Raw genomic sequence first — 217,090 nt, 5'->3', positions numbered from 1 at the left:
ATCTCTTCCAACCCACCACACATACAAATATTACAGACAAGAAAACAAACTAATGAACATTAATCACAAAATACATCCATAGGATGGAATAGTACTCAGTAATAAAAAGGAATGAACAATTGATACATTCAACAACATGAATGAATCATGATCACAAATGAATGCTAAATTTAAAAGGCAGATACAAAAGGCGATGTACTTTATGACTCTATCCACATGACAATCTCAAAAAGCGAAAACTAAAGCGACAGAAATCAGATCAGTTGCAGAGGCTGGGAATGGGGAGAGGAAGTTGATGAAAGGGGCACAAGAAAACTTTTAGAAGTGATAGTAAGATTTTATATCTTGTTGTGGTGGTGGTTACGTGACTATATCAATTTTTCAAAACTCATTGAACCGTTGACTTGAAAAGGATAACCTTCGCTGTGTATAAATTATACCCCAATAATTATGGCTGGAGTTTGAAAAGTGCAAACTAAAAAGAAAATAAAAGTCTTTAGAAAAGGAGACAAGTAGGGTAAAAAGTCTGGTCTACAGTAATGCCGTCTGGGAAGGAGCTGTGGTGGAAGGGGACCTTACGATGCAATTTAAAGAAACAAAACGCCAATATTAATGCCACAATGTCTAGGAAAGGAAAGAAGAGAGACTAATTCTTCATAGGAAATCACTTACTTAAAAGGCATTTTCCATCTATCTAAGCACATTTGGCTGCCTTGACTAGAAAGTGATAAAAGAGAACGGATGTTTCTTTTTATAATCAGTGAAAATAATATTTAAACATAAAAGCAAAATGCCTCACTGGAGAGCTAAGTAGCCCCTAGGGTGTCTGAAGCAGTCCGTCTTCCTTAATTATTTCTATTAGTCCAAAGAAGATTCCCTGACAATACCATCAAATGCAATTCAATCATGTGCTGGAAAATCTGGTGTTCATTTTCATTTTTGCCTTCAGCCAACTTTCGAACCCTGTGCGGTAAGAAATGGTTCTTTCTTCATGCTAGGTAGGTCCTGTTTCCTTCCATTCAGCATGTATTTATTGAGTTCCTGTTGTGGCCAACTACTGCATGGAAAGCACAGTGAGGGAGAACCAGAAGTGCAATGCGCCCTCTCCTCAGGAAGCTGATGGTCAGCTGTGGAGTGAGATATACTCATGCAGTAACAGCCTCTGACTCTGAATTGGTGAGAGAATTGGCTGGGAGTCAACTTGCTCCCTGGATTGAGGAAACTTATGAATGATGAACTTACCTTAATTAAGAAGATAGACAAAGCAATGACCTAGAATCTGAAAAAAGGGACTACTTTGATTACTAAAAAGTGCCTGGTCTGACTTCTGTTGGTGAGCTACAACAAAGAGCAGAAAGAATTGGAAGAGGTTATTTCTAAGGGCCAGAAGCAGGGAGGCTGCGGTTCATAGAGTGTCCATATATCCAAGGATGTTTGTGACTGTTCATATGAGCCCAGTTTTACCTTCACATGGGCCTATAATAGATATTATATGGGTAAATGCAGATAAATAAAATACCATTTATGCCATAAGGACTGGGGCAGACTGTAATTGCCATTGAAATTCAGAGGAGGGAGAAGTCATAGACTACCCTGCTGTAGGACTTCCCTGAGAAAGAGAAGATCTGAGCTCTGGAGTTGACATTTAACTCAAATCTCTGCAAAAAGCACTTTCCAAAGAATTGTCAGAAAAGAATTTTGCACTAATAAAGTATCCTATGATATCTCCTTGAGGGAATAGGGACATTCAGGTTCATTATCACACTTTGAACTGATGATTTTCTGTAGATGTGTAGGTATTTAGAATTTCCTTTTGAAAATTCTTTTTTTTTTTTTTTTTTTGGTCAGCTTTGTAGGGATCAGCTTTGTGTCCACAAAATAAAATTTACTAATTTTTAGTGCAAATTTAGAGAGTTTTGACTTGTATGCAGTCATGTAAGTATCATCACAATAACAACATGGAATTTTTCCATTACTTCAAAAAACTTCTGTCATGGTTGTTTGCAGTCAATCCTGTCCTTATATCAGCTATGGGCAACTGCCTTTCTTCTTTCTATCACTATAGTTTTTCATTTTCTAGAATTTCATACAAATGGAATCATTCAATATGTGGTGTTTAATGTGGTCGTTAGCATAATGCTTTTGAGATTAAACTATGTTGTTGAATATCAGTAGTTCTTTCCTTTTTTATTGCTGAGTAATATTCCATTGCATGGCAATATCACAACTTACTTAATTACACTCAATTTTAAGCCATCCTAAATTGAATTTTCTGTTACATGAGGCCAAATAAATGCTTATTTATAATTTTCTGATAATGGAAGATGATTTGTCTTAATGTTTTGTAATATTTGGGTATTATAGCTTTGATAGTATTTAAAACTTTGGAAGAATGTTAAAGGCACTTTTAGTGATGGAATTCTTCAAAGCCTCAATTCTCCATCCTCTAAAAGCCATCTTAAAATGTTTCAGAGGCTGGCTGGCAAGATGGCCGAATAGGAACAGCTCCAGTCTGCAGCTCCTAGAGAGATCAATGCCAAAGGCGGGTGATTTCTGCATTTCCAACTGAGATACCCAGCTCATCTCATTGGGACTGGTTAGACAGTGGGTGCAGCCCATGGTGGGTGAACCAAAGTAGGGTGCGGCATCGCCTCACCTGGGAAACACAAGGGGTTGGGGAATTCTCTCCCCTAGCCAAAGGAAGCCATGAGGGACTGTGCTGTTAGGAACAGTGCATTCTAGCCTAGATACTACATTTTTCCCATGGTCTTCGCAACCTGTAGACCAGGAGATTCCCTTGGGTGCCTATACCACCAGGGCCCTGGGTTTCAAGCACAAAACTGGGCAGCCATTTGAGCAGACACTAACCTAGCTGCAGGAGTTTTTTTGTTTTTGTTTTTGTTTTCATACCCCAGTGGTGCCTGGAACACCAGTGAGATGGAAGTGTTCACTCCTTTGGAAAGGGGGCTGAAGCCAGGGAGCCAAGTGGTCTAGATCAGCAGATCCCAACCCCATGGAGTGCAGCAAGCTAAGATCCACTGGGTTGAAATTCTCACTGTCAGCACAGCAGTCAGAAGTCAACCTGGGACGCTTGAGCTTGGTGGGGGGCGAAGTGTCAACCATTACTGAGGCTTGAGTAGGTGGTTATCCCCACACAGTGTAAACAAAGTTACCAGGAAGTTCAAACTGGGCAGAGCCCAACGTGGCTTTGGAAAGCCACTGTAGCCAGACTGCCTCTCTAGATTCCTCCTCTCTGGGCAGGGCATCTCTAAAAGAAAGGCAGCAGCCCCAGTCAGGGATTTATAGATAAAACTCTCGTCTCCCTGGGACAAAGCACCTGGGGGAAGGGGCAGCTGTGGGTACAGCTTCAGCAGACTTAAACGTTCCTGCCTGCAGCTCAGAAGAGAGCAGCGGATCTCCCAGCGCAGTGCTCGATCTCTGCTAAGGGACAGACTGCCTCCTCAAATGGATCCCTGAACCCCATGCCTCCTGAGTCAGAGACAACTCCCAGCAGGAGTCGACAGATACCTCATACAGGAAAGCTCCAACTGGCGTCTGGCGGGTGCCCCTCTGAGACAAAGCTTCCAGAGGAAGGAACAGGAAGCAATCTTTGCTGTTCTGCAGCCTCCGCTGTTGATATCCAGGCAAACAGGGTCTACAGTGGACCTCCAGCAAACTCCAGCAGACCTGCAGCAGAGGGGCCTGACTGTTGGAAGGAAAACTAACAAACAGAAAGGAATAACATCAACATCAACAAAAAGGACATCCACACAGAAACTTTATCCGAAGGTCACCAACATCAAAGACCAAAGGTAGATAAATCCACGAAGATGAGGAAAAACCAGCACAAAAATGCTGAAAATTCCAAAAACCAGAACACCTCTTCTCCTCCAAAGGATCACAACTCCTCACCAGCAAGGAAACAAAACTAGATGGAGAATGAGTTTGATGAATTGACAAAAATAGGCTTCAGAAGGTGGGTAATAACAAACATGGGTAGAACATGCTAAAGGAGCATGTTCTAACCCAATGCAAGGAAGCTAAGAACCTTGAAAAGGGGAGATTCCAAGATGGCTGAATAGGAACAGCTCCAGTCTACAGCTCCCAGTGTGAGCAACACAGAAGATGGGTGACTTCTGCATTTCCAACTGAGGTACTGGGTGCCTGCACCACCAGGGCCCTGGGTTTCAAGCACAAAACTGGGCAGCCATTTGGGCAGACACCAACCTAGCTGGGGCTTGTCGGACAGTGGGTACAGCCCAAGGAGCATGAGCCGAAGCAGGGCGGGGCATTGCCTCACCTGGGAAGTGCAAGGGTCAGGGAATTCCCTTTCCTAGTCACGGGAAGCCGTGACAGATGGTACCTGGAAAATCGGGACACTCCCACCCTAATACTGCACTTTTCCAACAGTCTTAGCAAATGGCAGGAGATTATATCCCGCACCTAGCTCAGAGGGTCCCATGCCCATGGAGCCTCAGTCACTGCTAGCACAGCAGTCTGAGATTGAACTGCAAGGTGGCAGTGAGGCTGGGGGAGGGGTGACCACCATTGCTAAGGCTTGAGTAGGTAAATAAAGCAGCTGGGAAGCTCAAAGGGGGTGGAGCCCACTGCAGCTCAAGGAGGCCTGTCTGCCTCTGTAGACTCCACCTCTGGGGGCAGGGCATAGCTGAACAAAAGGCAGCAGAAACTCCTGCAGACTTAAACGTCCCTGACTGACAGCTTTGAAGACAGTAGTGGTCCTCCCAGCACAGAGTTTGAGATCTGAGAATGGACAGACTGCCTTCTCACGTGGTTCCCTCACCCCCGAGTAGTCTAACTGGCAGGCATCTCCCAGTAGGGGCTGACTGAAACCTCATATAGCTGGGTGCCCCTCTGAGATGAAGCTTCCAGAGGAAGGATCAGGGAGCAACATTTGTCGTTCCGCAATATTTGCTGTTCTGCAGCCTCCGCTGGTGATACCCAGGCAAACAGCGTCTGGAGTGGACCTCCAACAAACTCCAACAGACCTGCAGCTGATGGTCCTGACTGTTGGAAGGAAAACTAACAAACAGAAAGGACACACATACAAAAACCCCATCTGTACGTCACCATCATCAAAGACCAAAAGGTAGATAAAACCACAAAGATTGGGAGAAACCAGAGCAGAAAAGCTGAAAATTCTAAAAATCAGAGCACCTCTTCTCCTCCAAAGGAACGCAGCTCCTCACTAGCAACGGAACAAAGCTGGATGGAGAATGACTTTGATGAATTGAGAGAAGAAGGCTTCAGACGATCAGTAACAACAAACTTCTCAGAGCTAAAGGAGGATGTTCGAACCCATCGCAAAGAAGCTAAAAACCTTGAAAAAAGATTAGACAAATGGCTAACTAGAATAAACAGCATAGAGAAGGCCTTAAATGACCTGATGGAGCTGAAAACCATGGTACAGGAACTACATGATGCATGCACAAGCTTCAGTAGCCGATTCAATCAGGTGGAAGAAAGGGTATCAGTGACTGAAGATCAAATGAATGAAATGAAGTGAGAAGAGAAGTTTAGAGAAAAAAGAGTACAAAGAAATGAACAAAGCCTCCAAGAAATATGGGACTATGTGAAAAGACCAAATCTACATCTGATTGGGATACCTGAAAGTGATGGGGAGAATGGAACCAAGTTGGAAGACACTCTTCAGGAGAACTTCCCCAACCTAGCAAGGCAGGCCAACATTCAAATTCAGGAAATACAGAGAATGCCACATAGATACTCCTCAAGAAGAGCAACTCCAAGACACGTAATTGCCAGATTCACCAAAGTTGAAATGAAGGAAAAAATGTGAAGGGCAGCCAGAGAGAAAGGTCGGGTTACCCACAAAGGGAAGCCCATCAGACTAACAGCTGATCTCTTGGCAGAAGCCCTACAAGCCAAAAGAGAGTGGGGGTCAATATTCAACATTCTTAAAGAAAAGAATTTTCAACCCAGAATTTCATATCCAGAAAAACTAAGCTCACAAGTGAAGGAGAAATAAAATCCTTTACAGACAAGCAAATGCTGAGAGATTTTGTCACCACCAGGCCTGCCTTACAAGAACTCCTGAAGGAAGCACTAAACATGGAAAGGAACAACTGGTACCAGCCACCACAAAAACATGCCAAATTGTAAAGACCATCGATGCTAGGAAGAAACTGCATCAACTAATGAGCAAAATAAGCAGCTAACATCATAATGACAGGATCAAATTCACACATAACAATATCAACCTTAAATGTAAATGGGCTAAATTCTTCATTTAAAAGACACAGACTGGCAAATTGGATAAACAGTCAAGACCCATCAGTGTGCTGTATTCAGGAGACCCATCACATGTGCAGAGACACACATAGGCTCAAAATAAAGGGATGGAGGAAGATCTGCCAAGCAAATAGAAAACAAAAAGAAGCAGGGATTGCAATCCTAGTCTCTGATAAAACAGACTTTAAACCAACAAAGATCAAAAGAGACAAAGAAGGCCATTACATAATGGTAAAGAGATAATTCAACAAGAAGAGTTAACTATCCTAAATATATATGCACCCAATACAGGAGCACCCAGATTCATAAAGCAAGTTCTTAGAGACCTACAAAGAGACTTAGACTCCCACACAATAATAGTGGGAGACTTTAACACCCCACTGTCAACATTAGACAGATCAATGAGACAGAAAGTTAACAAGGATATCCAGAAACTGAACTCAGCTCTACACCAAGCAGACCTAATAGACATCTACAGAACTCTCCATCCCAAATCAACAGAATATACATTTTTCTCAGCACCACACCACACTTATTCCAAAATTGACCACATAGTTGGAAGTAAAGCACTCCTCACAAATGTAAAAGAACAGAAATTATAACAAACTGTCTCTCAGACCACAGTGCAATCAAACTAGAACTCAGGATTAAGAAACTCACTCAAAACTGCTCAACTACATGGAAACTGAACAAGCTGCTCCTGAATGACTACTGGGTACATAACGAAATGAAGGCAGAAATAAAGATGTTCTTTGAAACTAATGAGAATAAAGACACAACATACCAGAATCTCTGGGACACATTTAAAGCTGTGTGTAGAGGGAAATTTATAGCACTAAATGCCCACAAGAGAAAGCAGGAAAGATCTAAAATTGACACCCTAACATCACAATTAAAAGAACTAGAGAAGCAAGAGCAAACATTCAAAAGCTAGCAGAAGGCAAGAAATAACTAAGATGAGAGCAGAACTGAAGGAAATACAGACACAAAAAACCCTTCAAAATATCAATGAATCCAGGAGCAACACTAATAAACGAGAAAAGAGAGAAGAATCAAATAGATGCAATAAAAAATGATAAAGGGGATATCACCACTGATCCCACAGAAATACAAACTACCATCAGAGAATACTATAAACACCTCTATGCAAATAAACTAGAAAATCTAGAAGAAATGGAAAAATTCCTGGACACATACACCCCCCCAAGACTAAACCAAGAAGTTGAATCCCTGAATAGACCAATAACAGGCTCTGAAATTGAGGCAATAAGTAATAGCTTACTAACCAAAAAAAGTCAAAGACCAGACAGATTCACAGCCTAATTCTACCAGAGTTACAAAGAGGAGCTGGTACCATTCCTTCTGAAACTATTCCAACCAATAGAAAAAGAGGAAATCTTCCCTAACTCATTTTATAAGTCTGGCATCATCCTGATACCAAAGCTTGGCAGAGACACAACAAAAAAAAGAGAATTTTAAACCAATATCCCTGATGAACATTGATGCAAAAATCCTCAGTAAAATACTGGCAAACTGAATCCAGCAGCGCATCAAAAAGCTTGTCCACCATGATCAAGTTAGCTTCATCCCTGGGATGTAAGGCTGGTTCAACATACTCAAATCAATAAATGTAATCCATCATATAAACAGAAGCAAAGACAAAAACCACATAATTATCTCAATAGATTTAGAAAAGGTCTTTGAAAAAATTCAACAGCCCTTCATGCTAAAAACTCTCAATAAACTAGGTATTGATGGGGCATATCTAAAAATAATCAGAGCTATTTATGACAAACCCACAGCCAATATCATACTGAAGGAACAAAAACTGGAAGCATTCCCTTTGAAAACTGGCACAAGACAGGAATGCCCTCTCTCACCCTCCTATTCAACATAGCATTGGAAGTTCTGGCCAGGGCAATCGGGCAGGAGAAAGAAATAAAGAGTATTCAATTAGGAGAAGAGGAAGTCAAATTATACCTGTTTGCAGATGACATGATTGTATATTTAGAAAACCCCATCTTCTCAGCCCAAAATCTCCTTAAGCTGATAAGCAACTTCAGCAGAGTCTCAGGATACAAAATCAATGTACAAAAATCACAAGCATTCTTATACACCAATAACAGACAAAGAGAGACTAAATCATGAGTGAACTCCCATTCAGAATTACTTCAAAGATAATAAAATACCTAGAAATCCAACTTACAAGGGATGTGAAGGACCTCTACAAGAACTACAAATCACTGCTCAGCAAAATAAAAGAGGACACAAATAAATGGAAGAACATTCCATGCTCATGGGTAGGAAGAATCAATATCGTGAAAATGGCCATACTGCCCAAGCTAATTTATAGATTCAATGCCATCCTCATCAAGCTACCAATGACTTTCTTCACAGAATTGGAAAAAACTACTTTAAAGTTCATATGGAACCAAAAAAGAGCCCACAGTGGCAAGACAATCCTGAGCCAAAAGAACAAAGCTGGAGGCATCATGCTACCTGACTTCAAACTATATTACAAGGCTACAGTAACCAAAACAGCATGGTACTGGTACCAAAACAGAGATATAGATCAATGGAACAGAACAGAGCCCTCAGAAATAATACCACACATCTACAACCATCTGATCTTTGACAAACCTGACAAAAACAAGAAATGGGGAAACGATTCCCTATTTAATAAATGGTGCTGGGAAAACTGGCTAGCCATACGTAGAAAGCTGAAACTGGTTCCCTTCCTTAAACCTTAAACAAAAATTAATTCAAGATGGATTAAAGACTTAAATGTTAGACCTAAAACCATAAAAACCCTAGAAGAAAACCTAGGCAATACCATTTAGAACATAGGCATGGGCAAAGACTTCATGACTAAAACACCAAAAGCAATGGCAAGAAAAGCCAAAATTCACAAATGGGATCTAATTAAACTGAAGAGCTTCTGCATAGCAAAAGAAACTACCATCAGAGGGAACAGGCAACCTACAGAATAGGAGAAAATTTTTACAATCTACCCATCTGACAATGGGCTAATATCCAGGATCTACAAAGAACTTAAACAAATTTACAAGAAAAAATCAAACAACCCCATCAAAAAGTGGGTGAAGGATATGAACAGACACTTCTCAAAAGAAGACGTTTATGCAGCCAAAAGATACACGAAAAAATGCTCATCATCACTGGCCATCAGAGAAATGGAAATCAAAACCCCAATTAGATACCATCTCACACCAGTTAGAATGGTGATCATTTAAAAGTCAGGAAACAACAGGTGCTGGAGAGGATGTGGAGAAGTAGGAACACTTTTACACTGTTGGGACTGTAAACTAGTTCAACCATTGTGGAAGATAGTGTGGTGATTCCTCAGGGATCTAGAACTAGAAATACCATTTGACCAAGCGATCCCATTACTGGGTATATACCCAAAGGTATATGCTGCTATAAAGACACATGCACACATATGTTTATTGTGGCACTATTCACAATAGCAAAGACTTGGAACCAACCCAAATGTCCATCAGTGATAGACTGGATTAAGAAAATGTGGCACATATACACCATGGAATACTGTGCAGCTATAAAAAATGATAAGTTCATGTCCTTTGTAGGGACATGGATGAAGCTGGAAACCATCATTCTCAGCAAACTATCACAAGGACAGAAAATCAAACACTGCATGTTCTCACTCATAGGTGGGAATTGAACAATGAGAACACTTGGACACAGGGTGGGGAACATCATACACCAGGGCCTGTTGTGGGGTAGGGGGAGGGGGGGAGGGATAGCATTAGGAGATATACCTAATGTAAATGACGAGTTAATGGGTGCAGCACACCAACATGGCACATGTATACATATGTAACAAACCTGCACATTGTGCACATGTACCCTAGAACTTAAAGTATAATAAAAAAAAATAAAAATAAAACCTTGAGAAATGGTTAGAGGAATTGCTAACTAGAATAACCAGTTTAGAGGAGAACATAAATGACTAGATAGAGCTGAAAAACACAACACAAGAACTTCGTGATGCATGCACCAGTATCAATAGCTGAATTGATCAAGTGGAAGAAAGGATATCAGAGATTGAAGATTAATTTAATGAAATAAAGAGTGAAGAGAAGATTAGAGAAAAAAGAATGAAAATGAATGAACAAAGCCTCCAAGAAATATGAGACTATGTGAAAAGACCAAACCTATGTTTGATTGGTGTACTACAATGTGACGAGGAGAATGGAACCAAGTTGGAAAACATTCTTCAAGATATTATCCAGGAGAACTTCCCTAAACTGGAAAGACAGGCCAACATTCAAATTCAGGAAATACAGAGAACACCACAAAGATACGCCTTCAGAAGAGCAACCCCAAGACACATAATCATCAAATTCACCAAGGTTGAAATGAAGGAAAAAAAAATGTTAAGGGCATCCAGAGAGAAAGGTTGAGTAACCCACAAATGGAAGCTCATCAGACTAACAGCAGATCTCTCTACAGGAACCCTACAAGCCAGAAGAGAGTGGAGGCCAATATTCAACATTCTTAAAGAAAAGAATTTTCAACCCAGAATTTCATATCCAGCCAAACTAAGCTTCATAAGCGAAGGAGAAATAAAATCCTTTATAGACAAGTAAATGCTGAGAGATGTTGTCACTACCAGGCCTGCCTTACAAGAGCTCCTGAAGGAAACACTAAATATGGTAAAAGACAAACCATTACCAACAACTGCAAAAACATGTTAAATACCATCAACACTATGAAGAAACTGCATCAACTAACGGGCAAAATAACCAGCTAGCATCATAATGAGAGGATCAAATTCAAACATAACAATATTAACCTTAAATGTAAACAGGCTAAATGCCCCAATTAATAGACACAGACTGGTAAATTGGATAAAGGGTCAAGACCCATCAGTGTGCTGTATTCAGGAGACCCATCTCACATGCAAAGACACACATAGGCTCAAAATAAAGGGATGGAGGAATATTTACCAAGCAAATGGAAAGCAAAAAAGCAGAGGTTGCAATCCTAGTCTCTGGTAAAACAGACTTTAAACCAACAAAGTTCAAAAAAGACAAAGAAAGGCATTACATAATGGTAAAGGGATCAATGCAACAAGAAGAGCTAACTATCCTAAATATCTATGCACCCAATACAGGAGCATCTAGATCCATAAAGCAAGTTCTTAGAGACCTACAAAGAGACTTAGACTCCCACACAATAATAGTGGGAGACATTAACACCTCACTGTCACTATTAGACAGGTCAACGAGACAGAAAATTAACAAGGATGTTCAGGACTTGAACTCAGCTTTGGACTGAGTGGTCCTATTAGACATCTACAGAACTCTCCACCCCAAATCAACAGAATATGCATTTTTCTCAGCACCACATCACACTCATTCTAAAACTGACCACATAATTGGAAGTAAAACACTGCTCAGCAAATGTAAAAGAACAGAAATCTTAACAAACAGTCTCTCAGACCACAGTGCAATCAAATTAGAACTCAGGATTAAGAAACTCACTCAAAACCACACAACTACATGGAAACTGAACAACCTGTTCCTGAATGACTACTGGGTAAATAACAAAATTAAGGCAGAAATAAATTCTTTGAAACCAATGAGAACAAAGACACAGCATACCAGAATCTCTGGGACACAGCTAAAGCAATATGTAGAGTGAAACTGATAGCACTAAATGCCCACATCAGAAAGCTGGAAAGATCTAAAATTGACACCTCAACATCACAATGAAAAGAACTAGAGAAGTGAGAGCAAACAAATTCAAAAGTTAGCAGAAGACAAGAAATAACCAAGATCAGAGCAGGACTAAAGGAGATAGAGACACGAAAAACCCTTAAAAATATCAATTAATCCAAGAGCTGTTTCTTTGAAAAGGTTAACAAGATATATAGACCACTAGCCAGACTAATAAAAAAGAAAAGAGAGAAGAATCAAATAGACACAATAAAAAATGATAAAGGGGATATCACCACTGATCCCACAGAAATGCAAATTACCATCAGAGAATACTATAAACACCTCTACGCAAATAAACTAGAAAATCTAGAAAAAATGGATAAATTCCTAGACACATACACCCTCCCAATGCTGAACCAGGAAGTTGAATCCCTGAATAGACCAATAACAAGTTCTGAAATTGAGGCAGTAATTATTAGCCTACTAATCAAAAAAAGCCCAGACCAGATGGATTCACAGCCAAATTCTACCAGAGGTACAAAGAGGAGCTGCTACCATTCCTTCTGAAACTATTTCAAACAATAGAAAAAGAGGGACTCCTCCCTAACTCATTTTATGAGGCCAACATCATCCTGATACCAAAACCTGTCAGAGACACAACAAAAAAAGAAAATTTTAGGTCAGTATCCCTGACGAACATTGATGCAAAAATCCTCAATAAAATACTGGCAAACTGAATCCAGCAGCACATCAAAAATCTTGTCCACCACAATCAAGTTGGCTTCATTCTTGGGATGCAAACTGGTTCAACATACACAAATCAATAAATGTAATCCATCACACAAACAGAACCAATGACAAAAACCATATTATTATCTCAATAGATGCAGAAAAGGCCTTTGATAAAATTCAACAGCCCTACATGCTAAAAACTCTCAATAAACTAGGTATTGATGGAACATATCTAAAAATAATAAGAGCTATTTATGACAAACCCACAGCCAATATCATCCTGAATGGGCAAAAGCTGGAAGCATTCCCATTGAAAAGAGGCACAAAACAAGGATGCCCTCTCTCACCACTCCTATTCAACACAGTATTGGAAGTTTTGGCCGGGGCAATCAGGCAAGAGAAAGAAATAAAGGGTGTTCAATTAGGAAAAGAGGAAGTCAAACAGTCTCTGTTTGCAGTTGACATGATTGTATATTTAGAAAACCCCATCATCTCAGCCCCAAATCTCCTTAAGCTGATAAGCACCTTAAGCAAAGTATCAGGATACAAAAATCAATGTGCAAAAATCACAAGCATTCCTATACACCAATAATAGACAAATGGAAAGCCAAATCATGAGTGAACTCCCATTCACAATTGCTACAAAGAAAATAAAATACCTAGAAATCCAACTTACAAGGGATGTGAAGGACCTCTTCAAGGAGAACTACAAATCACTGCTCAAGGAAATAGGAGAGGACAAAAACAAATGGAAAAACATTCCATGCTAATGGATAGGAAGAATCAATATCATGAAAATGGCTTTACTGCCCAAACTAATCGTAGATTCAATGCAACCCCCTCTAGCTACCATTGACTTTCTTCACAGAATTAGAAAAAACTACTTCAAATTTCATATGGGATCAAAAAAAAGCCAAGACAATTCTAACCAAAAAGAACAAAGCTGGAGCCATCATGCTACCTGACTTCAAACTATACTGTGAGGCTACAGTAACCAAAACAGCATGGTACTGGTACCAAAACAGATATATAGACTAACGGAACAGACAGAGGCCTCAGAAATAACACCACATATCTACAACCATCTGATCTTTGACAATCCTGACAAAAACAAGCAATGGAGAAAGGATTCCCTATTTAATAAATGGTGCTGGGAAAACTGGCTAGCCATATGCAGAAAACTGAAACTGGACCCCTTCTTTACACCTTACACAAAAATTAATTCAAGATGGACTAAAGACTTAAACATAAGACCTGAAACCATAAAAACCCTAGAAGAAAACCTAGGCAATGCCATTCAGGACATAGGCATGGGCAAAGACTTCGTGACTAAAATACCAAAAGCAATGAACAAAAGCCAAAATTGACAAATGGGATCTAATTAAACTAAAGAGCTTCTGCACAGCAAAAGAAACTACCACCAGAGTAAGCAGGCAGCCTACAGAATGGGAGAAAATTTTTGCCATCTACTCATCTGACAAAGGGCTAATATCCAGAATCTACAAGGAACTTAAACAAATTTACAAGAAAAAAACAACCCCATCAAAAAGTGGGTGAAGGATATGAACAGACACTTCTCAAAAGAAGACATTTATGTGGTCAAGAAACGTATGAAAAAAAGCTCATCATCACTGGTCATTAGAGAAATGCAAATCAAAACCACAATGAGATACCATCTCACACCAGTTAGAATGGCGATGATTAAGAAGTTAGAAACAACAGATTTTGGAGAAATAGGAGCACTTTTACACTGTTGCTGGGAGTGTAAATTACTTCAACCATTGTGGAAGACAGTGTGGGGATTCCTCAAGATCTAGAACCAGAAATACCATGTGACCCAGCAATCCCATTACTGAGTATATACCCAAAGGATTATAAATCCTTCTACTGTAAAGACACATGCACACGTATGTTTATTTCAGGAGTCTTCACAATAGCAAAGGCTTGGAACAAACCCAAATGCCCATCAATGATAGACTGGATTAAAAAAATGTAGCACATATGCCCCCATGGAATACTATGCAGCCATAAAAAAGGACGAGTTCATGTCCTTTGTAGGGATGTGGATGAAGCTGGAAACCATCATTCTCAGAAAGCTAACACTTGAACAGAAAACCGAACATTCCATGTTGTCACTCATAAATGGGAGTTGAACAATAAGAACACATGGACACAGGGAGGGAATATCACACACCGGGGCCTGTCAGGAGGTGGGGGGCTAGGAGAGGGATAGCATTAGGAGAAATACCTAATGTAGATGATGGGTTGATGGGTGCAGCAAACCACCATGGCATGTGTATACCTATGTACACCTATGTAACAAACCTGCACGTTCTGCACATGTATCCCAGATCTTAAAGTATAATAATAATAATAAAAATTTCACCATTTTTCAATTTGTATTAAAGATGTAAGCAAGCCAGCTAATGTTAAATAGTTGTGATGTAAAACATTTTACCCATTCTCATAATAATACAAAGATCTAAGACCTTAAATTGGTAGTATTTTTTGGATCAGCATCATTATAAGCTACTATGTTATTTGTAAAATGCATTTCTGTCACCTTATAACTTTAATAATTCTGTCAAGGATCTGCTTGTATTGTCACTGTGAGAAAAGATCATTGGATGCAAAATGCATCATAATTATGCCTTACTTATGTTTACACTATTATATGTTGTTTTGATTTTTATAATAGTTTAATAGTTTATTATATAGTAATCATTTTTTTTTTTGAGATGAAGTCTCATTCTGTCACCCAGGCTAGAGTGCAGTGGCATGATCTTGACTCACTGCAACCTTCGCCTCATGGGCTCAAGTGATTCTCCTGCCTCAGCCTCCCGAGTAGCTGGAATTACAGGCATGTGCCACCACGCCCAACTAATTTTTGTATTTTTACTAGAGATGGGGTTTCACCATGTTGGCCAGGCTGGTCTCAAACTCCTGACCTCAAGTGATCCATCTGCCTCACCCTCTCAAAGTGCTGGGATTATAGGTGTGAGCCACTGTGCCTGGCTATATAGTAATAATTCTAATATTGCTGTATTTTATCCTAATATTACAGTCCTAATACTGCTTCTTTATTTTTTGGATGAATGAAAACACTGGTTTGAGAATTCTGACAGTTAGTAGAGGGTAAATACATTGAGAGACATTAACTGGAGAGGCGATTTTAGATACTAGATTAATAAGGAAATGGAAAAATTAAATAAAGTCTTACTTTGCACAATAGGGAGTAAGTTTATGGAGCTCATTGCCCTAAGTTATACCTAATAGGTTAAAGAACACTTACATGAATACAGAGACTTTTGTTGATGCATAGCAAATATTAGAATTTGAAATGAAAGATATACTCTCAAATAACTAGTGCTTCACAAAAGCAGAACAGAATCTACAGCTGGGGTAGTGAGGACCTTACGGTTGAAAGTGCCCAAGCATAGACCAGGTTTCACTGTTGGGGATGTTGTAAAGAAGTTTCCAGTACTGGGTGATTTTTCAACTGCCTCCAAGGATTCAAGCCTATGATTAGTGATCATTTTGTATGTTCATGGTTTCCTTGCTAAAGAGATGTAAGTGAGCTGGAAAAATATAACTATAAAACTTTATTCACCATCATGGTATTCCCCATGGCATTGCTTCTGACGGACAAACTCACTTTGCTGCAAAGTACGTGCAGCAGTGGGCCCAGGCTCATAGACTTCACTAGTCTTACCATGTTCTCCACCATTCTGAAGCAGCTGGCCTGATGAAACAGTGGAATGTCCTTCTGAAGACTCAGCTATAGCACCAGCTAGGTGGCAGTACATCAGACGGTATGGGCAAGATTCTCTACAAGGCTGAATATACTCTGAATCACTGTCTAGTATATGGTGTTGTTTCTCCAATAACTAGGATTCATGAATCCAGGAATCAAAGGTAGAAATAGGAGTGACTCCACTCACTATTACCCACAGGGACCCACTAACAAAATTTTTGCTTTCTGTCCTCATGACCTTATGCTCTGGTGGCCTAGGGATCTCAGTTCCTAAGGGAAGAATGCTCCCACCAGGAGACACAAAAATGATTCCATTGAACTGGAAATTAAGACTGCCACCTGGCCCCTTTGAGCTTCTCATGCCTCTGAATCAATAGGCAAAGAAGTGAGTTATAATATTATACTGGGTGAGGTGGCTGATCCTCGCTACAGAGGAGAAATTCAATTGCTACTCCACAATAGAGATAAGAAAGAACATGCCTGAATTCAAAGAGATCCCTTAGTGTGTCACTGAGTATTACCTTACCTTGTGATTATAATCAACGGAAAGCTACAACAGCCCAATCCAGGAAGGACTACTAATGGCTCAGACTCTTCAGGAATGAAGATTTGGGTCATTCTTTCAGGTGAAGAACGATGACCAAATAACGAGCTTGCTGAAGGGAAAAGGAATATAAAGTGGCTAGTGGAAGAAGGTAGCTGTAAGTATCAGCTAGAAGTGACCAGTTACAAAAAAAAAGAGGATTATGATTGTTATGAATAGTCCTCCTTATTTTGTTTTGAATGTGAATATGTTTTAAATATATTTATATTTGTATGTATTAAGAAAATATCTTTGATTTTCACTCTGATTCTTTTGTCATGTAACTGCAGATGTATTGACTTTATATCATACTTAAGTATTGTTAATTTTCAATCATAGTATTTCAGTTACAAGACATCAAGGAGAAGAGTGAATTTCAAAGACTTTGCCTCCTTTTCTGCGGAAGGGGTTAGTGCATTTTTAGTGGTATGCAGGACAGTTGTATCACGTTTGGTGAAATTATGACCTTGTTATTGCCTTTATTTTGAGGTTAAGTATGGCTTAAGGAGATGTGTATGGGTGACAAGTTGACAGAGGTGGACTTGTGATGATTAATTTTATGTGTCAATGTGACTGGGACATAGGGTGCCCAGATATTTGGTTAAACATTATTCTGGTTATGTTTGTGAGGGTGTTTCTGAGTGAGATTAGCATTTGAATTGGTAGACTGAGGAAAGCAGATGGCCCGTGTTTTTAGTCTTCATCCAATCTGTTGGAGGCCTGAATGGAACAAAAGGCAGGGTAAGAGAGAATTTGCTCTCTCTGCCTGACAGTTTGAATTGGGATATCAGTCTTCTCCTACCCTTGGACTAGGACTTATACCATCGGCACTTCTGACTTTCAGGCCTTTGGACTTGGACTAGAACTACACCACCAACTTTCTTCCACCACTTACATCATCAGTTCTCCTAGTCTTGGACCTTCAGACTCGGACTGGAACTGTACCATCAGCTTTCCCTGGTCTCTAGTTTACAGACTGTAGACCATGGGACTTCTCAGCCTCCATAGTCATGTGAACCAGTTCCTTATAATCTCTCTCTCTCCATATATGTGTGTGTGTGTGTGTGTGTGTGTGTGTGTGTGTGTAAGATATAGATATCTCTCTTATATACACATATATATGTATATATCTCCTATTAGCTCTATGTCTCTGAAGATCTCTGACTAATATAGTTGATCAATTTTTGCATCCATTCAGCAATAAACAAATATTTACTGAAAGTTACTATGTGCCAAGTACTACCAAAATAGATGTGTGTTCTCCTCTATCTCTGTGTTTTCATTTCTCTTCCAGTGACTTCCTCTCAAGTTCCTGTCCCTGGGGAAGCAGCTTTGGACTCAGATAGATCTTGGTTTTTATTTCTATATCACTACTTACTTACTTTTATTTCTATATCACTACTTACTAGTAAGCCTTGAAGTAGCTCCTTAGGTCCTTTGGGTCTCAATTACATCATCTGTATAATAGGAATAATAATAATAATAGCATTTAGTGTTGCTGATAGGATTAAAAGGCATGATGCTGGAAAACTGCATAGCTCAATGCCTGGCATGTGGGAGGCAGACAACAAATGTTAGTCTCTTACCTTTCTTCCCCTACCCATAGAAAATTGGGAGACTTCACCAGTCACCATCAGTTTCATTCAAAACTACCTACTTTCTGTGTATTACTGCCTTACATGTCCTGCCACTTTCAGAATTCAAATGACTTTCCATCTAAAAATACAATCTTCATTCATGTGTTTGCTCACATATGGGCTCAGACATGTTCACACAGAGATATACATTCTGCTTAATGGCAACTCAAGTGGACAATAGTGAACTCAAACTTCAAAAAAAGTTCTGACAAGATGTTGGCAACACAAGACTACATTCTTTACACCATTTATTCAGTGGTTCATCTTAAAAGGGGGAAAACCTGATCAGCCGTTAAACAATACACTAATTGGAATCTTTGTAGAATTACCCGCCTTTTAATGATGAGGTATGCAGAATGGGCAGGAATAAAAGAAGGGTCTGAAAAGTGTGTGAAAAGGAATAACAGATGGTACTTGAGTGAAATAGAATAGAAAAATCTGAGTAAAGGAAGGAAGAAAACAGAAAAGGAGAGATTGAGCATGCAAAGCTAAAGAGCCCTGGGCGTTTTATCAAGGATAGTTAGTCCTTGGAATGGCTAGCTTCCAGCTTCACTAATTACCGTCTGATGGCTGAATCTGGTTGCTATTTTTATTTACCAAGTTGAGACATTTCCACTCTTGCCTTTGGAATGCCATTCTGAGTTGTGGTATCTAAATGAATTCATACCACACAATCAGTTGAAAGATACTACAAAAACAAAAAAATAGCTGAGTGAAGTGGAAGCTAAAGACAAAACCCACAGATATTTCAATGCTGCTTTTATTAATTCAAGCCAGCACTTGCCAGTGAAGTACTAACTAGAGACCTGGCACATGACCAAAATCTGTGAACTGCTTGGAAGCCTAGGTGCCTATGGACTATGATGCCTGTTCTATTATTCCTGCCACTGGGGTAGCAATTAGACCATGGCAACCAGAATCTGTGTAGGTTAGGGATCCCCCAACACATGAACTTAAGACAAATTTCAAAGTGAGGTGACTCCGTGGATTCTTCCTTAATCCAAGTTTTATTTGAGGTGTCAATGGTCCTTGAAAATCTACAGGACATCAAAGTCAGTCCAAGCAAAAATCTAGAATTTCTACATGCTTAGCAGATTTCCATGGGTCCCTGTCTCCCTCACAAGATTAGAATCTTCCTATGCCTGGAACTAGACACAACTTAAAGTTTATTTTGTCTGATATAATATAGCCACACCAGCTCTCTTATGGTTACTATTTGCATAGTGTATTTTTATTCCATCATTTTTCTTTCAACCCACTTGCACCTTTCAAGCTAAAGTCTTTCTCTTTTAGAGGGCATGTAGATCAACTTTATCCTTTTATCAGTCTGAAAATCTCTGCTTTTTGATTTGGGTATTTAGATCATTTACCTTTAATGTAATTATTGATATGGCCAGAGTTATATTTGCCATATTGCTGTTTGTTTTCTATATGTCTCCTGTCTCATGTGTTCCTCTGTTCCTTATTTACTGTCTTTTTTTTTGCTAATGCTTGTAATGATGCCAGGTGTTTTGTTTCTGGCAAAAATTCTTTCTTTCTCTGGGATTATTAATAAAATAATACAGTTGGTTTGCATAATAAACAAGGCCAAATATGCTATCATTCTTAGTGATATTATCTTACCCATGTTTCCCCATCACTGTTTGCTCTTTGCCCCATCACACTCATGCTTGAAGTAGTGGGTAAAGAAGTAATTATTCTCCATGCAGACTATGGAGAATTGTAGTGTGGCGTATGTGTATGTGTATAGCAGTTATTGGCTCAGAAGGAGAAGGAGGCGAGTGGGTAATTTTCTTCCTTATTGTCAACTTCAAAGCAAGGGAAAGTATTTGATGACCATCATCCTTTTTTTACTAGAGAAAAATTAAGAAATATAATATTATATTTTTTAAAAGTACAAGGTACTATATTCTTTATGATTTTTGGCATATAATTTCTGGTACTGGTATGATGGCTATTTTAAAATTATTTCTTGTGGTTTTCAAATTACCTACATGTGTATACATCCCCCTTTTACCATAAATGTATTCTTGATTTAAAAATTAATATTCACATATTTTTAAGCAATTAAAATAATATTGCTCTTATAAAGAATAAATAGACATAATCTTCAGTCTTCTTAATTCATGATCACTTCTGTTTGGTGAATATTACACTTGACATCTGCCTATGAGGATCACATTATTTTTATAATCAAAGTAAATGAAGGTAAGGAAGTAAATGTTGTGCTATTCTCTGGATGTACAAATAATAAATCTTGATGTATACCATTTATTTTCCAGTGAATATATCCAGATTCTCCCTTAGTAACTCCACTGTATTCTCTTCCTGGATAAGGGGTGAAGAGAGAGAAAAAGCACTTACTTTACAGTAAGGGAGAAAAGATAGGGCAGTGAAAATGTGCTCTGCCAAAACTTAGGCAGATGACCTGACAAATAACCTCTTCATAATTCAGTCTGTGTCTTCCGTAACAATAGCTCCTCACTCACCCCACAGCATAGTTTGAGGATGAAATTTTAAATAAGATGACCATGTGTTATTTTTACTAAAACTTCTTCCTGTATTTTCTTCTAGCCCTAATATATTAAATAATTTTATATAATGAACTGTAAATTGAATAAAGAAAATAACTATTTTTAAATTTCTTGATTTTTTTATCTCACCTATATGGTATAATCTATGATTATACTGCAGACTATTTATTATTAAAACATCTCATTAGAAGAAGATATATAGCATTATAGATCCTGTGGTTTTTTTCTCAAGTTCGCAAAAAAACTAATCACATTGCTAAATCTTGTACAGGAAACACCACAGACAGACTTAATTTACTTTTTGCTTTTTCCTTTTAGAGCATTAAAGTGAAAACCTGCCAAAGCATCAAAAAAAAAAAAAAAAAAAAAGGTTGGAGCTTCAGAAGAAGTCACATTAATTTTGGAAAAAATATACACACTTAAAAATCACAGCAATCACATTCTTCTTTGAAAAAGTCATTTTTTAAATTTAACATATAAGACAGGATGCTCATTTACCTTGACGTAAAATACACAGCTGATGCACCAGATAAGATAGAATTATACAAAAATACCAAAGCTCTGACCTTCAATCGGTGTACAGGATATGCCATACATAGGACATTCAAAATGCTTTTTTACAATCTCAGCTATTTCTAATTATATCAGATTAAATGACTGTTACCTGATTTCTTTAAAAAATGGGTTTAAATGAAGCATATAACAAATTACAAGAGTCAACAAAGGTTATGCTTCTTTGTTCTTGAATGCAATTGAAACATTTTCTTCTAATGAGTTTATCCAATTAAAGTCTTGTAGAAATGCACATTCCCTTAAGTTATTCATTTTAGTGAGGCAAATAAAAAATGAGCAATGAAATGTAACTTTATGTTAGATCAGGCAGAACAGTTCACTGGAGTGATGGATGTTTCAGGGCAGTAGTTCTTGAATGCAACATTTTTCTTGCTAATAAAATAAATACAATTCTTTACACTGTCCATTAACAATTTTACAGTCTCACAGTAGTAATACACAGTATATCATTCTCCTTACAGGCCAATTTTTCCTAATAAGGAATGCAGAGCATCTCTTGCACCCTGAGTAATGGCAGGCAGTATCAGAAATAAAACAGTAAATGTTGAGTTCTCTTGTATAAAATGGTTCCAGAGGGAAGAGGGTCTGAGATGTTGCTGCATTAAGTGATTGTTTTTACTTGAATCCAAAGTGTATTAAACTCCAGGAAATTAGCCTTGGTTAATCTACACATAATAATATAGTTTTGCTCTTATTTAATCAACAATTTACTTATGCAAAGTACATGTGTTAGTATTGTGGGCAGGGTATACGGGGTCTGAGTGGGTTTAAAGTATTTTGAGGAGTAAGGATGTAGACATAAAAGAGAAATAGTTTCATCATCTTCCACTCCCTCACCCCCATTTTTTTTCCTGTCTCTCAAGGTGCAAAATGCTGCAGCAGCATGACAGAAAGATTGTCACCTGGCACTGGTCCTAAGTGTGGTGGTCCCCTTCTGCACAGCTATTCTGTAGAGGAAAGGGACAATTATGTTGGCTCACTGCTTCCCAGTAATCTCTCTCTACCTCTTAAAAAACAAGGGTGAGGATAAGTAATGCAATAGAGAGATTTTTCAAGACCACAACTGGCTTTCATTGTGGTGTCATTTGGAAGATTTGTTTTTAAAATTTTGTCCCCAATCGAAAGGCACAGATCAAACTGAAATAAAAAGATTTAAACATTGGATCTCAGTCTATTGCAAAAGAGTTCCTACAATTCCATACTTCATCTTTTTTTCATAAAGATATTACCTGAAATATGCTAAAGCCAAATGTAATCGTAGTTATGAGTGTCACAGGTCCTTAGTTGATTGCCAAGATTTCCATGGTGTGTCAGATAATTAAAGGATCTCTGAGTGTCTGCTCACCAACAAAGATAACATGCCACCACCCAAGGCCCTGCTATGGGCACAAGGCAGAGAATGGCCTTGCTGAGTAAGCCCCAAATCATCCCCACTACTCAGCTGAGAAGAGAGCCAACTGGAAGGCAGAAGGAAGAGAGATCCTGCAAATTGGCTCTGGCTCCTACTGCCCAGTCTCATAGCACTGAAATTCTCCAGCCTGTGGGAGGAGGAAATTGCTAGGGAGTCTTGTATAAAGTCCTAAATTCATTAGCTACTGGGGAAAGCTTTTGCTATATGTAAAGAGAGAGAAAAAAATACTGATCTCAAAGCAAGGAGTCCAAAGTTAGGAGTGATGAGTCACCCTTACATATTTTTTGGTATGGTAAAATTTCAGTGAGAAGTATTCCTGGGTGCCTGATGTAAGGTGCAGATCTTGGGGCATAAGAACGGTAGTGGGTTCAAGGGTTAAGCATCGGCCCTTTATAATGGGAAAAGGATCCATTCCCATTAGTTAGGAACTGGACTTCCCGGGTGGAGATGCTGTAGGGGACAACAGGGCTGGGGCTTAAGAGACTCCAGATGCTACTTCACATTTTCCTCAAGGTTAATGGTTAAAGGCTGTTACTTCGAATTTCTAGATTTAAGATTAAATTTTAACCTGAGGATCAAAGATGCTGATTTGTTCGTCCGATTACAAGTTACAGTTTAACCCTATTTTTCTTATTCCACCTAAGAGTGTTGTTCAACAGTGCTTCCACTTAGAAACAGCAGCATTTAGCCTTTTGTAATGTGCCTTGGGTTTCCTTTCACTGCAGTTAACAGAATTAATACCTGGTGGTGGTTTCAGAAATTCTGTGTGAGAATGGTTTAAAATCAGCAGTCTGATTGGAAGCCAGAGGACTCACCTGGAAGCTGTTTGCATTTAAAAGCCTGCTATTTAGAATTAAACTGTACATTTTAGTTATGAATACAGCGTCCATGTGAGGACTTTAAGGCCCTTCTTTTCATTTTTTAGATGATTTCCATGGGTGAGGTTGGCGATTGTTGGGTGCATTTGGAGGGCCATTGAAGAGCTAAATCCTGCTAGCTTCCCCAGGCATAGTTGCTGATAGTGTCCCATAACAGTTTGTAAATGTCTTAAAGATGTTCCAGCTTGGAAGTATATTCTGCTCTGTCCTTCCTCCATTATACTATGTGAACCCTTTAGAACACCGCTGCAGAACAAAACACTGAAATCCTGTATAAATGATTGAGTCACTGAATCAATCAGTCACTGAAGCTGGTACGCAGAGCAAATGCTTTATTAACAGATTTTTCTCCAGTAGTCTTGAAAATCTCCCCTGGGGGAGAAAACTGGTAAAAGGGGGCCTGAGAGTTGTTGGAAGAAATGAAAAGTACATAGGATGCTATTTTGAAAAACTGATTTGTCAGAAGCCGCTTTATTTGAACAATAATGTGACTGCACCTGGCACATGAGACAGGCTCTGGGCCTGTTTCTCAATGTTGTGAAAAGCAGGACAGTCAGTTCCCATGGAGTAGATTACAGCGTGTTGGACAAGGACATTCCCCCGTGTGAAGGCACACTCCATGGAGCCAGTGGGGACACCATTCACAGTGTGCAAGTTGTGGCCTTGGAGAGAACATGGGCAGGGCTTCTCCAGCCTCTACTATACCCCAGCTTTACTCCATTGATCACAACAATGGCACTTCTTTCTTTTGGTGCAAATATTTCCATTTTCCAATTGAGCCTAGACTTTGATTTTATAAAAGGAAAAGAGAATATCTATATATGTAAATATCTGCATGTGAGTGTATGTGTGTATATATATATGTATATACGCATTTATAGATAAAATTATTATGGTTGCAGAAACATCAAATTTTGTAAAAATATCTGTTTACTACAAGCCTCTTTTCAAGCACACTTATGACACAGAAAATATTCAGAGATTAAATTGCCCATGAATCTAGTGCTCAGAGGAAAATAGTTTGACAAATTGGATCAATGAAGTTGAAATTGGATCATAGAAGTTAAAAATATTTACAAAGTATCATCTTTTGTAATGTGTCTCACGGGACTTTGGATTCCTTGGGAAAATGAGACATTTTTTTTTGTGGCTGCTGTGTAGGTCTGATTTTCACTGTGGATCACCCTTTATATTTTCCTTCTTTCAACTCCTTCCTTCTCCTGCAAGTTCATAACACTTTATTAATATCAAAGGAAGGTTATAATTTTAGAAATCAAAATTAAAGAATGGGTGCTGTGTAGCATTATGTCTACTGGGCTTGATATAATCAGTACTTTCGGCATAATTTAAAACGTGATTATACTGTGTGTCATTGGATATGTATATAGACACAACATGTTCTCTATCAGTCTCTATCTATCTGTCTGTCTGTCTGTCTGTCCGTCTGTCTATCTATCTGTCTATCTATCGTGTAATCTGTCTCAGTGGTGTGCTGAAGTCAGCTCACACTGGTTGGTAAGAGCTGGCAGATACATTTCCAGGAATTTTGTAAGCTGATTAGGGTCACTTTGGTAGTTTGAAAATGGAGAGAGAATATTCGGACCATGGAAACTGGCAAATGATACAAAACAGAGACTGTTTTTTTTTCCCTCCTGGACAGTGTGTTGTTAAATAATTTACCAATATACCATTGTAGTTTGGTCAGAAAAGAGAGTGCATACATGGTTCAGTTTACAGTGGGAGCAATAATCAATTATTTAGAATACCAAAGTTAGAGAAAAAGAAACTTTTTGGCAATTTAGCCAATAAGCTTATAAATAGTCTTAAATATCACCTGTTTTTCTAATTAAATGTTTTAAAAGTAAATGATAGAGTCTAGTACATTTCTTAATCATTAAATATGTTTTATAACATTTGTACAAAGCTATTTTGAAACATCTGTTGACTTTTTAAAATCAAACGCTCTGTACTTGTTTTTTAAATAATTGCAGAACTATAAGTTAAACCTAAATATTAATAAAAATGAAACTATATGAAAAGTAGATTAATCAAACTTGTCTTGCAGATATAGCTTTTGTGTTTATTTTCTGTAAACTGTTTTTTGGTGTTATTGAGCTATTTTTGTATTCAATTTATATGTGTACATGTGTCTGCACATGCACACACACACACACACAAACCTCAACAAATTATAATATTAGAGAAACAGGACTTCTGGTTCATGAAATATTTTACTTAATAGCCAGGAATGACTTATGTTAAAAACTGTGCCGGGCTTATAAGTATCTCTTTGATCTGGCCAACAGCTCTTCCTCTCTTTTCTAAAAACTTCAAAATGCCCTCATTTCTATTTTTTCCCTTTCAGTTAACAATTTAGTTTAAAAGTGCACACTCATGGTTCAGTAAATGGGCTTTGTCTAGTAGTCACAGGTGCTGAGTATGAATTTCAATGGATCCGTTAGCTTTACTACTAAGATCTTGCTGAGATCGGAGCAGGGCTTCTGGGCAGGCTAAGCACTGGGGGTGTGCAACATGGTAACTCCGAATAAGAGAAACCCTGAGTTTTACTGGGCAAAGAAAGAACAAGTGGAAGGTATGATTTCTGAACCTGGAAATAGTGAAAATGAAGGAAATTCCAAAAGCGCGTATTTCCGAATAATGACAGGCCAGCAAGAGGACACCAAACCTCTAGAAAGAGGTATTCTTTCTTCCAGCTACTGATGGCCTTGGCATCCCACAGGCACATTCCTTTGGCCTTCAGGATCTTAGATGCAGATGTGGAGAGTCAAGAGGTAGGCTGACTCTGAGTCTTCAGCTAAATTCTTTGGAAATTAGTTTGAAAAAAAAATTTATAACATTTAATTTCTATGTGGATTTGCTCCTTTTTGAACAAAGCAGAGCCCAGGAGTTTCTGGATAAATACATGTTCTGGTCTTGTTACAGGTTCTGGTAAATCAGATGGAGAAATGGAGTTGTTGCAGAAATGTCAGCAAACTTTACAGCAGTAGTTCACACATGCAGCTACTATACATTCATTCATTGCTATTTTCCTAAGAAATGGAGCAACCTAGGAGCTTATGCTACAGTAGATTCCAATGAACCATAATGACTACTTCAAGAACAAAGAAGCACATACAAAGGTGTGATATCTTTCTGTTGGTTTGAGTTTTCAAACCTGAAATTCTTTAAAATACATTTCTGGGATTTTATCTAAATATTGATGCAACACACTTAAAAAGCAGTGACTTCTTGGTAAAATGTAATACTGAAATGGAACATTGTCTTTTCAAAAAAATAAGAAATGTGGTTGGAAATTAAATACCTTTCAAAAAATTAAAAATAAACACACTCTCACAGCTTGGGGGTTTGAACGAATCCTGTACCAAGGAGTTGAGACAACTCCTTCTTTGGGTCACATACTGGCACGCTTAGCATTCAAAAGCTGCTCAGCAAAGATAATTTCAGCATTTCAGTGGCATCTTTCTCTGCTGTCATATTTCATTCAGAAGCCATTTTAGCATGTCCCCCATATATGGCTTTTCATGACAAATCACTGTGATGCCGCACAAAACTGCTTTAAGTGTTTTTTCAGTATAGAAGAGTTTTGCATTTAGAGCTCAATATCAAAATTAAGCATGTTCTGTAAAAGCTTAATTTAACCCATTTAATATACTTGTTTTTAAACGAGTCTATCCTGATTTTCCATCCTAGATAAAATTTTAGCTCAATTGCAGTGCTTTCCAATCACCTTGGGTCGGGGGTGGAAATTTTTAGATATAGAACCCAACATAAAGATGCTAAATGTATTCTTCGTGACTTAATTTTCAATCCATATTGTATATGGATTCTACCAAGGGAAAATGTTCTCATTTGAATCGGGAGAAATGATCTTTTTCAGGTAATTCTTTTCTTGGCATTTACGAGTGCTAACTGTCATGCTGAACATGGATATCCAACAGGAATCAAGGGGAAAAGCTTAATTTATATTGTTTTGAAAATAGATGTTTCTATGATCATAAAAATCTTTTTATGTATTCATTAAGTATTTTGGATGGTGATTTAATACATAAACATATTTGTACAGGTTTTTTTAAAAACACTTTGTAATTTTGCTTACTCAACAAAAATGAGTAATTATGTAAAATATTTTTTTGTCATTTTATAAAATATGTCTTTTTGGTATTGTTTTTGGATAATGCATGACCTGTCATTTTCCAAGTAATTAATCCCTGATGGATTACATAGTTACATGACTATGTCATGAATTATACATTTCTTGTCACATATTTGAGGCAAACCTGAGGATAGATTATTGAATAATTGTTATTATTTTCTTTTGTAAAATATTTCATTTCTCCATTTTCTTTTTCAATGGTCTTTTGAAGAATCCAATCTGTTGAGAAAACACAAAACATAACACAATTAACTATTTTAATTTAGGTAGCAAATATTAATCCTTTGGGTAGAATTAAATTTAATAGTATATTGGCAATGCTGGGCACACAACTAATATAATTAAGAAATATTTTCTCATTGACCTATTAATATTCAATGTCAAAAAATGACATTTATTAAATTGCTGTTTCTTTTTTTTTTTCTTTTTTCTTTTTTTTTTTTTGAGACAGAGTCTCACTCTGTCACCAGGCTGGAGTGCAGTGGCGTGATTTCCGCTCACTGCAACCTCTGCCTCCCGGGTTCAAGTGATTCTCCTGCCTCAGCCTCCTGGGTAGCTGGGACTACAGGCATGCACCACCATGCCCAGCTAATTTTTGTATTTTCAGTAGAGACGGGGTTTCACCATGTTGGCCAGGATGATCTCTTATCTTTTGACCTCATGATCTGCCCATCTCGGCCTCCCGAAGTGCTGGGATTACAGGCGTGAGCCACCGTGCCGGGCTGCTGTTTCATTTTTAACATTTTCATTGGTTAAATACATCATGACCCCTAGTAAAATATAGTATACACATTGAACTAATTAAAAGTTTCTGGGAAAATATTTTGGGAGACAAACAAACTGCAATTAGCTAGCATTGTCTCTTCTTGCCATCATCTTTTTTTTCAGGGATGTGGCAGAGAAATTTCCATCAAATGATCGATGACCTTAATAAGTTGAGGTCATTAGAGATGGTAGGGAATCTGACAGGTATATTATGGCTAGGGCATTAGGGAGATTTCTGAGTTGTCTGTATTAACTTTAAATGCATCAGGATGTCTGCTTATATAGATTTGATATAAAAAGCCTCTTGAAAACACACTATATCATTTGGAAATAAAAAATGAAGTTGTTGACCATAAGAAAAATTTCACATTGTGGTGGATGATGAGCTACATTTCATTATGCTTTGCAATTTGGGGCATCATAAAATGTTATAAGTGCTGCAATTGTTTCCCATTCTATAGAATAACAAAACTAAGTATGGGGGATAGAAGGAATCTTTGCAATTATTTAACCTAAAATGCTTATTTTTATAAAAAGAAAATTAAGGGTCATAGATAAGTGTTTTTTCAAATTTGTATATATTTTTTAAATTTGAGAGGGGGCTATAATAGATCGAGCAAAGGCAATGAGTTAATTCTTTAAAAGTGTGGCACCTCTGTATCATTTTAATCATGAAATTATGGCAAATTATGCCAGGGAACTATGTGTTTATAAAATAATTATTAAACAACTGAGGGCTTAGAGGGGATAAACCCTCAAAAATATGCACTTTTAGGTTGGAAAATTTTTATTCAGGGCTTATGTCTTCTATTATGCCATCATCTAGTTGGGGGTAGATGAAGAAAAGGTGGGAACAGAACAAATACACATGAAAACAATAAGTTTGTCTTCCCCAAATGCCAGCTCTCCTACATGTCTCAGGCTTTTTTATATGAGCCAACTATAAAAGTTCCAGATTTACAAACCACTGGGCTTCTTAACTTGTGCCTGCATGTCCTGAGTCAAAAATAAACAGACAAGGCTTTCACAAAAGCAGGTGGTGGATTCTAAGACTTTTTCTCCTTCCCACTGTGCTTTGCTTCTGATCTCTCACAGGTCTTTTTGCTTCTTTACAACACTCCTTGGCTTCTACACATTAAATGTTCTATTTTAAAATAACATCTGTTATCTAAGCATTCCACCCAACCAATTAACATGGGTTTTTAAGAGAAGTTGAGTGACAAAGAGTGGCGATTAGGAGAAAATAGTTTATAGCTTCAAGATGGACTGGGCCAATCCTAGCCCAAATTTGAAACCAATAGAGTTTGTTTTCAGCCCCAACACTTTCTTTGCAGCACTGGCTTTCCTTTTTTCCTTCCTGTGTTTGTTTCATGATCCCTTGTTCAAAACCCTATGGCAAAGGGTCTGATGAGGTGATCTCTGTCAAAAAAGTAGGTGCTTAATGAATATAACATGGAATAATTGCTGAATGAATAAATTCATACTAATGTATAAAAGACTAAAAAGTGGTGAGATACCAGTCCCCATCCACACCCACCCAGAACATGTATATTGGATGAAGAATAAAGCTTTAGGATTAATAAATAAATCATCAGTTGAGGAACTTCAGGCATCATTACGACATCAAGTTAGGAGAGAGGAATCTTCTGAGTCTCTCATGGCTCCTCGTGTGCTGATGTCCTCCTACTCTATTGGATATGCTGGCCTGGCTGGGCATCTCCCCTGGCATGTGGTACCACATTTCAGGACAAGTTTCTCCACCTATTTAAACATACGTCCCCTACAAGTTTCCTCCCATCAATCATGAAGTATATTAAGCAGCTACTAACACTTTGTCAAGCTTTAATTGTTGCCATGTGTATGATGAAGACAAAGATATAAAGACTGTGTCTTTTGAAAGTGAATCTCTGCTCTAAGAGGAACTTTTGGCCTGTGTCTTACACAGAGACTCAGACTTGGGAGTTCCAATGAACTCCAGACTGGTGGGATTCAGGAAAGGAAGGAAGAAGGGATAGTCCTGAGGTGTCTGATCCAGATCTAGTTAGAATAAAAAAGATGTCTGGGATAAGAGTAGCTCTTCTGAACCTACTGCAGCTGAACTCATGCTTCAGGGAGCTTCCAACAGAAATTTAAAGTAGGGGGAGGTGGGATTAGCCTTCTTGATATAATGGAACTACTGAAAGTCTGAATTCAACCAGGGACCCTCATTCCAAAACCAAAGACAGTATTATGTGTTTCAGAGAGTTCATGACCCTCTTGAACAAAACCCAACTCCTGGAGCTCCAGAGTAAAGAGCCCTACCCTATAGCCTGCAGCAGTAGGATATATTGGAAAAAGAAAGAGCTCTGTAGATCATTCCTTGAATCCAGTCATTTACTAGCTAGTAATTGTGGGAGAGTCACTTTACCTCCCTTTGCTTTAATGTCCTCAGGTGTAAAATGTAGTTAAAATACTTGGTCAAAAAGATTGTTGCGAGGACACCAGAGTGAATGGAAGCAGGAGAGAACACAGAGTGATAATAGTCAGTGGTTTTGGCACAGAATTCAGATCCTTATTCTGAATCTCACTATGTGTCTTTGGGAAATATACTTAAATTTTATGTTCCTCATTTACAAGAGGAGGTTCATAAGACCTCATAAGGTTGATATGAGTATTAAGTGGGAATGCTTAAAGCAGAAGTGTTTAAAACACTTCCCTGCACATAGTAAGCATTCGATAAGAGCTAGTTTCTTCCCTTCTACCTTAGAATCACAGTTCTGATTGCTGGGCCTCCCAATGAAGTGGCTGAACTATTTCTACTGGGTAAGACAGCCCAAAGTTTGTCAAATGACCTTCTTTTGGGCCTGCAATAATAATAATAATAATAATAATAACAACAACAACAACAATAATAATAACCTAAGAAGCTGTCAGAATATATCAACACATCATTATCTGGATGAAATAATGAGCTTATTTTTACATTTATGCTTTTTCAGACTACTGACTGAAAAATAGGTGACTGAAATTTCCTATTTGTTTGTCTGAAACAGAGGTACAAGGCCTGAAAGAACCTATCCAAATATCAGCTCTGGTTTTCCTCTTCTCCTGCCAGTGGTATCCCAAAACCATACAGGTAAGTGCAGTGCTGAGAATAGAAGACTATACTGAAAAAAATCAACAGTAACACTCTCTATTAGAGGTGCATATAAATGAAGAAACCACTTCCTATATTTCAAGTACAACCTTGACACCAATAAGCCAGGCCTTGGGTACCACAGTGTGGCAAAGCTAGGTATTACAGAGAGAACACTGATCCCTTATTAAGTAGAAGGAAGAGCTGTAGTCGAGAATTTTGTTTGGGGAACTTTGCTAGAGAAAAGCCATGGATTCTATTTACTGAATTAAATGCCACTGACCTACATCTGGCTTTGTTCACCATCTCCTCTGAGACTAAGCCCCTCAAAAGAGGAAGTGAGTCATAGGAGAGTAAGAAAGGATAGGAACAGCTGGTATTTCAGTGGGAGAGAAACTTGCTATTTAAACTATTTGATTAAATAATTATGTTGCTCAGGTAATAGAACAATTAATATGTAGCCACAACCTATATTTTTAACATAATTTAACTATTTAACAAAACAATAGGTAAAATATAGGGGAATATTATGCTAGAATAAATGCTTATTTGATATTTAATTGAAAAAACATTCAACTTTGTATGGGATGTTATTCTCTAATCAACTTATCCCAAAAGCTGTCATCTCAGTTCTACTTAATGTGAAAATTATACAGCTGCTAAGAGTTTTAAAAGTCATGTCTATTTCAGCCTAAGCAAAACATTACATAAATATCCAGAGTTACTTGACACAAAATAGGTGGTTACTCACTTTTACCACAGAATTTGAAATAGGAGTCTGTGAAATTTTAAGATCTCCCCTACATCAGCTGATCCCTTATCCTCCACTCAGGCACACAATTTATTACATAAAATGTGCCATGTATATTTAAACATTAAAGAATTATTTGATATTTAAGACACATGGAGATGTGTGATTAAAACAAGGCTTATTTTAACCTTGAATCTACTGCTTATATATCCTTAAATTGACATAGGAATTCATTTTTCCTTTTTCTGTAAAAGACAGTTTTCATTGTTCTCTGTTTATAAAATACATACTTATTATAAAATTTTAATTGTTACAGACATGTGAAAGTCCCTTATCATCCTAAACTCTAGAAAGATACTTTTGTGAATTTTTGAATATTTCTAACTCAAAATAAGTTTTTTTTCCTTTACAAAAATTGGGTCAAGTTGTGTGCAGTGTTGGAAATACGCATTTTTCTTTTTTCTTTCTCTTAGTCATCATTTCAATGTTTGTTTCATTGATGCAATAATACTATATTACATAGTCTGAATATATCAGAGCTTATTTCTCCAGTTTGCTGTTGATGATTGAAGTAGAGAGTCAAAGGAATTTTTGTGTTTACCTTCCACAGTGCTAAAATGAGCAGCATTAACAGCAACAATCCGGCAAAAGCACTCAGCAGGATGACCCATAATGGCACTCTGCCCGGTAGCCCATCTTTGGATATTTGAATAGCAAGCTGAAAATTATTAAACAAGATTGTTAACATAATAAACACCTGTTAGAACTCCTGGAACATTGAGTTCTTGCAGGCTATAATTCTCTACCAGTGCATTAATCTCATTACTATATAACGAGAAAACATTAGGTTTACATTAGAAAATGCTCTTCATCTAGTCTAAATCTCTAACTATGTCAAATTTATTATTACCAAAAGGTATTTATAATATTATTGTTCAGAAATTTATAAATAAAGGGTTAAATGTCAATGGATTGGAATGCTCAAGGGGAGGAGTGAATTTCTGTTTAACTCAGGGAGAACCAAAGTATTGTGTGTGTTAAAGATTAATTAGTACACTACTGTATTATCACAATAGCATTAGTTTAGATTGGAATGTCACAGTTTGTTGTCATAAGAACCTGAGAAAGTCTCCTTATTTTATTTCTAGTGTGCTTAATTTTTTGTTTATAAATTGAAAGTATAATGCATAAATGTCAAGTGTATGGATAAGTGAATGTTTACGTGTATATTCACTCCCAGTGTGCTCTTCATTATACCACAGTGTCTCTTCTACTTGACTTATCACTGGGTCCACATGTATAAATCAGGTTTTAACTGAAGCAAAGCTGTAAAATGGACCGCTTTTAGTGTTCCAGCTACTCAAGCTCTCTCAGGGTGGCACTCAAACCTCAATGAAACCTATCTGCTCTGTGTCCCATCCCTGGGGGATTTGAAAAAAATTAATTTAGGGTAGACATCAATGGCTAGTAATAGTTCAAGCCCTGTATTTGCCTTTAACAGTAACACCTCAATTTCTTTACCTAGAGGGAAGATTAGGGTAGAAAAAGAAACTAACAGGGGAGAGATTTGTATATACATGATACTAATCAAAACCTCTCAAATCACTCCAAGTAGGTGACAGAGCTGGCAAGAATATAGACATATACAGCATCAGACCATTATGACAGTTTCTTAAAACAAAACAAAACAAAACAACAAAACAAAACAAAACAAAACACAGATGGGGTTTCACTATTTTGCACAGGCTGATCTCAAACTCCTGGGCTAAAGTGATCCTTCCATCTCAGTCTTCCAAGTAGGCTGGGATGACAGACATGAACCACTATGCCCAGCAAGGCAGATTTTAAACATATGTAAAACAATTCCCTGAACTTACAGATATGGAAACTGGAATCTAGAAAAGATCGGTGACTTTCCTCAGATCACACAATTACAAAATGATCACTTTTAGTAATTTTATCAATATAGATATAATTTTTCCTTTAGGATGAATGTAGAATAAATATTTCCAGGGGAATTTTTAACTAATATTTAGGGAAAATAAAACTCATTATAAAATTTTAACACATAAATTTAGGAATCAAATGTACTTTTCCAATATAAACCATACTCAAATTTTTTAGGTTTTAGTGAAATGTTGGCTATTCTATGTAAGAAACAACTATGCATTTTGCATTGCTTATGCTAAGCTCTCTTTATGACATAAGTAAACATTATATGCATGTATTTTCCTTTTTCTTGAAAAGTGTATACTTATCAGAAGTCGTTGATATTGGAAAAATTTGAAATAAGCAATTTAAAGAGAACATCTGAAAGTTAGGGAGCTTCCAAATTGAATTTTATGATTCACATGGTGCTGTTTATCCACATGGGATATTTAAAGTCTCCCATGAGAAGGGGGGAGATCATGCTGAAATGCCTGCATGTGTAACAAGTACTTATTTTATTTTTTTTTTTAGAGATGGGGTCTTACTCCATCACCTTGGCTTATTAATTTATAAAAAGGACAAGAGTTAAAAACTCAAACCTTTCTATTTTTACTGAGGACTCAAGTCTGAATTTGTATTAGGAAATACCGTCTCATTTTTGTTTCAAATTTCTCAATGAAATTTGAAAGAAAACTTTAAAAAATGTACCTGTTTTCCTGTAGAGTATAAAGGCACTTTTTATAAAGAAGTTGTTTTTTGAGGCTGCTCTTCAGATGTCAGCTGCATTTTATAATGTCAGCTTTTAAGGAAGAAAGTTAAAACTGCATCATTTGTTATCGAAGTAAAGTAAAAACATCCATTTACCATGATAGTTATAAGTGATAAAGTCAAACATGGCATGTGAATTGTAAATATCATGATTTTCCCAGTTTCTTACAAGGACGAATAAGACTAAAATCACATTTGAAGCTAATGAAGTATAATTTGAAGCAAATAGTGTCTGTCACTTACCGAGAGCAATACTAGTCACTGCTTAAGGGACTATCAACAATTATAAAACATTATGTCACAAAATTCAGAGTGAAATGCATAACGTTTTCAAAACTCATGTTGCACTTACCTCTCTTTTTTGATTGCTGCTACTTAAAACCAAAGATGTATTTTCACTCCGAAGTTCTCCCCTTATAGTAAGATTTAAGCTGGAAAAATATGACTGAAAAGCAAATAAGATTTGTTCTTAATATATGATGCTAATCAAAATGAGAGCTAGTCATGTTTAAGTAGGACATTTATAAAAGCTAAGATTTTTCCGAGAGATTAAAAATTCCAGTTTTGTTGACTTCCAAATGGAACTGGTAGTATCAAATAATAACTGTGCACTCATCCTCTCTCATTTGCCACTGAAAATCCTTACTTAGATCCTTGTTATGGAATGAAAAAAAATTTTAAAAATATTTTCTATCGATTTATCATTAGAAAAAACAAACCTCAAACTCTGCCTACCTTTAATGTAGCAAGACATGAAACAGCTACATTCTGGTGATGAAGTTTATCTAGGTGCTTATTTAGGATTAAAAATGAAATTGATGATCTGGGGGGACAAGATGGCTAACTAGACACAGCCATCTCTCCCACTAAGAGATCCCAAATTATCAAGTAGATAATATAATTTGGGCAGATCTGATCTCTAGGGAGAAAACACCACAAGTGTGTGGAGAGGCAACAAAGATGCTGAGGCTGAAGAGGGAGAAGGTGGGAACCCTGCGTAGGGTACCTGAATGCTTGGGCTACTTCCTGGCCCTAAATGGCTCCTGGAGAAGGGGTGAGGGAGGGGACTGAGGGACAGCTCACTCTTGCCACAGACATCTGGGATCTAAGCTACAGAGTACCCAACATCTCCAATGGATGTGTGAGCTGGCAGGTGGATTTTCCCAGGGAGCAGGTAGAGACAGGGCTTCAGCTAGCATGGAGCCCAGGAGCTTTTGTGAGCAGAGCACAGACATAGGTGCCCATACCCTCAGACTCCCCATCTCCTTCAGAGAGGCTCTAGCCCCAGGTGACCACAAGCCAGAAGAAAGCAGGCATTCCCCATGGGACTGGGGCATGTCTGTTCTGCAGCCTCTCCCGCCTGCCAGACCCTCCTAGAGTTCCTGCCTAACTGCCCCACAAGAGTATGTGCACAGCGCAGTCTCTGCTGCCCAGCCTGGGTGCCGCGCCCCACCTGAGTACTTTCCCTGTGACCTGGGAGGACTCTGGATCCTCCAAAGCAATCAGAGCCTGACTCTGAGCAGCGGGGTGTCCTGGAGACCCAGATGCCAGAGATGGCATGTCCAGCTCAGGAGTACCAAGCTGAGATCTATGGCTGGCACTCAAGTAGAGGAGGAGCCCCCATCTCAGAGCACTGAGATGGGTAACAAACACGGATTTGTGGGCCAGCGTGGGCCAGCACTGGAGTAGGGCATGACTCCCTCCACAGGGCTGGTTCGGAAAAGGTGTCACCTATCTACCTGCCATGGCCTCTGCCCGAGGGAGCCTGTGGCCCAGAACACCTAACAAAAGAAACATGGGTACAGTGCCAGTGATTGGAGGAGGCCTCTCCCCACCCACTGCAGAGCACACCTGCAAACATGAGCAAATACAAGAGTGGCAAGACTAAGAGCCTATCTACTGCCCATTACCCTTAAGTGCCCTCTACTGGATCACAGCTCAAACACCACCACCAAAAATTACTTTGCTAATAAACACTCCTGTAAGCATACACCCACAAATAAAGATCCTGTACAGAGACTTGGCCCTCTGAAAGCATGCAGAAACAAGCCCAAATGACTACACTCAACTTACACCACAGTTGAAGAACATCAGTCCCCCAAGATGAGAAAGAATCAGCACGAGAACTCTAGGTAGAGACAGGCATCAAAGAAACATACCTCCAAATAATAAGAGTCATATGTAACTAATCCTAGCCAATATCATACTGAATGGGCAAAAGCTGGAACCATTCCCCTGGGGAACTGGAATAAGACAAGGATGCCCACTCTTACCACTCCTATTCAACCTAGTACTCTAAGTCCTAGCCAGAGCGATAAGGCAAGATAAAGAAATAAAGACATCCAAATAGGAATAGAAGAAGTCAAGCTATCTTTTTTCCACTGGTAATATGATCCTATACCTAGAAAATCTTTAAGATTCTGCCAAAAAACTCCTAGAATTCATAAATGACTTTAGTAAAGTTTCAGAATACAAAATAGGCGTACAAAAATTAGTAGCATTTCTATACACCAATAATGTTCAAGGTGAGAGTCAAATAAACAACACAACTCAGGGCTGGGTGCGGTGGCTCACGCCTGTAATCCCAGCACTTTGGGAGGCCGAGGTGGGCAGATCATGAGGTCAGGAGATCAAGACCATCCTGGCTAACACAGTGAAACCCCGTCTATACTAAAAATACAAAAAAAAAAAAAAAAAAAAATTAGCCGGGCGTGGTGGTGGGTGCCTGTAGTCCCAGCTACTCAGGTTGCTGAGTCAGGAGAATGGCGTGAACCCGGGAGGCAGAGCTTGCAGTGAGCCGAGATTGCACCACTGGACTCCAGCCTGGGTGACAGAGCGAGACTCCGTCTCAAAAAAACAAACAACAACAAAAAAAAACTCCATTTACAGAAGCTACAAAAAACACTGAAATATCCAGGAATACAGCTAACCAAGGAGGTAAAAGATCTCTAAAAGGAGACCTACAAAACACTGCTGAAAGAAATCAGAGATGAGACAAATAAAAGAAAAAACCTTTCATTTAATATCATTAAATGGCCATACTGCCCAAAGCAATGTATAGATTTAACACTATTGCTCTTAAAGTACCAACATCATTTTTCACAGAATTAGAAAAAACTATTCTAAAATTCATACGGATCTAAAAAAAGAGCTCAGGTAGCCAAAGCAATCCTAAGTAAAAAGAACAAAGCCAGACCCATCACACTGCCTGACTTTGAACTCTACTATAAGGCTACGGTAATCAAAACAGTATGATACTGGTACAGAAGAGCCACGTGGACCAGTGAAACCGAATAGAGAATTCGGAAATAAAGCCACATACCTACAGCCATCTGATCTTTGATAAAGCCAACAAAAATAAGCAATGGGGAAAGGAATCCCTAGTCAAAAAATGGTGTTGGGATAACTTGCTAGCCATATGCAGAAGAATGAAACTGGACCCCTAACTTTCCCCATATACAAAAACTAACCAAGACAAATTAAAGATTTAAATATAAGCCCTTAAACTATAAAAATATTATAAGAAAACCCAGGAAATACCCTCCCTGACATTGGTCTTGGCAAATAATTTTTGGCTAAGTCTCTAAAAGCAATTGCAACAAAAACAAAAATTGACAAGTGGGATCTAATTAAACTAAAGAGCTTCTACACAACAAAAGACACTATCAATAGAGTAAACAGACAACCTACAGAATGGGTGAAAATATTTGCAAACTATGCATCTGACAAAGGTCTAATATCCAGAATAAGGAACTTCAACAACTCAGCAAACAATCAATCAACAAATAGCCACATTAAATAATGGGCAAAGGACATGAATAGACTCCCCAAAACATGACACACAGGTGGCCAACAAACATATGAAAAAACTCTCATTATCACTAATCATTAGAGAAATACAAATCAAAGCCAAAATGAGGTACCACCTCACTCCAGTCAGAATGGCTATTATTAAGAAGTCAAAAAATAACAGACAGTGGTGAGGCAGAGGAGAAAAGGAAAAGCTTATACACTGTTGGTGGGGATGTAAATTAGTTCAGCCAGTGGAAAGCAGTTTGGAGATTTCTCAAACAACTTAAAACAGAACTACCATTCAACACAGCAGTCCCATTACTGGGTGTATATACCCAAAAGAAACTGTTTACCAAAAAGACACATGCAGTCATATCTTCATTGCAGTGCTTTTCACAACAGCAAAGACATGGAATCAATATAGGTGCCCATCAACAGTGGCCTGGATAAAGAAAATATGTACATATACACCATGGAACACTGCACAGCCATAAAAAAGAACAAAATCGTGTCCTTTGCAGCAACATACATGCAGATGGAGGCCATAATCCTAAGCAAATTCCACAGGAACAGAAAACCAAATACCACGTGTTCTTATGTATAAGTGAGAGTTAAGCCTTGGGTACTCATGGATATAAAGATGGGAACAGTAGACACCGTGGACTACTTGGGGGAGCTGACAAACTACCTATTGGGTATTATGCCCACTACCTGAGCGATGGAATCTGTACCCTAAACCTCAATATCCTGCAAATATACCCATGTAACAAACTTGTGCATGTATATTCCCTGTATCTAAAATTAAAGTTGAAATTTAAAAAATGAAATTGCCAATATTAACAGTTAATGACATAAAAAATAGCAACTTACTATAATCAAATTCAAAAATGGCAAAGTCATATGTTCAACTAAATACTTCCTGAGAAACAAATAATACAAAATACAATAAAAAGTTTTAAAGTAGTTTATTGTCAGACAGATTTGGCTTTATAAGGGGTTAAAAATGTCTTCACAGTCTCTACTAAAATACAAAAAAAAATTAGCTGGGCGTGGTGGTGGGCTCCTGTAGTGCCAGCTACTCGGGAGGCTGAGGCAGGAGAATGGCGTGAACCCGGGAGGCAGAGCTTGCAGTGAGCCGAGATCACGCCACTGCACTCCAGCCTGGGAGACAGAGAGAGACTCCGTCTCAAAAAAAAAAAAAAAAAAAAAAAGGGCTTCATATATACCTATATATTATAAAATTATACATATAATAACTGTCTGATAAAACACAGTAAGTCTATGGTATATGTTAGCTCTTTCCTTTGTTACTGGGGTCAAGGGTTGCCACTTTATTCACTTTGTTATACTCTATACATAAACTGAGTTCCAAAGTATTAAGATAAGTGCAAGATTTGGTACAGGAAAGGTATTTATCTCTTAAAGTACAAAGAAAAAGGATAAGAGAGATTGAAAAAAGTATATCTCTCCAGAAGGGACCTTGGTAATATATTAGTTCTTAACAGACAAGGAAGATGAGACACACATAGCCGGTTAAGTAGAGCTGGGGCTTGGTCACATCCTCTTATACTTCTAGTCTCACATTCTTTCCAACAGCAGCACTGTGCCTTGCATATTCTAAGTGGTAAATGAATATTTATTGATATTATTCAATCAGTGCATAGAACAATGTAGTTACTTACTTTTATAAAAGTTGGTTTCCACAAGATAAGTGAAACATTCACTTGGCTGATGTCAGAAGGAGTGAGATTACATGTGATGGTAGCAAACTTACATGTATTGCAGTCCTGTTTAAATGTCCAGAGATACATATCAGTATTCTTGCCATTTTATCAAATATCTATATTTAAATTCTTCAGATGGTTATTTCTAGATTGATATCAATTTTATTCATTTGGAAAGCAAAAGGTAAAAATAGCACTTGTCTTAATTTACCAGAATTGTGCCTCGTTTGAGCTGGTCAGTTGATGTAGTCATTTTCTTTCCAGAGTTGATACTGAAAGGATCCTCAAAGATATGGGGTCTGCAGTTTGCATTCTAGAAATGAAAATATTACATTTATTAGACAATGCCAGATATCAGAGGAAAAAAATGACTTGCTGCAGTAGTGTAAAGAATCTGTGAATGACAGCCATTGCCATATATTAAAGATCCATCTTTGTAAGTGTGCTGTATGGAAAAGGTTGTTATGCACCAGCCATACATACATATATATCCACCCCAAGATAATATGTACTGTTACCATGCTACTTTTGAATTGTAATGGATACTAGTGAGGTTGTAATGGAAAAGAAAGAATGCTAATAGAACTTACTATTACGTGATTAATACATTCATTAATTTATTACCTTAATCAAAGATAAGCTTATAAATTCTATACTACAGAGAGAGAAAAACATTTAAATTCTACTGATAAAAACAAAAACAACGGCCAGCCACAGTGGCTCACACCTGTAATTCTAGCTCTTTGGGAGGCTGAGGCGGGTGGATCACCTGAGGTCAGGAGTTCGAGACCAGCCTGGCCAACATGGTGAGGCCCCATCTCTACTAGAAATACAAAAATTAGTTGGGTGTGGTGGCAGGTGCCTGTAGTCCCAGCTACTTGGGAGTCTGAGGCAGGAGAATCATTTGGACATGGGAGGCGGAGGCTGCAGTGAGCCAAGATCGCGCCACTGCACTCCAGCCTGGGTGACAGAGAGACTCTGTCTCAAAAAAAAAAAAAAAAAAAAAAAGGAAACAAAAACAACAAAAATACTTGTTCAATATTATGGCTCATGAAACAATTGAAAAGCTGAAAAGCGAGGGACCTTCATCTGTATTTATGTATTCATCCAATAATACTTTTGATTCCCTACACACCAAGGATAAGACAGTCTACGTGGGAGGTAGACGTAAGCAGACAGCCCTATAGATGTTAACATATTATGTTAAAATGCTATATTTATAAGATAGCTGGTTCTAGACTTAACCTAGTAAATCTTTTGCTTCCCCAGTACTGTCAATATCCTCGACAAAAGTTAATAAGATTAAAGTTTCCTATGCAGTATGAAAAGTACAATTTTTTTTTCTCTTCTGGATTTTCACAAACCTGCTTTTTTGGATTAGAGGGAAATTCCAGAGGCTTATTTTTTCCTTGCCCTTAGGAAAACATTTAAGTGATCACAAGCCAATTAGCATTGTTGCTATTTCTTGATTTCTGGGAATACTTTAAAAAATGCATGAAAAGACAGATTTCCAAATTCTGACATCATGCACACATTAATTCAATACTTATGGTGATTTTTTGTTTTAGGCACTAAACCATAATGAACTATCATATAGTCTCATTCAAGCTAAAAATATAAAGGGGGTGCAATATTGCTATTATTTGGGATGTGAGTAAATACAATTATAGTATTTTGTTTGAAGCTGTGCATGCTTAGGCACAATTAAGAAGTCACTTCATAGAGTTGTTTGATTACCACAAATCAAGGAAAAGTGTAACAAACATTTCATAACAATGAATTATTTAAAATCTACTCTAGTGGATTGAATAGTGGTCCCCAAAGATATGCCTAAATCCTCCTAGAACTAGTAAATATGACTTTACTTGGAAATAGGGTCTTTGCAGACATAATTATATTAAGGATCTCCAGACGAGATCACTCTGGATTTAGGGTGGACTCTAAATCTAATGGTGAGTGTGCAGAAACACAAAGAGAGAAGGAGAACACATAGAAACACAGACAAGGCCAGGTGAAGACAGAGGCAGAGATAGGAGCTATGCTGCCACAAGCCAAGGAACGCCTAGGGTTGCCAGCTGTCACCAGAAGCTAGGAAAACAGCATGAAAAAGAGTCTCTCTTGGAGCCTCCAGAGGAAATTAACACTGTCAACACCTTGATTTTGGACTTCTGGACTCCAGAACCGTGAAAGAATAAATTTGTGTTGTTTTAAGTCACTTGATTTGTGATACTTTGTTACAGCAGCTCTATTATTATTTGCTTTTAATTATCTAAATACCTCTTCATGTTACTTTGGTAAAACTCTTTATTACAAGTATCATGCAGAACAAAAGACTTAAACATAAAGTGGAAAAGATAACAGTAATGACATAATTCCAAGGCACACATGACTTACATCAGAAGATGACAATCCAGTTGGGTGCAGCACAGGATAACCATTTGATGTCATATTGGGGAATGAAATTGACAGCTTAAGTTCTGGCATTGGAAAAGATCCACTTTTTCTAATCTACAAGAAAAAAATGGAAATGTAATCTTTCTTCCTCTTTTAATAGAATTCTTCTGTCTTATGTAGGACTTTGTTTTCTAGCTGATGAAGTAAGTTGTGTAATATTTTGAACCCCCAAACGAATGCAGATCCTTTACGGTGCTGTACAGAGAATTGGCATAATTCAGCCAGCAGAAAATACGGACACTTAATGGTCAGTAGCCGTATGTATCAGCTATAATCATATTGTTCCTCCATCCCCCATTCTCTTAATAGACCTAGGATTAATAGAAGACCAGAATTGGAAGTTTTTGTCTGTTATTATGTTCTTGCCATGGTCATTCTTTTTTTTTTTTTTTTTAACATACCAGTCTTTTTGAAACTGGAAAGAAGGGAGACCATGGAACAATTTAGATTTTTGGTTGCCTTTACCCAGTTTTCCATCATTCCTTAAACCCATAAATCATCTCTAATCCTGGCTAGATGGGATCTGCCGCCACTATACAGGCAAACCAGACTCCCATCTGCTTCCCTTCACAATTCTACCCCCAGCTAGGGCTACCGTGCCACTGGCTGTTGATAATCTGGTTTTATGAGAGTCAGATTTACTTTCATCTCAGTTTCCATTCGTTTTTATCCACTAACCCAAAATTTCCACTTAGTATCATGTTCTGCTACCAGTAGTGAGTATAGCTCAGAGGGAAAGGTGGGCAGGATGAAGTTCAACAGGAAACTGAACTCACTATCCAGAGGTCGTTGCCTGCTTAAAAGGTACAACTGAACTGGGACAACCAGGTGCAGTGGTCCCCTTTCCACTGCTGAAGCATAATCTGCAGGCCTGAAGCCTATGGAATCCCCGTGCCGCTTCTTTAGCTGGGTAGGGAACGCCTTGATCTACATAGATAGACCCAAGGAAAGCCAGTGATCTACCCAGCTGAGCCTTCCAGACTGAGAGCTCTTCAGATCTGAAGCAATTTCCTGGGTTAGTAAAGATTAAATACATCCTTTAATTCTGGAATTCTGGAGGTTCCTGACCAGCTGCACCTGGACCCTTAAACATGCTCCCTAACTCTTATCTTCTTGATTTCCGGTCAAATTCTGTTTCCTGATATTCAGTCAGAAATCCTGTGTTCTGTAATTATCATTTTTTTCTGATTAAAAAATGTTCCTTGTAGAAACATTGGAAAATACTGAAAATAAACAGAAAATAAATGTTTCCTATACTTCAACTACCTTGGTAACATTTTAGTGTAGGTTACCTGTCCTTACTATTTGCATATATGCATATTTATAAAATTTGTAACACAATAAAATACAGTTTTGTACCCTGTCTGTAAAATGTATTATGCTATGGCATTTTCCTTTAAATGTATAAGTTTATTGAGAATATGACTGTTCATAACAACCACAATATCAATATTGTTGACTATGTGCCACATACTGTGCTAATCTTATATGCATTATTGCTTTTAACCCTGTTAACAACTGCAGGAAGCAGATCCTCTTATTATCTTTGTTTTATCTATGAGGTAAGAAGGTTGGAATGAAAATTAAGAACTTCCAAGATCACAAAGCTAGTAAATAGCAGCATTATGGTTTCTTACTCCAAAATGTGCCTTCTAAAATATTACATTGTCTCTCCATTGAATATATGATAATCTCTTCACTAAATATATGATAATTTAAATAATTTCATTGTGTTAAGTGTTTAGATTGTGCTCACGCTTTAATTTTTAAACCATTATAAATATTATTGTTAAGAACATCCCTGAAATCTTTGTTTCTATCACCAAAAATTTCCTAGGGAAAATTCCGATCTGTAAACTTACTGGGTTTCATCTTTAAAAAAGTTCTTTTAAAAAACTCCTTTATTCCAATTCTAGAATTTACTTCAGAAAATAATCAGAGATACACATAAAGTTTTATGCTCAGGAATATTCTTAGCAATGTAATTCATATCAACACTTTTATAAGAGGGAGTACCTATTTCAAATCTGGACCCTAATAAGTTACAATATATAAAGATCTGCAACAAAGTCTTTTTGTTTTCTTTCTTCTTTTGCTGAATTTTCTAGTTCGGGGAAAGTGAATGGGGCTGGGGAAATCTGATAGCCTGAATTCCAAAAATCTATCCTAGAATCCAGTAGAGTGATTGGCATTTATGCTAATTTCCAGGGTATCTTGTCATAGGAATTCTAGCAAAGAGTACAAATTTTAAAAAATGAAATTAATCTTGGGAGTATACGTTTATTTATACTCTATGAGAGAACTTTTTTTTGTGGTTGGCAATTCCCAAAGGGATTGAAGCTATCTTCATTTATAATTTTGTTGCATTATCTCATATTTTTGAATACATATTTAAATCCATTATTTGAATTGTGTTCTCTTTTTTTACTTGAGTAATTTTAACTTGAGTCTGTGTCAGTAACTAGGCATTACCTAAAATAAAATTCCATGATTGTTTGCTATAGTGTTATAGAGTTTGTTATGAAGGATTTAAAAGGAAAAATAAATGTAATAGAAAACATCACTTAAGGAGGTGGTAGTACCAACATGAGTAATTTATAGTACAATGCATGTGAAAGGTAACAATAAGGAGAATGTGATACATACTTATTTGTTAGGTAAAAAAAATTGCCAAGACAATTGTGATAACAAATTTCTGATATAGTCATAATTAATGAAAAGGTGCTTTTCTCAGTCACACTGAAAAAATAATGTAAGTAAAGTCTACAGGTTTATCGGTAGCATCTATCTAGTCCCATAGTTTATATTTTTTCTAGAAAGTCATTCTAATGGTATCTTATTTTGAGGAAATTAGAGACTTAGATCTCTAAACTGATTTGAAAATATAATTATCACAAATTTAAATCTTAAGTGAAATTATAAAGAAAAATATAAATTGAAAATTATATTTATATATAATATGTTTATATTTATATTTATGAAATTATAAAGAAAATATGCTGGAATATAGAGATTAAACATTGAGGCAACACATTTTTATGCATCTGTTAATACTTTAATTTATATATTTACAAATAACTCCTTTAGAATACTATTTTAGAGGTAATTTCTTACCAAGTAGAAGATATTAATTTCATTTCCAATGTCCTCAGTAGAATTAATAACTTCAGGGACTGTCTCATTGGCAGCAATTGAAACGTGGTATTCACTTGCAGAGCTTAAAAAAATTAATTAGAAGAAGAAAAATAAAACATAACAAAGTTTAACTTTTGTTTGGCCTCATTATTTTCTTTCTCCATATTATGTAATTCCACAAAAATACTTGTAGGGATTTCAAATCATAGGGGAATTCATTTACCTTGAAACCTAAAATTAAATCTTTGAGGAGAGTGAGAAGGATTATATAATTTAGTTCAATAGTCACTGATGCTTATTTGACCCCAAAATGCTAGAATATGAGTTTTAAAAGTTAAAATTTCATTGTTAACAAGTGAAGTTTCCATAAATTCACTAATACCATTTATACCTAGTGAAAAATGAAACTAAAATGCAATGCTGAATTCTAAATAGATTTAAAATTTTTACCATTTCATAATTTAAAGTCCTATATTTACTGCTAAACTCAAAAGTTCAATCTTCTCTACACAGCTTCATCATGTTCTTTGGATGAACTTGGTAGAGTAAAATAGTATGTTTTTAAGCAGCACTTCAGTCAAGGGAAGACAAAAAATATTTATAAGTGTTTGCCAGAATTTGATTTTAAGTAAATGGAAAACTCTTGGGGAAAAGTCAGTGCACCAATAGAAGTGGATACAGAAACATAGAAAATAGCCGACAGAATTTAAAGGCTGAGAAATATTAGCACAAGCTACATGTATGTCCTATAATCATGCCATTTTTGTAGTCTCCAGTTAGTAAAGGGAGAGTGCCATAGATAATAAATTATAAGCCAGAAGGAAGATATTGAATGTTCCCAATACAAAAAAAAGATAAATGTTTGAGACGATGGAGGTTCCAATTACCTTGTTTAATTGCTATATATTACTTGCATCACAACGTCTCCAAGCACCTCATAAATATGTACAATTATTATGTGTCAATTTAAAACAGTTTTTAAATTAAAAGAAAAAAAAGCATGTGAAATGGTTTAAACTAACACTTCCTGAATATATAACCTTGGGTAAATTAGCCTCTCTGAACCTCAAATTCTTCAACTGGAAAATGGAGATAGTAGTCGTATTTGAACCATAGTGTTATCATGAGGATCACATAAGACAGAACACAAAGGCTCAATAAATGTTAGCCACTATTATTAAAAAATTAATAAAATGATAAGACTTTTAGAATAAACCTACTTGCCACTGATTCTTATCCTTTTATGTATATTGCACATGTTTATTTGGCAAAAGCTTGGAGTTTGCTTAAGCAGGGGAAATTATAGAGGGAAAGTTTGTCAACATGGTTTGTGTTTGGATAGATAAGAAGTTCTTAAGAGAAAGAATGGTTTAGGAATGGTGGGAGAAATAAACAGCTCTTATCAATGAGAAATGCTTTAATCTTGTGTGTCCAGATTGAGAAGACTTGATCAGCTTCCACAGGATGAGAACGATGACCAAGAAATATGCTGGCAGCCTCTCAGAAAATATTGTGTTTTGCGAAGGACTTCTGGGTCTTCAACTTGCATTCGGGAATTAAGACTGGACAGCGAATGTCATCCGGTATCACTAACACCTAACATTTTGGGTTATTTAGTATAATGGTTCTCAAACATTAGGATGCATGAGAATTACCCGGAAGGCTTGTTTAACCGCGTCCTCCGAGTTTCTGATTTGGTAGGTTTCAGGTGGGGCCAGAGAATTTGCCTAACAAGTTTCCAGGTGATGCTGATGCCCTTGGCCAGGCAGGGACCACACTTTCAGAACCACTGGGTTAATAGAAAGGCATCAACATAAAAATTTAGTTTTCTCCTACCTGTAAAACTGTAGTCCAACTTCATATTTTACCGGGATAGAAATGTTTACTACATTATCAGAAAGGGTTTCAGGAGGTTCTTCGCTGTCACTAGAAAATACACAGCACATTCAGACAAACCATTAAAATCTTGACTATTTAGAGACATTTCTAAGTGTTTGAAAGAGAAACTTATCCTGGCAACTAAATAAAAGCACATAAGAGTACAATTTTTAATCATTTTTTTAATTGGGGTGAAGAAGGAGATCAGAGATGATTGGTATGGTTGAAAGTTCCCAAGTCGATTCTGATGTGCAACTAGAGTTGACAATCACACTGATTTATGTTTTTCAAAATTCTATGACAATAATGATAAGAATCCCTCGGTTTAATTGTTAAAATACAAAGGTTACTGGGCTTCCCTTAGAAATGTGGATTTAGTGGTTCCAACTTGGGGTGCAGGGATTTCTGTTTTTAACCACATATCTGCCCCCAGGTGATTCTTATTTATCACAGATGAGGACTTAGCAAAGATAAATGATTAGGGTCACACAGCTGACAGTAAATCTAAAATCTTTTGTTTTCTTTTTTAATAGTCTTTCCATACTAAGTACTTGATGATCATATTATTTGTTAAGCACTGATTTATTCTCTTGATTTTGGTTATCATTTAAATTATATATTATGTAAACACATGTATATATGTGCATACACACATATACATACTTCCTTGTATTAGAAAACACATACAAATGATATAACGAGTAATGAACACTGGCTCTGGGGCCAGAGAATGGGATTGTTCTTGGACACTGATACACTTTGGTCAAATTACTTATGTGTCTTTGCCTTGGTTTCTTCATCTATAAAATGGGATATTAAATGAGTAATAAATGATAATTAAATGAGTAATAAGTATAAAGTGCTTAAGATTGTGCCTAGGACATAGGAAATATTCAGTAAGTGTTAGCTTTCATTATTATAATACACATACCCCTCCACCAACTGACCAAGCACCTAACATATTGTCTCACAGAATGGGCATAAGAGTACTTTTTAATGGCTCTGCTTATTCCCAAATGTATAAAGTGGCTTATAAGCAGCAGGACAAAGAAAGCAGCATGCTGCCTTGGATTATAGGTATTTGTGTGACTCAGTTCTTAGCATGAATGGTTCCCTTTTCTCTCACCCATTCCACACTGCAGCCTTCCTAAATTAATCTCCATAAGCAGCAGCTCTGTACAGATGACTTTACCTCTCAAAAACTTTACTGCCTTTTCAAGGTCTGTTCAATTAAGAAATAATACCTTGACTGACATTCAGTACCTAGCATAATATGATAGAATGCACACTCCCTGTTTATTTTCATTGCTACTTTATGTATTCTTTATATTTCAGCTAAAATTGATAACCTTTTTAATCAAGCTGTATATTTTGCCTGAAATGCTCCACCTAGTGCTATTCAGCGACCTCTCTGTGAAATGCTATCTACCCTTCAAGGTCTTTCTCAATTGTAAGTTCCTTGATAAAGCTTTCTTGGGTTCCCATTGCCAAGTAGATATTATTTCAGCTTCTATTAATTTTCTGACAAAGCTTTATATCTCTATAATGGATTGTTTTTATTCTATCCCAGGTTACAATAATTTTATACTAGTCTCAACCCCCTACTGTAATACTTACCCTATGAGAAGTTTCATGCCCTTAGTAATTTTTATATTCCTTACAGTGACTAACTCAATATCTTGTGCATAATAGATGTCAAATAAATATTTGTTGAGTTGACTTGAACATACAGAATTAATTAATCCGTTAATTCATTTCTCTGATTTATTCATTTAGTCTACATCTGTGTAGTGATTATAATATGGCAGGCACAATGCTAGTCACTGTGAATAAAACAGTAAAAGACACCATCTCACTGGAGACAGGTCAGTGGATAATTACAATTAGAAGAAAGTAGACCACTATTTCACTTTCCTTATTGGGCCTTTGCTGTTGTTAGTCTGTGTGTTCTATGATACCTTTCAGAAGTACTGACTGATTTGAATAAAGTATATTAAATTACAAAAGGATATCACAAAACTTTAAGTCCATCTAATTATTCATTTGACCTTGATGGGCAGCCAGTGAAAGTTTTTAAATTATCAGTAAATTTTTTATGAATTTAAATGCAATTTGGCAGAGATAAATGATGTATGATTATGGTATCTTCTATAGCTCATAGAACCATTGCTTTAATCTAATTAGGTGAATTATTTCTATTAAATGAAAATTTCTTTATTTTGCTAATTATTCTTAAGGGTGTTTTTGTGAAGCAAAGTAGTTAATTGCCTTCCACTTCTACTGATCTCCTACAACCTGGAAGAAACTGTCAGTGAGTTTATAGAGCAAAATATTTGACATACACAGAAGAAGCAATATACATTCATATACATACATTTATACACATGTAAACCAACCTTGTTGCACTTAAATAAATGGTCACATTTTCCATGAGATAGGATGTGTTAAACTGAAACAATATTTTGAAAGTTACCTATAAAATAAAAATATGTCTTTAGTAACAGATAAGAAATTGTTTACTTTGACTAAAATATTCAATTTCCATAAATGACATTACCTAAACTCAAATTATGAAGTTATTTGAGAAACATTGTCTTACAAAATGAAATCTTATTGTATCTCAAAATAGATAGAATAACATATAATATACATGTTCTTTTTCAATGTGAATGTCTACCATGTTTTACATATTGCTATAATGTGAATGTTTCCCCTCAAAATTCATGCGTTGAAACCTAAACACCAATGTGATGATATTAGGAGATGGAGCCTTTGGGCAGTTGATGATATCATAAGGGCAGAGCCCTCATGAGTGGGATTAGTACCCTTGTAACTCAGAATGCTGCCTCCCTGCTTCTGCTATCTCAGGATGCATTGAAAAGACATCTTCTATGAAGCATGAAATGGGCCCTCCCCAGACACTAGATCTACCAGTGCGTTTACTTTGGACTTCCCAGCTTCCAGAACTGTGAGAAATAAACTTCTGGTTTATAAGCTACTCAGTTTATAGTATTTAGTTATAGCAGCCAGAATAGACTAAGAAACATGTTAAATAAAATGTATATGAGGTCACTGGTTTGGACAGCTCTTGCTCTACGCCCAACAGACTAAATAATGCTTAAGTTCCACGCCACAAAGCCGAAATTAAATCATTTGTCTGACTTTTTGAGAGATGAGGAAAGTGAGAGATAATCACCAAATCCCCAATCAAGCCAGTTTCAAACAGCATGATAAGAAAATCCCCTCTGCTTTCACTTTTACAAGGAAAATAACTTTGAAATGACCAATTGACTTTTCGTTCTCTGCTTCTGCTTTCTTCAGCCCTTTTCTCTCTGTAAAGTCAACTTCCTCTCCTCAGCTCATCCACCATTCATTTTATTTTACAGAATAAGGTGTTGCCTGATTCTAGAACTGCAAATAAAAGTCAATTAATATTTGGAAATTCAATTTGTTCCATAGAAAAAGAAAGCAGGTTAGTGGTTGTCTGGGGTTGGGAGAAAGGCTGTTGAGGAAAAACAGAGTGACTGCCAATGCATACATGGCTTCTTTGTGGTGTGTGAAAATGTTCTAAAATCAATTGCCGTAATGACTGTACAATTTATAATTTGGTGAATATACTAAAACCCATTAAAATACACACTTTCAACGAGTGAACTCCATGCTACATGAATTATATCTCAATAAGGCAATTGTTTTTTAAAAAGAGAGAGATGGAAGGAGAATTTCTGATTAAGTTCTAAACCAATCTATTTGATGCATTCTTTTTCTTGAAAGCCAGAGACACCTACTACTTAGGAGACTCCAATAACAGAATTTCCCAGCTCTTATTTTATCAGATATGTTATGTAGTATAAATTAGATATGTTATATAGTACAAATTTTAAATCTTGTCTTGGTGTTCCAGTTTGCCGGTGTAAGAATTGTTACAAGGTTGTTACAATATGTTTCTGTTATTTATAAATACCTTGAACAAAATACCCTATACCAGGCATTTTATAAATAACAGAAATATATTGCTCACAGTTCTGAGGGTTGGGAAGTCCAAGATCAAGGCACCAACAGATTCAGTGTCTGGAAACACCCAGTTCTCATAGATGGCACCTGCTATGTGTTCTCACATGGTAGAAGGTGTGAGCAGTCTCCCTCAAGCCTCTCTTATGAGGGCACTAATCCCTCATGGGGGCTCCACCCTCTGGACCTAATGACCTCCTAACAGCCTCATCTTTTACTACTATCACGTTGGGGATTAAGTATTAACATATGAATTTTGGTGGGGCACAAACATTCTGACCATAGCATATTCCAATCTGTCACAATTCTGAACTGAACGTTTTTCATCCATATTATCCTAAACTACCATAGGAAGGATTTATATATTTGTCTTTGCACATATTACTTTTCATATTCAATTTCTACACGTATTTTGTATAATCTGCTCACCATCTCTCCTCTTCTCAGGAAGGGATATCCAACTTTACATGTGATATTATGATTGGATTCACAACTGTCTTTTTGGATAGCCTAGGAAGAGAAAGCAAACAGAATCAGAGCAGACAAGCAGGTGAAATATTGAAACGTGTTCTTTCAGAATTTTCCCAGATGTGACTTGGTGACTGCCTTGCCAATATTTTTGTTTCGATTTAGCTGGAAGAGGCACAGAATTCTGGGACCAGCTGTTCTACACTCATGGAAATCCTAAAACATCACTTGTGGGTGCCTGAAAGACAAAGCATATCTCACAATCCTATCTAAATCTTCAGTTGTAAAATGGAAGTACTAATAGCACCTCCCTCACAGAGTGATTGTGGTGGCTGGATAAATTAATCCACACACCCAAGATTGGTGCAGAGCAGCCTTCAGTGAATGTTAGTCATTGGAGGAGCTTAGTGCAATGGATAAGATCATAGGCTCTGACCCGTGACCACCAGAATTTAAACCCTGACTGCACCACTGTTAGCTTTATCCTTGTTAAGATTCCTCACGTCTCTGGGACTGATTTTCTATCAAGTGGCTTAGTCATATACTCTATTTTGTCCAATTTAAAATGCCATTGAACATGAGCTATGCCATTATTTTTACATACCCATAAGAAGGAAAAATAACACTGCCAGGTAAATAAACATGTTATCAATTGTAAAATGCAATTACAACAATGTTAAAACATGAAAAAAGTTTTATCTTCACATCTCTGCAGTACAGTCATACCTACTTACAAAAGAATTAATGAAAATTAAAAAAGCAATGGCAACAAAAGCCAAAATTGACAAATGGGATCTAATTAAACTCAAGAGCTTCTGCACAGCAAAAGAAACTACCATCAGAGTGAACAGGCAACCTACAAAATGGGAGAAAATTTTCACAACCTACTCGTCTGACAAAGGGCTAATATCCAGAATCTACAATGAACTCAAACAAATTTACAAGAAAAATACAAACAACCCCATCAAAAAGTGGGCGAAGGACATGAACAGACACTTCTCAAAAGAAGACATTTATGCAGCCAAAAAACACATGAAAAAATGCTCACCATCACTGGCCATCAGAGAAATGCAAATCAAAACCACAATGAGATACCATCTCACACCAGTTAGAATGGCAATCATTAAAAAGTCAGGAAACAACAGGTGCTGGAGAGGATGTGGAGAAATAGGAACACTTTTACACTGTTGGTGGGACTGTAAACTAGTTCAACCCTTGTGGAAGTCAGTGTGGCAATTCCTCAGGGATCTAGAACTAGAAATACCATTTGACCCAGCCATCCCATTACTGGGTATATACCCAAAGGACTATAAATCATGCTGCTATAAAGGCACATGCACACGTATGTTTATTGTGGCATTATTCACAATAGCAAAGACTTGGAACCAACCCAAATGTCCAACAATGATAGACTGGATTAAGAAAATGTGGCACATATACACCATGGAATACTATGCAGCCATAAAAAATGATGAGTTCATGTCCTTTGTAGGGACATGGATGAAATTGGAAATCATCATTCTCAGTAAACTATCGCAAGAACAAAAAACCAAACACTGCATATTCTCACTCATAGGTGGGAATTGAACAATGAGAACACATGGACACAGGAAGGGGAACATCACACTCTGGGGACTGTTGTGGGGTGGGGGGAGGGAGGAGGGATAGCTTTAGGAGATATACCTAATGCTAAATGATGAGTTAATGGGTGTAGCACACCAGCATGGCACATGTATACATATGTAACTAACCTGCACATTGTGCACATGTACCCTAAAACTTAAAGTATAATAATAATAAAATAAAAAAAAAAAAAGAAAGTTAAATAAGTGAAATCCTTAGTACAGGGCCTAAACCATGATGTACTCAAGAAATGGTTGCCATCATTATTACTGTTGTTATTGTTAATATACGCAGAAGAGATGCACTGTCAGATTTTTAGCTATGCCTCTCTGCCAGGCCATTAGTCAGCTGAGGAGGATATAGGCAGTAATTTTTAATAGAGAAAAATTTTATGGTAATATTTTCCCCAAGATTACTTTGTACATTTGTATTTATAATAATAATAACTATTATTATTTTTTGAGACAGAGTCTTGTTCTCTCTCTGTCACCAAGGCTGGAGCACAGTGGTGTGATCTCGGCTCACTGCAACCTCCACCTCCCAGGTTCAAGTGATTCTCCTGCCTCAGCCTCCTGAGTAGCTGGGACTACAGGTGTGTGCCAACATGCCTTGCTAATTTTTTGTACTTTTAGTAGAGGGGGGTTTCACCGTGTTAGCCTGGATGGTCTCAATCTCTTGACCTCGTGATCTGCCTGCCTCGGTCTCCCAAAGTGCTGGGATTACAGGCATGAGCCACCATGCCCAGCCTATAATTAATATTCTTCATTGAATCCAAAATATAGTAATATATGACATTATTTTTAGGTTTGTCTTAGTCATCATGTCTCTAAGTGATATCCTAACAGAAAGAAATGTCCATGAAATCTGAGTTTACAGAAAGTAGACAATAGTGTTTTAATACTATGTATAATATTAATAAGTGCATTGCTTTTAATATAAATTGTATGTAATATTAATTAATATAAATATACATAAAATTTTAACTCAGTGGGAGTTCATTTGGAGATGAGAATTAAAAGCAAAGTTCAAATTTGGAAACACTGATTACCTCTGATATAGCATCTTACACAGATTAATATATTGTATGGCCAACATAGTAAAAGAAACTTCTGTTACGAATCAATAAGACACAGTTATTTAATACAAATATCTTGCCAAAGTAAGGATTTTGCGTAGAAAGGGAGATATGGTATCTTGATTTTCCTGCAGGTAAATTTTTTTGTTCAACACAGAGGTACATCTCTGTACCTCTGTTAACTGTTTTGGCTTTGATTGTTATTGTTTTCCTTGACTCCATTTCAGTTTCAGTGGTTTAAGGATTTTGTGAAACATACAGTTTTTATACATGAGCTATCCTTTCCTCATACAGAATCTAAGAAAAGACATACATATTTGAATAAATAAAACCAAACTTTTTTAAAAAGCTTAATACTTTCACCATTGGTGAGGACTAATGTAAAAAATTCCTTCTATTCTTTCAAAATCAATCTAATAAAAGCAATTATCTCAGTAGCATGAAAAGTAGGCTCAGTAAATGACTGTTAAGAGAATAAATAAATGAAAAGCTAAAAGTTTACCTCAATTCCTGAAAAAACTAGATTTGGAGAATAATGCACTATTGTCCTGGTGTTATAGGCACTGTCCTTTGTATTTTTTACTGTGAGGCTAACGTTGAACTTATCATTCTGGGACCGGACAATCAGCAGGTCCTTTTCAGTGGTGGCGACATGCAGGCTGAGGTCCGAGATACATTTTTCCTTGTTTCCACAATCTTTGGCAAAGGGAATCTGAAATGATGACAGAAAAGAATTTTTCAAAATTTAGCTATGCATTATTGAAAATTACCCATCAATTTGTGTAATAAAAATGGCATACAGCCAAAGTAAGTTAAGCAACTCATAAGGAGAATTTCCCTGCAAAAATCTTAAGGGATTTTATATTTATCCCTGTAATTTATAGGGGAGAAGAGTAAACATTTACTTACAAATGTAAATTGTGCTAGTCCTTTTAAGAATGCACAATTTTCATGGGTGCTTTGCACTGGCTTTTGTCTGCCAGGGAAGGAGATTTTTGAAATACAAAGTCAAGTACTGCAAGATCTAAATCTACTCAACTCTAATTATGAGATTTTTCTCTTAAAATTAATCAAATACTTAGGAATGTCATAAAGCTCAGTTGAGAGGGTGGAAAACGGTCAAGCCACAAATCTAGGAGTTTTGCTTGATTCTTCTTCATTGACCGCCTCTCATTGACCTCTTCATTGACCTCTTCATTGACCATATGTAACTCACCAAGCCCTGTCCATTCTACTCCTCTTCTAAATCTCTCTCCAATCCTGTTTCTGCATTCCCACCACCACTTCGCACCCAAGCATTCTCATTTCCTCCCTGAACTAAAGTAATAGCTTCCCACCGGGCTCCCACATCCACCTGTTTCCCTCCAACCACTCTTCACTGTGCTGCATCCTGTCCCATGGCGGAACCAAATAAAAACCTTCAAAAGCACTGCGCTGCTCTTTCAAAAGTTTAGAATTTGTGCAGTGGCACGACATCCCGAATGACCTGGCCCCTGCCTTTACTTCCAGCCTCACCTCATATCACCTCCTTTCTTGCTCTTTAGCGTCAGCCACGCTAGCGAGTGTCGTTGTTTCCTTCATGCTCAGGACTTTCACACTTAGCATCCCCTCTGTTCCCCAAACTCCCCTAAATAGGGTGGAAATCGCCCTATCCTTCAGGGCTCCACTGAAATGGCACAACTTCAGGAGGGCTCTCCTGACTTCCCAGCCTAGGTGGAAGTTCCTGTAGAGCTCTGAAATCCTCCTCCATAGCATACGCTCTAATTACTACTTAATACCTGTTTCCAGTGTTAGACTGTAAGCTCCAATGCCTGGTATGTATAAGACAATCAATACATCTGGTAGGAAGGAAGGGAGAATGGAAGATAGGTGTATGGAGAAAAAGAATTCCCCATCCCTAATATCTCCTCCATTGGAGCCACGCTAGTGACACCCTCCCTCTTCTCTCCCCTCACTCACTCTCAGGGGTGACACATGGACTCTAACTTTGGGAACAGGAACTAAGTGAACACAACTCAGTCCCTTTCTCTCATTTCTATTCTCAGAGCAGCTGTGTGCCTACAGGAAGCACACATTTGGCTCTATTCCACTTGGCAAGTTTTACAAGGTGGGCTCCATGAAGGACAGAGATGGATCAGCACTGCTGATGACCGAGGTGGTTATCGGTGGTCTAAGTCCATGCTTCAGTGTAAGGACACCCTTTATACCTAAACCATACACTGCAATCCAGGGCTTATTAGAATAACAGGGGAGATTTCTTTCCATTGGTCCTAAATTCAGGTGAGGTAAAAATGAGTGTCATTTATTAGTTTTCTTAAACTCCAGCAATAGGAAATTAGAAGGATTGGGAAAAGTCTAACAGAAACTAATTCTTTTTTAAAACATTTTAAATTGATTTAGGGTTATGTGTGCATGGGTTTCAAGCTTTTTCCTAAAGTTACCAGGGCAAACCTGGAGATATGGCTGAGAAAGTTTACTATTTTCTTAAACAGTAGATAACTGAGAAAGTTCATTATTTTGTTAAACAGTAGATAGCTGAGAAAGTGCATTATTTTTTCTTAAACGGTTTTTTTTTCTAGTCTATTTATCTGTAGGTAAGCTTGCTGAAAAACAACTACAGACTGCCTGGGAGCTTCGGGACCCTTTGCCAATTACCAGAGGAAGATAAAGCCATTGAGAAAACAGAGCAAACAAGAACCAGCAACCCCTTGTTACCTTTAGATCATTAACATGTCATTATAATGCTGAAGTCCCTGCCATAGAAGAAAATGGCCACCATTTCTTGAACATATGTTGTATAAGGAAGCATGTTTACGATCTGTACTAGTACATCTAGAGTTCCTCTCTGGACATGCTTACGTATACCTCCCTGCCCCACATCTAACTCCTTAAAATTCCCCAGGTTTTCACAGCTTGAGGAGAAGGAGGACTTTAGAGCAAGAGCTCCCTCTTTCTCCATTCCTGACCAGGAGTAAAACCTGCTTGCCTTTTTTTTCTTTCTTCCAGTTGGTTGTTCTTTCTTTGTGACCAATGCAGAGTAATGAAAAAACACAGTTTACTAGTGACACTAAAATGTTCACAAGTTGGTATTTTGTATTTCAAAGAAATCTGACTTACATATTCATGTACTGAGTTTGGTAGAGAATCATCAAGAACAGGCCCATTTTCTGGATCCGTAAGATTAAAGTCCAACGTTATTCTCACAGAGTCCTGAAAGTCATGTTTGTCCTAGAGGGTGAAACATAAAATATATCATTGGTATCATATTTACTGGGTGTTCTGATCTTGTTACGTCTCCTTCTTCTGTCCCCAAGGGTCAGGCTTACTGCACATTCTTGTGCATCTAATCTGACATATGATCTCATCAGGCTTTTGCTTCCCCAGAGAGGGATTGGCATTCTGACAAGGGGAATAGGGGAATGTGGAGGTTTCAGAATATGACCTGTTGACTCACTTCCAGTTCCTCAAAGGGCCCTGCTGGAGTGATGGCAACATCACACCTTGCTGTGTCAACATAGGAGCTACCTGCATCACAATATAGTTTTTCCTGAGACCTCAAGCCAAAGATCATTATGTAACACTTCCGGGAACATTTCCCAACTTCAGAAGGGCAAACTTTCTATAAAATGAGTTACATTTCATTAATATAATATATACCTAGAGCTATAAGTTTTTTTTTTGTTTGTTTGTTTTTTTTTTTGAGACAGAGTCTCTCTCTGTCACCCAGGCTGGAGTACAGTGGCACAATCTCGGCTCACTGCAACCACCTCCACCTCCCAGGTTTAAGCGATTCTCCTGCCTCAGCCTCCCAAGTAGCTGGGATTACAGGCATGTGCCACCACACCCAGCTAATTTTTGTGTTTTTAGTAGAGACAGGGTTTCACCATGTTGTCCAGGCTGGTCTCGAACTCCTGACCTCAGGTGATCCACTCACCTCAGCCTCCCAAAGTGCTGGGATTACAGGCGTGAGCCACCATGCCTGGCCAAGAATTTTATAATGTAAAATTATTTGGAAAGGATGTGAATATGATTAATATTGTTAACATGCCATCAATAACAATAATGATTTATAGTATTCAAAATTGTGAGCTTTATATACATTATTGCAAATTACTTCAACAGTCCTCTAAGATGAGTAACTATTATTGTCCTTATTTTACAGATGAAAGATTGATCCTCTAAGAGACCAAACAACGTTGCCAAGTCTCTCAGAATGTGGAACATTTGGGATACAAATTCTACACTGGCTGACTCCAGAACAAATTTCAAAGTGCTTCTTTCAAAATCCAAAACAATTTTGGAAATTTTGAAAATATTTCAGTCCTGTAAACACCGGTACTTAGACATAACTTAGACACTGAATTTGTGGACAAACATAGACTGAGATGATTTTTAGCAGGTTGGAGACAATGCCATATCTGGTTTCATACCCATTCAAATTTTATCCACATTCTAATTCCTAAGTGTTCAGTTCTGATTAACTAAACAGGAGGGGCAAATCCAGTGTTATTTTATCAAATAATAGATTGATCTTGGTGCTGACAGAATAAGCTTCATGATAAGTATCATGAAGCATATCAACATGAAAATCACCGAGGAAGAACAAATGCTGCACAAAAGGATGCACATTTTCTGTCACTCCCCTGCCCCTAAACTACAATTTTCAAAATGCAGACTATAAATATATCAATAATACAGAAATAAGTTAGAAGTGGGAAAATTGGACTGGTTCCTTTAAAGCTCCAAGTTCACCATCAAGTCTCTACGTCTTAATGTCAGTTACTAAAATCAGTTTCCTCATTACCTTCATGCTGCTTCTTATTTTTATCACTCTCATGTACATTTTAAGAAAATGTTTAGGAAACTTCTGCCCTCTGTTGGGAACATTCCCCATATACACAGTGTCCCAACAAAATACATTTTAAATGGTTTACACTGGCTTACCAGCCATCTCTAAAGATTAATAGTTTGCTTTCCAAAATTCCCTCATCCACTAAAATTAAAAAAAAAAAAAACAACAAAAACTGAAGTAGCACAAAGCCTACAGATGATAGAAAATACTAGATAATTTTCCCCTTCGCTCTAAAGTCAAACAGCAAGATATATAGTTACATGAATCCCAGAAAGCATACAGCCCAGCAGTCTGCCCCCAGAGCAGTTAATCACTTATCACCCACAACTGACAGACAAGGCCCACAGAAATTAAATGTTTTCAAGCTGAAGGAATAAATGAATGAATGAAAGAAATGAAGACACGAATAAGGTTTCTCGTCAACTAGAACACTGTGTCTTTTTCTGCCATTCCATAATATATGGATGTCTGATAACGCAGATAGGGAATACTAGAGATAGTTTTACAAATATTTGGAAATGAGAAAATTAGACCTGCGATTTTATGATAAAAATGAACAAACAAGATAAAATTTCCTTTATGACATCATAAGTGCATTTTGAAATAAAACAGTAAGAATTTGATTGACTTGAAAGAAGACATCTCTACTATATTCTTGATTTGGAATAAGGCAGCTACGATATATGATTTACTTGCCAACATGTAGAAGGAGTGCTTAGTGCATTCTGATTTTCGAACTGTGATGTTCCTTTGAACCTTTCTCTCTTGAGTTCCAGAGAAAAAACTTCGTGATATTTGTCTTAGTGAATCTAGGGTGACACGGTACTGCAAATCTACAAAAATTTTAAAAAATAATTGATGGAAATGTTTATTTGAAGTGATTCTCATATTGTACAGATTATTAAATTAGCATTATAGAAAAATCATTTTGGCAATCAATCAAAAAAGATTCTATTGTTCAGCATATCCACGCTATTATAACAATGATATTAGCGGTTATGAAGATAACCTCAAGGAACTCTATAGAACTCCTCTCTGAGTTCACTGTGCTTTCAGTGTTTAATTACACTTATTGTTTATAATTCTTATACACACACATATACACACATGCACACCTGCCTATCATCTAATTTCCAGACCACCACTGTATTTATTATATTTTCACTTAAAATATTCTTTTTAAGTTTAGAAATGTTGGAACCCTGCTTAGAATATTGATTATGTTATATTTCAATAGAGGCAAAAAATACATTAGTTATTTGTGTACAAATATATACATTTTAATCTATTTATATATAAAACAACATTATCTCAGCTTATGTTCAAACCACTATTAAGTTTCAATAAAATAAGCGTACCACAGTAAAGAAAATAAGTGAAATCTTACACTTTATATGAAGGCTACAATATTCTTTATTCGATCACTTAGTTACTTTGCAAATATTAAATAAGACTGAAATAAAGTTACATATAAAACACAAAATCGTTATTTTATATTCCTATACCTCATTGATCTTTCTAGTCAGGAGGCTATTTCAGAGCGTATACATGCGCATATGGAACAAATCAAGAAAAACAGGTTTTAAGGATTAATGGTTTTTCTCACTCTGCTTATATTTGGTTACAGAGTAAATTTCTCTTCTGCAGCCAATGGCCTTTATAGCTTTGATTTGAGCATATTTCAACATCATTAAAAACCTGCCTTAGAAAGTGGAGAATGGAGGGAGGAAGAGGAAGCACAGGCTGACCTGATGCACCTGAGAACACACACACAGAACAAGTCTGACTCTTAGAAACTAGGATCACCTCAATGGAGCAAAGGATCTCAGAAATGTGGGAATGGTTATTAGGGTTCTCTGCAATACCAGTCTTTCCCAGGAGGGGGCAAGAGAAGGGAGAGAAGATTCTTTGTAGAAACCCACAGGAAGGAAAATTGGGCCCATTTGTAGCCCAATTTCTAAACTCTACCTCTGAATCGGTATTTTTATCTTAAGCATCTGATTGTACATAGTAAGTAGGAGAGCCATTCAGAAACTATGGAGTGTTGAGGGCACTGCATGCAAACATGTAATTTCTGCTCCAGAATTGACTGGGTTCCATAACCTATTCCTTTTGCAGCAGAATTTTTTTTCAAGGTTCTGCATGTTCACTGGGGCAAATATGATGTGCAGTTCACCATGGTGGGGAAAATACAGTATCCTACTGGACTTCATCATGCTGGAGCAAATATATTGTCCTCTACCCAAAAGTACTTGCTATAATTATTTTGCTTACCAGCTTCATAAATCGTGTCTTCTTTAGATTTTAATTTCACATCAAAACACACTGTAGCATTTATGCATACTGTTTCTTTTCCCTCCATATGGCAGTTTTTCTTTTGAATATTCACTTTATTTGGCTCAAAATTCATGGTCACTTTAACTACGGCCACATCTCGGGACCTACAAACAAAAACAATGGGATTACTCACATGTTTTTACATTTAATGAATGTCATCAACTTGGGACTGCAAAGTGAGTGCACGGAAGAGGGTTCTGCTTCATGTATAATACAGTGCTCAGGACTCCATTTCTTTAATTAATCATTGTTACAGAGAGATTATATCTGATGTTCTAAGACATGCAGGTTATATTTGGAAACTATTTGGGGCTTTTGGTTCAAAAGCCAAAGATCTAGTTTTGCCTGTGATGGAAAAGAGATGGAATCAAGTGTCCAGGTGAAACCCCAGAATCAACTATATTTTGGGGATTTACGAGTTTTTTCCCAATTTGAAAGAAGTCTAAAGGTCCCTGAACAGCCCGTAGGCCCCTGCTATCTCTCGTCTGGACTGTAATATTGTCTGTCCTTGTGAGTTCAGCTCTTCCTCTATTTCTAGGAAGGAAAAGCAAAATAACATTTGAGGCAGTGTGCTAGACATGGATGCTATTTCATTTAATTCTTAAGGTTAATTATAAGAAACATCATTTTTGTTTTATGTTTGATAACTAGGGCTCTGAAAGGTTAAATATTTTATGCCGGGTCAAAAGCTATTAAGAAGAAAAACCTGGGATTTTAAACTCAGTCGTTTTTAACTCTAAAGCCCAGTAATGTCTACTAACCCAAAATGAGATCAGAGTAAGAGCTCAGACATGGAGAATATATGGATCCTGAGGTCATTGTCTTAGATCCAAGCCGGAACAATTACTGCACATTTTTACCTGGTTTCTGCCTTGTGGCCAGAGCTAGCCCCTTATAACTGTGTATGTTGTGAATAATGAAGTCACTACTTATGCTTTTGCATTAAAAAAAAAGGTGGTTTTCTTTTTTCTGTTAAAATAATGTATTCATAGAAAATATAAACATCGTAGAAATGCATAAAGAAAACACAAATAACTTGTTATACTACCACTCAGCAATAATCATCATTAACATTTAGTACACTCAGTGGTTTTTTCTTTATAGAAGAAAACATGCATACACATACACACATGCATACATACATATATACAAAAGCACATCTTCATATGTATGCATACATATTTTTAAAACATATTACAATGAACAGCTTTCCAATATTTACATTTTTCTGAGAACATTATTTTTAATGGGATTTATCATTTTTAATGGGAGCAGACTATACCAGCATATGCACATACCATAATCTATGCATTCAATCCCACCTCATTGCATATTTAGCTTAATTTAAAAAATGGTTTCTGAGTATAGTGGTAAATTTAACATTATTAAAAGATGGTATTACATACAGTGCTGTGATGACACCTTTAATTGTACTTCTAGATTGTATCTTTACATTTTTAGGAAGTTAAATCGTTGGTAAAAAGTAGGAACATTGGAATGCTTTTAAACACTTATTGATAAAGACCTTCAAATGAGTTTTAACCAGTTTACCCTTTCATCAGCAATGAATGAACATGCCTAGTTTCCTGCTTAGTAACATGGATTCTCCAGGCATGAAGCTGCCTTGACCATTGTCCACCCCACACATCCTCTCTGTCCCAGCCAGATCTTTCTTGGGGGTCAGTCCAGGTCTCATGACAAGACTCTCACTATTTGCTTCCAAATGTTTTTCCTATCATCTGTCACTTGTATCCACTCTCACTTCTTGTTAGGCATTGTGAATCTTAGTCTTCGTGTCCCAGTATATCGGTTTGGTCCATTCTGCTGTCAATGGAGCCTGGACTATGATAGGGAAATGACTATCATTTTGGGCCATCAGTGCCTTGATCTGGGGCAGGAGAGGCCATAAATAAGGTTGCAAAGCTTTGCAAGAAGGCCTTGAAACAAAACTGGAGCATAAAAACCCTGAAAACATGTTTTTAATATGAGAATTAATACAATAAATACTTGTGAGCTAAAGGGAGCATAATAAACTAATTCAGGATTAACAGTTCAAACAAAATTGAAGTATATCCATTGTCCCTGACACTGCTGACTTCTGGTTTTGAGCCTTGGTTTCTGGTGAGTCCTCCCCAAAGTCCCGGCCACTGTGCTGCCTAATATTCCCTTTTCCTAGGTATCACCCTTCAGTCTTCTTTCCCCTCTACTGTAAAGGTTTTTTTTTTTTTTTTTTTTTTTTAACATAGTGATTATTGTATGTGCACAATTTACTGTACCATTTTAATTTGATCATTAGTTCTTAAGCATTATCTTAACTTATAGCAAAGTCATCTATTTTCACCTCTCTATCTTCACCTTTCTTTCACACTTTATTACTCTTCTAGGTAACTTTTTGGGAAAAAGAGCATTGACGTATATTTCCACCTGAATTACAGTAAACCAATGCATTAATTTAGGAGAATCAACATGCGGACTTCCCATCAGGTCACCTGGCATAAATAGACATTTTATTTATGAAACCCTTGCTTTATATTTCTTAATGAAATTTATTATATATTTTTCAAAATTATCATGTGGATTTCTCATTATGTTGATTCTTGACTTCCTAGTAATTTTTTTCAAATAGAACAGTTTTTGAAATAGGATACTTAGTTTTTGAAATAGGATATTTAGTAAGCAATATCTATTTTTGCTTACTAAATTATTATTTATTCATAATTAATAAAGCATTATGAATGTACGTATCTGAAAGAACTGGGCCAATTTGGGGATTTGGGCATTTTGAAGGCTGAGTGAAGATATTACTTAAGATGCCTCTAGGCTTGACCAACAATATAAACAGAGTCAGAGAGTGCTGCGCGATTATCTGTTTCTATGTATCAGGTAAATGAATACAAAGTCGATTATCTCTAAAACCTTGTAAGCAGCCCAATATTAGGGATATTTTCTTGTTTATATACATCCTCTATAAGATCTTCTCTTCCCCTATACCTCTCCTAAAACAGAATACCTATTTTAGTGTAAACCACATAATAGACACACCAAATTAAGAGTTCATTCTACTTGTTTCTTTCATATAGCTTCTTTGTTCTTAAGATGTATTGACTCTTCCAGCTCACTCAACTGAATAACTTGTATTTGCATAGTGGAACACAAAAGGAAATAGATATTTGGTATGACATGAGCTCCAAACACACTGGGAGCTCTGCAAGTTATCAGTGACCAAGTCTCAGATTAACAGGATGTTATTAAAATACATACCAGAAGAGGGCAGCACCACCAAGGCCCCCAATAGTCACATCTGTCAGACCGTCACCATTTAAATCCATTTCTCCGTGGATAGACTGGCCAAAAAATTTCAGTGTCTCACCATCCCCACCTGATGGAATACGCTGTGAGAATTCAAAAAAAGAGTTTCATATGAGAAGAGTCTGTTCAAAACAGTTTCAAATAAATCTGAGAATTTAAATTGTTTAACAAAATAATCAAAATTAAAGATCTTTTGGGAATCCGCCCAAGAGGTCCCTCATGTGGAGATAAGAGGAAATACTCAGATGTTCCCAGAGGATATTGCCGTTTTTATAGTACAGACAAAATCATTTCAAGGTCACTGACACTAGAGAGAGAGGGAAAATTATATAATGTCATTTTGTCTAATCCTCAAAGGAAACAGTGTGAGTAATTGGTTCTGTGCTTTCTGCTTCCTAGCCAATCCCATCACACAGACATATTTAAAGGTACCGGAAATCTTGAAAACATATCATATCAGCAAAGCGGGGAGGGGAGTAGAAGATTGTCCTGGGGTCAATTTGGAGTTCGCTGAACTTTGTGGCTGGGTATAAATAACACATCCCATCAAATACATTTTCCAATATGTAATCTCTACTGTCTTTCAAAAATTGTCCTAAAAGTTGAGGGCACAAGAGACTCAATTCCACTCACATGCATTCACAACGTTGAGATGGCACAAATGAGTATGTCTTGAAGACTGATCTGTGCACATTACCATACATAGTATATTTGATATCTGTACTTCCTGACTTAGCATTGGTTCAAGCTGAAGCTAATGCTTTTAACAGAAGCCCATGGCAAGCAGACAGGACTTACAACCCTCCCTAAACTTCAAGACGTCTCAGCCTTTCGGTTTCCACATAAATAACATAAAATAAGAAGCCTACTAAGGCAAACCAAATGGAAACAGTTTTCATCCTTAAACAGGTGAGGCTCGTTTGAAAGTATTTCCCTTCTTTTTTTTTGAGACGCTATTTCGGCTCACTGCAACCTCCACTTCCCAGGTTCAAGTGATTCTCCTGCCTCAGCCTTCCGAGTAGCTGGGATTACAGGTGCGCACCACCATGCCTGGCTAATTTTCTGTATTTTTAGTAGAGACGGGGTTTCACCATGTTGGCCAGGCTGGTCTCGAACTCCTGACCTCGTGATCCACCTGCCTCGGCCTCCCAAAGTGCTGAGATTACAGGCATGAGCCACCGCACCCAGCCATCCTCATTTTTTTAAGCGAAGAATTCAGGAGATATCTGACTCCTTGGTTCTATGGGCTTGACTGATTCTGGATTATCCCATACATAAGCAGCATCTCTGGTTCTCATGGAAATGAGTAAGCACATCTTCACGTATTCCTTGGAAAAACATTTTGCCAGTAATTAAACAAATCCAACTCTAATATTCTTTTTGTTGCTTTTGTTTAAAGTTGCATTTTGATTTACTACCATTTAGAAAACAAGTTGCTTATGACAATCTATTTCATCTGACAATGATTTAGCTTTCCTTTTCTACTTCAAATGCTACCCCATTAAATTTACAGGATTGACGCTGAAGGAATAAAGTATTAGAATATAAGAAAGAAGTTCTTCCTGCATTTCCTAATTCCATCATGCCCCAGTCATTAATATTGCCTGTCTCTTGTTAAGTAAATAATGCCATAAAGATTTTCACCAGAAACAAATTATTTATCAAATGGATACAAGTGCTCTTATTGAAATAAGCCCTTTATTCTGTTCACTATTGTCATTATGATTTTATGAAAAATCACTCACGTTTGCATTACATGAATAGATTTTGAGAGCTCTGTTGACTACAGAACCAAAGAGAACATTCAAATAGAAAATGAAATAATTAATATTCTGATTTCTTTTCAAATTATATAAGCTAGAAGGTAGTGAATTCTGTTTTATTTGTAAGTAGTTGTTCAATATCTAACTGACTATGATTCCTTAAAAACAGACAATTACATTCAAACGCCTTTAAATTCTTTTGTTTTTATAGTGCATTAAGCACTTTTGTAACTTGTTATTTTTCTAATGCAGGAAAAAAATACACTTATGGATTAGAGCTGTTAACTGACAACAAATTACAAACAGGAATAACATAAGTTCCCTGCAGCTTAAACTTAATATTCAGATTTATTTTTTCTAAGGATTACTTGTGAGAAAATTATAAACCTTTAGAAATCCTAACTCACTTGAGGAAACTATATCAACTTAATGGATAAATATAAATTTAATGCAATTTTATTATAACAGCATGGACATTAAATATAAAATCAAGAATCTAATTTCCTTTATTGGCTAAGCCATACAATTATTTTTGCCTTATTCAGAAAGCAGTGCCCTCTATTTAGAATGGGGCACACTGCAGATGTTAAACAGCATTGCTACAAAGTATTCTTTTATTTACTGTTTCAAAAAGTCAAATCCTGGAGACATGGAAAATAACAACAGAAAGGAAACTAGATAAATGTATAAAATATAAAGTAATTAGGGCCGGGCACCTGTAATCCCAACACTTTGGGAGGCCAAGGTGGGCGGATCACGAAGTCAGGAGATCAAAACCATCCTGGCTACACGGTGAAACCCCGTCTCTATTAAAAATGCAAAACATTAGCCGGGCGTGGTGGCGGGAGCCTGTAGTCCCAGCTCCTCGGGAGGCTGAGGCAGGAGAATGGCGTGAACCTGGGAGGAGGAGCTTGCAGTGAGCTGAGATCACGCCACTGCACTCTAGCCTGGGCAACAGAGCGAGATTCCGTCTCAAAAAAAATATATATATATGTATATATGTATATATATATATACACATACACACACACACTACATATATAGTGTATATGTATATACACACTATATATAGTACATATATACACTACATATAGTATATATAGTATATATACTATATATATACTATATATACTATATATACTATATATAGTATATATATACTATATATACTACATATACTATGTATACTATATATACTATATATACACTATATATACACTATGTATACTATACAGTATATATACTACATATACACTATATATAGTATACATAGTGTATATACTATATAAACACCACATATATACTATATATACTATATGTACTATACACTATATATACTATATGTACTATATATACACTATATATACTATAATATACTATATACTCACTATATATACACTATATATACTATATACACACTATATATACACCATATATGCACACTATATATACCATATATACACAATATATTCTATATATATACCATGTGTATATATATAGTGTGTGTGTGTGTGTGTGTGTGTGTGTATATATATATAGTAATTAATCTATAAGGAACACTTAGAATTAAATCTAGTTTCCCAATAAGGTCAGGAGGAAGAAATTAAATAACTCATGAAGTTAGACAGGTAATGCCTGGCATTGAACTGACTTATCACTGAAGGGTGGGAATCTATAGGTTTCAATTCTTACTTGTGCATACTCTTTCCTTATAGTCTTGCCACTTCCATGATAAATGTACACAGCTCCCCCGTGATCATCTTCCAGCGGAGCTCCTATCACGATGTCATTAAATCCATCAAGATTGAGGTCTTTTACAGCAGCAATTGCAGTTCCAAAACGAGCCCCGCATGGCTCATTTTTGTTTTCTTTTGTGCATGAATTGTGCTGCCGAGATGAACAGCACGTCTGCTTAATAGGTTCCAGGCTCATTTGATATTCAAACCTTGTCTGGAAGAAAGATAAACAGCATATTTATGTATTTCTATCATTACTACAGCAGAGTAGAATTTTTAAAGTATACTAAATAAGTGCTATTAACAGCCATTTGTACATTAGTGGTAAAGTTGGTAAAATTTCTTAAAAAGTGTGCCTATCTGAGAGCAAAGTTAGGGATTCCAAAGAGCAGATGGTAGAAGTGTGGGAGACATACTTTAATGGAATCTCTTTTTAATGCAATTCAGTATACAATTCAGAGCATCTTTTTCAGGCCAAATAATATTATATTCTCAATTTGTGCCACTATCCCTTCTTCACCCAATATTGTGCAAAGTGAAAATTTATTCTGGTCAAAAAGGAAACTTTCTCTAAAGCTGCCGAGAGTGGAAGAAAAAAAAAAAAAAAACTGAGACAGAAAGTACTAGCAAAGGTAATCAAGAATACACTTTCTTGGAAAAAGGACAAAACAGCCCAGGCCAAAAAAAGTTGACAGAAGGAAGCCAAAAACTGATAGAAAGCAAGACATATGATTTATTATTTAAAATAATCAATTCAGGAGATAATGTACATATTTGGAAAAGCTAAATAGATAAACACTGGCTTTGCTGTAAAGAGCAAAACACTCTTCTAATGAAGAAATTAAAAATTATTTAACTTAAAAAATGATGTCTGAAGTCAGGAATAGAAGACAAAAATCTCACTCCAGCCCAGTGAAGTATTTCCTGGAAGCCTGCAGTGTTGCTGCCTTGAAACTCATGACTTCTCCCCCTCCACCCTATCCGATTTAACTGCTGAGGTTATTATCTATGTCCAAGCCAGAGCTGATAAGCCTCCCAGCCTAAATAAGCCTTGTGGGTTTATTTAGCAGTTTAGTGAGATTTATATTTACCTCCTTTATCCTATATATTGTTAAACATAATTCACATTTCCAAGCAGAAAATATCTAAGAGTTGGAGCTACTTTATTAGAATTATAAATGGTCATTTCAAAACTGAGGGGTTGGTGGAGTGAATGAATCCTGATAGCTTCTTTGCTCTGTTTTTTCAAAGTGAGTGAAAAATTAGAATTTATTATTCAAAAATGAAGAGAAGAGATTTTCCTGGATTTCTACCAAACTCAGACACCATTACCTGATTGAGAGCATACACATACACTTTTCCTTGCTCCTCCTTCTCTGTTCCCATGTACATAGGGGCTCCGACTAGAAGAATGTCAGTATTAGAATCCTTGTCAATGTCAATTGTTGTTAAAATGCTGCCAAAGTAGGAACCAATCTAGGACACAAAATGAAACAAAACAGCCCAATGAACATCAGAAATTCTCAAGGAAACTGAAATCTACATTTGTTTTACTTCTAGCAATCTAGAAGAAGAGCTAGTTGGCAAAGGAAATGAAAGGTAAAAATTGATGCTCCCTGAAAGTTATTTATTGGCTCTTTCATGAGGATAAAGAATATCAGTTGGTTCCATCTTTGAGGATGAACAGCTGTTACAGATTTCATCGCTTGACAGTAACAAAATGAATTTCTTTAGATTTCACTCTAACCTCTCTTTCTTCTCCACAAATCAGAAAAGGTCAGTAATACTATAGTGATTTTTTAAGGAAATAAAATTAGATAAGCAGTAGAATGCATGCTGCAATGGTTGCATATATGTTTAAATACATTATAAGGAGCTGAGTTGTCCTGGAATACTGGTGTGGCATATTTCACCTCATAGTCTTGGAAGATTGTCTTCTCAATGAAATGGTTAAGCCTTAGCCCAGTAGCTATGGGACATAGAAAAATATGGAAGGATTGCAGGGGGATCATCCCTTGCAGCAATACGTTTTCTCATTTAAAGATAGAAATCTGTTTAGAGAAAAGCAGAGAACTTATACTTCACTACCTAAATGCTTAATTTTTTCAAATGTTATTCTATGTTTAATATTTGATGCTGTTAACAATTATCTTATTGTACATCTCCCTGTACTGGCTTCTGTGATTCTACTCTTACTCTCTTGCTTCTGCCCCTGTGGCATAGACCACCCTTTTCATATTTACCGGCTTCTTCCCTAACTCTCATTTTCTGAATTTGGCCTCTTCTAAAGCTCAGACCTGTAGCCTTTTTCCATTCTCTTATCCTAGATGACCAATCCTTCTTAAGAATTTCTGCTAAGGCAATTGCAAATATCATTCTGTCTTCCTTCTCAAGGCTTCAGTTCTACAGTTCCAGACATTGCTTCCAGTCATGTGGGCAAAAGACATTGACTTTTGAATGCACTTTTCTCACAGGCTTTTGAGGGCCTTGAGAAGTTTTTTTAAAAGTTGAATTAATTATAAACATGAATAAAATAGAAGATCTTGCAACTCTGGGCTTTCCTCCCCACATGGCAACCATCAACTGGAGCTCAGTGGAAGCTCAAAAGCTGCCCAGGGCCATGGTTCCCACCACTTCCTGTGTTTTTTTGCCCAGCAGCTTTACTCATTGACTTTACCTATTTTGATTTTACTTTACTGGCACCTGCAAATATCTGAATTTGTGCTTACTTTACAAGGAACATGTCTAAAAGCCAAACGTCATTGTTAAAAATATCTAAATTGCTTGAGGTGATGACGTTCTAATCATGGAGCCACCTTTCTTTCAGATTCCCAGGCTTGAAACTGAAATCATTCACGACTTAAATCATTCATGATACTCTCCTCAACTTTCACATGCAAATTTTCATAAAATTTGACACTTCCTGTCTTGTATACAATGAATGGAGTGATAATTGATCTAAGACGTCATCTAAAATGCTTCATTCTACTATTGTCAACTTCCTATTATTGATATCTGTCATGGCCCTTCTTTTTCCATTTTTACTGCTGACATCTTATTTTACGTTCTTCTTACCTCCAGTTTGAGCTACAACAATAGCCTTATTCTAACTGTTATGAATTTTCCAAGCATAAATGTGGACAAAGAGTTAATAAAACCCTTTCACCTGATACATGAGGGTCTGACCTTTAGTTACTCTAACTCTGTTGCCCTGGGAATCTGCTGAGGCTGGGATTTCAACTTTACCACTAAGGCTAAGCAACACTGACGGGTAAAAATAACCTCTTATTGGAATATTGTATTCAGGCTGTATGGAACTATAAATGAATTATAAGTACCTGATGAAGATGACATATTTTTGACTTCCCAGAGTGCAGTTACTCTTGTAGCCGGCCTGTCCTTTGTAGAGACCCTGGAAGCTATGTCTATGGTGTTATCATAAAAGATACTGCTCCTGTGGGGCATGGGGCTTTAAAGCTAGTGCAGTTGTGGACCCGCCTAATGTGAGTATCCCTGCGCCTCAGCTTTACTGCTGCGCTGGGCTGCAGCTTGGACTCCTGCAGAGCAGGAGGGCTGATGCAGTCCTGCCCCCTCTAGTCTAGAGAGTTGGAATATTTAGTGAAGGCTAAGAAGAACCCCTCTCCCACCCTCTGTAAAAGGACTGTGGAATAAAGTCAATAAATCCTCCTTGTAGAACTGTTGAAAAATACAGAAAACTTTTTAGAAACAAAAGCTCCCCAAGCTATCACAATTCAAAAATAACAACAACAAAAGCATGGTTAGATCTTTCTTTCAGTTAATACGTGTGTGTGTGTGTCTGTGTGTGTTTGTAAATGTTTGCATATTTATGATGTTTCTTTCAGTTTTTATATATACATATATAAATGTTATTTCATGTATAATTTCCCAAACTTCTTTTAATATTCAATACTACCTAATAAGAATTTTCCAATTTTAAATATTACAGAAAATTTCCCATTACCTCCAGGATAAAATCCAAGCTCTTAATTTGCCATTCAAAACCTGACATAATATGGGTCCATGTTATCTTTTTAACTTTCTCTTTCACTGCTCTTTCTACCTATCTACATTCTATCATCCCTTGTAGATTCGGCCCAAATTTCACCTTCTGATAAGCTTTTCTGCACCAATCCTAGCTTAAAACAATCTCATCATATTCTGACTGTATTGTCTGGGCCACTGGTAATTTCACGCCTCTTAATGTTTTGGATCTCTTTTCTTGTGTATATATTTGTACATTTGTATCTACATCTATTGTACATCTTACCTCCACCCCCATCCAACATGAAGACAAAGATACAGACACTACACATCCTTCCAAAGAACCTAACACAGGGCCCTGTTCCCAGTTGTTACTGAATATGTGGGTATTGCATTTTTAAAAGTTTAGGACAATAAACAGTAAACATACATAGAGTATGAATACATTAATTTAAATAAAAGAATATTTTTCAAGTTTACCTGTTCTCCACTGAGTGTCTGGAGAATTTTGATGTTTCCATCTTCCATCCTGTAGATAATGACCTGGCCTGTATGATTGTACCGAGGCTGTCCAGCAATATAGAGCACATCTCCAGAAGAAGCAGTAGCAGAGTTTACAGTGTAACCTAACAAAAGAAAGATTCCAGATATACCACCTGGACTCCTAAAGTCTTCATGTAATAAATTAAGACTCTTTTTAAATGGCCAAGATAATCATTTTTATATGGTTATATTTTGAAAATAATATTTTTTCTTCAATGCATGTAAGAACTCGTTTTGGTGGAAGCTTTTAATATGCTCTCTATCTACCACAACTGCTTTCTCCTGAGAAGTTATTTTCCCCCAATCTGAGTTTTTCATTATTTGAAATCACAAATGATAAAACAATGTTGACACATATAAAAAAATTGCACATCACTACCCCAATTTGTAATAAATCAATTGTATTTCATTTGGATATATGTGTCTGCACTACAGAAATTAATACTTTTTATATAATTGGAATCACAGAAAATGTAAACCTTTTCTGTGCTGCTACTAGCTTTTTAAATTGTAATTTTAAATAATTGAAGATGATTTCTCTTGGTTAAAGCATGAAGACATTGCATTTATATTACATGACCATTTCCCGATAAAACACTAGAATTCAGGTAGTTTTAATATTTTTGGTATTATACTTAAGATTTCAAAGACACCTTGGAGCATTTAAATTTGTCCCTCTTCTGGATTTTTTGACAGTAAATTTCAAGGAATAGATCACTGGATCAAGTTTTTAATGGTTCTTATAGTGTCTAGAAAATTGTTTTCAGAAAATTTGTACTACTTTGTTCTATGAACAGCCATATGAAAGAAAATTTCATGAAACTGTCCCAGGCTTTGTGTATCATCACTAGTATTTAAATTTGTGTATGTTTTAATAGGTGTTAAACAATGTCTAACAACAGTACCTTGCTGTGATTTTAATGTGACTTTATTCAACAGAGAGCTTGAATCATTTTTCACGTATCTGATCTTTCGTCTTCTTTTTTTTTTACTTTTTTATTTTTTTGAGTTGGAGTCTCGCTCTGTTGCCCAGGTTGGAGCGCAGTGGTGCGATCTCGTCTCACTGCAAGCTCCGCCTCCCGGGTTCACGCCATTCTCCTGCCTCAGCCTCCCGAGTAGCTGGGACTACAGGCGCCGGCACCACGCCCGGCTAAGTTTTTGTATTTTTAGTAGAGACGGGGTTTCACTGTGTTAGCCAGGATGGTCTCCATCTCCTGACCTCGTGATGTGCTCGCCTCGGCCTCCCAAAGTGCTGGGATTACAGGCGTGAGCCACTGTGCCCGGTTCTTTCCTCTTTTTAATGAGCTTCCATGCTCTTTAAAATTTTGATTGTCTTTTTTCTACTTTTGATTTTATTTGCATATATCTTATATTGAAGTTATTCCTGGGTCATTATTTTTGTTTCTTCGGTTTCTTCTGGAATACCTTTTTCTTCTGTGCAACCTCCTCCTCTGGCTTAGAAAAATTTGTTCTATTTCAGTAAACATCATCTCAGTGCGGTGGGTGCGATAGTAGGGGTGGAGGTCACTTATGGGTTAATCTGACCATGTGCCCTGTAAACACAGCCAGTGTATCTCGGGTGCTTCGCCGACCTAGATGTACACAATGATCAAGAGAATCTACATACAAACCTTTAAGATCAGGACTGCTTTTTACATTTTAAGCATGTGAAACAAACTTTCAGCACTCTTTTGGGGCCATAAACCCTCTGTCCAGCTCCACTGTTTGGCTTTGGACACATCTACCAATTCCACCATTGCAATGATGGAATGGCACACACTGCTTCTGTAAAGTCACATCTTTCAGATACTTGGTGGCTTTTCAGATATACAGACCCTTGATTGCCTGGGTAGCTTCATGGATGTTCTTAAAGTGAACACGAAGATTTGAATCTCTTGATTTGAATGACTTTTTGGGTTGTTCTGGGTTAAGTGAATAGTAAACCATTTTAAGAGATCATCTCAGGCTGCTTACAGCAAGAGCATAAATTGTGTCTTTAAGATTAATTTTTGAGTGAAAAATTAGATTTGTTCTTTGTGTTTTGAGAAGAGAGCCATATCAATGAATAAAAATTATCACATGCAGATTTTGATTTTATAAAAGGAATAAGTCTTCTAATAACCAGATTTCATCAGTGAAGCAGAAGTAAGATTATTTTTCAAAATGCCACAAAATAGCACTTCTCACTGAGAAAAAGGTCATTTTTCTAACTCACTTACCAAGTATTTTACTATAAAGTAAGTTTGACTTTCTTTCAAAAATGTTAAAAAGGAACAAAAGTTTTTATACAATATGTTTATTCTTACAAGTGCTAAAGGAGCACAATTCCTCAGGCATATTATCCTTTATGAATATTCCTCACATTCTCATTCCTTCATCTTTCTTTGAGGGTTTTTACTATTATACATAATAGAATCTAAAATATTTTTTCAAACATGTAATGTGTTACATGTTTATATTACTAACCACAATATTGTTTTAAAATGAATCTTTCAGGCCATGTTTATAGATACATAAAATGGAAAAGAAGAATGTGCAAAATGAAGGCCGTTTTATTTCATGCCACTCTACTAAGAACTATAAAGAAGGGAGTAGAATGAGAGTGTTAGTACGTGTGTGTGTGTGTGTGTGTGTGTGTAATTTGCAGAGCTGTGAATGTAACTTGATAAAAGGCTTCTTTTAAAAATGAGTTAAAAATTATGTTTGAGGCTAGGAGTTGTGAGATTATTTAGTTAACTGTCTTTGATGACTTATACTTGATAACTAAAAATATTAGCTGAAATAATCTCAGGGACAGTAACTACCAGTTAGCGTAGTTACTAACTGAGGCTTGGGTGTCTAAAGACAAGAAAGAAGAAAAGAAAAAGAGAGCCAGAGCCAAGTAAAGCCTAATTTTAATTGAAGGAAAATAATTATAAATATTTAAGCTTAATAGCGTTTCCTGAAAAAGAAAAGAATAAGATGGAAGAAAAGGGCTGGGCGCGGTGGCGCATGCCTGTAATCCCAGCACTTTGGGAGGCTGAGATGGGTGGATCACCTGAGGTCAGGAGTTCGAGACCAGTCTGGCCAACATGATGAAACCCAGTCTCTACCAAAAATCTAAAAAATCAGCCAGGGATGGTGGTGGGCGCCTGTAATCCCAGTTACTCAGGAGGCTGAGGCAGGAGAATCACTTGAACCCAGGAGGTGGAGGTTGCAGTGAACAGAGATCATGCCACTGCACTCCAGCCTGGGCAATAAGAGAGAAATTCTGTCTCAAAGAAAGAGAAAAAAAAGAGGAAGAAAAGGCTAAAATGGATGGCATAGCCCTTTGAATGGATTTATGAAGAATGAATTCTGTCAGCTCTCATAATTCACTTCTTGGGAAAAGGGCCAGGATCTAGTGAGGTAATGGGAAACAGGTATGATCTGTCTTGATGCCATGACATTGCCTCACATCTTTCCTTCTTTGGAAGCTGTATGGCAGGAATAGAATTCAGCAAACTGTGGATGGAGGAGGCGGGGGAACATAATCCCAGCTGTATTTTCACAACCAAATTCACTTGCAATGCCTGTATTGGCATAAGGCAGTTTGGGTAACAGAAAGATAGGGGTATGACTATGTCCTGAGACAGATGTTCGACAGCTTGAATTCTTACAGCTTCCTGATCATTATTGATAAGCATGGGATTTTTTTTAATAGAGCCTCTGCCTCTCTGCTTCCTTCATAAGATTTTTCATAGTCTTGCAACTTGCAATCCATACAGTTTACGAAAAAATACACTCAGTCTCTTCTCAATTTGTGATCCCCACAAAGAAACACTGTGAAAACTTCATAACTTCATTTCAGATTTAGAATATTATTTTGGGTGAAAAAAAAAACAAAGTATTTGTCCTGCCTTTTCTGGATGCTTTTCTATTTTGAAAGAAATCTTACATGTATTAGACTTTATGTTGGCAAAATGTCATATACCCTCACTTGTGAGTAAGCTAATGAAATAATTTCTGAAACAGAAAAGAAAATCTCAGCACACTGTAGAAGACATACCCAAAAATTTCCTTTTTGGACAGACAGAAGTCATATATTATAAATACTGTGGTCACAAATAAGATTCTTTTAATATTTTCTTGCTTGCAGTGGCATCTTTAAGTTGAATTCTCCACATCTGCTTTAAGCAACGTTTAACCAAAGCTTTTTGGGAATGACAAATTTAGGATTCTTAAGAGTTTATTTATTTTAAAGGAATTTAATCACATATAATTAAGAATACCAAAAACTACAGTGTTATCAATTAAAATGTGTGGGCTTCCTAAGAGTGGCAACAATATCATACACATCTTTGTGGACTTCACACAGTGTCTTTAATTTTGTAAATACTCAATACTTATTAGTAATAGTACTAATGTCAGCTACTATTATTATTTTGTATTATGTATGAGTTTTCTACTGCTGCTGTAACAAATTAGCACAAACTTGGTGGCTTAAAGCATCACAAACTTATTATCTTATGATTCTGTTTATTAGAAGTCTGGCATAGAGCTTCCTGGACTAAACATCAGGATATTGGCAGGTCAGTGTTCCTTTTGGGAGCCTATCAAGGAGAATCTGTTTTCTTGCCCTTTGTAGCTCTAGAGCCATCTACAGTTTTTGGCTTGTGGCCCCCCTCCATCTTTAAAGCCAACAACATTGCATCTCTCTGACCATTTTTCCATAGTTCTGTCTCCCTCTGGCCACATCCAGGAGAGGTTCTCTGATTTTTAGAATGCTTGATTATATCAGGTCCAGCCAGATATCTGAGGATAATCTTCCCAACTCGGGATCCTTAATTTCATCATATCTGAAAAGTCCCTTTTGCCATGCAAAGTAACCTATTCATGGGTCCAGGGATTAGGACATGGACATCTTTGGGGATCATTATTCTGCCTACCACAATACTAATAAGAGGAATGTTTATTATATAACATTACATAATAAAAAATACAAAATAACATTTACATAATAAAATAACAGACAACACCCATTGAGTGTTAACTGTGTGTCAGGCACAGTACTAAATATAGTCATTACTTAATCTAACAACCCAAATGATATATATGGTGTAATTATTTCCATTTTAGAAATAGGAAAATTGAGGCTTTGAGGGGGAAAGTAATTTGCCTAAAGCCATAGCCAGGGGCAGAATCAGAAAACAAGCTCAAGTCTCTATGACCTCATGGCTATCGCTAATTGTACACCTTGTACCATAACTGCTTCAAGTCTTTAGTATCATAGAATCAGCAGCTTTATAATTTTTATTTTTATGGGTGTGTAATATTCATTAAGTGGATTTACTATTTACTTAACTATCTGCATATTTTGGGGCATTTAGGATAATGACATTTCCCCCAATAACATAAATAATAATGCAATGGAAATCATTGTTCACTTGGCATTCTTAAATATTGGATTTTTTTCCTTAGGTTAGGTCCACAGAAGTGAAATTTCTGTATAAATGTGGTACAAACATTTTTTATAGCGCTGTAAACACATTGCCAAATGCCTTTCACAAGGAGTTTTACTAATTGATATGTCATCCATTATATAGGAAGATAAATGATCTATATTTATTCTACATATAATAGAAGCCTCAGGTTAAGCTGGTTCTTGATTCCAAGGTATTTCACATAAACAGTCTCATAGAACCTTAGGATGTAATGAACTTTTAGAAGATATCTAATCTAATCCCCAGCCCTCTTTTTTAGGTATTCTGTGTCATAGCACATATCATACTGATAGTGATTGCTTGTTTCGTTATTGTCTCTCACCCAAAAAAGTAAGGTTTATCAATGTAGGAATTGACCTGCCTCATCTATCTTTTTATTCTCTATAAACTCAGTGTTTGGCACATTGCTGGTACTCAATATTTGTGCAGTGCTTTATTAATCAACCCAGAATCAGTTATTTCGGTATCGTGATATGATCACTGACATAAGAATCAAGAAGCCTCAATTGTGGTTTCACACCTGCCATAGGCAGCTGGGACATAATTGTTCTATCTCTCAGTTTCTTGATTGGAAATTAAGACTACATGCTCCATAGGACCTCTTATAATGCTAAAATTTGAAACGAATTTTAAGCCTAACCCCTATATGTTATATCACAATCATCCAAATACCTAAAAGACATGCAATGCACACTTCGTTTTCTAACCTTCAATTTCTTTAAGTTTTGGAGAGAGTGAGACTTTAGCAGGGAATTGCTTCTGGAGCTGACTTTTCTATCTAATATTTTACTGGCACATCCTAGTTTGTCATTTTCTCCTTGTAGTATGTGATACTTAGAACAACCAGATACTCTAGCTGTTGGCTGACCAGAGTGGAATGTAACAGGATTTCTATGAGAAACAGACTGGACTTTCATTCATGCAGTTCTACATGTGTTAAGAGATTTTAGCAGTCACAGTGCAGCTGCTGTTGACTGTTACATTTTTAGTCATCTAAAACTCTAGTCCTTTTATTCTTAAGTCCTGCTGCCCCTACAGCTTTAATAGGTGTCCTTAAATAAGGAGATGCATAAACACTGCAGTAAAGACCTGCCACCTTCCTGGTAAAATAGAAAGCAACTGGGACAGAGAGAAAAAGACTTGCCTCTGGGACAGAAAGATCCCAGAGAGGAAGGCTAACACGTGAAGCTGTGAATGCTTCCAGGCCAAGGTATGTGTTTTCTTTATCACTGTATCCCCAGCACTAAGATCAATGCCTGGAGCAAAAGAGGACCCCCCCCAAATATTCGTTGAGTGACTAAGAGCTGGGAAGCCATATCCTGATGGTCCTTTTTATTTTAGGTCCTCCCAACTGTTGGCAAATATCTTTTTTCAGTGAGGGAGAGTTCCCTGGCATCCCCCAGGTGTTGCTCAGCTTGGTATAGATCCCAAATAAAGTGGTACCAGACATATAACTCCTCATTTCTGGCAAGACACTGGGAACCAAGATCATGTTACATCACTGGGTTTAAGTTCAATATTTGTCTGATTGTCAATGGAGTTGTTAAAGAAAAAGTTACATGATAAAATACATTTTTCTTTTCCAAAATTAGGACCCATAGAGATAAATTAATGATAGAAGACATTTAAGACAATATGAGAGTTTGGTTTTCAGGATATAGGAGAAGTCGAGGTTTCCTTTTCTACTCTCATTTCTTGTCCACCACGTTCAAAGTTCTTCTTGAAGTTAAAGTTGACATCAGACACAGAGAAACTGAACATATCAGAAACGGCACATATCAACCTAAACCATTCCCTGCATTAGACAGTCCTACTAACAAAAAATGACTCCTATGTATGTCATTTTGACTAACTAAAGCTGCTCAGAGGCCTGAAACTTTGCATGGGTTCTGGAAAATACCCAACTCGTTGAAATAATCTTGTCGTATGGTTGCAAGCCTATAGAAACATAAGCAAATAATGCTAGAGGTAAAAAATGGAAAAGTAAAACTACTCTTTTATAATTATATCCAAACCTTACCTAAATAAGAAGCAAGCGGTTCATTCTTTTTGGTAGACTCAACATTAAAGGTTGTGTTTCGAGGGATTATGATTTGACCAGCCTTCTGCATGACAACTGTTCCATTCCAATCATAGGCTCCTACTGCTCCAAGCATGACCCAATCCTTACATGCAAATAAATAAGATAATAATATTTAATAAAAATAATAAGGGGAAATACTTAAACACCATTAACAATGTGTATAGGTATACTGTTCAAAATACTTTACATTTATTAGCTTATATAATCCTCATGATAACTCTGTGGGCTAGATGCTATTGTTACCATACCCGTTTTACAGAAAAAGAAATCAAGGCACAAATAACTTGCCCAAGTTATACAGTAAAATTGCACATGGAAATGTCAATATTCTTTTGCAAGGACCATTATGCCTTTTCTTTCATTAACTACAAATGATATATTTTCTAATCTTGCCTTTCTACTTTATTCTGGGTGCCCAGCATCCTAGGTCTTGAACATGGAATTCTAATAAGACTCTTGAATTCCTTGACACTGTGGAAAAATATTCTACATCTGTAGCAAATATGTTAAATTATTTCATTTAGACAGATACATAATTACAAGGCACAGCTCACACTGTCTGATTCACAACTATTAGTACAATGTAGTGAACTGTGTGAGAGAACATATTTTCCTAATAAGAAGCTTGAGAAATGACATTTTCCTATTTGAATTAGAAAACATCATCATAGCCTGCACAATTGTTCAAGCTATGAACTGCGTGTTCCACTTACATACTGATGGCTAGATGTTGGTTTTGGGAAGGGAAGTCTTGCAAACATATATTTCATTTTTCACCAACTGGTCAACATACCTGTGAATAATGAGCACTGAAGCCAGTCTGAGACATTTCCATTTCAAATGAAGCTGCTGACTGGTCAGCTGTAGCTATAACATAGGAAAATATCACTGTAAATAAGTAACAATGCCTTTTCATGCACTACTGACTTGCAGAATACAGATACCTGGTAGAGCTTGTGGTCTTACCAACCAGAACTTCAAACATCTTAGGGCATTTTCAGCCATACATTTCTCAACCCAAAATTTCTAGGTAGGCCTGGGTAGAAGACAGAGAAAGATAGTCAAAGGGCTCATGTCTCAAATTCTTGCTCATTAGCAGCCCTGTCCTTGCCAGAGGGGTTGAGAAATCTCCATTCTTATACTGCAGCATGTTGTGGATCCTACGGTGCTTTGGGTCCACATGGTTCAAGTGGGATGTACTACAGTAGGAAATTCCTGTCCAAATTCATGCCTTGGGAACCCTGCTGAGCCCTTAGGCTAAACTCCCTTAATATGTTATGGGACTGAAAAAAATTTCATTCACATATTTAAAGAGGTTTCTCAACTCCATCAGTCCCACCCATATTCAGGCCATAGATCCTGTCAGAATTTCATTGTGTGATAAAGGGTTTAGGCATTTTAGTATGTATTTATTTGCTCTAATTACCAGTGGTAAATATCACTCACAGATCAGGAGGGGTCTTTGTGATAGGGCTGCCCACATGCCATTCAATCATATATTTTTAAAAGATCCTGTACCCATTTTGAAGCTCTTTACTGAGATGCAGAGATAATTCAGAGCATTCCATGGCAGTCTGCTACTCCCAAATTATTCTCAAAATATTCACAAACCCAAAGCCACAATTTCCTGAGGGAATTGATGGAATGTTGATTTATTTGCTTGCACTAGGGGTTACTGATTTATTTGGCCTTGCAGATAAGTTAAAAATAGCACTTAAGAAAGTCAGTCTGCTCTTTTGTTGAGGCAAGAGAATAATCAAATTTGTGAATGTAACTATTTGTTAGTTATTTACATGGATAAAATTGTGAACAAATACATCAGTAATTACCTTTGTAGGACTAGATTAAATGGGGCAATCAAGAATTCAAATATATCATTTTAATCTCTTGTGTGAATTGCCCTGTAATTTAAATGACTGAGATGCACTTTAACTTTAATTTAAAGATGTATTTTCAGTCCACAATGCTTTCAGGTATTTTCTCACTTATCTGCAAGATCAATAAGAATGCAGCAACGGAAACCTGCATTATTTCCAGCACCTGCCCTGCTGCTATTCTGCCTTCAGCTGAGAACAGACAGAAGGACGCTATGTGATGTTCTTCCTGCTGCAGTGGCATTATGGTAATAGACCACTATATTCTCCTGGGCTTCTTGCTTCAAACTCCTCCCTGGACTGTTCATGGGTGTTTGGGCCAGCCACTCTAACCACTGTGCAGCCTCTGGTTAGAAATGTTGGCATTTTCTCCCAGTGCTTAACGGGAAATGGAGACAGTAGACCATTTTCTGATGTACTAAGCGAGTCCTTGGCATACTTGCCTCAATAGATGGCACTGTCCTCGGCAAGCAGAAATTTCATAATCACAGCTATTTGTCATCTTAAGATACATGTTGACAGGAAATGGAGATTTCCCGAGCAACAAAGAAATAAAGCCTTTTTAAATATCTCATGAAAAAAATAAGAAATAGTCTAGTCAAAACACCGCTTTTGGTGTAGTGTAGCAACAAAGATGATATAGAAGACATTTGTAATCTGTAAAGTTCCTCGTAAAATGATGTCATATTTAAATATAGAGACTTCTTGGAGTGTTTGGGCTCTTCAACATGTCACCTTTAATCCATGGTGTAGTTAGGTTAGAAACAATGTGAAATGTCATTTCAGGCAATTGATCTCCCCCTCCCCCAGCTGAAGTGGGCTTCATTTTTGCCAGTCTTAGGTTACTTGCTTACTTAAGAAGAGATTTAGAAATGACACTCTATTCTGTTGAACTATCAAATGTAACTATGTAACTTTTCTTTTAAATTATTTTTACAGATTGTTTCCATCATATCTTAGCCCATGTTATTAAAAATTAAAAGTACACAATTAGTTGGAAGACCTTATGTATTTTCCTTAAGGCCAGCCAAGCTCATAATCTGGTTTATTGGTGAATGACACTGGGAGAGCTGTTGAGAGACCAAAGCCACTTAAAAATGACTTGTACACAGAGCACAAGACAGCTGAGTTCTTCAGAAGCAGCTCGGACTCCAGACTCATAAACAATTAGAGTGTTCTATTTCTAAAGGCACAGGGGAAAGAGGCCAGGGGAAAAGGGAGGCACAGAAATTCAGTCTGGCTGGGCTGTAGATTCCTATCACCTCTAAATCAAATGTTCTAAGTACGGATTGTGACCCAGTCATGAAATCAACAGACTGAGTATAGCCAGCATTTTTTTTTTCGTTGAAAGAGATTAGGGTAGAAGGGAATTGATGAGAAGCCATCACAGTGCATCGCATATAATAAGAATTATCTTGTGAAACCTTGCCTTATTTTTATATGTATATATTTATGTGCACTGGGTCTAAAAGCAAAATGTAGTTATTATCATGAGTCACACTCAAAGTTTGAAAGCCATAACTCTAAATAATTTTCTTTCCTTTCTATACATTTTCATAGTCTAATTTTTCTGCATTTTCCCAGCCCCTTGATGCTCAATCAAAATGGTCTACTTTTTTTCAGTTATGTCTCATTCCCATTTTGTCTTTCTGTTTCCTATTATCAATCATATCAGGGAAACTAAGAAGGTGCTTTTAAATTTCTATTTTTAAGCTGTAGAAACAACAGTCTTTTAGTGTGTCCTCACAAGGACAGGGTCAACTGGATTTGGATGTAGCCTAAGGGGAAAAGAATTCTCTGGTGGTTTCTCTCCCTAGTTGGAGAAAAGGTGCATGTTCCCTGAGACTAGAGATCATAAAAGAATGTGAAGAAAGAAGCTTTGCCATTTTGCCTGGCATAACAATTCTGAAGACTTTTTTTTTTTTTTTTTTTTTTTTTTTTTAGGAAAGATCTAGTTCCAAAGTAATTAGCTACTTGACATCCTCTACCTAAGGCAGAATAGGGAATGCCATAACTCGTTATCCTCAACAGCCAGTCACCATTGAAAACTCAAGGAAAAATATGCAAAGAAGTAACATGATTTAGACAAATACAGTGAACCAATGTTTCATTGCCATGGATTTTAAGGCAAATTTCCATGAAGACCTTTAAAATGGGCAAGGAGCAAAATACAGAGAAAATAAATGAACAAAGAAGTTATTGCATAAGAGCACTCTTGTAGTAGCTCAATATGAAATGAAGAAACAAATTAAAAAAAAAACCCAAACCAGAGGTAGTACCCTCATTTTCCAAATCTATATTACAGAAAAGGAATAAAGCACATGGAAACGTTTTTGTCCTGGCACATCTACATTGACCATTGTCTTCATCGGCTGTCCCATCAGCACTGCCCTACCATGCCCTTACAAAGAGAGCCTCTAGCAGACACAGTGTTGTGAGAAACAGCCGTCTCAATGACAGATTTATATAAAAGAGCATTGTTCCATGCTAGATATTGTACACAGTAAAAAAAAAAAAAAAGTATTACTGATGTATTAGGAATAAATACAAAAATCCCATTATACTGATTTTGAATTGCAGAGAGAACACGCAGCAATAAGATAAATAGACATACCTTCCAGGGCAAATATTCTTTCTCCCAGAGTTTTAACAATGGTGACTAGAGCCAATTCATCAGAGACGTTGAAGAAATGCTTTTCAGTGGGTTCACTTGCAATTGATTTTATTTCCTCCACAAATTTCTCAGTGCTTAAATTTCCTCGGTTATAGCTGCCAAGAATCTAAGACACAACAGAAACAGCAAGAATATATTTTAAATTCTATGTGTTAAATAAAGGATCTCAAGCACTTTGTCAGTAAACAACAGTGTAGAGTACCTTAGCATAATGGAATTTTTATATAGTTTCATATTTATGGAAGAGTGATTTTCAAAATTTGTAGACTCCCTAATATTAACTGTTATATAAAAACCGCAATTGGTGTAGAAAAATATAAAGGGCAATTTTGTATGTGTGTGAAAATTTCTCCTCTTGTACTCTGTGTCCCTGTTACTAACAGCTGTATTTCTAAAATCTGACAGTTCAAAAGTAATGTTATATTCATAGTTTCTGAATGTCTTTGATATTATTCCAGCTAGTGATGTCATTATCTGCTGGCAAAGGCAATCAGCAAGTGAGTTGCCTGCTCTTGAATGAGCAATTCTTCCTGAAACTATTACCAAGGCACAGTCCAGCACATATATATTTTAAACACATACTGGACTAAGTGGTAATCTAAATTGGCAATCTAGAAAATAAACAATTGAGATATTCTTGTTTGAAACCAAATGCTGGAGACAGGGGCATTCTTTTTTATAAAGAGGAGAGAGAAGCAGGAGTTATATATGATAGTTAACTACAATTATGTAGATGTCCAAGCAGGTTTTCTCAAACATTTAGTTTTTTTTTAAGGTAAGGTTTATTGCAGTAAATTATATACAGTAAAATTTACCCTTTTTAGATGTACAATTCTATGAATGTGACAAACCAATATAGTTGTGTTACTGCCACATCAAGGTGTAGAATATTTCCATCACCCCGAAAAGTTCCCTCCTGCCCCTATAGTCAATCCCTTCCTCCCCTTGTCCACCCTTGGCAACCACCGATCAATTTTCTGCCCTTATAGCTTTGATTTTTCCAGAATGTCAGATTTAAGGAATCATATAGTATGTAGCCATTTGTGTCTGGCTTCTGTGACTTTGTACAATGCTTTTCGGAGTCATCCTTGTTGCTGCATGTAGCTAGCAGTAGTTGGGTCCTTTCTATTGCAGAGTAGCATTCCATTGTACGGATGCACCACAATTTATTTAATGAGAACATTTGAGTTGTTTGCAGCTTCAAGATATTATGAATAATGCTGCTGTAAATATTCACACGTAGGTCTTTGTAATAGACATATATTTTCTTTTCTCTTGAGTAAAGAACTAGGAGTGAAAGTGCTGGGTCATATGACAAGTGAATGATTAACTTTATAAGAAACTGCCAAACTGCTTTCCACAGTAATTGTCCCATTTTGCCATTTTGCTATTCCCATCAGAAATGTCTAAGAGACCCAGCTGCTTTGCATGCTTGTCAATACTTGTTATTGTCAGTTTTTTTTTGTTCACTTGTTAGTTTTAGCAATTGTGTTGGTGTATAGTGGTGTCTTATTTAATTTGCATTTCTCTAACGACTAATGATGTTGAGACTCTTTCATACACTTATTTGCTATAGTATTTCTTCTTCGGTGTAGTTAGTGTCTGTTCAAATCTTTTTCCCATTAAAAGAAAACGAGATGTTTATTTTCCCTTAAATGTGCTGTAAGAGTTCTGTATATAGTCTGGATGCAAGTCCTTTATGTGTTTTGCAGATGTTTTCTTCCCATCTGTAGATTATCTTTTCATATTCTCAACAGTGTCATCTGAAGAGTAGAAGTTTTACATTTTGATGAAGTCCAACTAATTAGCTTTGTTAAGGTTTGTACTTTTTCTGCCTAAAAAAATTAGTTTTTAATGTAAAAATTTCTTAAGTTAAAACTTAGTTTTTAATATAAAAATGTTCAAGATAATGAAAACATTTTTAAAACAATATGTAAAATTTAACATGCAAAAAATTTAAAAATCCTCAATATGTAGATATGACCTAATTCTATTTTTTAAATCACATAAGTACATGGGCATAAAAAATGTGAAAAAATGTGTATCATAATTTATTATTTTTTATTTCTGTATATTAGGACACTAGGTGTTTCCTTATATTTGCTTCAATATATTTTTTTAAAACTTTATAATAAAAAATCACTTTTGTAATAAATAAAAAAATTAGTTTTTACCCTAACACTTGTAGTTACAAGTGTTACCTGAAGATTATCACTTTGGTTTTTATTTTTTATTTTTTTTTTAGTGTTCATGATACATTTATAACAATAACTCAAACTGGACACAAGCAAAATGTCTATAAACAGTAGAGTACAAATTGTGGTCTATAAAATAGATAACAATAACAAAAAATGAACCCCCAGTACACAAAATATCACAAGCAATAATTATGTTGAGTGAAAAGCTTAACACACAGTACATACTATACAGTTTTACTTACTTGAAATTCAAGAATTGGCAATCTAAGTGAGCTAGGGTGGTATGTCACATCAGTGGTTACTACAGGGGGTATGTATTTAAAATGAAAAAAAAAAAAGAAAAAAAAACATTGCTGGGTATATATCCCAAAGAAAGGAAATCAGTATATTGAAGAAATATCTGCACTCCCCTGTTTATTGCAGCACTGTTTACAATAGACAAGATAAAGAATTAACCTTAAGTATGGATCAATGGATGAATGGATTTTAAAAAACATGGTATATCTTCACAACAGAATATTATTTATCCATTAAAAAGAACAAAACTTTGTCATTTGCAGCAACATGGATGGAACTGAAGAACATTATATTAAATGAAATAAGCCAAGCACTGAAGGACGAATATCACTACGTTCTCACTCAAATGTGGGAGCTGAAAATGTGGATCTCATAGACGTAGTGAATAGAATGGTGGTTATCAAGGGCTGGAAAGAGTAGTGGGGAAGAGCAGGGATGAAGAGGGGTTAGTTAATGGATTTAAAACTATAATTAGATGGAAGGAATAAGAGCTAGTGTTCAGTAGCACTATAGGACAACTACAGTAAACATATTGTATATTTCAAAATAGCTAGAGGAGAAGACTTGGAATATTCCCAACACAAAGAAATGATAAGTGTCTGAGGTGATGGATATTCCAATTGCCCAGATTTGATCATTACCCACTGTATGCCTGTATCAAAATATCACATGTACCAGGTAAATATGTACAGCTATCGTGTATCCATAAAAATTAAAAATACATTTAAAAAAAGAAAGCACAGGAAACTTCCTGGGAGTGATGAAATTGCTCTATATCTTGATTAAGTCTTACGTGGGTGCACACAATTATCAAAACTCACCAAATTGTTCACTTCATGCACACTTTTCACACTGAAACCTTGCATTTCACTGTATTGTAAATATCACTTCAATTTTTAAAAACAGAATGAACTATATGGATATGCAACATTATGGATGAATCTTAATATAGTATTAAGTTTTAAAAGTTCCAAAATATTATATACAGCATTACACTCTTTTTAAAATGTTAAGAACAATGAAATATTCTTAAAATTTATTTTTTTGGATATGTATGGGTGCCTAAATATTATTTTGAAAAGTAGAGCAAGGGTTGAGGAATGTAGAAAGTGGACTGATGGTTACTCAGGTGGAGGAAGGCAGGTGGTAAATGTGCTCAGATGTAGTTATCAAAAAGAGAGCTAGCTCTCGATTTGGGTGGTAGGTCCATGGATGCTTGTAATATTATTAAAATAAATACACAGATATAGTTCTAAACAGAGAAACAAATAAAGTTTGTTTCAACAAATGATTACAATTTGGCCTGAACAAAGCAAGGATCAGGATTAGTTCAAGGCTATGCTCCTGGAATCCAAAAAATAAAGGAAAGACACTGAGCCCTTTGCTATTGCTTGATTTTTTTTTTTTTTTTTTTTTAAGAATATCCAAATCCTCTAAGAAGAAGGAGAGTCTTGGCCTCCAGTGACCATGAAGGTACAGGAATTTTTTGGCTTCACATTTCTTTTTCCAATAATAGTCTTGTCTGGTATCATTAAAAACGAAGAGCTCCATGGTGCTCCCTTCAAAGTCCTGTTACAAAACAGACTTCAAGCACCCTTCTGACCACAGTTCTGCACTGTGGCCTGAGAGAATAGTGGGCACAAGGGCAATGGGCTTGAGGGCTGCCCCCACCCCTTTTCTCCAGGTCTGAGGCTCCCCCTACCCACCTGAGTAGCTCACCCCCACTGCACATCTACATGTAGTTTTTTAAAGTTAGATTTAGAACAGTAGATTAAAAAACTGATATTTTGATTACGAAGGATACAGATTTTTCACTTATAGAAAGTTAGAAAAGAACTAAAATTACTGTTTCAAATGTTGCTGTTTATGATCTACGAAAGACTTGTTTATTCGCATCATTAAATGGATAGTGGGCTGGGCGCGGTGGCTCACACCTGTAATCCCAGCACTTTGGGAGGTCAAGGCAGGTGGATCCCCTGAGGTCAGTAGTTCAAGACTGGCCTGACCAATATGGTGAAACCCCATCTCTACTAAAAATATAAAAATTAGCCAAGTGTGGTGGTGTGCGCCTGTAGTCCCAGCTACTTGGGAGGCTGAGGCAGGAGAATTGCTTGATCCTGGGAGGTGGAGATTGCAGTGAGCCACTTCACTCCAGCCTGGGCGACAGAGCAAGACTCCATTAAAAAAAAAAATGGATAGTAGTTTAGAGCAACAACTGAAATACTATAATGTACACTCAATGTTAATGTGAGAAAGTGAGTCTTGAAGGCAGTGCAGTGGCTTTTGAATGTTCCTTACTAGAGAGAAGGCAGTGGTGGATTTATTCTCAATTCTTTTCTTTTGCTTCAGTAAGGCCCTCATCCTTTTCCCTGGGGAGTATCAGTGACTATCCCAGAGGAAATACCACATGTCTCATCAGAGGACTTTAAGCCACTCTGCCCCTGTCCTCTGGGAACCCCAAGTCACTGAGTGCCCTTGCCTCTTTCTCAGCTCCCTCACCTGCTGTTCCATGAAGTTACAGGAATAATGAGGTTACAGGAGTAATGCACTAATGTCTGGCAAGAACTTCAAGCTGCTTTGAAGAAGCACACTGTTAAAGAAAACTAGAGCTAGCTCTGAAGTAATTAGCATACCATTTGGGTAACTTTTTATTTCAGAACTTGTTACCCACTAGAATGTCTATGTTTTAGGTAGAAAGATCTATACCAGGAGCTTATAAATTGCATCAGAAAACAAAAATTCAATTCCTGTCTACTTCGCTGAAAAGCAAGTGTCAAACGTCAGAAGTTGTTAATATTTAAACAGAGACAACTGGCACTTTCCCCCACTTTAGCTAAGTGATGGGGGAAGATAATTAATGAAAAAGATAGTCGAAAATTGCTCAGATGGGGAGGGAAGCCCAATGGCCACTGCTCTTGTTATATTGAACAAATCCTCTCTCTTATTTAAAGGCACAGGCATTTTTCCCACCTTCCCACCCTCTTCCCTTCTTTTCCTCCTCTTCTTTTTCTCTTCTTTTTTTCAGTTCTCTTTTTCTCACCCTTCCTTCCTTCTTAATGTTTTTGCTTCCTTCTTCCTCTTTTCATCTTTCCTTATTTTCTTCCTTCCTTCGTTTGTTTCAATGATTGTTTGTTGAGTGTCTGTTTGGCCTGGCATTGTGCTGGGTACTAAGGACCCAGAACGAGCAAGATCCAAGTCTGTCCTCACAGGGCTTACCTTCAAATGGAGACCTTTCTCTTTTCCAACCTGGTTTGTGTGACTTTCATAAAATTACCCAATATGCACACAGCTCTTCTCTATACCCAAAAGTTTGAAAACATCTCTAGCAACACACTTACAGCTATGGAAAATCGTTGAATGTTTTCTTCTTCACAGTCTTGGATGACCTTCTTCAGTCGATGGTTGTCATGAGACTCTCCATCCGTCACAATAACCATGACTTTTTTAACTCCTCTTCGGGCACCCCGGGCTTCCGTGAATGCCTCCTTTCTGAAGTAATCATAAACAAAAGACAGGTTGATAAGACATCACTTTACAATAGACAAAGTAAAAAACTAAACAAAAACACTGACTACTCTAGGTAGCCTGGTGCTTCCCTCCAAAATTAGCATCAATGCCCATCATTCAAGTTGGGAGGCATGATGAGCCTTGTTTGTAATAGTTTTAGATTTATTTCAGATGATGGAGAGGTCTCCATTTTGCTAATCACCACACATCCTATATATAAAAAGGCAGCAGTATTTTATTCTTTAGAAATTTCAAAGGGAGGGTGTGACTGAGGCATACATCAGGGTCAGAGAAGGCCAGATCTGTAAACACTCCCCCAGCTGCTCCTTTCTCTGTAAACACCCCTTCTCTCATTTAACAGGCCTCTTTTCTTCTGTGTCTAGCAGAAACTTTTGCTTGAGACTTTGCTTCCCCCACAGCTACTCTGACATTTGTAGAATGGCTCGAAAATCCTCTAATATGGGGAGGAGAGATGAGAGAGAACAGAGTATTAGTGGGGCTGTGAGTGCTTGAGAGTGTCCTGGGGATAGGGACATCTGGTCTTTCACATGGGAGTAATAGACTGCAGATGGTGATGGTCTGAGTCCGTGGAGTAGTCAGTTGGGTTTTAGGGGGCAAAAAGTGGTTGAAGGAGTTACAAAACATTTGGCCTGAACTATGTGTTAGGACACAGCCTGCTGAGAGCAGGGTGGGAGAAGATGGCAATGGAGAGGAGGGGAAAATGCTATAACCTAACTGCAAAAAAACCCCGAATTTCAGGGAGGCCGAGGCAGGCAGATCAAGAGGTCAGGAGATCGAGACTATCCTGGCTAACAAGGTGAAACCCCATCTCTACTAAAAATCCAAAAAATTAGCCGGGCCCGGTGGCGGGCGCCTGTAGTCCCAGCTACTCCGGAGGCTGAGGCAGGAGAATGGCGTGAACCCGGGAGGCGGAGCTTGCAGTGAGCCGAGATCGCGCCTCTGCATTCCAGCCTGGGCGACAGAGCGAGACACCGTCTCAAAAACAAAACAAAACAAAAACCGAATTTCAATTTAATTAAACAGCATTTATGGAAAGAAACAGAAGACAGGGAAATGGAAAATTTTTGTTTTGTATGTGTTCTATATAAATATATACACACACTTCTCCCCTCCCCCTTTATTTCCTTTTACTCAAACCTTTTCTCTCTGGAGTCTTGGAACAGATGAGTATATTTTATTTAGGACTAGAGTAATGAAAGGACTTCATATATTTCTAGGATTTTGGTACAAAGTACAGCGATCATTGTACTGAATGGTCCATTTAGATATTTGGTTGTACAGACAAACAGCTGCCATTTGGGATAGATTTGCCAAGGAAACGCCTGTCTTAAGCTAACATTCCAAAGAGTTTGCACAACAGATACACACTAAATATACCATAACTGATATCTTTAAGCAGGAAGAGAGGATTCTGGTGAAATGGGGAAAAGGATTCTATATGATTACTTTTCCTTTCGAAGGACTTAAAGCAAATATGACAAGATGTTTGTTGACAACTGTCAGTTCTGAGTGGTGGATATACAGGATATAGTTGTACTAATTTTTTACTTTCTTTGAGTCTCTCTGCCCTCTATACTTGACAAAGACCCTCTCCTTGACCAAAACTGAGTCAGGTTCCTTTACGTCTTCTTCTAGACTGGACTCTGACCCTGGGCTGTGTTCTTTACCCATTTAGTCCAGTTTAAGCAAGAATCTGGCTTAATCAATTTAGTGGAAATCCCTCATCCTTGATATCTGGTCAAATTCCTCATTCCCCACCCTCTAAGTCTTATTACGCTGTTCTGTGATATTATCTTTTAAAAGAATTGAATTTATAGGCAATTAGGCTGAGATAGCTCCAGTGCCATATGTTCCTATGTAAGCAAACCAAAGCCCAATTCAATGTAAACAGTAAAACAAAACTTAAACATTACCAATTAGAAACTGCCAACTAATTTCTAACTAGAGACTTTACCAATCAGAACCTGGCAAGTAACCTCTAACTTTCCACGAGATCATACCCAAATAAGGCAAATGCCTATCTATAGCCAATCAAGTCATTTCTTTAATTTGATTTTGCATTCAGCCCATAAAAGCCCATTGCTCACACTGCTAAAATGGATCTTTCCGAACTTCTTATGGTTCTGACTGCTGCCTGATTCATGAATCATTCTTTGCTCAAATAAACTCTGTCAAATTTAATTTGTCTAAAATTTTCCTTTAACAAATAATAAATATATATTTGGTCTCTGCCTCTGGTTTCTGGTGCAGAACTCCTAAAACTCTCAAAACTTCCTGAGCAATACTGGTGACAGGTGCATCTTTTGTTCTAATATATGGTCTTTAATCTGGGTTTCTGACATTGATATTCTAATCTGTTGAATTTCCTGGGTGATAGGAATATCTTTTGTTCTAATGAAGTAACTCTTGGTGGGCTCTTAAATGGGAGCTGATCACTAGAAGGTCCAGGCCATGATCAGAAGCTTGAAACGTTCAGCCCCAGCTCTCATTCTCCAGGAAGGAGTGAGGGGCTAGATAATCAGTTAATAATTAATCATGCCTGTGATCAAGCCTCTGTAAAATTTTCTGAGCTACAGGGTTCAGAAAGTTACCAGGTTGCTGAACAGGTGGAAGGACGTACACCATGAGAGGGAAGGGCAGCTCTGACACCTTTCCCTCATAGCTTGCACTACGTATCTCTTGCTGTTCCTGAGTTGTATCCTTTTATAATAAACTAATAATAGTAAGTAAGATGCTTTACTGAGTTCTGTGATCCACTCTAGCATATAATCAAACCCAAGTAGGGGGTCTAATTTGTAGCCACGTTGGACAAATTGTGGGTACCTGGAAACCTACTGGCTCTAAATTGGAAGGAATTCTTGAAGGACTGAGCCCTTAATCTGTGGGAGGTTTGCACAAACTCTAGTTGGTGTCAGAACTGAATTGAATTCTAGAACACGCAGCTGATGTCAGATAACTGGTCGATGTGGGAAAAATCCCACACATCTGGCATCAGAAGTGACATGTCAAGTGTTTAGAGTATAGAAAGATAAAAACAGTTTATTTTTCCTACTATTTATCTGCCTTCAGCAAGAATCCTGTTGAGCCAGTTCAGCAAGAATCCCCCTAGCCTTGATGTTACTGCCAATCCCTGCTCTGCTCCTTGACTATAAATGCCCACTTGTCCTCACTGTAGTCAAAGCTGAGCCCCATCTCTCTTCCCTACTGCAATACCTTCACTGTAAAGGTTCCTCTTGAGTGATGTCTTCCTTACAATCTTTAACAAATATCATGAATAAGTTTTAACATACTATACAAGTAGATTTTCTGGCTTTTTTTTTTTTTTTTTTTTTTTTTAAGGCAGAGTTTCGCTCTTGTTGCCCAGGCTAGAGTGCAGTGGCGCAATCTCGGCTCACTGCAACTTTCACCTCCTGGGTTCAGGCGCTTCTCCTGCCTCAGCCTCCTGAGTAGCTGGGATTACAGGCGCCCACCACCACGCCCGGCTAATTTTTTTTTGTATTTTTAGTAGAGACGGGGTTTCACCATGTTGGCCAGGCTGCTCTCAAACTCCTGACCTCAGGTGATCCAGCCGCCTCAGCCTCCCAAAGTGCTAGGATTACAGGCATGAGCCACTGCACCCAGCCAATTTTCTGACTTTTGAAAGTATACAAACAAAGGTGAAAACAGATGTTACATGTTAGTCTTTAAGATTATGCGAATATCATATGAGATTCAATCACTTTTGAAATTCAAATTCCTTAGATCACTAAAACTTCCTAATTCTCTTAAATATCAGGGTTACAAATGAATTGAATGAACATCAGCTGAAGGAGATGATTAAAAGGCCTTTCATAAATAAAATGTGACTGTTCTAAAATCAGGGCTGGCTTTATGTAATAATGGAAGATTAGACATTGACGGAACTCCTGAGTACATCTTTTCTGTTTCAACTACATTCCTTAAAAAATTGTCATTGTCCTCAAAGTACCAGTATCCAGTGTCCTTTCTTGGCACTAAGCATTGACTTTCCTGCATGCTTTAAAAAATTAAAATATATCAAGAGTGTCCCTTTCTTCGAGACAGGAGAACCCAGGCCTTATAATTAAATACTGTAAGTTTATTAACAAAAGTAAAAATTTGGGATAGGAAGAAGGGAACACGCACACACAAAAATTCGAACTGGGATTTACTGAAAATGAAGGTAAAGAATTCTAAAAATACTAAAAATATTGTTTGCAACTTATGCCTGAAAGGAATAAAAAACAATTAAAATGTGCTTAAACATGAAAAGGTAATTAATGTAGGAGAAAAATACTTGGTACTATCACTACAGAATTTTAATGTGTAATCAAAATTCAATAAACTCTGTGTCCCACAGATATACCCTTTGTGAAACACAGAAGCAAAAAACATATAGGTACATGGTATTTAGAGCAGTATTAATGCAGAAGCAAAAGCAGCCAGAATATTTCCTCAGTTAGTTTTCAGAGATGAATATTCATTCTTAAATGGTTGCCTTTGGAAAACGTACAGCTCCCTACAGGCTCAGAAGTTTCAAAGAACACTTTGACTTGCTTCGAATGGGCAGTCACATTTAACTGATTATTGAATGGGGGTGCATTCAGTACACCTAAACATGTGCACTCTTTGTGTATACAAATTGGTGATCCAATAGGTGATCCAATAGGTAGGTAAATGTCAAATTACCTCCATCTGTTTGTGGTTATTTTCTCTTGGGCCCCATATAACTAGAGCCAGATGATTTTCTAACATTCATGAAGCAAAAGCTGCACATGAAATTATAAAATTTTGAATATCCAATCCATTCTTTGCAGGATCATTATTAACTTTTTTAACCTCCTCAAAACAGTCATCTTAGCAGGCAGATGAAGTGAGAGCATGGGTAATTAGCTTTCCACCTGAGGCAAGAGTTCAGAAGTTGAAGATATTTAACAGAAGGATTCTTAACATTAATCAAACTACTTATTACATTTCCTGTGATTTTTGTATTGTTTTGAATTTGTTCAGAAGTTTGCTAGTTTAATGAATGAGATAAGAGAACACACAGGAAATAAAGTGTTCTACATTTGTAAGAGAGGACAATTCTGTTCATTCTTATAAAATGAAATTCAACCACAGACTGAGTTATGTGTTCACCATAAAGAAAACTGCAGATGGAAGAAAGGAAGGGTTGTAAATTGGAGGGAATCTAAAGAAAGTAAAAAAGGAGAAAGAGAGGATTACAAATGATAAGATCCTTTCCATTTCTTTCAAACTTTGCACTAAAAATGATTTCAAATAGACAGTATTTAATTTGGTGCCTTAACACCTCTTATCTCATAGCTTCAATAACAGTAAATCAAGTACTGAAAATACATGGAAAATACATGAAAAAAATATATTATAGAATATATATATTCTATAATATATAGAGAATATAAATATATATTGAGTAGAGGTAGACCTATTTTTAACCCATTCTTTTAGATTTAGACTCCTAGAAGCTGAAAACAAAAAATAAATGAAACAAATATTAACTAATATTGTCTTAGTACCCAAGAACATGAAATTATAGATGCAGTGATATTTTAAAATGGATTCTCTATCAATTAAGCCCTTGTAATAAGAGAAGGATAAGAAGGATGGTGAGATTGTATTATACAAACATCTGATCTTGTAACCATTATCTAATCTTCTGAATCTCATTTTAAACAAAATGGCTTTAAATATTGTCATATTAAACTTTTAATTGATACGCCAAAGGCTAAATCATGAGCAATTATTTTTGCAGTCTTTTACTTTAGTTTATTTTTTTATCCATATACCTTGCTGTGTCTATTCCAAGAGCTGTCATAGTCTGGCGGCCACCTCTCTGGACTATTTTCTTTGCTGCAACAAGTACCTCTTCGGTGGAAGAATACTTATTGAGGTTGAACTCATGGGTCACATTTTCTCCGTACTGTACAATTCCAACCTGAAATACCAAGCCACTGTGAGTTATACGTCAATCCAAATTTCCTGTTCAGATTTCTTCAGTTTAACCATGTGAATCAGATATAATACATTTCAGATGAGTTTGCAAACTTATCAGTACACAAATGCTTCTATTTTGACAGTAATAAGCATAGCCATTCTGTGACTGTTCATAGTCCAAAGAACAAAAGCAAACATGCTGTTACTAAACTTCTCAAACGATTGGTTTATCTAATTCAACAGATTTTACAGAGTGACTCTGGTAGGCCTTGGTGGGTAGAATATGAAACACACTGATATGGTCTCTGCCTTCATGGAGCTTCTCTTAAGCTAGAGGGAGAGAGAGATTAAACACGTGATCATTCAAATACATGAACAATTGCAAACTGTGGAAAGGACTGTATGGGAAAATCCCTAATCAGCAAATATAATCTAGAGGCCAGATTGAAAACGGGGGTCCAGGGAAGGCCTCTCAGAAGCTGAGACTGCAAGAGTGGGTGCTAGAAGGGCAGAGCGTCCATACAGAGGAAACTGTGTATGTGAAGAAGACCGGGATGGGAAAGAGATAGATCTACCCTAAGAATGGAAAGAAAGGCAGTGAGCCATGGCCAGGGCTGTGAGGAAAGAAGAGGGCACCATGAGGCTGGAGGAATAAGCAGGTTATGTAGCCTGCAGGGTTACACACTTGAGCAGTGAGCTTTGTCTAGCCTAGCTGCAGCCTCATTTCTCCGAAATCAGCCCTTCCCAACTCCACCTTCTTTCCTTGTTCTGTTTTCCTTTCCTACTGCCTTCCTCCTTTCATTCCCTTTAGTCCACAGATTGGATAACGCAGGCAGCTAACTGCAGAGCCTTCATGAAGTGAAATACAGGAGGGAAAGTGCCCCCAGATTTGATTTCCCTTGCTCCATATTCTTCCTCTTCCCACCTGCCTCCTGGCCCCAGTAATGGCTATTTCTCCTACCCTTTTTCCACATCTCCCTTTAAAGGTTGATGTGAACCAATAAACTAATCTGCATTAAAAATTGTGAGTGAAGATGACTTTTTGTTCAACCATCCTATCTCAAAATCCAGACTCAGACAATTATTTGCCCAAAGGAATGTCTCTTTAATTCAGGAATTCCAGGTGATTCATTACTTGGGTAAGGGAGGTAATTTGCAACAAGCCTGCCTTCTTTCCAAGAAAATTGCCTACTTTGCCTGTTGGTGAAGTTGCCTCTGTTACTTGCTTTAGAGCAAATCCTATTTCTTAGTCTAACCTTATTCTTAAGTAGCATGAAGGCTCAGTAACTGGTTTCCAGCCTCCTCTGCTGAAATCACTGATGTCAGAAAGCTTTAGTCTTAATTTCATGTCTGACTTATATGTACATTTTCACACTAGGTCTTTTTGGAAACTAAAAGCATATTCTGGTGTGTTTTTAGAAACAAATAAGAGAAGCCCAAATTTAAAGCAATTTTTATCATCTTTGAGTTACCCTCTGGAGTACACTGGTTATCTTGGAGCAATTATGTCCTTATGCTAAAATAAGAATACTATGATATACATTTAATGGTCTTTTTAAAACTTTCTTCTCTAATTATTTAAATTGTAATAACAGAAATGTGATAATGTTTCATAAGTAAGGAAACTGAGTTGAAAACACCCAATCCCTATAGTGAAGTGGTGGAAGGGGGGTCCAGTCTAAGATGTGTATCCCTTATCCCAGGGCTCTTTCAATCACCCTATTTCCTCTCAGTAAAAAGGCATCTATCTAAAATCCTCCATTCTTTAGTCACCTCAACCTGCTAGCTTCTGCTGAGTGCCACTGCCATTTCATGGCTACTCAATGAATTTGATTAACTAGCTGGTTAACTGAGATGTGTTAGAGTATATGATGAAACAAACATGTAAATACATATATTTTGTAAAAAATAATAGAACATATGAATTCTCTCCTAAAGTTGCTTAGTTAGGTATAAGATAAATAAGAAATAACTAGAGAATATATGTAATTGTAAGATGAGGTTACATCATCAGCTGAATGAACATGCACTCTGCTCAATTCATGTCCAGGTTAGCCTTGTTCTGTGAATTTATCTTTCACCCAATATCCTTTACCACCTATTCTGAGAGAGCTACTATATTTGGAATAAAGGTGACCAGAAGACCCTTTGGGAACAAGATAGGATACAGCCAACTAATTACACAAAAATAATAAAGTGGATAAAGACACATCTATGACTGCAATTCAGGGTATTTTCTTTATTTATAATAAAATGTGAAGAACATTTTTATTACCCTCTGCATAAATTTAAAATTCTTTTCTTCAATGACCCTAAAGTTTTTGATTAGTAATCCTTGGGGACACTGAATAATTATTAAGGGACATATCCATGGATACACATGTCTTTGTGTATATAAATGTTCAGTGTAAATAAAAGCAAAATGGTTTTGTTATTTGGATAATCATTATGGCTAATTCTAGGTATCAAAGTGAACAAACACTGTTGTGGAAGTTAATTGCTCATCAGTTAAGGACATCTTACAGAGTTTGCTTTGTTTTTATTCCCCCTTGTTTTTATTTGATTAAGAGGCTAAAGATCTTTGAAAATTTTCCCTCCTACTCCTGTTGTTTTTCTTGAAAATTTTAGCATCTACTTAATAATCTATTAATCTAATATCCACTGATAATCTATTGAATACCCTAGTCTCTCATTTCTTTGACCTCCCCAGCATCAGTAATCTTTCCTCTAGCCATCTTCTCCCAAGGTCTTATCCTTGACCTTGTCATTTGGAAGACCTTGTCAGCAGGTCAATCCCAATTTCAAATGTCCTTCTTTTTGAACATTAACTTTTGCTCATTTCACTAATTCCCTGACCACATCAAGACCTCCAACTAACTCATTAATACTGCCATTTTTTTTTTTTTTTTGGTACTTAGACTAGATACCATGGTCCAATGACTATAATCATTTATTTGCAAACATTTAACTCCTTTAACCTTTTTTTTCCCTCCAATGACTCACTTGGCTAACTTCCAACTCTGGTTAAATCCAATTATCTCCTCTGTATATGCTTCTGTGGCTTTGAATGCTGCTAGACACAAGTCACACAACTTGTAACCTGGTCTCCTTTTAAAGGAATGACCATGAATCTCAAAGGAGGTTGCACATTTGAGCGCTGCCAAACACTACTACTATTTTTTACTAATGAGTGCACGTTGTTCTCATTTATTGGTTTTAATCTAATTGTTGTAAACTGCCAACTCCTTGGGAAAAAGGGTTATCTCACTTACATGTAGGGGTGAGCACACATGAGAGGAGCTGAAGAGATGCCAACTTAACAAGACTGCTTTGTGCCACATGTGTGTTAATACTTTACATTTACAACACACTTTACATATCTTAAAGAACCTACTATGAACCATTGGATTATGCGGAAAAATTATCTTCACACTAGGAATAGTAAAAAACTCAAAACATTGGTAAGTCAGAAATCAGTGCTTTAAATTTTACATCTCTATCATCCATCTATCCACCTCCAATATGTGCCTGGCTTCTAAAAGCTTATTCTTTGTAAATCTTAAAATATAAGATGAGTTATAACTGCCTATTCCCTTATCTGCTATGGATACTTTGCTTCTAACAACTCTACCTGAGACTCTCTTTAGATGACTGCACTTGGGCTACTAGACTGCTTTACCCCAAAGACTGAAAAAACCAGGAGTGTCTGGGAGTCCCCCGCCCTCTCCAGTTCCCCATCACCCTGATCCACAGGCAATGCTGAATGCAGAGAATGAGAAATCCGCCCATTGACTCAAGTAGAAACTCCCCTTCCAGGTCAAGCTGAGGCCTGGATTCCACTTGAAATTACACTTTCCTTTGTCCTCTGTTGACACCTTGTTTTGCTTCTCCAATTCTTCATCTAGTTTCTGTTGGAAATGCTTCCTCACAAATAAATCACTATCATGTGAATCAGCCTCTCAGGGTTTGCTTCTTTCTGGGAGCTGGACCTAAGGCAGCTGTCAACTGTGTCCCTGCATTCCTACTCATGCAGGACAGGTGAGCCCCAAAATGGGTCTCAGCCCACAAGGGTTCTTGGCTTTGCTCAGGAAAGAATTCAAGGGCAAGCCAGAGGTGGAAGAAAACAGCTTTATCTTGAAGCTGCAGCATTACAGCTCTGGTGGCCTTACAGCTCTGTGGCTGATCCTGCCCGGCAGGGCTACCTCACAGGCAGAGAGGAGCAGCTCATGGCAGTTTTGCAGTTATATTTATACTTAACTTTAATCACATGTACATTAAGAGGTGGTGTATGCATAACTTTCTAGGGAAGGAGTAATAACTTTTAAGTCCTTGGGTCATTGCCATGGAATGGGACAGTAACTCCTGGTTGTTGCCATGGCAATGGTAAACTAACATGGCACCCTGGTGGGCTTGTTTATGGAAGGCATCTTCTGCCTCATCCCTGTTTTAGCTAGTCTTCAATTTGATCTGGTGTTGGAGCCCGACTCCAGAGTCAAGTCCCGCCTCCTACCTCATTACCTTAGCTCAGGCCAGACATCACTGCTTTGAACTTGGACCCTGTCAATGGTCAGTCTCTTTGCTGCTGATCTCCCTCTCTTCATTTCCACTCTCTTCAAATCCTTCTACATATTCCTGGCAGACTAACTGTCCTGAAACTCTGCTTTCATCCTATAAAGTACTTGTTCAAAAACCTCCAATAACTCTCCATTGCCTGTATCGACGACTTTGAAATATACTTTAAAAGATAGATTTTTATTCTAATTTTTAAAAAATAGATAAAACTTCAAGCTACTCCTTGAAATGCTAGGTCCATATGTTAAAATCCAGTTTTCTCCTCTTGACCTTCAGTCCCTCAATATTCCAATGCTAAACTCTCCATTCACCCTCATCTTCAGGACTCCCCAATATGAACTCCACTCCTACCAAATGCTCTTCTTTGTCTCTCCTACTAAGCTAATCCTGTAAGATTTAATTCCAGTTCCACTCTCTCTGCAAAACTTTTCTTCCCTTGTTGCCAAGGTAGCCCATATTGAGCTTCCCCTTCTTGGAACTCTGAAACAAACTTGTCTGTGAGTATTGCATTCTTCTCAACTGTTTGAGTGCACACTATATCTTCCCAAGTACATCCTAACTTTATAGGGACAGGCAGGGGTAAAGAGTATGGACTATGTCATGGCTTTTGATATTCTCTTATCCTTCACTGCTGTTTTGCTTTGCTCACAGCTGACCCTAAGACATTCTTACTAGATGACTGTAACATTTTGCATAAGCAAATGGAAAACCGAGATAGCAGGGAAATAATGATAAGTAGAAAAAGAGAGATACAACGAAGTCTGGGAAATGTGAAGAGGGAGCAGTGGAAAAACTCAAGTCTCAGGGAAATGACATTCAATGTAGGTCCCTGGCTGATACTGGGGTGCTTGTTTTCTTAGGAACCAGACAGAGTAAGGTCTGCTGTGAGTCTTCCCCAGAAAATGGTACCATTTATTAAAAGTAATGGCAAAACCGCAATTACTTTGGCACTAACCTAGTATTAATTTTCATTACAGACAAAGGGTCAAATCACAAAACAAACAAATGTAATGTTGTGCTGAATATTGGTGAGATTCAATTCAACAGAGATAGTTTCTGTTTCACCTTAGCTTATAATTTAAGGCTAATAAAACAAGCATAATGTAAATGTATGTAGCAGAATCAAATAAAGTATGAGAATTAAATACCAAGTTAAAAAGTGAGCCAAGTGATGAACATCGTGAGGAAGCAAGAGGAGAGAAAATCTCAAGCATATTTATTTTCTCCCACGTGAAAATCCTCAAGGAGGAAGGAGGATTCAGCTTCCTGAATCTGAAAGCCAGCTCAAAAATAGCCAAGAGATTATGAAAGTACTATGGAAGGAAACAAAGTGGCCTTCAGCCTGGAAAATATGTCAAAGATGATAATTAAAGGAGTTTAAGTCATCCTAGAAATGGAAAGGAAAAAGGGAAAAAAAAACAGTAATCCTAATATTTGACTTGAAGTAGCTAATTACATTGGAATGATACAAAAGTCAGATGCTGGAAGTTGGATAGAGAGCTGTTGACAACAAATAATGGAGGTGGAAATATTCTAGGCATTTTGATAAATAGAAATGGGTATGCAGGGATGACAGCTAAAAGGTGCAATCGGGTTAAATGTGGACATTCTTTCCCAGAGATTGTAAAGAGCAGTTTACGGTATCAGTAAAAGAGTAGATGAATATAGAAAGAACAGTCTCTTATAATATGATGGGGGATAAGGAGTCACATGCAGAAGGAAAATTCCTTTTCAGAGACAACTGGAAAGGATACATTTACCTCCTGGGGAGATGTGGTTTAAACCTCTTGATTAAGTAGAACAAAATAAATAGATGGGTAGATAATTACAATCCAAGGCCAAAGAGACCTAAAAACTGATTCAGGCTATGGCATAAATCAGGTACACAATTGGCTATGAATTTTGTTACATGAAGAAGTGGTCTGTAACACTTATTAGAACATTCCACTTAAATATGAGATTTACAATCATGTTGTCAGGTAAGCCCCCACACAAATATCCACTCACTTTTTTTTTTTTTTATTGGGAATACTAGCATCCCTTTTTATGTTACTAAGTTTGATTTAAAAAAAGAATTCTTTTTTGGTTCTTATGAACTTTAAAGTAGTTTTTTTTCAATTCTGTGAAGAAAGTCATTGGTAGCTTGATGGGGATGGCATTGAATCTGTAAATTACCTTGGGCAGTATGGCCATTTTCATGATATTGATTCTTCCTACCCATGAGCATGGAATGTTCTTCCATTTGTTTGTATCCTCTTTTATTTCATTGAGCAGTGGTTTGTAGTTCTCCTTGAAGAGGTCCTTCACATCCCTTGTAAGTCAGATTCCTAGGTATTTTATTCTCTTTGAAGCAATTGTGAAGGGGAGTTCACTCATGACTTGGGTCTCTGTTTGTCTGTTATTGGTGTATGAGAATGCTTGTGATTTTTGTACATTAATTTTGTATCCTGAGACTTTGCTGAAGTTGCTTATCAGCTTAAGGAGATTTTGGGCTGAGAGAATGGGGTTTTCTAGATATTCAATCATGTCATCTGCAAACAGGGACAATTTGACTTCCTCTTTTCCTAATTGAATACCCTTTATTTCCTTCTCCTGCCTAATTGCCCTGGCCAGAACTTCCAACACTATGTTGAATAGGAGTGGTGAGAGAGGGCATCCCTGTCTTGTGCCAGTTTTCAAAGGGAATGATTCCAGTTTTTGCCCATTCAGTATGATATTGGCTGAAAAACCTGACAAAAACAAGCAATGGGGAAAGGATTCCCTATTTAATAAATGGTGCTGGGAAAACTGGCTAGCCATATGTAGAAAGCTGAAACTGGATCCCTTCCTTACACCTTATACAAAAATTAATTCAAGATGGATTAAAGACTTACATGTTAGACCTAAAACCATAAAAACCCTAGAAGAAAACCTAGGCAATACCATTTAGGACATAGGCATGGGCAAGGACTTCATGTCTAAAACACCAAAAGCAATGGCAACAAAAGCCAAAATTGACAAATGGGATCTAATTAAACTAAAGAGCTTCTGCACAGCAAAAGAAACTACCATCAGAGTGAACAGGCAACCTACAAAATGGGAGAAAGTTTTCACAACCTACTCATTTGACAAAGGGCTAATATCAAGAATCTACAATGAACTCAAACAAATTTACAAGAAAAATACAAACAACCCCATCAAAAAGTGGGCGAAGGATATGAACAGCCACTTCTCAAAAGAAGACATTTATGCCGCCAAAAAACACATGAAAAAATGCTCATCATCACTGGCCATCAGAGAAATGCAAATCAAAACCACAAGGAGATACCATCTCACACCAGTTAGAATGGCGATCATTAAAAAGTCAGGAAACAACAGGTGCTGGAGAGGATGTGGAGAAATAGGAACACTTTTACACTGTTGGTGGGACTGTAAACTAGTTCATCCATTGTGGAAGTCAGTGTGGCGATTCCTCAGGGATCTAGAACTAGAAATACCATTTGAGCCAGCTGGGTATATACCCAAAGGATTATAAATCATGCTGCTATAAAGACACATGCACACGTATGTTTATTGCGGCACTATTCACAATAGCAAAGACTTGGAACCAACCCAAATGTTCAACAATGATAGACTGGATTAAGAAAATGTGGCACATATACACCACGGAATACTATGCAGCCATAGAAAATGAAGAGTTCATGTCCTTTGTAGGGACATGGATGAAACTGGAAACCATCATTCTCAGCAAACTATCGCAAGGACAAAAAACCAAAAACAGCATGTTCTCACTCATAGGTGGGAATTGAACAATGAGAACACATGGACACAGGAAGGGGAACATCACACTCCCAGGACTGTTGTGGGGTGGGGGGAGGGGGGAGGGATAGCATTAGGAGATATACCTAATGCTAAATGATGAGTTAATGGGTGCAGCACACCAACATGGCACATGCATACATATGTAACAAACCTGCACATTGTGCACATGTACTCTAAAACTTAAAGTATAATAATAATAAAATAAAATAAAAATAAATAAATAAATAAATAAAATAAGAATTCTATGGTCAAATAATCTTGGAAAACAATGAGTAAAATAAAGTTAAATATATATCTTTACAGCAGACTCCTCCCCATCTCTACCTTTCTCCTATCACTATGAAAACTGTCACAAATTGCAAATGGTGCGAAAGAGTAAGGTTTTCTCTTACTCCTATCCCTACTTGTTCTATTTAGACTTATAAGCAAATTATTTCGAAAGTTTTCTCAGAGTCTTTAAAAACATGCATTGTGGATTACTAATTGGAAGACCTGGTATATTTTATTCTTATTTAAAGTAATATTTTTTGTGAGGATCATATTCAACACCTCAGACTGGGAAACATTGTTCTACAACAGTAAGAGTTACTTACTTGTCAAGATCAACTAATTGTTCTGTGTTGTAAATTTACCTTCATTATATTTATGACATACCATCATGCATTGTAGCTGTCCCAATATATGATTTTACCTCATTTCTAAGTTGGAAGATTTTGAGATCAGGAACAACATTTCAGTGAATTTTTTCTTATTGCTCTTGACACCTAGCATAATACTTGATCGTCCAGACACTTTATAAATATCTGCTCAATTAAAGCAAATTAATTATCCAATGACTTCATTTCTTTTGGGGGCAGAGAAGAGGGAGAAAAGTGAGTGTGAGAACATGAAAGGAAGGACACTATCAGAAAACACTGAATGGAGGGCCTTTTGGATTAGTCTCTTATGAAACTGAAAGTCATGTTTAAGATTTTAACAAATATCTTAAATGATAAGAGTGTTTAAGAAAAAGAAGTGTCTAAAGTAGCTATGAATTTCTGCTACAGCTTGAATATGGTTTGTCCCCACCGAGACACCAAAACTCATGTTGATGCTTGGTCTCCAATGGAGTGGTGTTGGGAGGTGATGCCTTTAAGAGGCAAAAAAAGAGTCAAGAGGGACTTTATCACAGGAGTGAGTTCTCACTCTTGTGGGACTGGATTAGTTACTGCAAGAAAGCAGGTTGTTACAAAGCGAGGCTGCCTCTTGTGTTTGGTCTTTTTGCACATGGCTGCTTCCATTCCTGTTTCTCCACCATGTTATGACACAAGCGCAAGGCCCTCACCAGAAGCTGAACAGCTGCAGCCACCCTATCTTGGCCCTCCCAGCCTCCAGAATCATGAGCTAAATAATCCACCTTTTTTTTTTCAAATTATCTACTCTTGGGTATTTTGTTATAGCAACAGAAAGTCAACTAGGATAAGTATATTTAGTCAAAGAGTTGTGAAGGAATGGAGTTATCTATTAATTAATAATTATATTATTATCTTCTATATCTATCTTGTTAAGTCAGGGTTACACCAGCACCCAAATTTTAATGCCCAGCATAAGCTAAGTTTCTGGGCTTTCATTCAATAACTAATATTACCAAGTCAATGGTTTCTTTAGGGAAGTAATGACAAGGTGGAAACAATGAGGTTTTTTGTGGGTTCCTGTAAGGTGCACAATTGCCTAATATGAAAAGAGTTCAGGCTTTATGTCTGGCCAATGTATATTTCCTTTTATCAAACTATGGTACAAAGCCCTACCCTACAACATACTTCCAGTGTGACTAAGTCAGGATATGAATGTAGTGATAATACAGGATACAATCCCAGTTAACTGTTAGCACAAACCATTCTGAAGCTATGTTAGCAGAGGCTAGGTTTAACATTTTGTCATTATAAAGAGGGATATAAATGGGACTGATTTACAGGTAGATGATCATTTCCTAAGGAAACAAGTGTTCAGAAACATAATAAAGTTGATAGATAATAGACACACGTTCTAGAAAAAGGGTATCTTTATCTGGACTCTTGCTTCATGGAAGATGCTACAATGAAAGTGACGTAGGCTCAAAAATGCAAAGATAGGAGAGGTTAAAACAAAGTTAATTCACTGTGTTTGTGGAGAAGGGCAAGGGCTACAGGAGAAATTAGGGCTGAGGGGAATGGGGCTAGGTGGGTAAACACCTGCAAAGAAAAGACTGAAATACAATGTAAAGGGTTGTCCAGGGGAATCCCCCACAAGCAAGTACCTTCCAGCTCAGTGGATCAATATGACTATATGAAGCAAAGTAAGGGAAAGAGGTCACTAAAACAACGATTTTATACATGAGAAGGTGAAAATTCAAAAACTCTCATTTTTCAACATAAATGGCTCATGTCATGTGCTAGGAATACATAAAACCCTAGACTATCTTCCATAAATGAAAAGATTAAGGCACAATTCTGTTGTCATGTAATTCATAGTCTACTAGGAGAGACAGACCCAAAAAGCAAAGAGAAATGCTACTGAGTGATAAGAGCAGTAAGGAAATATGCTCTCATGGTTGCAGCTGCTATGGGAACATAGGAGAGGAAGGCATTTTTCTCAAGAACAGTGGGTAGGATAATCATAGAAAATTACAGAGAAAGTGACATTTGAAGTTCTCCTAGAATACAGCGCTTGAGTTGGAGCAGGGAATCACAGGAAAAGCAAGTAACAAGAGCACAGCACTTCGTGAACAAGGAAGGCAAAGGCCCAGGAATGGCTGAAAGGTAAGCTACTGGGGAGGCTGAGGCAGGAGAATAGCTTGAACCCGGGAGGCGGAGGTTGCAGTGAGCTGAGATCGTGAGCAAAACTCCATCTCCCCCGCCCCCCCACAAAAAAAGGACTGAGGCGGGTGTAAGGGGAAGCAGGATGCATGAGAAATGGCTGGGCCAGGTGGTCAGATGCCAGTTAGTCCACTAGAGAGCTTGGATATTATTTAGCAGGCAACAAGAGGAGTTATTTGTTTGTTTGTTTTTTGTTTGTTATTAGGGAAATGTTCTGAACTTACTTTGGAATGATTATTCTAGTGCCTGATAGCTGGAGGGGTGGAAGAATGGAGACTAGAGGCTAGTGAGAGAGAAGATTCACCCCATTCCCTACCCCACATTCGGAAACTGTAGGCAGACTGACAAAGGTATGGCTGCATGGCTCCCTCAGGCTTCTTTTCAGACCTACAAACAATGAATCAGGCCCCAGATTTAAGGCTTCTAGGGAAATGGCCATAAAATCAGCAGTAAAAAGAAAGATAAATAATATTCCTAAAATTTAATTAATTTCTCTCTTTCATTTTGCTTGGTTTAATGCTATGCTACACTTTTGATGTGAACAATCTAGACGTTGTTCCATTAGTCTATTTCACTTTTATATCAAGCCTCACAATTTACTGGTTTTATTTAGGGTAATGCACTCTTATTTGACATATTTATATTATCTTCATTTATTATTAGAAGCAATGCTATGTTTAGGTATTGAGGATCAATAAGACCTCCATAATGTTTATACCATCATATCTTTTATGGCAAGCTCAGAGTGTTTCAGATCTGTTTTTATAGGTGATTTTTAAAAGGCAATTTTATAGTCTTTACTCTGTCTTGAGTAAAAAATTGGTTGACAAAAATTCCTTGACTATGCTTGCAAAAGTCTTCATTGGGCCACACAGAAACATAGAACGGATTTTGAGTAGCTCTTTACAGTGAATGTTTCCATCCTTGTGTTGTATTTCCCTAATGTATACTAAATTGTCACATGGAAAACTTAATGTAAGTTTCCTTCCTTCCTTCCTTCCTTCCTTCCCCCTTTCCTTTTCTTTTTTTTTATTTTTGTTTTTTGGAGGTAACAGTTACTTTGAGAAATATTCCATATCTTTGACTCTGCCTTTTATTGCTTGCAATTACTAAATGACAAATCTATGACTGCAGAGAATAGGAATCATATTCAATCTATATCTATTGTACCAAATGTGTAGCTAATCAATACAGCAAACAAAAATACAGGAGGTGTAATTAGAATATAACCTTTATTTGTGGCCCACCAGCCCTTCAAAATTTATTTAAAGTGAAGTATTTTGCTATCCCTAGATGGAAAGATAAATATCTTATGATTTTTTTTATTCTTAGTTTTAAAATATCTGTTAATTCAAAAAGTTATATATTTTAATTTAGGCTGTACCAAATGAAATTGCTGTATTTGTAGGTTGGAAAAAAAAATCAAATACTTTCATATGGTTCTGTCTAAATTAAAACCAACAAGGTGAAACATCAAAGCGCATTTGTAGTTAAATCTTCTCTCCTACTTCTACTAAGGGCTTACACGAGGTAAGAAGCTTGTAGTTGAGAAAGATGCGTGACTGGCTTTTATTTGTTTTCCTACTTGTTTTCACTTAAAGTGCTAACTGTGATTTCTGACCTTCCAGGGACAGAGGTAGGGAAGATAAATAAGGATAGAGAAATTATTACTGCATTGGTATTATCCTAAGATGAATCAGGTCCTAATAGGTATGCATAACTTTTTCAAGGGTTCTTTGGAGAACTCCCTGCACTGAGATGTCTCACTGAGGGCAAGGGTGTAGACCCTTGCCCTGAGTGAATGCATCCCACTGCTTCAGTCCCTAAGAATTAAAGAGATCTTCTGCGTTCTCTGCAGAGGCAGCCACTCAGTTCCAGTAATCCCTAAGGACAGGCCCTGGCATGACCTGATGCTGGCTCTTGCTTTTGAGTACCCATGCCAATCCTGGGAAAACACATGCATTCTAACAATCTCTGGGGATGCAGGCTGACTCCAGTGCAGTGACCTCTGCTCTGACTTCCCTGTCAGCAGCTAGACATAACAGCTGCTGTCATGCTCTGACAATTCAGACAGGAGTTAGGCATTAGTCAATCAACTATGTGTCCCAACTCCAGTATACACATACCAAGATGTGTATGACCCCACTGAAGCCTTTCTGAGTAGGCTGTCTCTAGAGAGAAATCCTCTCTACAAATCTTATCAACTACATTCATAGTCTTTTAGAAATCTGGTATGGATGAGGAGTCTAAAAGTTCTCTGTCCGGCTCTTAGCTTTCTATCTTTTGCACCCTCCCCTGGGTAATCTTTCTCACAATTCATTTTTACATCTGTTCCTTTCAGAAACGGAGATAGAGATAATACATAAAGGGGAAAATAAATTCCAGAAGCTAATTCTGCCAATGATAGGGTGGAATTGAATGCTTTCATTAAAAGAAACAAATAAAACTAAAAACAAACAAACAAACAAATCAAATGGATTTAAATTACATTAGCAACCAATCAAGAAAAAGAATTGATTGTTGAACAGTTTTTGGAAAGAATTACTATAAGACTACATGAAAGATAAGCATGCTTTTCAGTACATATTTTCTTTGAAAAGGAAATGTCTTTCCAAATTTTCTATGACAGGATTTCTTTTCTGAATCCACTGAAAGATGATCAAACTTTAAAAAGAGTTTACATGCATTATACTTAAAACCCTGTTAAATGTGATTTAGCAAAAGCAATGGCTTGGTAAATATGTCCTTTCCAATCTCTTTATTTTAGAGAATTATTTATGAATTTAGTCACTGATAAAACATAAGCCAAAATAGAAAAAAAAGATTAGAAAAGACTGAACACTAGAGAATAAAGTATAAAGTAATATACTTAAAATAATTTTTAAAATACCAGTTATAGAAAAAAGACTCATTAAGTGTCCAATAATCAGAGAAAAATACAAAACTGGACTCATTATGATACAAACATTTACTCAACAAGTGCTCATTGAGGGCTTACTATGCTACAGTAAACCACTGGGCTGGCCACTGATGAAGATAAGAAGATGATGCAGCCTTTGCTCTTGAGGTGCCTATTATCTACAGTATGCAGCAAACACAGATAGACAGACAGACACACACACACGCACGCTAATATAATAATTATGCCTTAGTCCAGTGTTTCTCAAACTTTAATCTGTTTAAGAATCATATGGGGCCAGGCACAGTGGCTCAAGCCTGTAATCCCAGCACCTTGGGAGGCCGAGGCAGGCAGATCATCTGTGGTCGGGAGTTCAAGACCAGCCTGGCCAACATGGCGAAACCCTATCTCTACTAAAAATACAAAAATTAGTTGGGCATGGTAGCACATGCCTGTAATCCCAGCTACTCGGAAGGCTGAGGCACGAGAATTGCTTGAACCCGGAAGGTGGAGGCTGCAGTGAGCCAAGATCACACCATCGCACTCCAGCCTGGGTGGCAAGAATGAAACTCCTTGTCAAAAAAACAAACAAACAAAAAAGAATCATATGGGTTGCTTATATATAATGCAGGCTCTATAGCCCCACCCTCAGAGATTCTGATTTTGAAAATGTGGGGTATAGTTCAAGCATACCAATGACTTGGAAGCAGAAATTCCATGAGCCATAATTGGAGAAACATTGCATTAGACAGAAGCACCATTAAGGCAGCAGCCTTGTCTGTCATCTTCCCCACTATTACCCAAGCTATAGCATAGAGCTTGGAACATAGTAAGCCCTTATTACATATATCTGAATAAATGAATGAATGTATATGGTTAAGCTCCACAATCAATGATGAAAGCAAGATATGACATAAAAATTCAGAAATATAATCAGCTTCTCTCTTTAAAAATCAGGTTCCCCTGGGTGAAGTCAGAAATACTGTAAACGACACTGTGCAGAATGCTTCATTCAGAAATATTCTTCTCTGTGGATTGAGGTCCTGGATCTTGGTAAATGTAACTGAACTCTTCTGCCTCAGGGTAAGTTCATTTTCCTTCCATTCACTGGTAGCATCTGGACCCCAAGGGCCCTCCTGCATTTGTCTGAATAAAGCCATTGTTCCCTCCCGAAAATATATACAACTTCATGTTGCCCACCCTGGCAGGCTAGAATTCCTCTGGTGGACAGGCAGAATAGCTCCTCTTTTAGGACTCTCAACACAGAAATGTAAATTAATTATAGTTCTAACTGAAAAACATCAAAATTGCAGAAGAATATGTTGAGCATATAAGCAATTGACTGTTATTTATTTCTTTACAAAATGGAGTCACTGGCATAGATCTTTACAGAAGCTGTGATTATTATTCTAAAAGAGCCGTATGGATTTTCTTTCTAAAGTTGTGGACCAACTTCAAACATGTCACAGCTGCACTAATTTTCACAAATAGCTACAAATAAATTAATTTTTTACAGTAATATATATAAGTGAATTTAAAGGTAAAATAAAATATTTAGATGGCTGTATAATAAATTTTAAAAAATATTTCAAGCATGTTATTAGCTTTGCAAGGAAAAAATTAGATAAGAAGATCAAATGGGTGGACAAAACAAGAAGAAGGAAAGAAAGCACATCATGGGCAAAAGTGGAGAAAGCGGGAACAGGAGCCATTTCATTTAAGGTATGTTAGTGCAGGCAGTGAGGCATTGCCAAGCCTAGCACAGTTTCAGCCCAGAGGCTGCCTGAGGAAGGATGAGGACAGTCATCCTCATGAAATGGAAAAGGATTGAAATCTACTATTTAGGGGCATTAGATGGTACTGGCTCTGAAACTTCTCTAGAAGTAGAGCCCTCAGAAGGAAAGAACAACAACAAACTGGGCTACAATTAGAGAGCTGTGTGTGTTCTGATCTGCCATCCGCAAGCAGAAAGACCTTAAGCAAGTCAGTTAGCCTCTCGTGTCTCCTTCATAAATTGAGGTTTGGGGCCAAGTGACCGTTAAGATTCTTTCCATCTTTAATCTTACGACTCTATGCTATCTTATTGGCCAAGGAGAGAAGGGATAGGGGAAGCGAGGAAAGGAGGAAGGAAGAGTGGTCTCAGAAGGGAGAAAAGGAGGTCCATGCGGAACAGGTGCCAGAAGGAAGAGCACGTCGCATCCTGGAGTGGGTCTGTTAAGATGCCCTGTACCCTGTAGCAAGAAGGGATAAAAAGGTCCCCTACCATCCACTAGTAATTTCACTTGAGAAGGTAAATTGCAAATAAGTCACTTCCAGGGAAAATTACATTTTGTGATACGTAAAAGCCCATTTCATTTTTAATGATTTTACACTGATTTCAACAAGTTCTCTATTGTCCAGTAGGATATTTATAACCTTACCCTTCCACTTGCTCTCTACAGAGACCTATTCAGCCTTGGAATGCAGCAATACATTTCACTTTGAGGTTTGAGTTCAACTTTGAAATTTTCAACCACCATCCTTTTAGAAAATTATGTATACATAGATATTAAAATATTAAGAGACATAAATATACACAGACACATGAAGACACATGTATGTATATATATGTGCATGTATTATGTTCCAAATTTAAAGTAGGTGTGGCAAACATTAACGCAGTCAGACCGCTTTTTCAGTGCCTCAGAAACTTCTCCCAAAGTAGAGCCCTCAGAAAGAAAAAAAAAAAGGAAGATCACTATACTGATTGCAGTACTATAATCTTAAAGTCTCCTATGCTCTCCACAGCCTCCAAACTACACGACAATCTTTTAGGCTCTGATTCTAGGGCTAATTCCTGACCTGAGGCATTGACTTCATTTTGACATTTTATTTGCCTGTTATCCATTATGTCTGCTCTGTATTTTAATATATATGCCTATATGAGTTTAATAAACATTAAATCAGTCAAATGTATTTAATTAAATGTAATTAAATTAAACTCAGTATATAAAGTGGAAAAGCTGTTTGAGAAGTTCCACTTCATTTAGTGGCAATAAAGGAGATGTGTTTAGAAATAGATATTAATTGGGGGGATAAACAAACAACTATTTGATTTTATGCAGAGATAGCCAGGGGCATTTGCTTTTAACTTAGGGAAAAGAAATTATTAACAGAGAGGACAACAGGCTTTAAGTAGTATCCTCTGGTCAGTTACTAACTTATTTATGTAATATGAGAAGAGAGATTATAATGTGATGGGTTCTTTGGGATGTCAGATTGGTTTCTACAAACTCTGACACCCGGCTCTAATATTACCAAAAGTGGCTATATCCATTTTAAGTAAAAATTAAATTATGAGTTTATAGAAATCTATAGGAGTTATTTTTCAAGTGCATTAAAAATGGCAGCTTTCATAATATTTTCTGTTTAGAAAATAACACAGCCTAGGTTGGGCACAGTGGCTCATGCCTGTAATACCAATGCTTTGAGAGGCAGAGACGGGTGGATCAACCAGAGGCTAGGAGTTTGAGATCAGCCTGGCCAACGTGATGAAACCCCATCTCTATTACAAATTTTAAAAATTAGCCAGGTGTGGTGGCGCATGCCTGTAATTCCAGCTTCTGGAGAGGCTGAGAAATATGACTAGCTTGAGCCTGGGAGGTGAAGGTTGCAGTGAGCTGAGATTGCACCACTGCACTCCAGCCTGGGCAACAGAGTGAGACTCTGTCTAAAAAAAAAAGAAAAAAGAAAAAAGAAAAAAATAGAAAATAACACAGCTTAAAGTAATGTCCTTTTTATCAGAAATAAGAACAGGAAAATGGATATAAAATTCATTCTCAACTTTAGTTTTATTGATTAATTTGCTTTCAGAATATTTGGTTTTATTAAAAATTTGTGCATTTTATCTTTAGAACAACAGAAATCAAAACACAAAGTCACATACCTGTGTCTGTTTAGGACCAATATCCATTCTTTCAAGAAGGTCATTTAAAAAAGCTGTAACACTGTCCCATGGGTAAATACTGTTGGAACCATCCAGCACTATGACTATGTCCAGTTGAGTGCTGCATTCTGCAATAAAAGGAGTCAATTGTGCAAATTTGGAATCTATTTTTTTCAGAGGCATATGAAGTGCTTTCATGGCTGAAAGAAGTTCATTTTAAAAGACGAACTGATGTTCTCCAAAGTAGATACATTGATTTAGCAATAAAAAATAGTTTTAGAAAAAGTAAAGGTGATAAAAATATTCATTGCTTTCAATAACAATTGGTGTGGGATAAAATTCATACCTACTGAATTTTAATTAATATTGTATGAGAGTTATCTTAGCAAATTTTCTCAATTTGAATTTTATATAACAGTTTTTATAAAACAGTTTTTGAGCATATCTCAAATGAAGTTACTTCTTTCTTCAAAGAGACTCATTCTTTAAATATAAGCAGCATGACGGCTTTATCTATGATGTTTAAAAACGACTTTGTAAAGTTATTTACATTAATATCAATTCCAAAAAAAGCAGTCAGATTTTGTTATATACTGGCAAAGCAAACATTTACCTAAATTGGTAATGCTGGTAGCTAAGAAAATACTTTAAGCTTTTTGGTATGCTCCTTTGTATACATATGTCTCATTCATTGCATAGGCTTTTCAAACATGCAAGAACATTGCATAAAATCTGTACCTCGTACAGGGGCAATGGAATTCACGACTTGAAATGTAGGGCTGACGTCAGAACAGATTCCAGTTGTGTAATGCAAATGTCCACATCTATAGGCATATAAGGGCCCACATGCCTTTAAAAAATTGTTTTAAAATTAGAAATCATTAGACTGAAAATTATATAACAGATCTTACAAAGACTTAAAATGACAGCATATCTGTTGTCAATAAATATCAATCTCTCCATTCTTACCAGAAATCCTCCGTTTGGGTTGGTGACTAAAGTTGATCCAAATGTCATGTTCTCCTTTACTTCTGTGACATTGGGAATTGATGTATTAACTAAAAATAGAACAAAATTTTATGAGGGAGAAAAAGTTTCACAAAGTGAAATTTTAAGCATCTCTCATTAAGACATTCTATTTGTTTTGCTCATATCATAGCACATTCTTCTTTTGGTTCAACTAATTAGTCTTCCAAGTCTTCTTAAGGAATATAATGAACAAGCTAAGGCTGAAGAGTTGGCTCATGTCCCAGAAACTATTTCGGATAGTTTTGCTGAACTGTGAAAGAATGCAGAACTAGCAGGGCAATGAGAATGTGGGATTGCTTTTTGCACGTTCTTGCTAATTAAAACAAAGTTTTTAATCTCATAATACTGTAGATATAATGTAATCTTATAACTTTGTTATAAATGACCAGTGAGGAAACACGATTTTTGGCAGGAAAAGGGGAAATGGGTAGAAGATCAGAAAAGAAAACTCAAACACCAGTTTTTTGACCATGACTTCCAAAATCATGAGGACATTCTTTGGGTGACAAAGGAAACTAGAAGAATATTAGAGCAGTGTCCAGAAAATTTTGATAAAGGAAACACAGTAAAGAGACTACATTTGACATTCTGAAGGGAATGTTGGGTCCTGAAGCATGAAGCACGCCAGCCTGACAATATTGGCAAGAAGTTCCACTTTCTCACACTAAAAAGAAAAAGAAAAAAAGACTGGACAGGAAAAACAAGAACTTCTAAATCTGCTTAGTAGAGTGGAATATTAGAAAGAGGCAAAATTCAGGTTGAGAAAGATTTGTCTCACCGTTTGTTCCAGAAGTTGTTTTCATGTTAAAACTGTATGTGGATTTAAAGTGGGGAATGGAAGCAGAGATTCTGGAATGGTCAGTTAGACTTCCTGATCTGAGCAATGGCTTTTGTCCAAGAGTTTAGTCTGGTTTGCTTTGAAAGCACCTAGAGCTGGGCGAGTGTATGCATTGATCTTGTATAATCTGGATTAGAATTTTATATACAAAGCTTGACCCAGGAAAAGCATTCCTAGGACAATTAGGGACTACAGTGGAAACTTCCCTACTGTACTTGATGTGGCTAAACTCTCTAGCCTAATTTTAAAACTATTCCAATTTCCAGTAAGGGAGGAGTAACTCCTAACAAAACAGCTCCTCTGCAAATCACAACTATAAATTCTAGGAAGAATTAAAAAAAATACATGAAACAATCACCTGAAGGCACTAGAAAGGTGGCAGAAAATGGAGGGGAATCCATACTTGGAAGAAGATACTGGCACTAAATGAGTTTCGTGTTTTTGTGTTTTGTTTTGTTTTTGTCCCCCACCCCTAACCCACCCCCAACCTAGGGAAGGCCCTAGTCAGTGGCTAAAACTCAAATATAACTCCTAGTCTTACTGTACTGAATAAAAAGAGAACAGAGATTGGGGGCAATGGCAGCAGCTGCAAAGTGAGGAGGACAGTAGTATATCTTAGAAAAAGAGCCACAAAACAACAGTTCTATAATATGCATATATATTTTATCCAAATAACTAGATGACTTGAATAGTAAAATGCGCAGAGTATATTTCAAATAGCCCTGCTGAAATAAAACCTGAATAGAGATTTTAACTACTTGTCACTGCAAGAAAGTCAATACTTGGAAATTGAGTTGAGCCAAGTAAATTTCCTGCTAATAAAAAAAGTTAAGACTATTCACAGGCATATAACAGAATCTAGAATCTCCACACCTGTAATTCAAAAATATAATCCAGGTTATGATCCAAAATTACAAGACAAGACAGGAAAATGTGATGCAACCTCAAGGAAAAGTAATAAATGGAAAGTGATGTTGAGATATTCCAGATGTTGGAATTATCAGGCAAGGTTATTAAAGCAGCTATTATAAGTATGCTTATGCATGTAAAGAAAAAAAGTTCATAATAACAAACAAATAGAAAATTCAAAAAAAGGAGAACTGAAAAATACAATATGTGAAATAAACTTGTGGGGCTATAAATCATTTCCATAGTATGTAATATTGTATAGAACATTGACAGGGTTCTAATTTCTAGATAATTTTAGTAGGAATTTTCCAGTCACGTTCCAACTATTTCTGTCAAATACATCTATTTCAATATAAATTTATCTTGTGTGATTCTATTTTTAAAATTAAATGTATCTATTACAATTCCTTTGATTCTATTTCCTCTTGAAAACCAGGCACTAAGTTAAATTTTGTGGAGGGAATGTGGTGGGCAGGTTTATTTGGAGAAGTTATTTCACATTACCACTGAATTAGAAAGAATTCTGAAAACTGCAGGGAGTTAAAAGTATAAAATTAGTAAGATATTCTAATTTATGTATGCTCCTTGACGACTTTCTAAAGCAAATTAAGGACAGAGGGAATCAAAATGGCATTCTATGTGAATCTGGAAGATAAATGATTATAGAAAAATGATTATAGATTATAAATGATTATATGAAAAATGATTATAGATAACTTCTAATATTTTCTTGAGTTGATTAAAAACTGTTTTCTTTTTTTTTTTTTTTTTTTGAGATAGAGTTTTGCTCTTGTTCCTCAGGCTGGAGTGCAATGGCACGATGTTGCCCCACCACAACCTCCGCCTCCCGGGTTCAAAAGTTCTCCTGCCTCAGCCTCCTAAGTAGCTGGGAATACAGGCATGTGCCACTATGCCCAGCTAATTTTGTATTTTTAGTAGAGGCAGGGTTTCTCCATGTTGGTCAGGCTGGTCTTGAACTCCCGACCTCAGGTGATACATCTGCCTCGGCCTCCCAAAGTGCTGGGATTACAGGTGTGAGACACTGCGCCCAGCCCAAAACCTGTTTTCAGTGAGAATACTGGGCATAATTTAAGACCTGATTTTTTTTTTTTTTTTTTTTTTTTGAGACAGGGTCTCACTCTGTCACCCAGGCTGGAGTGCAGTGGCACAATTACCATTCACTGCAGTCTCAAACTCCTGGGCTCAAACGATCCTCACACCTCATCCTCTTGAGTGGCTGGGACTGCAGTAGTGCACCACCCCATCCAGATATTTTTTTGTATATTTTGTAGGGATGAGGTTTCGTCAGGTTGCCCAGGCTGGTCTCAAACTCCTGGGCTCAAACGATATGCCTGTCTTGACCTCTTAAAGTGTTGGGATTACAGGCTTGATTCACCACACCTGGCCTAAAACCAGATTTTTCTATTTTACATACCTGGTAGATCCAACTTTACACAAGGTAATGATTCACCTCTCCCAACTGGACACTTATAGACATCTCCAGTTCTGTTTTTGGGTTGGCCAACTGAAGGAGAACCAATAAGCACCCTGGAAGTTAAATAAATCAATAAACATTTTTGAACATTGAGAAACAGTTTATATGAGTTGTTTTATGACTGATTTTAAGAGAACTGACAATAACACTCATAATCAGATAATAATCATGCTATTAGTAATTTAATGTTATGTAAACTAAGCAGAGAGCCTACCTCTTGCATATTGATGTAGATTAAAAAGTATATATACACACACACACACACATACAATATACATATATATGTATATACATGTATGTATATACATATATATGTGTGTACATACATGTATATGTGTGTGTATATGTAGGACAGATATTTCAGGATTTTGCTTTATTATTTTGTTTATTAATTTATCATACTTTTTATTGGGGTACTGAAATAATCAATAATTATTGGCTAAGTCTGCTACTGTATTAACTTATAAAACACACGTGGAAGTATAAGTGACTTTTTCCGATGATGAACTGATAATTTTATAGAGAAGTCAGGAAATATAAACACTGGATCATCATAAGATTTAATATTGGCATGTGCTAGTTTATAAGTGCTTAGAAAATAAGGATAGTTTATGAGATACAGGTTAAAATCACTTACTTTCCTTTTAGACAGAAGTATAAAACCATTCTAACAGTAATGAATGGAAAAACCATATAATCACAACTCATTTTAGTTCCAACAAGTCATTTAAGTCTCCCATGATATCTTCAGGAATCGGATGAACTAAAGTAAATAGTAAGATACTTGGGTGGATCCACAGTTGCTGATTTATTGCTGGCTGAGTAGCCATATCCAAAAACTCTGGCTGCTAGCAATCAAAGGACTGTAATTACATATGAGATTTTGTACTTGGGATTGTGTTAGATTACAACTTTATTTATTTTTTTATTTTATTTATTTATTTATTTATTTTGAGATGGAGTCTCGCTCTGTTGCCAGGCTGGAGTGCAGTGGCACGACCTTGGCCCACTGCAACCTCCGCCTCTTGGGTTTAAGCGATTCTCCTGTCTCAGCCTCCCAAGTAGCTGGGACTACAGGTGCACACCACCACGCCCAGCTAATTTTTGTATTTTTAGTAGAGACAGGGTTTCACCATGTTGGCCAGGATAGTCTCGGTCTCTTGACCACGTGATCCGCCCACCTTGGCCTCCCAAAGTGCTGGGATTACAGGCATGAGCCACCGCGCCTGGCCAGATGACAACTTTCTTAATGACTTTAGTGAAGATATGGAAAGTATAAATATAGTTATCAATCAGCACCATAAGACAGAGCAAGAAAAAAATACTTATCAGGTATATCAAGATACATATTTAGGAATTCAGATGAATCTCAACATTCTGGAACAATAAACATAAATAAACTAAAGTTTACTTAGAACCTACATAAATAACTTCGCTCAACTGCATACTATTATTTATATCAGTGCAGGGTGTGGGAGCCCTCACTTAATGGCAGTTCATGTGAAAAAGGCCTGGGGGATTTAGATGACAGCACATAAACATGAGCAACAGCGTATTTTAGTGCCAAAAATGCTAATGTGACTTTAGTCTGCAGTGCTAGAAATAGATGCCCTGGTCAAGCAGTGATAGTCCCCCTGTGTTCTGTGCTGGTCAGGCCATGTCTGAAATATCTAAATTAAGAGGGACATACGCACAATGGAATGTATTTAGAAGACTATGACTCAGATAGTTAGGAGTCTGGTAAATTTGTCAGACAAAAGATGCTGGGAAAGTTGGGGATGTTCGGCATGGAGAAAGAATGTCTGCCGGACAACTGAGAAGTTGCATTGAAGTACAAATTGATTAGGCACACATTTTGAAAATTTAAATATTTGAAAGTCTGTCATATTGAAAAGAAATGGGATTTATTTTGTGTAGGCCATATAGGCATGCTAGTATTAACGAAAATAAATTTTATAAAACAATTGTAAATATTAAGCTATTGAGACTCTAAAACATAGTTTTAATATAATGTCTTTGGAAAGCAATTTCTGATTTGTATAAAGAACTACAAAAATGTTCAAACCCTTTAATACATAATTTTTACTTCCGGGAATCTATCCTAAATAAAATGACCTAAAATAAGAGGGAAAAGCTTAATGCACAAAGATAATGCTCATAGTGTTACATATACTTACGAAAGAGTAAAAGAAATATGGTAAATAAAAACTAATTATTTCAGGATCATTCTATAGCATATTGTACATTCATTGTATGGTAGGATGAAAAGTTATTTATGATCAAACTCAAAGTGAAAATTTATCTAATTTAGTGAAAATCTGTGCCCTAATTTAACATGAAAGATACCAAATTACTATGTTCATTATACTACCACTGATAATAACAGCTAGGCTTTATTGAATTTATACCATGTGCTAGGCCCTGTTCTAAGTGCTTTCTGTGTATTAAATAATTTAATCTTCTCCATGAAATATAGCATGAACTTTGGTGCCAGCTTATATGCGTTCAAATTATGGCTTTACCATTTACTTAGCTATATGGTTAGGACAAGTCAATTACCCTGTCTGTGATTTAGCTTTTTTATCTATAAAATGGAGATCCATTTCAGAGGATCATCAAAAAAATAGATAAGTTAATGTATATAAAATGCTTAGAACAGTATTTGGCTCATAGTATGTGCTATCTAAACATTAGTTATTATTATTATTAGGTATTTATTTCAGATGATTAAACAACTAACATCTATGTTAAAAGATTAATCAGGAAAACATCAAGAATATAACAAATTATATTAATGAGATTATGATTATTTTTTCCTAATATTTTCAGTTGTAAAATACATAATGGAATAAATTGGTTTTACAGTTAAAAACAGTTTAGAGAAAAAAATGAGCCTACAATTTTAGAAAGTATTTAATTTGAGGCTAGAGTAATTAATGTTTATTAACAATATTTTACATGCTGGGCATTTATGCCAGGTCCTGAGGATATAAAATGATATAAAAGTGAATAAAACACAATTTTTAGTTTGCTTATAACTTAGAGAGAGAATCATAACTATACATGTACTACTGCAATATTGAATAGGTCTGAACTTGATGCAACTTCAGCAAAGTCTTAGAAGTAAGAAGAATACCACTCCTTTGATAAATGCCAAGTAGCTCAGTATAACTGCAGTAGAAGTTGAGGCTAGAGAGGTAAAAAGAGTCTAGATCATGAATGTTCTCATAGTCAGCTTTAAGAACTTTGGCTTTATTCTATGTAGGGGGAAGTTGGGAACCACTGAAGTTATTAAAGAGGGGTGTAACATGATCACCTTTTTGATTTACAAAGCTTATTTGCTTGAAGTGTCATGAGTAAATTGAAGAGGAACAAAATTAGAGTCAAATGACAAGATACGAATTCCTAAAGTAATCCAGATGAGGATTTGGATTCAGGAAGTACAGAGGATGGAAGGACTAACTCTATAAATATTTAGGATATAAGCCATCTTAGTTCGGGTTTCTCCAAAAGTAGATCCAAGACAAAAACTTTGGTACAGGTAAGTTTTTTGGAGGCAATTCCAAGTATGCATAAGTGTAGAGATGGGGAAAAGAAGAGGGGGAAGGAAGAAAGGCCAAGAAAGGATGCACTGATAATGAGTTACTTCTGTAGGCAAGTGGGCTCAGTCTTGCTGGGGAACATCTCAGAAGCCATGTGGAACATGTATGAGCATGATATGAGCATGGTTGAGGCCCTAAAAGTAAATATTACCACCTCAAAATATAGTGAGAAGAGCACTAAATGTTGACATCTGAAGGTGAAATAACACTTAAGGTTTCAGTGAGCAAAGGAAGAAAACAGGTAAGGGTAATCAGAAAGGGAGTAAGAATAAGAAAACAGCGGTGTCACAGATACCAAAGAAGGAAACAATATAAAGAATAGGAGGCAAGAATGAGAGGTACATATTTGTGGCAGATTTCATTTCAAGTAGCTTGGCTAAAAATGAGGGAGATGGGCAGTGTTAATAAATGTGGCTTTTTTTTTTTTTCAGGGCAATGACAAACCATTTAGGGCTTGAGGTGTGTCCAAATTTATCATAGAGGCAATCTGCATATGGCTAAATGATGGCAAGAAAGAAACAGTAACAAGAGAAACCCTGATTTCACAGGAGAGGGAGTAGAATCTCTGAGCAGGTAGACAGGGTGGATCCAGAAGGAGAGATTTGTCTTAAAAATGAGGAAGAGCGACCATTCCCTAGGCAGCACTCTGAGCAGCCCAGTATTGAGCAGTTTGCAAGGGTGGTCGATGGTTTGGAATTGTGTACACTTTTGCAACATGACTTTGACTTTTATTATTTCATGAGGTAGAATCTGTTTTTCCACCCATTGAATCTAGGATTTGTTTTGATAAATAGCATGCAGCACAATGATACTATGACTTCTAAGGCTAGGCCTTAAAAGGCCTTTACAGATTCCATTTTACCTGTTTTTGAAATCTGAGAACGTCATGATGTGAAGAAGCCCATTGTTGCTTAATAGAGGATAAGAGGCCATGTGGAACAGAATCGGTGCTTTAGCTGACAGCATGAACTTCCAGACATGTGAGGAAAGCCAGCTTGGACACTCCAGCCCCAGTTGAGGGACCAGATGATGAGCCCAGGCAATAGGGGATAACCCATTCAATCCTCAAAAATCTTGAGAAATTATAGACCATTGCTGCTTTAAGTCACTAAGTATTGGAATGATTTATTATGCAGCAATAGTTAACTGAAACAGGAAGTGAGGATTAAATTTTGACCTAGTAGCTTCTCTCTCTCTCTCTCTCTCTCTCTCGCTTTTTCTTCTTTGGAAAAATAATAGCTGCAGTCATCTAGTGAGATTTGCGGAGGAGGTAGAAGGGTGGTGGGCTTGTAGAGAGCGATGAAGATTTAAACTGAAAGGCATATGTAGATCTGTCAGGCAGCTCCTCTGGTCAAGATGAGGTGGGTTGCAGCTGGCCAGGGATGTCTCAGAAGGTGTTTTTACAGTGGATGGGAGTTAGGCCCTCAAAGTCCTTTCCAGTTCTAAGATTCCATCATCTGAATAGAACAAATATAAGTTTGTAGAGAAGAACTGACTCACTAGTTGGAAAACATGTAATATCAAGTGGGGGAAAATTTAGGATAACTGATGAAAAGTGAGTCTTGTACTGCATGCTAATAGGAGAGATATTGTGAATTGTAAGGCGGAAGGAAAGGGAGATATGGATAGCCCAGGGAAAAGTGTGGAGACAGGAGAATGAAGATTGAAAAGGGAAGATAATGAGAAAGTATGGGTGGCTAGAACTCAGGATAAAGCTTGCTTATACACAGGAACAGGGAGCTTGAGATTTGGCAAGCATTTGGCTTTGGAGGAAAAGGTCTGGAGTTTATGTTTGATCTCCAGGGCAAGAGAAGGCACTTAGGGTATGGTGATAATTGGAAACTGACCTGATACAGCAATCTCAACCACGGCCTATTGCATATTCTGAGATAAGTGAAGATTGCGGAGTGAGGACTCAGAAAGTGGTAGAGTATAGGAGCCCAGGATTGAGACAGGGAGTTTGGGAGTTGGGACCAATAGTAAAGACCAGGTTAGCAGATCACAGGACTGCTAATTTTCTGTATTTTCCTAGTACCTGTTTTCTCCGAAAACAAACATGAAACTTTTAATAACAAGCTTGAAAGTACGTGTATCTTACCACTTTAATCCTAAGTAAGCCTCATTTTTCTCCAACTGCATCAAAATAACAAGATCCGAGAAAAATATCAGCATAGGCATCATAGAATTTCAGGAATCTCCAGCATTCTCAATCCACTCTCTTGCTCAGTTTTTTCTCACAACACTGACCCTATTCTGGCATTTGATGTAACCTACCTGTTTATTAACTTCATTATTTAATTTTTGTTCTCTATTCCCCAGTAGAATATAAGCTCCACAATAGTAGGGATTTGTTTTTCTATTTTGTTCACAAACACATCCTTAGTGCCCATACTAGTACCAAGCACAAAATAGGCATTCGATAAATATCTATTGAATGAATGAGTTAACGACTGTGTCAAGTACTTAAAAATCTGAATAAGGCAGACCTGGGAATTTACACTCATGTGACCAGCCAAGAGGTCTGGATTGTAAAATCTTTTTTTTCCATTTTAGAGAATATATATTCTGCTTAAGTGGGATGCTATACATGCCTTTGAGTGACACTAGAGGCATTTCTCCAGGTCAAACAGCTAGAGAATCCTTGTTGCTAAAGGGAGAGAATTGGCCGAAAAGTCAGAAGGCTGGTGTTCCATATCCTGACCCTGTGACATACTTGCTATATTAAACCTTTGGACATTCATTCTCTGTCTCAGTTTCCTGTCTAGAAAATACAGATGATAACAATGATATCTGTCCAAACCCACAGGGTCAATGTGAAGGCCCAGGCACATTGTTTTATAAACTATGAGAATCATTATTCTAAAATTTAATGCAAGTTAGTTTTAACTTATTACATTTTATTCCTATTAGATCTTGCTTTTTATATGGCATTTTTGCAATGACCTGTATGCAGACTGAGAGGATCAAAACATGTTCTGGATATCATTACTCACTTCTGGAGAAACATCTGATCAACTCAAGGATCATCAAAGTGAGAGAAACACATTTCTCCATGAATAAGCTGCAAGTATAATAACATTTAGTAAGCAGAAATATTTGCTATTCACAATAGTCATCTTGTTATTATGCCCATTATTATATTTATTTGGAAAGTAGCTGGTATCTGATGTCTCTGTTTCACATTTATGTTTTCTTCCCTGCAAAAGACAGTTTCTTGGAGAAGAGTGTCTTATATTTACATTATTTCATTAACATCCTTTTCACCTAACTCTGCCTTGACGTCTAATACATAGTTCAAGCCAAAGTCACTCGCAGAGTGCCAAGCAAATTCTGCTCGCCAATTTCTTTTTAAATAAATGGAATAAGCATTTTTTCGTCTTAGAGAATGAAACTTACACGGTGACCCGTTAACTGCAGTGATTTACTCATAAAAGGTGGAGGGGTGGAAATGAGGGGAGCCAAAGAAATGACAAGTTTGGCAATGAGGAAATTCCAACTTCAAAAGGCATTGGAAGCAATGTAAAATAAGCATATTAAAATCTGTAACAGAAAATTGTGTAAACCCTTACAATGTCTCTCCTCCCCAGTCTGGAATAGCTCCACATTAGCAGGGATTCTTTTTTCTTTTACAACACAGACATATTGGAAATAGGGGATCAACCACATGAGCCCATTGGTACCCTGATCTGGCATAAAGCAGGATCCTCTAGGGAAAAGGCATAAAGTCAAGATAATTGATAAACATTGAGTTGAAGGTTGGCAAGGGTGGATCCTAAAAATCTACTTTGAGATCAGACAGGTCCAGTGAAGTCACTGAAGCCCCCAAGAAAGCTTGCTTGAAGGGCAGTTAAAAGGGTAGGCACACATGCCAGAAGGAATGAAGCAAAGCAGCAACAGATTAGAGTGGAAAGCCCCAAACAGATATCTCACATTTTCCCATTCAGCTGAGACCTGGCCATGCTGATGTTTACTACTAAATCTGGAAATCTGGAAGGCTTGTGCTGTGCTGAGCATGTTTGAATTTCTTTTCCTCAAAGCAAAATTATGAAGGAAATTATGTTCTTTCTGAATTCTTCTAAACCACATTGCAATTACTTGGATGCTCCAGCTCATGCTAAACATAATGAACAACGGCTGATCTTAATCAGATGTATGATGTGTTCTGCTACTGAGAAAGCATGTGCCTTCTGAGCCAAAGATATAAATTACACTTCACAGCAAACTTCTGAACAGTAAAGAGGACATAAGGCTACCTTTTCTGTTAACTTATACTTCTTTCAAAAGAATTAAAGCTATGTTTTTCAAATACACAGACTGTACTTGTTGTGGGCCAACAAGTGCTCCTTTTATAGGCGTACTATAGTCACGATGTAAGATGGGTCAGGATGATTTTTTTTAACATGAGGTTATGAAATTCAAAAGCATGAGCAGTAAATATGACTTATGAAGGTGCCTACCTCTAGAGATAATTAAATAACAAAATCCATGTTCCTCCAAATATGTCAATTATTCTGTAGTGCATTTCTCGAAGGAAGTCTGCAATCTATCTGTTTTTATAGACACTTACAGAACATCCAAACATGTTTCTACAGTTTATTTTGCACTACCAGATCCCAGATCTCTTTAGAACAATATGCTGCTACCATGCTATCCTTAAAAGTTTGGAAATTCAGGTATTTGTAATTTGCTTACTTTTAAATTCAATTGCCCACATCTTTTTGGTTGCTCTGATTTTTCACAACTTTTCCATAAAATCATTGTAAATAATAAATGTCAATGTGAGATTTAGGTTTCTGATATCATCTACATTCAAATCCTTACAAACTTACACACATATTAACATGTAAAGTCTGGTACCTACCACAAAGATAGTTTTTAACAATGTTTACTTTTAAATATAGTTCTAATGAAGAAAAAGGCACAAGACTGAGTGTAGGGATGAAATCTATTACAGCTCTGGTCCTAAGTAGTTGCATTTCCCTAGGAAAGTCACATTTAACTTTATTTTTTATGCAGCTTTTTTTTAATTGATGATAACAGAGTGTTAAACTAGATTTAGTTGTTCAGCCAACAAATAATGATTGAGTGCATATTATGTATAAGGCCTCATGCTAGATGTGGGGTAGTGCCCAGGGTTGCAAATGGGCTGCAAAATCAGTCTTTGTTTTCTAGGCATTTCCACTAACACATTAACTTCTCCCTCTTACCTGCATTCCAGTTTGAGGTTTCCAAATACCTAGAAATCACCTTGAACTGGAGCTATTTAAAAACAGACTTACCCACTTCCCGATAAGTGAATTTCCCTTTCTCTGTCAATGACAACCCATTTCCCAATGAGCCAGTACAGAAATTTTGGAATCTATCTGACCTCTCCTACACCTTCATTGACCATTTCCAAACTTCCACCAAGATTTACTGATTCATCTTGATTTGTCTTGAATACACCTTTCTTTTTTCTTCGAGTTGCCCCTAATACAGCCTGAAGGCTTATCCCTTCAGTACCAGATTATAGTTCTTGAGTCTATATATTTCCTAGTTTTCAGGAACTCCATTCTCCAATCCAATTTATATGTAACTTCCCAAATGAAGTTTCATAAAATGACAACTTATGATGGCTTCTCAACGTCCTCATCTTAGGTCTAAGCTCCTGTGTTTATCTTTCAAGATCTGCCATCATCCTTTTCTCTTTTTTCATCCCAATATGAGACCTGTTTACTTACCAACACACTCACCTCACTTATTCCCAAGTCTGGGCCCTTGCTCTTGTGGCTTCCCAAGCTTAGAGTGACATTTTTCTTCTCATATTGAAAGTTAAGTCATCTTTCAAGACTTAGGTCAAGAACCAAGAATCATCTCCTCCTGTTTTGAATTCCCATTGAGTTTATAGTCTATTCTGCACTGGTTGTTGGCACTATTCTCTATTCCTAAACATTTCATGTATGTCCTTGACTAGGTTAAAGCTTTTATATTTATGTATAAACATTTCCCATGGAATTTAGCATAATGCCAGACACATAAAATGTATTACATAAATACATGTTGATTGACTGACCCACATTTATGCTATGGCTAAATAAAAAAAACCTAACCCACCAACAAATATTTTCAGAGACAATTTAACTCAGTTTCATAGGTAAACCAAGATATAAGGCATAGTCCCTGATCTCTTATTAACATTGTCTCACAAATGTATGTAGAATTGTGATGGTTCAGTCCAGTGTAGATTCATTCAGAGACCATTAGCAACATCCTTCTTGCAACCTTATTCTTACTGTCCAATCTATGCACTCTTTTGTTCCTTTACCAGTGTTGGCTGTCTTTCTTTTTCCTCATCCATACCTTAACTTTCTACAAAGATAGAATAACCTTAGGAAGGACATTCCTCATGACATCAAGGCTTCATTCAGGCCTGATTTCTCAATTTTCCATTGCTTTGACTTCTGGTGCCTTGAAAGGAGGGACTGTAGAATTTAGAGGGTGGAAATCTCACAATAGGATAGGTTCTTATAATGAGAAACAGTGACTGAAGAGATCAAATGGGGGCACTAAGGCTTCTAAAAAGAAATATGAACCCCTTTTCACTCTACTAAGGTTCATTTATATAATTAAGGACTTCTGACATCAGATTTTTCTAAAATCACAGAGACAGGACTGGATGAGAAAGAAAACATACAGGTTTTTCTCATATCAGAAATTGAAAATGAGAATTTCATAAAATATTTTAGCAATATTTAACCATCCTTTAAAGGGACACTTGATTTTAAGTAGGTGTTTTAAGTGTTAAAGCTTGCTATTTACTATACTCCTCTTTAAAATTTGTGTAACTATTAGTAATTAGTGAAAATTAACTTTTGTATGTGTTTATGTAAAGTTAAGCTTTTTAAGAATAACATGTACTGCATTTCTGTTTATTATAGCTTACGCACAAAGTCTGACCAGTTGGTCTACTCACCATTATTCTCCCAGAGGTACCTGGATTGAAGGTATAATTCCTAAAAGAATAAAGCTGGTGTCTAGAGGGAGGGCTGTACTCATTTAACCTTAAAAATTGGGGGATGGGATGGATGGAGAGTATAGGAGGGAGGGAAAGAGAACTTAAAAATTTAGCATGTAGCATTGGGTTTATCATCTGAGATATTTGTAAGGAGAATAAAAGAGTGAAGTATCTCAACAAATTCTAGTTTATACCTAGCATAAAATAATGTACTTAAAAATGTGAGAACTCATTACTTTTTGTAGTCTTTAGGGCATTATTATCAAATTAACCAAGTCTAAAAGATAAAACAAAATGCAGAAAATCCACATATTTTTATTAATGAAATAATTATAGTGATTCATAGATCCTTGGTATCCAAGTAGATATAAATCTCTTTTTGCTTATTATTATAGCTACTAAAAATATAGGCTTGTTTAGTTTATTAAACTAAAGTTTAGCTACTGTTCTTTTTCTCTATAATGTCCAATTAAACAAAAATTGCATTTACTAAAAATTCTATTAAATATTAAGCAAAAGAACTCTAATATTCAGTTTATATAATTTTCAACAAGTTAAATATACTTTAAAAATCATATCTACGGCCAGGTGGTGTGGCTCACGCCTGTAATACCAGCACTTTGGGAGGCTGAGGTGGGCAGATTACGGGGTCAAAAATTCCAGACCAGCCTGACCAACATGGTGAAACCGTGTCTCTACTAGAAATACAAAAATTAGCTGGGCATGGTGGCGCATGCCTGTAATCCCAGCTACTAGGAAGCTGAGGCAGGAGAATCACTTGAACGCAGGAGGCGGAGGTTGCAGTGAGCTGAGATCGCGCCACTGTACTCCAGCCTGGGTGACAGAGCAAGACTCCATCTCAAAAAAAAAAAAAAAAAAAGAAAAAAAAAAATCCTGTCTACCATGAACTTAATCAATATTAAAGTGTTTGAAGGTAGATACCAGAAACCCAATAAAGTTCATTATAAACATTAGACCAAGCTCAGTAAATCAGTAAAGACCAAACTCATGGGAGTGAGTTTAACCCTTTCAGAGCACCATCTCATTTGCCTCCGAATCCTTCCTACTGAATTTCAAACAAGTGCATTTAAGCTACTCTGAAATGAGAACAATTAAATAATTCTTGCCAAAAGAACATAATTATGGAGCAATAGCTTTTTTGGATACAGACCTTCCCTGAGGTCAGTCCAGGCATCAACAGAAATCACTAATTGCTTCCTCTAATATTGCCAAGGAATTTTTTTTTTTTTTTACTTTAAGTTAGCTTCCATTGCCAAATGACTAGACTGCATTTTCTACCATAAATAATTCATTCTTTTAAAGTTTCATTCATAAAAGAACCTGTAGTCAAATAATATTTCCCATTACCTTGTAAAATAAGTAAATAACAACAACAAAACCCACTGGCTTACCATTTTCCTTCTTCATTTTCATATTGTTGAACAGTATATCCAAACATGTCTTCCACTGGGCCGCTGAAAGTCATTGAATTTTTCACATCAACATTGAATGATACGCAGCTGTGTAGAACAACTTTAGGAGAAAAACAAAATCCAGTTACACAGAGTTAACTAAGATTCCATCATATTTTGAGTTACGGAAGGCATTGTTAAGGTTACCATTGAAAGCTGTTTCTATTAAAAAAAAAAGAAGCTCAAAGAATGAAAACTCAAGGAAGGTCTCCACTCTTAACTGTATTACTAACTGTAAATCAACATAAACTAGTGCAACCATTGTGGAAGACAGTGTGGCAATTCCTCAAGGATCTAGAACTAGAAATACCATTTGACCCAGCCATCCCATTACTGGGTATATACGCAAAGGATTATAAATCATGCTGTTATAAAGACACATGCACACGTATGTTTATTGTGGCACTGATCACAATAGCAAAGACTTGGAACCAACCCAAATGTCCATCAACGATAGACTGGATTAAGAAAATGTGGCACATATACACCATGGAATACTATGCAGCCATAAAAAAGGATGAGTTCATGTCCTTTGTAGGGACATGGATGAAGCTGGAAACCATCATTCTCAGCAAACTATTGCAAGGACCAAAAACCAAAAACCGCATGTTCTCACTCATAGATGGGAATTGAACAAAGAGAACACTTGGACACAGGAAGGGGAACATCACACACCGGGGCCTGTCGTGTGGTGGGGGGAGGGGGGAGGGAAAGCATTAGGAGATATACCTAATGTAAATGACTAGTTAATGGGTGCTGCACACCAACATGGCACATGTATACATATGTAACAAACCGGCACGTTGTGCTCATGTACCCTAGAACTTAAAGTATAATAAATAATAATAATAATAATAAAATAAAAAATAAAAAACCATAATGACTTTAAAGAACACAAATATTAACATTCAAAAAAATTCCATACATAATTTAATATCTGTACCATTCCTAGAGTTGAGGTTTTCAGAACGTGTGGAAAAGAGCAGGCAGAAATTCAGATTCATATATGACTAATACAGTTGCAGACAGTTTTCCAGCAGTAAGCCCTACAGAAAACCATGGCCATCAACGAACTCTGAACAGCTCGTTTTCCCATTTCGACTACAGAGAATGCACATATCACCATGTAAAGCTTTATAAGAATAGATGTTGTCCTTGCTGCTTCAAAAGGAAAAGGCAAGCTGATGGTCTCCACTCAGAGATGGCTTCCTATGCCGGCCTGAAATTTGCTCTGTTTCCCTTCCTTAATCAAGTATTAGATGGAAACTTATACTAATTCTCTGAAGCCTCCTTATAATGTTGGTGTTGACAAATTCACCAGTTGTTATCCAGATTAAATCACATGATATATCTAAAGGGTCTACCCAGTGCCTGGCACACACTACATATTTGATGAGGGTTAATTCTTTTTAATTTTCTCATAGTACAGGTTGTGGAAACTCTTAGTAAGTGAGACTGTCTCCTAAAGAAGTTCTAGAATCACCATCTCAAGTGGATGGTGCCAAATTCCTGCTTTGGTACTGGTTTTTAAAGTATACTTGTGAAGTTCCAAAATATTCTTCCCCTAGATGTAACTAAGAATTCTTTCCAGGGGGCCATGATGGCTCATGCCTGTAATCCCAGCACTTTGAGAGGTGGGTGGATCACCTGAGGTCAGGAGTTTGAGGCTAGCCTGGTCGACAGGATGAAATCCCGTCTCTACTAAAAATATACAAAAATTAGCCAGGTGTGGTGGCGTGCACCTGTAGTCCCAGCTAATCGGGAGGCTGAGGCAGGGGCACCACTTGAACCTGGGAGATGCAGGTTGCAGTGAGCCAAGATTGTGCCACTGCACTCCAGCCGGGGCAACAGAGAAAGACTGTCTCAAACAAACAAAACAAACAAACAAACAAAATTATTTCCAAAGAGCACTGTCTTATAAAATTATAGAGCCTCATCAGGTACATTCAGAGGTGGCTAAATTCAGTCTCCTTTGTTAAAACCACCATATAGCCACACAGATCTTGAAAAATTATCTTTCCTAGTCTTATAAATTGTGAGTGGATTAAATCACTCTAATATTTTAACCCTTGCTCACTATGAACTTTTTTCATAAATATACTTTAAATTCACACTACTCTAATTTATAATCTTTAAATTTTGGCAACAATAGTAACTGCTTTTTCTTTGAAGAATAAATTCATCAAAGAAACAAAAAAGATACACCCGTATATCTGTTTGTAAAGTCTTTCTTGACCTCCCTACCTAGAAGTAATCTTTAAACTTCTATAACCTCCTTTCTTATTTTTTTAAGAAACCTCTCATGGAGATAATTATTAAATACTATATAGTAATCTCTGTGAGATTTTTCCCCCCAGATTGGAAAATTCCTAAAAACAATGACTATCTTACTTACCTTTTTAAAATCCTTTATCAAAATCTAGCACAACTCCTTGTACACAGATGGGCAGTAACATATTTTCAGACTGACAGATAACACATTGAAGGAAGAAGTATGCCAGCTCTAGTTAAAGATGAACTGGCAACTATTTCATCTTAGTTAAGGAAGATTTTACGGAGATAGAAATTTTCAACTAAGATTTTTAAAGGGAGAAAGAGATGAGATTTGGCAGTGAAAAGAAAATGTGTACCCAGGATTTGGGAGGGTCTCTGCAAGTATTAAGACACAGGCCAGGACAAATATGGTTGCAAGATCATGAAGAGATTTGTCTAGCTGGCATGAAGGAAGCAGAAAAAGAATGGGTGAATTGCACGGGTCCTTTTATGTACATTTCCTGTTCATTCTTCAAGGGTGATAGAGAACAGCTGGTTACCATCTTCTGCATAATAGTCTTTCACATATTTTAAGACAGTTTTAAATGCTGTTTACTCTCTAAACTAAATAGTCATGCACTGCATAATGATGTTTCGGTTAATGACAAACTGCATATACAATAGTGGTGTCATAAGATTATAATACAATAGCTTTAGTGTACCTTTTCTATGTTTAGATATGTTTAGACACACTAATGCTTTACTTTTTTTTTCTTTTTTAAGGCTGAGCCTCACTCTGTTGCGCAGGCTGGTGTGCAGTGGTGCAATCTCTGTTCACTGCAACCTCTGTCTCCCGGCTTCAAGCAATTCTCATGCCTCAGCCTCTTGAGTAGCTGGGATTACAGGTGCCTGCCACCACGCTTGGCTAATTTTTTTATATTTTTAGTAGATACAGAGTTTCGCCATGTTGGCCAGGCTGGTCTCAAACTGCTGGCCTCAAGTGATCTACCTGCTTTGGCCTCCCGAAGTGCTGGGATTACAGGTGTGAGTCACTGCGCCCGGCTGCCATTGTGTTTCCATGACCTACAGTATACAGTAAAGTAGCCACTTGTAGAGGTCTGTAGCCTAGAAAACATAGGTGATATACAGCCTAGATGTGTAGCTCTACCATCTAGATTTGTGTAAATATACTCTATGATATTCGCACAATGATGAAATCACCTAAGGACACAGTTTGCAGAATACATCCCCAATGCTAGGTGATGCATGACTGCAGTAGATGCTCCTATTCTTTGCTCATAGGTTTTGTGTATTTATTTTTTGAACAATTTCAAGAAAGTATTTTTTGATACAAGAAATGTATAAGATAATACTTCTGCAGCAGGGTTTCTCAACTTTGGTACTATTCACATTTGGGTCAGAAAATTCTTGTTATAAGGGGATATCCTGTATACTATAGAGTGTTTAGCAGCATCCTTGGCCCCTACCTACATAAAGCCAATAGCACTTCATGAGTTGTCATAATCAAAAGCTCCAGACACAGCCAAATTCCCACGAGACCAAAATTGTCCCCAGTTGAAAACTGCTCTTGAACAGATGAAGACCAGAACATCACCACCAATTATTTTGTTGAGGAAGATGACTGAAAACCAGCCATGGCTCATAAACCAGCAGCATCTGTGTCACCTGGGAGCTTGTGAATAATGCAGAACCTCAGGCCCTATCCAGATTCCCTGAATAACTACCTACGCTTCCACGAGATCCCCAGGGCAGCCGTGCCTATTAAGGTTTGAAAAGCACAGCTCTGTAACGTGGTATTTCTTTTTCATAATGTCAATACAGGTAATGGAAGTTACCTAAATAAAAAATACTCACTATGCTGTAGAGAAAAGGGGAAAAGGATCCTCTTTAATCAGGGTCAATTTCACCCCCCTGAAGTGTTTTTCTAGCATGTCATCATCTTTAGTACATTTTCTCCAAAAGCCATTTGTGGTACCCCCTCCTCAACATAAGACCAAGCAGTTTTGGTTTCCTTTTTGGGCCTGTTTATTTATTCTACATGTTGTGTGGAATGTCTGGGGGTGTGTGCTGTACTTCTTTTTTTCATTTCCTGTCCTTAGAGTTCTACAGGCAATTTGCCCAAAATGATTGTAAATCAGACTCTTTTATGTTTTCTGAGGCACCAAAGAGCCTGAAGAACAGGAGATGACATAAAAAAATAGTTTACATCCAGTTCTTTTGATTTAAAGGAGTGAGTAAACAGTAAAAGCAGCTTTTCATAACTTTTAGTTCAATGTGCATTTTGTTATACTAAGTTGTCTCGGAACTTTATGTACCAGAAGTAAAGCAAAATTGTACTTATTCACAACCGAGCCTCCGCTTCCACTCCCAAAAAAGCAAAACACAGAGGTGGCTTCAGAGACAATATAGAAAAAATACAAAAAATAATGGGAAATAAACATAGATAAGACATATGTCAAAAGAAATTCTGATTTCACATGTACCAGCTATTGAAAACCAGTAACTTTTCCCCTTATAAATAATAACTATATTGTGTACTGACCATATGTTACTCTCATTTAATTTGCCAGCAACTCTATAATTAAATACCATTATTATCATCATTCTGAAAATAAGGAGAAGAAAGCTTGGGAAGGCAGAGAAATGTGCCCACATTTCCACAGGCTTCCAAATCCAAAGTAGTAACCACTATTCATATTAATTCAATTTTTACATCTTAGGCCTAAACTAGAAAGGGCTAGTACAAAGTGATATGAGGATGAGCTTAGAAGACAGCCACATATTAGTCCGCATAACTGCATCTCCTGAGAGGCAGATTTGGGGAGGAGACTTTTCTACGATAGCAATGGGCTGGAAAGGATTTGGGGAATGAGTGGAAAGGCTGGGTAAGAAGAAAAGTCCTGGCCACAGAGATCTAGATCTAACTTCTTGAAGGACTTCAGCTAGAACTTATAGGTCTAGGTAGAAAAGAAATGAAAAGACTTGCTCCCATTCAAATATGGTTATATATGCTATATATGTAAGGGTTAAAAAAAAGAGAAAGATGAAATTGCTGGTGTTGAAGGATATCTCTTATAAAAAGAAATTGTGAGCAATTACTTTACCCCAGGATGGAATTTAATGTGTAAGAAAACTAAACGAGAAAGAGAGAGAAGCAACCTATAGCTCTACATTGCTTTCTGTTTACAAACATTTTAAAATACAATAATAATAACAACAATAGTAATGGTATTGATCTATTCAATAATTTGTGGAAGTGAGGCAGGACAGCAGACACTCCCCTCTTTTTGTATATTAAGAAACTGAAGCTCAGAGAGGTTGAGTGATTTGCCAAAAGCCAGGTTGCATTAATGCAGAGGCAAGATTTCAACATTGATCTTATGAGGCCAAATCATAGGATTTCTGTAACTAGGGTGCTATTGAGTTGGTCTGATTAATAAAAATAAAAATAAAAATAAAAATAACAACCCAGCTCACAACAATCCTCAAAAGTCTCATGATGGCTCTTAATCATCTTGTAGCTCTGGAGTATTTGAGAATAGGACTGGCAGAAAAAGGATAAATGGAGGTGACAGAGGCTGTTGACAGATTGAAGGAAGCCACTCTCTTGTATGCATCCTTGAGTTCCAAGAAGTATTACTGTAGCTTGTTTAGTTGTTGGGTTCTTAATAAAGAAATTCTGTCTTTGGACCAGGTGGGTCAGAAATCCCAATCTAGTAACATCCAGATAGGAATATTTAACAACCAATGCAATTCTGAATATTGCAAATTCCAAGCCAAGGCAAGAGAGTATCAAATAAATGGTGACAAGGGAATGTATTAAAAGGCTATTGCTTTATTTCAATAGCTTCCTACATATGTTTATCCAATTTAGAAATAGGAGAAATCATATAATTAACATTTTTATTATTTTTAACATAAAGAATAAAATAATGACATAAGATTAAGACAAGATATAATCATAATTATGTTTTTACAGTGAATAGTTTTAGGGCAAATTCTTTGGTGGTATAGAAAGATAGTGATCCCTGGAGATACATGAACTAATCTTTTCATCTATATTTTTTATTCAGTCATTCATATATTCCACTGCTCCACAAATATAACCAAGTGTTTACTCTGAATTGAATATATGGTAGGGCCTGGAAATACAGTCATAAAAAGATGATGCTAAGCCAGGCACGGTGGCTCACACTTGAAATCCCAGCACTTTGGGAGGCCAAGTTAGGCGGATCACCTCAACTCAGGAGTTCAAGACCAGCCTGGCCAATATGGTGAAACCCCATCTCTACTAAAAATACAAAAAAAAAAAAATTAGCTGGGCATAGAGGTGCACACTTGTAGTCCCAGCTACTTAGGAGGCTGAGGCAGGAGAATCGCTTGAACCTGGGAGGCAGAAGTTGCAGTAAGCCGAGATCGTGCCACTGCACTCCAGCCTGGGTGACAGAGTGAGACTTCATCTAAAAAAAAAAAAGATGATGCTCCCGAAAAAAAAAAAATGCCAAGTGATTTCACCTCTATGAACCTCAGTTTATCACATTTGAAATGAGCTTACAAATAACTTTCAGGTATTAATTGCTGCAAGAAATACAAATTATGCATTTAGCAAAAGAGAATGATCAAGAAATGAGCTAACTGATTTCATAGGTAGAATCCAAAGAATCAATATACCATTTGGCAGTTGATTTTTCTTTCAAAAGAGGACTTTTCCCTCATTTTGATGACTGTATCTTGAAACACAATACAGGTATGTTACATCAGTGGGGATGAGACAGCAGATTCATGGACTCATTTTCATAGCAAATTTCCTGTTTCTAAACTTGGCTGCAATGACATACATAAAGAAAATCGAAGATGAGGGTGTCATGCCTTCCAAGTGGAAGAGCTAGCCAGGGAGGAGGAGTACAGATGACACCAGTCCATTCAGTTAGAGCCCTTGGATTCTCATCTCAGTTGCTCAAAACATGATGCATATCTGTAATACCACCTAGGATCTGAGCCAATAACAAGTTGGGCCTTCTTTCACTCTAATGAAAATTTACTCCCCTCTAACCTATTTTAAGGGTTGCAAGTCTATTACAAGGACAGGGTGACCCTGCAGTGACTCTTTCTAGTATATTAATGTCCTACTAATGAATTCACAGACCTGAACCACCTGAGAATCAGACAGCATATCTAGAAAGTATGAGCTCTATAATGAAGAGCTGGAGAGGCCCCTCTCTTCCCCAAGCCTGAGCCCTGGTACATTCTTGGTAGCTCTTACCTCTTTTGCCAAAGCCTCCTGGTGGAAAGAGTTAATTCACCCCATTCACATGGTATAAACTCCTAAAGTCATATATTCTCACTATAACTAAAAGGTGATATATTAAGTATTTTCTATAACTCCAAATTTACTTTTATCTACTAAATTCAGATGAAATATATTCCATTTTGAGGCAATACAGGAGGTTGGAAGAAAAACATTTTAGTAATAAGAATTTGTGAAAGTTGGAAGCCCTTTTCCTTAATGTATAACAACTTCATAATATTAGTCTTATGGGTCGGAAATTTTAATTAGTTTTATCACTCTTAATAGGTTAAGTGAGTTTGATCTCAGTTTTGATGTATATGGTTGCTGTAAAAGATAAAATTTGACTCAAAGTATAACTGAATCCAAAAACTCTATAGTACTACTCATTCTAGTTGGTTTGAAATCTGAAATGAGTATATTTATAGCACCATAACCTTGAGAAGGAGGAGCCACAGACCTCTAGTGGTAAAGATATGGGGAACAAAGAGAATTAAAATATGACAAATAATTATAGGGCCTTGGCCAATGAGTACAGAATCAACACAACCATTTGGAAATGACATCATAATCTCAAATACAGAAAATTTATATTTGATGTAAAAAATAATGTATTCAACTCAGTGTCTCCTTCAAACAATTGGAACTTCCCAATACAATTAATGTTAAGAAGAAAATCTGGCTCAAGAAACCTTACCAGAATTGTTTCATCAGAAATGATGTAATATGTCAGCAAGATACCTACCTCCATCAACAAGTTTAGAAAAGCAAATCCAAATAAACACCTCAGTATTTAAGCATTTTCCAAGTTTCATCCTGGGAAGCTGCTTTTTAACTTCATCTTGCCATAGCCAGTGAATTGTTTTGACTTTTAGTGCTAAACTCCTGTGGCTCTCCAGTTATTACAAATGGTATTTGAACTTCAAAGTGAGTGTGCATATATGTGTGTATCTGTCTCTGGTGGAAAGGAAGCAAGGAAGTATAGTTTTTGATACAAAGTAGCTGTTTAATACAAGTTTGTTAAATGTGACAGGAAGGAATAAATTGAAAAAAATGAAGACTTTCAGTATAAAGGTCATTCTGGCTGTAAGAAGTTGTCCCATTTTATAAGTGCTACCCAGAATAACTCCTAGAGTGTTTCCCAAACATCCTTTCTTAAAAAATCTTCCTTTAAAATTTTTCTACATAAGTTTGTTCTTTCATGGTGTTTATTTTCCTTTGTAGTATCTACAGACATCTGCTCTTTCCCCATATCCTCCCACCACAAATAATTGCCTGCTTTGCCAGCTCCTCTCAGACCTACTCTTGATCTCTAAAATTCTTAAACAGTTTCAGAAACCAACCCCCTTCACCACATCAGCATCATCTTTCGGATCTATGTTTTACCAAATAAAAAAGCTGCAGAACCTCAGGGGTCCCTGGATCCCACTGTGGGAAACACAACTCGTGTGTTTGTGTAAGCCACATGAGCACAGAACTCTGTTCTCCAGCTGCCCTGGCATCCTGAACGCTGAACTCATTAATTTCCGTGACTGCACAGCATGGAGCACTGCATACGGAAAGGCATACTACACTTCAAAAGAAAGCAGGGTGGCATCCTATTCAAGTATTTACCCAGAAATATGATATTGTAAGCTTTCGCATGTATAAGAATATGAATAAACGCGGTACTTTTATTAGTGGAATATTTTCCATGAATTTTATTCATTACTTATAATTTTTTCTCAGTAAGATATTGCCAGTTATAAAGGTAATTTTGTTAGTATACACAGCAGGCGTTTTTGAGGGTCAGTAAAGCAAAGAGGTAGTATACACTGTAAAATAAATTATTTTTAATTTACCTACTAGCTTTAACTGGCAATTGCAAATTCCAGGCACTAAGAGATTCCATTGTTGATTCTCCTATACTATTTAACAGGCTGATTTTTCTGGATGACTTAGACGTGAGCTTTTGAAGGCATACACATGTCCAAGCATGAGGGTGAAACAGGAGACACAGTTATTACTTCACTTACTTTCCTTGCTTCACCTAGGGACAGTGAGTTATCTTACTACTTTTTTGTTTATTTATATGTTTAATAATTCCAGTGGAAATTAGAGAACTGAAAATCATTTCTTTAACCTTGTATACTATTTGTTCTTTCCTGACCCATGAAACTACCTGTTGTGCATACTAACAAAAATAACCATAGGATTGGCAATGTGTTGTCAGCTCACATATCTTACTGAGAAGAAATTAAATGTAAATTAATAAAATTCATTTAAAAGAATCTGCTAATAAAGGTACAACTTTTTATTCAGGTTCTTCCTTTTAAGGCATGAATGGACAGAGTACATAGGATAGTTGGGTAAGACTTGACCCTGAGATTGAACCAATGACATCGTAAAAGTGTGCAAAAGACAGTACCCAGTTACCTAATGTTCAAATAGTACAAGAAGAGCCAAAAGCTATTCTCCCTTTCCCTAATAGTGCAATTTGGAGTTTGGAGCTAAAATTGTTTAGTGAAAACACATTTAGATGTAAATAAAAATAAAATAGAAATGAATGAAAAAGAATAACATATTCAAATATAACTCAAAGTATTTATTTAGATTATTGAAATTTAGGAGTCAAAGTAAAAAGTTTTTTAGAAATATGATCATTCATATACCTTATGGTATCACCTATAACATATAACATATAACAGGTATTCTTCACTTAGTGAAATTCCAACATATGAAAAAAATCTATTAAATTATGTTGTGACTTTGCTGTTGTTGTTGTTGTTTTGAGGCAGGGTCTCACTCAGTCACCCAGCCTAGGATGCAGTGGTGCAATCATGGCTCACTGCAGCCTCGGCCTCGCCAGCTCAGGCAATTTTTCCACCTCAGCCTCCCAAGTAGCTAAGACCACAGGCACATGCCACCATGCCTGGTAAATTTTTGTATTTTTTGTATAGAAAAATACAAAAGTGCTCATCACGTTGCCCAGACTGGTTTTGAACCCCTGGGCTCGAGTGATCCGCCTGCCTTGGCCTCCCGAAGTGCTGGGATTACAGGCGTGAGTCACCACACCCTGACTCAATGTTGTGATTATTTAGACTGGAAAATAATTACTGGCATTTTAAGTTATCTACCACATTATTTCAAAAATGAAGCATGCCTAGACTTTTACAAATGTTTTAACTTGTATAGAAGGTTTTCAGGACATAATCAAAATATAAAATGAGGTCTACCTATGTTTTATTTTGCTGTGGGACTTAAAGAGGTGTTAGATTTAGTTTGACCTCTCTTTTTTTTATTTGCCATATTTCTCAGAAACAGGAGGCAAAATATACGGATTCATAACATTTCTTTTGTGATGGAATTCAATTGACTAAATACTTTCTGGTTTAACACACAAGTGGTCAATCATTAACATTAATAAATTAAGGTCTTCATGAAGCTAACTAACAAAATGAAATACTGTGAACACTCTGACAGTGTACCTCAACCAAAACTAAAAACCTATTAAAAAATTGTCCATCCTAGAGTCACGTAGTAGCTTTAACTAGCAATTCCATATTCAGAAATGCCATTGTTGATTTTCCTATGGTATGTAATAGACTATTTTTCTCAATGTCTCAGTACTGCTTCTAATCATACACTGCCATTTAAACTAAAATGATTCTGTATAATTTCTCTCCCTTCCTTGCTTCTTCCCAGCTACTTATTATAGCAATTTTCCATTATATCATTCACTACCAAACATTTCCTTCATTCAGAAGTTTTTTGGTTCCTCTGCTCAACTAAAAACTTGTCCATTTTATGAAGAGAAAATAAGCCAAACGAATGTAACTTGTTATTCACCTGAAAATGCTTAGAAAAGAAATCAGAAAGTATTTTAAAGGGCATTAAAGTTTGTTTATAAGAAAATAAGAAAAGTCTCAGTAGCTTGGAATGTTGAAATATTTCAGAAGGCAAGGGTCACTAGAATGCTTGTTTTTGTTTCAGAGGAAAGAGATAACTTTTTGATGCTTTCTTTTCTGTTTTGAGATAACTCTAAACTTTGTTTTCTTAGTTATAATTGCTGTTGCTAAGACCAGGATGATCTTTCAGCACTTAGAACATTAGTTGGGCAGTAACATCCTTGGATCCAAACTCTGTCTCGTAGCATCATCTTTTACATTCTTTCCATTAGTCTACAAGAGTATCTTGAAACTGAAGTAAATACAGATGTTATAGTCAATATCCCCAAGAACCGGCAGCCAATATTTCCCTTAAATGGAAGCATTCTGATATTTAGAATCACAACACTGATGACTAAGTATTTGTTATATATAAGGATATTCAAATTCAGGGTAGAGGTTACATTTGCATGGGAGAAGGGGAGGAAAAAATAGGGTCTAAAAGGAAATAAAAACATGGCTTTAACTTATATGTTTTTAGAGGGAAATGCTGACTTTCCACTTCTGACGTTTCCTTCCATGGGGTGAGTGCCTCACCGGTTGTTGTACTTCTAGGCTATTTCTCAACCTGCCCTTCCTTCACACTAACTGATTGGTGAGTCTGGAAGGAGACACTGTATGGCCAGCCCTGTCCTCTCTTTCTCATTTTCTTTTAGAACTGAGCCTGCCTACGTTAAGAAAATGCTTTGCTTTGTTCGTCCAGTGTCAGGCTCTCAGCTGGTGCTGGAGTGTAGACAGCCTCCTCTAGGGTTCAGTAGTGGGAATTTAATTCATCAGCCATGCTGATTCATCAGTCTGATTCTTCATCATTTCCCAATTGGTTCTGACCTCAAGTGAGGAAGAGGTTTGGTCTTTACTGGACTTTCTCAGAAATCCTAATAAAGTTTTATTTTTTATGAAAAATAAACAATTACAGAAAAATGTTTAGATTTTGCAAAGCTGGGTAGAGGGCACATTGCTGTTTGATATATTATTCCTCATAATTTTCTTGTTTGCTTGAAGTATTTTATGATAAAAATGCTTTTAAATTTTCCCTGTATAATTATCATTATACATTTTAAGATGTAGTAACAGGATACTTCTCTAAGACTTTCTAATTTTATTAAAATTGTCCCCTATTTTCTTAACTATTTCAACAATGAAATCACAGTGCCGTTCTTGCTTCTTAGAGAAGTAAAAATGCACAAAATAGAAAAGCTTGATTGAATGACCTTTATTATCTTTATTCATGCTCTAAAATCTTAATACTTTCAGCCACATTGAGATCAAGGAATGGGCCAGGAGCAGCAGATCTGAGAAGGCACGAGTAGGCAAAGGCGGAGATTTGCTAACTTCACAGGTAGGCAAAATGAACAACCAAATGGCGGAAATCTAGCCAAGGGTGATTTGTTATGGGCGCTGTCATCTCACATTCATATTCTGGTGTACATGACCGAGATTCAACTTCCAAGGGGGGACCAAAAAAAGACAAAGATTTTGGAAATCAAATCGGCACTATGATTAAAGTTCAATTTGCTTACACAAATGTACTGGCCAGAAAAGATACTGACTTACTAGAATTTTCACTAGTTCCTCTTTCCATAATTTTGTCAGTACTTGTCCACAGTCCACTTTCTTATTTTATGTACTAGCTCTGTGCTATTTTTCTGGATGGACCATTGCCTCTTCAGAGATGTGCAAATAATTCTCACCATGGAGCTGAAATTTTCTTTAAGAAAGAGACACATGTGCTGCTCCAGGAATTCATAACTCCTCACTCTGGGAGAAATTTAATAAATAGGGAAGTAAATTAAGTAACACTTACTGACTTTCTACTGGCCATTTCTAGTTCATGAATATTAAGCATTCAGGGAAGATGCAAAATAAATAGGTCATTGCCCAATTTAGGATTGGTCAGCATGCAAGAGGTAGACTGAACATCTATTTCTAATGATATCAAGAAAATATAAAGATGGAAGAAAGAAATGCCAAGGTGTTTCTACAATTATCAGCAAAGTTCAACAGGATATAGAAAGATAAATGCAGATAAATAAGAATGTGCATTGGACAATTTTCCTTATGTATTGCAATTTTCAAAAGCTTTCTAACATCAATCATTTCTCACCATTCCATATATTCTTGCAACTCCTTGCTTTTAAGTTGTGATTTGAATCTTGAAAAGGGCAGAAATTAGAACAACTGAACCAATAACAACAACAAAAACAACACCTTGTGACATCAATAGAATCTAATAATTAATTTCCTCAGAAGGGTTTCTTGTATAAAAATATACACACACACATGTCTATAAATTCATCACCCAATAAATGCTGTCCCACTTTTTAAGCACCATTTTAGACCCATTAAAATGAGGGCTCATTTGACCTTTCCAATCTCATTACTACTCTGGCTCAGAATGTCAAGTAATGGCCACCCTTTAATACGCGCAGTTCCCTGAAACATCTTGTATTCTCAATTGAACTTCTGCTAAAGTTTTCCCCACTTCTGGAAATTCCTTTCTTCAATTCTTAGCCTGGTGAACTCTCCCCCAACTGCCCCGTTGGTAACCATTCTTCCTCTGTTTTTGCAGAACTTTTACACATTTATCCCACAGGATGTATCGCTTTATATTAAAGGTAACTGGTTTACATGTACTAGTCTCCTGTTAGACTGGGAAGTCCTTAGAGTACTTAAAGATAAGTACTTATATTCTCATCCTCAATGCCTAGCACAGTTTCTGGATATGATTAAGAAGGCTTGTTAGCTCTTAATATCCATTTTTTTCATTAGTAATAAAATCTTTACTTGGGGCAGCAGTACACACAGCCAGAAGACAACATGTAGATATGCATAGCTGTATGACTAAATACTGGCCCAAAAAAAGTAAGTGGAAGTATTGTATGGGATATCCCAGAAATCCCCTGTGCAGAACTGATTCAACTCAGAATGCCTTTTATGTCCTTCTACTTTCTCTTTTATCCTTCTACCTTTCTTCTTTGTCCTTCTCTCAATTATGAACTCTTATATAATAGTTAGCGTTCACTCAATAGAGTGAATTGTGTCCCCTGAGATTCATCTGTTGAAGCCCTAACCCCTACAGTGACAGCATTTGGAAATAGGGCCTTTAGGGAGGTAGTTAAGGTTAAATGAAATGACAACCACTGGGGCCCTAATCTGATAGGACCGTTGTCCTTATAATAAAAGAAAGAGATACCAGATCTCTCTCTCTCTCTTTCTCTCCTTCTTTCCTTCCTTCCCCTTCCTTCCTTCCCCTTCCTTCCCCTTCCTTCCTTCCTTCCCCTTCCTTCCTTCCTTCCCCTTCCTTCCTTCCTTCCCCTTCCTTCCTTCCTTCCTTCCTTCCCCTTCCTTCCCCTTCCTTCCTTCCTTCCCCTTCCTTCCTTCCTTCCCCTTCCTTCCTTCCTTCCCCTTCCTTCCTTCCCCTTCCTTCCCCTTCCTTCCTTCCTTCCCCTTCCTTCCTTCCTTCCCCTTCCTTCCTTCCTTCCCCTTCCTTCCTTCCCCTTCCTTCCTTCCCCTTCCTTCCTTCCCCTTCCTTCCCCTTCCTTCCCCTTCCTTCCTTCCCCTTCCTTCCTTCCCCTTCCTTCCTTCCCCTTCCTTCCTTTCTTTTCCTTCCTTCCTTTCTTTCTCTTTCTTTCTTTCTTCCTTTCTTTCTTTCTTTCTGTTTCTTTCTCTCCCTTTCTTTCTTCTCTCTGTCTTTCTTTCTTCTCTCTTTCTCTCTTTCTTTCTCCTCTTTCTTTCTTCCTCTCTCTTTCTTTCTTCTCTCTGTTTTTCTTTTCTTCCTTCCTTCCTTCCTTTTCTCTCTCTCTCTCTGTCTCTCTCTCTCTCCCCCACCTTTCTCCCTGTCTCTCTCCACTATGTACACAGAGATAAGGCCGTGTAAGGATATAGCAAGAAGATGGCCATTTACAAGACAGGAAGGGAAGCCTCATCAAAAATCAAGCTGAAAGCAACTTGATTTTGGCCTTCTAGCTTCTAGAGCAGAGGGAGAATACATTTCTGTTGTATTAGCCACCCAGTCTGTGGTATTCTGCTATGGCAACGGAGCAGACTAAGACAGGCTTCAACTGCCCTGTTGGACTATGAAGTGAACTTGAACAGAAGTGATGCGCTAGGTGCTGAAGCAGAAAGATGAAAGTAACACAGGGTTATGCTGACAATAGAGCCACCACACCAGCAATGAACTGCCTTCACATGGACTGTCTTATGTGTTATTGTACATTGTTCTATATTGCTAAAGTACCTGATCTTCATAGATTCATTGGTAGATGATGTGTTTAATAAAATTTGTTGAATGAATGAATATATTATGTGAACATTCTTTTTCCATTAGATGTCTTACTGATTCTAATTATTATCTCATGTAAGTTTGCAATTCTATACTACCTCATCCAGCCAACTGCTTTTCTTTTTTCTTTTTCTTTGTCTTTAATGGCACAATTCCACAAAGTTAATATACCTCCCCTTTAAATGGCCACATCGTAGTTAATGAAGTTATATTTTAATTTAGATAAACATTTATCAGAACAACATCAACTTGCTTAAAAAATATTACACCTAAATAGACTCTTGCAACAAAATAACCTTGTTCTAAACTATAACTTTACAATCACATAAAGAAAAAACTCAATACCAACAAAAATGGCCCAGGAAAAGTAACATTAGTTAACACTGAATAAGCTTTCAGAAAACTCTTAATGCTAGCAAGAGCAATGTAGTAAAATCAGATGGAATAATTTAAGAGAAAAGTAAAATGTCTGGGATATGCATGTTCACTAGGAAATATTTTTCCAGAAAATATATTGTCATAATGTTTTATGGAACCCATAATACAATCATATAATATTATGAGTTCTTTTAAGACCTGTAGGGCTATAGAAGAAGTACATCTTACAAAACTGTGTGAACAATTAAGTTGCATTAGGCTTGGTTGTACTCTTTATGAGACAATAGTCAGTTTACTAAGGGTTCCAGATAGTAGCTTTTCATAGTAAAAGTCTATTTTATTGTCTTTTCAAAGATGGCCTTTTAAATTGTAGTACACACAGGTAAAGGCCAATTTCAAAGCATTTTTTTTTGAGACAGAGTCTCGGTCCATCACTCAGGTTGGAGTGCAGTGGCACTATCTTGGCTCACCGCAGCCTCCACCTCCTGGGTTCAAGTGATCCTCCCAAATCAGCCTCCCAAGTAGCTGGGATTACAAGTGTGCACCACCACGCCCAGCTAATTTTTGTATTTTTAGTAGAGATGGGGTTTCACCGTGTTGGCCAGGCTGGTCTTGAGCTCTTGAACTCAAATGATCTGCACACCTTGGCTTCCCAAAGTGCTGGAATTACAGGCATGAGCCATCATGCCAGGCCTAATCTCAAAGCTTTTGATGGCTTAACAAAATGAAATTAAAAAGTAACCAAAAAAAATCTACCAAAAAAAAAAAAAAAACTGTTTTGAGAAATAGCACAAGAAGACACACATACACACACTCACACACACACACACAGATTTCTATATTTCTGCCAGAATAAAAAGGGTCTTTTCAATACCTATAATATTTTTCAGTATTTAAATCTGCTTCCGAGTTTCTAGTGATAGTGTTCATTCTTTATTCTAACATAGTGTATGTAATATTTGGTTATATAATTCTTGCAAGAGAGATGTATTTGACCATAGGTATAAGAAAATATGGAGATTAGAAGAACTTGCGTAGAATTATTTATGACCTCCTAATATGTGATTGTTTTAGTGATAAACCATAGAATCTTATGGGTGGAAGGGATGAGACACCTCAGCTATTATTTAATTTGACCCTTCCATTTCATCAGAAGCCAACAACTACCTTTTTTGGCATCTATTCTACTCCAACCAAAGATTTCTGAAGGTGCTGCAATGTTTTTAAGTGACTCTGCCACCCAGGCCACAGCTGACAAGTCCAAGAATGAGTATCAGATCTGAATGAGCCATCTAGTTTCCTACACTCTTGGCCACAGTTGATTAATTCTATGGGGACCAATCAGAGTACTGAACTCTCTAATCTCAGGTTGGCAGCCTGGAGTAGGCTCTTGTCTTGGTGGAGAGATCCATGCAACAGGAGGCTCAAGAGCTCACATGGGTCTGATTCTCTCCAGGAAGCAGGGTTATAGTGTGGCCTAGTGAAATCAAGATGAGGGAAGGAGAGAGTTCTAAAGTACAGAAGGGAACTGAGATTGGGTAGTCCAGTAATGAGCCCCCAGACAACTTTATTTCTCCACTGTGGCTGGGGGAAGAATGAGGAGAAAGAATGAGGCAACGGAGCTAAGAAATCTAGATGGCTACAAAGACATGACTCATTGTTTTCTTCTTACTTTATTTTCCCCAAAAACCTCTTAAAATTATTAAAAGGACAGAGAGTAAAAGAGAAAGACTGGGCCTACTCTGTAGTTGATAACAAATATGTTAATCAATGTATAGACATGACTATATTATGAATATGTTATATTCATTCAGCAGACATTAATAAAAGTCCACCGTGTGAAAGGAAAGGTAGAAGGCCTTTAAGGGATTAAAAGGTAAAAAAAAAAATATTGTCCCTGCCCTCAAAGAATTTGTAGTCACTTGTGAGATGTATTTAAGATGTAATTAATTTAACTAATCTTCAAGGTTAAAAAAAAAAAGAAAAAATTCTTAGGAGCCATAAGTGATTACTGTTATTGTGATGCCAATTTTATGAATCCCAAAAATTCTAGTTTTTTTTTTTCTTTTCTCTTTCCTATTTAATTAATAAAGAGGTCTATGCTATCTAAAAGTCATTAGAAACAGGTATCTTGAGACTTAGTTTGGGTAACCCTCTGTGTGACTTTGTGGCTGGGTACAGTGGCTCACACCTGTAATCCCAGCACTTTGGGAGGCTGAGGTGGGTGGATCACTTGAGGTCAGGGGTTTGAGACCAGACTGGCCAATATGGTGAAACCCCATCTCTACTAAAAATACAAAAATTAGCCGGGGTGTGGTGGTGCATGTCTGTAATCCCAGCTACTCGGGAGACTGAGGCATGAGAATCGCTTGAACCCAGGAGGCGGAGGTTGCCGTGAGCCAAGATTTCATTATTGCCCTCCAGTCTGGGCAACAGAGGATACTCCGTCTCAAAGGAAAAAAAAAAGTGTGACCTCTGGTAGTTGATTAGACAGGTGATTCCTATGTAAAAAACTTCCTAAAAGGTCTCTGTATTTCAAGTTGGAAACTCTCTGTGTTAAAAGCACCACCAGAAAGTAAAAATATAGCAGGATGAAAACATGACGCAGGGCTCACACTGACTTTCATGGCTAGGTCAGATTTAAAGTTGAAATCTTCCATTATGCACATAAAAATAAGGGCAAGACGGTGGTGATGTCATCAAACAATAATTGCTGCTTTGTGTCAGGATGGTCTTATTAGGAGGGCAGAGCTGAGGGAGGCCCCAGTTTGCCTTTCCACAAACTGACAGCCCTGCCTGGCGTATAGATGGAAAATATGTTAGGGTGAGTGCTTCTGCTGTATGTCAGTTATTTCAAAGCCAAACCCTGTAACATATTTTTCCTTCATATCTTGAGTGCAACTATTATTCCACATTATGATCAAAGATCAGTAACACAATTTACATCAACACTTTATGAAATACTTGGCCTTTGACTAATTTAAAAGTATAAAAAGAACTTTGTGAAAATTTTCAGAAATTGGACTCTCTTAATTTTTATCCTTTTACCAACATGGAGTAACTTTCTGGATGAACTACAATCAACTTAAAAATGACTAAGTTATTTTTTTAAAAACACCTGTCAAATAAAGCCAGAAAAATTTGTTTTCAGGTATACTCTTGGTAAAATGATTAGGATTTATTTAAAACATTCTTACAGTCCTACCTATGAAAAGTTCCAAAGTTTATCTTTGAAATAAGTTTTGTAGTGGGAACAATTTGAGAATGTACTGAATTAAAGCCTCATCATCTGTTTCTTAACAGAGAATACTATCCAAAAAAGAAAAAATAAGAGAAAAAAAGAAAAAAGACATGCTTCCAAAATAGCACTACAATCTAAAGTGTAGGCTTCTAAGCTTTTAGTCTACTGAATAAGGCCATTGTCCAAAGTTTTAAGTTCATGTGTTCTGATAGTGAAATTGCTTGTCACAGAGCTACTATACCCTATGGCTTTTTTTATGTTTAGGGACTCAAATAACTTTTAATCTATTGAATCAAATATCACTCTTGGGAAGAAAGGATAACTTCATTCATATATTTATTTAACTGATATATGAAATGAGATCCAGCAAGGTTGATCATCAGCCACATGTCATATTAAAATACAAAGGTGCTGAGGCTCAATATTAAGTATAATATTCCTTTTATGACTTGAGTCCTCAGCCAGTTGTTAACAAGTCCAAAGGTAAGGATCACAATGTTCAAAATGACCGAATACCAATATTATTGATCACTTAAGGACAGAAACAAAAACAAAAAACCGAGAATGTGCCATGGGTAACAGTGTGAACACACAAAAAAATATGCCTTCTGGAAATTTTAATAGAACTCTCTGTATTTGGCAATACTAAGAAATATGCTTTTTAAATGTCTTGAAAGATATTCTCTACATAAATGAGTATTGAACTGTTTTCATTAGCTTCCTCTCAAAAAAATGAAAAAAAAAAACCCACAACAGATAAATATCATTTGAAAGTCTTTTTTATAAAAGTCCCCTTTTCCATCTAACTGTGCTTTTTAAATAGTGAGATCATTTTTCAAAAATTAAGAATTTCTAACTTTTATGGTGGTAAGCATCCTGTGAATTTTTTTTCCTCCCTAACCTACAGATATTTTGACTCAGAAACTTAGATTACCACATTTTTCTAAAGTAGTTTTCTTTTTTCTTTTTTCTTTTTTTTAAATTTTTATTATCTTTATTACTTTTTTTTGGTAAAGACAGGTTTCACCATGTTGACCAAACTCATCTTGAACTCCTGGCCTGAAATGATCTACCCACCTCGGCCTCCCAAATTGCTGGGATTACAGGCATAAGCCATCACATCTGACCAGTAAAATTGTTTTCCATTTTGTTTTTTAAAGCCGTCTTTTAAAAACTGAAGCCTAACATATGTTCATTATAGTGGGCTGAATCGTGTTCCCCCACACAAAAGTTGTCTAAGTCCTAATCCCCAGTATCTGTAAATGTGACCTTATTTGGAAACAGGTTCTTTGCAGAAGTGTTTAAGTTAAGGATGTCTAAATGAGATCATTCTATTTTTTAGGGTGGGCCCAAAATTCAATGACTGGTAATCTTATAAGAGAAAGGAGAGGAGTATTTAAGATACCTAGATACAGAAACAGAAACATGAGGGAGAAAGAAGACCATGTGAAGACAAAGTTAGAGATTAGTATCAAGTGTCAAGAAGCCATGGAATGCTAAGGATTGCCAGGAACCACCAGAAACTGGAAAAAGCAGGGAATGATTCTCCCATAGAGGCTTTAGAAGGAGTATGGCTCTGCCAACATCTTGGTTTTGGACTTCTGGCCTCCAGAATTGTGAGAGAATAAATTTATATCGTTTTAAGCCATTAATGTTTGTACTAATTTGGTACCGTAGCTCTAGGAAAGGAATACATTCAGGAAAGGAAACACATGCCCATTTTTGACAAATATATAAGTGCACAAATTATCACAAAGTGAACACATCCATGAAACCATCACCCAGACCTAGAATATTTCCCATGCAACTAAAGTCCTCTTGAGTCTAATTTCTTTTAAAATAAGAAGCAACTCAACAACAAAAAGGCAAGCAACCCAATTAAAAAATGAGTAAATGATATTAATAGAGATTTCTCCAAATAAGTTACACAAATGGCCAATAAGCACATAATAAGATGCTGGACAGCATTAATTATTAGGGAAAGGTAAATTAAAACCCCAATGGGATATCACTTCACACCCAGTAGAATGGCCATAATAAAAAAAAATACAAAACAGAAAATAAGTATTGACAAGGATGTGTAGTAATTGGAACTCTCATACATTGTTGGTGGGAATGTAAAGTGGTAATGTTGCTATGGAAAATAGTCTGGCAGTTCTTCAAAAAGTTATACATACAGTTGCCCTACAAGTCAACAATTCTACTCCTAGGTATATCACCCCCAAAGAATTGAAAACATATGTTCACAGAAAACTTGTTCACAATTGTTCATAGCAGTACTATTCACAATAGCCAAAAAGGTGGAAATGACTCAAATGTCCATCAACTGCTAAACAGATAAATGAAATGTGGTATATCCATACAATAGAATGTTATTCAGCTATAAAAAAGGAATGAAGTACAGGCACATCACAGAGATACTGCGGGTTTGGTTCCAGACAACTGCAATAAAGCAAGTGATGCAAATTTTTTGGTCTTCCAGTGCATATAAAAGTTGTGTTTGAACTACAATGTAATCTATTAAGTGCAGAAAGCATTATTTCTACAAAAACAATATGCATACCTTAGTCTTAAAATAATTTATTGATTAAAAACGCTAACAATCATCTGAGCCTTCAGTGAGTCATAATCTTTTTGCAGGTGGAGGGTTTGCCTTGATGGTGATGGTTGCTGACTGGTCAGGGTGGTGGTTGCTGAAGGCTGGAGTGGCTCTGGCAATTTCTTAGAATAGAATAAAACAATGAAGTTTGCCACATCAATTGACTCTTCATTTTACAAAATATTTCTCTGTAGCATGCAATTTTACCCACAGTTGAATACCTAATGATTAATGCCGTTGAGCATCTTTTGTATCACACTTTACCCACAGAAAAACTTCTCTCAAAATTAGAGTCAATCCTCAAATCCTGCCATTGCTTTAACGTCTAAGTTTATGGAATACTCTAAATTCTTTGTTGTCATTTCAACAATGTTGACAGCATCTTCACCAGGAATTGATTTCAGGAATTGATTTCATCTCAAGAAACCACTTTCTCTACTCACCCATGAGAAACAACTCATCCACTAAAGTTTTATCATGAGATCACAGCAATTCAGTCACATTTTCAGGCTCTATTTCTAATTCCAGTTCTCTTGCTATTCCCACCTTACCTGCAGTTACTATCTACACTGAAGTCTTGAACTCCTTAAAGTCATCTATGAGGGCTGGAAATCAGTTTCTACTAAACTCCTGTTAATGTTGATCTTTTGACCCTCTCCCATAAACCAAAAAAAAAAAAAAAAAAGTCTTAATGGCATCTATAATGATAAATCCCTTCCAGGAGGTTTTCAATTTACTTTTCCTAGATCCATCAGAGGAATCACTATTTATGACAGCTATAGTCTTATGAAATGTATTTCTTAAATAATAAGATGTGAAAGTCAAAATTACTTTTTGATAGATGGGATGCAGAATGAATGTTGTATCAGAAGTCATTGGAACAGTATTTATCTCTGTACATCTCCACTGGAGCTCTTGGGTGACTGGGTATATCACCAATGAGCAGTAATATTTTGAAAGGAATCTCTTTTTCTCAGCAGTAGATCTCAACAATGGGCTTAAAATATGCAGTTAACCATGCTGTAAACAGATATGCTGTCATCCAGGTTTTGTTGTTCCATTTATAGAGCATAGGTAGATTTAGCATAGTGCTTAAGGGTGCTAGGATTTTTGGAATGAGCTTTGGCTTTACCTTAAAGTTACCAGCTACATTAGCCCCTAAGGAGAGTTAGCCTGTCCTTTGAAGCTTTGAATCCAGACTGACTTCTCCTCTCTAACTATGAAAGTCCTAGATGGCATCTTCTTGCACTAGAAGGCTGTTTCATTTACACTAAAAATCTGTTGTTCAGTGTAGCTACTTTTACCAAATTATCTTAGCTAGATCTTCTGGATAACTTGCTGCAGCTTCTACATCAGCACTTGCTGCTTCACCTTGCACTTTTATGTTATGCAGATGGTTTATTTCCTTAAACCTCATGAACCAACCTCTGCTAGCTTCCAGCTTTTCTTCTGCAGCTTCCACCCCTCTCTCAGCCTTCATAGAATTGAAAAGAGTTAGGATCTTACTTTGGATTAGGCTTTGGCTTAAGACTGTTGTGGCTAGTTTGATCTTCCCAGACCACTCAACTTTCTATATATCAGAATAAGGCTGCTTTGCTTTCCTATCATTCATGCGTTCACTGGAGTAGCACCTAATTTTCTTCAAGAACTTTTACTCGGGAGGCTGAGGCAGGAGAATGGCGTGAACCCGGGAGACGGAGCTTGCAGTGAGCCGAGATGGCGCCACTGCACTCCAGCCTGGGCGACAGAGCGAGACTCCGTCTCAAAAAAAAAAGAACTTTTACTTTACATTCATGACTCAACTAACTGGACCAAGAGGCCTAGCTTTGGCCTATCTTGGCTTTCAATATGCTTTCCTCACTAAGCGCAGTCATTTCTAGCTTTTCATTTAAAGTGAGAGATGGGTGACTTCCTTTCACTTGAACACTTAGAGGCCATTGTAAGGTTATTTTAGACTAACTTGTTTCCTTTTTTTTTTTTCTTTGACAGAGACTCGCTCTGTTACCCAGGCTGGAGTGCAGTAGCACCATCTCAGCTGACTGCAACCTCTGACTCCCTGGTTCAAGTGATTCTTCTGCCTCCGCCTCCTGAGTAGCTGGGATTACAGGCAGGCGCCACCACGCCCGGCTAATTTTTGCATTTTCAGTAGAGACGGGGTTTCACCATGTTGACCAGAATGGTCTCGATCTCCTGACCTTGTGATCTGCCTGTGTTGGCCTCCCAAAGTGCTGAGGTTACGGGCATGAGCCACTGTGCCCAGCCTATTTTAGACTAATTTCAATACTTTTGTGTCTCAGGCAATAGAGAGGCCCAAGAAAAGGGAGAGAGAGAAGGAAACGGCTGGTCAGTGGAGCTGTCAGAACACAGACACTTATCAAATTTTCCATCTTATATAGGCACAGTTCCTGGCACCACTGATCACAACGCCCCATAACAGATATAAGGAAAAATTTTGAAATTGCGAGAATTACCAAAATGTGACATAGAGATATGAAATGAGCACTTGCTGTTGTAAAAACAGCACTGACAGACTTGTTCAAGTGAAGAGTGGCCACAAACCTTCAATTTGTGAAAAACGCAGTATCTATGAAGCACAATAAAGTGAAGTGCATTAAAACAAGATGGGCATATACTGATGCATACTACGACATGAATGAATCTTGAAAACATCACACTAAGTGAAAGAAGCCAGACACAAAACACCATTTTATTGTCTGATTTCATTTATATGAGATATTATTTAAAGAGGCATGTTAATAGGAACAGAAAACAGATCTGTAGTTCCCAGGTGCAGAGGGAAGGGAGGAATAAGAGTGATTACTTAACAGATATAGAATTTCCACTGGATGTAGTAACAAAAGTTCTGAAACAGACAGTGGTTCACAATATTGCACAACCTTGTAAATGTACTTAATGCCACTGAATTACAATTTTAAAGCAGTTAAAATAATACATTTTATTTTATGTATATTTTACTATAATAAAAATAAGAAGCAGCTCTATTATCCACCTTAACCATACAGTAACAGGCTTTGTTTAAAAATTAAACTTTTCATTTTGAGGTGATTATAGGTTTACATGCAGTTGTAACAAATAATATATAGAATTCTCAAGTACTATTTATCCAGTTTGCTTTTTAAAGGATCTTCTGTCTTTATTTTTTCTATTTAAATAATGTAATACAAATTTAAAATTATCTTCTCTTTGGTGGCTAATAGAGGATTGTGTAATTGGGCATTCTGCAGCTTGGGCTTGCTGCCTCTAGCATGGGGTAAAAGTACAATATGTTTTACTTGGTTACTTATCAGCCCATTAAGAGAGAACAATCTGGCCAGGCACAGTGGCTCATGCCTGTAATCCTAGCACTTTGAGAGGCCAAGGCGGGTGGATCACTTTAGGTCAGAAGTTCAAGACCAGCCTGAGCAACATGTGAAACCCCATCTCTACTAAAAATACAAAAATTAGCAGGGCGTGGTGGCACATGCTTTTAATCCTAGCTACTTGGGAGCCTGAGGCAGGAGAATCTCTTGAACTCTGGAGGCAGAGGTCACCATAGGCTGGGATCATGCCACTCCACTCCAGCCTGGGCAACAGAGCAAGATTCTGTCTAAAAAAAAAAAAAAAAATAGAAAAGAGAGAACAATCTTCTCAGCTATTTTATCATTAATGGGAGACAAAAGGAAACAGAAGGATAGATATTAAAATGTGGATGATTCATGTACATATTCAAATGTATTTTCCATATTTAATTCCTTTGGTAAGTGACTTATAATTATTTAATGATTACTATATATACATATATTAAAGCTCATGAAACAAAGCATAATCAGGGCTGAAGAAATTTCGGTCCCAGATCATTAAGTATGAGAACATAAAACAAATATGGCACTCTTAAAGTAAGGCCCATTTTCTTCAAGCTAGAGCTCTTTAAATATCTGACATACTATCACCAGAATGTGTTAATGATATTCTGTATACTTGTAAAATAAATTGGCAAGCGTTGATAATATGTTTAATTTCTTTGTAAAGCTACTGCAGACATACAAAAGCCAATTCTGTTTTCTACACGTGGAGAGAAGTTAAAAAGAAATGCTGAAAGCACTTTCCCCTTCTTTTTTCCTTGTTTTCTCCTAGTTTCCAATTCTTTCTTTTCCTTTGTCTGTATTTTAGCACTCTCTGCACTGCTTTCTCAGTCTCCATTGGGATATTTAAAAGCCAACCACAGGCTAAACATTGATGAAGTAAATAAACATTTAACTGGTATGGGTTCTGCCTACAGCAGGATCATGTGACAAGATCTTAGGAGTTAGAGGACCTCCATTTTCCTAAGGCAGGAAAAGGTTGAGGTGCCCAAGAGAATAAGATGGACTTATTGGACATAATCATCACCATTTAAAATGATTTGGCTAGGTGCCATGGCTCACGCCTGTGATCCCAGCACTTCGGGAGACTGAGGTGGGTGGATCACTTAAGGCCAGGAGTTCGAGACCAGCCTGGCCAACACAGCAAAACCCCATCTCTACTAAAAAATACAAAAATTAGCTGGGCATGGTGGCACAAGTCTATAATCCCAGCTACTCGGGAGACTGAGGCAGGAGAATTGCTTGAACCTGGGAGGCGGAGGTTGCAGTGAGCCAAGATGGCACCACTGCACTCCAGCCTGGGCAACAGAGCAAAACTCTGTCTAAAAATTAAAATAAAATAAAATGATTAAATACCTCATACAGATCTGGTGCTACCATTTTGGTCATTCCATGAGTATCTCTCTCTGAGGCTTGTCTAAGATTCAGAAAGATGTCAGGAAAGTCGGGACACCATCGAGAGACCTCACTCACCTTAAAGCTTGTTAGACCTGGTTCCTTGGAGCCCTCTTTTGACCATGCAATACAAATTGCATGTGTCCTTGTGGAATACAAATTGCATGTGTCCTTGAGGAATCTCAGAAGGCTATAGCTGGAAAAGTCCCTATTAGACCATCTAATGAGACAGTGTCCTCAAATGATGAGAACATTGATGCCCAAGCAGTTGAAATATTTTGCCTAATACACTGTGGCTAGTTTAAGTGACCAAACCCAGAGCAGAAAACAATTTTCTTGCTCTGATTCAAGTTCCCAGTCCACTATCTCACACTATGAAGCACATGAAAAGCAGTGATGAACCATCTTCATTATGTGTCTCTGGGGTGTAATTACCGATCATACAAAGCAGAAAGATTAGAAGCAACAGGCCTTCTGCAGCTCTTGCAGCTGTGTTTCCACTGGGTGAGACAGTGTCAAGGGTAGAGGCTACAATACGAACTGGCGAGGGAGGAGAGCCAAGGGACAGACTTCCAGTCAGCAACAGGCTTGGGCCACTTGGCCAGGAGCCACCTAAGTGTCCCATATCCCCTATGCAGAGCAGCCAGGATACTCAGCCTCCAGCTCTTCTAGGAAACTAGCAATGCAGATGCCTCTATGAGTTTGAGATTGTCTAGCTCTGCCCAGTCCAAGCTGAAGTGTCCCTGAATCAGTGGGAGGAAGAGGAGAGGCAACTGGTTGGATGAGGACTGAGTTTCATTTTAATTACCTTTGTATCCCCAGTGCCTTAAGTAAAATCAATGCTCAAATATGTTTATTTGAATAGAGTAACTAATTATAGCCAGAATGTTGTCACCAATCTACTGTAGGCAAAACATTTGTCTCCTCTGAGCCTTGGTTTCCAAGTCTATCAAGTAGAAATGTTAATAATGATCCTTGTAGTATTGTTCAAGGATTGACATAAAATTCTACGTATGAACACCATTTGGGAACTCTAAAGCACTCTAGCACATAAAGGATAAAAGGTCAGGAAACGGCCTCCACATGGCAAATTCTCAAATAGGCCCATTGCCAATTTTGTTGTTGACATTCTTCCGTTCATAAAATACATGCAATTTAAGTTGCAAGAAAACAGGCATTTCTACTATAATGTGATATATTCATTCCTAAAAGCAATCTTGTGTTTTCTACAAAATCACACATAAAAATCATACAGCTTATGATAAAAACAGAGGCGGGGCAGTCAACTCAAAGTCCATATACCTTTTTAGCCAAAACACAAAGTCAAAACAACTCAAATAAAAATACTATCATAATTTTAAAGGCATTTAGATTCCTAATAAATTCTATACTAAATAAAGGATTACAATAGAATGAAGTAAGAAAATGTTAAGGCTGAATAGTTGTAGGGACAAGGGCAAAATGAACTAAGTTTGGGGCCAATTATATAATTCCTTCCAAGAAATCACATACAGCAAAACTAGGCAAAGAGGAAAAATACAAGGAGAATGGGAATTCCTTACAATACTGTATGAGTATATGCTTACAGTGTCCAGCTCTTAGTGTATTTGGCATTCAAGTGGTGGTATTGGTAGTATAAACATTAAGGTGCTAGGGAAAACTGAATTATAGTGACTTATGTATTATAGTGACATCATTTTTCCATTTACCAATTCTGTATCAGCAAATTTCCTTATAGTAACATTCACTGGGAGGGAATATTCTTCTTTTTTATGAATATCAGTGGGGCCATCTTCACACGGAATGGGGTGAGGAGAGCTGTCTAAAAACATAATTTTTTGACTAACATAGGGTCTTGGACTTCGGAACAGATTTAACAGTTTAGACCATTGGAGATAACTTTGAGAAACATTGACCCAAATTAAGCAGTCTAAAAATGCAAACTAAAGGCCGTCACAGTCCTCCTTAATCTTAATGCTATTGAATGGTATCAAACTTTACTGAATCCAACTCATCGTATTTGCTGGTATATATAAACATGCCTTTATCTATTAATCAACCAACATTTATTAAATAGATAAATCTGTGCTGGTTGTTGTCAGAATACATCATTGTTTCTTACAATGACTGTGATGGCAGAAACACACGCGCGCACACACACACACACACACACACACACTTAGAAAGTAGGCTATCAGTACTGACAAGTACATGAAATCTATCCATTTAATGATAGAGATATTAAGGACTAAATAGATGAGAGTTTCACGTTTCCACTGGGCTAAGGGACAGATGGTTTTAATCAAAACAGACAATCTTAAATTGGGGAAACTAGCAGAATACAGCAAATATCCTCCCAGCATATGCTCTTGTTAAAGCCAATAAAAAAAAAACTGAGATAATACTATAAATTTCTTATTCATGTTTACCTGATTGATTTCTGGTCTCCGGACAGAACTAAATGCTTCAAAAGTTTTTCTGCGGCAGTTAGGGCTCACCAAATATCACCAAATAATTATGTGCTTGTCTGTATGTCCCAGAGTCCCTAGCAGTAGGTGGAAGCCATGTCGGCTGGTTCTCATCAATGAACAAGGATCAGAACTGACAATGTATTACCTCCACCTCCGGCCAAGCGAGTCAAGAGCAAGTGTGCCGTTTTCTTTTTCTTTTTCTTTTTTTAATTATACTTTAAGTTTTAGGGTACATGTGCACAACATGCAGGTTTGTTACATACATATACATGTGCCATGTTGGTTAAATGACCCATTAACTCGTCATTTAGCATTAGGTGTATCTCCTAATGCTATCCCTCCCCCCTCCCCCCACCCCACAACAGGCCCTGGTGTGTGATGTTCCCCTTCCTGTGTCCAAGTGTTCTCATTGTTCAATTCCCACCTATGAGTGAGAACATGTGGTGTTTGGTTTTTTGTCCTTGCGACAGTTTGCTGAGAATGATGGTTTCCAGCTTCATCCATGTCCCTACAAAGGACATGAACTCATCATTTTTTAGACTGCATAGTACTCCATGGTGTATATGTGCCACATTAAAGTTCATATGGAATCAGAAAACAGCCCACATTGCCAAGTCAATCCTAAGCCAAAAGAACAAAGCTGGAGGCATCACGCTACCTGACTTCAAACTATACTACAAGGCTACAGTAACCAAAACAGCATGGTACTGGTACCAAAACAGAGATATAGATCAATGGAACAGAACAGAGCCCTCAGAAATAATGCCACATATCTACAACTATCTGATCTTTGACAAACCTGACAAAAACAACAAATGGGGAAAGGATTCCCTATTTAATAAATGCTGCTGGGAAAACTGGCTAGCCATATGGAGAAAGCTGAAACTGGATCCCTTCCTTACATCTTATACAAAAGTTAATTCAAGATGGATTAAAGACTTAAATGTTAGATCTAAAACCATAAAAACCCTAGAAGAAAACCTAGGCAATACCATTTAGGACATAGGCATGGGCAAGGACTTCATGTCGAAAACACCAAAAGCAATGGCAACAAAAGCCAAAATTGACAAATGGGATCTAATTAAACTCAAGAGCTTCTGCACAGCAAAAGAAGCTACCATCAGAGTGAATAGGCAACCTACAGAATGGCAGAATATTTTTGCGATCTACTCATCTGACAAAGGGCTAATATCCAGAATCTATAATGAACTCAAACAAATTTACAAGAAAAAAACAAACAACTCCATCAAAAAGTGGATGAAGGATATGAACAGACACTTCTCAAAAGAAGACATTTATGCAGCCAAAAAACACATGAAAAAATGCTCATCATCACTGGCCATCAGAGAAATGCAAATCAAAACCACAATGAGATACCATCTCACACTAGTTAGAATGGCGATCATTAAAAAGTCAGGAAACAACAGGTGCTGGAGAGGATGTGGAGAAATAGGAACACTTTTACACTGTCGGTGGAACTGTAAACTAGTTCAACCATTGTGGAAGTCAGTGCGGCGATTCCTCAGGGATCTAGAACTAGAAATACCATTTGACCCCACCATCCCATTACTGGGTATATACCCAAAGGATTATAAATCATGCTGCTATAAAGACACATGCACACGTATGTTTAATGCGGCACTATTCACAATAGCAAAGACTTGGAAGTGTGCCGTTTTCTATCTACAATTCTCTCCTTTGACTGTAACCATAGAGACGTGTGTTCCCAAGGGTACAGTACAGGAGGGAGTGGGGTCATCCAACTCACACAGGAATGAGATACGTGAGCAAAATAAACCATTGTGGTATGAAGTCACTGACATTTTAGGGTCTCTTAAGCTAGGTAATAGTGTTTACCTTGTTATTAGTCTTGCATAAAGGTTCTGATCCCTAGATACTCTCAAAATGGAATAGAATTAAAATTTATAAAATTAGAATATCAAAATGGTGAGGAATTAGATACCTTTCTAATGTATGTGTTGGTGCTGGATGCTTTGTCAAGGCACTGATTAAGTTGGCTTGCTCTGTTACTATGACAAAAAAAGAAATTAGTATTCTCTACTGATTTAAATTCTCTAATGGTCTAGACATTTCATTATTTGTAATCTCTTCCTGGAGAAAAAGAATCACCCAAAAACCATTTCTAAAAGGCATTGTTTAAGGTCAATGTGGGAAATAGTTATAAAACCACTGAGGGCTAAGCCTAACTAATTCAATCCCTGCGGGAAATTCCTTACAACACAATGGCTCAGATGCTGTCAGGTAAGTGATACTTGAATATACTTCCCAGGAAATTCACAGAATATTCTTGTGCAACAGAAGGAAATCCTGTCTTGGCCATTTCTGTAATGGATCTGAATCAAATTTCAGTATTTGTCTATCACAGAAAAACAGTAAACCCTAATGTGCAAATAAGCATATGTTAGAACTTCAAAAAGTAATAGTGAAATGTAGGCCAGTTACAATGTGATTTACACACCAGCAACTCAACAGAATACAGTTAGAGAACCATATCATTTTTTTTTCAACTCAGCAAGCCTTGATGCTAAAAGAATAGATGTATGTACTACAGTTGTGTTTATTTAATTGCTGAGTTAATCTAAGCATATACGTTCTTTTTCCTCTAGGTTAGTTATCTTAATTATGCCCAGTTTGTAAGCATACTCTATATCATGCTCTAGGCCAGGGGTCAACAAACTGTATCCTACAGACCAAATCCTGCCCACTACCTGCTTATGTAAATAAAGTTTTATGGGAAGACAATCATATCCTATTATTTACTATTGTCTGTGGCCCTGAGACCTGCTTTTGCCTTACAATGATAGAGTCAAGTAGTCACTACAGAGCTTGTGTGGCCAGCAAAAGCTAAAAACTTTACTATCTCTGACTCTTCACCAAAAATAGGTTGTCTGCTGATGCTCTAAATTTCACTGAAGCAAACTTTTAAAATATGTATATTATAATTTGCATATGCAAAGATACATATTTATAAATATATCTTTATAAGTCTGTACTATCTCAGTTTCCTATTCTTAAACTAATCAAAGGCAAGAAATAGGGTAAGATTCTGGTAGATGAAATAAATGTTATTCTGTCTGCATTATTTTTAATATTTGGTGCACTAAAGTACAATTGTATAATTTTGCAGATTTCTAGCCTTTCCTTGGAATGATATTTGTCTTCTCAATCCATTTTAGTTTCTTTGGAAGGAAGATAATCTCTATAAGGCCTGGGCATAAAAGCTTTGACAGTACCAATTTATTTTTACATTTCCTTAAAGAAGGAGCTTTAACAAAGCTTGTAACCAGATCACTCCTAGGCTACAGAGTTAACATTTATTGAACATATATTCAGTGTGCCAATTACTTACAGAAAGATTTCATAATTTAATCTTTATCCCTCCTTTACAAATGAGGCTCACGATGGCTAGTAATGCTCAAGGTCACAAAATCACTTAGTTATAGAATCCAGGACCTAGTTGTCTTGAAACCAAGCCCGGGACACTTTCTACTCTACCGCTTGTATTCAGCCCTTTTGTTATATTAAACTCAACTGACTTTTACAAAAAGAAAGAAAAACAAGTTTTGAAAAGATTAGCATCTTACTAGATTTAAGCCAGACTAAATGTTTAATGGAAAAAAATTCCTCAAATATGATTTCTTAGTGGATAGCATTGAAAGCTTTTGAATGTGTCAAGTTTGAATGGTTTTAAACTGTTCTAAATTGATTCCAAACTGACAAAGTTTACTACCCCCAGTGCTTCCATCTCCTTTGCTTTTAGGGTGCCAATTCTGTCAAGGCAAAGGAATCCAGCTGCTAGGTGATACCACTTGAAAATATTACTGCAAAGAAAACCCCCACCTGCTGTAGCCAGTCATAATACAGACAGACTTTTATTATTTTCCCTGTGTTTCTGAATAAAAGTGAAAAGGCCTGGAGGGGAATATACTCACTACTCTCCAGAAATGGCAGAGTGTTAGAAAAGTGCTCTGCTATCTTCCTGAGAAGGTTATACCTCAGGAATTCTGGGAGGAGATGTGCCAGGCAATGGGCCCTGAGACTGCTCCAACCCTCTGGATATGGCCACATGGTCCTTCGTTGGTAACCAGGACTCCAATCTCTAAGAGTGGTATGGCCAGAATAGCTAATGGTGGACCTATTCCACATTCCTTCAGCCTGTGAGTGAGCTCTTGACTAACAAAATGTCCATTCAGTAGCCCCCAGCCTCCCTATCCCTCCGTAAGAATGAAAGTTTCTAGTGTGTTTATGTGGGTTGGGGGCAACATGAAGACTTCATGTCATGGCTGGGAACAATTGTTTTTAGATTAATAAAAATAAACACTAACTTCATGGTTTAAACCTGTGACTGTGAGTGGCTAACATTGAACTATCTCTAAAACATGGTTAATTTTCACCTTTCTCATAAAGAAATGATCTTTATTTGAAAACAAGAATATTTGTTCTATTTCTGCTGGCATATTGGTTTCCCTTCTGAATTTAAAATACGCTCAATGTGCATGGATATATATTAAGTTCCAAAAAGATTAAGTTTAAATTTAGCATATAAAATAGGTAAAACGTTTGGAGCATTTACTGTGGACCAGGCATTATAAAAAGAGTTAATGATCTCAATCAATTAAAAAAACACAATAGGTTGTAACTTAGTTTGCAGGTGAGGAAACTTCAGTAAGTCACCTCAATAATCAGTGTTAGATATTAGACTCAGCTGGTGTAATTCCACAGCCTTTCCCCTTTGCCACTACTTACTACTGTCTCCCTGTTGTATGTTACCCCTGTCATCAAGGAGTTTTTGTGACTTAGTTTTTGTTTAGTTATACATTTTAAATTAAGCTTCCTTAATTTATTAAGATTATAAACTCAGTTGTAGTTACTTATTACTAATTTTATTTTCTAAGAGAATCTCACATTATCTAATTGCATCACAGCCCAACTACTATTACTGTAAGGATGTCTTACAATTAGGCACCTTCTTGAAGTAACATTATTTTAAGATATAAGAATCATCTGGAAAAGATGATTGCTAAGTAGACATTCATTTATATTCAAGGCTATTGTTGAAAGACTTAGACCAGTGTTTTCCAAACATAGGGAAGGAGATCCCTATTCCATTTGTTGGAATGGAGCCCTTCTCCATTCTTCCAACAAAGGCTCCAGAACTAGAGCCAAGACCAACCCTGGGAAGGAATACGTTCACCAGGCTCCTCCCAACATCTACCCAGGCAAAGATCTCTCCTGCCCAAGCCAGTCATGGCTAGGGAAGTAGGAAAGTTGAATATCAGGATGTAGGGTTGCTAGATACTCAATTACATTTGAATTTCAAATAAACAGCAAGTAAATTTTTAGAATAAGTATGTCCCATTCACTATTTTGAATGTTTTATAATAAGTATGTCTCCTTTACTGTTTTCCCCCATCCCAGGCTCCCAAAACCTAGCAATCCTAGAAAAGTAGGAGAGAAACACTGGCTATATTTTTATATTTTTAACTTTGGCTCACCTCCAAATTTATATTTTACTTTAGTAGAGTAAAAAACGTGGTGGATCTTGTTTTTTTGATTAAATGTTTTTGGCCTACCCTGCTTAGCATTTGGTGCCCAGCAGGAAATCTGGATATATTTGCTAGCTGATTTTTCTCCTCCTCTTCCATATTTGAAGTTTGACAGCTGGATTGGAAAACAATGTTTAGGCTAAAGACAAGTGTGTGTTGGGAGTGGGGAAGTACATCATTATCTTCCTCTTTCCTGACTTCTATTTCATTCTAGAACCAAATGTCAGCTAAGGAAAAGCACAGATAAGAGATGTAAGTGGCCTGAGGTGACCCCAGGAAGCCCTGAGTCTGTAGAAACTGAGTTTCCTGTACTTCCGTGATGCATCAGGACTAATATCAAATTCCTGGTTGAAATTTTCCTAGGCTGAAAATTTAGAGACTGATAAACTTGTAGTATTTAAATGAGCCATTTAAAATCTACCAATTGGACTGATTCTTTTTCCTTTTTTTTTTTTTAATACCTCTCAGAAGGTGCAGAGGACTAATTCTCTCTGATTGTTGGGCAATCAGATACCTGTCCAAATATCAGGAGCTTATGAGCAAACTGAAGCCAGGTTTAAGGTAATTTATTCAGAAAAAAAGTCAGATAAAAGGAAAAATAGTTTTGTATTACTCAACTAATTTATATGATTAGGTAATTTATAGGATTGTGCTTTTTTCTAAGCAGATATGAAGCCTGAAAGGGATGCACTTTGTTTTCCTAACAAATTGGCATCTCTGATGAGGAACATTAAGTGTTAAAAACTCATTGTGGGCTCGCACAGTGCTCACACCTGTAATCCCAGCACTTTGGGAGCCTGAGGTAGGCAGATCACCTGAGGTTAGAAGTTTGAGACCAGCCTGGTCAACATGGGAAAAACCCGCCTATACAAAAATTAGCTGGGTGAGGTGTTGCATGCCTGTGGTCCTAGCCACTTGGGAGGCTAAGGAACAAGAATCGCTTGAACCCAGGATGCTGAGGTTGCAGTGAGCTGAGATCGTGCCACTGCACTCCAGCCTGGGTGACAGAGCGAGACTCTGTCTCAAAACCAAACAAACAAACCAAAAAACAACTCATTGTGAATTAAATCCTGATACTAAAGAGAAGTGAAATCAGTCCTACAGTGCTACATAAAATAGTGATAATGTCATCAGGATCTGGAGTCCTGCCAGTCCAGGCTCAGCACGACCATTGTTTCTTCCAGCAAGTGGCTAAGCTGGGAATTGAACAATGCCAGTCTGACAGCAAGGTACTAATAACAGCACAGTGTACCAGTTCCCCTAATACCAATGCAATGGCTGGCTTTGCAAGGTATTTGGTAAATGTTAGTTCTCTTACTTCAACTTCTTTAAAATGGTTAGCGAATATTTTCTTTTGTTTTGGCTACCTAGAATCCACAAACTCCTCCTGGTTAGGGAAGGTACATAGGAGATGTGGATGAGAGGAGGAGATGTAGGCATATAGAATAGTCCGTTATCCTGCTCCTGGTTCATAGAATGTGGGCATGTGACCTTTCAATAGCCAATCTGATTTTCACACTCAGAGATTATTCTCAGAAGCTCTGGTTGAGTCTCCCAGAAGCCCCAGTGTATTGGTGATGGTTGTCTGGGGGTGGCTATTCCATCAGATGCATTGCCTTACACAGGTGATTTCTATAGCAGGGTTCTGACTGTGCCTCCCCTCTTTGTTCCTATCTGAGCCTCTTTACCTTCTTCCAGAAAATTTCTTCATTTCTTGTATTCTCAGACTTGGTTCCTGTTGTTTGCAAGTAACTGAGAAATAGTAAGATAATTGTATTCTGTTTATGACTTATATATGGCTGAAACACCCAGGCTGAGCAGTTAAGGAGATTCAAATCATAATTAACAGGTACCATAGGAACTAAGATGATTAAATGGAGGGAAGGATAATACCTAACATCTAACCTAATAGCTAATATTAATTTTACTTGATTGGAAGTTTAATGAGGGTCATGGCTGCTATAGAACCAGCCTCAAGGATGAGTTTCTGTGGTTTCCATAAGCAGAGTCAGGACCTCCCAGCATTCTGTGTGCACTCAGTGGTATCCTTGAAGAGGTTACTATTCCTGGCATGAACATTATAGTTGAAATGTGCTGTTCTGTACTCCTCTTCATTTGTGTGTATAACTCACAAAAGTGGGTCTTTCACCAAATTTAAAGAAATAAAAATATTATAAAGACAGAGAACCATCTGGGTTGCCTGTCTCATGTTGAGGGGAACTCTGGACTGAGTGGGTCCACTTGTTCTGGTTTGAACACAATCTCTGACAGACAGCTTTGGTAGAGAGAGATTTATGTTAGGAACAGGCATGAGGCAGATCTTCTGCATCATATTTCCATGGCTGATCTGTTGCCCAAGTGGTATATTTGGCAAAAAAAAAAAAAAAAAAAAAAAGCAATAAGAAGGAACAAAATGAACTTAAATTGAGCTCTTAGGAATTTTCAGGTATTTTGCTTACATCATATCATTTATTCCTTGCAACTCTGTGAGAGCAGTTTTATCATTTTTTCCATTTTACAAATTGAAGCTCACAAAGCTAAGTTTGAGGATCATAAAGGTAACATGACTTGCCCAAGGTCACAGAGCTCACCTGTGGGAGATCCAAGATTTTCTAGTCCAGAGCTAATGTCCTTACATACCGGATAAGTGAAAAACATTCAAAGGGTGCCCAGATCCAAGTACCATCTCCTGAGGTGATTCTAGCCAATTGTAACGTCTTCCTGTTCTCAGTGATATTAGCTTTTAATCTTTGTAACATGTGTGATTTTTGTGTCTTGTCTTACACAATTCTTGCACCCCAAAATGATTATAAGCTTCAAGAAGTGGGTGGGATCTGGGTTCTCTACCTTTCTGTAGGCCCTCTCCCATTGTATTTAGCAACACATATGCATGTAAATGGCATCAATAAATATTCACAAATTGATCAGTTTTGGTACTAATTGTGAATTTATGATAGTAATTTAAAAATACATAAATGTATAGACAAATCCCACAGTGAGGCATTAAAGCTAAAGAAATACATTCCCCTCAACTTTATAAAGTTGCCTTTTCAGAATGTCTATGTCCATCTCTTTTCTTAACCAGACAGCTGATTGGTATTGTGGTCACAGGACACATTAAACCTAATAGTCCTACTCAGTGATGACACTCTTGGTTTAACCTGGCTGCAGATAAGAAGCACCTGAGGAGCTTTTAAAATGTACAGATGCCTGGGATCCTTTCCCAAATATTCTGACTTAGTTGAGGTAGGGCTCAGGCATCACTATGATTTTAAAACTCCCTAGGTGATTGGTGCTGCCTGGTTTGAGAAACCTCTAGCCAAATGGAAAGTGCATTCCAGTAAAAATAGAGACTTGTTTTTTCTCATTGCCTATTTCTTTGGGAGAGTGAGCAAAGTTGATAGGAGAGGAAAATAACAAGAAGAAAAGTGGCAGGACCCTGCAACTTGGCATGCCATTGAAATGTGGCAAACTATTAAAAAATATTTGTGAACCTCAAGATTTTCATGCACGTATTGACAAAGTGGTTTAAACAATTGTCCTACCACCCTATGTTCAAATTTAAAGTCCCCCAACAACTTTAAAAATAGGGGAGTGTTTGGCAAAGCATTCCAAATAAATGACCCTCAGCTCTGGAATTTGCTCCTTCTAGCAGGCTGCTCTCCTTAGTAGTCAGCCAAACCCCAAATCTGGCAGCTTTTAAAATAGGGTGCAAAAAAGATTCTTTTTAAACCTGAGAGTCACTAAAAGATTTATTTTACTGGAAAGACATGATCTCAAAAATAACAAGCAATTATTGTTACTGCACCAAGTAGAATCAGATATCCGCAGGAGAGATTATGAAATCAAGAGCCACCCTTCTTTGCTCATTCTGCAGATGAAGAAACCAACTCTCGAAAAGATGAAATTATTTCCTTAAGTCACACAACCTAGTGGCAGGGCCTGGTCTCATGAGTCATGGGCCAGTTCTCACACAATATCCTCTGAGAATGACATGGATGATTTCTTCCTTGTATCATACTTGGTTATTCACAAATGCAATGTTCTTGCAAATGTTAATATTATAATCTTTGGTAATTGTAGCAAATAATTGTTGAATTATTTTGTAATTTTTGGTGTGCAACATCCTTTGCAAAGTCCTAAATTTCATACAAATGTGAAAGCTGGTTGTGCTACTTCCTTGATCCTCACAATTAAAATTTCTAATTCATCCAGAAGAACATATGTGAATCAGTATGAAATACAAATCTAAGAATTTTAAATTTACAACAAACCATTATAAAAAGGCCTTGACCTTCTCCACATTTCCTACCTACTTACCTGTTTCCCATTATATTTTATTCTGACCTAGGGAAAGTACAGGATCAGAGATAAAGGTGAAAATAATTCCCAGAAAGACAGGAAAAATTTGAACACTTATTAAGCTCTATTAAGTTTTAGATAAGGAGTTAGGCCCAGAGTGAGAAATTTACTGTGGTGATAACAAACTCATTCTCTTGAAAATCTACTAGTGCACTTAATGAGGCAGATAGTGAATTTTGCATCAGTTCTTTGCACTTTCCCACATTCCACATGCTATCCCATTTCCTTCCAGTTCAGGCTGAGAACAGACTGACACACAAAGGGTCAGAGAACTATTGCCAGAGTTCATTCCTCCTCACAAAATAGATTGTGGTTTTTTTCTCCCTTCTGCAGAAAATGTTCTTTCCTTCTACCACACCCAATCCATGTTGGACATTTAATAAAATGAACAACTTAAGAGAGAAGTTATTTTTGTTTGTTAAAGGTGTTTTCCTGAGTTTTACAACGAAATATAAAATGTTGAATAAGAAAATAGAAAAGACCCCAGTGGGTCTTTCTAGTGTCCGGCCCCAGGGCCTTCCCCAGGCCCCAGCTAGCTCCCTGTCACTTCTTTATTCCTGACTTCAGTCTCCAGAGGTCAGTTTCCCTTTCCCTGAGGTGGCTGCCACCAACCAGTTAATCCTGGACATTCTTTCTTCCAGGAATGGCTGTGGAAAGGGACAGAATACCTCAAACTCCCCTGTCACCATCCCCATCTTTGCTGTCCTAAAAACGAAAGAAGCTAAGCTTCCTTTTCTGGTTTAACCAGTCAGTGCTTAGTCATGTAAGAAACGCAGAGGAGACAACAAAAACATGGATACTATTATACAAAGTTTCCACAATCTTTCAGAGTCCTTTCAGTCATGGTCCCTGGTCAGTATTTGATTTTCATTTTCTTATGAGGGTAGGAGGTAATGGAATCTCCTTCTCCACGATGTCTCCTCTCAGGTTTGTTGACTCCACAGTAAATATTTAACATTTAGAGAGATCAGGGATTACAGAGACCACTCTGTAGAAGAAAAATATTACCAAAGTAAAGTTGAGGCCAGGTGCAGTGGCTCATGCCTGTAATCCCACTTGGGGAGGACAAGATGGGCAGATCACTTGAGGTCAGGAATTTGAGACCAACCTGGCCAACATGGTGAAACCCTGTCTCTACTAAAAATATGACAACTAGCTGGGTGTGGTGGCACGCACCTGTAATCCCCAGCTACTGGGGAGGGTGAGGCACGAGAATTGCTTGAACCCAGGAGGCAGAGGTGCAGTGAGCCAAGATCAGACCACTGCACTCCAGCCTGGGGGATAGAGCAAGACTCTTGTCTCCAAAAAAAAAAAAGAAAAAAAAAAAGTAAAGTTGAGAGGCCTTAAAAGAGGAATGTTCTCAGGTCCCTTCACCTGATCTCTCTAGAAACTAATGGAATATCAGTGTGGGCTTCTGGAACTTGCCAGTTTAAACTCTGGGAATACCACCTCACTAAAGTCAGGCTGAGTAGGAGCCCTCTGAGCTCCCATGTTCCTGTGCCAGATTGCACTGCTATTACTACTGCTTTACCATTTGTTCCCCATTGTAGATTGTGTTTTTTTGCAAGGAAGAGACTGTGATCTTTCTTTACTTCTGATCACTGGGGGCTATTAGAGTCCCTGTCACATAGTAGATACTTAGTACATGATTTTCAGAATAATGAAATGGTTCTCAGAAGAAGAAAGGCAGGAAGAATTCCCTATAGGGAAATATAAATACTTCTCCAGGGAATGAACAAGACTTCAAAACTGAGTTTGAGTCTCAGCAATGCTGCTCAGAGAAAATCTGCCTTGCCACAAGATGATAATTTGATAAATAAGGAGGGTATAAGGCATTTTTGAATCTTGCATTGTTCCTTGTTCCTCTACTCCAAATGACTCAATATGAATAGGTGACAAAAAATAGGTGACATTGGAATCGGATATATCAAACAGGAATGTGGACCCTGTGAAAAACTCCTATTGTGTTTGAGCAAGTTACCAACCCTCTCTGGGCTGGTTTAAATCTGTAACATGAAGTAACTAGGTCTGATGATATATAAAGTTCCTTACAGCTTTAACCTCTTATGATTCTAAGTGATTCAGAGCCATGTACTGAAATGTATTTTAAGCTTCCTCTTCAAACTCATCAAACAAAAAAAAAAAAAAAAGAAAGAAAGAAAAAGAAAAAAAGAATTATACCATAGTCAACAACACACTTGGGGAGGAAAAATAAACTATAAATTATGGTCATCAGATCAAATGAGCTAAAACACAAGATTAAAATGTTTTCTATCCACAGAACAATTTTTCACAATGGTGTCAAACAAAAAGTTCTAGTCAATGTTTACACTAGGATTTGATGAAAAATTCCAGACATCAAACTTCTGGAACGTAGACCTGAACTCAGAAGGACCTCCTATCTCTGAATAAATTGTACAACTAAAATCTATTGGGATTTTTTTCCTTAACAAAAATTCATCCTTCAACAATTATCTGAGTTTTATTACTGAGACTATTAAGGCATAGTAAAACTCTGGTTATCCGGAACAGTCATTCTAGGTATGACAGCTAAAGATGTTTTAAAGTACCACTATTTTTGGATGAAAATCATTGAAAGACATTACATTTGACTTCTTTAACAGAATACACTGAATGTAATTTAATCTTTTCCTCAATGTGAATACCAGGTACTGGTATTGTCCTCAGTAACATCCTCAAGCCCCAGTGAAATACTCTATAATACTCTAGGCTTTTTTTCTTTTGACAGTGTTTCAGGATCCACTCCCACTAGCAGCTGTCACTTTTAACTGCTGTCAATTCTGTCAACTTGGCCACTTGTGGTCATCTCCTGCTGATATCTAATTTCTAGATTAAAGGCAGGGACAACTGTCTTAATTCATCCTTGCATACCCAGGGGTAGCATAGTTCTAGCTACTTAAGGTGAGTCATTAAAAAAAAGTTTATTGAAATAGTGCATGACTTAATTGTAGGTTTAACATTAAACAACAAAAAAAGCTTGCTGAAACTAGGTGTGAAATGACAATAAATGGATGCTGGGTAACGCTTGAGGGGATTGCTTTAATACATAGATTTACCGCATTTTCTCTGCTGTTTCTAATTCTCCACTATGATCCAGGTAGATTAGAGGACCACAGGATTGAGTTCCTGATTTTTCATGAGAGATGACAAAATAATAGAAAACATAAAAAATGATTGCATGCATAAACTTTGGCTGATTATATAAAACTTAGTGTCATCAAATAATTTATTTTTATTTTTAGATACATGTTTGCCTACTCCAAACTGAAAGCTGAGAAGAACCGGCATTCTTAGTTTTTTTAGGGTGGTAGCTGAGGGGGCACCTCATCACACCCACAGCTATGTTATTTTGGATAAATTATTTAATCGTCTTTAATTTCATTTTTTTTGCATCAGAAAATAGTAATGACAAAACCCTTCTAACTGGATTCTTGAAAGACTAATGCATTTTAAAGCACTTACCATAAGACCTGACACTGAATAAGCACACAGTTACTTTTGTTATAACAGGTTGTCCATTCCTGGAGTGGGGACAGTAGTATCAATCCTGGGCAAAGCCAGGCAATATGACTGCCAAAACATTTTGCTCTTGTATTTGCTACTTGGCAAATACTGCTCTTGCGTCAGTATTGGGTGTTTTGAAAACAAATGTGGCACCCAAATAGAAATAAGTTTTAAATTCCTTAAATCTCTGACATTATAGAAAACAGGCACTTCCATTGAACTAACATTCTAAAGAATGGGGTTTTAATGTAGGCAATTTTAGGAAATAAAGAAAGGAAATTTAAAAGAAGACTGACATCCAAGTCTCCACAACTTATCATAAATGTTATCATCCTTAGCACTGAAATCTGAAAATTTAAGACCTTCCCATATCAATGCCAATTATTACAGAGTTAAAATATTCATTGTAAAAGCAAACACTGTAGCCTCAAATTTGTATGCAACTATACTACTACACACAAAGGTGTTTGTCCTTACAGAAACTCATTGGTTTTTCAATTTAAATTAAAACATTCATAATATTCCAATTTATTAATCAGTGTTATTTATCACAACACAATATAATAACATGTTACCAAAAATAGAGATATTAAATACTGCAATAGTTATTTTACAGATTATTCTTGGAAATTTAGAAATAATACTGTAACATGTGGATGAGAATACAGATGGTGATATACATCACACACTTCCTAAAAAGGACTAATTCTTACTATATAAAGAAAAACAATGAATGAGACTTTATCATCTCCACTGAAGAAGGTATCTCCATTAACAAATACCTTCTCCCAATGTTTTTGAATGGTATTTTTAACCTAAATAAATATCTCTTTACGGAACTTGGTCAATTTTTTTATTTCTAAGTGAAGTTAGTAACTCCGGATTGTTCTCCTTGTTAAATCCAACACTACTACTACAGGTTTTATTTTCTAACAGCTTCATTAGCTGCATTTTTGACTTCTAAATCTTTTCCTAAAAAGGCATAATTGTTTCACAAAAATATTATAATTGCATCCTAGATCCTTTATAAATCATGTTGGCTGTGTATAACACTTTTATACTAAATTTCTAAATCAATTCATAAGAGATACATATAATACATTAGGAAAATCTTGAAGAGCATTTTTCTAAAATACTAAATCTCTTAGCGTATATAAACTGAATCACACCACAAAGTTTAAATATGCTGACATCCATTGGAAGAAAATTATTTTACTGAGCATTTTATCAACTTTATTAGAATTAATAGTTCTTTCTTAAGTTGCTCTTCAGCTCTTCACTTTAGTTGTGCTTCACTGCTGGAGAATTCATTTACTTAAACATGATATACCAGCAAAATTGTGCGCTGGTCAAAATCAATTTTTGAAGTAAATTATTTTCAAATCATTAAGAAAGATGTAAATCAAACTGCAAAATTGATGCCACAGTTCAGACTCTTGTGGTTCTTCAGGGAATAAAAGGGGATGTGTATCTCTGATTTGTCTGGTGAGACAAATCAGAGATACTATGTTAAGATGGGGAGCACAAGGCTATGGGGTCCACTAGCAGTAACTGGTTGGCCTGAATGAGATATAGCTTGCTAATTCCTGCACTATGGGAATCCTGAAAAAATCTTTTAGTAAATTTAACCACCACTGCATAAAACATTTTTTTAATTACCATTTTTAAAGTTACATTTTGTGTCATCATCTCTCCCACCACTCAAGAAATCTGAGATTTACCTTTGGATTCTACTTTTTTCCATAACTCTAAACAGCAATCTGCAGTCATGTCCTTTTGATCCCATCTCTTAATATTTCCTTTTGACTTCTGTTCATTCCTATTGCAAGGAACATTATCGCTGCCTTTGATAAGGCCATTATCATTTTTCTCTCGTATCTTCCTAATATGCATTTTTTTAACCAGTCTTCCTGCCTCCAGTCTTGCCTCCTCCAATTGATCCTTGATGCTGCCAAAGAGTGGTATTTGTGAAATGCAGTTTAGCACGCTGCTTAAACTTTGTAACTGTTTCTCCTAATGGTCAAACCCAAACTCCTCCTTGTAGCACGGAGGTTCTTAGGTGATTAGCACACTTCCCCTCCCCATCTTCCCACTTAATTTCTCCATATTTCTTCTTCCCATTTTAGGTAAACTTTCTGGTCCTTGCTATAAAGTTTCTCCTAAAAGTCACCCCTTTCAGCACTGTGTCCTTTTACACACTTTGTACAAGTTACTTCTAACAGTGATTTGCTTACATGTTTGTCTTCCCCACATCTAGCCCAGTGACTGGTTCAAAAAAGGCACTAAAAAAATGGATAAAATTAAATATATTACTCTTAATGATTAGTGTAATATAAATATATACACCCCATATCTAAGTTCTGGCTCTAAGCAAAAGGGTTCATCTCTCCTCAAGCCTTTAGAATCACTTTAGAAACTCTTCAACTTCTAATTCAACATATTCTGACACTATAGAATATAGTGTCAGACAAATAGCCAGTCTTAACTTGCTTGGAAAACCACATGATTTAAATGTACTATAACCCTTTCCCAAATAAGAACTGCTATTATGAGGCATTAATGTACAGATCATTTCATATGTATACTTGGTTGTTTAGGAACAAAGATAATTCCAGTTCCAGAATATATGAATTACAGAATTAGTAACTTCTGTTAAAGATAATTGGAGGTTAAGAGAATTAGTCAGGGAAACTGAAAAAGGAAACGAAAGTTAGAGATAGAAACTAAGTAAAGATAAGAAAAATGAGCTTTACAAAGCTACTCCAGTGGCATCTGGAAGGAGAAAGATCCAATTTGTTTCTAAGAGGGTAATGAAAGTGAAATCCAAGATCAACAATCTTGTCATAATATTAACAAGGAATTTAACATACAAATGGGGGACCAGGAGTAGCTGTCATTTGATATGTATCGTAGCTATAGCAAAATGAAATAATGTGCAAGCTTCTCATTTATTGAGTATAGTAGCATAGCAAATCTTTGTTTGCAAGCACGTGATAGGAAATGGAAATTTACAGTACATTAGAGAAGGTATATTGGAGTTATCAATAGAGTTTTTATCACATATCCAATACTTAATGAGTAGCAGTTGGAATTAGACTACTGTATATGCTTTCCAGAAACAATTATGTCTCCTAGAAAAGTCAAAAATAATTATTTGAATTTTTAATTTGCTCCTATCATTATTGACATTTTCACCTATGATCTAGTAAGAATTGCATTCTTGATAACAGAAAATGTAATTTCTTAAAAATGAGTTAAATTTTATTTAATTAAATAATTCATAGACATAAAAACAGAAATTTATAGAGGTTTTATAGATAGTTAGAGTATGGCCGGTTAACTTTTTTGAAAGACCTTAATACTCAAATCTTTTTCCTGACTGGGACCCCTGCCACAGATTTACCAGCACAAGAATAACCTATTGCCTTTGTTCATTAGATTTTATTATGCAAAGGAATCATCTAGAGATGTTGGTACAGGTAGCGTCTGTCTCAGTAGGTCTACAGAAGATCCCCGAATTCTAGTTTCCAACAATCTCTCAGGAATGCTGCTGGTCTACGGACCATACTTTTGAATAGCAAGGCCTGAATCAGTGGCTCTTAGCCTTGATGCCTATTGGAATCATCTGGGTAGCTTTAAAGAAAGCATTTTTAGGGATAAAACGTTATTTAATTAGTCTAGGCTGCAACCTGGGCACTGAGGGTTTTAAGAGCTCTCAAGTTGAGGTGAACAGGTAGCTAAATTTAAGAACCTATGGCCTAACATGTATTGGTTATATTTATTAGGCCTCATTTCAGTACTGCATAGATTATGAGAGTAAAAATGTCCAAAAATCTCCAAATCCTTACTGAAAATATAATTATCAATCAGGTTTCAACTTTAAGAATCTCAGTGGCTTCATTTCTATATTCTTATTAAATTATTTAGTAACATATACGAATAGTAATTTAAAGATACTCATGGAATTATAATGAAATGACAATCTCAATTACTTTTAAATTAGGAGGTAGATGTATAAAAATATAAATATGTGAGTTTTAAAGTATAGGGAAGTGTCAGTTCCCAATAAGGAATAAAAAGGTTCAGACTAGTTAGGAAGTTTACAAGAAATCCCCAAGTCTGTCACACCAGGAGGAAGGCCCACAGACACAGGAAAGACAGGCAAAAGTTTAGTTAGGATCACCACTTGAAATAGTTGTCACTGATCCAGCAGTTAAAAACTGAATCATCACTATTAGATCGTTCCTAATTATTTTGCTAAATTGAGGTTTGCAAAAGGTCAAGAAGCAATTCCATTACTGAGGCTCCTTCCTTAACTTTTAGAAATGTGCACCAAAAATAATAAAAATAATATTTTAAGCTCGGAGGTATTTGCACAATTCCATAATTATAGTAAAGAGTATTGGAGTTTAAGTCAATGGTAGTAAAGAGTATTGGAGTTTAAGTCAACTGCCACATACTAGTCATGTGACTTAAACTTTAGAACAGGCTTCTTCACAACTAAAATAGTCCAATAAAAATGTGCAAACCCAAATTAATGCCACATACAAATATAAAACAGAATTAAGTATAACTTTAACAAGCAAAAAAAAAAATAAATAATATAGCATGTTTTGGGGCAAAGAACTAAAGTCCAGACTGGGAATGACTTCCAGCTTCGCCATTAATTAGCCACATAACAAGCAAATCACATACTTTAATCTCATTTTAAAAATAAAGATGCCTCAAGGAGATTATTTTGACAATCCCTAGCAGATCAAAGCTCTAAAAATCTAAAAATAACTGATTAAGTTACCCTCTAAATCAAATATGACTAATGCTAACAACAACAAACCAAAACCAAGAATTTCCTTTTAACATGATTGGTTTAACAAGCCTTTGAAGAAAAATATTTAAAACTTGTCTTCAAGTCTATTAATTGTACGGCAATCATTTAAAATAGTAAAACTATTTAAATCTAAAAAAAATGTAGTGTGTGGAGGTGGGGAGAAAAGGGATCATTAAATGCAATGCAAGAACACCATGCAGAATTAAAATAAATAATGTAAACTGAGGATAAGATAGCAAAAGCTTTTTCTAAGGAAAACTGTTTCAAAGCATGCAGTGTGAAATTTTACAATCTATCCCAAATAACATACTGTATAGGCATCGTCATTAAATACACACATTTTCTGTTTCCAAGTACTACAGATAACTCATAATTCCTATAAAAAATTACACAATTTAATAAAGATAGTAGTACGTGGAGATTATTTCCTTTTAGTTTATTGTTTAAATACATGTCTTGCCAATCACAAAATATCTAGTGTAGCCAAACACATAAGAAATCCCTGTATGAATCAAAAAGTGCCATTCTTGCAGCTTTCTGTCACAAGGATGCTGAGAAATGCACTGTAACAGTTTAGGAAACACAAGATTGTCTCAATTTTAAGTTTCAATCATTAATCCTCTTCAGAACTGGAATCATCCTCTTGGTCAGAAAGTTCGGGAACGGGGAAGCGGAGAATGGCAGCGACCCCAGTCAACTGGCTGAGCTGTTCCCCAGAAACGTGAAGACTAGAGAATATCCTAACGGTGCCTGCATTCTCTTTCACACTGTCCACCAGCCTCACATACCGGCTCCGTGTGGCTACATCCTGATGCCTGAAGAGCTCATCGCTGATGAGCAATGTGTCAATTGCCATGGCTTCATTGGCCTTCTCCACCTGCTTGAGTCCATAGAAAGCTCGATCCGGTTCATGTTGTAACATTTTATAGAAGTCATCCAAGGCTTTGACTTCCCCAGCAGCTTTAGTGTCTGAAAGGCGGCTAGCTACAGTAGGGTCACAAAGGACCTCTTTCAGGGAGTACTTGTGTCCGGAGGAGGCATGTACCTAGAATCACAATTATAAAAGTTAGGCAAAAGAATCTCTTAGAACACCCATTCATCAGCCCACAAAGGCTTAAAGCCAAAAGCGCTAATAAGGCTTCATAATGTTTCAGCAAAGTTTACTCCATAAATTTGCTAGATATTTAACATTCTCTTTTTATTTCATTATCTCATGAAAATCCCAGCTAAGTAAAGACTTTCTCCTCTTATTTTTCCCAGTTCTAAAACTTTACGAGTAGTTTATACCAATCCCTCTGCCCATTCTTAACTATCCCTGGGTAAGATTGCTTTACCTGAAGAAATTTGGACCGGTTTTCCAGGAGCAGTTTGTTGTCGGTCTTCACTGCTTGTTGAAACATGTAGTCGCAGAACTGCTCCCTCACAAATCCTGGGCTGGCCACCAGGATGCACTTTACAACATCAAAGTGTATGTGGCGCTGGATAGCCTGGACCACCTGTTCATAGAACCGCTCCAAGGCCCGGTCATGCTGAGAGCAATTGCCTTTCCTTTTCCTAGGGATGTTCACCTCCACCTTGGCCCGAGTGAGGGTCATGCTGGGAGTGACTAAGCAGATATGGGCGAGGCCTTCCTGCATGACCACAGCCGCCACATCAGCGCTCCAGGCTGGGTCACAGGCCTGCTCGATGCGCTCCAGTACCACACTATCCCACTGCTTCTTGGCCAGGGTGAACTGGCGGTTGGGCTCCAGCTCGATGGTGTGGTAAGCCCCCATCTTGACATACTCATTCTCTTGGATGTTGGTCCCCTTAACCCGCAGCTGGCAGGCTTGAGAGTCGAAGTCGATGGCCTCCACGCAGAGAGTGAGGGTAGTGCGGACCCGATTGCTGCCCACGCTGCCCGTGGAGGACTCTGTCTGTACCTTGCGGATGGTGGAGGCGCGCAGGCTGTCGCCCACCTGCACGAGGTTGTAAGTGTGCCACATGTCCTCAGGCTCCTCGGGGACCAGGGTCACCTGGCCCGCATTGTCTTTCTCGATGTTCTTCCTCACGAGCTTCATGGCCAAGGAATGGGCTCACTGACAGAACCAGAGGAACCAAGGAGGTCGTCACCTCCGCCCCGGGAGAGGGGATGGGAATGCAGGCCAGGAAGGGGGCGGGGCCCGGTTTCTATGGGCACTTGCCTGGCGGGAAGGAAATACGCTTGCTTCGACTCATGTAGCCTAGGGCAGCACTTCCTCTATCCTTTCCTCTCTGTCTCCCGGCGCGCTCCGCCTAACAAGCTCGGGGAACACGGCAGCGAAAACCCCCCAGTCCGCGGTTCCCGCTGGCAGCACGCAGCAGCGGGCTGACGAAATGAAGGCGCATGCGCAGCCCGCGTCCTGCGAGCCGACGCACGTCTCCCGTCCCCAATGGAGAGGCGGGGCCGCAGCTCGCGCGTGCGCAGGCGCACTAAGCTGTGAGGCGCTGCGGAGGAATGAACTCCTTCAAGAAGGTGCACAGAGTGGTGGCGAGTCCTTTATTTTAATGCCAAACTTCAACTTGCTAAGTTTTCTCTTCCATCCCTGTCTGTGAAGAATCCGGGGAGTGTGTGAGTGCAAATATTAGTTTTACCTGCCTGCGGTTGCCACTCTGCAACGCTGCCCTCTGGGTAAATCCAATTTCAAAACTTAGCAGTAAAAGTAGCTCTCAGAAGTGCAGATTTGGCCCCAACGGCCCAAACTATGCTCGTTTTTGCTCTTGCCTTATCCGCACTCGGACGCTACAAGCCTGTTGGAGCTGGAATTTAGAAGCGGTTTCTGAGAACTACTGGTCACGTTCCGTCTGGGCTCCCAGCAACGTGTCCAGCTGTTTTCTGCACCTAGTTACGGTGTCTGCACGATCTGATTAACCCAGATGTTAAAGCGCTGGTCCCAAGAGAGAAGAAACTATGTGTGGAATTCACCCCTGGGTGGACCTCTCAGTTGCTTGACCTGATGTCCTGGGAATCCTAGGCTCCAAAGTTGGCAGCCTCAGCTTTCCGCAGCCCAGTAGCCTGTGAAATGTTTAGGTTGGGGGTTGGGTCGCAACAGCTTAGGGCCAGATCTTCACTGCCAAAGCTAAGCTAAAAGCCGAGGCTATGGGAAGTGGGGAAAAACTATCAACTATGACTGACCCTGATTGAATAGTTACATAATTTAAAGAAAATCCTTAAGTTATTTAGCATTCTTTATTAGGAAGTGGAAATGGAGAAGTGGGATTGCCTCTTTAAAAGACCGATGAATAGAGAAAACAAAAGAATCTAATGAAAGTTTCTTGAGAGCTTAGATGGAGTGGAGCGCAGAGAAGTCCTGCACACATAGTTTCTCACTGTCTTTTCTGTCTTACTCTGTGTGGATTGGAAAGGGGAACTAACCAGCCTGAACAGATGAAACAGGGATGAAAGGAAGGAATATGAGTTTGGCATAGGCGTGTGAAAGGAAAATAAATCTCGGATCCCCAAACTCATTAAGCCAAAGGGAAAAGTTAAGCTGGGAACTGGGTCACGTAAAACTCCCTTGCCTCTTGGTTTTTAAATGAGATGGCTACCAGATGAAAAGCTACACACCTTGCTCATATTTTGCCCACAAGGAAATTCTCAGTGAGCGCCAAGATCTTTACCCTAAAGTGTTTCTATTAAAATTTACCATGGCAATGTAAATAGATAGCTTCTGTTTTCAGGTGCAGTCACCCCTCTGCCCACCTGACACAAATGCATATCTGATTGTTCCCCTGCCCCATTTGTCTATGTTATCTTACCTAAAAATGCAGATTCAGATTCACTAAGCCAGACAGAGGCATGAATGACTATTTTCCCCCTGCTGCCCTCTCACATGAAAACTGTATTTCTCAGTATCCCACCCTTTCCCCTTTAAATTTGGAGCCCTCAAAATCATCTTCCCAGAAAGGCATAGACCTGTCTTCCCCGCGCACGTGCTTAATTTTGGCAAATAAACTTCCTAAAATGATTGAAACTTGTCTCAACATTTTTCTCAACTGACAGGCTTCACAATTTAAACTTAAGTGTCAATTATCTTCCTAAGAGATTATCAGGGGACGGAAAGGTCCCCTCCAAGGGGAAAGTCCAAATAAGAACCACTACTTATTAATATTTGTGGCCTCTTTTCTCTTTGTTTCTCGCTCTCTATGTCTCCCCTTACTTCCTCCTTCTTCCCACCTTCCTATCATACGGAGTACCCTCAGAAGTTCCTAATTCACATTGCCTTCTTCCAATTCCAAGAGAACCCAGCAACTTTTCACTAGGCAAAGAACTGATCACACTCAAGTGTGAAGGTGATTTGCCTATGCAAAGGACACTGTATTTTAAAAAAAGTATCCTGTTAACTTAAAATTCCTAATTGGTAGGGTAAAAGTGTGCTTGTGTGTGTATTTGTGAGAGAGAGAGAGAGAGAGAGAGAATGAGGAGATAATTTTGAACTGGGGCTTTGAAGTGCTCCTTGATCATCTTTCTAAGTACAATTTATCTTTCCCATAGTCTGCCAAAGATTAAAAGCCACAGAATCACAGTGGTAAGCACACAGTGGGATCTTAACAAAAGGTTTTTATTGAAGAGCTATCGCGTATTGAATGTTTATCAAGTTCTTGCCTATGCTCTAATTCTCCCTTGTAAGGTAAATATTTGTTATCTAATTTTACAGAAGAAAATCAACTATGGGGAAGTTAAGAAATGTTTTCAAGATCACATGACTAGCATTGAAATTCAGGCCTGCTTAACTCCATACCCTCTCTTTCTACTACCACCATCCTATATTATGAATGTTTGTAATCATCTCCTTCACTGCAAATTATGTGCTGTTATCCACTGTCACTTCCCCTCAACTGTCACCTTTACCAGTTAAACAAAAACTCACAGCTTGGGAACCAACCTAGAGGATTTGAAAGGCACTAGTCCCTTTCCTGCTCTTTTATCACCTCTTAAAATTATTATACTTTTCTCTTCTACGTAGTTTTTTTTTCCTTCTGTCCAGCCTATGTCATCATTATACTCTTAGAGAAAGATCTAATGTTCTACTTTAGAGAAATATACATATATTTATCTGTACATTAGAAACCTGTGAAAAACCCTTGTTGACTCTTAAATCCATGGTTAAAAAAAATTTTTTTTTAAGTTATGAGGCAAACCACTTTGGGCCATTTTAAAAAATATCAATGTGCTCCCATAATTCAGTATACTATAAAATCTTTCATAGAATTACTGTTTTATGTGAAACATCTGCAATAGTTGGGACCTTTTTTTTTTCCTTAGTAATTTAAGCCTGCAGTTGACTATTAGACGTTTTCACCCAGATTTTGTTTATGGCTTAGTATTTCTAGACCAATCATTATATTTTTATTTTGATTCATTTTGGATTCCCATTCCCTATGAATTAACGTCTACAATCCCTCTCTACAATCCCAATTTGCACTGGCCTTACAAATTTACTTCCCACTTTTCCCCTCAGGGCACCCTATATTCCACCTTGAAAGTAACCTTTGTTCCCTACGTATGCTAGGAACTTTCTCGTTTTCTACCTTAACTCATACTAACTTCTCTGTTTAAAATGTCGCTTCCTTTCATCCCTGCTTCCATTAGTGCTGCCTATCTTTAAAGTCCAGCTGAAATGTTATCTCAAACTTGAAACCATGTAAACTTGAAACCATGTTAATTTAAACATGTATCTTTTTTGTTGAACTCTGGAAGGATTCATCTTTATACTCCTTCTTTGTCCTTTTAAAGGTCCTTTGCACATTGTAGGCACTCATATATTAATGATAAGCTAGGTGAGTCAAATGTAAAGTATGGCAGCTATTTTAACATTATTACAGACATTTCCAGACATTTCTTAAGGCACTTATATTGTTATTGACTGTATTTCACTTAATAATGGTAGTTTAGAAACTGCTGTAGTTATATATTTATTTTAATTTTTTTCCAAATAAGCAAAATATTGAGAAAAATACCAGGGCTTTTAGCTCTTTTGCTTTAAATACTGATTTTATACTTATTTATTGACTGTTTAAAATAGAAATCTTTATATCAGTAACTTCATATCAGTATAAATCTTTATATCAGTAACTTTAATTATATCTATTTTTCCTACAATGTCTTATTTATATTAATCTCTCCAGAAGGGGAAAAAAAGTATTGTTACCTCCAAAAGTTTTTAATTTGTTGCTCTTGAGACACTTCCAGTGTCTCAAGAAGAGAACTGGGCTAGAAGTCAAGCATCCTGGATTGTAGCTCTTACTCTTCAATTGTTTTTACTGTAACTTCTGGCAGTACTCAGTCTCTTTGGAACCCAATTTATTTTACTGAAGAATTGAGGGAATTGAATTCAATAATTAAATTTCTAACTAAAAATTATGCTGCGGTAATATTTTTTAAATGTTTAAACAACACCTATAATCTCATCCTAACATATTTGTCTTCAATTTTGCATGCTATCTTTCAAATCTGACTTTTCTAAGACCCATTTCAGAGGTGAAAGACTGATTCAAAGTTTCTTGCTTGTGGACCAAGAATTGGCAGACCTCAAATCTGGTCTTTCCTGGATGGATTCTACCAACTTGAAATAAGTCCCAGACTGCAATAAAGCTAATTATTTTTCATTCTAAATTATAAATAAGATTATTTGTCCTGCTCTCTCATTTGACCATCCTTATGAGGTCCTAGTGATATTATGATATTTGATATTAATAAATTATAGAGCTCTAAAAATGCCTGGCTTGAAGCTAGAAAACTGGATCAGACAAAACAAGGGACAAGAGCTCATTTTAACGTGATCATAATTATTCAGCCTTGGAAAAATAACTGGTTTGGTAGAGTTGACTGATGGATAATCTTTGGGGTACATTTATTTATCTTATTTATGTTATTCAGCTCTACTGAATGCAATGGTTCATGGACCTCATTGGTGAGTTGAATTACTATCTTTCTATTATAATAATATAAAAGAAATGGTTTGTATGACATGAAATGGAATTATGGGCTCCTGAAAGATGGAAATCTTGTTTTAATACCCTCTGCTTAGCATGTGACCCTTAAACAGTCGGGGCTGTATAAATTTTCTTGTTTTCATCTTGTATTTTATTTTGGAAGGCTTACTTTCCTGCAACACAAACCTAATCTTTTTGTTATTCCTTATAAAGCACCTTGGGAACCTCTCCCACCATTGCTTCTTTCCATGTCTACTACCTCTTCCACCAGTAAAGGCAGAGACTTACTACCTTTTATTTGTCTTTGTGCTCCTGGAACACAGCATAACAAGTAGCACATACTCATATTTTTAGTATGCAAAAATTAATGGTTATTAATTTTTCTTTAATTCAGAGTTTTTAACTTGTCTGTAACTGACATTCTAAAATTAGGAAATCACATTCTGTTTTATAATGTTACTAAAAACTTAAAAAGAAGGTTACTCTTAAGGTAAGTTTGTATAAGCCTATTTCAATATTTGAGATAGCCATGCTTAGGTAAGAAAATGGTAATTTAAAATACATCTTCCCCAGGAAAAGTTCTTAAAATGTTTTAGAATAACACATAATGGCAATTAGTTTTATTATACATGGTTTGGAAAGTGAACTTTACAAAATAAGAAGCCAGAGCTCCAATTATGAATATCTAGTGATAAACGCAATTGTTTATTTAGAGAGAATGTGTAAACCTCAGATTGTGCAAAGGTTCCCATGTGACCTCCACCAGCAAAGCTAAGTGGATGACTGGGAGGATTAGTTAGCTAATATAGACAAAAGGGTAAAAGGGAAAGTGGTTTTTTTTGTTTGTTTGTTTTATTTGTTTTGTTTTAAGGAACTTGTACTCACTCACTATCTAAATTTCTCATGATGGAAAATGCTTACTTGCAGTTGTCACAAAATAATACAAAACCTCCTACCAAATAAACAAAATCCTATGAACAGAAGTGTGTGTGTGTATTTCTATTTGCATGTATTCTTATACAGCATAAGATCATTTTACCAAAAATATTATAAGTAAAATGCGTTACACAGATATTTTTAAGGATTGGCCAGTACCCATGTATTTCTAGACTTTAGTATTTGGTAAAATAAAAGTCTAATTAATAAAATAATTTTGAAAGTACATTTAATTTGTAGTAAGGATATATGATTTATAACAAAATATATAAACCATCTTAACTATTGATGTTTTAAAGTGATTTAGGTGCTATATTTAAATGCAAGAATTTGCATTTATTTTAGGAGATCTCATATAATTCATACAAAAAGAGTATGTGTATCCACTCCTTTGCATATTTGAATTACAATGATTTTTCAATTCAGATCTCTTACTTGTTAATAGGGATCTCCTGTTTGGATAAAACTGATTTTTTTTTTTAACACGTAAAGTGAATTCTTAACACCAACCAGCATATGCATTTTAATTTCCTTTTAAAACTTAGTTGACTTTTTAATCTTCCTTTTAAATCATAGGAAAGTTTTGATTAAAATTAGTCTCCTTCCTATATACACAACCCTGGTGCTTACCACCAGCATGACAAAAAGTTAAGAGTTTGCCAAAGCTAGAGTCATTAATCCTGTGCAACTGGAACATTATATGATTACTTTATTGTCACCTTTCTCCTGAAGCTCTCTTCTAAAGATAGAGCATTTGGAGGGAGCTCTGTTTTTGGGATCTGGTGAAGCTGTTGCTGCCAGAGGAGCAATTATCCCCTAAATCAGATATAAACTTGGCACTTGAAGAGAACTAAGAGAAACAATGTTATATCTCTCTATCTAGATGGGGTTCACATACTAGCCTCTTCGAAATCTTATGACACAATTTTTAAGTGTCCAAAGAAGTAGAAAATTACCATGTAGCTACACTGTATGTTATTGATTGTAATTTTCAGATGCACATTTTCCCAATTTCAACGTCTCTGAAATTAGGAACTATCTAACAATCTAGCAATTATAATTAGATTGGGAGTGGCTTGTCTTTTTTAGTGGTACATAAAATAATGGTGCATCTTTCAATTGATGGTGTCTTCCATTCCATTATTTATAAATTTGGGTAGACAGAAATATTTCAGGTGGAGGTATAATAAAGTCAGGCAGAGGTATATAATAAAGGGACAATCTGATCCCTTAAGTATTTTCTGAGTTTGTCAATAGTCAATTCTTTTGTGATTCATTCAATTAAAAAGTGCCTATTATTTCTAGGTGTTATGGTTAAAGATCCTACCCTCACAGAGCATACAGCAAGCTGGAAAGACAGGCAATTAGATAGTTAATTATAATACCATGGTGCATTATATAATAGAAGCAAAGGTGCTGGGATACACATGTCCTAAGGTAGGGTCCAACCTACTTCAGGGTATCTCTTGGAAATGACGTTTATTCGGGGATTGAGATCAGTAGCAGTGGGAGTAACTACTTATGCAAAGTCCCCAAGGAGACTTTAGAGTAGCTGGCATAATAAAGGAGCTGAAAGAAGCTCAATAATCTTGAAGATAGAAATATATGCAGTCATTTGCATCTCTTGATACTCTACTGTACTTGCTTTGAGGGCGAATACAATTCTCCAGTCACAGACTGCTCTGAATGGGCAATCTATTCTGACTTTAGCACTGTGGCAACAGTTTCAAAATATCTTTCATCTCAGTTTCTTAACATGAATTTGAGTACACTATTTTGTATTTCACACAACAGAAGAGTAGTGTAGGTAAAGAATAGCATTTTAGTCCCCAACTTTTCTAAATATATTTTAAACATGAGCTACTTTATTCTACTAAAATATGTTAAGAGATGTGGAAATTCAGCAAGTTCTAAATCTAGTGGGAAGTTTATTGGGTTGGAAGTGGACGAACACATTAGAGGAGCATCTATCTACTGAAGTCAGAACATCAGTGATAAGCTGTGGCCCAAGAGCTCATGCTTCAAAATAGCTGGGTAAGTGTTACGACAGGAGGGAAGAGAAATAGTTAAACTAGTATAGCGTATATATGTGTCTCATGGTTACTCTCATTGCCTGTTTACGAAACAAACAAAAATCCCGTGAATTCATTGCTGCCTTTACAAACATCACAATGAGTAAGACAATTTTCACCATCTTCAGGAATTCCTGACAATACATTGTCTGCCATTGGGAGTCATTCTTTGTTTTGAATAGGTGGCTGACTTCCTCCCATATTCAGCCATCTCCCATCTCCTCACTGGGTTTCATTTTGAATAGGAAATCTTGCCTGTGAAAAAAGTCACAAAAGAAGACCCTTGCTTCTAGGCCAACCAAAATGTTTCTAGGGAAGAGAGACATATAGTTTAATTAGGGGTAATTCTATATTTATATTCTTAATAATGAGAAATAGTAGTCTTACTTGAGTTAACACTTAATGCTATACACCTAAAAATCATGGAAATAAAAGATTGACTTGTATCATTAATTAGGTCTTTATCCAAGTCTTTTAGACAATTATGTTTGGATTTTACATTTAGAGGAGTGAGCAAGAGAGAATGAACTTATCTTTAGGCAGCCTATATAGCATATTATTTTAGGGCATTTAATTTGAGGTCAGAGATATGAATTGAGTAGATTTGTCATTAGTTCTTCAACTTTGGACAAATGAAATTAACTTCTTAATACTGTATTTTGATTTCCTCATCTCTAAAATATTGATAATAGTTATAAACTTTTAATTTTTTTCTTTTCTTTTTTTCAAGGCTAATCAAGTGAAGCTGAGGGAGTGAAAAAAGAACAAAGAAATCTATGACTGCTTGTGATCGATTAGTAAACTTAATTTTTTAGATTAAAATGAAATAATACATGCAAAGCCCTTGGCACAGTGCCTTGCACATAATACATTTCGGGGTTAAGTTGTGCTAGTTATTCTGTTATTGATTGTCTTGCCCTTTGTTCTCTGGAAGGTTGGATCATGCCATTTGGGTATGGCCAATGGGAAGGCTGAGCAAGATATTGGAGGGTGGGAGGAAAGGAGGTATATTTATTTTCCTTACTCCTCTGCTGGGCTTCAAGTTTGTCACTAGCTGCATTCCTTTTTATGACCACAACTCCAGTCTAATGGCCCCCCTCCCATAGCTAGAGTTCATAATCAAACTAACACTGCCACCTCCTCAGGCCTAGGAATGGTCATGGTTTTTCTTCTCACCTTGCTTCAGGTTCTTTTTTCCCCACTGTTGCCTGCGCTTTTTTCCCCACTGTTGCCTGCGCTAGATGCTCCACCCTCTTTTCTTGTTCCTTTAAGGCCTCTCTAAACTGTCACTTTATGAAACTGTCTTCAGTTAAATCCTTTATATGTGACATTAGTTTATGCTGAGACTTTGACATACATAAAATAACAATCCTTTGGACATAAGGAAGGACATCTTTTCGATGAATCATTTTAGTAAACGTTGTAAGGAGCTAATATAAGACAGTCTAAATCAAATGGGAAGTTTATTGGGATGCTGGTGGCTTGTTGTTTTGATGTAAACCCAGCTTTGAAGGCTGTAGAGAGTTTATTTAGATGTCAGAGGGTGGTAGGATGGAAAGGTGGAGTTCTTTTCTCGATGCATAAAACAAGATCATATCTTCAGTGGCAAAATGAACATGAGGATTATGAAGAAAGTAAAGAAAAGTGATTGGCTATAATGGACAGTTTATGCTTATGGGTTGTGGTACGCAGAATAATGGTCTCCCAAAGATATCCATGACCTAATGCCTGGAACCTGTGAATATGTTATCTTAAATGGTAAAAGGGACTTGGAAGATGTAATTAAATTAAAGATCTTGAGATGAGGAGATTATTCTGGTAGGCACATTGTAATTACAAGGATCCTTAGGAAGGTAGTAGGGTCAGAGTCTGAGAAGGAGATGTGACGATAAAGCAGAGTCACGGGGGAAGATCTAAAGATTCTACCCTGTTTGATTGAAGATGGAGAAAGGGGCCACAGGCCAAGAATGCAGGTGGTGGCCAGAGGCTGGTGAAAACAAGGAAACTGATTTTCCCCTAGAACCTCCAGAAGAAATGCAGCCCTGGTGACATCTTGATTCTAGCCTAGTGGTACTTCTGACCTACAGAACTGTACAATGGTAAATTTATGTTGTTTTAAGCTGGTGATCTGTGGCAAGTTGTTACAACAGCAATAAGAAACTGACACAGGAGTAGTAGGAGATAGAGAGAGGGTGTTGGATTAGGGCAGTCAGTTGAGAATTTTGAATTTTATCTTAAAGGCAACAAAGAACCACCAAAGATTTTTGACTAAAAACAGATATAATGAAAATGATGTATTAGGAGGGTAGACTGGAAGTTGGGTTCAGATTGAAGACAGAAAGATAAGCTCTACAGTAGTGTGCATGGGTAAGTATGGTGATGAGTCCCCAGGTTACGAACGGACTCTGTGACTTGATAAGAAGTTTCCAAATCTGAAAGAGATTGCTAAAGAAGAGCCTACAGAATATAATGACTGATGGGGAATCAGCAAAGGAAAGCAGTCCAATTTCAGATCCCTCATGTGTTGCGAAATGGGCATAAATATAGCGCACACAAGGGTTCTAAATATTTTAAGTCTCTTCCTGGATTCACCAATGTATATTTCACCAACATATATATGAAATTGTAACTTGTTAAACTTCTCTGTTACTTCAAGTTTCACTCTTGTCTTTTTAGAGGATACGCAAACCTCATTTCATCATTTCTACTGTAGAGACTGCTTATTTGGTAGAATGAAAAAGGTACAACTTGGATAGTAAACTACTGTATTCAGATTTTGCACAAAAACAACAAAATACAATCTAAAAAAATTTGAGTTGGAGAAGAATCATAGGTCAAATATTTGTAAAAAGTAGTGGCAGTAGCTGGTAAGTTAAACCACTCACTGGCTATAATGCTGTTCAGCGGTTACCACTGTTTGGATTATTGGACATTTCCTGAGTAGTGGGAAATGTTTGGATGAAAAGCCAGTAGCTCATTATTAACTCTCTTTACATCACCTCCCTTCTGAAAAAAGCTCTGCTTGCTGATAATCAACTTCTAAATGATCTTCATAAAAGTTAACAATGCTTGGCCATCTAAGGCAGGTCTAAACTGGCTGGCTGTACCCTGTTTTTAATGGTAAAAATGCTAAATTAACTAGTATTAATAACCATGCCAGCAGTAAAAACACTGAACAATTGAATATCAATGGTATGTTAAAGCCAGCTGTTAATTAACCCATTAATAAGGTGATTTTCTTTCACACAGAGATTCTATCGATACACTTTCCCCCCACCTTCTTCCATTTTTCACCATTTCAACTTCCCCCCACCCTAATCAATAACTGGTAAAAAAGATCTGACCATGAGTTCATTATTGGGAAAATCTTAGAAAATGCTATATTTCAACCTTTTTCTCAATTGGATGCAACTTTGCATTTCCACTATGTTTTTAAGTCCCCTCCTTAAAAATACACATTTATGTACAAATAAGAATACTATATTTTGCATCTTAAAAGTAGACTGCACTGTGATATTGACAGAGAAAATGTTCACCATTCCTTTCTACGTTTCAAAATATCCCTTCTCTTGGGTGCTGACATAGAAACATCATTTTGGAACAAGTGGCAGTTTCGTCTTGCATCCCTGCCTTTTCTTGTTCTGCATGGGAAAAAAGCCTAAATAGTAGACAGCAAGAAAATTCAATAATGTCCACTCTGGAACAACCCGAGGGTAGGAATTTTGCATTTGTATCAGGCGCCCTGTAAGCATCACCCTCCCATCCCATGCCATAAAAAAGGGTGGAGGGGAGGAAATATTCAGCAAAGTCCTAATATACAATGTGTATTGTAAAAACAACTTTAATTTTAAAAGTGAATTCTACCTTGTAAGGTTTTCAGTGCTGCCTCACTCCTACTCCTAGGGTGGAGGACTTTGGAGAGACACTAAAACTAATTCACATCAAAACCAGAACGCGAAACTCCTGCCTGCCCCGTAGCCTGGCCTGAGTACCTGGAGCGCCCGAAAGGGGATGGGCGCTTTCTCTTCCTATCTGGCCCATGGCTTTGAGGACCTCCCTCCCCGCTCCAAGCCCCAAGCCCGCGAGCAGGAGATGCTCAGAGAAAAGCGAGTCGCTCACCAGTGAGGAGCCAGCAGCAGGCGACAGCGACCCCTGGGCGGGCGCGGAGCCGAGGGGTCATGGCCGGAGCGGCCTCAGCGCCAGGGGACCGCGCTGGTTCGCAGGGCAGGACCGGGCGCGGGAGCTGCGCTCTCTGGCTGGGCCACTTAGCCCGCTGCGGCGGTTCCCAGTCCTCTGCCCCAGTGGCAGCGGCGCCCAGGAGCGGGAGAAGAGTGATTTCCTGTGTTTTCGTCGAATGCCTCTAAATGCGCTCCACGCTTTTCACATCCCAGACGGATTGCCACATCGCCCGCCCCTTCGCGCTCTTGGTCTCTGAAATCTCACTGGCAGCTTCCCAGGCTCTGTCCGAGACATGGACAAATAAAGCCAGCTTCGCGGGTCCGTGTTTAGGCTAAAGTCCACGGGCTGTAGAAGCAAACCTTAAAGGGACATCTGCCTTTCATTGAGAGGGTGATCTCGTTCTCCGGGCCAAATCCCCTAAGGTAGTAGGAAGGCGGGTAAGGGCTAGACCTTCGGGAGGGTGTCGCCAGCCAGTGGCTCCGCCTTCACACCCCTTACTTCTCCTGGCCCGGGCAGGGAGGGCGCTTTGACAGTGCCTGGGCGCCCTTAACGCGAGGCAGCTTTCCCGGGTCCATTGCGCAGAGGGATTAGGCGGTCTGTGAAAATGCGAGGATCTGGAATCCCCCCTTCCATCCCCTGCGGACACTTGAAATTCACCGTGAAGTCGTTTTGCACGAAAGGGGGCGTCCCCACCACCCTGACAGGCTGCACTGAGGGCTTTCTTTCGCTTATGGGGAGGGGGGGTTGCTTCGTTTATGGTAATTCGTGGTTAAAGGGTGGTTGCAGATAAGCTTTTCTTTGAGATAACTAGGATAAGGGGAGAAAAGGAGAAGCAAGACGGAGGAAAAACAGTAAGAGGGAGAGCGAGAAGGGAAGAGAGGAAGAAAAGCAGCCTCCTTGGAAATGGAATGTGTGTGGGCTAATTTGTTTAAGTGAATTAGGATGTTTGTACGCTGGTAATTGAATCTAATAAAGAACTCGGGGCACTACTTTATTTTTTTCTTGCTTGAAACTTTTACGAGTAAAAATGCATTAAGAGTCCAGAAGTGCTTAGGAACTTGCAATGCTTCCCTTTCCTGGTGAGTTGAACAACCTCGCTGAGTCAAAAGCCATATTCACGCTAGCTTCAACCAATGCTGGCTATTTTCGAAATAGCTGTGTCTTAGCGGTTTTGAGAATTTCAAAGAACAGAAAGAATAAGTAGATTTGTGTTTAGAGGAATCTGAGGGAAACAGTTCAATTCAATTCACTTCAACTCAACAACTAATTGAGCATCTCTAGCAGAACTAGGGCTAGTCAGGACAAGAGTGCCACCCAAAGGAGGGTTCGTTGAGCAGAACACAACACAGGTAGCACAGAACAGGTAACACGAGGCACAGGAAGGAAGAAGCCCATAGGGTTCACTGGATACACTGCCAGATAGAGGATCGCAGCAACTAAAAGCTGGAGGAGACAAAAGTTGAAGAAGTTTAAGGAGGGTCAAAAATGGGGTGGGCAGACCCAAGGAGGTTGAAGGCCATCAGATCTCAGTATGTTGACCCATTAGTCAAGAAATTCCTTTTCTATTATGTATCTGAACTGATTCACTATTTAGTAAATACATTAAAAATCCTCGTTCTCCCGTTTTTAGTTTTTATAATGTCATTTCTCAGTTCTGTCTTCAAATTTACACAAATGAGTCTCTAGAAAAATTGTATTATGTTGGGTCACAGTTCAATCCCATTGGACTTTACTTAAGTTCCTTTGTTTGTGTTCAATGCTCTCATACCCTGCCAAGGAATTCATTTCCTGTGTACATTCGTTTCCCTGTTGGTAGTACCAGTTATGTCTTATGCCTCTCAGTATGACTCTCTGTGCTTTGAACAGTAACCAATACATATTGATTAATTCATAGACGTTTAAAAATCATAGTAAGTACTTTCCCAATGATATTTCTCCAAATTGCTTAGTTTTCAAAAACATATGATAGTGTGTCTATATATACACAAACATATGTGTATGTATGTATGTGTACATATATATGTACAGCATATACATACATATGCAAATGCATATATGGCATTTTAGCAAATTGCAATATATTTCATTAGAAAAAACAGAAATTGTAAAATATTGAAATAAAGTAGGGTTAACATATAATATGTTCAAGGTTACAATTACTGGGAAATTTACCTTTCTTCTGGGGGCTAATACATAATTTCAATTTTAATATTTTTATTTCCTCTAAGACTTACAAATTATTGGTGATAACCACCACTAACAGTGATATTGTTACAATTAATTTTCACAAATTACAAATTTTATGTTTACATCTTTACATATTTATGAATCTTTTATATGTCTAGTCAATACAAATGTAGAGACTGAGAGATAACTATCGTTGGAGAATTAATTTTAGAATCAGTGCTTATTTTCTGAACTTCAATAAACCCAAATACAAATAAATGTCAAGCCAGTTATTTTCTTAATCAATTTTATTCTGACTGACAGAAAGACATGTCATTGAGTAAAGATTTAGAGAAGACAGAAACTTGCCCAGAGTCACAAACTAGTTATTGATATGAGACACTTGATGACCAATGTTTCAGCTCTAGACTTTATACTACGTACTTTTCTATTTTAAATGAGACTTTATTTGATCAGATCTCTTTAAGGGTTTGGAAGCATGAGTAGGAGCATGAACCTTATTGTGAACTGCACATGCTTCTTATGAGAATCTAATGCCTGATGATCTGTCACTGTCTCCCATCATCCCCAGATGAAAACATCTAGTTGCAGGAAAACAGGCTCAGGGCTCCCACTGATTCTACATTATGGTGAGTTGTATAATTATTTCATTATGTATTATAACATAATTATAATGGGAATAAAGTGCACAATGAATGTAACATGTTTGAATAATCTTGAAACTGTTCCCCCTACCCCTGGTCTGTGGAAAAAATGCCTTCCATGAAACCGGTCTCTCTGCCAAAATGGTTGGGGATGGCTGCACTGAAAGATTAGAGACTGAACTGATTAAGAATTTGGAAAGTGGATGTCTATGAAATGAGGCAAGAGTAATTGAGATTATTAACCAATAATCTCAAAAAGAAAAACATATACTTAAAACCAAAGTATTCTTCTTGGAGTTAATCTAATATACTGAGTAAAGTAACTAGAGTAAGTAAGGTTCTGGAGTTACACTGCTTGGACTCAAGTCCTGGAACCATAATATAGTAACTGTGTGATTTGAGAAACGTCATCAAGTTTATCTAAGCCTCAGTTTTCTCAAATGTAAAGTGGGAATGAAAATACTGTACTACTTCTGGTCTGAGAATTGCTGTGGGGATTAAATGAACCGAAACTCTGAGCATTTAGCACAATGCCTGGATTAAAGTAAGTGCTCGGTTAGTATGAATCATTCTTCTCTGTAAATAGAAGAATTGGTATTAAACAGACCATGGAAACAGGGCAGGCTCTGCGTGTGGTAGACCCTGTAGGAAGTGGTGAAATGTGATGGCCATCAGAAGAGGAACTTTAATGTCTGCCTAAAAATATCTCCATCAACTCCTATTATTATTTCTGGAATCCTTGCTTTAAAAATATTTACCTTGGATTAGGGAATTATCTTGAAGATAGTTCTATAAAATGGGTATGCATGAAGACATCAGAACCCATTATAACGTTCACATGAATTTGCTTTTCAAATTGGCTGGCCATCAGAGGTTTTTTTTTTTTTTTTTTAATTTTTTTACAAGAGAAGAACATTCCACTAAGAGGTTGGGGGAATAGAAGAGGGTCTAGAATTCCATGTCTAATGTATGCCAGGGTTCTCTAGCAGTAAGATTATAGGTTCTCAAAGCTACAGGATAAATAAGGTACTCCCACCTGGGTAGTGGGGGTGGTGCTGATTTTGTTGTTTGCTAAAATAACAGATTTTTATAAGAAATATTTTTAAATCATGTTTTCTTTTTAAAAGTCAAATATGAGATTTTAAATACATTTTAAGGTAGCATCAAAGTGTGGTTTTACCCCAACCCCATCACCTCCACTCTCAGGTGTTAGGGGTAGGTGGAAGTGTACAGAACTGCTTCCGTTTTTACAAAGATTTTATGAAGATTTGGATTTTTAAGTTTTACTATGTGAGCACTTAGGGGAATATACCCCAAAACACTGGGGCTAACTCACAAAGCTAACTCATATGGAAAACTTAGTCTAGTTCAATAATTTTTAATTTTCTGGCATATATTGGGCTCCAGGGCAAAAATGGATAGAACAGTTGTTATTCCACTGCAAACCTGCTGTTCATTAATTTCTTTCACTTGTAACTAGGAACAGAAAATAAGTAGTTTTGTCCTCAATTGTAACATTGGCATATTTCATTTTAAGCCTATTAAATTAAGCAGTCTAGTGAAATTATCCTAATAGTTTTTGTTGATATACCTTGAGAACCTATGATTGCTTCCTCTCTGACCAAAATAAAGTCACAGCAATATGGAACTTAAACTTCACCATGAGCCAACCATTTGTTTTTTGTTATTACGTAATATTCCTGTGTGTTTTTTCACTTAAAATATAAAATAGGTGTTTCTCCCTCCCTATTTCCTGAACAAGCCTGTGCCAGAAACCTTGTCCAAAGACATTTGGGCAACTGGTACTTAAGAAAAAAAAAAAACTTGACTTCAGAATCCTGGTGAGGAACAGTTCTCAATAGTATAGGAAACTTCCTTGGACTTACTGGCAGACTTCAACATGAGTGACACACCAGGGCTGCAGCAGGGGAGGGTGGGCCAGGGTGGTGCCCTGCCAGGAAAATTCAATTCGTGGCATTCTATGACTCAGAATAACAACCACTGATGAGCAGTAACATTTTAGCTGCATTGTTGGGTCCCTTAATTTGAAATATGACTTAATTGTATTTAAGCTGTTATGCAATTCTAGGATCATTTGAACAGGTTGATTTAATTATTTTCTTTTAACCAATTTGTAAAAAGTTAAATAAAGTAAGTGGGCTCTAAAATCCCAGAATTACAACAAAAAATGATTAATTCGTATTTCAAACCAAGAAGACTGGCATTTCTTGTGGTAGGACTGGGTCACTAAACACATGTGTGGGGAAATACCATTTGTCTTTAATACAAAATAAATGCATCAAGGGAAGGAGTCTATTATTTGGCTCTGAGATAATAACACTTACATAGCTTATTTTACAATAATGTGCCCATTTTTTATCTTCTCTCCTAGATCATAATCTATACAATGATAGTCAATTACTAATGTTTGTTCTCTGCAGCATCTGTGCTCATGTAATGCACTGAAACACTTACAAAGTTACTTCTATGCAGGAGGAAGTCTCTTAGATCCTAGGGAATCAGAGATGTTGAAGTGCTAGACCCTAACCTCAGGAATATTCACAGGCTACGTAGAGACAACATACATAGAATGATCTAATTGCATCTGATCCCTATGATAGAGAATAAATAAAGTCAAGGCTTTCAAATAGATGATGGCACTGAAATTTAACCTTGCAGGGAGTGGGCAGGGGATTTTATAGGTAGAGAAAAAGGTAATGGGCATTCTATGCAGAGGTAACATGAAAATAGATGAAGCAACTGGAATAGAAGTTAAGAAAAGTGAGTGAAGCTGAGGCCAGATTGGAAAGGATCTTAGGAAGATACCAGGGAATTTGGGCTTCTTATAAGCACAGAATATTTTCACAGTTCTTATTGACATATACAAACAAGTTTTTTATTCTGTTTTTGTTTTTCTCTCTTATTTGTTTTCTGAAGTGGCTTGATTTTTATCTTATTTTTGTAGTGGAGGGGATGAAATATATCATATGCAAGAAGTATACTGTGAAACTTTTATACAATGAAATTTAATGTAATGCCTTCTGTAAGTAAATGTATTATTATTTATTGTAAATAAATAAAATTATATGCATTACCAGAATAAAGCTGTAAAAGTGGACATTTGTCTCTGATGAGAAAGCATAGGCTAGAAGAATAATCCTTGGTGATTCTTTTAAAATTGGAAGAAGATAAAAATGAAGCAACTTGTAATGGTACCCAAAAAAGCTTTAAACACTTTAATTGAACAGCATATAATAGGTATTTAAACATTAGTAAATGTATGCCACCAATATTGGCCATTTTAAGTTTTTTAGGGGAAGGCAAAGTAAATTACTAGGATGGAGGGGCCATTAAATCATTATCATCCAGGTCTTTGTTTTGAGGGGCGGGGACTGCTTTTAAAGACCCTGCATGGTTGGAGGAAAGCTCGGGACTCTTCATGAAAAATACCCATGACTAGTTGATTGCTCCCCAGAAAAGGAAAGTGTAGTTAGCCAAGGGGATAGGGGCAGATTGGGAGTTAAAAACCACTGAAGACACCAGGGTAAAGCAAGAATGAAGAGTCAAATGCAAGTTGAAGATGAAGCACTGTAGAGCAAAATTTGGACCGGAAGTTTTGGAAAGTTCAAAATTAAGGCTGTAAATATTAGGATCTGCTCAGGTCTTTGTTTTTGTTTTGTTTTTTCCTCCAATGTGGGCCCAGATATGCCACAGAGCAACAAGGGCAAGAGTTTTAAGACTCTACCGTGAAATTAGGGCTAAATATATTTGAGCTATAAAAAGTAATAGGATAGGTAATTGTAATATTAGCAAGGCTAATAGTAAAAGGAGAATATTAATTAAACAATTACATGATTATACAGAAGGGAAATATCTCAAGGTCAGAAAAAGAAAGAGGTATAAAAAAGGGAACTTTTTAAGACTACATTTTTCTCTCAAGCTCCTAATATTAAGAGATAATTTAGTATTCCCCCTCCTCTTTTTTTTTCTGGAATTGATTAAAAACAAAATTAATTCCTGCTGAGAAGAAAAGAAAAATGGAGGATTACATGGCCAAAGAGTGAGTTTTCTTTTCTCCAGGAGCTACAGAATGTTACTGAACACTTTGGGATGAAAAAGAGTCTCATAAGGGATATGAGAATGAAGAGAAATTGATGGATCCTGTAATGGGGGATCTGGACCGACAGTGACTGCAGAGAAGGGTGGAAAGAGCATCCAAACATGGCCCAAACCATACTTAAGGCGGCAGCATCATTTGGTAGCACCTGGTAGCTGTTCAGGTGCCCATTCAGTGCCTTCTTGCTACTCAAGGGCCTATCAGTTGCTATTCGAAAAAGCAAAATATATCATTTATTTTAAGACCCAGTAAACTAAAGTCCACTATCAGCCATGGCCAGCTGTTGTGTTGACCTGGCTATTGCTTGAGTCAATCCAAATCTGACCATCCCTGAAGATAACATAACTCTCAACAGTGTACAGCACTTAAAACACCTTAAGAGTGGGCCCTAGACACCTGGCAAAGTGATGGTGATGAAGAGAGGAAAGTAACTGCTCCCTCCCAACCTACCTATGTTTGAAGGAAACTGACTGGAGCCAGACTCAGTCTTCATTTGACTTGGGACAGAATGAAAGCATCTGTTATACATTTATAAAAAATACATTGGATTGGCCAGGCGTGGTGGCCCATGCCTATAATCCCAGCACTTTGGGAGGCCGAGGCAGGTGGATGCTGAGGCAGGTGGATCGCGAGGCCAGGAGATCGAGACCATCCTGACTAACACGGTGAAACCCTGTCTGTATTAGAAATACAAAAAATTAGCCAGGCATGGTGGCAGGCGCCTGTAGTCCCAGCTACTCGGGAGGTTGAGGCAGGAGAATGGTGTGAACCCGAGAGGCGGGGCTTGCAGTGAGCCTAGATGGCGCCACTGCACTCCAGCCTGGGTGACAGAGCAAGACTCCGCCTCAAAAAAAAAAAAAGGACTTAATTAGTCTAGGAATGATTATTAGTGCTTAGCAAAGTTGGGCATTAAAAATGCTTAGAAAAAAGGCCTGGAAAGTTACGAACAATGTGTACCTGGCATTTGACTACATCATAACTGGATATTTATATTAATGTTTTACAAGATCATATAATTTATTTTTACTATGACCCAAACCTCTCGTAAAAAACAAACCCTGGTCCAGGTGTGGTGTCTCACCCTGTAATCCAAGCACTTTGGGAGGTTGAGGCTGGAGGATCGTTTGAACCAGGAATTTGATACCAGCCTAGGCAACATAGAGAGACCTCATCTCTACAAAAATTTTTTTAAAATACTAGCCAGATGTGGTGACATGCACCTGTAGTCTTAGCTACTCAGGAGGCTGAGACCAGAGGATTGCTTGAACCCAGGGGTTAGAAGTTACAGTAAGGTATGATCACACCACTGCCCTCTAGCCTGGGTGATAGGGCGAGTCCCCATCACTAAAAAACAACAACAAAAAAGCAAAACAAAAAACTCAAATAGTATAAAATGTTTAAATATAAATTCAGTCTAACTAGAGTAGCAATATTTAGATTTTCCTTATTATATCCATGATACTTAGTTTTGAGATTGTTTTGTAGTTTATATCACCAGGAGTTAGGGGAAATGAATTAGAATTTTCTACTTTGTGTTAATCAAAGTCAAGTCTTATGAATAAAAATGATACTTTAATTTCATGAAAACATTTTAATGAAAAACTTGTCTTGTATGGACTATAATAGGCATATTTGCACGATATTAAAACAAACAAGAGGGTAGAAATATTTCTGGAATTGTGGAGGAATAACCTCCAAAATTTTTTTCCTCCATAAAAGCAATGAGAATATTGGCAAAAATGGTCAAAATCAACTTTTTCAGAACTCTGTAATTAACCAAAGACTTGCAGAAATTAACAAAGAAATCCAGCAAAACAGCCAAATCTTGAAAAACAGAAAACTCTGTGACATTTTAATTTGTTGTATTTCCCTTTTCCCTCACTTCCTAGCTCTGTGGTAGCTCTGAAGGTGAATAGCCTTGGAACCATAAAAATCAGCAGTCTAGCAGCCACTAGAGGTGATAGAACAGTAGTCTGTCTAGCAGCCATTGGAGGTGACAAAGCAGCCACTTTTGGAGCTCCTGTAAAACCCTATCCTGAGAAAACTATTGCTATTTGACCTGTATTGCAGGCAATTTCTTGAAAAGCTCCATTCTCAAGAGTTGTCTTTATTTGGACTGTCTTAGAGCTAGCTCTATAAATGCAGCTATATTTCAAGTCAAAAAAAAAAAAAAATCCGTAGCAACTGTTTAACCCCACAGCAATCTGAGGCAGCAATACCAGTCAAGGTATTGGTGACCAAGTAATCCGAAAGATGTCCATAGGGAACTTTAGAAAGGTTCTACATGTTCCAGAAATCTAGAAAGACATGTACATGTGTGGGTCTGTGCATCTGGCCTGGAAAGACCTGAGATCCCAGTCTCTCACCTCTGGCTGAACTTAAGGCTTTGTGCCATCAGGAAGTGACAGCTAAAGTAGAGTTGTGAAATGCCCACTGGCACACTGAAGATGTACTTGCAACACAGAGAGAGAGCCCTTCAGCAAAGGCTAGGAGACTGATTGTTTCTTTAAGATATTAAAGAAAATCTCTATTTAATTATTAATTAACCATTAAGCTAAGGAAAGATTTCAGTAGCCACAAAAAGGCTTTATAGAATTAGTCCAGGAAAGTCACTAAATAAACACAAATCATCATTATCATCATCATCAGCAGAAGCAGCAACAACAACAGCAACAGCAGACAACAATAAAAATAAACTCCAGGGTGAAGAATCTGAATTAGATTTTCCATATTATAATATTTTAAATTTCCAGTTCAAACAAAAAAATACTACAAAGAAATAGGAAAGTATAACCTAAACACAGTGGGGGGAAAACAGCAATAGAAACCATTTGTTAGAAATCCCAAGTGTTGGATTTGTTAGAAAAAACTTTGTGAGCCACCGCACCCGGCCCACAATTTTCTAATATGTTAATGCTATGTGACAAAATGCCCTGATTCCTACTGCCAAAGGTTCAACTTTATGTATATGCCCCAAAACCCATGCATTTTTGCTCTTTTTTGCTTTTTTAATGGTTGTTGAAGTAAAACAGCCCATCCTCTTCAAGTCCACCTATGTTGTTCCTTAGGCATTCTATCTTTGCTCAAATTGTTGAAGGATGGTGGTTTGTTTCATGGTTTTTTTATTTGAGACTAATGAAGATTCTAACATGATAAAGGCAATTATTATTGTGTAGCCATGGTTTTCTGAAAAAGGTATTTTAGAAATTGTATTTCATATCTTAAAAAAAATTTGTTTCTAAATTTCAAAGCTAAAAAAACCCCCAATCAAGTCAGCAAATTAAAAGTCAGTTTGGTTGTGTCCTAACATTTAAAACACACACATGACTGTTAGTGTATACACACACACACACACACACACACACACATACCCCTCAGCACATAATCCCCACAATATGGCAACGGTCTATGCAGAAACACAAGATGAGGTTATTTTAAAATGCTCACCTATTTAGAATGAGTCTTTGCAATATTTCTCTCTTTTTCTTCCTTTAGTGACTTTATATTACTGGTTCATAGTCTTCTAAGTAATATTATCTTTCACCATTGTTTGAAAAGATTTAGTCTCTTTCCAAATTTAAGAAGTTACCAAGTTCATGAGAAGTTATGAAGTTCATAAAGTCTCACAGAAAAAATAAGTGTTATCTGCATGATGTTTTATAACTAATTTAGAATTTGTTCCATTTATAGTTATATCTGAATTCAGCATTCCAATTAGGAAGGCTAGGTAGATAGCCTAGTTTTAAGAAACTCAGAGCAACGTGATAAATAGAATTGCTATGACTGAAACCCAAATCTGGAAATTTTTTGTATATATATTTTTTAAATTCTGTGTACCCACAATCTAGGAACATTTTAAAGATCATTTTTTAGATAATTTACACTATGCTGATATTTTAATTCTTGTCTGTTTGTAGTAAATATACACAAAATATCAAAATAAATCTGTAGGACACATCTGTTTCCTGTTCATTGTGCACATCATGTTATAAGCTTTTGGAATGAAAATCGACATTTGAAAACCTCAAGAAATGACAATAGCAGCAGTGATGATGTTTTTCAGCTCTCACTGCTAATGTGGGAACTGATTATTTATTTCAAAACTTTTATAAAATAAAGCAAACCTTGAATATATTCAGCTAGGAAATAAACCTTGAAATTATATGGTTACCAATAATAGTAAATTAGAGTTTCAACAAATAACTCAGTGATTTTCTTAAAAATGCTAAACATTTCTTAAATACTTGCCCAGATTTTTTTTGTTAATTTTAAGATGCTGTCAAAAGTTTACACCCATGTGTGTGCAACATATATACATATATTATTCTTTCTTTTAGGTAACGCAGTTGGTTAAAGGACCAGAACGCATTCCTAAATAGATGTACATTTTAAAATAATCTTATGTTATGAGCAGGTTGCCAACTTTTGATTTGGTATAGTTTGTTGAAGTTTGCCTTTTGATCTTCACTAGCTAAATTAAGAAAGCTTAAATTAAGAAATTAGGAAATCTAAATTACTTTAGATTTTTTAACACCTTAAAAGATCTACTTTAAGGACTTGAAAATTAGAATTCTTTAGATGAGAAAACATGCCTAACATTCCTTATTTGAAATGGAATCTATTAATATTTAAACACATATCAGACATCAAGGACTAAAAAATTATGCTAAGGCAAAGATGAAATATCTCTGTTTCCTTTCCTCTCTCTTCCTTCCCTTTCTCACTTCCTTCAAGGGAAAGTTTCTGCAGCCTTTGGCTCTTTTTTGTAGAAATCAAAGGTCCCTCGCTAGGAGTGAAGTCTCTCTGGTCACACACATAAACATATGCATGTAAATATATATGTATGCATGCATTTATAGATGTATTTACCTCTCACTCTGTCAGCCATGTCCCAGCAGGTATTAAAAGTTATAGCAGCAGTTTGGGTAACATGAAATAAAGGAGATGTTTACTGAGGTGTAGACAAATAAGAGGAAACCAGCAAACCATCTTGAGTCACCAACTCTTTGCACCCCCAGACCTCAAAGTGCAAAGGAAGGAGCTAGCATTACCAGTGAGAATTAAGAGTCTTGAAAGGGAGTGAGTGTCCAATAGAAGCTGTCCTGGTGGAAGGGGCCAGCCAGTGGTTTGAGATGGGGGAGGGTAAAGTTGTGTATAGGGTTAGAGGGAGCTAGGGAGGGCATAAGAAATGTTTGACATCTTTCTTTTTCTGCCTTTCAATATCCTGCCAGTGGCTCCCACTGGCCTAAGCTTCCAGGGGGCAAGGGGATCCCATCCATATGGATCAGTCCTCCTGCAACAAAAAGCTGGGTGGAAAAGGGTCCAGAATGGATCTAGGAGGCAGTGGCAGCAAATGGAAAATAACCAACCCCCGTCTCCAGTGCTTCATTTTCTGTTTGGCTGCCTACTGGCCAGGCAAACTAACCTCTCACAGCTCTGCCTGTGTGCTTACGTAAGTGACCATTCCTTTATCTGGGGCTACAACTCATATTATGGGTACTGGTGCTTGGGAGTGTTTTCTAACACTTCCCTCTAAAGTTAGGCTCCCCATTTCCCAGAGTTAATTGACCAGGATGAGTCAAAGTCAGGACAGTAATCATCTTGAAGGAGAGATCCTGGGGGTTCTTATTACAGAACTAGATATCAATTCACTTTCATGGAGACCAGTTATTCTCCCAGAATGACTCTTAACTCAGGTGGGCCACAGTCATCTCCAGTAACTTCGATTAGATAAGGACTTTGGTTATCATATTGGTTTATACCTCGCACCTAGTAGAAACTCCCCAGAGGTGCTAAGGTACTCTGTGCTCAAAACGTCAGTGTATGTATTCCAGTGAGACAAGAATTCACCAGGCTAGAAAGGCCCTTGTCCAAAACTCCAAAATATTATGTTTCTATAAAATGAAAAACTTTTTATATCAAACTCATTATTCGATCTTGGTTAACACTAGAGGTTCAGAGCATATACACTCTTCAATATATATATATGAAATAAACTTTTCTGTATTACTTTTGTGTATTGCTCTGTTTCTCATTTTAAGAAAGAAACTGTTTTTCTTCAAGATGCTGGAATAGTCCTTAAAAGTATGTTCTGTTTGGTATCATGTAAACATGGGCTAACATGAAGATAATTTAATATTACTAAACATTGTTAAAGAATCTGATTTTGCCCATGCTTTGAAGGTTATTAGACTCACCTCTCTAAGAGATCAGGGAAAAACTGTAGCTAACGCATGGAAATTAGCTGCTACTTTCCACTGAATGACACCATTGATCCAATGTACTGCTGTTAAACAGAATTAAATTCTTCCAAAATATGGAGAAAATTTTGACCAAAAAATTTGTGATTGCTATTACTACAGTATGTCCTTCTGTAGTTTTTCTCTTAGTCAAAAATATAGTGATTTTTGTTTTTGTTTGTTTTTGTTTTTAAGATGGAGTCTCGCTCTGTCGCCCAGGCTGGAGTGCAGTAACATGGTCTCGGCTCACTGCAAACTCTGCCTCCTGATTTCAAGCAATTCTCTTGCCTCAGTCTCCAGAGTAGCTGGGACTATAGGATCCCACCACCATGTCTGGCTAATTTTTGAATTTTTAGTAGAGATGGGGTTTCGCCATGTTGGCCAGGCTGGATGATAAAATTAAAGAAGAAAATAATTCAATAAGAGAATGCTTAAAACATTCAAAACTTACAAAATAGAGGAAATAAGGACATAAGAATGTTCTGCTGTAGAATGAGTGAATGAGCAGCCCTTGAGATTTTACTGCTTGATGGCTCAGAGTACTCAAAATTATCTTATTTGTTAAAATGTATATAGAGAAAGATCACGAAATATCAGCTGAAATCTTGTCTTTAAATTCAGATTTTAACTGGATTGTTCACCAATCCAGTGATAAACAATGAGGTCTTCTTTTAATTGTTGTGGTAGAGACAGGGGTGGGGGCATGGAGACGAAGGGCAGGAAACGTTAAGGAAGGGCTGGTTGCCTAGCCAGACAAGTCAGAGGAGGTAGCTGGAGATCAGCGCAACCTAAAGGCATCGCAACCTAAAGGCATCACAACCTGCTGTGAGGGCACAAAGGAAGGGACAATGAATATTTTTTTCTGAGTAGCTGAACAAGAGGATCATGAAATGTTCCCATGCAGGAACAGGACTCTGAAACCCAGAATTTTGTTTCAGTTGTGAGAACTCTGGGGTCAAGGGGAACACAAATAAATCAGTGCTTATATGTCACTTGAGAGAGGCTGATAAAAAGCTGAACTACCGGGACAGCGACACAGAGCAGGGAAGAGGGGTGGCACAGAGGTAATCTTGTGCAGAGAGAGTCTGAAGTGGAAGAAGTTCGTTTAAATGCAGTTTGAAATTGTAATTTAAAACTTCAAAACATATATTCATATAATCTATAAACCTTTAAATTTGCTTATCACTAGGATCTACCACTTGTTATTTAGGAACCTGCATGCAGTCTTTAGAACAGTGGAGAGAATCAGGGAAGCTTGTGCTTTAATTTTTTATCTAATTCACTAAACTAATAAATACTTACAGAGTACCTACTGTATGCAAAGCATTATAAGACCGCCATAAGATATCACTTAATATCCATTTTTCCTTTAATTTAATAAGATTTTTTTCATGCTAGTATGTGTCTGTTTTAGATATTTTGTTATATATGCAAAAAGGAAACAATTGTCAAGGCGTTTTATAAAGATAACTTTCCTAGAAAAAAAGCCATGACCTGCTGAAAAAGTTTTGGACTGCCACACTATGACATAAAAACTCAGCCTTGTAAACAAGTATTTCTGGAAGTTTGATATACAAGGTCCTCCACCCATTTTCCTGTCACACAGGATGTAATGGCTTTTGTTATAATGCAGTGCGACACTAAATAACTGGTGGTCACTGAGTGTGTTACTTATTATTTCAATCACTCAGAAGAGGTACATTTACAAGAAATCAAATGACCTTTAATAGATAGAATGTACTGATGTCAAATTTTTAAAAACGAAGATTATGTTATGAAACTTTTCAGGCATAGAGATTAAAGTTTCATATATGCCAAGAAAAGCTTTGTTCTGAAAAACCCACATTTATAGTTTAGGTTCATATCTAATAATTTTCTATAAGTCAGAATTAAGATCTAAGATCCTGCCTTGTTTAATCCATGCCTTCTAATATAACTTCTGCTAGAATGAACTGTCATTTAACAGAACTTTTTTTTTGCTGTGTTGATGACTTACTGGGAGTATTTTAACCCAGTAGCTTACTCAAATCACATTATACTGTCATTTTATTGAGCTTTAGTTTTGGAACCAAGATTTTACATGCTGTTGATGAATATATTTACTGCAGTCTGTGTTATAATTGAGGTCTGGTTTTTGGACCATCAGTTAAAAAGAGAGATTAATTAATCACATTTGTTCTCCCGTTGGCATTGATTAAGTACACAAGAGTATGGCAGGACTGGGTAGAGATGAAGATTATTTATCTAATGTGCAATATTTGTTTAACACTATTCTGCTAGTTAAGTGACTGCTGCTCTTGGAGAAGAGGATTTGTACACATAGTTATTCATTTAGTTTTCAGAATTTATTGAGCATCTACTATACCTGAAGCCATTCTCGAATATTAAATAAGATCAACAAGTCCCTGCCCTCATGAAGTTAATTTTTGTTGTTGTTGAGAGGAGATAAACAATAAATAAATAAATAAATACATACATAAATGAGAAAACATGTCACATAGAAATAATGTTACACAAATAATTACAGTAGAAGAGTGGCCACTTTCATTTGAATAGTCATAGAAGACATGTCTAAAAATAACAATGTGCCTTTTGAATGACAAGAAGTCAACCTTGTGAAGATCACATAAGGATCATCTAAGTTTATCTGAAAAACAAAAACAAAAGTAAACCTAAACAAAATTGTTTAATGTCCCAAATTTCCCTTTACCCCTCCTTAATGAATGTGTACACCTTTGTTCAAGAAGACTGGTGAATATGTATAGATTTTGAGCAAAAGTATTATTGGAAAAATAACTCCAGGAGCAAGTTGCACTGAAGGTGAGTTATTTTTCAAGGCATATATAAAGTAAAAATGAATCATGGCATGAATATGTGGAGGTTGTAAGAAGAAGAAGAATTTGAAAAAAACAGCGATTCCCTTTTATTTCTCATCTTTCTCTCTTCCAGACCTGAAGATGCAAAGTATTAGCAAGTGCAGGGCTTCAACATACAGCATGTGCTATTTATTTAGGGAGAGGAGGAAACTGTTAGGAGATTCAGGTCACTTTCACCCACAGTTAGTGTTATCATTTTATTTAGAGTCTGGAATTGTATTCTATCTTGTGGAAAGTAACTTTAAAGAATTAAATTGAATATGTATATCTTAGAGTTAAACGTTCTTTAATCAACAAGAACAGGTGAGTAGCAATCCAATTGTATGCTTCCTGACTCTCCCTTCACAGTGACAATGGATTTATTTCTCTTTTCTTTTTTCTTTTCTTTACTTTTTATGAGTGAACTAGTATGAAAGTATCAGTTTCTCTTTTACACTGTGGTTTCTCTGTCTTTCGCAGAAGTCTGAATGTGGAGCCTCCAGTGGGCCTTGGTTTGTTAGGGTGCATTCTCCATCTCAGAGCCACTTATCAATAGCTCTTTACAATTGGAGAAAAAAACTCACAGCAATAAATTTGCTTACTAACTGGAATGCTTAAAACTTAACTAGGAAAATCCATGAACCAATTGTTTTCTGATTCTAGTTTGTGGTACATAAGCTGAAATTACAACAACAACAACAACAGCAACAAAAACAGGTGAATTTGGCTCATGTTCAGAGTCAGCACTGTACCAGCGCTGTTCTGTACAATCCAGAACACTTGTGCCAAGTGTCCAAGCAGAAAAACCATGCCTGGCCTTGAGAAATGGAGTGGAGAATCCATTAGTATTTTGAAAACCTGTGGGTTTAATTTTAAATGTCTGTTTATGAGGATTACCTGGAATCTAGCCTTCCCCAGAAGAAAGGGGGAAAAGAAAGGCATTTCCTTTTTTTAAGCAGAAAAAACCCAAATCTTGCAAAACTCCATTTTAAAACACTATGCTCCATTTGGTGTAAGGGGTATTAAAGCATCTTTGTGAAGATTTAATGCATCACATTTTATTGTTCAAATTACCAATATTTTGCTAAGAAAGTGTTTAATAGCCTTTATTGTTCCTTTTGAGACAAAATAAATCCATGCTTAAAAAAATGCAAAAATTAGACAGTAAATAAATACAAAAACAATGTATAGTCTTGCCATTAAGTGATAACCTCTATTAGTAACATTTATAGCCTTTAGAACTTTTTCTATGCAAAAGCCAGGTACTGTGGCTCATGCCCGTAATCATAGCTACTTAGGAGGCTGAGGGAGGAGGACCGCTTGAGCACAACAGATCGAGGTTGCAGTGAGTTATGATCATGCCACTGCACTCCAGTCTGGGTGACAAGAGTGAGATCCCATCTCTAAAATAAAAAAAAAAGTTAATGTTCTATACATATATGTGTAGTTATAAAAATGTAACCATATTACATGCATTATGTTCTTGTAGTCTATTTTTTATTATGTAATTTCACTATGTAATCTGTTTTTAATTATGAACATATGTTCATGCCATTGAATATACATTGACATCATCATTTTTAATTACAACATTTCATTACATAAATTTACCATGTTATTTTCTGTTGGCCACTTAAGTCATTTCAAATTTTTCTTATCATAAACAATGTTTTAATTGACATACTCATGTACCTAATCGGGTACACAGAGCGCAACAAAAGCACATCTGATGGACACTTAGCCCAGTATAAGGAAGTCAGCAAAAGGTTCTCAGAAGTGGAAACCTCCAAGATGAGACCTCAAAGCTGAGATCTGAGAAGCCCATCTGTAAATGAAGAAAAGTAAGCCGAATACCCTTTCTGAACCTAAGCTGAACACTCTTTCTGTTTATTCTTAATCTTTCTTTAATTATTAATTTAGTACAATATTTAGTTTCATGTTCTCACTGACCCTCAGAATTCAGAAATAAATCTTTTACTCTTTTCTCTCTTTTTCTCCCTCTCTGTCATATTAATAACAATGTAGTTATTTGCATAGGAACAATAAAATTTGCTCTCCTATTTTTCTGGCTATCATTGAATGAACTGATTATGCAAACAAATTATTTGAATCTTTTGGAGTGCCGTATTTAGGAACAGTCTCCTTTAGTCAGATATAAAAACTGCATCAATAAAAAATAAAGGTTGTGCTTAGGTAGACATACAGGATCAATGACTACAAAGCCATATGAAGAAACTGGTCAGATATCTGTTTTATGGCTTACAAAGGTCAACCTTACAGTTAATAAATTAGTTCACTTCCTCATAGCCCAGAAACCCTGCCTATTTGGCGGGATCTTTTATTTATTTATTTATTTATTTATTTATTTATTTATTGAGATGGAGTCTTGCTCTGTCGCCCAGGCTGGAGTGCAGTGGCTCCATCTCGCCTCACTGCAAGCTCCGCCTCCCGGGTTCACGCCATTCTCCTGCCTCAGCCTCCTGAGTAGCTGGGACTACAGGTGCCCTCCACCACGCCTGGCTAATTTTTTTGTATTTTTAGTAGAGTCGGGGTTTCACCATGTTAGCCAGGATGGTCTCCATCTCCTGACCTCATGATCCGCCCGCCTTGGCCTCCCAAAGTGCTGGGATTACAGGCGTGAGCCACCGCGCCGGACCCGGGATCTTAAAAAAAGAAAAGTTGACCAACATTTTTCCCATATATACTCATTAGAATCTTAACCATATCGTCTTCTCCATAGAACCTCAAAAGGTGATCATGGATTGATCATGAATCATGGATTAATGTGCCTTGAGTTTGGCCCAGTAGTTAGGAAAATCCAGGAATTGCAAAGACCAGTGGAGAAAATAGTAAAGAAACATGAAAAATGAGACTCAAACATCATGATTTAAGTAAGAGACAGAAAAAAAAAGTAAAGGCTAAGTCAGACCCACATGAAAGATAAATTTCCACATTATAACACAGCTGTGGAGGGATCATGACATGAGCCAGAGAAAATTCAAAGTGAGGGATTAGGATTACTAGATCACAAATAGTGATGTGCTGTGCTGGCTTTAAAATATTTCTGGCAGGGCGCGGTGGCTCATACCTATAATTTCAGCACTTTGGGAGGCCGAGGTGGGCGGATCACCTGAGGTCAGGAGTTCAAGACCAGCCTGGCCAACATGGTGAAGCCCCCCTCTAGAAATATTAGCCAGGCGTGGTGGCGCATGACTGTAATCACAGCTGCTTGGGAGACTGAGGCAGGAGAATTGCTTGAAACTGGGAGGCGGAGGTTGCAGTGAGCCGAGGTCATGCCATTGCACTCCAGCCTGGGCGACTCAAAAAATAAATAAATAAATAAAATAAAATAAATAAATAAATAAATAAAATAATAAATAAATAAATAAAATAAAAATAAATAAATAAATAAATAATAATAATAAATAAAATAATGTTTCTGCCAACAGTTCAGTCATTAATCAAATAGGAATGTGGGCAAAATTGTATTAATATTTGCTTATTTTAGGTTGTCTAGAATTTTATAAACGAGTTTTGTTTAGATCATAGGAAATTATTGGCATATGAGGCAATACTTTTGTCTGTTGCCTCTATTTTGGGTGGGGTAGGTGGGTGACATTGTATTGTGGCAAACAAACACTGCAGCATACAGGATACAGGTGCACAAAAGCTCACGGTAAATAAGAGAAGCTAGAGGTTGTAAAGAAATATTCTACAGCAGGTCAACTCTGTCTATCTGACTTCCAGTGCAGACAGTCTGACATTTTTAGCAATATTTTAAAGACCAAAATAATGAAGTAAATATTTGCCAGAAAGAAAGCTGAGAAGTTGGCTCAAACTTTAAAAAATTAATTTTGCTTTTTTCAGATAGAGCACTGTGATGAAAGAGACTAAAGAAGCTTTCAACGGTTTATTCAGGTTCCAAGAGAATGTTGGTGTGCCTAGTGTCCAAATTCACTAGACAAGTTTTGCTGTGATTTTCCAAGCTAGGTTTATTTCATTATATGACAAAGGAAATGATCACCATTGTAAATAATTTTTCTGCCTGTGACCATATCTTACCAGTTTATGTAGGAATTTCAAGCAAAGTATGAAAAATTTGCTAATTTTTGTGCTATCAGGAAGATAGGAGGTGAAAGCATGTTGAAAAGAATTTAAACTACAAATTGATACCAAGGAATTTTTGGAGTTCAGAAAATCTGCAAGAACCAACTTGTCAGACCCCTCAGGACTCATAGTATGATTCTTGTTTCTTGCTGATGTGAGAAGAGAATGCCACAGATTAAACTTAAAGTTAAGGGACAAATAAGCTAGACAAGAATAGCTCTGCTTTCTTTAAGGAAGTGAAATATTCACATTCAAACTGAACTTGTGGATTGACTCAATGCACATTTGTTTCCTTTTTCTGATATTCCCTGAATTCAGTAGAGTTATAGATTGCCTAGATATACAGATATGTTGGTGTAAACAAAGGCCCAGTTATACAGGAAGTTCTCAAGTTACAAGAAATCTGAAACACACTTTAAGTTCTGGCAGAGGCTCTTGGAAGATAAAGCTCAAGTTTTTTTTGTTTTGTTTTGTTTGTTTTTTTTTATAATTACAGAAATGTGGTATATCTATAAGCCACAATATCCAAAGAAACTGGTGAAACTGTGCTATGGTTTGAATGTGTTCCCCAAATTTCATGTGTTGGTAACTTAATTCCCCAAATCTTATGTTGATGGTATTTGGAGATGGGAGATGGGAGATAATTAGGAGTAGATGAGGTCATAGGGTGGGGTCCTCTGATGAGACTGGTAACTTTGTAAGAAGAGGAAGAGAGACTTGAGTTGGCATGCTGTTGCCCTCTCCTCATGCGATGCCCTTCACCATGATATGAGGCAGCAAGAAGGCCCTCACAAGATGCCAGTACCATGCTCTTAGACTTCTCAGCTGCCAGAACTGTGACGAATACATTCCTTTTCTTTATAAATTGCCCAGTTGTGGTATTCAGTTATAACAAAAGAAAAGAACTATGACAAACTGTAAGTGAACTTTTCTTAACAAGATGACATACTAATGCCATTTGGGAGATGAGTACATCAGTTTTGAAACTAATGATATGCTCAACTTATGGCCAAACACCTAGAAATTACCAACATAAATCAGAAAGTCATCTTGGGTGATGTTAACCTAGATTCAGAATTGGAGTGAGTCCTGAAAAAAATTCTTTACCAATTTTAGGAATAAAAGATTCAACCCATACTAGTGGATTTCTGGTTACATGATGTGACAGTTAATATTGAGTGTCAACTTGACTGGATTGAAGGATGCAAACTATTGTTTCTGGGTGTGTCTGTGAGTGTCTTGCCAAAGGAGATTAACATTTGAGTCAGTGGTCTGGGAGACGCAGAACCACCCTCAATCTGGGAGGGCACCATCTAATCAGCTTCCAGCATGGCTAGAATAAAAGCAGGCAGAAGAAGGTGAAAGGGTCTGATTTGCTGAGTGTTCTGGTCTTCATCTTTCTCCTGTGCTGGTTGCTTCCTGCCCTAGAACATCAGACCCCAAGTTCTTCAGCTTTTGGACTCTTGGACTTACACCAGCGGTTTGCCAGGGGCTCTCAGGCCTTTGTCCAGAGACTAAAGGCTGCGCTGTCAGCTTCCTTACCTTTGAAGTTTTGAGACTGGGACTGATCCACCACTGGCTTCCTTGCTCCTCAACTTGCGGATGGTCTATCGTGGGAGTTTACCTCGTGATCATGAGTCAATTCTCCTTAATAAACTCCCTTTCCTATATACATATATCCTATTTGTTCTGTCCCTCTAGAGAACCCTGACTAATAGACATGGTCATTGTTGAAAATTACCTCAAACAAGAGGCCAACTTGGTTAGGAGTCCCTCAGCATAGGCAGTTCCTTGAGATGTGGAAAAAAAAAAAGTAAACTTTTTAAAAATATAATTATATAATCTAATTTAGGCTAGTATTTATATTCTGAAAGGGAATAATCACTTGGTCACAGAGGAAGCTTTAAAAAAACATGAATTTCTCAGTAGTTCTTGTTTTGTTTTCAGAGACAAGGTTTCACTCTGTTGCCCAGGTTAGAGTAAGTGGTACAATCGTATCTCACTGCATCCATGATCTCCTGAGCTAAAGTGATCCTCCTGCCTCAGCCTCCCAAAGTGCTGGAATTGCAGGCATGAGCCACTATGCCCAGCCAGCTTTTTTGTGTACCATGTGGTCTCATCCTACTTTCTGTTTTTGTCCTGTCTGGCTGTCTCTTCTATTCACATTATTATAGGGACAATCTCATTAAATTAAAATTGAAATTTTAAACATATAAAAATTAAAATCTTATAACATCAAAAATTCAAAACAGAGCAAGTCTGGTTGCCATAATAGAAAGCTAGGTCACTCCCTAGCTTAGTGGGTTCAAGTTGTAGTGCCCTTGGGTCAAGCGCCTGGCAATGTCACCATGAATGACTACTTCTCTGCAAGGAACAACTTACAATTGTTTCATTTAATGTGTAGTTGGTGGGTGTTAATGTGTGTTTGTGTGATGGGTTGGTGGTGAGCAAGGAAGCTGCAGAGACATTAGGCATAAGATGTGTCTACTATGAGTTAGGAGTATTAGTAATAGTCTTTAGACGAGAAAGCAATCAGGAAGCCCACAGCTTTCAATTGCTATATATGAAGTGAGTTAATAATCATGACTAT

The 217,090-nt window shown here is 37.1% G+C and overlaps 2 protein-coding genes across 2 annotated transcripts; both read right to left on the bottom strand.

The window, feature by feature from the left end:
- Positions 1-24,383: 24,383 nt before the first annotated feature.
- On the bottom strand, positions 24,384-195,000 carry ITGA1 (integrin subunit alpha 1). The gene is made up of 29 exons (XM_002815549.6): positions 194,292-195,000; positions 132,654-132,774; positions 120,586-120,698; positions 117,344-117,432; positions 117,113-117,224; positions 116,375-116,502; positions 98,196-98,344; positions 92,202-92,352; positions 86,309-86,474; positions 82,614-82,687; positions 81,758-81,902; positions 74,213-74,358; positions 71,063-71,206; positions 69,687-69,944; positions 66,184-66,314; positions 62,860-63,026; positions 61,282-61,418; positions 58,851-58,961; positions 56,236-56,445; positions 52,997-53,077; positions 50,953-51,029; positions 48,515-48,604; positions 46,658-46,760; positions 43,484-43,597; positions 41,301-41,402; positions 41,048-41,152; positions 35,926-36,018; positions 33,478-33,594; positions 24,384-28,464 (listed from the first exon to the last, which is right to left on the bottom strand). The coding sequence occupies exons 1-29, from the start codon at positions 194,350-194,352 to the stop codon at positions 28,420-28,422; spliced, it is 3,540 nt and encodes a 1,179-aa protein (XP_002815595.2). The 5' UTR covers positions 194,353-195,000; the 3' UTR covers positions 24,384-28,419.
- Positions 178,312-182,526, bottom strand: PELO (pelota mRNA surveillance and ribosome rescue factor). Its single transcript, NM_001131828.1, is given in 2 exon segments — positions 178,312-181,255; positions 181,545-182,526. Coding segments are annotated over 2 exon segments (1,158 nt in total). The 5' UTR covers positions 182,271-182,526; the 3' UTR covers positions 178,312-180,823.
- Positions 195,001-217,090: the final 22,090 nt, after the last annotated feature.

Source organism: Pongo abelii, chromosome 4 (genome assembly GCF_028885655.2).
Source record: "Pongo abelii isolate AG06213 chromosome 4, NHGRI_mPonAbe1-v2.0_pri, whole genome shotgun sequence".
Classification (NCBI taxonomy): domain Eukaryota; kingdom Metazoa; phylum Chordata; class Mammalia; order Primates; family Hominidae; genus Pongo; species Pongo abelii.
This window is presented reverse-complemented; position numbering and strand designations above follow the sequence as displayed.

Excerpts from the sequence above, each read along its gene's own strand:
- ITGA1 (XM_002815549.6), bottom strand. The coding sequence starts at position 194,352 with ATGACCCCTCGGCTCCGCGCCCGCCCAGGGGTCGCTGTCGCCTGCTGC. Across the intron at positions 58,962-61,281 it reads AGCACTCCTTCTACATGTTG|GACAAACATGACTTTCAGGA; the intron begins GCAAGTAAATCA and ends TTCACCCTCTAG. Across the intron at positions 48,605-50,952 it reads ATTTATTTAAGTGCAACAAG|TGACAGCGAAGAACCTCCTG; the intron begins GTTGGTTTACAT and ends TGTATTTTCTAG.